This window comes from Coffea eugenioides, chromosome 2, assembly GCF_003713205.1.
Source record: "Coffea eugenioides isolate CCC68of chromosome 2, Ceug_1.0, whole genome shotgun sequence".
In the NCBI taxonomy this organism is placed as follows: Eukaryota; Viridiplantae; Streptophyta; class Magnoliopsida; order Gentianales; family Rubiaceae; genus Coffea; species Coffea eugenioides.
In genome coordinates, this window is record NC_040036.1 from 26836247 (window position 1) to 27084169 (window position 247923).

The window sequence follows — 247923 nt, forward strand, 5'->3', positions numbered from 1 at the left end:
GCGCGCTAAAAGGTGTTTCTTCTTTTCCTTTCCCTAAAGCAAAATAGAATAAAAGAGTCACATATATCCTTCCTTTTTTAGGCAAGTGACCTCTAATGGCAACCGTACTGAAGGCTCCTCATCAAAGGTAGTAGCAACCGCCTCCACAATAGTATATGACCCCCTGAAGAATATTTGATACTATAATCAAAGATAATTCAAGCCCATAATTATTAATAAAAGGGCTTAATTAGTTTCTCTAATTACTGTGCTTTATTTGTTGGTTAGTTTTGCACAGCAGCCATCGTTTTCGGAATCTACAAACTACACGCGTGAAGGTTCATGATCCCAGGAATTGAAGAGACAGTTAGATTAGGTGAATACTTAAGCAGAATAGTAGTGACCCAATGATCGATTGGCAGGAATCGTCTAATGAATTTATTCCTATTCTCGTCTCTTATATAAAGATTCCATTATAGAATATAAAGATTCCATTATATTCGTAATTTTAACTGTCTTAAACCCATTAATTAATCTGTCTTTTACACGTTTTAATACTGATGAAAACTTAATGATGAGAACTTGCACTTTTCTTTTACTTTAGAGTTTCACCCCCCCCCCCCCCCCTTTTTTTTTTCAATCTCGACAGTTGAAAATATAGATCTTGTTTGGGTCCATCCTCTTCAATTTCATGCCTAATGTTGAGCAATAGTCAATAGAAGTTGGTTTGATTACACTTTCTATGATCTTTTACCACGTCCATGCATGAATCTGTCCACTTACAATGAAAAACCCTCTTCCTTTTCATGGCTGATTTCTACGACTAAATACCATCTATCTGCTCACTGGAATCGGAATCGGGGTCCATCTCAAACAGATATGAATCGTCCTTTATAGATCGATGGATATCCGGTTCTTGCAATAGTCATTTTCATGTTTACATGCCTAGTTAGATGCACGACTTTTTCTTTGGATACTAATTTTATCAGACACAAGAAGTGCAATGAATACTTTTTTTCTAAAAACAAAAAATTGAAGGAACATGCAGTAATTTCAAAAGGACTGGCCAAGAAAATATTACATTTATTAGAGCTAAATCTTATCCTTTTTTTTTTTTTTAATCTTAGGGGGCAGCTGCCAACCTTATTCCCCCTCTAGAATCATGTCCATGTTATCTGGGGAAAATTCGTTAAAGCGGGTTGCTTTTGGGGTGAGACCAAATTGTGCAAAAATTCGTCATGACTCGACTGTAAATAGTGTAAATTAGAAATTGTGTATTCAGAACAAACGGATTTAGGCAAGACAATAAATGGGTTTCTCTATTCTTAGGGTGACAATAAATGATTTCAAAATCTGAAGTAAAAACCTAAGGCATGAGGCATCGAGAGCTGTTTAATTGCTAAGATGTTGATACAACTTGGAACATTTTAAATTAAAAAAAAATGATGTTCCCAAACTCTCGTTGATACCAGGGCCTGTTTGGCAAGTAAGTTTTTTGTCAAGTTTATCTACTACAAGTTTTTTAACAACTTTAGCTACAGTAATCTCGAAAAATTTCTCAAAATTTTTAAACTATGCACTTCAAAATATTCAAAAATTTACACACTTCAAAAATTTTTTCTACAACTTCTACAATAAGCTACAGTAAAATTTTAGACAAACACTTAAAAAACTCATTTGTCAAACGGGATCCATATTTCCTTCAAAAAATAAATGTCGAGGTGAATCATTTACACATCAAAATTATGCATCAAAGTATCCGTTTGAAAAGTATTGGAGTGTACGTTCTCAGGAAGATGATGAAAAACTTATTAAAAAAAAAAAAAGGGAAGAGAAAATCATGAGTATATTTGACTCTTGAGACATTTTGGTTTCAAGAGCTAAGCGAGTGCAAATGTTCACAACAAAGAAAAATATTGGGAGATGTCATACGTGTAAGTTGCTGGGGCACTTACTTTGATGGATCCTTCATTCATGAAAGCCGCCATTTTGTAAAGCCGAATCGTAGGAGACAGTGGAATGCATTGGACTTGTTAAACGTGGCTCATGTTTCTCTTCAACCTGTATATCAATTTTCCCTTATTCCCGACTATTACTACAAAATAAAATTATCAACAACTATTTAATTAAGTGTTGTTCAGCAACAATGCCGAATTGAAATCTTCTGTCAAGAGTAATATAGAAGCTGACAATATTCTTTCAATTCTGCATTTACCAATTAAACAGTTAGTCAGCAGATACAAGGAGGCCTAGGACGTTTATGTTTTAACAACATGTTCATGGTTTGAAAGACTGAATGGTTTTGCAACTTCCACGGCCGGACTGCTAATCAATTTTCTTGGATTTTAGATGTCTAATTTGGAAATGTTACCAGTGGTATATCTTTGTAACAGCTTGATTTTGAATTGCTATTGTAAATCATAGGAAATCAGACAAACTTGCAAAAATTAAAGAGGATAAAGACCAATTGAACCGAGAGAGGTAACATTCTTAAAGATTTTGTGACAGAAAACATTCTTTAAAGTCCCTTGTTGCTAATGGCGATGGTCTGTGACCGAAAAAAAAGAAGAAGATGGCGACGGTCTTGGACATAATGCGAGAGGGGGTCCTAGGAATATCCTTTCCATCTGCCTGTGATGGCATGCTAGCGGATTTGAGCAAGAAACTGAATGCAGATAAATATCTGAAAAAGGAATGTTTGCAAGAAGCCATTTTTGGGGCGTTATTTCTGGTGAATCTTGAAGCTCTTCTAGGCATGAACAGCATTATTTGATCAATCATTTGACCTGATTTATTGGATCTTTCTTCTTTATAGCAATTTTCGATTGCAGAAACATAGAAGATTATTGACGGTGTTCAACAATACCTATAGTGGTGACAATGATTGATTGGAGGACATCAAATTATCCCCTGCCAACTCTAGTCATTCATAACCCTATATAGTAATAGATTCTGAAAAAGCATGGCTTCACAAAAACTTTACCGACATTATTTGGTAAAGATTAAAGGTATAGAGCTAAAAAGGACAAAGCTATCATTAATTAATTTTGATACTATACTGGAGCACAGGGAACGACAGATATTTTCATGCCAATTAGGATATGCATTCGAATGTATTTGGACGGATACATGTTTGTGTACTCATTGTGGCAAATCAAGGAATATGATACATTTCTATTTGTGTGCTTCAAACTCAAAAATATCTTTGCACTAGTTAAAAAGAAAAAAAAGCACACAAACTAAAAGACTATACAAAATTCTCATTTCTCTATGTTGCAATTAAGAGAATACAAAACATATACACCTTCCTTATAGTGGATTCGATGATAACGGAATTCACACTCCAATAGGACTATTATCTCAGGTACCAGTTCACTCTAAGATCATTTCATCTTGCGCCAAGGACCTCAATGTATTAGTTACTATTGGGATAGCTCATATAAACTTTACGTTGTCCTGTTGTAAACCTAGCATAATGACACATGAAGATAATTAATTTGATAGCCAAACAACGTACGTAGAATACAATCCATAGATGTATTATATTGTCATGTGAAGTCCTATCGAAGTAAATCCAAGCAAAGAAGGATCTGTCTCTTGCCTTGAGGAGGAAATATTGCGTGAGAAAAGTGGATGCGACCAAAAAGTCTTCAATTGTTCGCTAAAAAAAATGAAGAAGTATTTAATTGTTCATTTAACTAATATAAACCCCGTTAAATCGTTTTGTTCAAATTCTAATGGCGAGCCCAGTTGCCGAAAAGCATGATTTAATCAAGTAAGGTCATACCAGCCAGGACAAAATTATACAGGTAACCATTGTGATTAATATAGGCTCAAGGTGATAGCGGGCGCCTGGCAGCTACAGCAGTGAGTTTGTCAATTCTTTCCTATTTCCTTTTCAGTGTTCATAGCATTAGAAAGTGGTACAGAACTGGACTTTTCAGACCCTAAAAGATATAAAGCCGCATGGGATCAGTTTTTTGGAAAAAAAAAACAAACAAATTCAGCAAGAAAGTTTGGTGAGATTCTGATGCATTATATGCACCATCAGTGAGACATTATACTATTAGTGAGATAGCTTTAATCCTTTCTCGTTTTCTTTCTTTGTCATTCTTGTGAGCACTTAATTGGTAGCTTGTGAATTCCGACTCATCTCAAAAGCCACAAAATTGTAGCATAAACTGCACCATTGCATGCCACCACGGCTCCCTTTGTTCGGTGATTCTGTTTCCTTTCTATAATTATTGACTGATTTTACATGATGCATAACCAAGTGTACATTTACTGCACTTGGTGCATAACCAAGCTTAGAAAGTTCCGAAAATACCAAATAGTTAACGAAGGTTATACACATGATGCATAACCAAGTATACATTTACTATTCGTGAAATTAAGGGGATAGTGCTTTCTAAGCTTTTTTGTTTTCTTTCAATCGTGTCATTGTTTGAGCAAGTCGCGAGTGATGGTGAAACTTTAAACTTTGTTCAATTCTCTATTTGAGATCATGCTTAGGGCAGTATCTTTTACGCACATTATAGATGGTGACGTGGAAAAATGTTGAGATTGTGCTTGAATTGAGGGATTTGACGAAAGATTTGAAATGCTTTTAAATCTCTCTAATTATTTAGATTATTTTAAAGGTATTTGAATTCGTAGATTACTAATTAATCTAGTGTTTAAAATATGTTTTGACAATTGATAAATTACAAATCTAATTACCTCTGCGAGTGAATTTCAAATCATTCATCAAATTCTATCAGTCCGAACAACGCAAATTTTGCTGGCTTCGTTCGTGAAGTTTATGTCAAGTACTTCTTCTAGGCCATGCACATGAGGTAAGGCGTCCCATCCCCTCCCTTGGAATAGTTTTGACTAAGGTAAATTAGATAAACACTAGGTCACAATCAAAATTTCATATCAAAACACTAACAAGAGTATTTGAGTTACACTTTGACTAACTCGGGATTATTAAGATTTATCAACAAGAAAAAAAGGAAAAAAAAATGTTGGTTCAAGAAGTTCCACTTCCACTAATTCAGTCAAAGTACGGAAGGCAGATTTGCTTACACTTTTCAGCTTCTTCGAGCAAGAAAGAAGGATATCCAAAAAATCATTAAATAATTATAATTCTGAACAAGTGGCTAATGCCATTTCTATTCTACTCTACTCTATAGTCTCTAGTCTGTACTAGTGTTCAGAACTTCAAATCTCCTCCGGACAATCCAGGACCTAGTAGACCCCATACAAAAGTGTACCTCGATTATAGGCCCATGTCTTGGCAGAACCAGTAGCCCAACACAGCCCATCGACAGCACGAAAATATTTGGGGAAGTTGTCTCCCGTTTTAAAAGCCCTTGACTGTACTATTTAGTAGTAACTAATATTTAAGTGAAGTCAAGTTTTTAGTAATTTATTAGAGTTTTCAAAGTCCTTGACATTTTAACACCTAAAGTATTTGTTGGCATATTAAATGAAGACTTGAAAAAAAATAAGAGTTTCTATATTACAAATTCAGTAATAATATTTTAGTCATGTCAAGTTTTTGGTAATTTATTGAGTTAAATTTTAGTAGTAGTTTTACTATTTATGATTGGATGTTTTATTAGGTAATTTATTATAGTTGTTAAGACTCATTTATCAAGTTATCTAACCTATAACTGGGGATTCTTATCATTATGTCTCTTGAAAAGTGTGAAAATTTGATAGTATTTTGCCAAATATAGTTATTATGTGTAATTAAGGTTATATTGTTAATTTATTCTTTTTCTCCCACACATATTTTTATATGTGTAAATTAGCATTCCTTATAAATTTATGTCTGAAATTAATTTTGTAATTCTTCTAATCCTGGGTTCTACAGTATTCAACAGCTAAATATTTTATTCCTAATCTTGCCAATCCACTGTGATATCAAATTAAAGGGCAACGAAGGATTCCAACCATTTTATTTGACCAGAAAATATGTTTGTGTGAAGAAAAAAACACACGCTCGCACAGACACACACATTTTCTCTAGGGATGGCTACCCGCCCCGCCGGGGGCTAATGGGGCGGGGCAAGGGGGAATTTTTTCTCCCGGCCGGCCACCCGCTAAAAAAAATAAATATACAAATAAATAAATAAATAAATATGTATATAATTATATATTTAATATTTAATTTAATTAGTTACAAACTTATGATAATGATATTATTAGTTATATGTATTATATAATGTGTATTAGTATATGTAATATAATTAATATTATCAATTATACTAATAATTATATAAATTATTAATTAGTTATACTAAATTTACTAATATAAATTCCTACTAAATTCCTAATTACATTTAATACAATAACACTTTTTTCTCAAAAAAAAAAGTACAAGCACAATAATGAATTAGTGATTATATTTGTGCCAAAAGTGAAAACTTGACTATTTTAACTGTATTAATTTCATCATGTTGGATTGTATTCGAATAACTTTTGTTTGATTATTTTTATGAGTTTCAATTATAAAATTACAATGAATAATAACTTGGTGATGTGTTGATATTTTAGTACTTGATTATTTGCTAAAATTTAACTATAATAAAATTATATAACAAATTTTTATTAGTCTCGCTGAAAAAGGGGGGCAGGGCGGGGGAAGAGAGGGGTGGGGAAGGGATCCCCGCCCCAACCCCGCCCCATTGCCATCCCTAATTTTCTTTGTGTGTGTGTGTTCATTTAGCATTTACTGGATTCAAGAATGCACATTAAGGCACACAATATGCCTATATTTTTAGGAGGGAATTTGTGTGCTTTCATTTGTTTTACTTTAATAATTAGCAAGCAATGTGCAGCCAATTTTTGCTCAGAAATGCAATTTGAGATAAAAAAAAAATTCGTTGTTTAGTTAATTCTTTAGGATCCAATATATATCATTTTAAACTATGAGAGGTTATAATAATGAACTCCATGATCTGAGGGTCAACATTTTCTCAGATAATTTCTAGAATCAATGTAGCATTTCTTGTTAATGATGGATATCAATCATAGATCCAATCTCTATTAATCTTAAAGATATTCTTTAGAACAGAAAAACTTTGATTTGATGATTTTATTTTCCTTTATTTGTGTCATAGAAGAGTGGAGAATGTGAAGTGAGTTGTCTCTCATCTTAAAGTAGCTGGTAGACAGGCGATGGTCCCGTTTGGCAAGTGAGCTTTTTGAATGTTTGTCTAAAATTTTATTGTAACTTACTGTAGAAGTTTTTTAAAAAAATTTTGAAGTGTGTGTTTTTTTGAATATTTTGAAGTGTATAGTTTAAAAACTTTAAAAAGTTTTTTGAAGTTACTGTAGCTAAAGTTTTTAAAAAACTTATAGCAGACAAACTTGGCAAAAAACTTGGCTGCCAAACAAAGCCATGACATTGATAGTTGAACCTAGACTCGTAGAAAACACATGTAAGTTGGCGAAGAGAGACAAACTTCCCAAAAGTTCAACAAAAAAAAAAAAAAATCAATTTCCTTCCAAATTTTTGATAAATTAGTCTTAAACCTTAAGACGATTATTACTATATGTTTAGTTGAAGGGTGGCAGTTTTGAAACCTAGAACTTAAAAATTTTGGATTCAAATTTCTCTTCTCTCTTTTTGCTTTTTAAATTTCATTCTTTATTAGAAAAAAAAGATTTATTAAAAAAAGTTCAAAAGTGGTGGTCAAGAGTCAATGCTAGATCTCATAATGGAGTGCGTTTGGAATTACTAGTAGAGCATCCACAATAGTTTATACTCTTTAGAATGTAATCCACATGCCACGTTAGCATTTCACTTTCTCATTTTTTATTACATTTCCAATTACAATAGATTACACTCCACAAGTTGTAATAACATGGATCCACAATTAAATCAAACATTTATTTTAATAATGCATAACTCATATCCCATAAATAAATAAAGTAATATTTAAAAATAATTTTGTTATTTTTAAAAAATAAAGTATTAACTTTCATTAAATTTTTTACCTTTTGAATTTTTTATTTTCTAAAAATAATATTACTAATTTCTAAGTTTGAACAATATATCTTTTTCTATCTCTCAAAAATAATATATTGTTATTTTTTGAAAAATAATTATGCAGAACATTAAACAAATATGTGATACCTCAAATGCAAACAAATTATTAAGCACTCAAATGCAAAATGGAAAATTAAAAAATTACATTTCTAACCATGAAATTAAAGCTAAACTAAGAAATATTATACTTGGCTTTTAGGATGGAACACATATGCTCATGAATTTTAAGCTGCTGCTCGGACATGCCTGTGGTATCCTTCAATAGGATTTCATAATCACTTCGGAAATTATAATTGTCTAACTTATTTGCTAAGTTTTCCATAGCTTGCAATTTTTCTTCTTTGTGCTCTTTCAACATGATCCGGATTTGACTCAGTTCTCCACCTACGTCTTGCTCATTCTTTTTTGATTTTCCCTTTCTCTTTCCCTTCTTTGCTGCTTTTTGACCAAGTGGACGAACTTCACGTACTTCACTGTCATCGATGTCGAAACTTGAATCCGCATTGGATGAAGAAGTGTATGCCCCGTTTTCATCAATCCTTACATTTTTTGAAGAACGTTGCATAGGAGTATTTGCTTTCCATTTCGGATCATTTTTCAACAACACCCATACATGTTCATGTAAAAAATGCTTATTCTTATTCTGGTGAAAAAGCTCTCGTGCATATTGTTTGATCTGATCATCATTCCATCCGCTATGATGTTCTCCAACCAATTTGTTGTAGTATTGGTTGAATTCATTGACCATTCGACTCAACCAATGCCAATGTGATTTCACAGCTTTATATTTTCTTGGCGGTCCAAATTGCCGATTCTCGTTAAAGCAGTCCGTGACTCGTTTCCAGAAACTCTCATTATTTTGAGAATTACCCACAATGCTACAATTAGAAATTGTGAGCCAAACACTTGCAAGCATCTTGTCATCATCCACACTCCATGGAACGCGTTTATAATCAGATTCTTCCATCGCCTCATTGGTGAGAGTAATGTTATCCACCCCACGTTGTGTTGAATATGGTGGAAATTGAGAGTCTGACATTGATTCCGTTGATGCAACATTTTCTTGTTGGCCGGCGAAGTCAAAATCCTTCCTTATCTCCGACGGAGTTTTTGAGCCTACACAACCCATACCAAAGTTATAATTACCCGATGTGTAGTGATTTTCCATATTTGAATTAAAATAAGTAGGTGGAGGATACATGGGAATTGGATATGAAAAATTTGGTAGATTTTGGAAATTTGATGGATGATTGGAAGTGGATAAATTTAGGGGATATGCATAATTTTGCACATTTGTAGGAATACCAGAAAATGGGTAATTTGGAAAATTTTGGGGATATTGATTTTGTGAGGATGATGAATTTTCTATATTTGGAGCATTTAACATATTTGTAAAACTACTAAAATTTTCATCCATAATCACAAAATATTGAAATTTTAAAAAATTGTGCACAGAGGTTGAGGAAAATGAGTGAGAGAGTAAAAGAAATAATAGAGTAGAATAATGGGATATGAAAAAAATGAGTGTGTTGTGCGTTTATATAGAGAATTAAAATATGACCGTTGGAAAAAAAATGAACGTTGCAAAAACATAACCGTTGCAAAAAATGAACGTTTAAACCTTCAAGATTTCTGGGCAAAATTTTGTCAGACTGCTAAATTTTGACCCTGACTAACCCACCCATTACATGCATTATCGGAATGATGCGTGTAATGGGCATTACACGGCCACAATGGGTGGCCATGTAATGGATCCATATTTTGTCAGGCGTTGCACTCCTTATTATACTTCATTGGAGATGCTCTTATAATATTCAGATTTGTTTTCAGTTTCATGTCAATCATTTTTTATAAGATCAAAACTAGATATTATAACTGATTAAACTAACCTCACGATTGGTGAGGAAAAATAATAATATGCGATTAGAATAAATAATAAGCCATTTTAAGCACATATAATCGTCAAAAATGTTCTTTATTTCCTTTTTGGTTTAAGCTTCAATTTGATTAACTCATTTATATTAATAAGTTCATTCCAATTCTTAAATAAAAAATGTAGCAATTTATTATGAATAATTTCATTTATGCATTGTCAATTTATATACCAGCAGGTTTAGAAACATGATATGTAATCTAATTTTAAAATTGAAATTCACTTTTTGCATAGGCGGTACACATCTATACTTGTTAGTATAAAAAATTCACTATACTAATAATGAATAAAAATTTAATCTACTCTACACTCCAAATACCTGCTAGGGTATATATTGATAATGTATAAAAAATTATTCTTTAGTATTCCCGCTCTCATTTTGACACTTCGAAATCCTGTGAGATGAGGGACGAGTTGGATGATTCAGAAAAAGGGACAAGTTGGACGAGTTGGAAAAGGTCAAGAGTGCAAATTCTGATTGGAGTATTTTCACTTAAAGAAAAAAAAAAATCTCCAAAGTCCTGACCAAGAGGCATCTCATCATGATTGCCAAACTTGCAAATTGGATATCTAGGTGAAAGGACTACTAGTGGTGCAGAATTCCTCTGGAAGTCTGATGGCAACGTCAGCTACCTAAGACTTTTAGCTGGCATTTGGCAACGTCGGGTAGTGTGTGAAGGATCTGTCGCCAGTGGTGACCTGGTGACGGCAGGGCATAAAATTATGTAGACATTCTAAAAATAATTAAAATAGTAGATGTAGCTAAAAATATAACAAAATTTATTTTATATTAAAATTATGTTAAAAAATTTATTGAATTTCATCATCTAGTTACATTAATGTCTGTATTTACTATGTAGTGTTCATATCTATCATAATATTGAGTGTTTGGATAGAGAATTATTTGAAATATTATTTAAAATAATTATTATAATATTTTTATGATGTGATGTACGTTAAATAAAAAGTTGATCAAAACTATTAAAAAAGGTGAAAAGGTGACCAATTGTTTGAATAGCTAAATTTTGTTAAATAATATTTAATTTGTATCATAAATATATTTTTAATGTATTAAATAAATAATATTTTATTTATAATAATAAAATAATATTAACGCGCAATCATCAAATAAAGACAAGAAACAAGACCAAGGACCACCTTTTGACGTCTCTAAATAGAAACCATTGCCACAATTATAGATAGGGTGATCATACCTCGTAGATAAAGGCCAACCACTTGCGATAGTTCTACGAGGAGAGGGAGCCCGTCAAGAAGATCTATCAAGAACGCAGAAGAAGAAAACCAAAAACGTTCAAAGCCTGGGTATGTATATTCTTTTCGCTCCATTCATTTCCCCTTTTTCTTCCTTATCTAAACTCTATTGGATTATTTCCTCGGTTTCCCTGCACTTGTTGCTGTCAAAAATCTAGCAAAAACTAAAACATGAGTTTAGCTGTTCCTCTAGATTGAATTTTTGATGAATGATATATGCATGGTGGCGGGGAGTTCTATTGGTCAGTGGGTGCCGTTTCATTGGGATCTGTTGGTTTTCCTTGGATATCACCAGTGTTTTTCCTGAAAAATTAACAGAATACATGATCAAGTAGCATGCACCCAGAACCATAAAATGAAAATTGGTAACATGCCCTGATTAAGGGAAAAGCAAGGGAAACTGAGGTCTACTTGTTGCCCGCAACATACAAGTTCAGTTACCAGTTCAAATAGCTGCTGCTGCATGCGAAAATTCTCATTGTTGTCTTTCTTGGCGAAGTGTATATCAGATGTTTGGCGGCCATAGCTCGTGCTTACCGCCCAGGGAGCGTGTTAGGGCAAGGCCACTTAGTCAGGAGTCAGGACTTGGGAGTTTGCAAAATGTACAGGTTAGTCATACATCTATGGCGGTTATCCCAGACACTAAGCAAACAACTATAAGCTGACAATCATGGAATAGCTGTTATTTGATAAGCTAGTTGTCCTTTGGTTCGACATTTGGATTAGATGTGATTGATTATCCCAAGAATTATGGAAAGGGTATTTATTTATTTACTTGTTTTGGTTAGAGGGAAACTTCAAATCTTAACGGAAGAGGAGAAAGAGGATGGAAAAGGAGAAGGTTAGAGAGATATGCTGACCACTGACCACTGAAGTTTCTTGAATTAGGTTTTGGAAATGTGGAAAGGATACTTCGTGGCTGAGCAAAATAGTTAGACGGGGGCTTAATTTTTTTTTGAATGAAAAAACAGTGGGTGAACTTGAATTATGAAGGTATCTAAAGCAAGAAGCAGCACACGTACATATATATTAAAGAATTAATCTTGACTATAGAGACCATTATATTTTATACACTAGTGATTTTGGGTGAATAACTCATCACTCACTTTGAATTTGACCTCTAAATTTTATACATGTGTAGCATGTATTCAGACCTGTTAGTGTCTGCTTGCCGAAAAAAAGTCAGTTCTACATGATTTGTTGGATCCATAGAAAGTCCACTATATTACACGAAGAACAAGTTTTCATTCAACTCCTATTAGAAAAAACTACACAAGTTTTTCTTTAAAACTCAATATCTTTTCATCGATGATTTCCAAGAAATGTACACAAGTTAAGAGCATTCCTCTTATGAAATACACCCAAAACGGAAACTAAGACTTGTAAATTCTATCAAGCAACGGTCAAAACTAGGTTTTAAATCTAAAAATAGGGAAAAAAATAATTTTCTCCAAGCTCTGTATGGATATTCATTCTTTTTTTTTTTTTCAAAAAATATTTTGGTAAAACGGTAACAACTCTAAAAACAATTCCTAAAATAATTCTAAAAATACCATTTCAAATACACTTTACAAAAACAAAAAATATTAAAAAAAATTCCCCCACCTTTTCTACTTCCACCTACCACCATCCCTCCTCTCCTCATTCCTCCATTGTCATTATTGGCCCTCTCCCATCCTTCACCGCCATCATTGTGCCTTCCTTTCCTTCTTCTTCCTTCTTCCTCTTCTTCTCTTCCTCTCTTTTCTCCTCCTCTCTCTCCCTCTCTCCTTTTCTCCCTAACCACTCCCCTCCCTCTGAGGATGCGACTTTCTTATCGCAGCCAGAAGCAACGACTCCCTTTCCTTTCACCTTCTTCTTCGTTCTCTCCTCTCCTTTATTCTCCTCTTCTCCCTTGCCACCCTCCTTTTCTCCCCTGCCACCATCCTTCCCTTTGATGCAATCTCTAGCTATGACTTTCTTATTGTAGCCAAAAGCTGTGATTAAGGACGAAGGGGTTGACGAAGTGTGGGAGGGGAGACGAGGAGGAAGTAGGGGAAGGAATGGTAGAGGAGGAAGAAGGAGGAGTGAGGGGGTTGAGGGTGGTATTAGTTCCAATTTTCAAAAGATATCCCAAAAAAAATTTAAATTCTAAAAAAACCCCAAAATACATTTTCAAAAACACCCCTAAAAAAACCTAATCCATATTCCATACTGAGCCAAAGTTATATCACTTTGTCATATTTGAACATTCAATTGCATCAATTTCAAAATTTTGGTACTTAAATTTCTTTAATCAAAATCAATTAGCAAATAAGTTTCAGTTCCTTTTTCATTTGTAATATGAACTACACATGCCAAGAGTGAAAAGACCAAAAATAACCATTTGTAACAGAGTTCTACCAACAGTTCTTCATTATGTGTCACGAAAAAAAAAAAAAAAGAAGTCTAATTAAGAGTTGTGTCCATAGAAATATGTTACCTTTAATGGTGATTTTGAAAACAAAATCAGGCTTCAAATATTTGGGGTTATTTAGGCTTTTTATCAATGGCATGTGCATTTCATGTTATGTTAGCAAACTCAAGAGAAGTTGAAACTTATATACTAATTATATTCAGTTGAAAAAATTATGTACTACAGATGTATGTGCCAAAAGGAGGAAATCTATTCTAGGGGTTACATTGATGTTTGAATATGTTTGGAGTTTTATGGTAAAATTTTTTATTAAATTTTCAAATTTGCAGTTTTTGTTGTTGTTCTTAGATTTGTTGTACCTATTTATGTCTAATGTAACTTCCACCATTAGTACAGATGTCATTAATGAAATTATGATGTATTTTGTCAAAAGGGTGATCTATCTAGATCAATTGAGATAACACAAAGGGGGGAGATCTATTCAATTGAACATCCAGCAGCAAATTACTTTGCAGCCATATTTTTAAGGTTTAACAAGATATTTAAGAATTAACCCGGTAAACAATTATAGCTAGTTTGGGAGTTTGGGACACAAAAGAAAAGAAGAGAAAGTTTAGGTTAGAAAAGAAAAGAAAAGAGAAGAAGAGATTGTGATATCTCTTCATGTTGCTTGGGAGTTTTTGGAGAGAAAGATAATGAAGCAATTTTCCTTTATTTGAAAATAAAGAGGAGTAAAAGAAAAGATTTTATTTTTCATAAGTACCCTTGAAACTTGAAATTCACATGACATAAGAAAACGTTATTTTATAATCTTTATAAGGGAAAAATTAATATATTAAAATATTTACTTAACTCACTTTCCTTTCTCGCATTTTCCGCCTAATTTTGGCTGACGGTTTTCTCGTAGCTTGAAAGGGGTGTGGAATCCCTTCTTCTCTTTCCATTTCTTTCCCATTAGAACTCCCAAATGCTCTTTCCAATTAAAACTCCCAAATGCGAGAAAGATTTCACTTTCTTTCTTAATATTTTCTTTTCTCCCAAACGGGTTATTAGTCTCATTCATTAAGAACGTTAAGGGGAATCCCAGTTCCACATACAGCAGCAGAGTTTCTTTTTCTCTACCAGTTCTCATCGGACCAGATACAATCCCTCTTAAATCTCTAAGGATCAGCCGATCAATCATCTCAGGAGAGTAGAGATTCTTGATAAGAATCTGCTTGCTCCTGGTGCACCACGAGTGGTGTACAGTTGCTGCATATGCATTTGTTCTCTCATGACTAATAAACGGTCCTGAGAACAATGCTTGATTGTCGACAGGGGCCTTATTTCCCAATCAATAGGCTTTCTATACACAGGGAATTTGCTCTGTACAGTTAAACTATTTATAATTCACTAAAATGGTAATCATGCTTACTAGCAACAGGACCATTATGTGCTAGATCCTAGCTAAGATATAAGGAAAATAGTGTTAGGATGTTATATGATTAACAGTTAATTTGTACCAGATGTTATGCTTTTGATATCTACAGGGTATAGTTCAATTGCCGATACGTGCGACTTGTTGCATCCTCTAGTCAAGTCAAAAGTACGCACAGTTATTTTGCTTTAAAAATCTTCGCTCAAGTCTGAACAAAGATTACCTGCAGCTGTTCAGCTCCTCTAGGACTGTTTTTGGCACTCCTCATTCTGAATAAATTTTCTGTAGCTAATTTAACCAAACTCCTGTTTTTAAATTAGTGTTTTGTGGTACCTTAAAAAAGGAATAAATATCAACTGTAACTGTATGCTGCTCAGCTCATCATCCTGCTAATCTAAGATCAGCCCTCTGTGAAGGAATGTGCTTCAAAAGCAAACAGAGATGCCCTACTTTAATTGCAGGAGGCGGAACTGAGAACGGTGAGTATTAGCCAGTCATCTTCTTATCTTTGGTGTTTGCAATCTGAGCGCTTCTCTTTTCTTCTTCTTTTTTTTTTTTTTTTTTTTTTTTTTTTTTTAAATCAGACTTGTCTAGTTGTAAGTAGGTTGCAGAAAACAATTTTAACCACAAAGTTATAAATTGAACCCTATCTTCAAGGAAGATGCTCTCTGCTTTCATTCGACATTCGTGTCGTAACTTGTAAGATCACTATGAATCATTGTTCTCAAAATTAGTTAAATGTTACTCGTAGTGGCTTAAAGTGCGAAATTATGGCAGGACTAATTAAATAAAGGTGGTAAATGTAATTGAAACTCAGAAAAAAAGTTTAGGTTGCAATTTTTCTAGCTGTTAATTTGAATACTAAACAATCAAATGTGGAAGTTTACTGTTTTAGAGGCTTAATGTGATATTCGTCCATGTTGTCATAGGCTTACCTGTTAATTGCCAGTTTACTGAATCGTTTATGTTTTTTTTTGTTTTTGCCCTTGTACATTGCCCTCTTTGAAACTGTTCTCGGGCTCTGGATCTTGTGATTTTCGGGTGACTGGCTGTTTAGAATCCTTTCTTGTTATTTTTGTTGACATTTCTACTTGAAATTGGAGCAGGTTTAGAACTTGTGATTTTTAAGATAAAAGGGTGATCCTGATCTGAATCCTAAGCAATAAATCTCTTGATTACACAATTTCGTGCAGCCAATTTAAGATCAATTGAAAAGCATTCTTGGAAATTGCTGCTACAAGACTACTTTCTTGTTCTTGTTGTTGTTGTTTAGACCAATGTAGCTAGTTCTGTACCTGGAAAATCAACTGACATATAGCTAAATTTCGACCATCTTATTGTTGGGATTTTGAAAGCAAGACTTACAGCTCCCAGTCAATATATTGTCCTTCGCCATTATATAGAAATTTCTTTGGCAAATGTCTCCCTACTGAGACCTGATTGAATGGGGAAACCTTATGGGTACTATGAGTGCTAAAAGGTTAACAACTGGTTCCTGGGATGCCAAGAAGCCACATTTTCTGCTAGTATATCATGAGGAAATGTGTCCTGAGTAATTGAGATAGTCATTTGTAGGGGTAATGCACCTTGGCAACCTAGAATAATTAGCTTGTCATCCAGAGTTGTCCCAGGGACTGGGCCGTCACATGCGAATAATTAGGAGAAGTCCCTTGACCCATTTGAGATTAGTTCAATTTTCTTGGATTGACCCCTTAAATGTCTAATTGTCATCAATAGAATAGACTGCAATGTTGTTAAACTCGGATTGAACAGCGACTCAACTAAACTACTCGGCCAAGGATCAACTGCTTGGATCGGTCAGACTGTTTTCAAAAACCCGCTAACGTTAGCATGATGTTATAATTTTTTTATATTTTTATAAGATTCAGAAATATTGAAATTAAGTTCTTGGTTATATTTGACCAATCATGAAAAATGTTCCAAATATATTAGAGTTGCAATCAAATATACACCTAATAATTATATACAAAAATGTAAATTCATGGTTAAAATATGTCTATTCTCCAAAACTAATTAAAAAACTAAATTAAAACAAACTAATGCAAATTGGAATCACTGATGCTAAATTAAGGAGATCATAAGGATGAAAACATCTTGATTTAGAGATCATTTAGGAAAGCAAATAATTTTGATATTTATACTAAATGGGTGACGTTTTCTTATTCCTATTAATAAATGAAAGTTTTACAATATAGGTAACTCAAATTATATTTGGAGAAAAGAAGAAAGTAAAGTTTGAGAATCGAGTCAACCAGTCGAATCATGTAACTAATTTATTTAGCTTTTGATGGTTTTAACTGGTTTTTAACCAAAACCGATTATACTACAAATCAGTTTGAAAAAAAAAGGCCGATTTACAATCGGATCGGTTGAAACCAGCCAATTCGATCTGGGTCTAACAACACTACAACAGAGAAGCCTTCACAACCACAAGTGGTTCCCAGGAAATTCGTCAGAATCTCCCCTGTGGTTTAATGTAACGCACCTTTGAACATGCATAAACTTTTGTCTGCTACAACTCTAACTGCAGGGGACAGGGCCTATCATGTGTTCATGGCTTGTCTCCTAAAGTGGGCCTTGCACTCTTACCAAGAAGTTATGAATTCCGAATAAAAATAATTATTTGTCTATTGTGAACTAGAAGTAGGATGTTAACCCATAAATGGTGACCCTTGGGACTATGAATGATCCGACTAACTATTCATATTTCTAGACTGGAACGCTTACTGAGACAGTTGATCATCCAGTTTCCACAGAGTTATTGAACCCCCACCCCACCACACCCCATCGTGCCATGTAGCTTATTAATTTAGATTTTGTACAGATCTGCATATACCTTTATGTTGGGATCTTTAGGAAGAAGGAATTGGCTACCAAGGAACAAATGAGGCAATTGAGGTAACATTATTGTTTCCAGTTTCCTGTTGCTTGATTTTCTTTCAATTTTCATGCAGCTACATAGATGTAAGAAGGAATGTTTATCACTGAAGTCGAGACTGCCCTGTCCTAAAATTGCAGTATAGGCGGTCTAGTAGTTGAGTGTGTCAATCTTGGTTTGGGTAATCTGGGTCCATGTAATATTTGAGGCAGATTCTGCAATTCCTATTTGTTATTACATCCTCAGGTTGACATTATTGTTGCATGATGAAACAAGTATTTCTAAAATTTCGATCGTAAAATTTCAATTATTATTCTAAACCTAGACTCGTACATATCATCATTGATACAAACAAAATAAGGGGATGTTTCCTTACTGGAACCATAAAGTTTTTCAAATTTTATAAAACTAAAATCGAAAAGTTTAGTGTGTTAATTAAAACAAAACAAAACAAAAAAATTGATTTCTTCCATGTCTAAAAGCGTTGACCATATTGTTTTTAATCTTATCTTTTCAGCTCCACTAGTGTTTGGTTTGCAGATCAGGTGATGGGGCTTTGAACATGTTATACAAGGCTTTGTGTCGAATTACACAGCGAATTGGCTGACCCTTTTCTTTTTGGTTTGGAAAGAAAGAAATAGAGTACCACCGGTGGTATTTAACTCTGCATAACGTAAATGTGTAGGTTGTGAAGAGGTGAGTAGTGATGGAGGTTTGTGATGGGACTAATTTTGGGATCTGCTTATAGGTCCTGTCATTTTTGCATGCGAAATGTTTGTGATATATCAACAAATACTGGTAACTGGACTTCATTTGAGTGAATTTTTAGACATCGCATTGGCCCCCTTTATCAAAATTAGCATATACTGCCACCTTCTTGAACAAGATTATCCTCCCAATTTCCCTAAGGTGTCCCCAAGTACATCAATTGAGAATATCAAGGAAGATTCTGTAATTACGAAAAACTTCAAATTCTAATGAAATGAGAATTTTTGGATCCTGTACCTGAAAGCAAACGTAGGGATTAAATCTACTTCTTAACTTGTAAATTTTGGTCGATTTTGAGTCTGCATTTATACCGTCTGATTATCCCTATTTTCTGTCACCAAATGCCCTTGTTGCTAATGCTCATGGAAATGAACAAGGTAACAAAATAAATAAATAAATATTAAAAGAAAAGGAAATGGTGAACACTTTTTGCCCTTTCCTTGCTGTGGATAGCATAGAAAAAAGGGAGGGAGGGCTTCTAGCTACCATGCCTTTTGGGAATAAACTCTTGTCATATCATTCAATAATTTAAATTTTAAAAATGGTCTAAGGGTTGATATCTCTTTTTATACACTGAACGATGAATTGATACGTAATGTTATGGTATCCAAAAGGTACTGCAGAACTTCCCAAAAAAAACTGTCTCAGGCCAAAGTAGAGATAACAATATAGAAAAATGTTGGCCCTTTTGGATACAATATCCATGATTCTAGTATGGTTATATTTTGCCATATCATTTAATGATTTAAACTTTTGAAATCATTTGAGGGTTGATAACTGTTATTTTACATTCAATGGTGAGTTTTATCTCATTAGTACAGTATCCAAAAGGGACCGTAAAACTCTCCCAACAATAGATGCATTTTCATCATGACCTTTAATGAGAGAGTTTGTTGATGGGTCAATGAATACGTAGGGATGGTCAATTGGGACGATTGATTAGTTATACTAATACATCTATAATAAATTACTAATTATATATTTATACCAAATTACTAATTACACTTTTTACTAATTATACACTACCGGCACCCGCAGGTAAAGTGAGGCCGGGTGGGTGGAATGTTTCCGCCCCATTGCCATTCCTATGAATATGGCTTCAAAGATCAGAAGGTGGTCTTTGAAGTGCTTGGAACTGCATCCAAAAATAGGAGATGAAAAAATAAAATAAAATTTTTAATGAGTGTTCAGGGAGGCATTCATTAGTGTACTCAGTATATACCTAATATACTATGTGAACGTACAGATTTGTTGCATCCCTTCATTTAGACATTTCCTCACTTTAGTTTCACATTTGCAAAATATGGCATATCTTAACCATTAGCCAAACCAAAGAAAAAAGAATAGAGAGAGAAAAAAAAGGCCATGGACTGGTGTAGATGGCAGTATTGTTGCGAGTCGTTTTCAACTTTCTTCGGCAATCTTTGTGATTCCAGCATTGATTGATCTCAAATTATCTGTACTACCAACTGTCAAGCATGCCTGTTTTACCGATTCAACTTATTCTTTTGGGGGCTTCCCTGTAGAATGTGCGGCTTGTTTTTTTAATTCCAAGCATGTCATTCTAGAATATTTGAAGGAGGTGCCACATTTGGTGGGGGAAACTTCCTAATTCTGACCTCCGATTGGGAGACGAGTGTTGTTGGAGAATAGGATACTAGAAGGCGGTCCGGAGATCAATTATTCTAGGGCACACCGACTTGTGCAACTAATAGAAACAAAAGATATTTATAAAAAATATATATAAACTTCAAGTATTACAAAGGCCAAAAAAGAAAAAGAAAAAAAAAAAGCTGTTTGGCTGGAGGAGATTTAAAAAATACAAAAAAAGATTAACCTTTTATACACTGACAGTGATTTAAATTCCAAATTTGAGTTTATTTTTATGTGTTATGATCTAAATCTATTTTTATACACTAACTATGTATAAAAAATATTACCAAAGAAAAGGTGTAAAACAGGAATTTTTAGGTCTTGCATGCCCTAAAAATTCGATTGTTCGAATTCTATTGCTAGTAGAGTCTATGGCATGGCATTTGAAAATAAATGCAATAAATAGTCAGAACATCTCTCCCTAGCAGATTACAACGACCAATTTTCTTTTAGATTAGCAAAAAGTACCACGAAAAAAAAAAGATGCAAATGACTTCTAACTAGGTTGAAGGCAAATTTTTCTGCCACTCCTAAGATTGGATTTCTTTTTTCTGCTTCAATGATTCATATCAATTTCAGCGTCCCATATAATTGGGATTTAGCAATTCATCTCAGATCTGTTTGCACAAACTTGCGCAGTTGCATGTCATCTTTAGCTATTCTCAGCGCAATAGGATTTTTCTGGTCTCCGTATCGCCCATTATTCTTGATATTTTCTTCGAAATGGAGGGGAAATTTATAAATAATAAAAAAAAAAAGACAAAGAAAAAGAAGTGAAGAAAGAAAGAGAAAACTTTTAACTAATATATCACAAAAACTTGTGAATTTTTTTCTGTAGAGTACAATAATATATTTAAGAGAGAGTATATATATATTCACTACCAAAAAGAGATGGAAAAAAATGAAAAAGAAATATATGTTGCTTATTTCCAACTTGCAAATCTTTTTGCTTTCCACCACGGGAGTAGAGGAAAGTTATCTCCGTTAACAAAATCAAACCTAACTCGAGGAAGAACGACGATACTAAGTAGCGCTGTCGGTAGCTAACTGTGCTGCAAACGAAATCACTGTTAATGAAATAAGACTACTGACTCATTGTCTCCATCATATGGTCCCTAAATTTCTCTTCCAGCACCACTACTTACCGGTAAAAAAGATTCTAGTTTTGACAAAAATGTTCAGCTTTCCAATCCCAGTCCCACATTTCTCTATTCTACCAACTGTTTAATCGTACAAGTCGCGTTGACGTGGAAACAAGTTTGGCTTAATTTTTCTATCTTTTGTCAAGAAGTTCATATCTGTATTTGGCACTGTCACGAAACCTCTTAAATTCGTGCTTCATCCGTCAATGGCAAAAGGAAAAAGGTAATATTGTACCGCCTAAACATCACTTTCATTATTATTATGATTTTTAACATCGCTCTCATTGATCTTTAGTCATTGAAGATTTCTAAAGAAGATCATGAAAGTGTAGTTTATGGTATAGTAAGTATCAAAGGTGGAAGGATAACTATTGCACGTTGCTTGAAAAAAATATGAAAATAGACTATCATGCGCACCATCAAATAGGTTCTTCTGATCAAAAGGAACAGTTTGGACGGTTACTGTGGAATATACACGCATGCAATTTTATATCATTAATCATTTTCATCCTTTTATAGAGTAAGATTTTGACGGTTCAAGTCTCAAATCCTTGGGGAAAATATGTCAACAAACAAGTTATTTGTATGCTTTGAATGGACCATTTGAATTTTGAACTTGAGGGTCCTCGAACTTCTATATTGGAGGCTATAGAGGCTAGCACGTTATAGCAATTTTTAGAAAAACTGTTCTTGATATTTTTGTTAAATGAATTTTTTTATACCTCACTTTTGAAATGATAATTTTACGTTCCTTACAAAATCAAGTAGGTAAAATTCAGTTCCAATCTAAACTTTTGACCACTTTTTATTCTGAATGAATTCATCATGTAATCCACACATGGTAATTTTTTAGGAGTAAAAAAGTTAGATCCCTTTTTTAGGGGCAAAAATGTTAGATCTCATTTGCAGTTAAACAAATGACTCGTTTTGCCTCTAAAAATAATAAGATTTGACTCCAATCATATTTATTTTTTCCTAAAAATGTGAGATCTGACTTTTTTGTACATTACAAATAACTGTAATTTGAATTTGTATGGGATAATGTAAAGTTAATTTTTTAAAAGTAAATGACAAAAAAATTCATTTGATAAAATATGCGGAACATTTTGAATGATTTTTCCTTAGTTTATCATACAAAAAAATTGTTTACATTAATAGGTGCAAATGTATAAAACATATCCTTTGTTTAAATTTTAAATTATATTTTTGAACATATGCATTGTATCTAACCTTACTCAGATAAAAAAGGAAAAATCTTGGTAATAGTGATGGTGTAAGAGAGAGTATTCCAAATTTCAATTTACCTTGTTGTCTATTACATTTACACTTATCATGATGCCTTAATTGTTCATATCTTCGTCGGACATATGATATTTCTACTAATCATCATTGTAAGCTTTACATCTCACCTCATATTTGCGTCAACTAAGACTGGTAATCTATGATCGGATATACAATCAAAAAACAAAACTGAAACAAAAAGAAAGAAAATGGTAGCAATTGACGACTATGAAAACTTCTAAAATCGAGATATAATTATTATGTAGTAAGCTAACCAAAAACCAAATTGCATGACTTGTGTATATCGTTTAACTTCAGATGTAGCTATCATGTAGGTTGTATAATAGTTTCTGAGAAGGGGATGATAGACCATGAAGGTTTAGCAAAAGGAAAATGAGAAAATTTCAGAGGCTATGATATTTTTGAAATTATCAAACTATCTTTAACGATTAATTTTCTCAAACCTGTCGCTATTTTTTCTTGTTATTCCTAAATTTTAGGTATCTCCACCTCTTCTTTTTCAGACACACATGCGATTTTTTTTTTTTTTTTTCCAAATCTCACGCAATGGAAAGTAACAATTGAGATAGTCCAAGAACGTCAATATCCCCAAAGATGCATGAACACTTTTGTAACCATTCATGGTCAAGTTGTTCTAGTTACTCTTTCCTTTTTGTTGGGATTCATGATATATCTGTTTGGGGCCGTTTTGTCCTCGGCACACACAATTGTTTAGCCCCAGAATCGAAAGTGACATGATTGTGACTATTGTACCTCAACGTAGATCGAGCCACAAAATGTAAAGTGATTCTGATTATGACTATTGTACCTCAACGTAGATTAATCCCCAACTGAAACTGAAAGCACATTATAAGAAGTCCCCACTCAATGATTTACAGCTTCATCCTTCAGTTGGAATATCGTCGGAGTTATAGATTGTGATGAAATTGTGCATAGACGGCCACCGTCCATGGATCAATTGAAATTTGGCCAGTTTTGTTCTGTTAATGGGAATCGCTATCGCCATACGCAAATTCTAATCCGGGGCAGTGTGAAAAGGCTTGTTGCGGCCGGGGCCGTACATGCAACAGTTCACGAGTACATGGCAATATGGCATTTGGACTGGGAGCCAACCATTTTGATCGTTTTGAGATTTGACATTCTGACCATCAACTTCACTTCCTTCTCCGGCATGAATGAATTTCAATCCCCAGTGATACGAGACTTAGCTGACCCGTGATTCATCTCCGTGGTTTTTGACCAATAGAATAAACTTCCAAGAAGAAATCTAAGAAGATTGAAGTTAGTAACCACGCTGGCGATAGCTCGACTGACTATGACTTATGTGATAGTTACGTCGATAACTTTAGCCCACAACTGTTAACTGGTTCAGTGACAAATTTATCCTCCATTGAAGCCCAATTAAGTTAATTTGACATTTGCTGCATAGGGTGACGAGTTTACTATTTATACATCAAATATCAAGTCCCTAAAATCCCCCTCAGCCAGTAGAATTATTAATTGGGATAATTTCAAAAACCTCCCCTGAAGTTTACAAATTTACATTAATCTCCCCTGATAGAATTGTGAACCCAATTGCTTATATCACATGGAGAGAAATTACTCATATACCTTAAGACATTATATGTCTTATTGGAAACTAATATTTGATGATTGAGTAATTAGGGCACCAATTAACGGAAATTTTTGTGATTGATAGAACTTTACAATTTGATATACCAAATGGTGCCAAGTTATGATAGTTGTAAAGTAGTTTTGTGGAAGTGAAAGAGAAAGGAGAGACACGAAAGGCAAAGTTCAAAATTTTTTTCTGTTCAAAATCACAAAAATCATAGCAAACCTCATGTAAGAAAGATGAGTGTGCCTATTTTGTTGAATATTGTGATCATTAGAGTAACTTTGTTACTTATTTGTATTGTCTAATGTATTAAATGTAAACTTTTTGAATAGTGAAATATGTGTTAAATATTTTCAAGTTTTAATTGTTTTCATTTGTTTTTTTACTAGTACAACTTATACATATGCATAAGAGGTATCTGTGGAATAAAAGTTTCATATTTCTCCTTAAAGCACTTTTTTAATGATACTTTTTCTGATTTGCACTAATTTTGTTGCCAAAACCTTAACCTCAGTGGATGTTAGAGTAATTTTACAAATCTCAAGGAAGGCTAGTGAAATTGTTAAGAACCTCAGGAGAGATTTCTGAAATTATCCCTTGTTAATTAGGTTACCGGAGTTTCTTGATACATCTCCCTGACCCACTATTTTCCTCATTTCCTCATGCAAGATTTAAATTCTCTAGTGAAAAAAAAAATTTTTTTTACCCAAGGTTAAATATTCACCATGTCAATGGGTGTTATCAAGGCTAGTTGTCCCTTTCTTTCTTTTTTTCTCCGAAAATGAGGATAATGGTTTTTCTTTTCTAATGTTCTAAAATTACAACCCGTACTAGTATGGGGTTCTTGGCTATGGGAATTTTGTAACTTGTTTTTTCCATTTCCACTAGTAAACCTTGAAAAGAATTGTACGTCAGCACGTTCTTAGGATCCAAATGATGAGTTTGTAGTCAGTTTCATGACCCTTCATCCTTTTTCAATGTTCTTTGCATGGTAGCGTCCCAGTGGGGTTGGCATCTTGACGTCTCAACTTTTCCACCTTAATACGACTCGGATTTATAGGACATTTAGATTGATCTTGTTGGGTTGAACGAAAAGAAAGATCATACTTAAGAAGAAATAGTGATCAATTTGGGTCGTGATTCTTGACAATAATGCAGTTCATGTTTTACGACTGTCCTTGACAAGTAACCGACCATGAATATCACGACCATGGATACGACCTATATATCAGCCAGATCTGCATGCTACAATGGAGCTTGTGGCTTCCGACCAATAGTACTATGAACACAGCACCGAGAAAGCAAAAGTATCGACCACTTAGTTATGAAGGGACTGATGGGCACTTCAAAGCTTATCCATATATGGCCCTAGTTTTGACAGGAAGTGCATTTTCTTTGTGCAAATCGTCCTATAATATCTGTAGAATTTGGACTTTGATGTAAGACACTTGGTTGATTTATTTATCTGTGTAGTTGGTTCTTATGTTATAAGACGCTTGGTTGATTTAACTTTGGAATATCAACTCTTCTCATAATTACTCTTGTTGGTAGTTATAGTGTTCCATTTGATATTTACATATCAGCACAATTGCTTGAGTGTGGTGCTTGTCTTCAAAAAACAAAAAAAAAAAGTACTTTTGGTGATGAAATTACTTTTGAGATATTTGTTAAACATCATCTCATTGGAAGTAGAATTTTTGGTGTTAGAAGCACCTCTAGCAAAAGTTTAGATTTGGTATTTTTAGAATAACTTTTATGTTTTAAAAAAATAAAAAATAAAATTTAATTATTTTATTCTATATTATGAACTTAATAAAGAGATAAACATATCTAAAATATTTAAAAATTACACATTATTCAATATTATAAACACTTAATTATTGAAAGAAGAAACATTGGTCTAGTGGTTAAATTAGAGATCCCAAGACTTAAAAAAGTTTTCGGGTTCAAATCCCCCTTCCTTCTCCTCCGTGCTTTTTAAATCTCACCCATCAACTCCAAACTGACACTTAAAATTATTGGTCAGACTTCAAAATTGGTGGCTCCCTTATTTGGATTGTGAGAAAAATTCTCTTCAAACATTTTTCAATTACCTTTTTATTTTACACATATCATATCCCTATCAAATATTTTTTCTACGAAAATTTCAAAAGCTTGCAACCCAAACAAAGTTCGTTGAACGTTTCGAAGCGGTGCCATGGCTAAATCTTTGTGTTGCTTGATTGGAAAGATAATTGATTTTAGCTTACGTTGGTTGGATCATACATGACGTTGGTCTGTGACCTCTGTTTTCTTTTTGTTTATCGGAGGTAGAAATGAATGATTTGGATGCTGTGAAAAGTCGAACATATCAAAAGAACAGATAATAAGTAGATAACCATGAAAGTGCAATCATGCGTGGGACTGTAACGAAAATGATATTGGCACATATCAATCAAACCACTGGAAGAAAATGATATTGGCTGGGTAGATCATTTACCTCAGGATGAAGCCAGGCATCCAGCAAGCTTTCAACCCAAATAAAGCTGCCAGGCCGTGAACTTCATGCTCTAGTCTTTGCAAGTAATGATATCAATCATTTCTGGGAATATTCATGGTATAAATGATTCATTGGTTCTCAATTTAATTTATGCATCCTATCAGCAGACGACAGATATGGATTCTCTATCCTGTTTCACATTCTAGTATGTCTTTATGTCTAAAGCAGAATACTATTTTTCCCCTCTCCCATGATGCGGAGGGGCTTCTGGCATCCACTGTTGCTTCCATGAACAAAAGTTTTTTACTCTCTTAATAGTAATTGGAACTTTCGAAAAAAAAAATTTTGAGTTAAAATGAGATTCTTTCGAAGGACACATGACAATATAATAGATGGTAAGACAGAAAGTGTGAGAAAATGCTGAAAACATAGATGGAAACTACAAAAAACACTTGCATGTGTCTAATTACTGAAAAAAAAATGGATACAACTACAACCACTTTCTTAGCATATGTATACATCATCCTCTAGATTGGTGCACTATAAAAATGTGTAAATCTTGCCTTCCATCAAGGATTGGCTACCACATTAATTGTGGGATGGGAGGTCAAGGGTTCAAATCTTGCCTTCCATCAAGGTGCCTCAATATGAGATTTGTTCTAAATCCATACGGGTATGTGGTGCACCCGTTTAATCTGATGGTGGTTTAGTCCCTTCAGATCCCCCGACTCAATTGGGTCACCCCATAGAATAGGTTCCCCATAAATTGTTGACCAATTTTTGCCCTATTTGAGGAGACCAAGTCACAATTCTCACCTAGAAGATCAATATTTAGGGGAAAATGGAAAGATCTCATAAATAATTTTTGGTGGGTGGTTGAATATGTGCCTTTTATCCAAGGCCTAGGATCAACTAAAAGACCATTCAGAAATTCGCACTCTTTACACTCTTTCTCCGGGCTTTGTAACTAAACCATGAAATTAAGCCACCTAACTTTCGGTGGTTTGTGAACTCGATCACAGTCACCAAAGTAGATGTTGTGTGGTTGTGCGGCCTCACCATTTTAAGTAGAAAGAAAGTAGGAATGCCAGTGAAGGACATCTTTGAATTGGCATTTGGATCCCCCCTCCAACATTAACTAGGCTGCATGATTGAATGTATTTCAAAGATTATCTTCTTTCCCATGTAAAACAAACTGGTGCATTTTAAGTCCGGCAACCAGATTTTTTTTAGGTTTCCCCTGCACTTCATTCTTGAACACAGAAAAATAAGGGAATTGGTTTGTGCAATTACACTGGTAAAACATCTTTGAATCCATTAAATCTAGCAAAACAACCTACAACTCCATGATCTAGTCAACAGAATTTGATTTACATATGAATGTAAATTTCTTTTTTTTTTCTTCCAAGAAGTACATTTATATATATATATGGTTGTAAATCCAAAACTTTGCAACTAGGTTTCAAGTCTCCACTCTTTCTCCGCTAAAGAAACTTAATTTTGCCACCCCACAAGTAGTAAATGAGACTTTGTCAGTCCTTCCATTAATCCAGAAAAAGTAGTACTTATGTTAAGTACCCAGAGACTTTTGGACCTTCCGTACAACTACCCCAAGGTCCCCAGCTCATGCATTTCCATGCTGAAAGAGATTTTCTTTAAATGTTATCTCCCTCAATGTCTGCTTTCTATCCTTTTAAAAAAAAAAAGGAATATTCCCATTGGTTTTAACAGATCATGGTACAAGAGATTTGTTGATCAATTTTCTGGCCGTGGCTCTTATTGGACAATTTGAGCTGACAAATCCATTAACCAAGTGTAGATATGTCTTGAGCTCGTGGCATGATGCAAAGTCGAAGCCATTCACATAAGGTGAATCACGGCTGCTTAGGCGGAGCTCGCATCCCACATCAGCATACACCCATTGGCTATCTTCCACAATTTTTTGGATCCAACTCAAGAGTTTTACCATCTGGCCCGCCGGTGCAGATTCATTATTATGTTTAGTCAAATTATCTTCATTATTATCGATCACAAAACCTGGCATCTTAGTTATTAGATCGTCTGAATTTACTATACGTAAGACTTTAGTGCCTTGTTCTTCAAGGTGACATCTGAAGCTTTGGTTCCCAACTCTTGGACCACCAAAGGAGATAACCGTCACAAGGGGTTCACATTTGAAGGTTTCTTTGATATCATAGGCCGCAAGGGTTGCAAGTGCTGCCCCTAAAGAATGGCCGGTGATGGTGAAACTTAAGGGTTCATCGCCATAAGTTTCAAGAATCCTGCCGCTTTCTTGCCTCACCAAATCTTGCAGGCTTGGGGATGTTCCCACTCTTGAAGTATATAGACTCAAGAAACCGCTTTCCACCATTGGGCAAGAGGAGTAATCATTTGCGCCGACTTCTGAGGCTGCATTATCATTGGAGAGAGGAGTTAGAGTTGCTCTTAGATTCTCAAGCCACTCGAGACACGTGACAGTCCCGCGAAGGGCTATCACCACGTCTCTCCGGCCAAGCTTGGAAATTACTCTCTTGTCCTGGCAAACCGCGACGTAGCCGATCCAACTAGACCGCATTGAAATCCAACTGGGCGCCTTCTCAATCCACCCCGGCAGCTGGATTCCTGATGTGGCATGTAGATTCTCAGTAATTCTGTAGCCAGTCTCAGAAAACCCGGATTGGACTAGTAACTTTCTCTTGGAGAATCGGCACTTGGAATAGGAAGGTGATGAGGGCTCAAACTCGCATGATCGATAGGCAGCTTCGACAAAATGGCCATATCGAATGATTTCACCTCGCAAATTATTGTCAAGAGGGTCTAACAAACCTTCCCAGTTCTTCATTCCTTGTATATCCATCCAACTTGCGCCGAGGCTGCCCGGTCTTGTGGGCAACGTCCAAGATGATGAAGACGATGCTGATGTTGAGGCTGAGCCACTGTCGAGTTCTATGTAGTTTGAAGCTTGGACGTTGTCCATGCTCAGGCTTTTGGTAATTGATCTAGAAGGTAGAGTGGCAAGGCTACTGTTGCATGGAAACGATAATTTTGGACTTGGTTTGGAAATGCATGGGGTTGTTACTGGCTTAAGTGGGGATGAGAGCCTCATTTTTCTTTTAATTTTTTGGTTGAATTGAAAAAAAGGACTTGGTACCATGTATAGTAAAGGAATTATGATAAGAAAATAAGCTGTGTGGGATTCATTGATTCTTTCCTAAGCTGTAGGAGGATTGCTAGAGGGTAGGGAGACTAAATGCTAAGGGTGGCAAAGTTCACTAGGTGATGTTGGTGCATTCTTTTCACTCTATTAAGGGGGCTTTTATAACTGGAAAAAGTATAGACATGGAGAAGGACATTGTCGTATGTATATGACATGGCATTTAATCTAGTTATGGTATTGGTGAATAGTATTCATTAATACAGTCAGATGAAAGGCCAGAGTATTTGTATCTAATTTTGTATGTTGTAGGATTATCAGGCAAAGGAACGGAAGGAATGGTAGGAATGGAGAGGAGGGAAGAAAAGATGTATAATGTACGGTTGATGGAGACAAAAGATTTTTGTGTCCATAAATGTTATGAATTTTATAACTCAACTAGAAAGATTGCATCAACACAGAGTTGTTTCAGTTGGTATGGACGGATCACTTTCTCACAAAAGATTATGTGTTTTCGAATCGATATGACGATTGTATTGGTAACTGATTTATAAAACTCATGTGCATAATCTATAATTTTGAAGATGTGTTTTGACTGATTCATGGTGGTGATTGAAGTCGAATTCATTCAATTTTTTTTTCAAAAAAAAAAGAAGAGAAAAACTGCATTATGGGTAGTGGGGATCCAAATCAGAGTTCATGTAGGGCTTAAAGTAAAATAGAATTAAACAACTTCAAATCAAAAAACGAATTGCCGTTGTGCAGCCTGAGTCACATCGGACGGTCTACATCGAATCCGCTATCTAGGCCGGAGAGCTTTGACTTTTGACTTAGCCGCAAAAATTTTGATGAGGCAAAATGTTTGATTGGTTAATTCATTGTAGTAACCAGCAGACCACAACCGACTGGGCCAAGCACCAGAGAGGAGTGACGCGTAATATTTCCAGCCGTTTTTCCAAGTCAGTGAAGTAGTTCAGATTCCGCAAAATATGGAACTAGGCTTCGTGTCTACCTAATTAACCACTCTCCATCTGAAATTATTTATCACATTTCAAGATTCCAATTTTTTAAAATAGTGACTTGATAGTAATGTTAATAGATTTATTTTCAAAGTTACCCTCAAAAATTCAAAATTCAAAATTCAAATGTGAATTTAATATGGAATATAGATAAAAATGTGGATAACATTGGAAAAAAATATCAAAAGTAACTTTGATTTTAAAAAGATGACAAACATTTTGAGATAATCCAAAATGAAAAGTATGTCACTTTGAATGGGATGCAGGGAGTATTATTAGTATATATATATATATATATATATATATTTTGTGTTTATTTATGTAGTGCATAGATTTTAATACACCAAACTACATTTTAAGACATAATTTTGGTTTGTCTCAAAAAAATAAATTAGAGAAAGATACAAGTTTGATTTTACGTGTGAATTTTTATTTGGAATAAAAGTTTATGTCTGAAATGATATTACTCAAGTTTCATGGAGAGAACATGCTTTTAAATATAAAAGGATTTCAAATTAATTTTCTATACATTGACAGTGTATACATTTTTACCGTTGGATGCATAACACACATGTACCTAACCGTTAAAGTGTATATACTGTAAGTATGTGCTATAAGATCAACTCAAGGGTTTTAGTTCAACTTTTGTGCACTTAGTCAATCGTGAAAGCTTAGATGACGACATCTTTGATTATTGTCAGCCTCTTCCCTCGTTTGTGCATATAATACTTTTAAGTTAAAGCTTCCCCAAGGTTCACGCTAGAAGCTCAATGTTCCATTTCCAAACAATGTTCATCATTTTATGAAAACAGTTCTCATTATACCACTTAGTATGTATAAATAGCATACAATAGAGTAGGAAAGGTATTTGGTAAAGTAAAACACACACACACACACATACATTCTAGGGTTCGAAAAAGCTCTTTTTTTATTGGAAAATTCAAACCATATGGCTTCGACTGGGTGATGGACGCAAAAGAATTATTTTTAATCAAACGGTATGTATAGAGTTTTGGCAAGACACGGCCTTAATTGGACATTTTTTTCAAGCAAAGGGCAATCGATACAAAGAAAGAAAAGTAAATTGGACACAAATGCCTCGTGCCAAATTGGCAATCGATGCACACATGTGGATTTGCATTTCCACACATGGCCACAAATTCAAACTATGGGTCGATCTTTGGGCACTAATATCATATGAAGGAAACGATGAAATTAATGCTGAGATGGGCACGAGACTGGTTGGGACGAACAAGGTTATGAAACATCCCTCTTTCTCATGGGGTTTAAAGTTATTTAACGTAATATATAATGCAAAGATAAACGAGGCTAAATGCCTCGTGCCAAATTGTGCATGTGCTTTTACTCCACGTTTTGTATTTTGAACTTCTGTTTTTGGGGCAAATGCCTTATCTCTTCCAAAAACACTATTCATATAGGAGGCCAGAGAAGGTAAAACAAGTTGTTAACAAGCAATGTGAGGCAAACAGTAGTTTTCTCTGCATTACAACAGGAAGAACATATGGTACTGAGTGCTAATTAATTGTCTTTTTGTGCTTCCTCATGCAATATAACTGGCACTTTTATATTGGGACCCCGGTGTCCTCCTCAAATATGTACCATGTAAGATGGCTAATTCGCAGGATTAATGCAATATACATTCTTAGAAGACATAGAATCCAATTTCCACAGGAAAAGCAAAAGATGATGAACTGATCCTGATTTTACACGCGAATTTCATGTCTCGAATGTGCATGTGCTAAAGTTGCGATTTCTACATTTAGGGTTTCTGGGAATGATGTCAATGGACTTATACAGCTGGTTTTTTCAAAACTGGATTTCTAATTCTGTCATGTTTTGATTGCATGAATGAGTAGTCATTTCTATGTTTCCGGTCGATCGTATGCTTGAGGATCAAACGCACAAACACGAAGATTTAAACCATGCATGGGCAATTGTCTGATGCATGCTTTAAATTTTTGTTTATTTATTATGAACAAGAGAATTCTACTTATTCAAGAAAGCTACACTAATGATAGTAAATACATGAAAAACATGCAACAGATAAAGGGATTTTCTTCAAATCTGAAAAACCAATAACAGATAACACTACTGTCACGTTTCAAAGTTTCATAAAATTACTCATGCATGTAGTTATGAAAATATTCATCGTTTAATTATTGTCTCATCCTCCTGAGCTGCTAATAAGTGCATGCCTTTTACTTTTGTTTGATAACAATAGTAATTAATCCTGTATCATTTTTATTTTGAAACTTGATGAAAATCTTCCAACACGAATGAATGAACAAAATGAGGGGCGGCTTTCTATTAAGGATTCCAAACTGGTGGTTGATTTTGCATAAACAGCTAAACAACGCACCATCTTATTGGCATTCCAACGTGCATGCGTTTTACTCAATGTTATGTAACCCACAGTGCATTATGGAATCGAAAGCACAATCTTATTAGTGTCCCATGAGATGATGTTATTTTAGACTAAATACAATAAAGCATCAGGAACGATTACTCCACCACATATTGTATTCTGTTGGTCTTTGTATTTTTGTTGGTCTTGGTCTTTTCTGCTACGTGCACAATTTGAGAGGTTTAAATGTAGTGCTTTTTATAGCAATCAATCCTAATCTTTCCTTCCTTGAAAGAACTTAAAATTACTTTATTTTCAAGCTAACTTGATCTATAACAAATTTTTTTAAAAAAAAAAAAGTTTTTGAGAAAGAGAGGTAGAAATTCACTACTATTTTAGCCTAATTCACTCTCTTCCAATACTTTTGTAATTTAAATAACTAAAAAGCCCTCATACTTTGAAAACAATTATAGAATTGAAAATCATGAAGAAAATGGTGGGAGCTTATTCGACATTACTAAATTAGATCAACAAGATGGAAGTAATTCAACGAGGCCAATATTGAAGTGAACATATCACATTTCATAATACACACACACACACACATATATATATATATATAACTTTTGTGAAATAGTTGATTTCGATTACTTTTGACTTTCACTAATGGACAAGATTTTATAGTGATCTTTGGATGATAACAACTTAAAACAAACTGATCAACATATTCTTTTTTGCGCTAAAGAGAGCCATAATTATTGGCCTTGATGCCAAATTAGATGGCAATAAAAAGGTAAAAATGGGCAAGCAATTAAAAATTCTTTAATGAGACTTTCATATGTCCAGTATTTTCAAATAGTTTAGTTTAAGATTTAATTGTGTTTTCCATTCATCTCCACTAATGACAACATAAAATAAAAGATACGATTCCCCTCCTCTTGTATTGAGTTCATCAATAGAAAAAACACAATCTTAGCTCCATGTATTAGATTTTTTTTGCACCTTAAATTTGTATCATTTTTTCACTTTACACTCTAAACTTCAACTTTTGACACTTTATACCTTAAACTTTCAATTTTAAATATTCTACACCCTAAACTTTTAAATTTATCGCATATAAGTCCAATCAATAAGAACATTAGCAAAATCAATTGCATAAAGGACTCTACAAATAAATGATAATTTACTGAAAATGGTCAAAAGAAACCAAGGTATCACAGCTATGACAAAGTGGTATATATATATTGTCATTAATTTACACCGTCTTTTATCTTGTTAATTTTGCTAATAATATTAGCAATTTGTGACTACATAAATCAATGACAAAATGTTAAAAGCAGCCAAAAGGAGTCAATGGACCATAGTTAGAACAAAATGATACATTTTTATTAATTTTCATAGTCCTTTGTCTTGTTAATTTTTGCAAATATTATCATTGTTGGGCATCAATGGGACAAACTTGAAAATTTAGGGTTTAAAGTGTTTAAAATTGAGCGTTTAGAATGTAAAGTATTTAAAATTAAAATTTAAGATGCAAAATAAGAAAGTGGTATAAATTCGGGTGTGCAAAATGGAATTAATCCTATTCTTTTCATCTTCTTTCGTTTATAAAAGCTCAGCCTTATTTGGTGATGCAGATAGCAAGATCGCATAGCTCCATGTTTGATGAATAATCCGATACACTGTCCTCAGATTCCCTGACGGCAAGGTGAGAGTCGATGGGCTAAAAAAGTTAAACGAATTAATCATCAAACCAATTTTGCAAAAGCTATTTTGTGAGGATTGTGTCTTCCGGTGAGGAACAGAGTGTGTTTCTTGAAAAGCCAACAATTGGCTTCCAATCGGGATAATGAATTGAGTCTGTGGACTATATATAGATTTCTTTGAAAGTTGGTTTCTAGTTTCTACCGATTGCATTGAGTAGATCCATCCATGCACATTCATGAAATGGTCGCACTACTGCAATGCTCAATGAAACTATACCACCAGCAACTCGCTACTTCTTCATTAACAACGTCTTTTTGGTAATCAAATATATTTATGTTCTATGCAGCAATAGGGAATATATAACAAAAAAGAGTCAACTTTTTTTTTTATTGAATCACATACGGATTTGTTGTTCTTGCAAGTTGGATAAGCCAGAAGCACCAATCATGTTGTTGCTACAAACTACGTGAGCTATACATATGAGTCAATGCTATACACTAGGCTATATGAAGATGGACTGGTCAAATTTCCATGCTATGCTCAGTTCCCAGTTTTCCTTCTTCTTCCGGACGCCATGTTTGCTATCCACTGCTGCACGAAACATGAGAGTTTTCAAACAGCAGAATGGGTCGCCAAAGAAAGGAACATAAAGAATGTCCCTTTGGCAACAGTAAAAGTCAAATTTAGTTATACCTTCTTTACAAAGTACAAATTCAAGGTCGAATAAATAACTGACTTATTAAGAGAAGAGAACGTCATTGAAAATGTTATTCACATTTTATTAAATCAAATGAATTTTTTTGTCATTCACTTTTAAAATAGTAACTTTACGTCCTAAGTTTTCAATTACTTTTTATCCTAAATCCATCACGTGACTCACACATGATCAATAATTTTTTAGGAGTAAAAAAGTTAGATCTCATTTATAGTTAAACAAATGATCCATTTTTATATTCATTTTTGTTCCAAAAAATAAGATCTGACCCAGATCATATTCATTTTTTCCTTAAGAAAATGAAATCTGATCCAATTTATATTCATTTTTACTACAAAAAAAATGAGATTTGACCTTTTTTTTGTACATAAAAAATAAGTGTATGTGGGTCACGTGGTGATTTCAAATTAAAAAGTAATCGAAAACTTAGGTTGGTTGTAAAGTTAATATTTAAAAAGTAAAGGATGAAAAAATTCACTTTGTAACATATAAAGGACATTTTTAACAATTTTTGCTCGAGAGAAATAATGTTCAAGCAAGGAAGGGCCACAAAAATGATAACTGCATCACTGATAATTGAGAATTAAGATCATGTAGATATCCGACATGGTATGGGTAGATGCAACTTGTTTTATCTGGGGGACATGCACACGAGGGCAGGAATTGATGGGCAAGTTAAATTTGGACAACTTGCAACCTTTTTTCCCTTTTTTTTTTTTTTTTTGTCAATTGACACCATTTGTTTTATCTAGGGGACATACCCAATGGGAATCAAACCGATGTATTACGCATCTATATGAATTTGGAAAAATATTATTGACCGATATATTATGCATCCGTATGAATTTGGAGAAATCATATTGTGATAAAATCAGGTAAGATTTAACTCTTAACTTTTTATACCACCAAGATTTTAAATCATTGGTGATTGCCAACAATCCAAACGATTGTTGAATAACAACTCGCAGGCTATGATATATATATATATATATATATATATATATATCTTTTGGATAAAAACAGCATCATTCATTAAATTTACATTAATAATAGAAATTACATCAATCATACATGGATACAAACACAGCTGTGAAGAACAGAACTAGATACTACAATCTAAAAGTCAAGAGAATATTACAGTATAAAACTCGAAGAATATTTAAAAGATAAAACGCTTATTGTCCCATGATCATGCGTGCATGCCTCCAACCGCATCGCTTACTAGAAATTTCTTTGTTTTATTCTTTTTTTCAAATTTCTCCTGTCATATGATGGAATTGCTGGGGGATATTTGCCAGCGCGAATTGGTCTTGTTTTCCTCAGAAAATCAATATCCATAGTCAACCTTCTGGGAAAATTGATTTTTTTTGGACTCTTCTCAAGTTCTCATGTAATTTGGCATCAAATGATACGTACTGTGAAAATTAAAATGCACCCGAATCTGCGTCAATTAATGTTATGCGTACATTTTGTCTCTAGATATTTCCCTAACATTGTCGTTTTCTTTTTTCAACGTTAATGATACGTACGTTTTCCCTCACATTATCACACGACCATATTAATAGCCATTAGAGTTCGTCTCCTTCGGTTCATGCCTTCCAAGAATTCCAGCTTATGGTGAGGGATGTAGTAACAAATTTTCTCTGGAATTCATAAGTGGCTTTAACGTATTAATCTAGTGGCCGTTGTAGAAGAAACTGTTTGGTTGCCTGAAAAATGCATCAATCATTGATGCAAATGAAAGAAAAGAAATCATTGATGCATATGCAAACGCAAGTGCTAATTTCAATTTCTGTACATCAGCAGAAAGAGAACGACAATAAAGAAAATAGCCAAATAGACCAATAAAGGTGGGTTGATAGGCGATATAAATGATCTCCCAGATATCAAACTTGGTTCATTGCGCTCCCCAAGTTAGGGCTTTTCTGGGAAATTGATTAAAGCATCATAGGATATATATTTATATATATATTAGCTGAAAAAGATATATTGGAGATCACAAGCTGGGTTGAGCTCTTATTGATGTTCTTTTTATGTTCGCTCCCTTTTTCGCATTAAACCAATGACTATCTCGATTTGGATCTATTGCACGGGCCATTTCCATCGATTTTTTGAAGAAAAATCAAATTATCTGCATAAAGCCTTTACATCATAAATATATTTTTCAACCTACCTTTTTATATTTCCAATCACCTTTTTATTTCACATACATCACGTCACAGAAAGTGATACAGTAATTATTTTAAATAGTATTTCAAATAATACTCTATCCAAACAAACCCGAAAATCTTCCTTCATTTACTTTCTACCAAAAAAATCTTCAATCATTAGTTCAGGTCAATCATTTATGTCAATTGTGTCCAATTCCACAAGATGTATATTCATTTCTTGAATGTGTAACTCATTTTGAACATAAAGTAAATAAGAACAAATTTTGACAGGTCCTATACATGACGTGACGTTTAAAATGATGTAAATTGGTTATGTATTGCTGCTATATGACTTAAATGTCGCCTTCATATTTCCTGATAATTGTTAATAACGTCTCATCAAAGGAAAAATAAATACATCTGAATGCATTGCCATCAACATTGTGTGATCTTTGACTTGCTTAAAATCCATTGCTTCACATGCCAATGCTGAGGGCCACCAAAGAGATATATTTCCAACCATATTGCCATCTCATATAATACATCATCACCACAAAAAATTCAAATAATCTAAGGAGTGTTTTTGGGAGAAGAAGTATCTCTGCATGTCAGTGCTAGTGTACCAAATTTTGGCAATGTTAGGAAACTTGTTTTGGTCAAGGATGAATTTTTTTTTTTTTCCTTTCTGTTGGAAAGAGATTTTTTTTTTTTGGGATGTTTGGTGAATTCATACGACTTCCCTTCTTGAACAATCAATACAAATCTAGCTTAAAAACTAAATCGCTCATAGACACTGCAAGGACCCTACTTGGAGATCTCAATTGTCAGGATGCAGCTTTAGATGTAGATACTTCAGCTAACGATTAGCCCCAATTATTTATGCCGCAGCAACAGATGGCGATCGAAAGATCGAGAGAAATTTGATTCGGCGATGAGCACTAAACAACTTTAGAAGATGTTAGAGTGATCTTGCCCAAATATGGACTATGTGTTGAAAATGGCCATATCCGAAGTTGAATGGCCTCAAGTGGCTAGGTTTTCACACTTCAAAAAATACTAGTCTTCCATCGGCTCTGATGCTTGCATGTCTGGTGGGGAAAACAGATCAGGGCTGCTGCGGCTTCTTGTGGCCCTGATTGCATCCAACAACAACCGTACACAGATTTTTTTTTTTTATTGTACATTTCAAGATTATGCAGGGGAAAAAATTTTGCTTAGATTTTACTCTATATTTCAAGATCCTCTTTGTACATGATAAAATCTGACCATCATAAAAATTTATGTCAACATACATAATTGAGCCACCTAATTAATTGTGGGAAATTCTGCTTTAAATACTTGCCATTAAGCAGATTTGGATGTAGTTGACAAGATTCAAGAACGGCCTGTTCCTTTTTATTAATTACAAAAACTGTTTTGAAGGCTATTTCCCTGTCCGAGAGATCAACACATATATCATTTGTCGATATGCAATGCTGATTTGTTGGGGGATACGACATGGAAGCAAGTTCCAGCAGCATTAAATGTCTACAGATGCTTTTCATCCAAAAAGTTGGTGGTCACTACTTTCTCTTGCATGATTAGCCTCTATATCTATCTATGCATTGGTTTCTCAGATTAGAACTTCATCTTCTGTGGAAATTCTGAAGCTTTCTGATGAAAGAAAACGTAGCAGTAAAAATTAATGCTAGAACTAATTAAAGTTTTAAAATAGGTTACTGAACAAGTCTTGAGTGGATTTAATACCATTAATTATTTTGTTCATTTGTCAGATCAGATCTGTAATTAGAACTGGGACAAAAAACTGTCAGATTTTCTTTTGGATGTGAATTACCTACACACACACACAAAACTTTTGCACACATTGTTAGATTGTTATTATATACTTTTTTTACGGCAACAATAATTTTTTTATAATTTAATCTATTCTAATGTACAGGAAAGGAGCTTAAAGAGGCTACTTTGGGTACTCTGACACTTCCTTTGAATTTTTTTCATTGCAAGTAAGATTTGAATTCCCGAATTTTTGGTGGCCACTGAGATTTTGGCTCTGCGGTTAGCTTGTTATTATATTCATTTCCCACTTTTTAGTGTTTTCAGTTATTAAAAAGCTGGAGGACTATGTTAAGAGTGCAAAAGTAAGTTAGTGCTTTCTAATTATATGGCAACAGCACGTATAGAAAAATAAAGGGAAAATGATCGGTTTCATCCTTCACATTTCACAAAAATATTCTTTTCGTCCGTCACTTTTGAAATGAAGCAATTTCATCCTTGACATTTAAAAACTGAAATTATTACATCCCTAAACCTAAATTTCAGTCTGAATCAAACCACCAATCAACCTGATTACAAATTTTGGGGGTGTAATTGGAAGATCACTTGGTTAACTCAACTTGATATTCATGTGAAATTTAATGAACTTAAAAAGAAAAAAGAAAAAATTATAACATAAAAAAGAAAGATTAATCTTTTCTACATTATCATTGTATACACTGACGGTTTTATGTACCGTCATATCATTTAAATTTAAATTTAAACACCAAATTTTATATTTATGATACACATTTAGATTCGCAAGGGGATATACTAATGGTGCATGAAAAGATTTATCAAAAAAAAAAAAATTCTACTATTCCAAGACAAAGAATGGCCTTTTATGTTATCATATTTATTTTTTTGCTTTAATAAATGTCATGTGAATATGATGAAGTTGACCGAATGATCTATCAATTCTATTTTCAAAATTTATTGCTGTGTTATTAGATGGTTTGATTGAAAATGAGGTTCAAGGATGTAATAGTTTTAATTTTTAAATGTCAAGGACGAATTTGCTTCATTTTAAAAGTGAGGGACGAAAAGAATATTTTTGCGAAATGTAAGGGATGAAATAGGTCATTTTCCCAAAAATAAAAGGGCAAACAAAAAAAAAAAAAATTGGGTGCTATTCAAAAAAAAAAAGAAAACTTTGCTGCACTATACTATAGTATACTAGTATACTATACAGTATTAGGTATGGGCCAATTTTAAATTGTTTGCAGTTGGGTCGTTATTATGGACTCTATGGGTTGCTATCAACGGACCAATTGGACAAAGGTCACCTTAAATGCAGCATATATAACTGACTTACACCTGGAATTTGTGCAGCTTAATAATTCATTCAGGTTGTCTCTGCTCCATGAAATGCTTCCTCGCCATTCTAGCCAGGGGTCGGTCTACCCCCTAGCCACTGGTCCACTACTAAGAGTTGTATGAGAGGTTGTCGGTGCAATTAACTCAAAATTTTAATGATTAACTTTGGTCTAAATTCCATAATTTACACAGTTCTTGAAAATTTGAAGTTTCTTGTGCTAATGGTAAAATCGCAGTTGAAACAAAGGAAGTAAAATCCTGCCCATAGAGTCTTTAGCTTCGACCCAATCAGAACATTATCTATTGAGTTGGGCCGGGATTAAATATTGAGTTGGTCGAAATGATAGAGTTAGTATCATGCCTTCTGCAATCCGAGTTTGATTCGCTCTTGGGACCTCCACGTGTCGTACAGGGATTGAGTTTACTCAATGCACACTCTCGAGTAACGAGTAAGCACACTCTCGGATAACAGTTGCGATTCCTTTATCAACAAAAAAAAAATTAAATATTAAAGAAACACAATCCCGTGAAAAATGACGAGATCAATCTCTCGCTCCACTGCACTTCGGGTTTAGGATCTTCCCACTCTCTTCCATATCTACTAGTCATTACATTACATGAATTGTTGCCGTTGGAAGTTTTCATTCCCTTGTTGCTAGAAAATGATGACACCAAAAGTAAAAGAAAGCCACATTATTAATGGAATGGCAAAAAGAAATCAACTTCCATGCTTACATTATTGATTTCCTTTCATCTTTTTGGCAAAGATGCTAGTAGTACTCTCTATATGGATGGACTTACTCTGCTGAAATCCAGAGCAAAATTTTGAACAAATGCAAATGCATGGATTTGAATATGATGCATCCTTCTCTATGGGACTTCTTTATTCTCTTTTCAAGAGCTATTGAGCTGCCATATTGATACACAAGGATCCCAAGCTCAATCCTTCTCTATGAAAAATTCACAAGTGGTTAAAAAAAAGGGATAATTTCAGAAACCTCCCCTGAGGTTTCTGACAGTCTCAAGGACCTCCCCTGAAGTTTCGAAAATCCCTTATACCTCCCCTGTCAGATTGTTGGGTCCCAAAATGACTTGAAAAACGTTGAATTGACACAAATATCCCTGCTGTTGAAGTAATATATTCTGATAATAACATGAATTAATTAGTGAAATGAGTAATAGAAAGGATTAAGTAACTTAACTGGAATTTGATAATAAAATGAATTGCTAATTTGGGCTAAGAGAAAAGGCGCCAAAAATTGCATCAAACTAGCAAGCTTTTTGGTTGGACTGTATCTTGCATCCGATAAATACGAATTCCTAGAAAATTGCCTAGAAAATTTTCTAGAAATTTATTTATCGGATAAAATAAATTTAAACCCATTGTTAAATAAAAGACCAGCTCTTTATGGCTTTCGTCCATTATACTTACAGAGTACCCATTTTCCTTCAATGCGAGATCATGTACCTTGCATTTAACAAATGCAAGGTCATGTACCTCAGTTTCCCATCATTGTTTCGTATGATGCTTCCATATTTTGGCATGATTTTTCCTTTTGCTTCAGCTGTAATGCCATGTACTCAATATAAATGATTTAACTGCAAATTATAAAATGATTTACAATTTGCAATGAAAGCGTCTACAAATTTTAGCAGTTAAGGCTCTAAATTCATTAGAACTGGAAAAAAAATTTATTTTAATTCAATAAATTTATTTTATTTTATTTTAATTTCGGCATTCAATGGGTTTAAATTTATTTATCCGATAAATAAATTTCTATTTAAGGCACCTTGGGTATTCTGTGAGTATAATGGACGAAAGGCATAAAGAGCTGGTCTTTTATTCAACAACGAATTTTGGCAGTGAAGAAACCTCAGTCACAACCCAACAACATTCACTGGTTTCTCTTGCAACTTCAGTAGGCAATTATATAGAGCTCCAAAGCAACACTACTGTTTCTTATTACCGTTACAAAGAACTACTTTGAGAGCCGTTGGCATGAACTAGAAGACAATTTCTTGCAAGTCAAAATTGTTTCAACCTGGATGTTTGCCTTTAGTGGCCATTGTGGTGCTCATAACATCATACATTCTGGCACCCATTTTTCTCCATATTCATGAAACCAGAAATTTATATTTTGTAAAACTCCATCACTCCCACATCACCGAAATATACACCACATTTAGAATCCATTGTGGTTCATCTTTTCAAAGAGACTTGTCCAGAATATAGTCCCTTGTGAGAATATAAATATCATGCTCATGATATTGAAATCGAGTTTCTTGGTTGCTATAAATCAGGTTTTCAATTCTTATATTTTTTAGAAAAAAAAAAAATTCTCTCCCATTTTTTCGTAAGCACTAAATAAGAGCCTAAGTTTCTCAGCGACATTAAGCATTCTATCATAATTGAAAGTTCAGACATGTATTGCCAGCCTTCATGCCAAGAACTCAGGATGGAGAGGCTCACTAAAATTTTCCTCTATGAATTTGAGTTTTTGGTAACAAAGCAGTCCAAATCATATTACAAAATTATTTTCATGTGTGGTCTTTTATTCAACAATGGGTTTAAATTTATTTTATCCGATAAATAAATTTCTAAACTGCCCGCTCCTGTTATAGGTGACACTTCTTGTTGTGATCAAAAAATAGATTTTGATTAGAATTTTGCTACTTGTATGAGCACTTTTGCAGAAACCTCAGTCACAACCCAACAACATTCACTGGTTTCTCTTGCAACTTCAGTAGGCAATTATATAGAGCTCCAAAGCAACACTACTGTTTCTTATTACCGTCACAAAGAACTACTTTGAGAGTGAACTAGAAGACAATTTCTTGCAATACAGCCTTACCTTTTTCCATCAGTTTCACATACACCCCCCGCAATTTCAAAGGAACTAGATTCCATTGAAATTTTCAACATAAACATCCTCACTAATGACAATCTTGAGGGCAGAGGTGGAATTTGATTATTTTCTCTCTCCTAAAACACATTTTATATTCATTGTCCACCTCAATTGGGTTGGACCTGAAACTATCTACTTAGTTTTAGGGGAGGTATAAGGGATTTTCGGAACTTCAGGGGAGGTCCTTGAGACTGTCAGAAACCTCAGGGGAGGTTTCTGAAATTATCCCTAAAAAAAACTCCCCAAATTAACAAAAACAAAAACAAAAAAGGAAAAGAAAATAAAGGTAAACCCCTTCAGTGTTCTCAATTCTACTCTACTGGAAGTCTCCCACCGACGAAAGAGAGTAAATAGGCCTCTAATTTTGTCAGCCAGATCTAAGAATCCGCGAGGAAATGGTGAGACAGCAGCCTAGGAAAATGATCTCGAGTCTCTCCTATACCGAAAGAGTTGCTATTCCTGCTCTTTCAACCACTAAAGACTAAAGGCCCATCGCCTTCCTTTTCAATCTGAAAGAGAATTTAGCCTTCACATTTTGTTCCCTCAACTAGCTACCTGGATCCATTGGTGCATGCGTTAGTGACTTTGACGTTGGACTGCATTTTTCTTTTGCCCCTTACTTTCCCTTCCCTTCCCTTCCCTTCCCCCCTCCTGCTATTGCTGCAAAAACACGAAGGATGCGACAAGCCAGGCTTGAGGGATCTGTACCTCCCGTACATGGACATCAGCGGATGCTCCTCAATGCTCATATACATAAAAGCATAGAACTAGTCTTCCATGGAAAGCTATATATGCATATATACTGCATTAGAACTTCTCTCTCGATGGTGTCAAACTGGCAATGTGCTCATCATCCCACAATTATTTGTTTGTTCTGTATGAAATCCTTCCAACGTTGACACCCATAAGCAGAAGAAGGGAGACAGCAGGACACTGCATAGCTAATCATGCAACTTGTTATGATAATTGTGCACAAAGGATGGCCATTTGATAGCCAAACCATCTTCTCTTTTAAATGGTTTTAGTTATAAAGTCAACAATGTAACGGTAGAACCATATTTGGAAATGCCCTGAACTGAAACTTATGGTTGCAGATAAGCTAAAGAATAATAATTAACATCAATGAAATCAATTCTCATCATCAGAAATCAGCAGCATTAACTTTCTAACAGTTGTATAATTCAATTACGGGATGATCAAGATTTCAAAAATGTCTGGTTGAATTAAACCTCAATTGATATACTATATCTTCAATACATGCATCTCTTCATGCTCAAAGAAGAGAACCTTGTATATCTCCAATTCCAACAGTACAGAAATTTACAATTGATACAAAGCGACCAATCTTTCTTTGACCTATCAAACTACAATTTTTTTCCGGATAAAAATAATATCTCAAAAGTTTTATGCAAACTATGCACCTAAGAATCTAAGGATTTCCTTTAGTAGTTATTCTTCTTTCTTTTTTAAGTAACACATGCATCAATTAGCAGCTCCATTCTCTTTCTGAATCCACCGCCTTGCATGTTTTCCAGAACTTCGTCCTCTGTGTGAATGCTTCCTGCCACTGAAGTTTCTATGCTTGCTGGTGCTAGGCCTATTTGATGGAACACTTGGTGTTGCTCCTGATCCCACAACTCCATCTTCACTTTGTTGCCCATCGGTTTCTTTCTCCAAGGAAATTGAAGATGGTGGAGCCGACCGAGGTAGAAACATACCAGGCAACAGTACTTCGTGCTTTTTGGGTTCAATTAAGCCATCATTCTCTTTCTGAAGTTTCAATATGGCCTCATATTTCTCCCTTCTACTTTTCTCTGGATAAGACTGAAGAAGATTGTCCTCGTCTAAGGATTCAGTTCCACTCGAACTCTATTTTTCATCAAGGAGGATTAATATCGTGAGAAAAGATTGACATAAGATGGAGTCAGGATAAGAAATTCCCCACGCCATATGTAAAAGCAATATAAATTGCCTAGGCAACCAGTTTAGAATATTCCTAACCTAATTCTATGTTAAAAGAGTATTCCAAACCTAATTTCAGGCATTACTAAAATCACTGCTGTTAGAAAGAAAAGAAATGGCACATCTGAGCATCCACTTAGATAAAGGAAAATCAGAGTCTACCATCCCCGCCTCTTCTTCTCCTGCCCTCTTTTATTTTTCTTCTCCTCATCCCCTCTCTTGTTGCTCTTCTTTCTTCGCTCTTCTTCTGGGCCTTTTTAATGATCGCACTTGGTTAGTCTTCTCTCTTAGCCATTTATAAAATTTTCCTATTTCATACTTATACTTGCTTTTCAATTGCTTTAGGCTCAGAACAGTGGGAGTTCATCCTTTTAACAGATTAAAATTTTTATGCTCTATGTTCCTTTCACTTTAAAATAGCCGGTTCTATCAGCTATATCTAAAGCAGGATCTTTAGGCTATGATGCGCTATGGATGACTAACAACTATGATTTTGAGCCAATGTCTTAAATGATACTCCCTCTGTCCCAATAAAAGGGATGCTTTCCAAAATTATAAATTTTCAAGAACAAATGAAGCAGATTTGAATTTGAGCTGTTTGTGCCATCTTTGCCCCCATTCATAAGTGCAAAAACTCATAGCGTCAGAATTGTTATGACAAAAGATGCCGTTGGTCCTACGGCATTTCAAATCCATTTTATAGACTGTAAGAACCACACACCAAAGTTGACCACATATATTTGTGGTGCCTCTCACACACCACTCCTTTCTTCCAAATGCATCCATTTGTGGGTCCCAATAACTCTTTTATCAATACCCTATTCGTAAGGGTAACAATGAAATGTTTGATAGAAGAATTGTAGAATGACTCAAATTTTGGGGTAGTGAAAACGGTGAAACATCACAATAACAATGGGATGGAGGGAGTATTACATTTGCAGAAATTTGGAAAAGGTTGACAACATTTATTGTTAGATAAATACTCTTTGAAATTGAAACTAACATTCCTCCTCAAAATTGTCAATTATTTCTACTTGTTACTAGCACATGTTTCGTTGCAGTGTAAACAAGCTGCCACTTGGTTTGAAACTCAATCAGCTAACCCCACTTAGTGACAACCTATATATAGACAAATTAGATTTTGGTCTTAAACAATACTTTTAAGTAAGTAAACCTGTTCCAAGCCTTTACAAAATGCTCCCTGAAACAGTTGTCTGACATTGTGAAGCTAATTTCATTAATTGTAAGTTGGAGGGGGAGTTCTAATATTTTTCATCCTTGAGAAGATCAGGCAATGATTGTGTCACCAAAACTTATAGACGGTATCTGTCGTAAGCCTTAATATGCCATGACTATTCATATGCAATATGCTTTTAAATTAGAGCTAGCCAATAAGTAGATAATTCAGTTTATTCAGCATGTAAACCACATGAAATCATAATGGTTTAGCAGGTTGAAGGAGTTTGTTGACATACCAAATGATAGTCAGTTCCGACCAAGTCAAGTACATGTTCAATATCCTTTGCAAGAAAAACTTTACGACAAACAGGACACTCTCCCATCCTTTCTTCAGTAATTTCGCACATACCTGCGCACAACAATAAGTCAGTAATAACCCAGGTTCAGCAGATATCACAAGCTAGAGAATAATGCTGAACTAGAGCATCCACTACTAAAACTACCAGCACTTGATGGTTTCTATATTTGCAAGTAATTTTTAAGCAGGTTCAACTGCTTGGTTCATAAATACATTTCCTACCCTCTTTTACACTATGAGATAGCTGGGCAATGAGCAATATTCTCCAGCGACTTTGAGTTTACAAGTCAAATACCATAACCTGAGTTAACTGTCTATACTAGATGGCGATAGTTTGAGGACTATTTTTATAAAACTATATCAATGTTTGTGGCAGTCAGGAACATTTTTTGGTTTGATATCACTTTTCCACTACTGTTATATATGCTATAATTGCGCTAGCTTTCATATGCTAACTTCTCCCAAAACAATGACAATAATCAGTTGGGTTTTCCCAAGTGGTTGAGAATAAGAGCTTCAAGAGTAAGTTAAATCAGTGAAAATGTAACCAAAAGAAAAAATGAATCACACGAGAATAGGTTATATAAACATATAAATTTGAGGAGCAAAAACCAGACAAAGAGAGGGTAGGAAACCCTCAACCTCAGTCCCACAGGTGCCTACACTGTGACCTGCAGCTAAATTGCTGCAGATAAGGCAGCATAAATTTGTCTTTTTGCTTTACTTCAAACAGAAGATTGTTATCTTGTTTTTTATTTACTATTCGTTTTTTGGTTGAATAGCTAGATAAATGTAATAAGAAGAGTATTGCAAATGGTTCCTATTATGAAGCACCTTCTTGGTCTTCCATGTCCTTGATAGATGTGACAGAACTAGAAGTATTTGCATGATCCAATTCTTTTTGAGCTTGAAGCCAGTTCCACCATCTGATGATGCATTCACTGCAATCATTATAAAGCACATCAGGAAATCCCAGTACAAAAGTTTAATGTTACCTGAAAAAGATAACAATTCCCATTACAACAAAATGCACGAGGCTATTTCACCGGGAACTCTACTTACCAGTGAAAGCAATGAAAACAGGACATCAACTTCATAAATGGCAATGAGTCATTGCCATCTTTCTCATCGAGTAATGGATTCAAGCATAATGGGCAATCGCCATCTGGATGATTCATACTAGAGAGCTTCTCCACTGCTTCCTAACAATACATCCAAGTTCATCAATAGCTTGAAAATGTGTTAATTATTAATTGCTATGAAAATTTCATATGCACCATCAATGTGCTATATAACTACTCTAAACCAACAAAAACACTATTTGACCGTTTGATCAGTGGCCCAAGAATAATAAGCATACATCCATCACTAAAATTTCTGTCTTTCAACGAAAACTTAATTAATTAAATGATAACTACAATTTGAGCAAAACAAGGCAATCTTTTACGAGCAGTAAAACAAAAGATTACCTCACATAGTGCAACAAGCATCAAACACGAGGAGAGTGCAATGGCCTTGTCCCTTATACTAGCTATTAATTGATTTTGCCTCACATCATCTAAACCCTTTGAATCAACAATGCTAATAATTGGCGGTTCATCCGGATACTGGCAACCACAAAAAATCAATAATTACTGATCCTCCAATACGCATAAAAGAAAATGATAACTAAGTGGGCAATCTAAATTTTTGTTTTTACTGATAAAGTACCTTAGACGTTGCTTGAATCCCAATAATTGCTTCCACAAACTGCAACATTTTTTCTTTGTCAAGATCAAAAATTGAACAGAAAATAGCATGGATTCCCCAAAAAGAAAAAGAAAAGGAATCAGACCGACAATCATTATCAGATAAAGATGGTAGCTTTGGCATGAAAAACAAAGAACCAGCTGAAAATCAATCAGAGAAATTCAAAATTTGGGCAATTATGTATTTGCAATCATTCCCAGTACCATACAAAGCACAACTAACATCTTAAAAGATGGGATTTTTTCCTTTATTTGTGGGACGGGATAGGTTGAAGGGATTGTATTACCTGTTGAGAAGAGACATCGGCAGTGCGGGGTTTAACCTGGATGTGGAGGTGGGGAGGGTAGTTTTGAAGAATATAGGAGTCTTGACTATAAACTGCTTCCACAGCTTCCAATTCTGCGGCCACTTCTTCTTCTGAAGCAGCCATTTATTTGTGTTTGCAGAAGGCAGGCAATCTCCGTTAGCTTTTCTTGGTTTGGAGAAAGAGGTTTGATTGAGGTTGGCCCGAAGCCAAGAATCTGTCAAGTGCCTGTAATTTCTTTATTCTTATTTTTTCTCCTTTGGTTATGGAAAAGCAAAAGATTCGTCTGAATTATAGAGAAGTTTTGATCCTCGTACTTTCACCGGACTGCAGAATAGTCTTCGTTCAATGCCACCGCCCAAACTACAGTGGACATTTTAGTATCCTAAATTAATAATGTGCGAAATTCATTTTATTTTTTCAGACATCTAAGTTGAATTAAATTATTTTAATTTCCAAACTTTTTTTAATCTAAGTTGAATTTATGTTTGATTTGCTTATATTTTCGAAATTTCATCCATTCATTGTCAAGCCATCTCACTAGGGTTCATCTATTTGACATGTTAAGAAAATTCACCATTTGAATGTCATCCCAAGTACACAAGTGAAAATCCTAATCAGATATCGATCAGCCAAAACAATGAGACTTTAAGAATTTAATCAAGCTTTTTCATTTGCATCTCTTTCTTCGAAAAGTGGGGTTAATTGGCAAACTGATTGCATCATAAATGACTAATTTTTTTTTTAATAAGTCAGAAGTGGCAAAATTGAGTCGACATAAAATTCGATCCCGTTTTTTTTTTTTTTTTTTGGGACTAGACTCATTTCATCTGAGACTGTTACATGAAAATTGCAAAAGCCAATTTGAGGTTTAGTTTTTTAAAATAGAATTCCTCCAATATTTAAAGTTGTGTACCTTTGGACCCAGCAAAAAATAATACACCTTGGATTGAGTATACGGAAACTTTTTAAATTTTTTTTTCAGGATAAATATACAATTTGCAAACCAAGAATTCCTCCAATATTTAAAGTTGTGTACCTTTGGACCCAGCAAAAAATAATACACCTTGGATTGAGTATACGGAAACTTTTTAAATTTTTTTTTCAGGATAAATATACAATTTGCAAACCAAGTATTCCCAACGACTTGCGTGGCCAAAAAACTCGAAGTTATTAAATTTGGCTTGGGGAGGAATCCGATGAAGGAGATTGATCAACGAGTTACTAGTTGAACTAGTAGATGAGTAGTTGAACCGATGAATTACTAAATATACTTAAATATTATGTCTCATAATTTTTGATATGGTTCAAACCATAATAAACTATGTCATAGTAAATGTTCAGTTAGTCTAATTCATTATAAAATCATTAATTCTTATAAAAATCAACAAAAACTAAATTTAATTAGTAATCCACCAAGTTTCAAGTATAAAATTTTATCTATATATAATGTCATTATCTAGTTTATTTACAAATTTTAAATGCAAAAGGTTAATAGGAATGATATCTACCTTTAAAATGAATTATGTAATATGTTTTTTTGAAATCTATTTCATTACTAATAGAGTTTGGGTAAAATTTTATTAGAAGATTCCAAATATTTTTTTAAGAAATAAAATAAGAATAAAAATCTAATATATATAATATGGGAAGGACTAACAACCAATAGATAAGCCATTGGTTCAGTAATGATTGCACTTTGCTTGCACACATGAGATCTTGTGTTGAATGCATCACTCCAACATCTTATCAAAATTTTTCCCATAAAAACATGCTAAACCTAGGTTCCTTACAACACTAGCTAGTTCACCTAGTTGATCGATTGAACTGTCGATTCGTTGACAAGTCAACGAATTTATTACTTAAACCATCCAATTAAAGACCCAACTCGGTTCAATTGTCGGTTCATTGGATTGACCAGTTGAACCGCACAGCCCGGCCCGTAACTGTGGTAAGAGAGTACCATTTTCCTCAAGTTAGCGCTAGTCAGGCAATTAAAAAAATGATTGACAATGTGAGGGAAAAAGAAACACACACACACACACACAATGATTTCAAGATCATGCGCTTGAACAAACCACAGTAGATGTTTACAGCAGTCTAGAAACAATGAAGACAGTTCATCCATCCTATCTTTTCAATTGGGATTCAGCTTGTATCAGTAAAATGGTATCAGGTGGGATATTTACAAAATGCGTACCAAATCACATATACTTTCTGTTTCCAATATCTCAATCTAACAATAACGCCTTCTGAGGGGAAAAAATTGTATTACTGCAGCATTTCTGTCCAATATTCTCATCATCTGCCTTTTGCCTCTTAAAAGTATGACTACGGTTCCTAATTTTGTATACATCAAAGCAAAACAAAGTCTCAAAATCCTGGCAAAACTGAGAGGTCAGCTATCCCTTTCGGAAGCTCAGCAATCTTTTGTAGTAGTGCAAGCCTGTTCTTTCTGATCTTCTCATCTTCCTGCAGCATAAATGGAGCGAACATGGTGTGCATAATTAAGAGAATAATGCTAAAGAAATGGATATATTACAGTTGTGAAATCCAATACCATAGCAACCAGTAGGCAGAAAAAAGGGCATGGTTGAAAAATGATAAAGATACTCGACATACTAAAATGTTATTTCTCTGATCTGCAGCAACGCACCATCGATTTTGTTTGGACAACTTGTATGAAGATGGAAGTAAAAAGTCCTCAAGTCATCTTTTTTAATTGTGAGTGCAAAGCATAGAACATTACTCCAAGCATCTCAAGTCACAAAGGCAACCTTTATGTGCGAAAGCAATTTGGTTCCAATAGTAAAATCCTGGTGGATGAGTTTGTCACTCACGGATATTGAACTTTTTAAACAAATTGATAGACCATTAGGTTTCACTATAGACAAGCACTCTTGCTCACTTTTTCATTCCTAGTAATTCGGTTGCAACAGTAAGCAGAGCAACTTGCAAAACAAGAATACAATGGAAAGATAGATGGATCCGAATTACTAGGAATGGTAGACACAGGGAAAGATAGATGACTGGAAAGAGCCAGATACATTAAAAAAATAAAATATAAATATAAATAAATAAATAATCAGTACATTTTCCAAGATAATAAGTGCAGACCCAAAAGGACAGATTTGTTAAGTTGAATTTTCTGACAAATGATGTTTTCTCAAAAGCAAGCAAAGTTGCAGATTCAAGGAAATGAAACAGGTCTTCCGCCATCCCTAAAGTATGCTAAGAAGATGGCAAGAATTGGCAAACCACTTCTTTGCTGGAAATGCACTGTTTCCAGTTCATAATTATGTTACCAAGGAAAATAAAGCAAGTGCCAGGGGAGCAAAAAGGCTACAGATTTTAGTAGCACTTCCACTAGAAAACAAGTCTCGTAAATAATAATAATAATAATGAAGAAGAAGTGTGATTTTCCAGTGCAAAAACCAACTCCTCAGCCCCGTTAAATAGATATCCATGTTTGAGTTTCTTGATTGAGCTTTCTTTCTTCCCTCAAATATTTTCTTCATGATTTTTAAAGCTATTGGTATAACTTTTCAACTTGTTCATCTACATTGCAGAATAGGAAACTTTCTAAAGTATATCTGCTGTGCCCAGACTTTGAATCTCTGAATCCTTAAGCCCGGTGCAATTAATCCAATGTAACCCAATCGGTGAACCAAATGTGACTGAACATATAGAGATACACATGTATTATAAGCCATCTACAAAATCATTAGACCAGCAAATAGAGTTATTAAAAAGGCCTTACCAGTCTTAAATTCTGAAATATCTATAGAGAGGTAGCCATGTTTATGAGATTCAAAGAACAAAATGGTGAAACTATCCATAACAAACTTGAAAGACACACTCAAGAACTTGAGTCAAAAGATGTTTTATCAAGGTGAAATTCCAATAAAGACATTCTAAGATAAAAATATAGCAACATATGTACTACTTTGCTCTCAAGTAACAGACTAAACAACAAAGGCAAGCAGGCTGTCAAATTCCAAGAGACCATCTTACAAAGTAATTCGTCATGCTGTAACCTCTAAATCAAGAACTACATCCACTCGAGCACAAGTAAGGTTCGGCCATGCATAAACATAAGCAATATCATGATGCTTAATAAGAAAAATTCAGCAATAGACATAGCAGATATGAATGTACTTCTATTAAGCAGTAAGGAAAACCAAATACAACGTACCACCATCACAAACACATTATTGAAGAAATCTTCCAGTGGCTGTAATAGTTTGTGAGATGTTTCAACAAAATCATCCACTTCCATACCTATACAATGGACAAAAACATGGATAGAATAGTTAGGTTGCAACTGTTGCCAAGAATAAGTCAGTACTAAACAAACAAAACTAAGGTGATTATTTACTCGAACCAATTTTCCTCAAAGTCAACGGAATAAGTTGCTTGAATAGATGAGATACAACTCGAAGCGGATCAGTTAGTGGAAATGAAAAGCATACCGGGATGGATGTTGTTTCTCAATGACAAGTAAGTGCTCCACAAAGCTCTTTCTTCATTTGTTTCAAATGCTGTTTCATCCACCTAGAAGGGGAAAAAGGTATGAGAATAGATGTAATAGCATTAAATGTGCACTGATAGATATCAACAGATTATATGCTGTTCGGTACAAGTTTAGCAAACAATCAAAGCAATTGATTAGTTAGATGCTTCCTCTGTCCCAATTTCACTATCGTGAATTCTGATTTGGGATGGATGAAAGAGAATCCTATGTCAGGATCACAAATATCAACTCTGAGATGAGCAGGTTAAATTTGCGTCCATGTTGTATCTAATATGGTACATCTTCTTATTTATTTTATTGCATCTGTCCATGACAGGTTAGGTTCACTTTATTTGGAGATGGGATTAAATGGGAAGGAATTATCCTAGTTTAAGCAATTATAAGTCAAGTTCTTCCAACAACTACAAAAATACCAACCGAAGATTCACAAAAGCCACAAGATCTAGTTACAGTAGTAAAATAGCTGACCTAATGATAACATGACGTAAAACAAATTAAAAACATCAATCTAACATATTGTCCTCACCACATTCAACATTCCAAAGTTTAGAGCCCTGCTCCATAAACAGACAAGATCCAATGATACAACAGCAAAAACTTAGTTCACCTTTTACAAAAACTCATGCTCCTCAAGTTGCTTATTGGCTATATTTCTTTGTAATCTAATGTTTGCTGATCAATTCAAGAACATCAACATATAGTGACATTCAAAGCATCAAATAGTTCAAAAGAAAATATGCCAAAAAGGAAAAAGAGGGCTTGACATAAACCTAGCACAGAGAATACTCTGAAGAAAGCAAATATAGAATAATTTACATAATAAGAATGAAAAGTACCTCCAGATAAGCATTTATATCCTTTCCACGAACAATTCTTGTTGGACGAGAATATGCCTCAACAACCTTCGACAGAGACTCACCCCTTGACAAGGTTTCCATCTAAAAGTAATAAATCAATGGTACCATATTGTTTGAAAGTGGGCAAAGGAAAAGGACAACCAGAGGAACCATTTGTGTTATCAAATGGCAAAAGGCACCCTCACTCTCCTCAAACTTCACCACGAGTAAAAAACCTTTGTTTGTTTTGTTTATTAGTTTTGTTTTATTAGTTTTGTTCTATGTGGCCGTGTTTTGTGTTTCTCTCTCTTGATACAAGCTTAATCAGTAATCAATCGCATTAGAAATGAAGAATTAGGACTAGCAACCCCATTGGCATTACTGTAGGAGTGGGACATGAGAAAGAGCAGAAAGTTCCCACAACAAAACACATAGCATGTAATTGTGATGTGAAGAGTAGAATATTTCAAGACTTGCATGATGATCGATTTTGGAGCAGAAAGAATTCAAGCTTTATTACAAGACAACCGTGGGTGGACAAAAACGAAAATAAGATCAGGAGGGAGTACACAGGATATACTGATATATATTGGACATAGTGACAAAAATGAAAAATCAGATCAGAAGGGAGTACATAGAATATTGGACATAGTGACAAATTAACAATCACCAAGCAGACAAAGCAGCTAAACATGCAACAACATGAGAATGAAAAGGCGATATAAGGACTTGATTAAAGTTTTAAGCAGTTTTTGATTACAAGACTTGATAAAGGACTTGATTAAAGTTTTAACAACATGAGAATGCAAGCATGACTCTTATCCGTTACCGGGATGAAACCAAGAAAGAAATGCAATTGAAGCATCTGTTTTTGATAAGGTAATTAATAAAGAAGAAGAAAGGCACAACCTAAAAGATAAAACATCTAATTAGCGCTGCTATTTGGTGATAGATGATTAGCAAGTTAATAATTTAATAGAATTATCTATTTCCACAAAACATATTCAGAGTCATTCATGTAGATGACCATCAAATACTTACTTTATGTGAAGACTTGGCAGCAAGGCAAGGCAAATTTCCCTGCTCTGCCAAAATTGACCGAACCACCTCTGGATTAACTCCCTGGTCCACCTGTTATAAGACCGCAATAATTATGGATCAAATCTCCAGCCAATATTTAATTTATGAAAAGCCTCAGACTGCAGAGCAAATTCAGAATACTAGCTCACAAATCACTGCGTTCACAGCAAGAAAGAGAAACAACCAGCTCGTAACCTGGACTGCTTGACAACTGAACTTTACAAGCAAGAACTTCAAGACAGTTGCAAAACTAAGAAAAGCCAAGCAATGACAAAAGAAAATGAGTAATTGAATTGTATTTTAGCATGTTACTTGATCATAATGCTGTTAGGTGGAAAGCATCAGCAGCAGATTTAAAAGCACGAGTGTTAAAGAAATGATTCATTGGTAACAGACTAAAAACTTTTCTCCTACATGTAACTAACTTCGTAGATTGCAATATTTAGACAAAAATTTGACTGAGCACATCCTGACTTAAATACATGATAACCTAGTAACCTGAGTGTTTGAAAAGGATTACACGACTATCGAAGAAGAGAGGCCTGAAACAAGCTTTTTTGCACTTTAAATTTGACATCAATTACTGCACAAGCAAGAAAACAGTAGAAAGAAAGGGCCTATCTAAGTTGGAAGACACAATTTGCAGAAAGTGAAGTGGATAGAATCGAGGAACTGCAAATGATACCTCCCTCGAAAGTCTTAATTTTATAGTTTGTGTTACAGATTATATGCAGGCTGATTTGTAGGGATTAGATAGCTGTTACAGATTATATGTAGGCTGATTTGTAGGGATTAGATAGCTGTCACAGATTGATATAGGCTGATTTGTAGGGATTAGATAGCTAACAAATGTAGGCTAGTTTGTAGCCTAAATTATAGGAATTAGAGGACTGATTTATTGTAATAGGATATCTTCCTATTATAGGATGTCTATACCTGTATATATACCCTTACGATTGATGAATAAAAATATGGGGAATTTATTCTCTTCCTCTGAAATTCACATGGTATCAGAGCAAGGTTTGTTCATAAATTTTTTTTTTCTGGGTTGTTGGGTGTGAGGGAAGCTGCTGCCATATTCAAGGTACAGGCTTTAGAGGTTCCTTTATAGACACCGCCAACTCAGGGAGGTACGTAGTACCGATTGGTCAGAACCCAGCACCTCTCCTCTGTCTCTCGACGCTATTTGCATACCTGTTTGTGGGTCAACATCGATCTAGGTGTGGGACTTGGCTACAACAGGTTTTTCTTGTGGGTAATCTGTTATCTTGTTGAATTTTCTTAGCAATTATGTCTGACAAAAAGCCTGGAGTTGTTTCTGATATAGTTCCGCTGGTTTCAAAAATCACGGAACATAAGTTAAATGGAATTAATTTTCTTGATTGGAACAATACTATTGAATTATATCTGCTCAGTATTTCTATGGATGGCCATCTGACTGATGATCCACCTACGGATGACTCTAAATTGTCTTGGATGAGAGAGGATGCTCGCTTGTATATACAGATCCGTAATTCTATTGATAGTGAGGTGGTTGGTCTGGTTACTCATTGTAAGACAGTAAAACAATTAATGAACTATTTACAGTTCTTATATTCTGGAAAAGGAAATTTCTCTCGTATCTATGATGTTTGCAAGGATTTTTACAGGGCAGATAAAGGAGACAAGTCTCTCACCAGTTATTTTATGGACTTCAAGAAAACATATGAAGAGCTCAATATGCTGCTTCCCTTCAGTTGTGATGTGGAGGAACAACGAAATCAGCGAGAGAAGATGGCGGTTATGAGTTTTCTAGCCGGTCTTCCGTCTGAATTTGAGACTGCTAAATCTCAAATTCTTTCCGGTTCAGAAATTTCCAGTCTAGAAGATGCTTTTCGAAGGGTTCTCCGTACAGAGAATACGTTACCTGTTCTATCTACTCAGCCTAACAGTGTTCTTCTTAGCCGAACTACCACAGCTGATTCAGGAAGACAACACTACAGGAGTAATGGCAACAGTACGAGCATGGGGTCGGGGCCCAACCACTCTGATAAGAATACTAGCAACCATGGACAGGAGCAAGGAGAGATTGTATGTCACTACTGTCATAAACCAGGTCATATCAAGCGAGACTGTCGGAAGCTGCAGTATAAGAAGGCTCACTCTGCCCATATTGCATCTAGTTGTGCGACCTCTGACAAGCATGTTACAATATCTGCGGATGAGTATGCTAGATTGACTCAGTTTCAAGAAACAGTGAAACAGCCATCCGGTCATGTTACTGCTCCTGTCGAGACAGGTAAACCCAATGCATGTCTTGTTTCCTCTTCTCCAAAATGGGTCATTGATTCTGGTGCTACTGATCACATGAATGTTTTTCAGATTCAGATTGGGCAGGGTGTAAGGAAGATAGGAGATCTACTTCAGGATATTGTGTTTTTGTTGGGGGAAATTTGGTCTCATGGAAGAGTAAGAAACAGAATGTCGTCTCACGATCCAGTGCGGAAGCTGAATATAGAGCTATGGCCAAGTCTGTGTGTGAAGTCATATGGGTATATCAGCTCCTTAGTGAAGTAGGAATTAAGGTCTCAGTACCTGCCAAGCTATGGTGTGATAATCAAGCTGCACTTCACATTGCTTCCAATCCAGTCTTTCATGAACGAACGAAACACATTGAGATTGATTGTCACTTCGTTCGTGAAAAGATCCAACAAGGTTTGATCACTACAGGTTATGTGAAGACTGGAGAACAATTAGGTGATATATTCACAAAAGCTCTTAACGGGGTCCGGATTGATTATCTATGTAACAAGCTGGGCATGATTAATATCTATGCTCCAGCTTGAGGGGGAGTGTTACAGATTATATGCAGGCTGATTTGTAGGGATTAGATAGCTGTTACAGATTATATGTAGGCTGATTTGTAGGGATTAGATAGCTGTCACAGATTGATATAGGCTGATTTGTAGGGATTAGATAGCTAACAAATGTAGGCTAGTTTGTAGCCTAAATTATAGGAATTAGAGGACTGATTTATTGTAATAGGATATCTTCCTATTATAGGATGTCTATACCTGTATATATACCCTTACGATTGATGAATAAAAATATGGGGAATTTATTCTCTTCCTCTGAAATTCACAGAAAGCAGGAAAATCTAGTGACTCCAGGAAAAGGATATTGATGTAGGTTGGGAAGCTGCTACCTCGACAGCTGCCTAATGTGTAGAAGGATAGAATAAAGACCATCCATCTTCTACTGAACCATTCTTCATCCAAGAGATCTTCAAACTAGGTATTCAAACTCTCAGGCGCCAAAACCAGCGAATCATTTCTCTTTAATCCCAAGATGCGTTTACAAAAACAACAAAGGAGAACTTGAATTTTGGACACATATAGCTAGTAAGATGGGAAAGAACTGTAGATGGGCTCTTGAAATGGCTATAGAAATCAATAGAAAAGCCCGAGTACGCCACTCAAGCTTCCTATTCACCAGCTCAAAGCTTGACATTCCTCTCTGCTTCATGAATCAGGGTAGATATCCTAACTTGCTTAAAATAAGTCCATTATGTATTTCTGATCTATAATTTGTTTTGAAGCGCTTTCATTTCCTTTTTACTTTGATTTTCAACTTATCTTAAGCTGAAAAGCTGTTTCAGAGAACCACCTTTGGAAATTTATCAACATATTTCTAAGACTAGTGAGACAGTCTCATGCTTTTCAAGAATCACTTTTTCTAGATACTTTCGTGGCCACAATGTCAAATCACATCGAAGACATAATTCAGTGACATATGAAGGTTGCAAACTTTTGCAGCATTATTAGCAGTCCTTATAGACTTCACATGACTTAAGAAAGCCTAAAAAACTTACAGGTGAAAAGCATGCAACGTTATTGGGTCAATTCAGTATGAGAAAAACAAGGAGATAAATAGAAAAATTTGCAAACACAACCATTGCTTACAAGTAATAAATTTACATACCAGGAATTGTTCCAGCCTTCGGTTTACAAAGTGATGCACCTAAAATTAAAAGAAAATGATTAACAGGAGGAACTTATGCTCCAAATCACAAATATAAGAATGACGGTATAGCTGGAGAAAACAATTCTAGTCAGCATAAAAGTAAAGATTTTTAAATGGCTCCTGCAACCTTGACAGAAGCCTCATTCAGTTGCTTTCATAAGTCCCAACTTTCATGATGAATATGATGACATTGACTTACCTCATCAATTGTGCTGCTAACTACTTTTATGGGTTGAACTGCAGCTGCAAATTCTAAAGAATGACTTAAATCCAGATTTTTGTTGTTTTCAACCAATAGTTGCACCTATACCAAACAAACATGACATAAGCTATATGCTACAGGAAAATCCAAAGTTCATTGAGATTCTTAGACATACAAGACCATAAGAGATTCTCCGCAAACCAAATGGATCATTACTGGAACTTGGCTGACAACCAGCAGCAAACAAGCCAACAAGGCTATCCAGCCTGCAGGATATGGCAAGATACAATGGAGCTTACGATTATAACAGAAAAAATATTTGCTTTTGGGTTTTTATATTCCTAAAGTTGAACATCCTGTTGTTTTAAAAGTGGCATATGTAAATAGCACATTAACCACAGAAGATAATATTGAAGTCTAAGCATGATTTCTCAAAAAAAAAAAAAATTACAATAGCTATAAATATCAAAGGAGCTACTTGTGGGTTAACCTGTCAGCAATAGCCAGTACAGTCCCAGCATCAGTTTTAGGCAGTTTATCTCCTGAAAATCGCGGTAGTGTAATCTCAAACACTGCCTCTGCTATCTGTTATAATACAAAGACGAAGACAATTCTCAATGCCACAAAGAGGAAAATACTACAGCAAACAAAAAGTGATTTAACCAAGAGTGACCATAATCAACAAGAGCCACAAGACATTAAAGTGAAAAAAAAAAAGAATCTTCTGAAATCCATTATGTCCTCTTGTTAAACCAAATTCATCCTATTTATGACTAATCAGCAAAATGAAAGTGCTAAAAGAGGCAGTAGCGTATCATGTTTGGAATAGTGAAACATGATCTCAGCATTATTTCATACCAGAAGTGCTTCCTAAGAGCCATCCTTCATTTGAGTGAATGATCACATCAAAAATTAAAAGAGAATGTAGATACAACTCTAGTGCTAAATGTAGTACACATTCAGGACAAATTAATTGTTGCTGCAGTGAGAAAGTCTCTTTGTGCAAGCTTTCAGAATATAAACAACTGCATTGAGTTGCAAAACGGATGGCTTGTCTAAGTCTTAATAAATCCATACATATAATGGCAAACAATTCATTAAAATTTATGTGTCTCAAAAGTAACTGAAGACTTGAAAAAAAATGATGCTACACCAAGCCACTATCAATAAGGAAAGAGTTTCAAAGAAGATTAACCACATTCACAAATTCCATCAACCGTGCATTTAAAAATGGAAGACAAAAGAATTAAAATAGATTAACTATCAGCAAAATTAAGACAAATGTCATTCTGTCCAAAGCTAAAATCGTTCAATTGGCAAGAAACACAAGCAAAAAGAAAACCATCTGAAACCAAATATAGATAATTTCACGAACCTCCTTTGAATAGCCATCTCTAAGAGCATAATGATGGCCATAGTGCCTGAAAGACCAGTAAACTCCATAACAACTGCTGTGGCAAGATCTGACATAGCCAATGATGCAGCCTCTTGAATAATTTGGAGCACTTCTTTACTTACTCCAAGAAACAAGCCTACTTCGGCAGCTGTACGTTGGATACGATTCACCTTGTCTAGCATTGTCCCCAGCTTTTCCTGATTATTTACATCAATAATAAGGAAAAAAGTGCACAGCTTAAAAAAGATTATACACGAAGCGATGATACTAAGCCCATCAGTCCTTTCTGTAAACCAAGTATCTTTGAGGATTAGCACCAAGAACTTGATTAATAGTGGCCATCACCATTTTGCACAACACAATACGCTAGGAAGATCACAATCAAGTTCATTCCTTCCGAAAACTATAAAAAAAAAATAACGATTCCATAAATTTTAGTTACTACATTCAGCTCTACATAGTGAAGATTTTGAACTAAAAGTTTGGCTACAATACTATTTGATGACAGAGTAGATAAGCACACTTTCATTGTACAACTAAGAAAGCAAATGACTACACCATTCTCCTCCATGGTAGTCTACCCCCCCCCCCCCCAAAAAAAATCAGAAAGAAATAAAATAAAAAGAACAAAAACAAGAACATCATAGGCACAGAGTGAAACTTACATGAAAAAGAATGCCTTTAAGTTGACTTCGGAATTCGGAAAATCTTTTACTTGTATCCATCTCATAGAAAAACTTTGCATCTTCGTAACGAGCTCTGCAAATTGCATACTTAACTTAGTTCAGTTTTGAAATATAAAAAGGAAAATAAAAACGTAAGATACACTATTATAGCCAAACAAATAGTCCATTTAGATTGTAATAACAAATGTCAACATGACAGCAGCAGAACTAAGGTGAATACCAACCTTAAAACAGCTTCATTTCCTTTCCTTACCACAACATCATCAATTGCTCCGTTAGCAACCTGCAATAGAATCCAGTAGCATATGATTAACTGAAAACTAAATCCTTTCAGTTTCGAGAATATTTAATACCTAAAAACCATAGCAGGTAGGAAGGTTTGAATATCTCACATTTATGAAGTATGGTAACATTTCCCCATTCTCATCAGTTATTGCAAAGTATTTTTGGTGCTTCTGCATGACCTGAATGATTTAAGAAAATCAGCCAGTGATAACAAAATACCCCTACCGCAAGGCCAAGAAAGAAACAACAGATGAATTGAACATCCCCCTGGTAAGAAGGTCATTACTTCTAGAACATTATACACTATAGACATATTTTTATACTTTTGTTTCTAAATACATTTGCTTTTCCTTTTTTTTTTTTGGTGTAGGGGCACCAGCATATAGGGGGAATAGCTTCTTCATGGAAATCAAAAACAACAAATTTTGTATCAGCCGCATAAGGAGCATCCCAAATTCATACAATTACAACAAATTTGTAAATTTACCATATTCTTTTGATTAACCAACAATCTTCATCCTGCAGCCAAGAGAAAGTTCCAACTCACATTGTTTTATTCTACTGTGTTGAGGAAGATGGGATCCAGGCAAAAGAAGGTGCAAGTTATACTCATCTAGATAGTTCTTAAAAAGGAACAGTGCAAAATCTTTAACAATTTCAAACCAAATTTTTTGAATCTAAGGAGTGGCAGTGGCTACTACTCCCTACCATCTGTCTATGCATGCACAAAATACTACATCTATTCCTTAGTCAATTAGAACAGTCAAAGTGAAAGTTGTTCTTGTGCAAAGAAATGCATACCATTATCAATAGTTCCTTCGGAAGCTTTAAAAAGCTATCTTTAAATTCCCCAAGTACTGGAACAGGTGCTTCAACAAGATTCACAACCTAATGACCGGGGATGGAAATACACCTAGATGTTACTCATGCTTACGAAAATGGATCAAGAAGTAAGACATCTCATCCTTTTTTACCTCATCTAGTAAATCATTCTGCATAACGACACAGCCATTGACACTTGCTGCCAGAGCATTAGACTTTTCTATAATAATCTTCTTCCTTTGCTGCCAAAAAAATGGAAAAAATAATAACTCAGTAATGTTCTTTTCCCTTGTCGTAGTTCGTAATTAATAGCACGCACTTAAACAGTGGAATATTCAGAGACAGAATCACCTCAATATCAACAGTAATTCCACTGTGCTGCATCAATTTAGCATAATTCTCTGCATTCTCTACCTAAATGCATACAAGGATATATACCATTTAGGCAACAAAAGAAACAACTCATCAGCTTTCCCTGTATTGAAAAAATGAATCTTCATTTTGGCAATTTGACAGGGAAAAAAGCATGATGCAAATACCTCTACGGTAGCTGATGCAGTGTTTCTAAGACCATGAGAAAAATTTCCACTATGAAAAAAGTAGATAAACAAGAGCGTTAGCATCAAATGGACTCAAATATAAGTCAAAAAAATAAGATTTTGAATCAAAGAAAAATACAAGATAAAAGGCATGTATACACTAAAAAAATAATACTAAAATAATGAAATAAAATAAATCAGATGCAGCAGAACTATCAAGAAGTATCTGCAGCATGCCTTCCTCCAAGGCCAACAGGGGCTAGTGGGTTTATGAACAAAACTATTTTCAAGTTCTCCTCCGTTTCATTGTTCATATCAGAAAGCAATTGCCCAGCTATGACTAACAGTTCATCCAAGGTCCAAAGTTATGAGGCTGACAATCATATCTAAAGGCCTTGGTAAAGGCATCACGATCTAAATTGAAACTTGTTTTCTGCGTACTATGCTCAAGATAAGCAATGACCTTCAAGGTTTATGCAGTGCCAGGCACTATGTTTCTAGCATAAACCACAGCACAGCAAGTCCACAACTGAAGTAAAAGGCAAAGCCAATGCAGACTTCTAATATTGTGTGATCAGTGACGGGTAGGTATTTATGGCCTCCCCTGACTAGGAGGAAGACACATTAAGCAATTTTAAACCCCTACCATCCCCATCCCGTGAGAACATCACTATTGCACCATGTTTTCGTAATCTCAACATTTACAACATCAGGAAATATATCATATACTCCATAAAACAAAAGTCAAGAAAACCCTCTGCGAAAATACACGAGGAAAGATATGAAACCTCACCTTAGAACACCAGCATAACTAAAAGGAATGATACTGTCTCCATGAAGAGCTAAAATCCAGCGGATAGGTCTGCTGAACATAATCTTTGCACAACAGAACAGCAAAAATTGTAATCAGATTTTGAGTACAAGGACAAGTAGACTGTAACAAAGTCAAACAGGTAAATCAAATCAGGTAGGACATGATTAACCCCTTTTCCCTAGAATGTGATTCTAAAATGTCAAAAGTTTTTTGAATCCAATCAGGTAAGACATGATCTAGCTTTCTTTCTTTACACAATTTGGCATATATTCCTAAAAGCACCCATCCCCCCAAAAAAATTAAAAGTAAAAATAAAAATGAATAAAAATCTGCTCACCAGACAAAACTACCTTTTAGGAGCAGAGATGCATGGACAAAGAACTGACTAATTAATTGAAAACAGCATAGGAAGCACCAAAATCAACACCAGGATTGCATAAAAGGAACTTGCTGAAAACCTATATGGACATGAGTTAATTAATCCTGAATAAACAAGTCCATAATCAACCACAATTATGTTACGCTGTTTACACCATAAACTTAAGATCCGCCCAATAAGGTTCTGAGGCATGAACATTTTTTTTTCTTAATTGAAGGACGAATTGTGAGCTTGACCCAGAGGAATAAGGAAATGAGATATTGATCTTAGGACATCTGAAAGCATGGATGACAAGTTGACTAGTATATCAAGCCTAACGGTCATAAAACCAATTTACTAGCTTCAGCTCATTTACTTTGAACCTGCATTGGTCATTTGCTCCAGTTTCATCTGTCTATGACCCAACACAAATACAGCTCCACAACAAATTCTATCGTAGTCACTGAACATAATTGAAACTCACTCAAGAATTTAATCCAAAGTTAAAAAGGCTTTTCAAAATGAAAAAGCCAAAAGAAGATTAATTAGGTATATGATATTAAAGAGATCTGGTAACACTAGCACACACCTCAGAGTTCCATCTCATTGACTTTGAAAATGATATTTTTGCAATCATCCCTGGTAACTCTTCTGATAGAACCTGTAAAGATAATCATCAACATAGGGCCTAGAAGATGAGCAATTGATGAAGTAGAAACTTCAAATGATGTAAAATCATAATTATCATTGAAGAACATACATGAATAACACCTGAAGAACAATATCCAGAAGCAACCAAGAGAAAAATAAAACAAACCCTGATCAGCCTGTGTTACTGAAGCATAAATAACAGTGCTACAGCAATAAGCATCAGAATATTGGCACATGCTATCAATTGGTAGACTGATACCAGACATGCAAAGACTTTATACTCTGTTTCGCATATTACCTTCTCTTCATAGGATAAAATGCTGGAGAATGATAAATATCATGAGCACAAAAATTACACGATAAGATGTAATGGGAAAAGTCATTTGCATTATGTTGGAAACTTAGGATAACTTGATGTTGGTTCTTGCCTTTTTTTTTTCCACATGATCCATGCCATTTTCTTTAAAAAGTAAAAAGCAATCAAATTAAGAATAGCACCTCAGTTGAGTCTCATGCTTGCAGAAAAAAATTAAAAAAAAAAAAAAAAAACTTTTCTACTTGAAATATAAATGTGCATTTCTCATGTCAAAATGGTAACACTAGAAATGAATGAGAAAGAAAAACAGCAAAAGTTTCTTTAATTATCTTTTTTATTTTTGGGTGAATAGACCCCACAGTGGTTAATGCTAGAATTTATGAAGCAGAAAAACTTAACAATGTACCTCCAAAGCACGTTTTGCAGTCTCAATTACACGAACAAAAACATATTCTGTTTTTCCTGCAGTGATAACCAGAAATAATGCATTAAGATCCTAAGCCTTTTTTCTTTAGGAAGAAATCATGCTCACAAAAGAGTCTATACAAGTTTGGATTTTATGCAGTAAATTTTGACACCAAATTCAAACATCTTAAGAATATGCCAAAACAGAAACAGCTGAACAAGGTCTTTTCATCTCTGCGTACAACAAAATTTCAACCTCCAATTTATAGTTACCTTGCTAAGCTAACATGAACACTGAAAACAGCAAAAAGCATCATCAAAACAAGCATCTGCACTAGCATACCTTCAACTCGTCTATACATACTATCCAAAGGTACAGAGTTTCGGCGACAAAATCCTTCGGCGGCCTGAAAAGGAAGAAGAGGTCAATAACCATTTTTTATCAAAGTAACAACTGATTAGAAGATACAGAATTCATCAAAAGGAATTTAACACCAAACTAGAGACTGGGAACATTTTTAAAAATTTACTCAATAAACATTACATCTATCTGTTGAAGATATGTGATCTGATATTATGGAAAGATTTGATAATATAAATATTAGGAAAGATTTGATTATAGTATCATATATTAATTAGGTATCATATGATTATAGTATCATATATTAATTAGGTAATAGTATGATTATAGTATCATATGATTATAGTATCCACTTGTGTATATATATATTTGTATATTGTGTAGTCCAAAGTGAAATAGAAGAAAAGTATTTTTTCTCTCCATTTTTCTTAGTTTACATGGTATCAGAGCCCGTCTAGGGTTCTGGGAAAAATACCACCTTTGCTTCTTGTCAATTCCAGCCTTAATTGCTGGTTCCTTTCTTATTCTCTCCAGCCTTCATTGCTGTTCCTGTTACTATACATTTTTTTTTCCCCCCTCCTATTCAATCATGGCGGATGCTACATCCTCAACGCGGCAATTGTCTTCAACTATGGAAGAAGAACAAAGTACACGGAACACAACAGAGCTTCAAAACATCCAGGCAGCATATAGACTAAATGGAAAAAATTATTTGAAGTGGTCTCAATTGGTTCGAACATTCCTGAAAGGAAAAGGAAAGTTGAGTCATCTATTGGAAATAGCACCGGATAGTGAAACGGCGGGGTTTGAAGCATGGGAACAAGAGGATTCAATGATCATGTCTTGGTTATGGAATTCCATGATTCCTGAAATCAGCGATACATGTATGTTTCTTCCTACAGCAAAGGCAATTTGGGATGCCCTTCATCAGACATATTCCAAGGTTAATGATGCAGCTCTTATCTATGACATCAAGACAAAGACAACTGGAGCAAAACAAGGGACAAAAACAGTGACGGAGTATGCCAATTTTCTGCAAAACCAGTGGCAGGAACTGGATTATTACAGGGCACTTGATTTGAACTGTAGCAAATGTGCAGTGTTTATCAAGAAGTTCATAGAAAGGGATCGAGTTTATGATTTTTTGGCTGGCCTAAACTCTGAATTCGATCTTGTACGAATTCAAATTCTGGGCAGGCCAGAGTTTCCTTCTTTAACAGAAGCAATATCCCAAGTACGTGGAGAAGAAAGTCGCAGGGGTATTATGTTAGAGCTACCTTCAATAGAAAATTCAGCCCTTTTAAGTTCCAAATCTCAGCGGTTGGTACTGAACAAGGTTGCTGCGGACAAGACCAATCAAACAAGTGGGCAAAAGAATCGCGAGGAGTTGTGGTGCACATACTGCAAGAAACCACGACACACCATAGATCAATGCTGGAAACTACATGGGAAACCACCCACTCGTGAATGGGGACAAAAAGGTGGCCAGCAAAGGCAGGCTCATATGTCGGTTCAAGATCCAACTCAAGTGATTGGAGGGTTTAGTATGGAGGAAATTGAGAAGCTTAAAAGTATGTTAGAGACAGTTGACAAACCAGCAACTAACAATTCTCAATCAAGGAATCCGGGTATGTGTTCATTGACACTTTCAGGTAAGGCTCTAGTCTCTTTTGCATTTAGTGTTTTAGGCAATGAGCTTAGGAATGTCTGGATTCTTGACTCTGGTGCTACGGACCATATGACTCATATTTCAAATAAATTCAAAACCTATAATCCCTGTCCTAGCAATAGAAAGATTGTTGTTGCAGATGGTACTACAACCACTGTGGCAGGTATCGGAGATGTCCAAGTTACTCCAAATTTGATTCTTAAAAATGTTCTTCATGTTCCTCGATTATCTACAAATTTGGTTTCTGTAAAAAAACTTGCCAAGGATCTAGCTGGCTCTGTTATATTTGATGAATCCTATTGTGACTTTCAGGACCGGGGCTCGGGGAAGAGGATTGGACTAGCTAAGGAGCATGATGGACTCTATTACTTGGATACATCAAGTCAACCAGAATTTAGTAAATCTGCCCTGTCCACATTGTCTTCACCCTCCAATAAAGATGTCATCTGGTTACATCATAGACGTCTAGGTCATGTGTCTTTTTCTGCATTAAAAATAATGTTTCCTTCCTTGTTCAAGGGATTTGATGTTCAGTCTTTTCATTGTGATATTTGCGAGTATGCTAAACACACTCGTGTCCCATTTCCTATCAGTAATAAACGATCGTCTTCTCCTTTCTTTTTAATCCATAGTGATATTTGGGGGCCATCAACTATTCCAAACATCTCAGGGTCTAAGTGGTTTGTCACATTTATCGATGACTGCACAAGAGTCTCTTGGATCTATTTACTCAAAAATAAGTCTGATTTGAGTTATATTTTCCCTGTTTTTCATGCAATGATTCAAAATCAATTTGGCACCAAGATAAAACACTTTCGTTCAGATAATGCTCGTGATTATTTCAATCAAACCTTGAGTCAGTTTTTCCAAAAAGAAGGAATCATACATGAATCATCCTGTATTGCCACTCCACAACAAAATGGAGTGGCAGAACGGAAAAACCGACATCTTCTTGAGTGCACTAGAGCCTTACTGTTTGAACAAAGTGTGCCAAAAGCATATTGGGGAGAAGCTGTACTCACATCAGCTTATGTCATAAATAGAATTCCTTCCAAGGTCTTGGGGTTTCAAAGTCCACTAGAGAACCTATCCAAATTTTACCCCGATATTCGATCTTCCTTTAATCTCACTCGAGTTTTTGGATGTACTTCCTTTGTTCATGTCCATAGTCATAACCGTGGGAAGTTAGATCCTCGTGCTCTTAAGTGTGTCTTCGTGGGGTACTCATCTACTCAAAAGGGTTACAAATGTTATCATCCACCTACTAGAAAACTCTATGTCTCGGCAGATGTTACATTTGTTGAAAATAAGCCCTATTTCATCACTCCTTATCTTCAGGGGGAGTTAGATACACTTGAAGATAAGGAGTTAAAATTTCCCTCCTTAGAGTTGACCACATCTGAGTCATCCAAATCTGAATTCCAAGAGTCAATTCTTCAATCTGATGTGGTAGAAGAAAAAAAGGAAGACCGTAAAATCTATGACTGGTTCCGGTTTGACCAAGTGTATACAAGGAAAGGAGATCCCATCGTGGTTACAAGGCAAGAACAATCCTCTAAACCAAGCTCCGGGAATGAGGTAACAATGAGTGAATCAAATCTGAATTCTACACCACCGACCGACCATTCTTCCAGCTCTAAATCACCTTGTCCTGAGCCTCTTAGCCCTGACCAGGACCTACATCTACCTATTGCTGTAAGGAAAAAACCCCGAGAATGCACCAAAAGACCCCTATATCCATTGTCTCACTTTGTGTCTTTTGAGAAGTTTTCCCCGAGCCATCAAAGCTTCCTTTCCACCTTAAATACAGTCTCTATTCCTAGCTCATTGTCTGAAGCATTATCAAAGAAAGAATGGAGACTTGCTATGGAAGTAGAAATGGATGCATTAGAGAAGAATGGGACCTGGGAATTAGTTGATTTACCAAAGAACAAGAAAGTAGTGGGCTGTAAATGGGTGTATGCAGTAAAGTTTAAAGCAGATGGGTCCCTAGAACGCTACAAGGCAAGGTTAGTCGCGAAAGGATACACACAGACATATGGAGTAGATTATCGGGAAACATTTGCTCCAGTAGCAAAGATGAATACAGTGAGAATTCTGCTATCCTTGGCTGTTAATTTTGATTGGGAATTACAGCAATACGATGTGAAGAATGCTTTTCTTCATGGAGAGTTGGAAGAGGAGATTTATATGAGCATTCCACCGGGATTCAGTGGGGTTGACAAGAACAAGGTTTGTCGGTTAAAAAAGGCATTATATGGGCTGAAACAATCCCCACGTGCTTGGTTTGGACGATTTGCCAAGGTAATGATAGCTAATGGTTACAAGCAAAGTCAAGGAGATCATACCCTGTTCATCAAGCATTCAGCCTTGGGGGGAGTTACTGTTTTGATTGTATACGTAGATGACATCATAGTGACAGGAAACGATGAAGTAGAGAAGAAAACTTTGAAGTGGTGCCTAGCCAAGGAATTTGAAATAAAGGATTTAGGAAAATTGAAGTATTTTCTGGGAATTGAAGTGGCTCGATCAAGGCAGGGAATTTTTATTTCTCAACAGAAGTATGTTATGGACCTGCTCAAGGAAACAGGCATGACAGCAAGCAAACCAGTTGGAACTCCCATTGAGCAGAATCACAAATTAAGTGAGGCTCATGGAGATACAGCTGTGGACAGAGAGATGTACCAAAGACTTGTTGGGAAACTCATTTATCTCGCACATACTAGGCCAGATATAGCTTACTCAGTCAGTGTTATTAGTCAGTTTATGCATGATCCTAGAGCAGTTCATCTACAAGCAGTTTATCGAGTGCTTCATTACTTAAAGGCACATCCAGGGAAGGGAATTTTATTCAAAAAGGGTCCTGAAATTGATCTGGCAGTTTACACAGATGCAGACTTTGCAGGGTCTCCAGTTGACAGGCGATCAACTTCAGGATATTGTACATTTCTTGGAGGAAACTTAATATCCTGGAGAAGCAAGAAACAAAGTGTGGTAGCAAGGTCAAGTGCTGAAGCAGAGTTCAGGGCTATGGCAGCAGGGGTATGTGAATTATTGTGGGTTAAAATTATCCTAGAAGACTTGAGGATTCAATGGAGCAAACCGATGAAGCTATATTGTGATAACAAATCTGCTATAAGTATAGCTCACAACCCAGTGCAACATGATCGGACGAAGCACATAGAGATAGACAGGCACTTTATTAAAGAGAAGCTAGAAAGTGGACTGATTTGTACTCCATATGTTCCGACAGGACTTCAACTTGCAGATGTGATGACAAAGGGACTGTGTAGCAACATGTTTCATGAAAGTGTTGCCAAGCTGGGAATGGAAGATCTATATTCACCAGCTTGAGGGGGAGTGTTGAAGATATGTGATCTGATATTATGGAAAGATTTGATAATATAAATATTAGGAAAGATTTGATTATAGTATCATATATTAATTAGGTATCATATGATTATAGTATCATATATTAATTAGGTAATAGTATGATTATAGTATCATATGATTATAGTATCCACTTGTGTATATATATATTTGTATATTGTGTAGTCCAAAGTGAAATAGAAGAAAAGTATTTTTTCTCTCCATTTTTCTTAGTTTACATCTATCCAATACAAAACTCCAATGAAGAAACCCCAAAAGAGAAGGATAAACAAAATCCCAGGCACCCTCATGCGGTCACGCCAACAATATGCTCAACCACATGGTCTACTTTATGCCAAAAGCTAATAAAATACATGATCAGAGACAGCAACAAGATTGGCATGGGCAAGATTCACTTCAGAAGCTATCAAGGGCATGAACCAACCTAATACTGCTCTTTAACTGAACCCAGTCGGTTTCAGATACTAGACAAATCATTATCTCAGATAGAAGCATTTAAAAGCTTTTACTGTCACCTTCTTCAGAAAGTTATTGATCTTCTAAGAAAGACAGTGTAAACCTAAAGGAGGTAAGACCTTTGTAGGATTTCCTTGCTGGTCAAATGCTTTGGAAACTGGAGGTCCTCGAACCTCCACCTCGTTCTCAACTTGCTTAGCCCATAGGTTCTCAACATGCACCTGCAAATTGCAATATCTATACAGCTCAAAGTTATGATAAGCAAATATACATTGTCAAGGAACAAATTAAACCAGAACGTGTAAGATGGATATATAAGAAACTATGTACGCAGGAAAGTAATCAGAAGTTTTAACTTTGAGTCAGCAAAGAATAGGCTAGAGAAGTTTAGAAGAGAGGGATACGAAAAAACACTCTCAAAATACAATAGTTGTTAGAAATAATATAAATCTTCATTTTCTGGTCATCAAAAGCATCCCTATCCTTGCTTGTCCTCATCTGAAACCAAGATTCAAATAGGAAAGAGGTACTTGGTGGCCAAAAAATCGGTACCACCAATTTATCTCTAAGACTGGAGAAAGCTCATCTAATGTGGGAAGCTTAGCACTGCAAAATGATTACAAGGAGTGCTACGGCATTAAAGATTCTTCTAACTGGCACATAGGACCTATTGGCTCAGAAATAAAACAGCTCTAGCACAAAGATAGTGTAGCACTTATTTTTCTTGCAACTATTATGTGATGATATACCACTAATCTCTTCCAAAACTGTGTTTCAGACCAGCCTAGTACAAGAAAAAGACAAAATACAGCCAACTTTGTTAGCAGCAGTGATCTCTGATCTGTTCTAAACAGTGCTTGATTGTATTATAGTAACATATCTAACACCACCACAATTATCTTTCATAACAACCCATTTGCTACAAAAAGTTAATAGAGTCATAAATAAAGGTGTTATACGTTTCATAACAAACTAACACATTGCTTTTCAACAAGTGAATCAACTCTAGTCAACATTAAGCTATGATGACCAAACATGAAGCAATATGAATCAACACTCACACATATTTAACCTTACTCATACCCTAAAAATAACAACTTCCTAAAGATTACACAAATTAAAAATCCTGGAAACGCTCAAACAAATTTATTAGCTTTATAGCTTATGAAAATGGTCATAGAACAATTTTCTACCATCATCAAGCAAAAGATTCTTAAGGCAAAGCCTACCAGCATCTACAGCCTTCCCAAATTGAAAGCATGGCACGTCATTTCAATACAACATGAACAATGCGAACACAAGAAGTATTGTCCCTTCTAAAAGATTCTCAGGCTTATTATTCATCAAGCGCATCTCATCCAGAAAAGACCAGTCAAAAAGATAAGAGTTTATGGAAAGCCAAAAAGAAAAAGACAAACACAAATGGTAAGGGAAAGCATGGGGAAACTTTCACGCAACTGAAAAGGTTAGAAATACATTTTTAACATAGTAACACAAAATCATGCAACGATTACAGCTCCACATAGATCTCTTAGGTTTCCATATTCACACCTATGAGCAGTTTCAGGAAATACTTTTCTCTCATGCCTTTCTTTGTTCAGCTTCCTGTAAGGAAACATTAATGAAAAGGCAACAGAAAAACTCACAAGTCTTGATCAACTCGATATGGATGCAAGCATTTTGGGAAAAATACAACATAAAGCGCAAATCATAAGAAAAAAATGGCAATAGCACTTGTTCAATCGGACATGAGAGAGACTTCATGCCTATTAAACTTCCAATTTATTACCCGAAACCGACTGATATCACATAAACCTAGCATACTTTTTTGACACGACACCTTAGCTGTCATTCCCAGCTGCTGCTTCTTATTTTTTGCCTTTTTGGAGTCACCTTTTGAACCTTTTCCCCTTTCCCCCTTTCTATTTCTCCCCCCCCCCAAGGGTTTGCAGAATTGGTAGAAGGGAGTAGTGGAACAAAACGAAGGACAATCTTAATCCAGCGTGGCATGACAACATCAAGACCTGAAAAGCTCCGAGTTAAATGGAAATCATAAATCATGTTGAGAACATACCACTAGTCGACGGGGTGTCCCATACATTTTCACTTCCCCATGTCTTAGCCTCTGTTTTTCCAGTAATTGCACTACGAGATCTTGGAGCTGCAATGAAAAGACTCCATAAACATAGCATTTGAAGAATTCACTAAGAAGACATTTGACATTCTCCGGGTGTAAATTTTTTTTCCCTTAGGCAAGTTAAACATGAACTTTTATATGGAAAAATGGAGGAAAAGAAAAAGAGGTCAACAGAAAGCCACTTCATTCAGAATAATCTTAAAACAAGATAAGACATTAGGGGAAAAAATGAGATGGTTAAAGACAGCAAACAACATTGCAACAGAAAGATATGTGCTAATCAGAAACTAAATCTCTAAATCTACTATAATAAAGCAAAGCATATTTACTTGCTTGCACACATCGACAACATCATGTGGTGGTAATTCTTCTGTTCCAATTTCAAGAACAAAAGTCCGTGGCTCTGCAGGAACCTGGCTGACACAAAAAACATAAGAGAAGCAACCAATGAGAGTGAACTGCATTAGATGCTAAACCATAAGTTCCCTGCAAAACTCAAAGAGTTTCAGCACCAATCATAAACTAAGATGTGAACATTAATCCACAGTTAAAATTACAGAAAAGAGTAACAGAAACAAGGACAAACACAGATCTGATGTAAAATGTGACAAAAAGAGCAGAAATTACATATAGCATCTGAAACACAAACCTTCGTGATTGCTTCCTCCATGACTTCCCTCGGAATGGTGGAATTACCAGATTGAGAAATGACACCCAAAGGGTGGCCAAGAGACTCCCTAGTTTTTAACCAGAGTTGTGCACATTGACGAGCTAAACTGGAAGACAAGCCAAGACAAACGTTGAGCACGAAATTCCCCAAATTAGCAGAGTCCAATTTAGAAGTAACATTTTCAGTCTAGTCAACAATAAAGAAAAATTATAACCAGCAGAAAGCAGAAACACCGATACAAAACGGATCTTTCAGAAGCGAGGGCAGGAGATTTACATGTCTAACACTTGCACTCAAAGATCAAGCATATAATTACAAGAGACAACATTTATTTGATGAATACCATACAACAAACTAGATAGTGCAATAGTCAGAGCTTGCACATGTCCTTTATCAGCAGAGCCCAAGAATTCAACTCTCACCTGCGCATCCGACCGAAATAACGAGCACGTTCTGTAACCCCTACAAAACCTCTAGAGTCCAAAATGTTAAAAGCGTGAGATGTCTTCAACAGCTGATCATACCTAGCATGTCATGAGCAGATGTTAATCACAGCGAGAATTCAATATAAATAACACATTTCCATTTACTTAAGAAAAGTAAATTGCAAAAAATGAAAACCTACGCAGGTATTGCAAGGCCCAAGTCAAGCAGAGAATGTGCTTCTGCTTCAAAAAAGTCAAAGTGCTTTTGAATATGATCAACACTGGCATGCTCTAAATAATAGGCGCTCATTTCCTTCCTAAAGCAGAATTCAGTGGTCGTCAGCTTTGTTATTTCTTATGAAAGTCAAGACTGAATAGGATGCAAATTAGGGTTAAGGAAGGTAATCTCCTCAACATAAAGAAAATAGACAATATATTCTGACACATAAAAGCACTAAATAGCACATACTTGGATCACAACCATAATGCGCAAAGGAAAAATTTTGGATACAAGTTTTTTAGAAATTTGGAGCTTCAAAAGGTTGTAATTCATGAAGCATAGTTAAGATACCTAAAGATAATACCAGTCAATTTCCTGATATATGGTCCAATGGATTAAAAGAACCAAAGCTAAACAAATTAAAGGTGATTACCATCTAACTTTTTATGGCTTCTACTCTCCTTTCTTTGTTAAATATTATACTTGGAAGAGAGCATAAATTAATTGCAAAGTTAGAAACTGCTAACAATTTCATGCAACCATTCAAAGAGCTTCCTTGACCAATACCATATAGAAACTTCACACGCAGCCAATAGTTTATTCTTTTTTAGATCTCACATCAATATTCTCTGCTTTGATCTTCCATATCCCTCTATATGGTACTCAAGGCTAATTTATACAGAAAGCAGTCAGCCCAATTATCCCAAAAACCAACAGAAACTCCCACCTACGAGCCTTGTGAAATTTCTGATCAAGTTAATATGTTTCTAGATGCTTCTTCGACCATAAATTCCATTATAAAGAAAAGTTAAACATTTTAAGCATACATATTACAGTCAATTGCTTCAAATGCCAGAAAATTCATGACAGCTAGAAGTAATAAACTATCAATTTGGTTCAAGAATTTTGGATCGAACTTGTTCCATGATGTACCAAGATCATTTTAAACCCTGTTGCTAAAGTTACATAAAGCAAAGCACTCTGCAATAATTTAACCAGCTGGCAGAACTAAAAGGCTTACTACCCAATTGAGGCCTAAAATGAATAGAATGCTAAGAGGTCCTAGAGGTTAAGTTGGTTTCCAGCATATTCTGTGTATGTCAAAATAGCACAGCTGAAGCTAATCAGTCGAAAGGAATAGCGAAGGACTAAAGCAGTCCGAAAGGCGTAACAGCATTTTGTGCCTTAAAAATAACACAACACTTCCAATTAATTAGGAACAAAATACTAGAATATAAAGCCATATACTCCACAGCCACAAAATACGATTAATATCATGATGACCAACATAGGCAAATTTGAGGGTTTAAATAAGCTCTAATAAAGAGCAAACCTACAGGATACTCCACTGTAGTATCCACAGAAGACTAATACACCCCAACTAAAAACTTCTAAAAGAATAACCCATACTTCCTTACAAAGTTAATAATCCTAACACAAAGTAATAGTGACCTTTTATGTTAGATATAATAATTTTCCAGCATTCCATCTATCCATTCTGCATTGAATACTTGCCACTATGGAAGTCACATAATATTTATCTCATCCCCAGCAAAAACCTTCTTCATTGCTTTATGCGCCAAACTAGTTAGACACTCTAGATACTGGATTTATATTGACATTGACATAAAGTAGCATGATGACAACAACACCCTGTTATTTTGTCATGATAACATGTACTTGCATTATCATGTACGAGCCCCATTCCAAGTTAACATCTTCTATATAAAAACAAGAGAAAGTGAGAATTCTAAAGTAAAGGCCCTAAAATGTAATTATATACCAAAATATTTATCATAAACATATCATCATACACTACACATTGAATTCAAGCTATGAGTCTAGAAAACAAAAGCCCAAGAGGTGAACATTCCAAAGTCCAAGAATCAATCCAAAATGATGTGAAAAATCTCAATAAAGAAAATGGATTAAGCATGTATTTGATAGCACATTCTATCACAGACATCACATAGATTTCTTTCTCCACTAAAAATTCAAAATGTTTCACAAGAATACTTGACCTTAATTAAAATCAAAGCTAACTTTTAACTTCTTTTCTTCCTACCTTCTACATCCTCTGCAGTTAGTGTGCCCTTTCAATTTAAAACTCAAAAAATACAAATTAAAGTTGGTATTACACAGATTTTCTAGCACTACTTGTTAGAAGACTTAATTATGTCAAGTAGCATTTACTCATTTTCTGAAAAAAGCTCTCCATATGTGATCCCATCTGCATACTGAATCTTCTTGAAATGATCAACTCCCTGCAAACAGATAGCAAACATACAATAAAATTTTGAAAGGGAATAATAAAACATAAGGTATGGCATAAGTGTGACCTGAAGTAACATAAGGATGCGTTCAAGACCATATGTTATCTCAACAGATGTGGGCATCAACTGAAGACTTCCAGCCTAGAAGCACAGCAAAAACAACAAAGGACAGAGTGGATTCTTATCAGTCAAGCCGAATATAAGACATGGAATAACTGTTTGAAGCTTATTAGTGATTAAGCATAGAAAATTGTTATCAAAATACCAACTGATTCTCTCTTGCCCGACATAAGTAAGAAAAAGAACCTGCTGGAAGTAAGTGAATTGTGTGATCTCCATCCCATCCATCCAAATTTCCCATCCCAATCCCCATGCGCCAAGCACCTAATTGTAGTGCAACATAAGGCAGATATGTTAGCTAAAGTCCATAGTTAAGGCAAAATCAAGTATGATGTTACATCCATCATGAGCCACTTCCGGTGAGGACCAACAAAATGCAGTCCCACCAAAGTCAGGGAATCCAAAACGAGATACAAAGTTTAAAAAATAAAAAAAATTCACTCAAACAGCAATAAGCACAACTGCACTTATATGAAGTTAATATACATGTGCATCAAATCACAGCCAATAAACTGGAAAGAATTAGACCTACCGGGCTCTCCCAGTTGTCCTCAACAAAACGAATATCATGTTGATTAACATCAATACCTGCCGAGTGTAAAATAGCAAAGCCGTAATCAAATTAGGGAATTTGAGGAAGCATCAAGAATGTATATGGTACATGAAAGTTCAAGGTATGATGCAGATTTATTGAATGCAGAGGAAAAGTAAAACATAACTTTTTCATTCTCCACTTTTCGATATTACCCACTAGGTATACAAGTGACATGCAGAATCCAATTTCATACAAGTATCTTACATGACCCAAACAAGGAATTAAGAATTTTGACTGCAAATGATAGGACATCTTCATGACAATTAATAAGTCAGCATAAGAAACAAAAGAGACCCAGAAATGTCCGGAATGGTAAGTACACAAAGAATCAGCATGAAATATGATGATGACTGCAACTAACATCACAACCTAAGGCAGACAAGCTCCGTATAAACAGGTCCTGTGAATTCCCAGGATCAGGCTTCAGTATAACCTGATATCAAGTAAAACCAAAAACTACAGAGTCAACCAAAAGAAATCCACAACATGCAATTTGTATAAGCAACCAACTCATATCCAATATTAATCTAGTAAGGTAAATGGCAACTAGCCTGAAATTGAGTATGGCGTTGAAGTCTATTTGGGTTTTCACCATAACGACTATCATCAGGCCGGATGCTAGGTTCCATATACCTTCCATCAGAAACTACAACATCAGTACTCAGAAGAACAAACTGAAAAGGAAGCAACAGATTTGTATCATAGACAACATTAAAGGCTTAAAGGTAGAAAAACATGCAAAGATTTCCAGACAATCCAATTTCAGGTTTAAGAGAGAAGTTAAAAACAAGTACATCCGAAGGAGCACAATCACACGAGCCAATCTGATTCAATTTAAATCAAGGTGGTAGCATATCTTTTGAGTCCAGGAGTGAACGTGTGTCAATCATGCAACGTTTTGTGGCTCGAAGTCTCTCTAGCCTGAATCTCAAAAACCCCAACTGCTTAGTCTTGAATTTTATATCAGATAAAGATAGTTCAAAGTCCTAGCTTTTGCCTTTCTTCTGATTAGATGAGTTTCTGGCACTTTGCCCAAGAAATTATCTCTAAATGCATAATATGCAAAAAATGACTTATAATCAGAGCCCAGAGCAAAGACTGGAAGAAGCATGCAATTCGCTTAACTTGATAAAAGAGCCTCTAAATGGCAAGGCAGAACATCTGCATCTTATGTGTTAGATTATACCTTTTATGGGTTAAAATTCCAGATTCATTAGCAATTGTGTAAGCAGGTCAATCACATTCCTCAGAAATAACCAACATTTGTACATAGAACATGATATCATGAACTCATGCTTCTCTTTTCACTTCTAAAATAGACAAGATCACTTACGCAACATTCCATGGTTCAGGACCCAAAACCCTTAGAAATGTCAGAGGATTCATAGTCCCAGCTCCAACCTGCTCAATACATCCAAAAATAAATAAGATAAGTGCCAATCAAGGAGCTATACAAAAACATCACTTGCCCCATTCCCCATTGCCACACCCCCCTTCTCAAGTGCCGAACCAAAAATTATATCCCCATTTTCAGAAATCTACAACAGAAGCAAAATGTATGTTTAACATATATAACATTCAAGAATGCACTTTTGCTGGCTGCTTACGGTAAAATGGTAGTCAGGAATGCCAAGAAGTATCAGCCAAAAGGGGGTATTGTGTCATTTAACAATAGTGGAGTTGAGGTGGATAAAAATACGGGCAACTATTGCGCTAATGTAATTCTAAATAATGTCCAACCCAACATTAACTGCCAGGTAACTCTGACTATCGCATTTGAAACCCATTAAAGTGACCCAAACAAAAGACAGATTTAACAACCACTCCAAAAAGAATCAAAAGATAGAAACTTTCACAGTTGAGAAAAGTTGAAGAAGCTAAATAACCCGGAAAATTTGAAATAGTCACCTCAGTGTTACTGCATTGCATTACAGCACATCCAACTGAAGCCCAGTATTCCTGCAAGAGTATACAGAAAAGAGGACCCAGAAAAATGAATGATCTAAAAAGAGGAGGAATCAAACAACTACATCACTGCAAATGCTAAACCAAAATCAGATATTCAATATTAAAAAAAAAAACTTTCACCTAGTAAACATAAACAGACACCAGATCCATTTTCAAGAATGATTATCGTTCTATTGATGGGTGTAATTACCAATTCCAATATATTTTTTGAAATCTAAACAGGTCCCTTATGTCCTCATCCCTTATATTAAACTCATAAATTAAAAAGGACTCTATTCCTATTTAAAGCATTAAGTGTGTCAACAACCAAAATTTATCTGTTTCCATTCATCAGAATCCCTACCAGAATCATCTACCTGTGATCTCCATTTCAGGCTTTATATTTAGAAAGCATAAGTGATAATCAATTACCATCTTAGGGAAACTGCCACTAATATCCATTTGATAGTTTAAGCTTGCAAGCTCACAATAAGCTGAATCTGGTAGGGGACAAAATTTGACTAGTCAGTCATATCAGCAGCTTATGTTGATCATCCTAATGTGTCTCTCATTGTTCTGATCTTTATGTCTACATTTAGCAACCATAGGAACTGACCATTAACATAACCAAATCAGATAACGCATAGCATTTTACACTCAAATATCAAGTGTGCATTCACATTCAACTCTTGTGGCTTATGTGTAAAGCTCATCAACTTGGAGCTTTAAGTAGAGAAACATAATAAAAAATAACAAAGCAACCACTTGAAACCCGCCAAGAAAGCATTTGCTACTCAATCCTGGGTCAGCAATATTAAAGTCTCTCTTCTAGCTGATCCATACTGCTCTTCATACAAAATCAGGAAAAAATAACCAAAAATAACCAAAAAAAATTAATTAACAGACTTCAGAATACCATAGACCCAAAGATAAACAATTATAAATCCATAATCAAAGATTTCTCAATGACTGAAAATTTTCCAGCTTTCTTCCTTGGAATCCCGTCAAAGAAAAGACAGATTTCAAAATAGTTAACGAGAGATTGCAATGAATATAATCCAATGCACTTTTTCTTCCATCAAATTCTCTGCCTTTTCTTAAAAGAATCAAAATAAGAAAAATTGAAACACTGAAAAATAAAAAACGAGCAAAAAAGATGACTTTATCCTTCGATCCTAGTTTCTTGAAAATTCTGAACTATTCTAGAGCTTTAAAAGAATGATACTAAAAAGAAGTAGCTAACGAACAGTACACAGGAGGAAGCTAAGGTAAGGTTGTGGGGTTTTAGAATGCCAGTTGTTCTTAGGAGAAGAAATGCGAAAGTACCACGATTTCTCCTCTTATCCCATTTTTCTTGAACCTCCACTACTACTGCAAAAATCAAGCAAGCATGAAACAGTAGAAATTTCCCCTCCTATCCCCTTTGTCCTGAAAATCCAAAACCCAATGCAGCAAAATGCCGGCAAATAAGAAGATCAAAGAAAGGAAAAAAGATTTAACTTTCTCCTCCTATCCCAGTTGCCTAAAATTCAAAAGAATGACAATAAAACTGCAATTAAGAAAATGCTGAATCATAATAGGCATTGTTAGTTAGAATAAGTAAAGCTGACCTGAAGGCGCTGAATGGCTTGTTGAAAAGTGGGAACAGATGATGATTTCTTGGGATGGTTTTGTGAATCGTTCGGAGGTTCTGTTGATGGGGAATCTTGAGACACGGAAGAATAATTGGTGCTGCTTAACGCCGCAGAAGAAGAAGCTATGGTTCTCTTGAAGAAAAGGAACTGCTGCTGCTGCCTGATGCTAGTGAAAAAACGACTTGGGCTTGCTCTGGTAAGAAGAAAAGAGAGGTGAGGTTTGCGATAGGCTTTGAGAATGCAGGTTACCAGGGGCAGTGCCAGAACAGCCATGCTTGCCTTTCTATGGGAAACTGTAACCGAACTTGAAAGGATGAGGTGGGAGAGGGCAGTGGGGGAGAAGAAGGGGTCTGGCAGCAGGGTCCGCAGGGTAAGGGGCTGGAAGCATTTTCGGGTTCATCTTAAGATATGTCGACAGAAGAGGGGCGTTGCAGTCAAAAGGAGCCTCTAGATGTTCTTTTCAATTTAACCCTTCGGATTGTGGTGAATATCTACTTTGGTCTAATTCATGCTCTTTTTTTAGTGGTAATTACATATATATATCATGTTAATTGAATTTAAAATTAAGAGCTGCATAAATACTTATATGGATCTAATTTTTTAAAAAAAAATTGAAAAGTCACTTTTATGTATGAAATTCCCCAAGGTTGCTTAGGTTTTTGAACATGTCTAGATGACTAGAGGTAAAAAGGTGAAAATAAATATTATAACAAAGGCTCTCACTCATATTATGTGTTGTTTACTTATTTGTATTTAGTTGTTAAGGCTCTCACTCACATTATGTGTTACAATTTTTTTTTACTATGCTGTGTCATATCATATTTTTTTTGTTTTTATCCAAATTTGATACGACATAACATTATTATAAGAAGTTTTTTTTTTATTTTGTAAACAAATTTCTTGACAGCTTGTTTGAGAAAACCATAGATTAACTACAAAGAGCATACATTAAAATATAGAGATAATTTCATAAATTTTCCCTGAGATTTCTGATTATTTCACTAGCTTCCCTCTAGATTTCAAAATTACACTAACCTCCATTGAAATTAATTATTTTGTAATATTTAGACTCGATCAATAATTAAATAGTGATATTAGAAGAGAAAAAATGATATAATTCCATCATTCACCTCATCTGCTACATTATTTAATTAATTTAATACTAACCCATACATTAAAGAAAAACACTAAAATTTGCTGTTTGCCATTAGAAATCAAATCACACATATCATCAAAAAATAGTATATTATTTTATATTTTTCACTTAGTATAAGATTCAAATTACTTTTTTCAGTTATATGCCCATTACCAAATACGATCAACAATAACTAATCAAAAAATTTGCAACCAAAATACAACAAAGAACAAATTTTAATATCGTAAATATTCTTATCAACGTATTAAGACTAGTTACTAAAATTTTTACAATATTAAAGCTCGCTTTTTATAATATTTTGGTTACATGTTGTATTGGTTGTTTGTTATTGTTCTTGTTTGACAAATCTACAATAGATTTTGTGACTGAAAAGCGCAATTTTGATCTTACATTAAGTGAAATATATAGAATGATATACTATTTTTTGATGCCACAAATGATTAAATCCCTGACGATAAACAACAAATTTTAGTATTTTTTTAAATGTATGGGTTTCTATTAAATTAATTAAATAATATAGTAGATCAAAGGTAATGATGGAATCATGTTATCTTTTCTCTCCTAATATCACTTTTTAATTATTGATTGGGTCTAAATATTACAAGATAATTAACCTCAATGGAGGTTAGTGTAATTTTTGAAACCTAGAGGGAGGCTAGTGAAATAGTCAGAAACCTCATGGGAGGTTTCTGAAATTATCCCTAAAATATAAAATTGGACTTACATCATGAATGTTTGGTTTCAATAAAAGTTGTATAAAACAAACTTTTTTTTTTCTCCAGACGGGTACGAATAGTCTGACTGAATAGCAAAACAGGTAGAGTCACTCTTTTCTTTTCGTGCATGGATGCCCATTCTATCGTCTATCAGAAAAATCGAAGCAGTAATGAAGGCTAGCCATTTTTCTGCAGTGTGGCTTAGGCTGCTCGAGGCTGACAACAGTTGAAGGTTTACGTGTCTATATTTTCTCCAATCCACCCTACATTTCCATTTTTAGTTCTCTGGATACTTTACTTGCAGATTTGGACTTGATCTTTTGGGTCATTTAAAGATCAAGAATATGCAATGCTCACAACATGAGAACAAAAATAGTGGATCTGCTTGTCTGTGTGCATTGTGATCCAATCCCGATGCTGTTACCACTAAAAGAGCATTATCTACCCATATGGTCCTTTCACTAAATTTGTCCTCCCGTGATTTGGTTTTGACTTTCACACATTTAAAGATACAGGTGTGAATTCCTAATCATTCAGTCTCCACAAGTTTGACTACTATTAATGCTGTGCCTTTTGAACAATTTGATTCTACAATGAAATGCTCCTACCTGTCTATGTCAAATAGAAGTTTCCTTCCTACCAGAAAGGAAGAAATCACCGAGGGTCACCCAAAAAAGATTAAATTCTTTTTTGGGTTATAAATTAGGAATTCGAACTCTATTGTAGTGAAAAAAAAATTAAAAGATGTGACAGAACATCCATTTGATTTAGTCGGATTCGTAGAACCGCTAGCTCCTTATACAGGCGTCGTTTGACAAGTGAGTTTTTTGGATGTTTGTCTAAAATTTTACTGTAGAAGTTATAGAAAACATATTTGAAAAGTGTAATTTTTTTGATATTTTGAAATGTACAGTTTAAAATTTTTGAGAAATTTTTTGAGATTATTGTAATTAAAGTTGTCAAAAACTTGTAGTAGGCAAACTTAGCCAAAAACTTGCTTGACAAATGAAGTCACAGTCTTTTTAAACTTTTCCTTCCCCTTCGTGTAAAACAAGAGATGTTAGATTGTATAAATATTATCGTTCATGCATATGAAAATGAAAAGCTTTGAAGTTGTAATAGCTGGTCGATCTTAAACTAATATGTCAATTTAAAAGCTTTTATATTCTTAAGAGCCCCAAAAAACTCGGTAATTATTGTTTTGAGACTTCTTGTGCTTGGAATCCTATACTCGTAGTATTACTACCAAAAAATGCAAAATAAGTTGAGCATAGAAAGGCATAGCAACAAACACTATACATCACTCGCTTCGGGACAACCCCAGTTGGGGCCTGGGTCGTGTGGTCGAATCTTGCTCACTACCGCTTCGAGGCTCTTGGGGGCGGGGTCTCGGGGTGCAGTGGGGATTAGTCGGGGTGAATCCCGGATACCCCACTGTATTGACAAAAAAAAAAAAAAAAACACTATACATCACTCGCGTAATCAAATGTCATATGTGTGAAGGTTCCTAGAGTTTTTTTTTTTTTTTTTTTGCTTTTACCTTTAACTCCCTTTCTACCCTTTTGCATGGCAAATTAAATACACTAAGAGCATTCTCTGATTACCGGATCGACCACAGTAATTACATAGCAAAATTTGAATCAATTTGTTCGAGTAAAAGCATTAGATAACAAATAAAAATATTCTTTATGGTTTCTTTTCTCTTTTTTTTTTTCCCTTATAAGCTTCTTTCTGTTTCTTAAACCCTGTTTGATAATTCAGTTCAGTATTTAAATTTAACAGATTTAGGTTCTGTTTGATAAAACTGAATTTGAATTCTGAAGTCTGAATTCTGAAATATGAATACTGAAACAATTAATTTGCTGAATTTTAAGTACTGAACAAAATATATGAATATCTGAATTTTAATGCTAAACCTATTTATACTGTTTGATAAATATTTATAGCTGAATGCTTAATAAGTTTAATTTGACAATTTTGTCCTTATTTCCTTTCAATCAAAAAAACAAATAGAATCTATGATTTAATTAGTTTAAAATTGTTAGGTATGAAAATGACAATATTTATTTTTAAATCAAATTAATATAAAAGATGAAATATATTATATGAGAAGTATGGAGAAGATGTAAAAGTCATTAAAAAGGGAGAAAAGAGAAACTAAAAATCATTAGATAGAAAATATTAGATTGTTTAATTAGATATGAATTTTGAACATAATTAACAAATAAGGGTAGATTTGGTAGATAAGACAAGGTAGTTGAAGTAATTCTATTGATTTTTATCAGAATTAAGCATTCAGTTAGGATTCTTGTGCTGAAAAAAATACACACAGGTTCAGCACTGCTTAACAAGTTCAGCAAATAGATTTTCATTTATCAAACACGCAAAACATCTGAATGTCTGAAAAAATTCAGATTCAACATTTTTTTATGTTATCAAACATACCCTTAGATATTAACATACTTAGGTTCCGTTTGATAAAACTGAATCTGAATTCTGAAATCTGAATTCTGAAATCTGAATATTGAAACAATTAATTTGCTGAATTTTAAGCACTGAAAAGAAATATATGAATGTCTGAATTTTAATACTAAATATATTTATACTGTTTAATAAATATTTATAATTGAATGCTTAATAAGTTAAATTTGACAATTTTGCCCTTATATCATTTCATCCAAAAAAGAAATAGAACCTATGATTTAATTAGCTAAAAATGTTAGGTATGAAAATGACAATATTTATTTTTAAATTAAATTAATATAAAAGATGAAATATATTATATGAGAAGTATGGAAAAGTTATGAAAGTCATTCAAAAGGGAAAAAAAGAAATAGAAAATCATTAGATAGAGAATATTAAATTGTTTAATTAGATAAAAATTTTGAACATAATTAACAAACAAGGGTAGATTTGGTAGATAAAATAAGGTAGTTGAAATAATTCTATTGATTCTTATCAGAATTAAGCATTCAGTTAGAATTATTGTGCTGAAAAAAATACATACAAGTTCAATACTACTTAACAAAATCAGCAAATGGATTTTCATTTATCAAACACTCAAAACATCTGAATGTCTGAAAAAGTTCAGATTCAACACTTTTTTATATTATCAAACAGACCTTTAGACCGTTTAATAACAAAAAATTAAATATATGAATTAATTAAGTGGTACTGAATTTTCTAGACAAAACTTGTTCCTAAAATTAAGTGATAAGCTATTCATTTATTACTAAATGTGATATGCACTCAAATATATTAAAATTAATAATTAACAATTCAATAATTTAATAAATTTAGATTTCACATTTCAAATTTTATACTTCAATTTTATCAAACGCATCATTAGTTATAATTAATCTTTCCACAATCTATTTCGTTTGTCTAAGAAAAATTATTCGACAAAGTGGGTAAAATATATCCTTGTACTCCGCCAATAATTACTTTGACAATCTGATTCAAGACAAAAAAAAAAAAAAAAGAGAGAGAGAGAGAGAGGGGCCAAGCTGCACAACAGACCGTTCTTTAGTGGATATCTCATAGAAGCACGCATGGTCCTGTAGATGCATCTAAGATAAGAAACTAGCCATGTACAATGAATCTGCAACACCTTAAAACATTTTTAAAAAAAAATTGCTAGTCTTATCTTTATGCCGAAAGATGAGGAAAATCACTAGAGTTTCCACCGGTAGCAATTTACACAACGCTCCTTATAGATTACTATAAAATTTAAGTTTAATGGTCATAAATAATTTACGTGATATTTGGATTACGAATTTTCAAGAGTTTTTGAAAAAAAATTATTATGACAATTGTTAAGGTGTGATGTATATTAGGTCAAAAAATAATTGAGAAATATGTAAAAAAAATTATGAAAAATGTAAAATTGTTTTTTTTCTAGAAAATTAAAATCCAAATAAGGCCATTATTTCACTGCAATAGTTTAAATTGAGACTATACATATATTTTGCTATCTAACGATTATATAAGATCTACGAGGTCGAGGTGATTTGCATGCTAATTTGTAGAGATATCAAATAAGATATATAAGTCCCGTTTGTGTTTGGATATAGATGATTTGAGAAAAAAATAATTTACTTGTGTCATAAATACAAAATTTGATACACTTTTTTTATTTTTTTAATTATTTTTTTTATTTCACGTACATCACATCATAAAAATATTATAGTAATTATTTCAAATAAATTCTCATCCAAACACATTATTGTGTCAAATTTAGAATTTAAATCCTGCGCTGACACAGTTGTGAATGAAAAGGATAAAGATGGAATGCATTAAAAAAAACAAAAAGAAAAGATTTACATGCATAATTAATCATATGATGGCCAGTTATCAATCGGAGTACAGTTTGACAGCAGACACTACGCAATTTTACTGTTTTTGTTACAGTGGAGCCCAATGTTACAGAAAGGACAGCGTCAATAATACTTAATACTTAATGGTAATAAAGGGGAAAAAGAAAAAAGTCAGGGGAGCAGGAGCACACGAGCTCCACTCCATATAACAGCAACAATAAATTCGGGACATTGGGATTAGGTTCGCTCCCCTTCTTCACTCTCTCTCTACAAACAGTCACTGTATTGCGGCTAGGGTTTCACCAAACCCTGCTCTCCCTCTGTTTCTCTGGTTTCTCTTCTTCGATAGTATAGATCGATAATATATTGATACACAATGGATATACTGTTCATTAATCTTTCTTGAAAAAGGTCCGGTTGAAAAGGAAGTCGAGGGATTTTTGTGGGTTGGTTTTGATAGTTGAAAATGGCGACTTTAAACCCATTTGATTTACTGGGAGATGATGACACTGAAGACCCATCACAGCTGATTGCTGCTCAGAAGGCTCCTGTGGCCGCAGCTAAGAAAACCCCGGCTCCTGCAGCTGCTCAGCAGCAGCAATCCAAGCCGGCGGCTAAGCCTCCTTCGAAGCCGCTCCCTCCAACTCAAGCTGGTTTGCTTTCCTTTTTCGTTTCTTCATCTTTTTTTTTTTTTAACTCTTTTGAGTATCTTATTTGTTTTGCGCACTATTGTATTGAAGCTTTAATGGGCTTAGGGGTTTTTGTACTTCAATGGTATTTAGTGAGAAAGCAACAAGGAAGAATGATAACAGTTCTCTTTAGAATTTGAAATGGAAGAGCTTTTTTTTTTCTTAGAAGATAATTGTTGGCCGTTGAGTTGATATGAAATGCAAAGGAACAGATAAAATTTTGAATTTTGCTCTAATTTGTACACGTTATTTTTGGCTACCGTTGATTTTTTTTCTCTTCTTTTTTATTTACTTTTTTCAAAATTGAGCATTTGTGCTCCAGGAGATGCCCGCTAGTATTTGTTTTAGCACAAGTTTTTGTCTTGTTTAACATCATTTCTAGTAGGAATGGGATACAATTTCTCTACACTTGAGTTAAGCTTAACTTTTCCTAGTTGGTTAGTTCCAACTGGTTCGTGCAAGTAAGCAATTTTTTTAGTTAGTGCTGTGTTAGAATTGTTGGCATTACAATAGATTAATCTTTGTGCCATTTGGATGGGAAATTTTCATTTTTTGTATAGAACCATACGCAATACTTCTCAAGAATAGGAAATAATGATGATTGCGCTGAACAGAAGAACATGCATGCTTTGTCGATAGTTTGACCTTAATTTTATTAATGTCTGATTTGCATATGGGAACTCATTAAAGCTTGTTGTTGCAAAAATCTTTTTTAGTTTAGGTGCACAAAAACATTATTTCTTAATGGGAAATAGTAGTTGGTATCTTGAGTTGGTATTTATTCATTGCATTCTTTTCTAGTGTTTGAAAATGTACTTAAAATATATCTGCCGGTATGCTTCTTTTTATAGTGAGAGAGGCAAAAGTAGAAGCTGCACGCGGAGGAGGCCGTGGTGGTGGACGCAGTTATGGGCGTGGTCGTGGGGGACGTGGATTTGACAGGGACTCAGCCAACAATGAGAATGTGTTTCGGAATAGGGAGCTTTCTGGTGGTCAAGGTGCACCTGAAGATGCAGATGCTGGAAAATTTACTGAAAGGCAAGGTGGCTATGGTGGACCTCGTGGTCCTTTCCGCGGTGGTCGCCGAGGTGGTTTTAGCAATGGAGAAGTGGGTGATGGAGAACGACCACGTCGGGTTTTTGAGCGTCGCAGTGGGACAGGGCGAGGGTAATCATTTTGTTTTATCTGTTGACGAGATGAGATACTATGTTATTTTCTGTATTTTCTTGTTACGATGCTTTGATGGATCCTTTTTGTATCTGAGCTGCAATTTATGTGCAGGAATGAGATCAAACGTGAAGGAGCTGGACAAGGGAACTGGGGAACTGAGACTGATGAAGTTGCTCAGTGAGTATTTCCCCATTACCTTTGGCCATGTGGCATTTTTTTTTAGGATAAAAGTGCTAATCTTATAGTCTGTTTGAAAATGTTACTTGTTTAATTTTGTAGTCTAAAATTTCAACCCTGTTGTTATCCTATCCAGGGCTGCTGAAGAAGTTAATGAAGGTGAGAAAAATCCAAATGCTGAGAAACAACCCCCAGGAGAGGAGGATACTGCAGATGGCAGTAAAGAAACTCCGGCTAATGAATCTGAAGAGAAAGAGCCGGAGAATAAGGTGTGTACCTTCAGTAGAATGTATGGCGCGTTTTACTTGGTTGGGTTTTTGATGATAATCTTTTTTTAATATTTTCTTTGCTGTTTCCAGTTGTATTCTTTATTGCTGGTGGAATCATGGCTTTTTGTTTTGATAAATCTGTTTAGTTGCCCTATGTAACTTGCCTTAGGGCAAGAGCTTTTCAATTCTTGATTGTTTAGAGTTTTTATTCATTGAGCTTTGCTTTGCCACAATAGGCTAGACTAAGAAAGATGCAGCTTGGTTTGTTTGGACACCTCCTTAAAAGATAAGCTGATGTGGTACTTTAATAAAATGACATGGAAAGCATTTTTTTATAAAGGAAAAGGAAAAAAATTATAACAATGTAGTCATGGGACGGAAAGAATGTGTGAGGATGAAGTATCAAAACAAGGATGGCAGGTTACTTTTAATGGAGGGCAGAATGGAGAACGTTCATGTAGCCTTCTAATTTTATAAGAGACACCTTTTGTTTATTTACTTGTGATTTTGAAGTCCTTGGTGCTTTCATCCATGAGATTTTCTCAGTGTTTGTTTCTTAAAGTGACTCTAAGAACTTGACCATTGTACATAATAATGTTCTTTGACTTTATAATGGTTTAGTACTCAGTATGGGTTTATCAAGTTTAAACATTCCTGTGTTGTAATAGTTTTGTCTAAGACATGCTTCAGGTCCCCCATTCTTACCACACCTTAATATCTGGAACTCTCAGATCACTATAGCTGAGGTGCGCCATGTGAAAAGAGTTTTATTATCACCCTTATCTCAAATCCATAATTTGTTTCTTTACTTTTATATTGCACATTTGTTGTAGCTTCTGCATTTGATCATTATCTTTCTACTAAAGCATGACTACAAATCTTGCCTCTGTAGTTAATCGGGATCTTATTAATTGTAAATTGCTGTTTGTTTGAAAGCTAAACATATATTCTATATTTTTTCGACATTTATCCAGTTTGCTTTTCCAAAAATTTCTGCCCGTATTGTTTATTAAATCTCATTTGAAAGTCAATGGCCAATAGAGTTGAAAACGCTTTACCCAAATAAAGGCAAACAAGTGCTCTGTATAAACAGTGAACAGTATGGAATTGTTTTTGGGATGGAGGAGGAGAGCATTTTGGTAACTAATAGGTATGGTACTGAGTCTTATTTCCAAACCCTTAAGCACAAGGATTAGGAAGTTGCATGCTGAATCTTCTTTTTGCTGGTGTTGATCATATTTATGAAAATTAGGAGATGACACTTGAAGAATATGAGAAGGTGCTGGAAGAAAAGAGAAAGGCCCTGCAGACTCTTAAAACTGAGGAGAGGAAGGTTGATGCTAAAGCATTTGCATCCATGCAACAGCTTGCAAACAAGAAAGCAAATGAAGATGTCTTCATCAAATTGGTGAGATGCCTATGGATTTGCTATGTAACTAGTTGCTCTTACTGTTGTAAATCTATTTGAGATATGCTAAAATGCGGTAGACTAACCATAGTTTTAAATTGGTGTCAACAGGGCTCCGATAAGGACAAAAAGAAAGAGGCTAACGAGAAAGAAGAGAAGGCCAAAAAGGTATTGCAACTTCTACCTGAAATATGTCAATTTGGGTGTGTGCACAAAATTGTTCATCTAGTCTCATGTTGAAATGTACCTGTATTAGTTGTTTGGCTGAGAATCTTGAGGAGCTTAACCGTCTTCTGTTGTTTTTACTATGAATCATGTGGTCTTTCTGGAGAACATTTAGTCTTGTTGACCTTAGTGACAAAAGGATAAGTTTCTTGATGTCATTTATGTATGGTATATGAAGTTGTTAAGAGCTCAGCAATCTGGAACGTGTGTAATAATATATGGAGCAAGAAACTGGGGGTCGCCTGTGCCAGTATAGCTTGTGTCTGCTAATATGTGAATATTACACTAAGTGCTAGGTTTTTGGACTAAATGTTTAACTATGTTGTTCTCTTTATTTTTGGTGGTTGTAGTCTCTCAGTATTAATGAATTCCTTAAGCCTGCGGAAGGCGAGAAGTTTTACAACCCTGGTGGACGTGGTCGGGGTCGTGGGCGTGGCTCTAGAGGATATGGTGGAGGCAACTCATATGGCAATGTGGAAACCCCATCCATTGAAGATCTAGTGCTATTCCCAAGCTTGGGCAGCAAGTGAGGCGCTGTCCTTCCTGCCATCAATCTCAGGGATTGCTTGTTAAAGTGATCTTCCTTTAATATGCAAGAGGCAGGAAGTTGACTAAATAAGATTTCTGTATCAAGAGTCTTTTTCTTGAATGTAAATTTCTTCCCTCACCCCTCTTCATCAGCCCCCCCCCCCCTTTCTCTCTCTTCCCCCGAAAAATAAATTTTTTTTTTAAAAACTGCCCCTTTACTTATTTTCCTGATTGTCTTCTGTTTGCTACTGTTGAATTCTTTTAACTTATGAAAACAGCTGATCTATGACCTGAATCATTCTCAGTTTTGCCTTGAAATTGATGGAATAGACGGGGGATATAATTCATCTTTTTCACACTTGAATGGGTAGATGAACAAGCTAGCTTATAATTGTCTATTGACGTGTTGTATTCCATTATTCACCTAGGACTCGAGAAGCAGACTTAGGATATAACTTTTGGAGTTGATCACACGCATTTCTAGAACAGTTTTAGTCGAGGTCAGTATTGCTGTGTCACTATATTGTGGAAAAAGGCCGCGCCTGTTTTTAATTGGGTTGGGCACAGATGCGTCAGCTTGTGATGAAAAATGAACCTTGCATTTTGCTTCTTGGAGATTGCATCTCTCTTTTCATAAGGTTGCAGCAGTTGACAATTGCTGGGAGGCTGCCTGGTTATAAAGGGAAATTGACAGGGATCGTCAGTATGGGTTCAGGGTTGTCTATTTGCCACGGAAACAACATACTTTGGATTCAAAATTTCAAATTTGATTCAAGCTTTCTAGAACTGGAGTATTTTAAAAATGTGACTAGAATGGAGGCCTGTGGACGGCAACCAATCTACGCCCCTATTGCTTTCTGGGTGAAAAACAGGCTATCACATAAGTATGCTGGGATTGTCTGGCTGCGTGGAACCTTGCTCCAACTAGCAGTAGCTTCACGTACTGAATTAGGCAGAGCAGCAACATTTCACGAAATATAGAGTAGAAACAGTTATCCTAATAAAAAGAGCCTGATTACGAGCCCTCCAGAGTAAAGACCAATAGCTCTAAGAGAGAGCAGATCTAGCTTCCAATGTCGACATAGCCAGCTATTTTTTTCAGCAATGGGTACTGTCCTCTGTACGTACGTACGACACAATCCCTGCATCTTTTGTAACACAGCTGTAGATATAACACAGGTGAACATTTTGTTCGAGGGATAAATTTAGAAACCTCCCTTGAGGTTTTCAGCAATTACAGAGAACTCCACTCAAGTTTTAAAAATTACACCTACCTTCCTTGCTTTTTCACAAATATCTTAAAGTATCCTTCTTTTAAAGAACAAGACAAAATAAAATAAGATTTTAATCTTTAACTTCTTGTATGCGGCATACTCACTAAAACAAAGAGTTCGGTGATTTCAACTCATCTCATAATTAATTACTTGCTAATTCTTACCTAATGTAACTCACTACCAATACTAAACCAAAAAATGTCCCTTTGTACCTAAGAATATAATTCATCATTACTCTAGCACTCTTAAAAATAGAGATAAAATTCTATTTTCATAAAAGAGAGAATCAATGAGTTTTTTAATTGCTAGACTTTTTTGCTTAACAAATATATTAGTCACTTCTTTATCTTCCAATTCTTAATTTCATTTTTTCCCTATATCACTGCCACTTTTTTCATTTTCCCTTAATTTGACTAAAATTTACAGTCTGCACCTTGTTAATTTGGTAACTTCAATTGGTTAACATTTGTAAAGAGTAAAACTATTGGAAAAAAAGAAAGAAAGAAAGGTCTAAAATTTTTAGAGTAAGAAAGAGATAGGAAGATAAAAAAAATACAGATAAATTTCAGAGATGGTAAAACTTGAAAGTGGTGTGGTTGGTAACAATGGAGTGTGTCATTTGGTGAGAGAGAGAAGTGGTTGCAGGAGAAAAAGAGAGAAGAGTATGAAAGAGGGATGGAGGGAGGGAGGAAGAGATGAAAATTAGAAAATTAATGGAAAGTGTTCTTTGAGATTAGGAAATTGCAAGTAGAATAATAAGAAATATTTTTCAAATTTAAATGTCCCTTTATGAATTAACTATTAAGTGGAGGACATTTTAGTCATTTGATTGGACCAAGGGAAGTCTGTGAAATTATTAAAACTTCGGGGGAGCCGAGTGAAATTGTCAGAAACCTCAAGGGAGGTTTCTGAAATTATCCCTTTGTTCAATATATTCAACAGCAAAATGTGTGTGACACAACATTCGATGATCAAATTCAACAGGAACCCCCCAATTCTTCAGCCAACCCTTAGTTGCTAACTTCCTTTTACATAACAACCAATGTGTGGTTGGATAATAGATTATTTGGAAAGTTATTTAAAATAATTACTGTAGTATTTTTTACGATATAATGTTGCGTGAGATTAAGAAAATTATTGAGAAGATAAAAAGATGTATTAAAAAATATATTTATAATACTAAATATTGTGATACTAAAAATATGATAAAAAGATTAATGTGTTTATGATACTAAATAAATAATTTTTTTGACAAATAATCCCTATCCAAAAACACTTGTACGAAAGCAAATCAGGGAATGTGACATTTACTCCCATAGCAGTTACCTCTGACTGGACAGTGAAAATGCCTCGAGTACTAGCAATTCAATATGCGTCATCAGGATGACTATTAAGAGTAACGAACATTTGTGGAGCTTCCTGCTGTAGTCTTTTGACTTCGGCAGTTACCTTCCTGCCTTGGGGCCACTTCCAACTGTTTATCTTCAATAAAAGAAGAAAAAGAAGTCTTGTGCTTGAATCCAAAACTATATTGAAGACTTTCATAAAATTTTGGCAGACAGCGCCAGGAGGCAAGAGGCTGCCACGTATCAAACAAGAAGCCATCACCAATCACAGATTTAAGATAAGGTAGCGCTAGCTCTCTCAACTTTACAGGCTGGGATCTGTACCCATTAATTAGAGTATTCGAGGAGCATTTCATTCAATTGATGTGAAGTAATAAGAATTTTCTTTTTTCGCTCCACTAAAGGCTTTTAACTGTGATTATACTTACCTGTAGTGTAATTGGTGACGTTTGAAGCAACCTGGCACACAATACATCTTAGCGACAAATGTATCTGCTGGTTTTTTCGCTACAATAAAGGCTTCTTCTTCTTCTTCTTTTTTAATTTTTGGCAACAACGGAACGAGCCAATGATGTTTTCTCAGGAGCAGAATATGTTATCTGTTCCTTTTACTCCAAATTCGGCTCCCCGTTTGCGGGCAAAACTCCTGAACCATAACACCTCTCGACAGTTAGAAGTCAACCCCTTCAACCAACAAACAAGTTATATGCATATCTATGGCTGGATCACTGTTAATATTTATTAGGACGTGTAACGTTTGTGCTTCTTGACAGTCTGCTGCAAGCAAATTAACATATATTTGGCTAGCATATGGGCTGGCAAGCATCTACAGGACAACAGCGAATACAACCAATTGTTCTATCATCCACTACAATAAATTTGTACAATCAGTACATGAAACAAACGTTCAGAAAAAGAATAAAGTCGGAAAAGATAATAAACTATCAAGTGTCTTTTGATTAAGTTGGTCTTCATAAAGGTGCTTTCACATGCAGCAGTAGAGTCAATGATCCAGAAGTTGTTTGTCCATTGTGTTCATGACGAGCAGCAGCCACTATTCTGTGCAACAGGCTGCCCACGCATATTAACTGTGGGAGGCTTAGCATTGTTCATGGCTGGTTGGCTTGCCATCCTACATTAACAATTATAACCAGTGAAGCTGTAGTAAAATATTACAAAATGCAGATACAGCAATAGGTGCTTGCACAGAATAGCAGAGACTAACTCTTCACAATCTACACCATTTTGCGTGGAAGAAAAAACAAAATTAATTTGAGAGGACCAGTTGGACAAGGCAAAATATGATAAAGCAGGTCCCGACTCCCGACCAATTCATTCTCCAAAATGACAATGATTGTTCGTACAAAAGTCATGAATTTGAACACAACAAAAACACAAAGCAGCAATTATGAACCCAATTCAATTTATATTGTGCTCAACTTGCAAGATTAATCTCAAGATGATTCATTTCCACATTTGCCAACAAATTCAGGAGGGCATCTAAAGCAACTACCATATGAATATGATATTTTGTCACCTTGAGGAGTCTAAGACCCTTACTTCTAGTTGTACTTAGTGAGCAAGTGAAGGTATATACCTATTCTTTATGGCAGCAGACATCGCCATGAAAGCTTGCTCCACATTAGTAGCATCTTTAGCACTAGTTTCCAAAAATGGAATACCAATTTCATCAGCAAATGCCTATGGATTGTTAAAACATGGAAAAGTGTCAATATCTGATCAATAAGATAATTTTGCAAAAATTACTTGGACAAACAAAACAATCTGTACAACTAGTTTCACCTTAGCCGTCTCATAGGAAACAACTTTCTTATCAGTGAGATCGGACTTATTTCCAACTAGAATTTTATTAACATTTTCACTTGCATAGCGATCAATTTCATTAAGCCACTGCTTAACATTGTTGAAACTTTCTTGATCTGTCACATCATAAACCACCTAAACCAAATTCCAAGCAAAAGAAAAACCAGAAGGGAGATGATTAGGGACTTGACAACTGAAAAGTCAAAAAGTAGAGATACATGAATGCATCACTCACAATGATACCATGTGCTCCACGATAGTAGCTGCTAGTGATGGTCCTAAAACGTTCTTGTCCAGCAGTGTCCCACTTGATATGCCAGAAAGAAAAATTAGTGATGACAGAAATACATTCACCACCAACCCCCAAAAAAAATGACAAAAGGCCCATAAAATCAAAACTTGAAACAATAAGCACCCAAAAGAACAGGATTTTGTTATTGATAACCCCCTGCAAAGTATCTGCAACAACATGACCTAGTTTCTTACAGTGACCAAATATCATCACTAACTTACAAATTTTAAACCTTTCAGGATTTTAGAACAATTATAGAACCCATATCAACAGAACATACAGTAATTGTATCCCCATAAATGAATAAAGAGGAAAGGGGAAACAGTTAAAGACGCGCAAGAGGAAGCAGGAGATCTAAGAAGATCATACAATTTGAAGTTTAATAGTCTTTCCATCTTGTTCCACAGTACGTATTTTCTGAAAAAGGAAAGGAAAAAGCACAGTGAATTTCTGATTTGAATTATTGATAACACAAAAAATTACTATATATGATAAATTATTAAGCAATTCACTCACAAAATCAACTCCAATGGTGCTTATATAACTTTCCGAATATGAATCATCCTGCATTTGGGAGGAGTAAGCTTTACAGATTCTATTTTAATCAAAGCAGTCTAAAGATCACTTTAATGTACTAAATGATATCATCGTTAAGACATAGAGATCAAAAGATGCATGCATATGCTCAAACACACGATACTGGAAGACCAACAAGTATCCTTGAATAGACAAAAGCCAAATATATCCTCTATAATCCGAATCATCAATACAATATTCTCAGATTCACTAAATAATATGCAGTAAAAAATTAAAACAATCTAAACACAAAATATTCTGTTAATGTACAAGAAGTATCATTCTAGAATGATTTAACAATGCATGGCAATATAACACACTATTTGAGGATACTTTAGTGCAGCGTGTTCCTCAAGATACACAAGGCACTGAAATGATTGAATATTTATGATTAGGAAAGAATGCATATTCATGATGAAAGAATCGGCGAAGCATAAAGTAGAAACATAACCTCACAAGCATAAGAACTATGATCATGACAAAAGCTCTTGGGAAAACTAATGTCTAAATATATGCACTCAGACCAAAGATGAATCCCAAAACCAAATAAGAATTAATACATACGCTATTTATAGCAGCTTCATATCCTCAGTGACTTAAAAGTTAAAAGATTGAATTAGACTATATTCCACTTATTTGCATATAGGGATAGTTAGTAGTGCTCTTTGGGAACGGTACGCAATCCCAGCAACAAAGCTTAACTGAGAAATCCCAATAAATTTTTTTCTCTTAATTTACCCCGTAAGTGCTAGTCATCAGGAAATAGTTGATACCAGAGCTGAAAAAGTGGTACTAGAATAAAATATAGGTTTCTCCATCAATAGACACTAGTGATAAATGCACACTCAATGTGTGTGCAATAAAGAAATGCATAATATATATAGTGAATGAATTTTACATACATATGTTTATTGTTAAAGAAGATACTAATCTTCCAAATTATTTTGAAAAAATGATTGCTATGTTAGTAGTTACTGCTTAGGGGTGGTGACACTGAAAAAAAGTATGTTTAAATAGTAAATTAAGAAATGCTTATGGTAGTTATCTTGACAACATGTGCTCGGGTAATTAAAGTAAAATTAGTGTTTACAAGGGCAAAAATGAAAGTACATAAAGTGACATAAAATGTTTACACCAAAACCCTCTCCTCTCCCTTTATATATGGTATAGATGTAGCTTAAAGTATTTAACTTTATACACCTAGTCTCTCCTGGACCCTTTAGTCATTAGAAAAGTTGCTCTGCTCTAGGGAGGGTACCTTAAATTATTTGCACAAGGTTTGCACCTCATGCATACTAAAAAGTAACATCTATTGAACTCAAACATCACGGAAACGACAGATATATATTCAAAAAAGTGTCAAACAGAAACAGAAGGTCTGCTGCAATTCCAAGACTAAATATCATTATATACTATCTACACTAATCTCACAAGATTCAACCATATTGCTTACAATAAATCAGCGATTCATGAAATGTAGCCAACTTTCCATACTCGTTAATGGATGTTGCTCTATCAAAAAAGGGGTAACAATCACTATCTCCTACATGATGAAACGAAGTAAGGGATACCAGTCAAACCCATAGATACATATTACCTTAAAAAAAATCACGTGTATAGATTGTAACTACAAAAGACAGAAAAGAGCTATTGAATGGAAAAAGCTCAGGAGATTAAAGGAATTGGCCGTCCGATCTGCCCCATACACTCACCCCTCATATTGGATGACAACCATTTAGCACAAAACATCTTAACATTAAGGTCATCTCCATTTCAACAATACCGGTTTACTGTGTTACACACGTTGAGACTTCCTAAATGAGACCCATCGATTAAGTAAAGATTGTTAACATTTTTCTGCAAATAAAACAAATGAGATGGAAGACCCAAAAAACCCCAAAAAAAAGGAACAGAAAAAAGAAAACTGCTCCACGTGATAAAGCATGCTCAAGTGTACACTAAGATTTTAACATTTCAACAAGCTTGAAAAAGGATAGGTAAAATGATAAAGTGCCCAAACAAGTATCAAAAAGGGAAAAGAAACCACTATTCATATCTTCAACAACACAACAACTTACCGCAAATCTCAGAAGAAGACATGATTTTCCAACACCAGAATCCCCAATAAGCAACAGTTTGAACAAATAATCGCTGAAAATAAGATTGACAAACACAATAACTTCTGCAGGCCATAGAAACCGCCAAACATAAAGCATATGTGTTAAGAAATCAAAAAGTAGTAGAGTAACCAGCTCAAGGCATTATACTTGACAATCAAATAAAATCACTGAGAAGCTAGATTCTATACAGTCAAAAACAATTTTTGAAGTGCGTTCCACATTTTAGTTCATGAAAGTCCAGAGAACAATCACAATCGATCACATTGAGGAAAACACACGAGCTACAAACCAAGCTCACTCAACCTACTCCCAACCATGAAATACGAAAAGGACATCATTGAATCTACAAACTACAGCCCTACAGAGTCTTAAGAACACCTTTGGCCCACCTCCCCCACCCCCAATCCCACCCGTTGTCCTCAACCGCCGATTCAAAGACAGGCTAAAACACAATTAGATTTGAAAGTAGTTAGTTCAGTATGAATTTTTTACGGGCTCTGTTGCTAAAAGTTCTACCTTGACAAGCGAAACCTGAATAACATCTGTATGCTTGAACGCAATCAACATTTTACAAGGCAAACAGCAAAAGATTGTTACCGACCTCAGTAGAAAAGACAAATTTGAACATATAAAGGGAAATTCGGTTAAGATTGGCCGATTAGGGTTTCTTCACGGATAAAATAAATAATCAGAACCTAAAATTGAAGCACAAATGAACGATAATTTAACCAAGTTATGGTTAAATAAGACCACATTCGAACTTTATCATCCAGATACTGAACTACAAAGTTATCGATCAGAATTCAACGAAGTAATTATACGAAACTACGAGAAAAACTATTGAAATCTGACAAGCATGACTTATCGAACGTACTATTCCGGATTCATTGAGGTTGACTAGGAGGGAAGATTGCCGGAATCTGATCGATTTCCCGGCTAGAAACGACCGGTATCTGACGACTATCTGTCGGCTAATTCGGATGTAAATTAAAGAAATGCAGAGAGAGAGAGAAGGGTGGTCGTTGAAGAGGAACTTTCAAAGTAAACGCAGATAACAAAAGAATCGTGTGATGAAATAAAAACGTTTATTAGGCAGGAAAGATTGAAAAACTAAAAACCAGGAAAAAAAATTAAAATTTTGAAAATGATTACCCGGGTTGACGAATTCTATTGAATTCGAGGCAGACAGGTTAAATTCGTACCCAAAAAAAAAAAAAAGAGTCAAATTAGTAGTAAATACAAAATTCTGCATAAATCATGCTAATTCTTTACTTTCTTTCTCCCAAAAGAAAAATTATAAATTCTGCATAGATGTTCTACTTAAGCTTGATTTGCTTTATTTTAACAAGGCTAACATTATTGTGTTTAAACTTGTCTACATTATTAAGTTTAAAGGATATCTTATTTAGCTGAACTTGAATAATTTGATTATTTGCATGTAATTTGAAGTTAATTTATTTATCTATCTATGTTGAACCTAAAATCTTAATAAATATTCATTAATTATGTCTCAATCTTTTTTAATTACTCATCGAATCCAACCTCGAATGAGCTTTCATTGACTTAAATGTCGTTTCAAGTATCAAGTCACTCAAATTATGTTCTAGTCATAGAAGTGGATGAAAAGGATCTCTTTGGCATCTAATTTCTTTCCGATGATTCAAGTTCCAATGTACCTTCCGATTCCCTTTTCCTTCAAGAATGAAAAAGATAAAAAGAAAATCCTTCCCATCTATCAGGAATAAGGAGTTCACAATTCCCACTTGTATATATTGGTGTATTCTTCAAAAGCCAGTGCCCAATACTGCGGATTGGGAGTTTGGGGTGAGGGGCGAGATGTGTAAATAAGTATATTAACACTTGTAACTTGATTGCATAAAAAAAAAAACACTTGTAACTTAATAAACTTCTACAAAACATTTGAGGGAACAAAAATCTTATCTTTTATTGCCATTATAAAGTATCTTTGACAATGATGATGTTTGATTACCCCATTAAATATTTAAAATTAGTGAATTAAGTACTTTTTTCTATTAAATTTGTCCGTACATCTGAAATTTTCAAGAGTGGCTTAATTTTTATTCTAAACTATAAGCGCTTATTGTTATTACTTGATTTGTTGAATGTTTAAACTAGTGTAATGATATTAAGGCCTATTTTATAAAATTGAAATCTAAAATTTAAAAATTAAGTGCATAAAGTATTATGTTAATTGTGGTTCAAATTCCTTTTCTCTCTCCCCCTTTCTTAAATCCCACCATCCACTATTTGGGGAAAAAGTATTAAGTTGTTAAATCGATAAAGTCATACCTGTTTGATAATTAATTAAATAGAGATTAATCTTTCCTATACTGAGTGAAAATAATAATAAGGATTAAATAATAATACTAAGTGAAAATGTCACACAAATATTATGTTTTTATCTTTAAAAATATCTGCCATTATTTGCGTTTGGAGAGAAAGAAAAGAGTGTGTGTGAGAGAGAAAGAGAGAGAGAGTAATAAAAACAATTTAGAGGCGGGGTTTATGTTAACTTTTTTTTTTTTGGTACACGTGAGAGGTTTTGAATCTAAACTCTGCTCCTCACAATCCCTTCCACTTTATCACCCCAACCAACCCTCCCTCCTTAGAAGTGGTGTTTAGGAGTATTAATTTATGTATGAGTGTGTGTATGTATAAAAAATATGAACAATTGCATTCTGTGGGAGACATATATGAAAGTATATTATGTATGTGAAAGGTATAGTATGTATGGTTAATTCATAGGGGATTGGAATGGGTTGGGTGGTATGGCGGGATGGAGTGCTTTCTCTTTTACACACACACATCTATACTTAGACCCATACACGTAGATGCACATACACGCGTCTTTTATATGTACAATACATTATCAAACATAATTTGTTTATTACAACATAAAGTCATACATCTTTCTTTAAAAAAAAAAATCACATTTTCACGCATAAAATCATACCCTCTCTCCTTCTCACTCTCACACACACACACACAAATTCACTTTTCCTATATATTAGTAATTAATTAATCAAATATTAAAAAGGTATTATTTAAAAAACTAATTTGACACAACGGTAAAACAAGATTTTGGTATTAAAATATATAATGGCTATCAAACATAATACGTCAATTAATGTTCAAAGTCAACGAATTATCCAATAGGTTTGACTTTATAAATTTGGAGATTCAGATTTTAATTATACACTTTAGATTTTAGACTTCATATTTCCAATTTTCCATAGTTATTACTCCTGATCGAACCTGGGTGTTCAATCAGTTAACCTAGTGAACCGACCATCTAGCTAATATGCATTGATAGTTAAATACCAACCTCGGAAACTTGGAATGATATCAAAATTATTCATCTCATCATGACCACGTACATACGTAGGAATACTAGAACGGGAGAGACAGACGCAGAGCCACGAGAAAGAAGATCTCTGTGTCTCGAAGTATGCTGCTAGCTAGCGGCATGACCGACGGATGACTCGCACGAATTTTAGAAATTATATTATTAAAAGCTGTAAACCGTATGCCACCCAGCAGCCAGCGGTTTTAGTCTTCTTGTTTTTTCTTTTGTTGTTGGTATTTGACCTTATGGTTGTAAACCGCCCTGCAAAGAGAGATGACATTACATGAATCTGTCTATCCCATGATGATCTATCAATGTACCTTAATTCAAGCATCCCAAACTTTCAGAGGTCCTGCAGAAGTCCTTTTTTTAAAATTTTTTTTTTTATAAAAACTATAAATGTTTAACAATTCTTCGTCGTTAAGTAGCATTTTTTAATATAATATATCAAGAGGGACCCTTTCGAGTTAGGACATTTATTAGATGGAAAAATAAAAAATATATATACCAAATATTAAGCTGGCCATGGACTGTCTCGGTGCATGAATCAAAATGGTCGATGTTGCCAACTATTTATAAGTAGAATCAGAGATTTCCGTTGGGGCTCATTTGCATGCACGGCTATGACAGAAAATGGGACAAAGGGAAAAATGTTACTACATTTTCTCAAGAATTTTCAACAATCCTTCGTAGAAGTACAATGTATAACGGTAATGTTACAGTAGCACATATATCGGTCGACCATTTCTAGACAATTTTTTTTCTCACGTTAATTAGTTCTTTCAGTTTTGTTGTCGATTAATATTTCTTTTTGGAATATCAGGGTTATAGTCAAACTAAGTTTGAGTCAGTTACCTTCTTGAGATGTTTTGGTACCCCAATTCATGATTTGATCGTTTTATTTGATTTCTTGCTTCCATGTTCAGGTAAGTTTCTTTTGTGTTTTTTGGGGTATGGTTTTTATGTTGTTCAGATGCTATAGATTTCTTCTATGCAGATTAATTGAGTAGGCATTAATGACTGTGAGAACTTTCCATGTGACGGATGATTTATTGAACTTTATTGTTTCCAAGAGTTGGACAAAAACGTAAATGTGAAAGATAGTTTTTTTTTTTTTTGTTGGTTAACAAAAGACATGTGAAAAGTTTTTGTAATATGATATATGCGGGGTAAAGATATTTAAAATGTAAAAAGCTAATTAAACAACATAGTTAGAATTTTATATTTATAGTTTTTTTTTTCAAATAATGTGATTAATTTCCAAAAAGAATCGTCTTGTTCAATTTATTGCCGGCAAAGGATTGTTCCCTTAGTGTTGAAGTGGAGTTTTTGTCCTACAATTGTCTTCGGTTTACATGAAAGCAGGGGTGGGCAAAAAATCCGATTCGATCGGAAACCCGACTAACCCGATCCGTTCTGATCCGAAAAATAGGATATCAGATCCGATTTTTCTTAGCGGGACAGATGCAGGTTGGGTACCCGCAAAAACGAATATGGATACGGATACGGATCAGCAAAATAAAACCTGCTGGTACCCGACCTGCAAGGTATATTATATAAATATTAAAAAAATAAGGGTTCATTATATAATTTTATAATTTTTAATCCTAAGTGTAAGTAAAGTGGTTTACAACCTCATATTTTAATCTCATATGATCCACCTCTCCTTATCTTGTCTAAAAAAAGTGAATATTCTTGGTGAAACTTGAACCAAATGAATAAAACAAAGAAAAATTTGTGAAACTCTATCACAAAAATTGTTTATCCCTTTCATCCTTTTTCATTTTTATTCTACTTCCATCGATCTTTCCTGCAAATTTTTCACCAATTCAATCAAAAATTTGTGTTTGGAGTTCCAATTTCTGTTAGCTAGATAATTAAAACATTTGTGTCTTTCATTTATTTATTTATTTTATTGCAATTGTGTCGCTTAAATTTGTCTCCTTTATTTTAGTGCAAGAAATTTATTTTTCTTTTTCATCACCTTTAATGCAACAAGGTCTATTCCAAAGATGTAAGAAAGTTGGGAAAAATTTTTCAAGATTATTTTGGTTATACTTTTTTCAAAAATTATTAGTTCTGTTCAATTCTTTTCCAGCCTTGATTCCACAATCGACTAATTTTGGATGCAACTTGTACCATAATATCCTTAAGGAAGTTGGAAAAGTTGTCATATACTTATTATCCTTGTGTTTGTTATGTTGTAAAAGGATGAAATGCGTGAGAATGGTGATGTACTCAAAATTATCATAAAATTTCGTTTTATCCTTGTGTTTGTTATACTTGGAAAAGTTGGAAAAGTTGCCATATACTTATTATCCTTGTGTTTGTTATGTTGTAGAAGGATGAAATGCGTGAGAATGGTGATGTACTCAAAATTTTCATAAAATTTAGTTTTATCTATTAGATATTATAATTCTAATATGTACTAAATTTATGAAATAGGTTTGATTATTGGATGAAATGTGTGAGAATGGTGATGTATGGATTTTGATTATAATATCTCTACCAATGTTAATTGAAAAGCATACTTTTTTTTATTGGAAAATATGTTGATATTAAGTGAAAAATATTTTTTTATTGGAAAATAGTTTTTTTTAGGGGCGTGTATCCTATGACCCGCCCCTTTTTTTTTCGGGTACTCGAATAGCGGGTACCCGAAAACATTAAGAGCAGGTTAGGATCGCAAAATGGCTGATCCGATATTTTAGAGTCGGGTCAGCCAAATCTTGTTAGGGGCGGGTACCCGACTCGTGCCCACCCCTAAATGAAAGTTGAGAATCTTGCAAAAATTGTAGGATTTTGCAGATAATTCTTATGTGCTCACATGGATTTTGAAGCTAACTTCAAATAACCATAACATCTTATTTTTAGTCAAAAGGGTTTTGCAGAGTCATTAGCAGGAAAAATGATTTTTATTTTTCTTCACTTTCTTGTACATTGGTTTCCCGTCCAAATTAACTTTCTTGTTTTGTAACTTCTTGTTAATTTTTGCCCCAGTTAGAGCAAAAGCAAGAATGAATGTTATTTTTTTCCTTAGAAATTAAGCAGCTGAATGACATGTGCAGAGGTCGAATGATGTCAAACGCAAATTTTTATCTAAACAAGGTAATGTGAGGTTAATTATTTGGCGAATATGGTAATTTTTCTTGTTTGTTTCTTGTGTGCCATTTGTCCTAAATATCAATTAAAGCTTCAAAACATTTTTTTTTTCTTTTCTTTTAGAGTAAATCTTATATACACAGACAGTGCATACATTATTATTGTTAAATTCATGATGCATGTGTAAAAATTGAATTTCAAATTCAAATTTTGCATAGTTATCATTCATTTAAAACTGACAGTAAATATACTGTCGGGATATTAATCCTTTCTTTTATGGGTTGAGAATCCTGTGATCCTTCAATGTCTTCGTCAGCTAACCAACTTTACTAACGTGACTCTTAGTGCATCAAAGCCATTAAGATTCAGATTGGCTCCTTTTTCTTCATGTTTGGGTTTGATAATCAATGAATAGCTGTGTAATAGCAACTCATGCAGAGTACGGACAGCACATACGAATTTATACATTATGTTATTTTTCTCTCGCATGAGATTTGACATAGACGTCAGTTGTTTATACAATACTTCAACTACAAAAAATGACCGAAAAAGCACAAGAATACAGATGCAATAAGCAACACAAACCTAAGAATGACTAATGTTTAAATTTTCGACATAACACACAGAGTAATGTTATTTAAAAGATTGAAAAAGTAGATTAATGAGTTAAATAGTGCATGTAAGTTGAAGATCTAATTTTGCAACTTTATTATTATTTTCACGAATTGATAGATGCTTTACCTTGCTTCATTAGAACATGACACAGGGATATTGTAACTGATGTCTGGCATTGTTGCTCATATTCTTGAAAAGGAACTTGCACAAGAGTAGAAGATCAACTGCTTTCGTCTTACTTTTGTTCATTAAACACCTTATTTATGTACACTACTTTTTAAACACCTTACTTTTGTTTTTTTAGTTTAAACTTTTGTTTTTTGGCCTGGAATGTTTTATTAAAACCTACTACTGTAATGTATGTATGTATGTATCCATTTGTTGCAGCAAGAAGATCAGTGGAAAGGTGGTCAAAAACAAAGAAAAAAGAGATCATATGGGAAGCTATGGGGCAATTTGATGTGATCAGTTTCTTTCTCCAATATTGAGTTTTTTTTTTACCTTAATACAGGATCTGATTTATCTTTGTACAAGAATAGTACTCCATACATTATGTTTTCGGAGTGAAAGAAATTAATAAAATAGAAAAAGACAGACAAAAAAATAAAATAAAAGAAGAAGAAGAAGAAAAGGCCTAAAAATCCTAGTGTGCTGCTAGCTTCCAGCTTTATGCAAACAAAAACTGCTAACGCAAGCATATCTGTAGCCCCACTCGAAGTCGTATTTATCACACTTATGTTATAAGGGTTATTTAATACGAGCGGCAGAGATGAGATATCTTTTGGGGTTGATGGTTTCACCGCCATTGGATTGGGAAGGCCCTCCAACATTTGCAATAGACACCTCATTTATTTTTGTGGTTGAGATGAAATATTTCATGAGCTGATCATTGAGCACCATTGGATTACAATAGCCCCCCACAGTTTTTGCCATATTTTCTCCAAAGCCCTCTTCTGGGGGTTTCTGATCAAATCTTCACGAGCTACTTTAATGGAGGATTTGGGATTAAACTTTACAGAGAAGGCAACAAACGGAAAGAGCACCTTTTCAGCCAAAAGCTTGAGGGATAGAGGAGTAAGAGGAGAGGGCTAGTTTTTGATTAGGATAAACATTCTCTAATGTAAGTCACTTTCCTCACAATTATTTTCTATTCATTTTTTTTTAAATTATTGTATTTTAGTTCTTTTTTTATTTTTTTTGTCATGTAAATTTGTACTCCTTGATCCACTGTTGTTACTAATCTATCATCAATGATGAGAGTTGAAGAATTTCCCTTTATCTTTCCTTTTTTGTATTCCAAGTTAATTATTTGTTAATATGTTGTGAGTAAGATATTGAGCATCAACAAACAGCTATATGGCAACTCTTTTAATGATTTGGAAGTGAATTGCCGAATCTGATTGGAAGAAATAATTAAAAAAAAAACGTAGGATAGTCTTGAATCTAGTTGCTATAATTGTGAACAAATGATCAACGGATTAAGGTAAAAAAAAATTTTTTTTTTGAAAAGAAAAAGTTAAGGTAAATCAAGAAACATCCAGTCACAGAAGCCCATGATCAGGCACTTGATCTGGAACCTATATATACTTCCGCTTAGAAAGTGAAAGCCCATTCCCCTTTATCCATCAAAAGTTTCATTTCACCAAATATTACATGCCACAGGACTTTTTAGTCAAGAAATCTCTATATACCAAAATGTTCCTTTTCAAATTGGTTGAAGAAGGAAAAAAAACATTGCATGTAGTTTCCAAAAGGCAATGTAGAGTAAGTCCAAGAAGTACTTGTTACTATTGTAAGCATAATATTTGCTTCAAACCAACTCAAAATACATATGGAGATAACCAATGCAATATGGTGTCACTAGCGGAAGAACAATAATCAGTAAACAGCTGATTTCTCATGTGTTTATTTATTTGCATGGAAATCTTACTGTTATGGTTTAAAATATCTTCAAAATCAAGTGGAAAAATGACTAAAAGGGATTTTTCCATCTATGATCAATATCCTTTTTTGTTTCAAATGATCCCTTAGATCCTTGATTTTGTCACAGCTAATGTTGCATTCATTTTAATTTGTGGTACCAGGACTAAATTCAGTGAAACAGACAGATTCTGGAGTCATAAAAAGGAAAATCATTCAAAAATTTTGTGATTTTCTTTGTGTTTTGAAAAGGAGAAGTAATTGGCAATTTGGCATATATCCCTGAGGTAGGAGAAGTGACAAATTCTATAAATGGGCCAGTTTTAGAAAGTCCCTTAAAAATTTGGGGTTTGGCCCTGTCCCTAGACTGGTAAAGGATTGTTTTTCCGGGATTGGGGATTGACATACATTTTATCATTTCTCCTCTTATTATGGTCAAAGTATTTCTTTAATTGATATCTCTTTTTTTTTCTTGACTCACGCATATCTTTCTACTGTGTCATTTCTACCTAATTTGGACTGATTGAGCATAAAGAAGCTAAAATGAGATGATTTTCCTCTTTTTTGGCTGCTCAAAGAAACTCAAGTGATGGCCAGGGATAAACAAAAAGAAAAAAAAAACCCCAACTATGGTTTTTTTTTAAAATTTTTTTTTATCATTATTAAAAGGGCAACCTCAGCTGTGACAGTTGTATATTTGGAGCTGATTCAGGTTTGTTCTTGTACCACCTTAATTTGTTTTAATGCTTATTTTCCCCTTTGAGGCGTTTACTTGTACTTCAACTCTTCGTGTACATGTATGCACACATGCATGCAACAAAGACATGACTATGGAAAGAACTAAGGGGGCTGGAATAAAATCGATAGCTCATTCTCAATTCTTAATACTATAGTAAATTACGAGTGAAATCAATATTATATGGCTCACATCCTGCAAAAAAGAATAATGTCGATACTGTATTACTGGTAATTCAAGAAAACACCTAGTTCTAGCTAGTTGGAAGTTGGCATGGTGCATGCAGAATTAGTCTTCATGGATTCTTCTTCAGAGCGTCTATATACCTCACTTCCATGATGTCATTATTTGAAATGAAGTCAAGAAAACCACTGAAGCTCCCTTCTGCGTAGGACAAAGGATGTTGATCATCCACAAGCAGCGGGGCAGGTCCTACCTTCCTCTCTAAGGCTAAACTATGAAGGCTCGCAATGGAAATACGATCAGTGTCCGAGTTAACCGTAGCGCGGTGGACAAGGCTCTTACATAGACCATTGCTGATTATTTCCATTTGATCTCCTATCTGAATCACCAGGGCTCCTTTCCTGACTGGAACTTGATACCATTTCTTGTCATGGCTCATGATTTCTAGTCCCTGATGATTTTGAAGTATTATAGTCATGTAACCGTAGTCCGAGTGTGGTGGCATGCCTAGTACGAGATCTGGTTCAGGACATGTAGGATAGCAGTTCACAGCCATGACTTGGGATCCTTCATCAATGCCCTCATGTAAGTACTTAGGGCTTAGCCCTAAGTTCTCAAATACAACTCCCATCAACTTTCTATGCAATGCATGCACAGCTTGCGTATAGTTTCCCATTTTTTCCCTACAAAATGGCAAAACATGATGTTATGTTATAGGTTAAAGAATTAGGTATTTAATTAGCTTTATTGATGCTTTGCAAAGCTTCTTTCAAGTGGCCCTAAATCTACTTACTTGTAGGTTTTTGGATTTGATGGCCATTGGTCGATCCAAGTTGAAATCGGATGAGAGTAATGTTTGATGAAGTCTCTCCAAAAGAGAACCCTATCCTCAACATGATTCAGACTGGTTCCATATCTAACAGGTTCGCGGATATTGGCTGATGCAAGTGACATCTTCTCTTCGTGTGGCAACTCAAAGAAGTCAGTTGCAGCGTCTAGGGCATTATTCATGACTGAAAGAGGTATCCCATGATTAATGACCTGCAAAACATACGAGTCATTAATTGTTGCATTACCGTGGCATATGCATGCATGCCAATCCTATGCCAATGGAAATTGCTATTCTGCCTAGCTTCTTTTTGTTGCTCAACAGCTTCGAGCTTTTTGCTCCAGGTTTTTGCATTATTGCAAAAACCAGGTAAATATTTCGATGAAACACAGAAATCATGCGGGATCTTAGTTAATGGCAGTGAATGGTGCTACTCATGCATGTCACAAGGAACATGAATTCCTGCATGTTCGTTGCATGACCACTCCAATACGTTATACCATTGAGGTTGGTAAATCATTAGCAAAATCAACAAAAATCTGAAAATATGAAATATATGTCCGTACATGCATGGTGTTCTCAGAAACTTCTTGTCTTTCTCTTCAGGAAAAATCATGCGATTCTTGTGCATGCAAGAGACAGGATTAACGGCCTATAATGTATACCTGGAAAAATCCTGAGTCCTTGCATGCTAGGCGTACTTCCTCCTTGATTCGAAGCCCATGAATTGGATGGTGTAACGAGGACAGGTCTATAATGGGCGAGACGATGGCAAGATTTGGACAAAGGCCAAGATTAGGACGCTGCGATGGAGGAAGAACATAGCGTTTGGGAACAGAAGCAGCAGCCCCCATTTGGGAGAGTTTCAAGACGCTAGTGAATGAAGTGGGAGCAGCAGAACTCTCTCGTTTGTCTTCCATGACACTGTCCCTTTCCTATTTTTGTGAATGGCCTCAACTAGGCGGCCTACTTGCTATTTATACAGCTAAAAGTACATCCAGAAATTAACTTTATATTTCCTTGACAATTTGCACAGCCCCTGTACAGTTTCAATGAATTTTGATATAAAAATGATTTGTGCTGACGCCTACATAAAACAACACGAATGGTCTCCACTTTGGAGTCAGCCATCAGTCCACTAATGGCAGATGATATTTGTTTCTCTATGTCATGGTACGCTAGTTAAAGATGCACCTTTTTGGTAGGACATTAATTACAAATACTATACTTTTTGAGTTGCAGAATGCCGTTTACCTAGTCTTGGTTTGAAGAGGATTGTTATTCCAATCCTGGTAAATCCACCTTGTTATGGTTCAAGAGGGATGCTATTTTTCTTTAAATATAAAAAAAAGAAGAAAAATAAATAGTGATTTCCTACTTATTCTCTGATAATTCGAACTCGTTATCTCTCAATTATAAATAGAGTAGTAGATCCATAATCTCTTAGTTATAGGTGAGGTATCTTATTAACGAAACCATATTTCCCTCTTGTCCGAGAGGGACGCACTTACTAGCTAGAGAGAGGGTGCAAGTTGATTAAACCAATTCACGTACGTCACAGAAGTGGGAATAAGTTATTCTATTGTGGTTTTTTAATTTGGACCATAAATACATAAGAAAAGCATTTCTCAAATGAAAAACTTAACCAATGGCAATATTGTGAACTTGGTCTATCATTAATTGGGACAGCTCTAGCGTCTGCTCATGCCGAATTGTTGTAGAGAATGGAGCCCGTTACTACATTCACGGCAGCTTTGACGTTGTTAGGGGCAAATCTGTGCATGTCTCCCCTGAATTTCATACTGCCAAATAACGTTGTTAGGTTTTTACCATTCATATACGGTTGGTTACTTGAAGCCAAGTTCTTTCATTTTCAAATCTAGACGATCGATTCTAAGCAACAATTAAACAAGTGATTCCATTTCAAAGTGTTCTCACAGCCTCAAAGGGAAAAAGAGATCTTCAAACTTGAGAGTGTATCTAGCCTAATTAAGAGGGTTGGTTGGTTGCCGTTGGAAAAATACTTCAAAAGAGGACACGCATGTAATATACGTTAGACTTGGGAGCTTATACAATAATAATATTTTGAACGAAAGACTGGCTCTGTGTTTCTTTGGCAGATACTAAATTCAACACGTATGGATAAATTGCATTGAATCTCCTTATCTTTATAGGAATTACTTAGATCTCCCTTCAACTTCTTTGAATTTGCAAAAATTATACGTGTCCATGCAGAATGGCCCTAATTCTCACCTATAAAGTGAGTGTTTGTTTTTGTTTTTTGGACTTCATTATAACATAGAATTAAATTGACTAATTTACCCTTATTTACTATGTATAAAGCTATCAACAAAATTAACAAAGATATTTATGTCTTCCACACATACTTTTCTTCTTTAATACATATCGAGATATGTTTTATGTTTGATGGTTTGCTTAGCTTTTTGACGTGTTTTCATTAATTAATAAAAAAAACTTTCGTGTCATCCTTAGGGATATTGCAATCTCCTTTTCATCAGTCTAATATACCATAAAATTCCAAGAGAAACAAAAAAAAAAACATGTAATCCAAGAATAATCGGCGCACGCAATCTTTTTCACGACTATGTGCAGACACGCGAAAGGATGCGAATAAAAACAAATTTCTATTTTAAAGCCGCAAAAATAATCATAAATATATATTTATTGAAACCTAAAAGTAATTGTATGTCTTGTACAACAAGTTTCTTCAACAAAAGCTTATGTGATTCGACTACTGCCAAATTCAAATTTGAGTCAAGCTCGAGAAGGAAAAATGACTCGATTTGACTCTATTTTAAGCACTATATTTTCTCATTTAGACCATACAAGTAGGGTTCCAAATATAAAGCTAAAATTAATTATATTTATATTGAACTTGGCTTTCTACCCTAACCGTACCAACCCTTGGGGTTCGTTTGGGAGTGGAGGATTTGGATAGAAAAGAAAGGGAAAGAAGAGAAAGTTTACTTTTGCTTCATTTGTTAGTTTTAAGTAGGAAAGAAAAGAAAGGAAATGGAAGGATGAATAGTTATCAAAATGCTTCCTCCCAAATCAAAAGGAAATGGGAAGAAAGTTTGGAGAAAGCTTGATAATTTTTTTTAAAATGCCTATGTTGTCCTTAAAAAGGTTTTGAACAAATATTTAATGACTTCTATGTCCAAAATCATTCCACTAATTCTCAAAACTCCCAAACAATATAACAATCGCTTCTCTTCTCTTCTCTCATAACTTAAGCTTTCCCTTCTTTTCTTTTCTATCCTAAACTCCCAAACTAAGCCTTGGTTTTTGTGGGCAAGCGATTCATATCTTCTTATTTCAAAATTAATTGAATGACATTTGAACAAAACCACGTCGTTTAAGAGAATACTCTTCTGCTATTATGGATCCTGTCCGTATTATATTGGGCTACTAGCCCAATGGACCAATGGTTGGACGGGTAACGTATTAATAAGCAGTTCGATTTTGACAACCTCACTTTCCAGACATAGCAAAAGCTATGCAAGAGGACACGTGTAAACGTACTTGCAAGGAAGACCAATTAATTAAAGGTAATACTATCAACCTCTAACCTGATTAATTATTTGCTTCCCGCAATGATTGGTTAAATTCCGAATCATTTGTTTCGTTGGAATCGTTCTGCTTTGGCAAAACACTCATTTAAGTATGAGTATTATAAGATCTGCTTACCTAATGATCATCATTTAAGTTCTTTCGGTCTTATCATGAAACGTTAGATAATGACGAATACAAGATTGACTTTTCTGCTTCACTATTTCGGTCACAAACAAAACAGACAAAGTCATAGTAAATGAAAATGCCACAGCTCTTTTTTTTATTTCTACAGCAACTTCACATTGAAATGACAAAACTATTCCTTCTAAGTCCAAATCGTATTCGGACTTGAGAAGGTTAATTTTAGCGTTTTATGCAAAAATGGCTATGAAACTAAAAAATGAAAGGCTAAATAAATATACTTCTGTTTTTAATCATAATTATCTTCATTTCTGTTAAGTTAGAGTTATCTATTTTTGGGTTATAAAACTAATAACATTATATATATACACACACAAAGATATTGGGTATTGAATTTTTAGGTTTCTTTTATCAAATCCTATCGAGTTACGCGTCGGTAACTTCTAATGATTACCATACCTTAATGAATAAACCCATCGATCATATAATCGAATTAACTATCGGATCAAACAGCCAGCCGTAGGTACTGCTTTTATCGTACTCATTGCCATCCCTTCTCTAGTCTGCCCCTCGGACCAAATACATATTCTCCTCAAATGACAAAGTATACCTTTCCCCAAGGCCAGCTAACATGCAATTAATGGATAAATTTAGGCATTCAATTCTTGCTATATACATACACGAATATGATGGATAGTGGCTGAATTCACGACCTGTCATTTTGTAACTATGCCTAACAGAAACAAGATGCAAAAAAAAAAAAAAAAAATACAAAAATGAAAATGGTCACATCCTGAATTAAGCAATGAGATATTATGTTTCTCTTATGTAAGCCTGCCCATTGAGCCGTATACATCTATAGACACTCGAAAGTGATTGTCAATCGCCTCTCTTAGCATCATGTTTGTATTCAGAGATACTAATATCTTATTGATTCCCATGTTGCATGCATTGATATTAATTACAATTTTTCTTAAATTGTTAGACACCATTATATATACTTGTCTTTTCTATGTATTAAAGTTTATTTCGACCCATCATGTATGATGTAAGCCAAGGATATATAGTTTAAGTAGTAGTTGATATGAGAGGGGGCAGTTTGTGACGAGTACAGGACCAGGTCCTAGCTTCTGTATTTCACCAGCAAATGCAAATATTGACAAGTTGTACTACGAAACAAGACCTAAATTTGCTAGTGGAACTTAAAAAGTTATTACAAGTCTTCTCATTTTAATTTATATTTGCTAAGCAAGGTGTTGTTTTTGTCACCGACTTATCTTGGCTTGTTGGGAGAGCCAATAAATGCAAGTTGATGCATTCTTTTTTTTTTTTTTTTTGTAAAATCCACGCCAAAATGACACATAAATTTTTTTTTTTTCACATAAAAAAGGCAATTAAAAGATTATAATTCGTTTTTTCTTGTTTGGTTTACAAGCAACAACGCATATATTATATTATATAAGGGATAAGAGGGAAAATAACCATTTATATTAGAGGAGTGCGTTTAAAACACCCTATGAATTTTTTTAACGGTGAGTAGCAGGGAAATAAATTTTTATATCTTAGAAATAAATATTAATTCTCTCCAAGTAGCCAATTTACTTTTAACAAAAAGATGTTAATTTCCCCTATGCTTCTTTAGCCTGCTAATCAGACCAAGTACATCCATAGAGGAAAAAAATTGTACTACTTATCTCTTCAATCATAACTTTCTTGGTTAATTTTCATGTAGAATTGAACTCACTTGATCCACTATTTGTACTTTTCAGGAATATAGCAAAGCACAAATCTCATCATCCTCTGGAAACAAATTTTCTGCAAAGTAGTTATTGGCTTTCATCTGATGACGCAAGGTATTTTGACCATGTATTTCTTTATCGGGACTGGCATTTGGAGATATATGCGATCAGAAATAGAATTTGATGGATGCATCTATGCATTTGATGGTTGTACTCATCTGGCTTTGATAACGAGCTCTAAGAGCTTGAGCTGTTAGACACTTAATTACACTCAGAAGCAGAAATTAAAATTAGAATATTTATTAATTAGGATCAAGGTATTTATTCTTATGCCTGAATAAACACCATTTCCTAGTTTTAAATCTTTGTTTCCAAAAATATTATTGTCTTAATTACGAAAAGACAGATAAAACTGTGTTTTTGCAGATGGAAATTATATGGACGAAGGTCTTATTCGATTAATTAGCTATTTCATGCATTTTGGTTGTTGGGACTTGAGATCTTACAACTAAAGTTATCCCTAATCAGGTGACCTTAGGCAATCAAGAACTAAACTTTCAGTCCTCGTAGTAGTTCACCAAAAATTCAATTGGGGTTTATGCCAATTTGGCCCACAAAAGGAGGTCAAAATCTCAATTAGACCCTCCAAACTGAAAAAAGGTTCTATTTGTTCCCTCAAACTTAAAAAGTGTTCCATACAAATTCTAACGTGTAACTACTCAATAAGGGACCTAATTGAATATTAAAAGATGTAAATTCGTACGTTACAATTTTACTTCTGCAAACTCTTCAATTTCTTTTTTCATTGTTTCCCTATAAAGAAAAAGAACAAGAGAAAAAAAAAGAACAAGAACAACAATTACGGGTATGGAAGTTGGCAATATGACATGGTCACTGCCAATTTAAGTGATTATTATTTTTTTAGCAAAATGCATGCTGTAGATTAAATTTTCTAGGTACAACATGATTTTAGCAACGATCAAGGTGACATTTTTGGTGACATATTGTGCAAATCAAATGGTAGTTACACAAAACTGAAAAAGAAAAAAATGGTTCCTATTGTTATTACTCTAGTGTTAGAAAGAGATGAAAAATAAAGCAATTTAAATGTTTGAGAAAACAAAATTAGAAAAGTACACATTTGTATCTTTTGGTACGGAATTAAACCCCTCATGATTAACCAAATGTTAAAATTTGGATTGAGTTGGATGTTTTTTGAAGGGCCATGCTCAAACTTTTTCAATTTAAAGTGCCAAAGGACATTTCTGCATACTTTGAAGGGCTAAATTGATATTAACCCTTAATGATTTGGAGAGGAAGTGGACTGTAGTTCACCAGTTCAAGGGGAATATACACCTCTTGTTGGATTCGGTTTGCAATAATCAGAAATTTAACCACAGGCTATGCAAGTTACAAGCCCAATCCGCGTTCTCCGAGTACAAATGGGCCATTGCATCATATAGACACTTGCCATGGAGCGGCTTGCTATAGAGCCTAGCGGGCTTACCGGCTAACTAGTCCAGCTGAAGAACTTCCTCTGCTGGTTCTTTTTTTTGCTTTTTATTTTTTCCCCACTTCTTGCTTTCTATTTTTTGGAATAGCCCCCCTCTTTGCGAGCATCATTCACTCTCACAGGTCTCACAAGTTTCATTTTAAACCGATTTGAGGGTAGGATAGCTATTAGTAATTGTTTTACACTATAATCCCAATCGTTTATACTCTACTTAAACTTATTTACAACTCGGGGACAAATTGGTTTGAAATGAAATTTATGAAGCTTATGATCTGAATAGAGTCTAAATTGAGGCCATTAGATTCTCAAAATTTGAGGTAAAACGAGTTAGAATAATGCTAAAAATTCACTCAATGGAAAAGCGTGAAAGACAATTTGCTTGATGTTATTCAATATACCTGACCAAGATAAGCTTCAAGTATTTGACCCTTATGAGTAGGGTTGTTAATTGACTTTGATATGATGTTCAAGCATTAAAATTCAACACAAAAGTAGTTGAAAGATGCATTTCTTCTGGAGTTGTCCATGATCAAATACAGGTACGTGCTGATCTTCAACTAGTTCGAATCCCTCAAGTCTAATCTAAAATCAAAGATTAGTTGTATGAATGATTAAAAAAAAAAATTAATTTTCTGGTAAGGTTTGTTACAAAACCTTGACTATAACAACGCAGAAACCAATCAAGGAACATTTCCTTTTCCTAAATTTTTAACAAGAAATCCAAACTGTTCCTTGACTAAAATGGCCTAAAATTGCCTCGTGCCATTTTAGTTGGAGATCAAGTTACGCACGACACAACAACTTAACCAAACACGTCCATTTTTAAAACTCTGAAAGTCCATACATGACACTCAATTTCTCAGAGAGTTCGAATACAATGATTGATAATAGTGACAATAATAATAACCACGGAAAAAAATATACTATTGTGCTTACCAACTAACGCTTCTCTCTGTCTCTGCATCATTGCATGTAGATGCATGCTCCGAATCCCAGTGTTAGGTGGCAAGAAACTGAGATTAGAATATTTGTAGAATATGAAAGATTCGTTGAAATGAACATCTCGATTGCTATACCTATACTTGCATGTTCAAACATATTCTCTCTAGCCTTGCTGGCTTGGCATGCTTCCTATCGGTTGGCAATACAACCGTCAATTTTTTCAGGAAGGTATGTTTCTGAAAATATACACCATGCAAAAGAGAATATGATTGATTAATAGACTAAAAACTCTTTGTACTTTCAATCTTTGATTACTGCAATTGAATCCAGGTAATTATCAGCCCTGTTTCAAATATGGTCCTACACTTCTACATGCCAGCAGTGTAGATTAATTTCAAAGAGTCCACCTATAAAGAGCGACTATAAAATACAACATTTCTAAACGATAGGCACAAATACGAAATACGTGTCATCATTCTTTAGTTTGTTTCTGTCATTTCGATCGTATGTCATCTCGTATAGAATTTTTAAATTCGAAGTTATGAACATGTTTAGCAACATTCAAGAAAGTTAAGCATGCAAAATAATAGTAATTTAACTGTACCAAGGGGGTGAAGATTCAAAGTAGTAGTAGTTGAGAATTAAGACAGGGAGGAGGGTAAATTCCAAAACTTTAAGCATAAGTCAGCGGAGAGGGACGTTGGGTGGCAATGTCCTTAAGAAATAGGTTAGGTAGGAGTTGTAGAGACGCACGGAAAAACAAGAGACTAAATTAGTTACTACCGAATAATTTGATTTTCCCTTCCTTGAATTATGCCATATTCCTCCATTTTCACAACCATGAGCCGGCTATATATATATACATGTAGATAATTGGTTTTCCCTCATCAATCCCTGCATTTGTGCTTCTTCTAATCCTTGTCCAAATTCCAAGCACACAGCAATCATCAAACCTAAGAAATGGCCTTAAGGGTTGCAGCCCTTTTCCTCCTGCTTTCAACCCCCGCAGTTTATGCTGTCCAACATGTTGTGGGAGGCCCCGGCGGGAGCTGGAGTACTGCCGGAGGTTACAGCACTTGGGCTGCTGGAGAAACCTTTAATGTTGGTGATACACTCCGTAAGTTACCTACGCGGCTTTCCAGTCTGAATAGGTTGCCAGCTATGCATGAATTTTACACTAATTAGTACCACAAATTAAAATTTTTTGCATGTAGTTGTTGTTTGATCTGTCTCAGGGTTAGAATCTTCACTTTTGTAGTTTATTGTTGTTTTTGTCATTAACGTTATTAATGTACACATCCATAAACTCATGTTGAAAGGTTCTTTAGAGGGACAGGAATTAGATGACTTGTTCTTATGGAGAACTGTCTTGTAAAATTCAGTTTTTGAGCCCATAACACAAGGGACCAGTTATAAGGCATTTCAACTAATCTGACATTTTACTTCAATTATCAGTTTTCAACTATGATACCTCTCATGGCGTTATCGAAGTAAGCAAGGATGATTATGACAACTGCAATACTGGAAATGCCCTTCAATCTTATACTGGAGGCAAAAGCAGCGTTACTTTATCCAAACCTGGTTCAATGTACTTTATTTGTCCAACACTGGGGCACTGCGGACAGGGTATGCAATTGGCTGTCAATGTCCAGGGTAGCAGCAGTCCTCCTTCTAGCTCCACCCCCACCACCCCCTCAACTCCTTCTGGTTCAACTGCACCAAGTACTTCACCAACAACATCTTCACCAAGTGCTAAAAGCTCACCATCTGGGTCCAATGGAGCTGTCAGTGGTCTTGACAGCTTAAATCATTTGATGCTCGGACTTTCGCTTGTCTTGGGAGCCCTGTTTGTTCGCGTTTAAGGGCTAGGCAAGAGGCAGTGCTTTTATCTCTGTTAATTTATTGTGAAATTATCTCTGTTGATTTTGTAATTGTAATGATTTAGGCAATAAATGACAGAGTCAAGATTGCTTTTCATGTTCTTTAATCTTCATGGTAGTGCGCCATGTATGGACCACATGAGATTGTTGTAGATTCTATTGTTGATCAGTTCCATGTCAATGTCTACATTTCCTGCCCTTAGAGCATATTTTGAATTTTGACCAAAACGCAGAAACTATAGAGTCTACAAATTGTAAAAAGTAAATTACTGCCATGATCATCTGACATTAACACCTCAATTTATTCATCATAAAACGAGGATCGAATTATCGTGGATTCAAATATATACAAGTATTGCCACCCCCACCAAACTGAAATTAGATAGAATTAATTACATGGGGGGTGGATTAGACCACCGTCTCTTCATTTCAGATTTCCACCTGACCTCCTTGAGTTTCCCATCTGTTCCGTAATCCCTTTCCATCACAAGATTTATCCCCTCGTCAGAATACCACCCAACTCCAACACAAAGGATGCCATCCTTATTCACATCAACATAGCCTGTGACGCCTCCTGGCAGCCAGAGGATGGTAACATCCTGCATGTCTAGCATCTCTTCCTCCCCAAAGTAAACTGAATGTTCAGGCAGGCTTCTCTTCTTTAGGGTTTCTGTGCAGAGGTACACGTAAGGTGCACCATGGCTTTCCTCTAACATGATGTCTTCACCATAGATAGGTGTGGCGCTCACCTCAAACACTTTCCATGAGCCAATTAATTCTGATGGTTGAACTCTTTCCCTCTGAGAAAATGGCTGCAAGTCTACCTCCAGCTCACTGCCAATCAGAACTCAAAAATTACAAGGCATAAAAAGCACTATTTCTTATTCATAATATGGACTCCTTTTGGAAAAATGTATAAAGATCATAGAAGTGGAAATGGGCGTCAAAGGGCTTATGCTATGATTACAAAAGATTCTTTAGTTTGGGAAAAAAAAAGACAAACGGTAATTATAGGAACAGAACAACCCAAAAACAAGAAAGCACTTAAAAGAAGTACAAAGAAGTGCAACTAAGAATTCAATACAACTGGAAAGAAGTGGAATATAAGCTACCTTTCATCAGGGATACTAGCAGGACTATCCCACTGTTCTTCATAAACAGCAACCCTCATTATTTGGATGTCTGAACCGCCATTACCAAATTCTATTGTATGAACAATCCGCAATCTTTTATGGCAACCTTTAACCAAACACTACAAGAAAGCAGGGAAAGAGAAAATACATCAACATACTTCTTAGTGGCAGAGTAATCTAAAAAGAGAAGTTGTGTATGGAATTGACTGCTGAAAGTTCCCCAGAAGACAGGAGATATAATGCTATACTGCAAAATGAGTTTCATAATCCGTTCTCAAAATAACTAAAATGAACACCATTCCTTTTTTTTTTTTTCAAGGGCACTAAGGCAGAAAGTACATAATTCAAACAAGATGCACACAAAATTTAGGCAAAATGATGAAGCATAAATATACCATTCTCTACAAGATCAATTATATGACCTGCACCGTGAGGCAGCTGTTATTATCCCATCATATACTGAAAACCAACAATCTCACCACCAGCTAAGAGCCTATCTGACATTGAATTACCTACCAATTTAAGCCACGTAGATACTAGAATCCACTTTAACCTTGCAGGGGCATTAGCCTATTCTTCAGAGAGAACATCAAGCATTTCTAATGTAGATATACAACTGGTGACAACATGCACAGAATCGTCACTTCGTGCAAATATTACGGAGTTTAGGAGAAGTCTTTCTGGCTGCAAGCCTACACAATAAACCTATTTCTTCTTGAAGTCCATTAACATCCAATGCAACATTTTCATCCTTGACGAACAAAACTCAGGCACTCACATAAAGCACAGGTAAAAATCATCTTTTGTGCACCGGATTTTCAATGAAATCTAAGAAGCTCATTTACAATTCCCTGATTGGAATTTATAAAAATCATTCTTAGGTAAAAAGAAAGGACCTGTGCTGACCTTCTTTAGCTTTTCTTCGACTAACCAGAGTTATAACAGAACTTAAAGTAATCTCTGATAGATCTAAACCAACAAAGCAACTGGAAGTCTTCTGCAGGAAAGCTAATCCCAAACTAGTTAGGAGAATTATTTTATTTCTATAAAACCAGGAAGCATTGCACAATATTTGCTTCATAAACCAGGAAACATGCCTCCTCCATGTGTTATGGGCCTTGTGGTTCATTCTATGAGTTCAGTCATTTATTTCTGTTGCCACCCAACCATTTCAACACTATCAATGAGTACCAAATTTCAGATTTAACTTATTCTCTGTTATGACAAAGGAACCACACTGACATCTCTTAATCCTCTGGCATCAAAATTGTGGACATCAAAGGACTTTACTAGTTTTACTGAAGCATGGAGCTTGGATAGACTATTATTTGAGTAACAGTGATGAAGCTCATTATAGGTAATAATTTAACAGAAGTTTGAGCAAGCAAGACATCCAAAAAGAATGTTAGACAGCCTTACTTGTTCAAATTTGTAAGTTGGAGAAAGGAAATATTTGGACTCATCAAATTCGCTAACCCGGATGTCAACCGGGCCTCTTGAATATGATCCATCCTGCCAATGTACCATCATAGAATTCGCAGAAATATTAGTAAATCACAGAGTTGTACAGCGAGAACTTAAATATTCAACTACAGTTTGATACACTATTAGGAAAAGAAAATGAAGTTTTTGTTTATTCTCATGTTATTAGAGGACTTCATAATTCTTTTGCTCTTACAGGGGAAGGAAATGGAGTGCAGAAAACCAAGGTATTTGCACCTCAAAGATAACAAGACCAGGTTCTATTCCCATGACATCTTCTTCCATAATGTCACTCCTTCCAAAATTGAAAGCCTCAAATTTTGGCAAATTGTGAGTTGAAAATCTATTGGATGTCTCTTTCCTGGACAAAGAAGCCTGCCCATTGTCAGACCTCGCATGACGCATATATTCACCTTCATTTAACTGTGGAATTTCACCATAAGGATTCAGTGTGACCCAATTTATTCGCCTTTTGATTTGAGTAGTCTGTTCCCCAGAAGCAGATGGGACTGCTTCCACACGAGACAAAGTATAACAGTCAAATAGGTTCTCATTCTTGTTCCCAATGTCAATTGGCTCCATCTCTGCAGTGAAGGGAGAAAAAACAGCTCCCACTCCCTTCCATATCCCACTGAGACTACTTGCAAATGTATGCCATGCTGGGCGACTCACAGGTTCCTGAAAAAAGAACACCAATCAAGATGCATATTGCACTACATTCTAACAAAATTTCAGTAGTTAGGTCCTTCAGCTACACGTTTTGTCACATGACTTCAGAACTCCAATTTCATAAATTCCATTAGGTGATTTTCTTATAGTACATCTTGAACATCACCTGAATTCCCATTTGTTATGGTGTCATACTAAATATCGCTTCGAACTTGGATTGTAATTAGAGAAACAGAGACAACCAATACTTCCACCTCGTTGTCACAGCCTGAAATCCATTCATTTGAAAGTTTGGTTCTAGTTTTGTCTCTACAACTCCAACAGCAAAATGGACTTTGCCAATCAATGTAAAATTAACAATGTACTTGGATTACTCCATAAATGATTATAGACAATTGGTAAAAATGGTGAGGAGATAAAAATTTAGAATCTTTCTTTAGGTCCCACCATTAGCAATCTACATGCACTACAATACCATATGAAAACACGCTCCACTATAAATTTAAAGGACCTAGGATATATGACCTTTAAAATTACCAAATTATCATACACATTCGTTCACCATCACAAAGCTCAGATAACCCCTTTAAACCCTTCATAAACACAATGTACATCAACCCATTGTTCATTTCAAACCATTCAGCAAACATTCAGAAATGTGGAGAAAAAGGAAACCAGGGTCATTCAAATCTAAATGACCTATTCTACACCATCAATAGAAACCTAGGGAACCCCACTTCACATATATATCATATAGTACTTATGAAGACACCCTCACAAGCCACATTCTTGCATACATATCGATCAAAACATATGAATATTCCAATTGTTGTATCATCGAGAAATCTATTGGTGCACTGCAGGTAATTCACAGTAATTGAGATATAATAAAATACTGCTAGTTTTGTAGAATATACCTGAGTTTGTAAAACAGTTTCAACCTCCACTAACATAGCACCAGAAACCATAAACCTACTATTTCTGTTCCCCACATTTCTTTTCCTACCATTAGCAACCCCTCCTCTTTTCTTCTTCCTGCGCTTCATTTTTCCCTTTTCTTTCTCTGCTTCTGCCATTTCGTTATCCACACTCCATACATTCTCCTTCCCCCCCGCCGCCGCCTGCTTCACTAATATCAATCTTCCCCTATCATTCAATTTCCGATCATTGCCATCAAAATTGCACGAAATTGAGGGGTAAGAATTGAATTTACGAGCTGATGAAAATGATGTTGAAGAAGGAGAGGAAGAAGGGTAGAAAGCGTGGTGTTGATGTGTGAAGCCAGTGATGGTTTTGCAGGCATTTATACAAGGAGATTGCATTTCTCAAGGAATTTAATCGGATTGATTGAATTGGTTTCTAGGGTTTTAGGATTTTGGGAAAGTTGAATTCAATTTGTTGTGGCGAGACTTCTCTCGAACTGTCATTGAAGGGAAAAATTGACAAAAAAAAAAAAAAACAAAAAAAAAAAAAAAACAAAAAAAAAGGAAAAATGAGTTTTTTTCTGCAGTCTTCGCTGGTGCAGGTGTGTGATGGGGACCACAGGTTTATCTGGATTCACAAGTAATACTGGCGTAATTTGAAATTTATTTATGATCCAAAAGAGAAAAAAAAAAAAAAGAATAAGAGCCTATTATTGTCAAACAAAATTTTCAATTTTAATCTCTTTAGTTAAATCCAGTTTCTTCCTTTTTTTTTTGAGGAATAAATCCAGTTTCTTTACAATTCAAGTGACAATAATAATATCTCTTATGTTTTATACTTTTCTACATGAATTAAAATACACAATGATCACATATTTCTCATTATCCTACAATTACATTATGGAGTAACCCAAATGATCTGCGGGCTGGTTTATATATATGTTTCTCAACTCCATTTTAAAATATAATATACCCAAAAAAAACATTCTCAACTCCATTCTTTTTTTGGGATAACATGAGAATAACCAAATAGCTACTTATCTTTTATTTTTATTCTACATATATTGCACAAGAACAGATTTTTGTTTTGTTCAGATCAGGGAAAAGTGTAGGTAATAATTATTTGTAACACTTTTACCTATCAGACTCGGGATTCAAATCCTGAACCTTCAACCTAGAAGTAGAAAGATAGATATGTCTTTAACTACGAAAACAGAAACTCGAGAAAATGTTGCAAAAACCATGAAAAATTGCACCAATCATGCCATTGCCATCATGCGAACTTGCATTTGCATTATGCAATAGCCAATAAATGGTCCATCGCAAGTCAAGTTTCAATTGAAAATCGTAAAAGTACAAGCCATGAAAATTGTACTCTCCATGCCATTGCCATCACAAGGTGTTAAGAATGCCAACACCATCTTGATACATCTCAAAATCGACAATCTACTTCATCAACCAAAAACATTTCACGTAGACTTGATAAAATTATTTTACTTTCTTAATAGAACGTTCCTGAATACATTGCTGCCTATCTATATCTAGATATAAATTAACCAGGTTACAGCCACTGTCTCTAGCCCAGAAAGGATGATTGCAAGTTAAAACCGCTAATGCTATTAGGAGGAGGCATGAGAAAGGTAAAAGAGAATGGCGGCCATCAACACCGGGAAGACGAGAAAGACAATGGACGGAGGCGGTTGTGGCGGACCGGGAGCCATCATCAACGGCACAAACATCAGGCACATCACCACCAGCAGCATAATCACGCCGGAGCCCATCCCCCAACCATGCCGCTGCTCCACTGCTCTCCCCATATTGGTTGCCGACTAGCTGCTGCTAATTAATCAGATGGATGTTAATGTATGAAATGGTTGATTGGTACCCTGTGATTATTTATGTAGTTGGTGCCTCTTCCTGGAGAGGACACAACGGTTGGTTTCAGTATTGGCCACTTTCGGCGGGCTAGGGGTGCAAGAATTTGCAGGCAGTTGATGCTAATTACTGCTTAAAATTACAAGGTTTCAGTTAATATAATCAGACGCATCCCTAATCTCAAACTTTTCCCTCCTTACTATTTAATTATGTCTTCTAAGAAAATGTTAATGTTGTAAATTAGCGAAACGACCACAATGTGCCTATGTACGTGTCTGCATTAATCATGAGAAGAATATATATATATATCACCAAAAAAGATTTTCAGATTTTTTTTCTTTTTTAAAATATTTTATAATCCCATTAGATAATCATTTTCAGAATTTATATCCAGTAGCTGGTTGAAATGTATTCAATAATGATAATGGCCTATAAGTTAAATGATTGAAGTTGTTACAAATGTAAGGTTTAAAAACATTTTATTTCGCTATGAAAATCAAATGATATAAATTTTAACTTGAGTATATGATATTCAAAAGGAACTAGGCTGCTAAATACAAATGGGTATGGTGAGTCGAGCAACGCTCTCATGAACAATCTGAATGGATGAAGTTGAACAAGAAAACCTAAAGAAACGACATGGCCCGATCCTAGAAACAGTCAGGCATTCGGGCATAACATATACACCCTCTGTTCTATTTTGATAGTTCTCGTTTTTTTTCACACAGTTTAAGAAAAAGTAATTAATTTTGTAGGAAAAACAAATTTAGATTGCTATTTTTCTAAAATACTCTTACATTAAATAAAGTTGGCTTTTCATATATCAATATGTTTTGAAAAATCTAAATGCATTAAATGGGGTAGGTTATATTCAATATTAACAATCTATATTAAATAAGGTAGTTTATAGTAATAACAACTTACATTGAATAAGGGTATTTTAGAGAAATTAAAAGACACCTACATTCTTCAATTGGAAGGTGGATTACAATTTGGGACAGACGAAAAGAAAAACAGGACTATTAAAATGGAATGGAGGGAGTATGAGAAATACACAAAAAGCACTACAAATTTGTTTACCGTATCCAAAGGTGCATCAACAGTTCAAAGAAAGGACAATTTGTTTGCAAACTTATCAGCAATTTTACCATGCTTGTGATTCGTGTTTACAGCTTCTTCGAGTGGTGCTAAACAATTCTTGGAAAAATTGATTCAAATGGTAAAAACTGGTGCTATCTGAGCTCTCCAAAACCACACTATAGAGCCATGGCAGTAGAACAAAAGTCAAGGTACACCGTGATGCACCCCTTCACCCACATTATATGGCTGATAACCTCGTCACGTGCAACAGGTAGTACCTAGATTAATTATACAGCTAGTTTTAGATTTGGTTGACCGAATAGAAGTAAAAAAAAAAAAAAAAAAAAAAGAAGACATGCTCACCAGCAGCAAGACAACAGGTAAATAATGGAAAGAAAATCGGTGTAAAAGCTGAAAGGATGTGGTGAATGGTTGCCATCCTTACAGTTACGGACAACCATGTCCTGGCTATATGCCGCTACGTACAAAGTCAGCCCGCAGAATGCAGATACCAAGACTGAAACAGATTTAGGAGCTCATATATACTTCACTATATTGTTTCATGTTAAGTGGAAAATTTTATATTGGTTCGGAGTAGTTGCTCTAAAACCAATGCAAGAGTTCTACGTGAATATGTAAGGGTTCCACATAGTTCCATTTAACGTATCAAATAGATTCCACTTAGCATATGAACTTGCAAGTGAGATATTTATACACATATCATGTGGAACTTTCTCATTGATTCTGAACCAACTACCATGCATATGCATGTGTCAAGTAATTGCTACGGATCGACATAAAAAATCTCTCCGAATTAAGTATTGAGATTTTCTAAGTAGTGATTAATGCATGACATCATGTCATATCTACTGGTAATTAGAACTTTAAAATGTCTTGCACTAAAAAAAATTTCTAAGACAATATGTTGCTTTTCCAAATTTTTCATTGTTTGGATATGTCACAAGGAAAACAAAAATTTCCACTCTTTGGATATCTCACAAGGAAAACGACTCAGACCTTTCCGTCAATCATAGTATATGTCTGTCTTGCTGCAATTGATTCTAGTAATGGTCAATCATAGTAAACACTATGTCATTCTTAGCAGACCTATTGTAGGAATGTAGGGGCATCTGCAGCATATTGATGTCGTATGCAGTAGCATTCTGCCAAGAATAATTGGACGGCTCACAGTCATCCAGTTATAATTAATTTTCCTCGACTTTTTCTGCTGCTCTTTGTCATTCGGTTCTCATCTTGGTGAGCATTTGTAGTTTTTCAGTAACTTCACTCATTAACGGAAATAGCAAACGTCTTGTGGCGTTATATGTTGCAGCTGAGGAGCTTATTCCATTGTAGGCCTGTCAATCGGCCTAATGAGTCGGGTTTTGATGAGTTCAAACTCAACTCATTTAATTTGATACATTGTCGGGTTTCGGGCTATGAGTTTCGGGTTCATAAATGTGAAACTCATACTCAACTCACATAATATTCGGGTTGTGAGTCTTAATCGGGCTTAGCCCAAGCTCACTTATTACTCCTTAATTTTCTTAATATAATTACTATAACTATTAAGTTGTAAAACTAATTTAACATTTACAAGACTATAATATTAAAACTAAACATGAACAAATAATAGTTCTTAACAAGTATATAAACCAAAATTTTTTTCAACAATATTTATATTTAATTCGTTCAAAATGCATGAAAAATAGTAATAAAACATGTGATCATAAGCCAATATATCTTTAAAAGTTGAAACTTTTTTTATAATCTTGTGATTTAAATCCAAATATGCTTGATGATTTTTGTGTTTGTAGACCAAAAAGAAATCAACCAATATTATGCTAATATAAAAATTTACTCAACCAATAAGAAAAGTTAGAGATTTAGTTATGCATTACTAATATTGGCTCTCAAGAAAGCTCATGAAAGAGTCTTTAGATGTATTTTTGTGTTTTATAATTTATATATATATTTTTAGTATTTAGTAATAATATATTTGGATATATAATTATACATAATATCAAAATATAAATATTATATATATATATATAGGTAATTAAAGGGTCGGGCCTATATCGGGTTTGAGGCTAATAAGGCCCAAGCTCGACTCATATTTAATTCGGGCCTACTTTTTAGGCTCAAGTTCAGACCAGCTCACTAAATGATCGGGCCTATCGGAATTTCTGTCGGGCCGAATGAGCCGAGCTCGGGCTGGCCCAGCCCCATTGACAGTCCTATTCCATTGTGGTGACAGGATGCGCCTCCTCTCATAGAAGAAATTTGAAGTCTTTCATAAAAATAGCCTTGAGGAACTCGACAAGTTGAAGCCATTGATTCTTCATGAAACAATTCTGTCCACATTCATTCTTGAAGCGCTTATAACTGTCGATATCACTTGACATGCTTCATGCAAATGCTAATAGCTTGCATGCAACACTGTTAACATATTTGTTGTTAGGCGTGTAAACAAGGTTAATCAAATGGAACACGCAAGTGTTCAAATTTGTTTAATTATTTTAACGAGTTCGAAATTTTGTTCAAATTTAATTTGTTTATTTTTCGAATTGAGATTATACGAGATTTCTATCGAATTTGAATATTATTGAACATCAAAACGCTGTTCAAATTTAACTTAAATAATTAGCAAGTAGTTTGGTTCGTTCGTTCTTATTTGTCGTGAAACGTGGATTCTTTTCCTGTTCACTAGTTTTTTGGTGCAGAAAAGAATTGCCGCTTTTATTTTCTTCTCCTGTAGCTCCTATAGACTTTATTCAAGCTCGGCCCAAATTATTGACTGCATGATTGATATTTCAATCCAAGCCCAAAATGGGAAGGTGGAGAGCTCCCTCGAAAGCCCAGCCAGTAGAATTGATGGGGTACTTTTTCATTTGAGCAAAAAGGGGCAAAAAAAAAAAAAACTAACAATTCTATAAATTCAATCACTTGTAGCATAAACGATCTTTGTATCAATTTTATGGATTTTCCTAACAAGGTATACAACACAAGTATACAATCATCCTAATAAGAGCATGTTGCGTAGATGACAATATGTAAGTGGTTCATTAACATGTTAGCTTCGCTCCAAGCGCATAGAGGTACGGTCAGTAGCTTCGCGCAAGCACGTAGATTGATATGTTGCATGCATTTTTTCTTTTAAAACGTCTTTCACACGTTGAAAATTTAGATTGAAATTAAATTTTAAAAACTTGATTTTATAAAAAACGTAAAGTTAATATTTTAAGCGCTTGATTTTGCGAGGACACTGATTCCAGGCAGTGGAAAGAAAAGGAAATGAGGAAAAGAGGTGAAGTTGATTGGTCCAGAAACCTATCTTGGAATTTCTGATAAGCTAAACTTCCAAAAGGTGTTTGGCATAGATTCCCATGCCAAACCTTTTTTGTAATCTAGAAAAGTGAGACACCTTTTCTTTGATCCACGGTAGAAGAATCCCCTTTAAGGCTCAAGTCTCCGTTAAAGTTGCATAAGAATCGAAAGAGTCCACGACATCCATTAATGCCCAAAATCCTCAGAAGTAGGGCCTTATAGGTCGCTCGGTCGTCGTCTTCTGCCTTGTCAGCTTGAGTGTTGATACCCGGATTATAGGCGACATCTGTTAACAGGAATTGACATGAATTTCACTCATTTCTCTCCACCCGGCAACAATTTCTTTATTTTTAATGATCGGGGCCCATATTTCTTTTTAGGCTTCAAAAGTTGCCTAAACTAATGGTTGGTTTGGGACAGAGGCGGAGCTAGAAAAAAATCTAAGTGGGGGTAAAATAATACTAAATTTTTTTTTGTATTTTTTTTTCTAGTTTTTTAAGCAAAAAAAAAAATAAATTCATCAACAAGTACAAATGATATGTATATTTCATGAAAAACATAAAAAGACAAACTCAAAATTATTAATGTAATAATAATTTTATTTCAAAAACAAACTAAACTATTTACAATTGCTCACGACGAGTTTTCGTATTTTGATAATGGTTTATAACTTTCTCATTTTAAACTTCACGAAGTATATTTTTCTCAATATAAGTAACTAAACTAAATTTTGTGACACATTCTTTCACATCTTTTCTAGAAAAACTCTAGGGGCACACTTAAAATTATGTCAAAATTGTACAAGTATCATAGAAATTTAAGGGCAGTGGGGGCTTGTGCCCCCACCTTAAATCCGCCCCTGGTTTGGGAGTTTAGGAAAGAAAAAAAGAAGAAAAGAATAGAAACCTTAAGTTAGAAAAGAAAAGAGTAGAATAGAAAGGATTTTAATATCTTTCTGTGTTATTTGAGAGTTTTGGAGGAAAAAGAGAATGAAGTAATTTTCCTTTGTCTGGAAGTGGACAAGAGTGAAAAGAAAATATTGTGTTATACATAAAGGAAGGGAAATTAGATTCGATTGCAACGAGTTTTGAATCAAATGGCGATTGTTTAACAAGTGCCAAGTTGTAACCAAAATACACATGTATTACTCTTAGTCTTTTCTTACACAGATTTACGGGGTTACAATGATTCATCTAAATGGAAGATATGTTGGAACGCGTCTTTATTTGTAATTGATTTTTCAGATCTTTATTTGGATTTCTGCCATTGGTACAGATTTATTGAATGAAATGATTTCTTCTATTAAAAAAAAAATCTTTTCTTACACTGTCAATATAACATTTTTTTATAAATATATAAGTAATATTGGGTGCATGGTATATATATAAAAATAAATTTTGAAAATTAAATGAATTTTATTTATCCTACATCTGCCCCTATTAATATAAAAACTTTTGCATAGATGGTATAGGAAGGGATAATCCAATTTGTTATAGTTCCTTTACGAATTTTTCTAGCTAAGGTTTTGATTTCGTGCAAAGGGAAAGAGAGAATTTTGTTATGAAGTGGTTTGGAGACTAGTAGCTAGCATGAATGATAATTTTGAAGTTTTAAAAAAAAAAAAAGGGATCGTTGTAGCTAGTTTTCTTTTTAAACGAATTTACAAAAGATTATGGAGTTTAGAGGATTTGAGATTGGATAGCTAATTCCTATACTAGATCAATGGAACCTTAATTTAGCTAATTCTAGTTCATAGAAGACTGTGAATCCGGTTCATTTTCTCCGCTGTTCTTGTACGTGGTCAAATAGTTTGACAGATATGTGGTGGACTTGGACATCTAAACTAGGTCATTGGTATTAAAACTCATCTCTTCTTACAAAATTCTAGTGCTTTGTGTTGGATATTCTTCCTCTGACTCAAAACTAACTACTAGAAAAGAAAACTGAGAATTTTTTAAGGAATGAATTGATGATCTCCACTTCACCACGTTAAATGTTGGCCACCAGGTGCATTTCTCACTGTCCAAAGCAACAGAATATATATAGAATGGAAAATCCCAAGACCTCAATTGTTGGCAGTAGGTGCAAGCAAACATGAGGGGCACATCTAATTAATCTCATCAGTTTGACTGAATCTAAATACCTAATCCAGATTCAAAAGCTTATATATGTTTTCTTAAACTGTGTCGTATTTTGCCAGTTAGATATAAATGGTTGTACTTGTACCCAAAAACTAGCCTACTTTCCCCCAAAAGCCTGGATACTCTTGGATGCTCATAAGCTGCTGTATAACCAAATATCATGTTTGATTTTGTACCAAACTAGCGAAAAAGTTTTTTTTTTTTTTTTTTAAATTTGGGTTTGAAATATCACGTCCTTTAATTCAGCTATGTCGATCTTTTTAAAAAAAAAATTATTCATGAGATATTTCAAATGGAAAGAAAAAAGGGGGGGGGGGAAAGAAAAGGTTTCAGAGTTAACTAAAAACTTATCATTAATATGATCTTGTAAGCTAAATTAGGGGGTTTTGGAATTGTAACCCGATTCATAAATTTGCGGATGTATTTGAAGAATTCTTAATACTTTGAGGTGTCACTATTTGATGTGACTCTCCCATGAGACGTTTTATCTTTAAGAGTGTCGGCACTCGATTGATTAGCTAATGTGCATGAATAGAGAGAATGTGAAGAAATGTTTACTAAGAGCGTTCAATTCAAGTACTTAGGCCAGAAATTAAAAGTTTTGAGTTTTAATTCTCCTACCTTTTTCCAAAATTTTAAATCTCACTCTTAGCTTGCTAGGGATCATACTAGGATCCAGAATCCACGAAGTGCTTTGTTTAATTCATCAGACTCGATTAGTACCACAAGATCTGTAGCCAATTAATTATTATGTAATCCCCCTAATTTTGGTTTATACCACCCTATAGGAAGAATATATTTCTGGTGAGATCTCATGATATATATATATGGGGATTAGATGTACCCAATTGTTTGGTCTCTTCAAGGAAAAGTAGTGATGTGATGCCTATTGTTAAATCTTTTTGGAAAGTTGATGCAAACTGTTGATCCAAAAGAAGTACTAGAAAAATAGGCTGCTTTAAAGTTAGTTTGGTAAAACTAAAAGTGGATATAACGGTCATGCTGGATTTTTTACGATTGAAACTACACAATACATTATCGCTGTCTATTACATAGTCTTTTTTGTCGGACTAAGTATTAATAGATCAAAAAAAAGATTTAGAATCATAATGGTTTAGGGAAAAAAGTAACATTGTGCGGGGTTAACACTTAACACCTATTTTCTTATACGCTAAAAATCTTAATATTTGTCTAAGATAAATCTTAGGCCCCGTTCGGAGTGTCGGCCAGCGGTGGATTGAGGTGGGGGAGGAAGAAAAGAAGAAAAAGAAAGAAAAAAATTGTGTGTATTTTTAAAATTTGGAGTGTGTATATTAAAAATTTTGGAGTGTTTTTAGAAGGTTATTGTAAACACAATTATATTTAAGAAAAACTTACCTATCAAAAACATGGCAAAAAACTTGGGCGCCAAACAAGACCTTGTACTTAAAGAAAAGTAAGATTTAGACCTTGTTTGATAATCCAATTTAATATTTAAACTTAATTGATTCATATCTTAACTGTTTAAACGTTTGATAACCAAAAATTGAATATCTGAATTCATAAATGACACTAAATTTTCTCTAAATAAGCGATAAGTTATTTATTTATCATTTAATGTGATATACACTCAAATATATTAGATTTAATACTTAATAATTCAATAATTTAATAGAATCAGATTTTAGATTTTAAATTTCAATTTCAATTTATCAAACGTACCCTTAAAGTTTAAATGGCACAAGTTGTTCGCCTCTTGTACTTGAAACTCTTAAGGAATATTTTTACCACATTAGTACAATCTCTCAGGAACAACTCCAAGACATATTACATGCATGGGCAATTTTTTTTTCACCTGTGATTTATACCGTGTAACAGTCTACAAAAGCCTACATGAAAATACAATAATGCTTTTCTGACCCTTTGTGGTTGTGGATTCAAAGCATTCGATGTGTTTTCACAAGGACTTTCCTGTTAATTATTTCAGTCTATATGCAAAATGCCTTACCAAGCGGCCCTGCCATTGCAAGGTGCTCTGCACTTGTTTTCTAAGTGAAATCTTATTTTGGATATGAGATAACAATTATATTTCTCAAAAATAATTATTAATTCTATCGTACAGTTGTCATGTACTAATATTAAAAGTAAGACCAAATAAATAGGATCAAACTGTTTTGCCCCTGAAAAAAAAAAGATCATTTGTTGGTCAAGTGATGAATTCAAGATAAAAAAAAATGGTCAAAAATTTAGGTTGAAATCAAATTTTATTAACTTGATTTTGTAAGCGACGTACAATTATTATACATATATGATGTTGATTTGGTTCTCGAATTATTTTGAAACTTTGTCCCTTTTCAATTGTAAACGTTTCTATATAGGTAAATATACACAATAAAAGATGTTTGCCTATTTTGATAAACAAAATCATGAACAAAAAATTTCAAAGGCTGGAGGACCTATCGATCAATACCCGACAATACTATACCAAAATTGAAGATAGTATATGGGAACAGTAAATAGGAGGAGAAGAAAAGGGGATTTTGGTTTTTCCATTTTCTTCCCCTTTTTATTAAATGTGGTATACTGGTGGGGGCCAAAGTGTTAGTCAGCTGCAGAGGCCCTTGATTTCAACGCAATGATATTGACACTTTTAAGAGCCTCCAAGAACCTTGTAGCTTTCGCCACAGATACTGCCGTCTTCCTTCACAGTTGCCAATGTGCCACGAGTGCCGGACTCCCAATTCGCTATACAAATTATAATTTTTAAAATAAAAAGTTAGTATTTCAATACTTTGAGATAGGGAAAAGAAATAAAAATGGCCAAATTAATGAATTATGGCTCTTCATTTGAAGAACCTTTAGGCTTAGTTTGGGAGTTTAGGATAGAAAAGAAAAGAAGGGAAAGCTTAAGTTATGAAAGAAGAGAAGAGAAGGGAAGAGATTATTATGTTGTTTGGGAATTTTGAGAATTAGTGGAATGATTTTGGACATAGAAGTCATTAAATATTTGTTCAAAACCTTTTTAAGGACAAAATAGGCATTTTATAAAAAATATCAAGCTTTCTCCAAACTTTCTTCCCATTTCTTTCCGATTTGGGAGGAAGCATTTTCATAACTATTCATCCTTCCATTTCTTTTCTTTTCTTTCTTATTTAAAACTAACAAATGAAGCAAAAGTAAACTTTCTCTTCTTTCCCTTTCTTTTCTATCCAAATCTTCCACTCCCAAACGAACCCTTAGACTAGATAGCGCCTATCATAGAAGTTGATCGTTTATAACGTGGCGTGCTACTTAACAATGCATTAGATGCTCTAGAAAGCACAAGTTGACGTTTTGAAACCCCCCTATTCCCTGGGGGGAAAATAAATTAAGGATCTGGAATGCTGGTATTAATCTTCTTTCTCTTTTTTGATGGGAAAATGTGTTTGGATAGGAGATTATTTGAAATATTATTTGGAATAATTACTGTAACACTTTTTGTGATGTGTGTATGTGAGATAAAAAAGTAATTAGAAAGATAAAAAGATGTGTTGGAAATTGTATTTGTGATGTAAGCAAATAAATTTTGATCATTATTTGGCTATCCAAACACACTCACTGCACTATCTTACTTAATAATGGCACTTTTTTTTACCACATAAATGAGATAAAAGAAAACTATTCGCCTGAACTTTAAACTATTTCCTTAGCACTCTTTTGATCTCTCAATAATGTATTATTGCAAATAAGCCATGAACAAAAAAGTATTACATTTAAGGATTTTGATCAAATCGCCGGAAGGGTTGAAAGTATACAAATTCAATGGTTCGGCATCTATTCTGAGCTTTAATTTAAATTAGTGGTCAAAACTTGATAATAAAAATAGTTTAAAGAAAACCTATATACTTTACTATTAAGAAATTATTGTATTTGATCAATTTTACATCTCGTTCTGTTAGCACTAACGGCTAAATTTGATGAAAATATTTAAACGTGACTTTTTTTTGGTTGAGGGGTTTGCTTGGAACAATATATTATTGAGGGACCAAAAGAGAGCAATGGAAATAGTTTTAGGGCCGGACGGATAGTTTCCTCATAAGATAAAGGTACTATTGTTATCTTCCATAGAATTTACAATTATAATTTTTTATTATAAACTTGTAATTAAAATAAATAATAGGGACATGTTCGTCCTTTTATACGAGTTAAAAAAAAAGTGAAAAATAAAACCATTAATAACTAAGGAAGTACGATTAACATTTCACTTCCTGACGAGCACTAAATGAGTAATCCTCAAATTTGATTTGACTAGCAGCATATTACTCCATGGTTGCATATGGTCGTCGTCTAGCTAGCTGCATTACGTTACAGTATACCCCATATTGGACAACAAAATGCTATGCACACGAAAGTCGTAAAACACACAGAATTTCATTGTTCTGGATGCTTTATTATAGAGTGTATATTTGGGGAAAGGGATGTATCGGACCTTCTTTCATGCTATTAACTTCTCTCTTTCTCCATAAAGAAAGCCCCTTTAAAAGGCATGCAGGAATACTTCATATTCATGCAGATGCATGTTGCAGTGGGAAGAGTTTCCTCGTAAGCAAAGCAAACCCCAGCCCTGTTATGATCATGAACCATTAATAGGAGTAGAATTTAGTGAGTTTGGAGAGCGAGCCATGCGCGTAGGCCATGACAATTATGAGTATAAAGGTGTGTTCCTCAATGCTCATCATTCATGTAACCACAAGCAAAGTACAAAATCGATGTTTGTTGAATGGGGTCAGGACTTAAATGAACTCTTACCATCATGCCATGGTCCACGTTTGCCAACATCCCATGTGACCCATTTTTTGCCTATCTTTTCCAAGAGGGGTTTGATGTCCTAGCGATTGACTAATGCCTGCTTATTTATGCTTTCTGATTTCTCATCAGAAAAGCTTTGGCAGTTCATCTTGAGAGAGCAATGCATTATTTAGGTTTCAGTCGCTTTTTTCACTCGATCTGACGGCAAAGCTAGGACGTTCTAATGTTGAAATGCAGGCTTGATACAAGTCATTTCATTTCATGGTTGTAACCGGTTCACTTTCCCCCTATTATTGCCTTTAGTCTTTAACCAAGCTTCTTGATCTCTTGTAATACTAAAGTAATAGCAATATGTTTTGGAGAATGGTGATCAGTGGCTAATGATTCAGCGCATAGTCCTCCATTTGAGGATTATGACCCAAAAGAAAGGGGGAAAAAAAAGAGGAGTACCTGAGAGGATAATCTATTTTTTTGGCTTGGACCTTGGTGTCATGCACCTAGATTTTTTCGTTTTGTTTTTTTTTTCATGCTTTCATGCACCTAGATTTGGTTTCCGAGAACATCTAGATTCAAAACATAGACCAATAATGCAACCTATATGTTGGTGACCTTCGCGATCACATTGCTTTCGCTCGCTACTTGTAGTCTTACTATTGGGGATTGTCTTTATATTACAAGAAAACTCCTTCCGTTTTATTTATATTACAAGAAAACTCCTTCCATTTTATTGAAAGTATAATACTTTTCATTTTGGTATGTCTTAAAATGTTGTCGTCCTATCAAAGTCAATGTTATTTGATCTTTTTTTTTAATATTATCTCTACCTTTATCTATATTTTATAATAAATTCAAATTTTTGAAGGTAATTTTGAAAATTACTAATATTACCATCAAATCACTATTTTTAAAAAGTTAGAATCCCGAAATGCAACAAAGAATTTAGAATGGAGGGAGTGTTATTTACTAACATCACGTAGATTTTCTATCATAATACAAGATATGATAAAAACAGGGCTTGTGCTTAATACGAATTGACACAAGCCACACTATACCCTTAATATTGTGATAATCCAAGCACAAAACTAAGGATGTGTTTGATAAAATTGAAATCTGAAATCTGAATATATTAAATTATTGAACTGTTAAGTACTAAATTTGACACATTTGATTATATATCGCATTAAGTGATAAGTAAACAGCTTATCACTTATTTTTTTTAGAGCAAATTTTGTCTAGAAAATTCAGTACCATTTAATTAATGCAAATGTTCAATTTCAGTTATTAAACGCATCGGAGCATATTAAAATTTGAATTCATTAAGTTTAAGTGCTAAGTGAGATTATCAAACAAGCCTTAGCTAGTAAATTGAAAGATGGATTCCTAGGGCTTGCGCTAGCAGATAGGATTGAAATGTGGTTCAAATTTTGATTCCTTTTTTTTTTCCTTTAAACTGAGCAATGTCCGATTCTTGTTGATTATAAATCTTATACTTTTGTAATATTGGTTATTGTCTACCTGTGCATTTGCCTAAGTTAAGAGTCGACTAATTCACCCCAAGCTTGGTTAATATAATTTGAGGAATCTCGAATTTGACAAAGGAAGGAGGGTATAATAGGCTTGCCTTCCCACATTATCGATGATGAAAGAAATTTGAAACAAGAACTAGAATTAACCAATTCAAGATTATTTATTTTTTGAACTTTTCCTTAATGATGTCTAATAAAACAGATAAATGATATAAAAACTATTTTTTGGCCCAGTAAAATGGGAAATGGGCAATTAGTGCAGCTCTTGCTAAAATTCCTGCTGAAGTGTACTTGAACTACAGTCCTCGTTACTATACCATTGCTTTGTGCGTGCTATTTCGGGCACAAGGAGAAAACTTCATTGGACGAGTCTTTGTCAACTAAATTACCATCTTAGTAACACTATCATACGTGTCCATTGTATACCTGCATAGAGGAAAAGTACAACTCGCACATTTTGTGGACTATAAATTTCATGGTACGCGCACTCAAATTCTTACAAATTCGATTTTATTACTATGTCTATTTGTTTCAAGATCACTCTTTCATGACTATATAGAAAACGAGCTAAAGTAAGGCTCTGTTTGGATTTTTTATTTTTTGAAAAATAAGTTTTTCATATATAATATCACAGTAATATACAAACAAAAATAATTCAAAAATACCACATCCATACAATATATCAATAATAACTCCAAATATATAAACAAAAAAAATTAAAAAATGAAATCTACATCATCTTCTTCTTTTACCCACCACTGCCACCCTTATCCACCGCCACCATCCCATCCTTACTCTCCTCCTCCCTTCGCCTTCCCCTTTCCCTTTCGCGCCACACCCCACCTCTTCCCTTCCTCCCCAATTGGTCTCGACCAGATTGGAGAGGGGAGGGGGCGGGGTGTGGCTAGAAAGGGGAGGAGAGAAGAAATTGAGGAGAAGGAAAAGGGAGGGAGGAGGAAAGAAAGAGAGGATGGTGATGGTGGTGGGTAGTAGCAGTGGGTGGTAGTGTTAATTTTTAAAAAATACAAATTTTTAAAAGTTTAAAAATACCTTAAAATATATCCTAATAACATCAACATTAAAAGTTTTTCACATATATTATTATAATAAAATATTTCAAAAATACTTCCAAAAATAGCTAATTCAAATAGAGCCATATGAAAAAAAATTATACAATTAGAGGTTTTGACGTATTTTAGTAAAGTTTATGGGACGTAACTAGAATATACTCAAAGATATGAGATAAAAGGATTAGAGGAAGGAGCATGTGAGAAGCCACACAAAGAAAGCTACTTTTTTAAGTTCCTCCCGCTTTTGAGCTCTTTTTCCTTTTGGTAGTTTGGCTTTGGCACACGCTTTATACTTTTCGGGCCAACGGATCAGATCCACTCACTAGCTACTCGTCCTAGAGTCTTAGCAAATTAACAACTAGTTAACTACTAATTACTAGTATATTATTAATATTGCTAAAAGGTGCTGAATATTAATATATATAAGTCGCATTTTGTTTGATAAACCAATTTGAACTAACAGTTCTTCCCCTTCAAATAAAGTTTTCCTTAAATATTGCATTTCAAGAAATCAAATTATTAGATGTGCATTTTATCAGCAAAGCAGTTTTAAACTTAATTGAAAAGTTTTTTAAATACTACATATTGAGATGTTCTGAGGGACATGTTCTTTTTTCTTTTCATATGAATATATTTTTCTGTAATTTTAAACCTTGTAACCATGATTCTAATAGTTCTTAAGTATGAACACGTCCTTAACCACACAAACACTAACAAGTGATAAAAATTCGAACATATTTTTCATACATTAAGTAATAACATATAAGGTTCCTTCTAAATTTGATTTCAAACCTTAAGTAGGAGATAAGAGATGGGCCACTATTTAGTTGTTTCTAAAATTTTGAATTTTCTTTGCTAAAATTAATGGAGCTAGAAAACAATGCTAGATTTTTATACTATACTCGCCCTTCTAAATTGGACCAAAAAAAAAAAAACAAGAACCCTTCTATTTTGTGTGCTCAAAGGGTACATGGTACAAGAAAAACATAACTCAAACGTAAATATACACAAATAATAGTTAAAACAAACAAATCTCGACCTTTTTCTTTTTCAAAATATCATTCGATAATTGTTTATGATTTGATCTGTCACAAAAAGTTAAAGGATCTGTCAAACGGGTACCCATTAAGATATGTCTCAGGTATCATATTTTTTTTTGAAACATAATATTAACGATTTGTCTAACAGGTGCCCAATTAAAATATATTTCAGAGTTATATTTTTAGAAATATAAGATTAATTAAGATAAATAAATAAATACAAGGGAGAAGAGGTAAGATTAAATAGGATAAATATATAAATGCAAGAAAGGATAATAATTATTAGTATGTATATGTGTGTGGTAAGTTAGGTAAATACTAAGTATATTAACGAGTACTCTGAGGGTACCAGTTAAAAAAACTCAATATATAAATACAAAAAAGGTAATAATTATTAATATTTGTACATAAATGATATATTAGGCGAACATTAGATTTTTTTAATGCTTTGGGCACACATTAAAAAGAATCCAAAGTTAAAAACTACTAAATAGTTGTTTATTCTATTATTCACAAAAGCAGTTTATTGTATTAAAAAGTGGATTAGACTTGAAATCACATTGATTGATTAATTAATTAATTAAAATCCATTTGATTGACCCTAAAAATAACGGTCCCATGATCATCTCCCAAAATTCCCAATATTTAGCTCGCATAAAATAGTAAACTACACCTCTCCCTGCCCCATGCCCTGGGCCCCCCCACCCCTCACTCTCCCTTTCTTAACCAACAGTTACACACTAACGCCATTCCCTCTCTCACACACTCACGCACCAAAACTACTACCCACTCACCACGCAGAGAAACTATAGTTAACATCAACCTTCCTCAACGCACGCAGCTATACTCCCACACCAATCTGTGTGTGTATGTATATATACATATATATATGTACTCGCCAGCCTATGCATACAAGTAATTTTTCTATAAATATAGACATCACTGTTACGAACAAGCACACACCTGCGCGCACAAAGAAACAGATAGAAAGAGATAGATAAGAGAGAGAGAGGAGAGTGGAGGAAATTCTGCGCATTTGCTTTAATGGAGTTGAAGTAAGCGTAAATAAAGAGGCGGTGACGGTGGCGTTGGCGGATCTTAAACCCTAGCGGAAACGAAATTGCTCGCCATTTTCGGCTGTTGAAACGGTTTTTTTACAGCACCGAATTCTCTAGATCTTTGGATTTTGGTGAAATTGTTGACGGCGTTGAAGTTAGTTATAGTTTCTGTCGCCGGCGGAATTCGATAGAGCTGAGCATTTGTTAAAAGAGGCACAGATTTGCGGTGACGATGAGTTTTTTTGTGGTGAATTTTTTTCTTTGAGGAGAAATGGTGATGGATGATAGAGGAGGAGGATCGTTTGTAGCTGTGAGGAGGATTTCTCAAGGCCTTGAGCGAGGCAGCAACAACACTTGCCATTCTGGTATATTTCCTTTTCTTTTCGTTTTTCTTTTTTGAAATTTATGTCGTATACCGGTATACGTATAAAAATACGTATACATGTCGTGCTTATATACGTACAGCTGTGGTAATTAATTAAGTACCTTTTGTTGTTCACCTAACTTTTTCCTATATTACCATATGGTCGTTATTTTTGCTATCTTCTGATTATGTATGTGCATGTATGAGTTGCTTCGATTGATGTTAGGAGTAGGAGTAAAATCTAGAAGTTTGGATCTGTCAAATTGAAATTTAGATTTGTTGATGCCTACTTGCATTGACACTTGTGGTGAGTTTCTGCAGCTACTTGCAGTTTATGTACTATTTGTTTAATCCGATTACCGTTATTTTTTAGTTCTTTACATTTTGAAGGAGTTTACTGACATTTGGACTCTTTTAGTACTCCCAGTTGATAGTCAAGTTCCAACCAGAAAAAATAATTTGACTGCCAAGTTCAATAGTAAATAGCACAACTAAATGTACTGTATGGTGATACATTATTAGTACATTGTTGTGCAGAAATTATGTTAATGTGGGAAGGCATTTAGCTGATTCACAGTTATGTCTCAGTAGCTTGATGTGTAGGTGGATTCACATTGTTCCTGATTAACAATTTCAAGTTTGTGTTGTGGCATTCACAAAATGAGTCGGATTGCAATCTTGATGTATTATCTGGAAAATGATCAACCGCTTAATGTATGTCTTGAGGAATATGGTTCTTAGATGATTGCTTGTTGGCTTTTTTCATGCTCATATTGTATGACATAGGTTTGAATTGGGATCTTATCTGAGGTGCATGCAGATCTTCTGTGGGATTTCAGTCCCAATTGTGGTACCATTAACAGGAAAATTTTCTTATTTTTCTGGGAAAATAGGGTCAAGGAAATAGTTTTCTCTAAAGATTTTCTTACTGCAAAGGTGGTTGGCATACCAAATATTTTTCTTGCCACTGTAATGCAGTAAAATTTGTTGGGGCTTTCCTGGCTTCATTGCTGTCTCTGTGTGTGTGTGTGTGTCTCTCTCTCTCTCCCTCTGGGTTGGTTGTCTTGCATTTTGTAGAACATGTCAAAGAATTTTAAAGGGTATAGTGCAACTTGAATATGTTTTATTGCAGATGGTCAATCAGACTTCTGCCCCTGAACACTGTATTCAACTTGCTGTCTGCATTTATCTGTCTTTATGCTAAGCTCATGAATAATCCTTAGTTCTTCCAATGAAAGTGTTTCAGATTGCATTAACTTTTAGGCAATTTAAGTACGTTGCATGTCAGTTTGTCTAATTACTATTGCAACATTTATTCCTTGGTCAATTACATAGCACTGTCAGCTGTCCCCACTGCTTGTAGGGACAATCATTCTCAAGATATGACCATGAAGAAACTGATTTTGAAATATAGTGGCATCGTGTCTTTCTTTGGATTGAGTTATCTTTTAGTTAAACTTCGCTTTGTTTTTTACATGCAAATTGTTCTTGGTAGTTGCTGTTCTGTGAAATTCTAGAAAGTGTGAAGCATTCAAATCTGGATTTGTTTGTCCAACCGTTTTGTTTTGTCGCAGCGGAGGTTGTCGCAGGATCTGCAGCATGGCTTGGAAGAGGTCTTTCTTGTGTTTGTGCTCAGAGAAGAGAAAGTGATGCTCGCCCATCATTTGATCTGACACCTGCTCAGGTAATAACATCGTGGATTAAATAGTCTGACGTTCAGGCATTACTTTTTTGGTCTCCGAAGGACAAAGAAATTGCAACGTTGCACGCATTGTTTGTTCTTATGTTTAACTAGACGGTGAATAACTAAACCATCTTCTCATCTCGTTATCATGTTTGTTGGACCTTTTGCTCCTCACATGCTGTTATAGGTTGTCTCTTAATGTGCGTCAGCCAGCTGTCCATTTGTTGCTCCTTTTTTGGGTGGCAGGAGGGAGGGGGATTCTTCCAAAGTTGCAGATTTATATGGTGGAACTGTATGTAGGGGTGTTTTTTCTTGGCTGCATAACTTGATTAAGTGACATCTGTGTCTTTATCTACTTGATGCTTTATGTATCTGTGTGTGCCCAAAAATATGAAAGTCTACATAAGAGCTAAAAATGTGATTCCTTGATTATCTAATATTTGCTTGTGAAAGTATGTCAGCAATGTTTTAGCATCATTTTTAATATCTCAATGTTTTGTGCACTGTTGGTTTGATAGGAGGAATGCTTGCAAAGGCTGCAGAACCGTATAGATGTTCCATATGACAGCTCAAATGTTGAGCATCAGGTGCACTTTATGGTTTAGGAGATTCAATACTTCAGGCCTGTTTCACTATTTTGTATACGAATTGTATGTTCCTGATAGTTCTTGTATCGTTTCATTATCTCAAACAACATTGATTTCTTGTCACAGGAAGCTTTACGTGCTTTGTGGTATGCTGCCTTTCCAGGGGAACAACTGCATGGTTTAATATCTGAACAGTGGAAGGAAATGGGTTGGCAAGGAAAAGATCCATCCACAGACTTTAGGTAATTCTCCTACATTTTTAGGATTGATGTTTTAAGCTAGTGCCCATAATTCTATCATTTTTCTTTTCTACCTCATTCTTTTCTATATTATCCTTACATTTAATCTTTGACTTTCTTTGTCAGAGGTGGTGGATTCATATCCCTAGAGAACTTGTTGTACTTCGCCAGGAACTTCCCTGTATGCTCGCTCTCTCTCCTTGACTATTACTATCCTGATGAATCATTTGGTTTAAACCTTCTTAAGCCATTGCCGTAAAATTTTAAAAATTGATTTAATGAATATTTCTAGTTATATGAGAAGAATTAGCAAAACCATTTGCAGCCATACTGCTTGGTCCTCATTCAGAAGCATAAAAAGCAATATCAGTCCATGCTGGCAAATATCTACAACATGAGAATGTGTTATTTCATCCTTGATTAATCTAAAAATTTTGATGGATAGGATTATATAGGGTCTTTAAGGTGTCATTTCCTTGGAAACAGATACTGAATAGCAAATGTTATCCCTCCTGCTATTGTGTTGAATAATTTGGTATTCTTAAACACATGGATGTTCTTTGACACCACTCTACTTGGATCAGCTTCTGTTTACTGGTAAAAACAATTAGTTCTTGTTTCTTCCTGTAGTCAATGATGGGCTCAAGTGCCTTCTTTCTGTGGTTTTCTTTATTGTTTGTGGTTTCCTTTTTTGAATGTGCAAATAAGTTCACTTAGTATGTTTAACTTTTGCCTGTTTCAAGTGGGAATATGTACTTGGTGATGTGACCATGACATTTCATGGGACTTTGCTTTTCACTGGTTGATGTGCAATACTTGGTGGGGGTGTCATGTTCTTGATACCCATACTAAAGTGATTACATCTCTTTACCGACTTAGCTTGGCTGTAAAATAGATGTTTACTTCAGATATCTAGTGGTATCTCAGACTACTTAAAGAGTGATGGGGGCTGTTTTTGGAGAGAGTGACAGTTTCTCTTTAAGATTCTGTACAGGTATCTAGCTGGATTTGAGCCGCTTCCCTTATATACTTAGATGTGCTTGGAGAAGTCTCAATCTGGTTTTTGATTGGTTACTCATAATACTGAATGCCTGGCTTTCTGCAGAAATCCTTCCAGGATCTTCTTTGCAAGCAAGAAGGTGACCGGGCTATGTGGGAGTACCCGTTTGCTGTTGCTGGAGTGAACATCACATTCATGCTGATTCAGATGTTGGATCTTGAAGCAGGTTTGCAAATTGTTGTCATTGCCTGATTTTTGACATGTGGTGTTGCTCAGAGTGAAACCACTAGTGGGCTAATATTTTTGGTGTGCATGTGCATGGAACGATTGTCCTGAAGCTCTTTGGTTGAAACATTTCCACAATTAATGGCTTCGTTTCTTGTCCTGCATTTCGTGTGTGGTAGATGTTAATGTTTCCTATGGCATGATGATTTTATAAAGCTGAGACTAGCTTGCAAAGTTGCATGTTATGATTTTTCTTTTCCATGGTATTTCAAATTAAGCTTCCATGGCTGTGCAGTTGGGGTTCCCTCTCCCCACCCCACCCTCCCGGGTAGCCCATTTCTTTTTGTATTGTAGTAGTACAGATAAATATCATGAGGCATGCAGGGTATAATCTTTTTTAGTCACAAAGTTTCAAGCACCCATTCCTGAAATGTATTCTGAGTTGGAATAACTTCTGCATCAAGGCACACTTTCTGATTTTGATTTCTTAGCAGGCCTTCCTGTTTGTTAATTAAGTTTTTCGTGTTAATTCATAGTGAAACCACGAAATTTTGTAGGAGCAACCTTCTTGAAGTTTCTTGCAGGTAAGGCTACCATGCTCTGCTGATCAGTCAACCAATTCTTTTCCTTGCTATGTTTCTTTGCTAATGCTCTTCTAATTGATTGAAATTGTGGTTCCTACTAGAGGTTGGATCTCACCAATGTATACACTTTTTGTCTTTTGCATAGCAGAGAATGAATCAGCATTTGACCTCCTATATTGCATCACATTCAAGCTGATGGACAATCAATGGCTTGCCATGCATGCATCTTACATGGACTTCAATGTATGTATCTGCAAACATGAATAGTTTTGGTAATAGTGAACGTGTCTTATTAAAGTTATACTTCTCAGGAGTTGGTTTTAGCTTCATTGCTTGCTAGCTGAAAACTATCATGTGTAATATGTTTATGCTGTTTATCAATGGTGGTGGAGCTCTTAGTGTTTCTGGTTCCATGTTTATTCAGGAAAATTGTGGACTCATAGTCCATACACTCACCAGTCATATTTACTAAGATCAGAACCTCCAGTCTACCTCCTTGCCCACCACCTCCACCTCTTATAGTTGGTAAAATGAAAGCAGGCAAATGGATTTTAATAAAATGGAATACCTGAGGCAGTAATTTTGTAAATTTATTGCACTTATTATTATAGTAAGATTTTATCTGTAAGGTGTTTTTCTAGGAAATATTGCTAGTTTTAAGTATGTTTGGGTCGGCAAGTTTTGGATTACTTGTTCTGTAGTTCAGAATGCTTATTTCTCTTTCCATGTCTGATGCAGACTGTGATGAAAGCCACTCGTCGCCAGCTTGAAAATGAGCTTTTGCAGGAAGACATAACTCGTCTTGAAGACTTACCCTCGTACAGACTTCTTAATCGTTAGTGGTAGTATCTGTAACTTTCTGGGAAGAAATGGTTATAAAAATGGCTACCGTGCAAAAATGTTCGCAATCCATTGGTTATGGTTGCAGCATTCACAGGTTCTCCATTTTTTAGTTTGTGGCTTAGATTGTCTCTGTCCGTGATACATTTTTCTCCAGGATTACAGCATTCTTGGAGTTGCATAGTTGCTAATACGGTTTTATTTTGGGGGAAAGTACAAAAGAGATCGGGATTCAGATCCATGCTTCAGGTGTGGATTGAGTAACTAGAGCAACCATGTTGAAGTTTCAGACGCACAAGTATTGCATACTCTCAGATGTCTTTTCCAGCTTTCCCTATTGTCTGCAAGTACATAAGAGCTGTATTTGTTTTCTCGATTCTGTAAACATGCCTCTGTATTAACAATGTAGTGGTAGCCAGCGTGAAAAACCTGCAACTCCTGTTTTCGCTTAGTCCTCGTTCTCTTGGAGATCAATGAAATTTGGAGCATATTCATGTTATTCCGTTTGACTGGCATTTAATTTGACCCCGAATATCTTCTCCTACCATGCATGCAGGTGCCTGCGTGCAATTAACGCAATAAGATCCTGAGGTTATTGCGGGAGCCTTTTTGTCTTTATAGTAACATCTCATTTGTGAGTTGTGATATTCGTGTGAATTATATTGGCGTCCAACACACAGGAAGAGGTTTGAAAAGTTGTGTTTGTGTCCGCCGCAAGCATGTAATGGGGTAAATCCATCTTTGACCGTGGTGGAAATGGCACTACGGACTAAGCAGTAAGCTCCGACGAATCATTCTTCAAAGACACGGGCATCCCTCACCACCGTAGATTCTGCAACCCATCTCTGATAACAACCCCCTCACTGACTAAAAACGAGTCCCTGATCGTTGTAAAAACACTCCTGGGTACAGAGATTTAAACCCAGAACGGCGTCTGCGGCGCTGCTTTTCTCGCACCCAACGCCCACCTCGACCGCGATTTCCAAGCTTAAAAACCTGAATTACTTAGATGGCATTCGGGATTTTGTTGAAAAGTGCCAAGACCTGGCAGGACAAGAAATCAGAGCGGTGCATTTCGCATGTCCTCACCCTCTATGGGAAGGCTGGATGCTAAATGATGCAAGGAAATGCACGAAATGGGCCTCGAGAGAACTGTGAAAACACTCAACAGTTTGCTATGTGGCTTCTCTTCAGGCAAGGAGTTTAAGGAAATGAAGCAGATTTCTGTGTCATTCCGAGGTTTATGGAGTTTTTCCAGATTTGGATACGTATAATTGGATATTTGGATGTTCAAAGCGTGTTTAGAGTCCGGGGAGACAAGTTTTACTTATAAAATATTGGATGAGATTGATAGGGTAGGGTTAAGCCGGATGGGAGGACATTTTGCCGAATGCTTACTGGGTTTTTGAAGGTTAATGAGGCAAGGCAGATTATTGCAGAGCAGAAGTTCTCGAGGAATTCTCCAAGTAGATTGAAGGGAGATTGACTGAGTGGAGAAGTCGAACATGGTGTGCTTTTGAATTGTAGTATGTTATGTTAGCATAGTTATGATCATAAATCTGTAAGCAGGCTATCCTTGTAGAGAACTTCACTTTCTGGGGAAGAAAATTATGATTTACGTGTTGAATTTTGTAGACTGCGAGATGATTATCTTAAGCTTGGTGGAGGTTGATAAATCTTTTAACCGCTATGGCTTCTAAAATTCCTGTTTGAGTTTAAGACAATGACAATCTGTCATTTTAAGTAAACTACGTCATTTTAAGACAATGACGCGAGCTCTCTTGCTTGTTTCTAAGCTTTTTTTCTCGTCTTTCTGCAAGCAGTTACTATCGCTTTCATATTCTTCCTTGCCTGCCTCGTACTAACTGTAATTAGATACGTTCAAATTCCATTACCTAGGAGTTCCTGGCATCTGCAATCACTTCCTAAATGCATCCAATTACCAGTATTCCTGATGCGAAATCATTTTTGGTCGAGTACAATGGAACAGATCTAATTGAACTAGGCCATCTGTATCGACCCTTTTAACTACCTCGACCATAAGCAACCTGGATACTCGGGACCTTTTATGTCCCCATTCCACTGGAAAAAATGGGTTAGGAACGAAGGTTTACCACTCTTATTTGACAATCCGATCTGAACCCCTTGGGAATTCTCAGAAGACTGCTCTAGGTTTGCCATACAATAACAGGAGCTTAATTAAACTAGCTTCCCAGTGAAACATTTCACTGCATTGGTTTATCGGCCTTGTACGCGCAGGGCGCAATCATGAGATAGCCAAGAGCACACGCTGTAAAATGTTCTTCGTGCGCGCCAGAAAGTTTTTAAGTATGAAAGAAGAGATAGGAAACCACAATCAACATAGCAAGGACCACAAGCCTATCTAAAAACCAGAACTCAATAGGAAAAGTAGCAAATGTCATGATAAATATCAAGATAATTCCACATAACCATAGCTAAAATCTGATCTCAGAGGCGTAACATCAAGCCTCCAAACTCAACTGAAGTCAAAACTTATAAATACCCTAATGCAAGGGATCATCACATATACGTTAAGCAAATAGGTTGAGAACCTCAGCATCAGATGACTCTTCACTCATAGATCCAAGGATGAAGGCTGCTCTGCCATTCTGCAATTCCTTCCGGAAACCACAGAGCAATTTCTTTCCTTGCACTCTCAACTCCATCACTTCCGTGAATAACATTCCTGAAACGACCAAGTTTATGCAGCACGCATCAATACAAGGATTTGCCACTATTATCTAAATTCTCGAGCAATTGATTGGTGAGAAAGGATAGGACCAAGTATCACTTAGAATACATAGCCAACAGATAGGACACTGTCAACCTCACGAGTGACACACTGTGATTCAACAATATGTGAAACTCTATCCAAAATTTAGTGTGGGACACATGCCAATAAAAAACAAATTACTTTCTTCTCAAGCTGCTAGCAGCCAAGAAGAAACAGTAATGTTGCCAGAGCAGCCAGAGGAACTTTCTCCAAAGCAGGGAAACCTCAGTCAGATGAGACATGACCCCCAAAACACCAAGAAAGACACATAGCAACGAGGCATTGTCTCTCATTCTTGCAGATAAACGCCATTCAAGTTTCTAGTCATCCTTGAACTAAAAAGGCAACACACTCAGAACAGATGCAGGAGGTCTTGACAGTTAAAACAAATCTGACAATTAGCACTGGACATCCAGAAAACTAACACAATTAATAATACAGAGCTTCAATAAAGAATCTCTTTAACATGCTAAAGATGAAAAAGTATGCTCTAGGAAGAGTACAATCTAACAACATAAGAGCTACATAAAACCAGAACTAGATAAGAAGCAATCATACCTGCCAATATCAATAGCGAAGTCGCCACGGATTGTTCCAGGAGCAGACTCTGCAGGGTTTGTTGCTCCAATGATCTTCCTGCCAGTTGTCACAACATTCTTACCCTCCCAAACCATAGCGACCACAGGGCCAGAAATGATGTACTCCACCAATCCATTAAAGAATGGCTTGGCAGACAAGTCAGCATAGTGCTTCTCAGCAAAGGGACGGTCCACAGTGATGAGCTTCAAGCCTTCATCATAATCCATAACAAAGCAAAGCAGATACATCAATCTAGGCCGTCAAGATGTAGAAACATAATTTGCAAAACTCCCAACAATCATCACCATCAGCAAATATATCAGGTAATATAATATACCATAATATCAACATATAAGCTGGAAAATTGCTTCATGCATAGGTGCCAGAATTTCCAAGAACACCATTTCAACAACAGAGACGGGTGCTTTTAAACCAAAAATAGATAAACAACACAAAAAGCTGCACTACTTACCTTTCAAGGTGAACCCTTTCTTCTCAAATCTGCCAATAATCTCGCCAACCTGAAACAGAGGATAAGGTAAAATGAACTCAGTAAACACCAGCAGTACACAAATTCCATATTCTGAGCATTTTCTGCATAAAAACCTAGATCAGCAGTATCTCTCAACAACTGTCATAAACCCAGCAAATTTTCAAGCCCAGTTTCACTTTCCCAGCTGCAACAAACTAACTTCAGAGCCCCCACCCCCCCCCCCCCAACCCCGAAAATCCCATATGCTAAACAAAACCCACATAGGATTCACATGCAACAGATATTGAAAATCTTATCAAATTCTTGAGATTTTACAGCTTCCCAATATGGTTAAACAAACATAGGTTGGAAAGCAAGTTGAGCAACAAAAGATTAGCGGAGCAAAAATAACAGAAAAAAATGAAAATAAAAAGACGAAGCTAACCAGGCCTCTTTGAACGCCATCAGGCTTGATCATGATGAATGTCTGCTCCATTTTTGTTTTTGACTTTTTGTTTTCTTTGGGACTTTAGTGAGCAACAAAAAAATATGAGGACTGTGAACTAGGAAGCCACGAAGGTAAAGCAGGAGGAGTATTTATTTATACCCGACAGACCAAACCCTAAAATCAATCGAATATTCCGTCTTGACACTCCCCATTTCCTTCACCTTGTGTGTGTGGAATTTAACAAGATCGTTTTATTATTTGATTAATTCCAATAAAATCCCGAGATTTATTGCTTGCACCTTCCCATGCGTTCTATATTGACAGCCAACCATCATAAATTGTACACTTTCGTGGGCAATCAGCAAATTAATTTTGTACCTCAAAATGAATAAAAATAACTGGACCTTTAAAATTAATATTAATGTTTCATGGATTAGTGTACTTCAAAATCATTATAAAACTCGGTCCGAAGAGAAATTCGGTAAAAGAGGTGGGTCAACAGATTATTGATTCAATTAGTGAGTGAGTTAACTAGTCGAATCACCATTGTAACATCTTCTAAAAAAATTTGACGCAACAACCGGGTTCCTTACAAAATCATTCAGTTCTATCGAATTGACCAGTTGAACCATTAGTTGACAAGTCAACGGGTTTAGTGTTCAAACGATCAAATTAGTAACCCAACTCGATTTTATGGCCGATTTTCCGATTGATCGATTGAACTGTCGTGTCGGGTCGAATTTAATAACAATGTTTAAAACTAAAACATTTTAATTTGATACTTCAAAATAATTGTCTTGCTTGAACCATCAATCTTAACTTTTCCAATGGACCATTTAGATATACATCTTTTCCTGAAAAGCATTTATTCTGAGAAGTAGACATTCAAGAAAAGGGATAATTTCACAAACCTCCCCTGAGATTTATGACAATTTCACTTGGCTCCCCTTAGATTTTATAAATTACATTGACTTCCCTTGTCTTAATAAAATGACTATAATAACCTTCACTTAATAAATAATTCATAGTATAATGAAATGAGATTAAAAAAAAAGAAAAAAAAACTGACTTGTTCGACTATCCTGTTTACAAGTTACAACCAACGACGATTCTTTTTCACTTACTGTTACTCTGTTTTCATCAATTAATCCCTTTCTCCCATAACTCGCTTTCAAATTACCACCAATCATTGTCTATAACTACAGCCAATCACACTACAAATGATTCCTCGAACTCTATTGTATATTCTTATTCCTTCTTTTTTTCTCTTTGAAATTGCCAATGACAAGTTTAATTGAGGGATTAGATTTGATAATTTCTATCAAATTCGATTTCATGATCAAACTAAAAGAAGATGAAGAGACACACAATAATATTGGAACAAATAATGCAATCATTGCCCAAAAGAAGAAGAGGGATTGACATTGGGAAATTTGTTAATTTGTCTATTATCCATCCAAAAAACTTTTTAAGATATTAATAAGTACATTTATATTTCTTTTTATACTTGACAATTGTTGATTGTGGTTTCGCTATGAAAATAGAGTTTCTTCTTTGTATTTAAGATGTTAACATGTTTGGACATTTATTGGTAGGTTAGATTATTTTGTTTTGAGAATGTGTGAGCATTGGGTTTGAAGTTTAAGATATAATTAGTTGTAAATAGAATTTTGGTTTTTGGCAAAATTCATTTCTTAAAGATCTCTATAGTTATAATGATGTCTTCCTTCTTTTAAACTTGATTAATCTTATCTATGCCTAAATATCCCCTAAGGATTTTCTTCAAGGCCATAATGTGGCTCGTATAGTAGGAGTTGAGTCACTTATATGGAACAAATCATGGCATCCTATATTGAAAATTATGCAAACACAAGAGTAGTTGATTGTGACTTTGACCATTTCATAGAACCATATGGTGAGAATATATTTAAAGAATGGAACGATTTTCAAAATTGAATGCATGCTTTGGGAGAATCAATTTTGTGACTATGATGATGGAATTGTTTGGGTTTAGAATTAAACTATTTGTTAGGCTAGTTTGTTAGTATAGTGGGTTTGGTTGAAATATGGAAGAAAACAATTGGCAAAATAATTTATATTAGATTAGCTTTTTGGGTTTATATTGTTATATAAATAGTAAAAATAAGGGAGGTAGGTATAATTTAATAAACTTAAGGAGAACTCTCTACAATTGTCAGAAACCCTAGGGAAGGTTTCTGAAATTATCCTTGAGGAGAACAAAAAGGAAAGACAAATGGAATAGTAGTGAATCCAGCTGGAAGAATAGGTTCCTAAGCCGAATCCGTGAAATATGCGAAGAATTCAATGTGCGTCATTAAGATGTAAAGTGCCGCAATTATTATGTCCTCCAAATTATGGTACAACTTTTCCGTGTGGGTACGATAATTTCCGTCACTTTTTAAATTTTTCTTTTTTTTAATATCTTTTAAGTAGCTCCTCATCGTTTACTCAGTCCATCTCAACTGCTCATCACACGTTCAGCGAAATAGATCCACTAATGTCAATACTAATGTCACATAATTACTAAACTACAACTTACAATCCCACAAAAGAAAATTTCCACTAAATTATGAATTACAACCACATTAAAAACTTAGGTCAATTTGTTCAGCTAGAGAAAAGGCCTGATAAACCTAAATGCTGAATTTTTCTTTGAGTTGGATTGAGTTTAGATCTAAATATTAGGTTTGAATTAAATGTAAGTCGAGTTCGAGCCTTATTAGATTTAAATTTGATGTAGACTTGGCTCTTTAATCTATACCTATATATATACATAGATATATAACTATATATTTAAATATATAATACTAAACTTTACATTTATGAGTTTAGTGTCAAAATATGTTGATATATATAAGAAATATTAAATATAAAGATTTTGAAGATTTTGAAGGACAAATCATAGTATGAAATATAGAATTTAAAGTTTTAAATATGAATCAATTAAGTTACTAAATTATAAATACTGAAATGTTAACATTTGAATGCATAAATACATTAAGTGATGAGTGAATAGTTTATCGCATATTCTTTGGAGTAAGTTTGGCCTATGCAATTTGGGCCCACTTAATTAATTAAAATATTCTATTTTTAGTTATCAAACACGCTTGAATATGTTAAAATTTGAATCCACTAAATTTGTTTTAAGCATTGAATTAGATTATCAAATAGAACCTATCTTAGTGTGGCACTTTTTACAATGTGATGCATACTAAGGTGATTAAAAGACTTGTTGAAGAATGGTTCCCAAATTCCCATCCCCCCACTTCCCAACCCCTGCCCCCACAAATAATACCTCCAACAATGGATATCCAAACAAATTGGTGCATATGGTTTAGATGGCTTCTGGGCTCTCCTATGCCATTTTTTCTGTCCTGGGCTTAATCTTTGAAAGTCAAAGTAGCCTAATTTGAAAACATCTGACATTAACTGTCTACATTTACCGTCTCTAAGCCCAGTATTTTTAATACAACAAGCCCATCTGACCAACAGCTAAGCCAGAAAACTTGAAGAATCCGAATGAAGTTGGACTGATGATATATACGAAAAAGGCTTGGGCTGGAACCTTTATACAATAACTTCAGGTGTTGTCAACACATTTTCCAGTAATTTTTTTGTAATATCAAATTTACTCTCACGATCAAATTCAGGTGTCTAGGTAGGCCCCCACTTGACACTCAAATTCAGGTGTTTGAAAAGTAATAATTTTTTTAAATATTATTTTGTTTGCATCACAATTACAATTTTTGATTAATTTTTTTTTATATTTTCAACAATCTTTTATCTTAATAACGTCACATCATAAAAAATTTTAAAATAATTATTTCAAATAATCTCATATCCAAATATGTCCAGCACCCGCATTCTTCTTTATCAATCCCACTCGACTAAGAACATATTACCAACATAACTAGATGTAAGTATAACTATAAAAATAACTATTAATTTAATTAAAAAATCATATAAAATTAATTTACATAAAACTTTATTTATTTCTAAATTAGCACTAGCAGAATATAATTGTCTATATCACTATATGCTATAAAATTGAAGTGTTTAGTCTCAAAGTGCTAGAGATTAGTCGAACTCGTGAAGTTGTTTCTTATAATTCTCTCCTGATTTTATTAATGAAAAAATAGAGCTTTTGCGAACATTACTCCAATATTAAACCTAGGTTTATATGTTTTATTACAAAAGGCTGCCGTGAAACCAATTTAAGCTTCATTTCATGTCAATAAACGATTGAAAAAAAAAAACATGCAGGTTGAAATTGAAGTAAAAATAGGTTAGTGGAAAAAAATGGAAAAAAAAACCGAATTGTTTCTCATATATTTTATTTATTAGGGTGGTTAAATGGTGTCTCAAGACAAGATTGGCCAGAGTATGATTGAACTAATAATCAATCACTGAACTTATTCTAACTTGATCTCTGGGCTTATAATCAACCGTTGATGAAGAGTTGTTGAAGGAATGCCAAGTTTCACCTGTAGAACATTCCCTACATAAGTTCAAAGTTGCAACAAGTACTCCAACACTCTTCTTCTGAAGCAAAATCCCACTAAAAAAAATGGACACAAGGGGACAAGAGGAAGTGAGACAGAGTGAGACCTACCAAATATCCGATGCAACACTCTATCATCATGAAATTTGGAAGACTTTTGACGCTGATTGGGATTGCCATTATTGTTGCATGGAATTCAGCAAAATTTGCACATATACATGCTTGCCTTTACCTCTCATTGCTTCAAGTTGTACTAATCTCTTGAGAAAGTTATCCATTGCCATTTTGAATGTTAAACGCGAAATCATTAGCTTGTCGGGTCTGTAGGTAAATTTCCTTTTCATATAGCACAAAGGTTTTCTTGCTATTTGATGGTTTCATCTGTTGCCACTGTTTTTCTTTTTTCACTTGTTCTTTCTATTTCGATTTCAATTTCTTCCCGGCCCCGGTTTTTTAAGGGTATTTTGCCCTTTTATTTTGGATTGATTATATTTACATTTCCTGAAATTTGTCCGTATTACGAACCACAGCTTGTAGTTTGAGCGCATTATGATTATCCCCTTAATCACCAATAGTTGCTTAACTCTTTGTCGATGACTATGGTGCAATGACAAAAATATCTTAATTTAAAACGTTTCGCAGATAAAATTGAAAAAACATGCCTTTCCAAAATACACGTTGAAAACTCAACTAAAGAGCAGACTTTGGGAAAAGGAAAAAAAAATCAAATGAACCAACTACTATCTAGAAAAAAATTTATGTGAAGGAAAATGATAAAATATAAAAACGAATAGAAGAGGAACATAGAGAAAGAAATCAAGTTTGAAACTTCAATAATTAATCAACCAAGATTACATCTCCTTCTTCACCACCATTACCACCACCAACTCCTGCCAAACTGCTCTTCTTCATCGCCACTAATTCCTCCTAATTGACGTGCAAGATTAATACCACACTCTTTCTTAGGTGGTGAATTCTTGATTTTCGCCACTAATGTATTGGAAACTCAAGGTCCCGCATATGAGCTAGATGTCCAATACAATTACTATTTTAAAATGTAAAAATGTCATTTCTAGCTTCCCTTTTCAATGAAAAGCCAGTCTCTAATAACTCAATCCACGTGCCCTTGTACGAAGAAAACACCATGACAGGTATGATTAATGTTTGGCACAATTATATGTGTGATTGCTGTATTTTTTTTTTTTTATAATATCTTATACACTTACGTATATCTTATGATATTTGGTGTACCTAAATAAAACTCAGACTTTTGACAAATAAAATGAGTAGAAACTTTTGGGTACAGTAAGAGATTGATGCGAGTGTAAAATAAAACATGTGACAGATACAAAAAATCGTACGCAAACTAATCCGTTAGGGTTCCGTAGAAAACATAACTATGACTTCATAATTCTTTCTTATTTTTCACAAGGATTAATCTATTGCTTTGCCAAATTGTCCAATAGCTACACTTTCTGTCGGATTCAGCAACTTAATGATTTTTATGCATGCTTAGGACCAAAAGAAGGATCGTCATCACATCCCCTTGCAGGCAAACTTCACAGAAATCTCTAGGGTGGTGCAAGTACTAGGCTACTAGCAGGTTCCAAGGCTGTACTTTGACCACCAAAAGAATTGGAGTACCTGAGACTGAGAGGGGATGTTTAGTATTTACTACTAATAAATAGTATAATAATAAAGTATGAGAAGCTCTTGATATGATATGAATACCGTCCTTCTTGCTTTTCAATTTTTAAACATACATGTGATTTTGACCCTTTGATACGAGGGCAAAGAACTTGACCCTTTTCAATATCAAGATGAGGGTTTTTTTTTTTGAAAAAAAAAATAAAAATCTTGATATCGAATATCAAACTTAATACTATAACTTTACCATTTAGTAAGTGTTTCACATTGAGACATAAACTGGTCAAATTGACAAATCAAGTATCTGTGCCAATTTTTTTTTCTGACATTTTCTTACAGAAATAAGAATTTAAACAAATAAACCTAATCCCTACAGTAACTCCAAAAGCCGGCAACTTTTGGAGTCCTGTGAGGGACTTATCTACCCAAACCCCAACCCCCCCAATTGAAGATCAAGATTATGTTTGTGCGTGCACAGAGATGGCCGTGCACCTGTGATAACAAAGTAAAATTAACAATGAGTGATGCTAGTTTCTTGTCACACGTACTGTATTGTATTACGTTGCGCATGTGGTACAAATAAAACTTGCTCATGTAACAAATTCTTTAACCTAGCTATATGATGATGATGATGATGATGACTACTTTTTTTTTTTTAATTATTATTATTTATGATGATGAATACTTGTATCAAAGGGAATGTATACGAAAATTAACAACATTTGCCGTAGGTTGATCACAAGAAATATTATTGTCAATTGATACTCAGCTAGATGTATCGATGCAGCATCAGTGGTCTGCTACTGGTCTTTTATATTTCACATCTGCTGTTCAGCGCAAGGAAACGAAGTTGTAACAAGACCAACTGATGGCTGGGAAGCCTATTATATATACCTATGCTTACTTAATTTGATGTTTCTTTTATCAATCAAGCACATAATTTGTGCATCAATTCTTTCAAAAGTTTAGGCAATAGTTGTATCGTATCACGTAAAACCTTCTAAATTCAAGGAGAACTATTATTATTAGCCAGAATAACTCAGAGAAATTTTTTTTTTTTTAAAAAGTTAGAAACAACGACCACCCACTGATTCACAAAGAAGTACCCCAATCTCATTCATGCTACATATATACAGTGTGAAAATCAATATCAAATCTCAAACATTACAGCGTAAAAGAAGGCTAACTTTGTACTTTTATTGGGGCTTTTACCTTTTTTTCTTTTGTCATTTTCATGATACAGTAATAGCTTTTACTTTAGGGTTTGGCTAATTAGAAGTACGCATACGGCACTTGGTAAGTGAGGCAATTTCTTGAAAAAGTGGGTATCTCTTTTTTTTTTTTCAAATAATATTTCGCTTGCATCATAAACGTATTTTTCAACTCACTTTTTTATACTTTCAACCACATTTTTATCTCACATACATCACATTACATCACAAAAAACACTACATTAATTATTTCAAATAATACTCTATCCAAACAAACTAATTTAGTACTATATGTTATATGATTTTCTATGCTAAATCAAGAAAGCATATGCTATGTGATTGTTTGTGGAGGAAGCATGCGGTATATGTTAACTTTTGCAGTATTAATTGTGAAAAAATGTGTGTAAAACTGCTTAGAAGAATTCTTAGACAGATTTCATGTCAGAGTCTAACTGGTATGGACTTTGGAAATGAAGACTTGGATGTGCATTAACAATGTCCATCTCCAAATTTCAATAAGCTATAATTCTCAATTTCTGTTTTTACCTTCATAAGTTATTATAAAGTTCAACACATTAATTTAGCGTGTACTACGATCGACCTTGTGGAAGATAAAGATAAAAGAACTTATCGATTGTGCAGTTGTAAGTAGAAGAGGAACCAAAATGAAGGACAATGCAAAAAAGAAGGGATGGATGGATGGATGGCAAAGCTTCCATGCAGATGCAGGCTATATTGCCCTTCAGATGTTACTCCTGCCAAAAGGGTTTTGCTTAGGTGTTTCGATCTGTACAATGGGCTTTCCTTCATCTCAATAGAATAGAAGGCAGCAATTCATAATAATTAGTTCTTTCAGTCATTCTTTGCTTTTTCCTTTTGTGATTATTCAGCTTCTTGTTCTGTTGAATTTCTCTGAAGGGCAGCTTGACAATTTTTATTGGAGATATTGGGACATTAATTAGTTCTTTCATTCCAAGAGAAAAAGGGCTATCGATACTTCAAGACCTTGCTACAAGAACCAGTTGCTTGTAGGCATATTCAATCTCGACCCCATAGGAAATTACAAGTACAGAAGCTTTTATTTATCCATAATATGCAGCTTTCTGTTAAACCAAGATCAAGAATACACAGACTCACCATGAATGGCACTTAGGAGGGGAAGGGAAGGATGAGTAGAAAATGAAAAGTTCATAGGTTTTTCCAAGAATATTTTGATAGGAACAGGAGTGAGTGAGTCAGGCAAATGAGAAAAGCCGTACTTGATTGCATGCTGTCAGATATATTCCGATATGGACACTTAGACTCCAGACTAGTATCCCAACTTTCTGCGCAACTTTTTTATGCTGCTAGCCCACATACACATATGCCTTTCACTTATTTGTAGCAAATCTTTTAAAAACCTAAAGGCAGATTTCTTTGACAGTTGGAGTATTTTTCTACGGCTTTGGCTCAATTTTACACGTCAAGAAATGGAAAAGAAATTGAAGATAGAACCACGTAATCTGGAGGCTGCCACATTACATCTCAAGTTTCAAGTATGAGATGTGGAATATTATTATTATTATTATTATTTGGCTAAAGTTGCTGTTTCAAAGTTAAGAGATTTTAGATTCTAAATGCGTGATTTTTGAAATTCACCACTTTTTCATTAACAAGAAGAAAAATAATTTGGCTATCTTGGAGGAAGAAAGTCAGCAGCTTGTGTTTGATTGGCTATAACTGTATTTAAAAATGTCGACTAGTAAACTTCATAGGATTTTGGGAGAACATAACATTCAATTTGGGATGCATGTAAAAATTGTGGGATGCATTAATTCGTTTGAAGATGTGCTTAAAGTTCTAAGTATTAAACAACAAAATCGATTTTGAAACATGGATTCACTTTCTTGAACTTATAGTTGAAAAATTATTTATTTTAGGAAATGTATTCAATACATTAACCTCTTCAATTGGCCTAAGATGTCCGTCCTACCTACATAATAAAGGAATCAGTACGAATGATGGGAGTGTATGGACGTACATCTTAAAGACTACAAGTGATGGATGGATTCTTAGGGAAGAATATACGGTCCTTGCCCCAAGGGAAAGAAGGGGTCTTGAATATTTTTCTTTCTTTCTTTCTTTTTCGAAAAAAAAAAAATTTCAGCTAAATAGTTATGAAGTTGTTTGCCTAATACTACTAGACTAGATGTTGTTGGTATTGTGGGAGGGTCTTTTCAAGGAGACTGGGAAAGTAGACAACTGTGGATGAAATAACTGATGATAGAGATGAGATGAGATATGTTGAGTGGAAGGCCCAGAAAGATGGCATATGAATTGTGGGAGCCATGATAGTTTTCTCATCTTTTTGCAGGGGAGGGTGGTCTGAGTAGACAATTGTATCTATTGGAGTTGGATTTGGCAGGATTTTAGACGCTTATGATTTTAGCCCTCTTCCAATTTGCATAGACATTTTGACATGGATGGAAATTTTGATGGACCCCAGTACTCATTGTTTCCAAGATTTTTTAGATTGTATGTTCTCTTCCTTTTTTTTTTTTTTTAAGTTTTAACACACAGCCAACCCTTGCTACGTTTTACAATAGAGTTGCTGTATACTTGTAACTGTTTTTTCCATTTTTCTTTAGGATGATGATATTAGCCCTTCTTAAAAAATTTTAGACGCTTTTCAAATTTCATCTAATGCCAAAAAAAAAGGGAAGGCGTGCCTACAATTTTTTAAGAAGTGCTGATATTGGTCCGCTTAGACGATTATTTTTAAGAGTTTTTATAAAAAATATATTGTATTAATTTGATATATACATATACATAAGATAAAAATATAATTGAGAAATGTATTCACGAAAAAAGTAAAAATTACAATCCAATCATTTCCCTTTCTTTAGGTCTATGAAACATGAGATTGTATTTAGAATTAGATATCGCATGAGTCCGAGGCTTGAATAAATTATCAAGCATATACTCTTGGATTGCATAGAAAAATGTATTTGCCTCCGTCATTTTCGGCACATGTTCTTTGTCTGTTGAACATGATGGAAACTGCGATGCAAATGTCACTAGCGGTCCATGGTAGTGGGCTATACTTTGCTATACTTCCTTTCCATTGGTACTGCTTGCTACTCGTTAATATTTCAAGTTACTATATATATATATATGTATGTATGTATATGAAGCATGTTGAATTTATAGATTGCTTACCAACGAGAGACCACTGACATTGTACTTTAAATCAAAATATTCATAGGCAAAATGTGTATATATATATATAATTAATTTTTTTTACACTGACAGTATATACATCCTGACAGTGCATACATTGTTAGCGTTAGATGAATGATAACTATGCAAAATTTCAATTTAAAACTCAAGTTTTGCACACATGTCATGAATCTAACGATGATAGTATATACACTGTCGATGTATATAAGATATATATATATATATGTGTATGAAGCATGCTGAACTTATAGATTGCTTACCAACGAGAGACATTATTGTAATTTAAACCAAAATATTCATTAGACAAAATGACAAATCTTAGGAGTTGAACCAAGCCTCACTTGCATTCAATGCATGGGCGCTATTTCAGTTAATAAAGTCATATTGGACCTAGTACTGACTTTAAAGGTATGGAAATTGGAAAGTAGTTCGTGAGACACGAGCACAATAACGGAGATAAATCAAACAGCCGTGCAATGTTAGTCAATGTTATGAATTTGCTGTAATGGGGATGCACAATAATGGAGCAAAATCAAACACCCGTGCAATCTTAGTCAATGTTAAAGTTTTGCTGTAATTGGACGTCAATCTTCATAGCCGGTAAGAGATTGGAGTAAGTTGTAGCATTTTAGGCCAATGGTCGAATCAAATTACAGAAATTTAAACAGGCATTGAAAGAGGATCAAAGCAACTGGGGATAAGATTAGGGAAGAAAATTAAGCAACTAATACTAAGGATAGCAATAGGGTGGGTGGGTTTGGGCCGGCGAGAACCCTTCCTCCGTCCTCCATCTCATGTTCTAAAATTTTTTCCCCGTCCTCGCTCTGTCTCCTGCTTCCCTCGCCCCCGCTTTTCGCTCCTTTCGATCCCGCCCCATGCCCCCACCGGTGCTCCTGCGGTTGGCTAATTATAATTATAATTTTTTATTTTGACATTATTTGTTTACATATGATGACAACTTTTTGTATATATATATATAATGTTCTTTTAGATTTTTAGCTAAATATTCAATGTAAAATCAAGCTTAAAAATCATTTTCATATTTTTTGTTAAATAGCTTAAAATATGTAAAAAGATTCAAATAAACTAAAAATAACCAAATTATCATTTTATCAGACAAATTATGATATTATATAATATATATATGCATCTATTATTGATGTGTAATTATAATATGTGTACGTGTGCATATGTGTATATAATTATATATAAATATTTAATTTTTTTTAAAAAACTTTGTGTTAGTGGTACTGGAAGAGCCATGAGTGTGTCTGGAAAGCTATTATTTGCACAAAAATTATTTGCTTGCATCACAAACATATTTTCTAATACACTTTTTTATTTTTCTAACAATCTTTTTATCTCATATACATTACCTTCCAAAAAGTGCTACAATAATTATTTCAAATTTTCTCCCATCCAATCCCTGTCGCTCACCCCATTTAAGGTGAACACTAATGTAAAAGAAGAGAGGAATTGAGAAATGAAAAGATAAAGCTCTACATTCTTTCTCCGGAGCCGTTCTTTCATGATAATCACATGTTTTATTGTTCTCAAAATCACTTTGGATTCATTAACCTAAATGTACTAGAATATCGAAAATGCCAAAATTGACAATTATCATAGTTGAATTTAAGCGCTTTGTAACAGATCGTTGAATAGGTGAGTTGCACACCAAATTCTTGTGTGTTTAACCAAAGTTCTGATTTTTCTAATGCAGGGCTTAAACGTTCTGTAGTAACCTCTCTATAAATTTTATCAAACAGATGCAAACTCCACTCAAAAGGTAGAGACTACGTACTGTCGTTTTGTTGTATTGGATTATATCCTCATATACAAACTACAAAGAGAGAGACGAGAGTGGATCCTGAAACACACAAAACCCACACTTGTCATATTTCATCTCCAAACCAAAATGGACATCAATAAGAGGAAAGACGAAAAAGTTTTCAAACCTAACAATCCTACGAGTGTCATTTACTGTTGTGGCACTTCAGCCGTTTAAGTTGTTCAAAACACCTTAAAATGTGCACAATGAACTACCTTTTTGGTCCCACGGTCATGGGCTTAACCATCCACTCTAAGGCTCAACATAAAATCAACGAAAAAGTGGGATAACTGCCCTAACAACCATTAAAGCGAACATAAGAGCATTACCAACATTGCAAACTGCAAACACACGATAGTATCATTCTGTACATAGAAAGTCTTTTCCCAAGGCTCACAATATTTTGGGTTTGTTTGGATATGATTTTATTTGTAAAATATTATTTGATTGAATCATAAACACGTTATCAACTATTTTTTTATCTTCTTTACTATCTGTTTATCTCACATACATTATATCATAAAAGGTGTTACAGTATTTTTCTAAAACATTATTCTAAATAATATCCTATCTGAACAAGTAGGAAAATCTTATAAAGTTTCTTGGTAGAGTTAGAATTTTTTTTTTTTGTTAATTTTTCTTAGAATATAAAAGTTTAACTTTGCTCTCCTTATGTGTATATCAACATGTGTGCACTAGCTCATATTGACATTTGTAAAGAATCTTCTATCTCACTTCGTGCTCCACCTCTTATCATACCTTTTATATATTGCCATCTTTACAAGATCCTTTTTCAATTCATTTTTAATTCCCTTAAGTTTCAAAAACTAATAATTGGAAAACATAACACATTAAAACAACACTTTATAATGCAAAAGCACAACAAAAAATTCATAAAAGTTCCATGTTTCTATGATGTTTTTTATTTTTTTAGTCACTTATTTTTTTTCTCTGTACTCTGTTATTAATTATTGGAAATTAAGGAAAGGATGTTTGTGAAGAAAAGTGACAATACAATAAAAAGTGAGACAGGGTATAGGATAAGAAGTATGATATAAAATCTTCTGGATTCTGTATTTGCTTAATTATTAAAATCAAGTAGTGACATAACGCTAGTTGCTAAAAATAACTTCTATAAATAATTTCTGAATTCACCTAAAAACCATTGAATTCCAATTTAAAAACTTATTACATGCCTAGAACTTTTGAAAGTGAAACCGGACAAATAACTTTCTAGACACTCTATACCAATCATATAAAAGTAGCCTCCAAAACTTTTACAAGTCAAGGAAGGTATATGATGATTTGGTTGAAAATTTTTCTTTTCTTTTTTTCCTGCTCTACGGGTTTGGCTAAGCATAATCAGAAATTTCATTTTCTTTTCTATTTGGAATTCTGCACACAATCACATAAATTGTACTTTACTTCGTCGCAGTATGTTATAATTAAACATGCATGTATGCATACGAAGTTGCCTACACTAATTTTATGTGTATCTAAACTGATCTAATGACAGGTGTTTGGTCAATAACTTACCATACATTGATCCAAATTTGTTCCCTAGAGTTCACCTCTTCCCTGCGTCACAAAAGGCCTGCCTCAGCAGTATTAACGTCAAAAAAGCTATAGAAATGAGAAAGGTGATACCATAGCATATGCATATGACAATGGTGAGAGGGAAGAGAGCAGAAAAAGGGTTTCCAATCTCCAGCGTTTTTTACACACTTTATACTGTAGTACATGTTATCCTCGTTATTCTCACGACAGCCTTAAGATGTTGAGAAGAAATAATTCCTACTACAGCTCCTACAACATCCCTTCCTTCCAGCCTTTACTAGTTGACCAAATACCCCATCCAACAAGAAGCACAATTGCGCAAGAGTTTAATATACCTTGAACAAACGCCACCATTCCCCAGTCCCACACGTTGTACGACACCCATGCAACAGCCAAACACCCACTATCATAGCAGAAGAAGAAGAATCTAAACGAATTTCTTAGCTCTTAATCAACACCAGCTTTGAAAATATCACGACTTGGCTTTAATGGAAGGAGAAAGATCAGCATCAGGGTTGCACTTGAATCCCAATTATGAGCTACCACCCTCATTCTCTGCTCCTCATCCCATTCCTGAGATGGGTTTTGTACAGTTTGAAGATCATCACCAGGTTTTGAGCTTCTTGGCCCCTTCATCACAATCTTCTCATATATCCTCGCAGACTCTCCATGGTGGTGGTGAAAATAATCACACTAATAGTAGCACCACCAGCAATCATAACGGTTCTTTTGGGTTCAGACATAATGAACTTGTGGCTACCAGTACTAGACCTTCATGGAATAACGACCAGGTAGGTATTGAAACTACTAATTTAGGTAGTAGTAGGGTTTAATGTATCTGATCACAGAAATATCTGTGTTACAATTTCTGAAATGTTTCTTGTTAGTAGTTTTTAAATCATTAATTGTTGAATTTCTGGTAGTATTTTTTGTGGCCTGAGTCTTGATCCCTGCTTTCTTTATGCATCATGGCGAAAACTATAGGTGGGCTCGCTGAATCCCAAGGCTGTTGGTGACCAAAATTGCGGTACTAATAATGCCAACGAGGGTACCAATTCCTGGTATCATATCCCTCTATTAGTCCCTTACCTTCAGATCTATTTCTTTTTCTCTCTCTTTTTCGTGCACTCTCCTTACCCTAAAAGGATACATGGACAGATGGATAGCTTTCTTATGGCTTAGTTCTTACATATATATTTGGGAAAACCCTGGTTTTTTATTGATTCGAAGGGATGTAATCCAAAGGGCTGAAGGGGGGTTCTTTAGCAATGATTTCCATTCCCAAAGAGTTGTAAAAGCAGGCTTCTGTGCCCTCCATAAAGCCGTCTTTCTAGTTTCTCTCTTTTTTGCTTCTAATTATCTTACCCTAGAGAAGCTTCTTTACTAGTATTATGCTTTTCATCAGAATCTAGGAAGATCTTACCATATACAGTAGAGATTCACGAGGTTCCATTGCAAGTTCCAACTTCCAATATGATTGCGCACTGCACAGTTACCATTTTCCAATGCCATTTCTTCTCTCTCCCTCTCTTTTTCTCCCCAAAATCCAAAAATAGTTCAAAACGCATGTGGTGTTCTGTGGTGTTTATTCCCAAAGGACCAGTACTGGATCCGCCACATTCTGATAACAACATATGATAACACTCTCCCTCTTGTCAGCAATGATGATTTCAGTTTTGGCCTCTTGCTGTTTGTTTGATGCAAGCCTATCTATTTGTAGCAACAAAAGAATAATCCCCCTAGCCAACTAGCTGCAGCCAGCCAGGACCTAGTTAGAAATAAACGTTTGAAAAATCTGATGAATTTGCCAGGTGGAGGAGCTCGGCCTCAGAAAAAGGTAAGGTGAAGGTAAGGAGAAAGTTAAGAGAGCCAAGATTCTGTTTCCAGACAAGGAGTGATGTAGATGTCCTTGATGATGGTTACAAATGGAGGAAATATGGCCAAAAAGTTGTCAAGAACAGCCTTCACCCGAGGTACTTCAATCCATTCTTTCACACGTACACACATAAATATAAGATGTCTAGAAACTTTTAATTGCTGGAATGTTCATAGTCCATTGAATTCTTTGGTTGTGGGAATGAGAGGGGTAAGTGGAGATCTCCATTATCACTTTGTTCAGAAGAAATTTGGTAACAAAGTACGTTGAGCATATGATTCACAATAATTGCTTCTGAAGTGGTAAAAGAAGTGGGGGAGAATGTTGATCGGACACTGTTCTATCCATATCGTTGCCCTCTAAGTCACAGACAGTTCTGTTTCTTCATAGTTATTAATTTTTTTTGTATCGTTCTCATAGTTCAGTCATTGAACAATCGTGGTAACAGGAAAAAAAAAAATTTCTAAGCAAATCATGGTATAAGATTGATTACTTTATTGGAAAACTTAATCTTATTACCCATATTGTACTGAAATGTTCGCTTTAACATATTACGGAAATGATCAACATTCTTCAAGCTGCATTCATTTCCCTGTTCATGATATTTTTCACTTAAATCATTTTCCTTTTTTTTTTTTCTTGGTGCAAATCTTTTTGAGTGTTATTTGTAGCCTTCTTGGTCTCACCTCGTCATTATTCTTGCTTGGTATTGAAATCAAAGCTTGATTTATTTCCAATTCACTATACAATATGCCAAAAAGATAAGTAGTAGTAGTAGTACGTATTATGTAGTTCTTCTTGATTTATCTGGCCCAAAGAGAGGTTTTGTTTTCTCTTTTCGTGGGGATGGGGGTTGGGCGGAAGAGAAATTGGAGTACCAGAATGGGGTTCAATAATGTAGGTGGAATGTTTCAATGCTTGTGTGATTGAAGTCCTGAAAAGCATTAGTTTTCCCGACACATTCTTGCATATTGTTCAAAAGTCATCAGTGATTCCCGACTCATTCTGAAAATTCTTTGGAGCATGGTAGGTAGGTACATATTTTGGAAGGTTTCAAACAAAATTATTTGTGCTTTGTCGTATGAGTTTATGACAACAGTGAATGGAATACGAGAATGATAATTTAATTTGATGTGCTTTAGAATAAGGATCCATTGTTTAATCTCAGGCCCTTCTTCCTCTCTCTTTTGTTAGGTTCAGATTCTGCCTAAAAAAAAACTGTATGATTAATTAAGAGAAGTTTCATAAGTAAAACTTCGACTATCCTATTCACTTTAATGTACCTCATATATAGATGAGCATCTAACAAGAATTCTACAGCCTCATGATATGATTGTCTTATTCACCTTCATGCTTTTCAAAGCCTAATGTCCTGTTAAAAGAATAACTGCTGTATTATTGTGCTAGTGACCCCTTGATTTTAGATTTCAGTTCATGAGAATTTTGCTAAAAAGTTGTAAAAGCATTCAAGATAGCATTCGACTAGTGTAAATGTGAATGAAAACCTATAGTATATGATCATATGGTTAGGGAAGTATCAACCTCTTTCTAGGGAAGTATTAACCACACAACAATAAGCTCGGAGATTTTAACTTGAGTGTTGGAAGTGCAATATTTTTACAAGGTTCCTAAAAAATTTAGTAAAGAAAAATGTACATACTTGTAAAGTATATTACTACAAGTACTGTTGAAGTATGCTTTTAACTCGTTCCAAAAGTAATTTAGTTACGGTATAGTCAAATAGATTTGCTTTTTGCAGTACCTACTTATAAAGTGGAAGTCTTCTATAACAATATGCTCTTGAATGGTGTCACAAGTTCAAACACTACTTGTATTGAGGTCTATACCAAGTTCTCTCAGCACTACTTGGTGGATAGGGGAAAATTTTAGTGAGGGACCAATTGTTGCTACAGAATAATTTTGACCGAATATATCCACCCACAAATATGCAACTATAATGTGACAATGGTTGGAGAAAAATAAAAGAAAAGAAAAACTCACGAACATAATTTCTTTAAGGTAAAACAAGCCCTCTTGTAAAATATTTAGATTTCTAGGGAACAACTCGTGCGTTTTAGTGTACCACTTATACTTAACTTCCTTGTGTGGTCATCCAAAGTATCATTTATACTGCAAAACTTTAATCATACAATGATAGAAAAGATGTTAGGTGATCTTTTTTATGCACCTACAAATCTAAAGTTGGTTCATAGTAAAGGATATAGAGCTTGTTTACCAATGGCATTTGGAAGATTAACCCTCACCCCGGTAATGTACTTAGACACGTTTGTGCTTGGGTAGGTAGGTTGGATCTTAAGGAATCCAAAATTATTGAATCTAAGTTTCTGTGGACATAATACTATTTCGGTGCAATCAACTAAGGTTCAAGTCCAGCTATAATTTAATAATAATGTGTACTATATCTGATAAGTCGATCATACATTGCATCAATATTCAATCTTTCAGTTCATAATTTAGTTCTTCTGGATTCGGATTCAAAATTGATAATACATATTATTTTGATCTAATCCACATGAAGATTTTGAGTCTAATATTTGATGTCTTCAAATCTTCATCTGCACCTAAGTAATTTATTGTGTGCTCGTTAAGAGCACTCTCGGCAGTGTTGTTTCACATAGTATATATGTTCATATTTGAACTGAAAACCTTTTTGTTGAAATCCTAAGAATTAAATAAAATAATTTGAACTTGGTTTTAGACCATTCAAAACAGACAACAGCAAGTATAACAAAAGTGCAACATGCTAGGGAAATAAAAATTGGACTATACAGATCAACTTATTCTAATTATCTCCCTTCCTGAAGTAATATTTGTTTCCACTGGCCAACAAATTTTTCCATCATTGCTAGGATTTCCATCTTTTGCATTATTTTGAGCTCTAATATGACATTGTCAATTACATAAAACCACTCCTGTCGATTATGAGCTCAAAACGTGGTGATATTTCAGTCTAATGATCAATTGCTACGTTAATTGAGTAGGTAATTATTTTTCTTCATATTAGGTGGAAATTATGGTCAAATTAGTCTCGAGTTGGAATGCTAAAACTCATAATACTTCCTGTTGCAGTTCGAATTATTTGTTGAACCCTAGCTAATGATGAGCTATTAACTAATTGTGGGCAAGTGATACAAACACGCAGAAGTAATAGCTGCGTGTAAGGTGTAGCCTTATGGGGCACCATGTTGCTTTAACTAGCATCCTTAAAAGATGCATCCATGAAAGAAAATGTTTGCTGTTCATTCTTGGTGTTTCAGATACTAAGGAAATGTGAGGATTCTAGGTCTTCATTTGCTGTAATTTATCTATTGTAAAATGAACCAGCAATGATTTTACTAGGGATCATTGCATGAACCGAGCTAACTTTGGCGATCCCCATGATAGTCTAGTTACACAAGAGAAAGCAATGCGACTTCCCGTTGGGTGTGTGTAAGACTGATATGCATGGCATGACTACGAAAATTTTGTTGTTAAATCATGACTACGGCATTATTTGTTGATTGGATGACGATTTTTCAGTATACAATTGAAGGATGTCTCTGGTTGGTTTTGCAGAAGTTACTACAGATGTACGCATAATAACTGTAGGGTGAAGAAGAGAGTTGAAAGACTATCAGAGGACTGTCGAATGGTGATAACTACGTATGAAGGTAGACACAATCACTCCCCTTGTGACGACTCAAACTCGTCTGAACATGAATGTTTTACTTCATTCTAGCAGCTTGATTTGTATAACTAGTAAATTATATATTGTACACAGGCTAGTCGTTTGCATCAATCTTCTTTTTATGGTGTGATTAATGTTCCATCGAATAGCGTTAGCTTCAGCTCATCATGAGATTTAATTTATGTGTATAAAACTTCAACCTCTATATTCTAGTAGTTATATATGTTAGCTATTCCTCAAGCATATATCGTTTTACTGTCCGTGCTTCTATTGCTTTTTGACCATATATTGTTACCGTGCTGGCTAGCTAGAAAGGGGACTTGCCTTGCATTCACTTTCAATTGATCATTCATGACTGATCATTATGCGCTTGACAATAGAAACTTTGCATGTGGGACAAAGAAACAAGAGCTGGTAACTTGTCCAATTCCTACAAAATAATTCAGCAATCGATTGAAGTTGTACTATATAACTTAATTAACCTTGTTTGGATTGAAGTTTTCCAAAGAAAAATCTTTATATCTTTTTATTTCAAATACATCAAATCGTTACACTACGTGTTTTGGGTTGCCTATATTAAAATATTGGTGAAATATATTTTTATATATAAGAACGAAAGATTCACAACTCAAACATCAAATGCTTCAATTCACTCTTAACTGCATGCTTTATTGCCGTAATATAATCAGCTCTCCAAATCTCCTGCCGGTGGGCTGGTACCCTTGCTTGTTATCTTTCCCATAATTGTGATTTTGAAATTTATGCACTGTGTGGAGGTTGAAATCATGATGCCATCTTGACTATGGGATTCCGCCATTCCTTTCAATTTGGGAGCAGTCCCCTAAATTTTCTTTAGCTTTTTTGGGCCATGGTTGGAAGAAGGGCGATTTGGTTGCTTTTCTATGAGCACACGTGAGATACCTTTGAAACCTGGAAAAGGTATAAAATCTTGAAAGCCAAATTAGTCATTATGATAATTTATTTGTCATTAGTGGTTAGTACATGGGATTATTGATTGGAACAGCAGTGTGGTTTTGAAGCAATGCAATCATTGAAGGTGGCACTGGACGAGTGATGCTTCCCTTGACCATTATTGAGTGCCTCTTAAAATACGTCGGCAAGAAAAATTAAATAAAGCTAAATGATACTTCACTACTTCTTGGTGGTTTAGTACTTTTTCGTATAACTTTTATGTGGTTTTAAAAGTTATATATAATTCCCTCATGATTTGAACTAAAGCATCAAAGTGATGGAATTTACATTCTATAACAGAGTCAACTAAAATATCAAAAGTATCCATATATAAAGTTGAAAATTATTTATTGACTATAGGGAAGCTATGTATATATTTTGAAAATAATAAAGGGGTTGTGTGGTAAAATACTAAATCATAAGAGGATTATGTGGTAAAACACAAAATCATCAGGAGTTAAAGTGCAATACATATTATGTTTATATATTTTGGTCATTTCAGCCATTTTAGTTTTTAAATAAGGGTTATCTCAACATTTTTTGCAGGTTCCGTTATACAGAATTATTTCCGTCACTTTGACACTTTAATCCAAATTATGAGAGGATTATGTATAGTTTTTAAAATCATAAGGGGATTATGTAAAAAACTAGTAAACCACATGGGGTAAAGTGTATTTTATCCTTAAATAAATTAATTTTGTGACTTCTTTCTTGTGTTGAACATTTCAATTTCATCACCAAACATGGGCCTATAGTCGTTTCGACCCATAATTTATGAGGTTGCTCCTATCTAATTTCCTTGTATTTCATTTCGGAACAGAAAGGATAGGAAATACTCAATCTTTTTTTTTCTTTTTCTGAAACGATAGGAAGGAAATACTCAATCATATTTACTTATTTGTTCAGAAGCTTTTCATCATTTCTTGCGTTTTAATCTTGGAACCAAATTGGAGACTACAATTGGGTTTAGTTTTGGACACTATTTTAAATTCAGACGGGAGAGTAAACTGAAAAACCTTTCAATTTGTGGTTCGGCCGATTAATTGGTTCAACCTCAGTTCAAAAAGGTTTAACAAATTTTTATTTATTTTAGAAAATAAAAATTTAATAAAATTTTGTTGAAATTCTTGATTTTTATCGATTCAACCACCTTTTGATCGAGTTTGACGTATTTAATTGATTCTTTTGGGTTATTTGTTGAATCGGATTGGACGCATGACTGGTTCGCAGTTCGATTGGTCGAACCCACTGATTAGGTCTGATTTTCAAAACACTGGTTTAGGAGGAGAAGAAGCAGAAGTTTCATTAATGCAAAATATGAGAGATGGAAAAGAAAGAAAACGAACAAGAACCAATCTTGATGCTTGCCATTGAAGTTAACATACACCAACTATCATGGGTGTTGATAATACTTGTTTGTGTTCTAAACCAATTTCTTGAAGATTTTAACCAAAACTTAATCCATTACACTCTGCACGATTTCAATAGCACTATTGTTTCCTAACCAGGAACCAAAAACCTGTTGATTTTGAGCCATAAAGCAGCGCAAATCACCATCTTAACTTTAACTCATGGTCCTAGTCCCGACACGCGGGTTAATTCCTTCACCCAGTATCAATTATGTCATGGGGATTATGGAAGGGCTTCCAATTTTCTGCGTACAATCTTGTAAATCCACCTCAACTTCTTGCTTATATCATTGATTTTTGATCACTTCATGCCCGTTTAAGTGATAATATGAAGAACTTCCTAGCTTATTTTAGCCCCCCTCAACAATCGCAAATAACACACACCCAACCCATAAGCGAAACCACGGCCCAACCCAAAAGGCATGCTGACCCTAGCTTATTTTAGCCATTTAGCATTTTTTATGCCATAATGACATGATGAGGTATTAAATTGTCACTTGTAAAACTACCCATTTTTTTAAAGATCATGCAAGATACTAAACTTGTAAGTTTGTATTAAACGTAAATGTTGCAACTATATTATATTCACTTCAATTCAATCCATAAGCTTATGCCAAATCATGTGAGATAAAAATAAAAATAATAATAAAATAATCATGTGAGATACACATAATACTAATTTCCATGTTAAAAATTAAAATAAAATTATACTTGTTATCTTAAATTGGAAGCATTTTTTTTCTTTTTTGCAGGGCTAAATTGAAATATTTTAACTTCAAAGGAGGCTAAATAAAAAGTTTTTGTTATTTGGGTGGGCCAAATTGAAATAACCCAAACAGGGACGGCACATTTTCGCAAACTGCGTCTAGGCGACGCCGCATTGGCAGTTTGGCACGTTCAGGCGGAAGCGAACACTCTACTAAAAAAATAAGGACAGTCCACTTCCCTCTTGCACAGCACAACAATGGCTCCCAATTTGTCAAGATTCATGCAGCTTTACGGTAATTTTTGTCCTTCACTTACTACGTCTTTTTTCTTGTTCCTAATTAGTTATTTTCCTGAGTTCTAGGAGTATAATTTAAAATTGTAGCATGATTCGGAAAAATGTTGTTTGGATTTAGGGTATGATTTGCTGCTAGGTTCGATTGCGGTGTTTTATGTAGCCATGGCACCCTATACAAAAGTTGAAGAAAGCTTCAACGTTCAGGTACATTTGTTGATTCTTCTAAAATTAATTTCTTGCAAGGTTTTTGGTTTCCGAGCTGAGTCCTATGCATTTGTTAATTTAGCTCTTTTTTTGTTATGGAAAAGTATGGAAAATTTTGGTCGTAGTGAATTTCTGTTGAGAATGGTTTAGATGTTATTTCATCGATTTTTTTTTTTTGTTTCTCTCAGGCAATGCATGATATTTTATATCGCAGGCATCACATAGAAAAGGTATACTTTTTTATACTTGACTTTGCATTTAGTTGTTAATTTGTGAATTTCGGCATTGATGATTTGTGTTTTGTTTTGCGATAACAGTATGATCATTTGGAATTCCCCGGAGTAGTTCCGCGAACTTTTATTGGTGAGTCTTAGTTTCATTCTCGACTTGGATGCTCAATTTAGTTTTTACTACAACGCGATAAATAATCTAGTTGAATGGAATTGATCATTTTTTATTTGAATTCAGAAACACTGAATTGTTGTCATTCTTGTGTCTTGACTCTTGCTTTGTGAAACATTTCACCTGTAAAACAGACATTTATACTCGTTGCTCAGGCCTTTCTTTTGTGACTTTATGTAGTAAATTTTTTTCAGCCTACAACACATTGAATGACTTAAGTGCCTACAACACATTTATACTCGTTGCTCAGGCATTTTTTTTCTGTCTACGGGAAAAGCAGGCTGGGAAGTTTAAGTGCCATGGGTGGCGCAGGAATTTAATGATCGGAGTGCAGTATTCTAATTGGATATTGGAGTTTAAACTACTAGCTCAATTTTAATTGGCTTATAATGAATTCTCCAAGTTCATTTCTGATCTAAAACTCTCAAGATACTTGATGTTGCAGATAAAAGGAGGCATCATAAACTTTTTTACTATAAACGTTGCTGTTTCTCTTAGGTGCAGTTAGGCAATGTAGGAATCCACTGATGTAAAAGCTACTAACACTATCTAATGCATTATTTATCTTTCCCGTTGAATATCATGATCGCATGTTGAGATCCTTGTTTCTGTGTGACTGTGAAGTTGGCTCACTAAGTCATGATAAAAATATTGCCATGACTTCATGTACAATAGAGTTCTTGTTCTTGATGAATTCAGCTATGTGCCTAAACCTTTGAGCGAAGCCTTTTATTTTTAAACCGTAGATAAAATTGATATAATATTTGGGTATTTCTTAAGTAGATGTTATGTTAATGTACAGTAGATGTTCTTTAGCAGTAACTGAGTTTTCATGGAGAAAATTTACTGATGATTATGACAATCCAACTTGCGCTTATTTTTTTTTTGGTAGGTGCTTTCCTTGTATCAGTTTTGGCCTCTCCGGTTGTCCTAGCAATGAATTTGATGCACTTGCCTAAAGTTTATAGTCTTTATGCAGGTGAGATCATACTTCTACATGATTTTATGGTGTTGCATAGTGCTGGGGTTTTCCCTCTTTTGATAAGGAGGAAAAATTTAAATGTCAACTTGCAACTGAAATTCTGGTTGCTTATCTTGTTTTTATTGTCTATAATTACATAAATGTTCCTCTTGGTGTACTTGAACAAGTTATGTGGAGATTCTTTGGCTAATTCCTGTTCCATATATGTGAATTTTGCATTTGTTTTCATCGTTGACTGGTAGTTATATGTTGTTACATGTGCTTAAAAGTGAAAACTCTGGTTTACCCATGTAATCTAGGTTCCTATTACGATTAGGTTAAATAGTTGGCCTAACCCCTACTTGGACGAGATTTAATTTAGTTTAGAGGTTGGGTCACTGAAAAAGTTTTTAGTTTCTGGTTGTTGATTGAGGTGCTAAGTTGGTGACTTGGGACTGTTCGATACAAATTTTGGGAAAAGGAGTAGTACTAGTTGATAGAAACACTTGATGTACAACTCTTTAAGTATGTTGCATTGGTTTCTGAAGTATTCAGCTAAATGTTTGAACATATTTTCATGAGCATGAAACTTATAGAGCCTATTAATGCTTGCAAAAGCTGAATTCATTTACCTGGCAATCTGGCATGGTTTTTGGTGAATAATTTCTGTCCAATACATAACTGATTTGTAATCATGATGTATTCATTCTACTTGAAAGGATAAAATGTAATATAACAAAACCATTAGAAGAGATTCTGAGTTACATCTGGTGCAAAATTTGGGCGATCTTGTACATTTAACTCTATTTCCAATTATATATCTGTATGGTTCCTATATCTTTTTCTTCATATCGTTTACAATTTTGTTTCTTAAGCATTGTATCTTTCTAATTCCTTTTTTTGGGTTTCTTCTCTAGTTCGTCTAGTGTTGAGTTTCCTCATGCTGTGCACGCTTCGATTTTTTCGCATTCAGGTATGTGTTTTATTCTATCTTTCTATTTTCTAGTTTTTAGGATTAGGTCCTATCCTTCACATTGTTACTTTAAAGTTGGAAGACATGGTAAAGGATATATCAATTGACTTACTTTATCCTGATTCGAGGAGCACAGATAACTTAAAAATAAAGTTTTTAATGACAATCAATCCCTTGCTCACAACATGGTGCAAATATCAAATTGTTAAAACAGCAGACTTGTCTAAGGATCCCTGGTTCCTTCTTGTTCTTCTACAGTATCTTTTAGTTCTTTGATAGCCAACTCTTTATGGACAATGCTTCAGCCTTCCTTTCATGAAAAGATAGATGATTATGTGGATCCTGGTCTGTTTAGCTAATGCACATCACTTTAAGTGCATCAACATGGTTCAACTTGGCTTGGAATTGGGGTGATAATGTCTGCTGAAAACTTCTGACCCAAACTGCATCCTGCACTCTGGGTAGGTTGGTGTTGACTTGATGACCAATAGTGTGCTGTAATGAGTTAAAGTCATCTAGGATCTGCTTACATGGTAAGAATTGGTAAGGAAAGAAAAGATTTGGAAATAGACATGTCACATCCTTTACACAAGTAATTAATGAACAAGTAGAAGAGAGGATCAAACTTGTTTTTCAGAAAGCCTAAATGTGGTGATAAAAGGTGAAAGCAAAGTGCAACACTCAATGAAACCTCATAGAAGTTTGATAATTTCAGTCTTATTTTTTCCCCTACCTTTTCATACTAAAGGATAAGTTCCTTCCTCTCTCATGTGTTGACATACAATAGAGAAGACAAAATTGTGCTCTCTCTCTCTCTCATCATATTTTTTTCCTTTCTCTTCTGCTCCCTTAAAGTTCCTAACATAGTGTTAGGGCTGGAGAGGAGAAGACTATAACTGAAACTAGGACTGAGTTGTTTGTGGAAGATGAAGTATGAACTAATAGTGGGAGAAGAGTTAGTGAATCAGTCACTTTAATATGCCGAGTTTGTTTGGAAGGTTTCGATTTGTTCATTGTTTATTAACAAAATTTGAATTTCATTGCAACCATAATCTGAAAGTTTTTGTCTTTAATCTCAAAAGACTTGATTGTTATGTGTTGTACCTGGTGCTATGTTTGGTTCTTTTTGTCCTATCTTGTCGGTCGTGGAGATATCTGATGCTTGCAGGCAAAGTAACTTAATGTCATCCTACCAGCATCCTGTCTGCTTAGATAATGTTATTCCATGATGTTATCTTTTGTTGGTGATATTTGGTTATTAATACTGTATAATCTCTATTGAACAGATCAGAAAGAAGTTTGGGTATCAGGTTGAAGCCTTCTTTTCGATATTGACTGCTGTCCAGTTCCACATGTTGTTTTACTGCTCACGTCCTCTTCCTAATATACTGGCATTTGGTTTGGGTAATTACGTCATGCAGACCCACCCCTGGCTTGTTTTTCATAATGAGAGAGTTTGGGAATGCCACCTGGACTTAACCGGTTACATTGTTTTAATACTTTTTCAAATGCTTTGTATTTGAAGGATCCTCAGGAGGGCTATTTAAATCATTTTTAGCCTTATTCTGAAATATTTGACTGCAAACAAGACATTTATGTGGCTGATCTTCCCTTTGTCTATTTCCTCAGCTAATTTGGCATATGGTTTCTGGGTGAAAGGGAGTTTTTATGCAGCATTAAGATGCCTGGTATGTGTTTCTTCACAATAGAAGTTCTGTTGCATGCTGCTGGTCTTCTGCTGTTTAATCTGATTAATTAAGCTTGTGGATTTTTCTGGAGATATTCCTAAATAGTTTTTTCCAATATGTGCTTCATATGATGTGTGTATCTGAAATATATCATTTCTTTTTTCAAAGTCAATGGCTTTCAGCTCACTTAATGAGCGCATGTGGACATGCCATGAAAATCTTGTGAGATTTATTCTCTGGATGTCCAGGTTATTATACTTTGTTTTCTTGGCACATTTTGAGTTCATTAATGCTTGTTCAACACTAAGACTTCTCAGTATTTGTCATTTACTTTTTCTAGTGTTACCCAATTCACTTTAGATGAATGAGACATATTCGTCTACTGTGGTTCATCTTAATGTCGAGAATAGGCTAATTGAGTGGAAGAAATGTAGCTTGTGAAAGTACTGCCGAGGTTAACAACTATCATGCTTAGGCACATGATATGGACTCATAGGAAGCACAGTCGTTTACTGTTTAAGTACTACTTTAACTTGACCTTCATCATAGACCAGGGTGTTCCCTTGTCTTGATTTGACCTTCTTCATATATCAATGTGTTCCCTTGTCTCTGTTACATTTTGTAGTATATTTTGACTGTTAGATCATGCAAATGGCAATTTTTGAATAGATGTTTGAGATATATGAGGAGGCAAACAGTGTTAAGCAAGATGCTACCTGGCATATGTAAAGTTCCTTTTCTGGAGAAGAGTTATTTGATATTTTTGTCTGCCAGCTAGGTGTGCTGTTGGCATTTTCATATTATTTGAAGCTTACATGAAAAGTTGGGCGTTTAGCATTTTACTTTTTCTTTTATGTGTTTTTTTTTCCTTTTTTTTTTGTGTCTCTGTGTTTGTTTTGGGTTGGGGGGGGGGGGGGGGGGGCGCTGCGTAGGTTCAAATAGTGTTCTTTAGCAACATACCAAGTAGTTTAGTTCTGTATAAGACATTAGATGCTGTATAACTGGCATCTTGCCTTAGCTATTTGAAGCCAATTGTTGTGGACTTAAGGTTTTGCTGTGTCAATGCACAGCCACTGGAGTTACAGTTATTTTATAATAGCCAGTGTTCAAATGAATTGCTGTGCTGGATTAAGTCCTACATGGGGCTTTGAGAAGCTACCTCTAGTGACTTTAAGAACCATTTCTTAAAAGTTCATCTTCTGTGGTCCTGGCCTTCATACTTAATGGGTTGAGCTCCTATTGAGGATGTTTTGACTTTAGTGGAGGTGACTGTAATGCAAAGTATTCTGGTTTTCCATATTGGATTCTCTGGAAATATTTGATAGGTTTGTAAATCTCTAAGTAAAGTACTAATAACTTCACTGAAACATCTTGGCAAGTGGCTTGGGCTCCAAAAGAAGGTGGGTCACATTTATGCTTGCTGTGGTATATTTTCATAGATGCCAGTGAAGGGTTTGCAGTAAGGATGAAAAGGCAATGTTTGTATACCTTAAGTTGAATTTCCTTGGGATTCGTCATTTTCTATATTGGCACTTCCCAATTCACTAATAGGACTACCATTTTTGTCATACTTCTTAAAATTGCTCTTCTTTCATTGTTTTCCTTTCTACTGCTTTTTTCTTTATTTATTCTTCCATTTCATGTCTAATCACAAGGCAAACCTGACAACTTTTTTGTTGCTAGCTTGCACCAATTAATATCTATAGCTTTTATACTAATGAGAAACCATAAACAAATATGGCCAACTCTCTCTCTCTCTCTTAAATTTTTTTCCATTTCATTTCTTGTGGAGTTATTATGTGTTTGTAGGTTATAGAATTCTATTTTCTGATGTCAGATATTTGCTACAATCATCTTCAGATGTGATATGCTCTTACTCATTTCTCCACTTGGCCTGGAGCTACTGCTGGTAAGCATTGTGCCTTTGCATACATTTGGTGTTGTCTTTTTAGACCTTTTTTTTTCATATATACATTTTCCTGCATGGTTTTTGCCTTTTTAGATCTATTTATTTCTATATTTTGCTTTCCTGTGAGGTTGATTGTTCACCATTGAAGGATATGCACAGGAAACCCATAACTGCATGTTCCAAATCATCTTTTTGCATGGATTATGAACTATTACTTTATAATGGGCGATTTTTGGAACATAAAAGTGTCAAAATATCCAATAACGCAAAAAGATTATTGTGTATTGATTTGCTATAGTGATCAAGTTTAACTACTTCATTGCTGATCCTCAATGGAATGAGAATTTGGAAAAATGAAAAATCCAGTTGTTCCAAGTACTATTTATGTTTGATTTATTCATTTTGCTCTTATCCTCTGAATAGGCCCCAAAATGACCTGCAGAAGCACCTTGGACAAACTCCACTGAGCTCATGTTAAGCTTCACTTAACAACATCTAATGGAAACTACATATCTTAATTCGCAAAACCTTGAAGAAGATACCTCTGCTGACCACTTTTGACCTGCCATTCTTGTTATCACTATTCAGTATTTTAGTTCTTGTCTGTAATTAGTGAATTCTGAAGTTGTGTTGAGCTATGACTCTAGAATTTTGTGGTATCTATGCTTTATCACTGCTGCAACTCGGTATCAACATATTCTGTGGACATGCTTTGTGTTATCTATTGCTAAATATGCATATAATTGACAATATAAGGTGTTTTTAGGATAATGATGTTTTTAAATGCATTTAGTGCTTTGCACTTATAATTGTAAGTAGTCCAATGGCCTAAAACATCTATTGAGTTGAGATATGTTATTTAAATGAAAATCGATTTTTTTTTTATTAATTGCGTAACTGTACTTCACATAATTGACGCTAGGTGTTGTAAAAGGTAAGGAGAACAAGTTTGTACTTCACACAATTGAGTTGAGACATGTTATTCGATGATTTGTTTGCTTCCTAATGCGTTTGAGAGCAGTGTCTTTACTGTGCTTTTGTTGTCTCAATAATATATCATTCTTTTGTTTGGCTATATCAAATGCAGTCAAAATCAATTTCTTTGTGGAAGGCAATAAGGACCTGCATTGCAACTACTTTGTTCTGCATAGGTAGTGTTGTACTTTTAATCAATTTTTTTTTTTAATGTAACAAAATTCAGAAATCTTTCTGTTGTTTATACTGGTTATGATTGCCATGTAGTCATTCTATTAGTATATTGACTGGAATACATGACATGCTGTCTGCATTACAGGTCTTACAGTATTGGTTGATTCAGTCATGTGGAGGAGGTGGTTGTGGCCTGAGCTAGAAGTTTTCTGGTTCAACTCCGTCTTAAATCGGAGTTCTGAATGGGGTGTATCCTTCATTACAATATTTCCAAAAATTATGGTTAATCTTATGCAATGCATTGTTCAACTAAATCATTAAAGTGAATAGATCCTTGTTCTTTCATCTCATACAAAGTTCTATATTGCATTTGTTTTATTTATGTATCTATAAAGGTCCCAATAATTTGTCTGTCATATGACAAAAACATTCATCTTGTCTTATAAGTATGCACATATGCCTTGGTATCTTGTATCTTAAATCCTACTGTTCCATAACAATGGAGATTACCAAACAGCATCAAGTTACATTTTGAAACGTGGAGCATATAAATGGTAAATCGTCCTTAATACTTCTTTTCTCCAGATACATCCTATTCACTGGTACTTTACTTCAGCCCTTCCGCGTTCCTTGCTTGTTGCATATCCACTCTTTCTGGTTAGTGGAAGCTTATATTAGGTCAAACTCCCCATGCCTTGCTTGTTGCATATTACTTTTTCTGGTAGATGTTAAAGCTTTTGTGAAGTTAATCTCACTAAAAATTGAGAGGTCAAATTATTATTTAATTTTCTTTTGGGTGGACCCTGGCCGACTAGACTGGGAATGCAACAACAATGATGGAGATATTGGAGGATGGATTGGGTCAATGACCTACATATTCATTGATTGCTTTGTTGCATGGACTCCTTGTCCAAGTCAACTGTGTTAACATGATATGTTATCATTGCTGGTAGAGCATGTGTTAAATCTGGTCAAACAGAGGTTTTTGACTTTTGGTTCATTAAATAATCAGTTTTACAATACCTAGTACGATATTGAATTGCAGACATATAAAGGTTTGTCCTGTGAGTTTAACAATTTTTTTTTCCTTTTAATTTTTCTACCATTCTTTGACTCAAGGGAAAGCGGAAAGTACTGAAAAAGAAAGGGATAATAACTAGTCTCTTTGGTTCACGGCTAAAGTTTTAAAAGAAATTAGTTAGTTTTTTATAGTTCTTAGCATTCTAGGTTCAATAAAATCTTTTTCCTGCAAAATTTTGTAAATTTTGTAGGATACAGAATGCAGGAATCTGAACTTCCCTGCAAAACAAATATACTCAAAAGATTAAATAGCTTCAATGCCTGAAGACCACCTAAATAAGTTACATTACTCTTGATGAGCATGCTTTCAGCGTGAGAGCATACTGACAGATGAAAAATCTGAGAAAAAAGAAGGAAGATCTGTTTTAGGTATTTGGTCGGAAGTAGGAGAAAGAAAACCACAAACACTGGCTACAAAATGGGGAGGATTCTAGGATGTTTAGGAGAGTGCTGTCCACCTGGTGGAATTGTGTTGAGTGGTGCCTAACTTGGTTAAGAATCTGCTTACTCTATTTGGCAAATTGAAAGTTGTGGAATGTGGAGAGAAACTGCAGAGCTTTTGATGTTCTGGAATGATTGCATCAGTGTAATGCCAATCATTCAAATTCCGCTTATGTGGAGGATTATCCTAATGGTCAACTCTGGTGAAGTTCTTGGAGCATGTTTATTACTTTGAAAGGCATAAAAACCTCTACCACATTATTTTACTTGTTAAAAAAAAATTGCTACCTTAATTTTGAGGTTTTGATAAGTGGGGTGAGGCATTGATGCTTATGTGTTCTGATGCATTAGTTCTTGTGTTTACCCAGAAAACTAGAAGAAAAAATCCTTGTATAGTTGTCTTATGATGTTCATCTCAAAAGTTCTATGCTCGTTGGTTAGACTTCTTTTTTCTCGTATTTCCTTTTCTGGGTCTGGGTTTAGGTTTTGGGTCTGGAATGCATTTGGCCCATCCTGGGGACTTCAAAGGCAGGAGCTCATGTACTAGGTCTGTCTTTTGGTGATCAGGTGGGGTATCTTGAGTTGGTCGTTAGCAAAATAATGTGGTGAACATTGCCACAATGAGCCAATGCTTTAGGATATCAGAGTCTTAAAATTGTTGAACACATAAATTCCTGCATTTTACTTGGCATTCCGTCTTGCAGCTTGGAGCTTTTCTTGATAGAAGGGTTCTCTTCTATGTTCTTCCTGTTCTCTCATTTGTTATACTCTATTCAAAGCTTCCACACAAGGTATCACCTATTGACTTTGTTATCAGGTGTTTACTTGATCAACACTTTTGGTACCTACTAACATGAATGATCTCATTGTGGCAGGAACTGCGGTTCATTATTAGTTCCCTTCCTATCTTTAATATGGCAGCAGCAGTTGCAGCTAGCAGAATGTACATAGCTTTTCTTTGTTCTTATCATTTTCTCTGGAAACATGCTTCTGCAAAATCTATATGTTGTAAGATTTTCAAAAATCCAATGAAACTTGTACTGTGAAGTTCCTGAGGATTGGGGTTTCCACTATTGAGCTTGGACTCTGGACTGTGTATGCAAATTTTGAGTTGTGGATATGGATGTGGATATTCTGGGCAGTTATTGGATTTTTATTGGTACTAAATGTGAAAATCTTTCAAGGACATGGTATACACACTCTTTTTTTTTGTTTATGTTTTTGGATTCTCTCAGAGTGATGGCTTTTCTTCTCACGTGTTGGTCTTTAGTTTGTAATTCAAGATGGAATTTGCTTGCTAATTCTAAGGACTTGAATTTTAGTCATTTTGTGGGTAGTTATCACATTTTTTCCCCATCCTGTCATGTGCTACTGAGTGGCTCGTTGGGTCAATGGAATCTAGGTGATGCTTAGAATTCATTAGTGGCACAAATGACATTAGTGTTCATAGCTTTCCTTTTCTGGAGTGAATATGTTGCGCCCCCAGAACTTATGAGATCACATCTTCACAGGAGAGCCTTTCTGCCCAATTTCCTGTTTGAGGAGTACGTATCACACATGGAAGGTCTGTAGAAAGCTGTAATATGTTCCCCCTTTGTGTCTATGGTCTCACAACTAGTATTTAGATGCAAAAACCCTTCAATGATGGTTTATTCAGGTGATTGTCAAACTATTAGTATTGAGGAGTCATCTGAAAGGTATTTACCAATACTTTTTAAGTTCCTGTTTGAGATCAGTTACAATGCATAAGATGCCTGTAGCTTCTTACTCGGAAATTTTCTGCCCCCATAATTAACCAACTTTGGAAGTTGGAGTTGACTTTACGGTTACACTTGCTTATTCTTTTGCACATTTTAAAAATATATGGTGTCTTTTTCATTTTTCAATGATTCTGTAGTATATTTTTGTTCCTTGCCTTAAAGTTGTTGATACTTTTCTGTAGATACAACAATAGAAAGAAGGGCTTGTGGAGATATCTTAATATTGCTATGCTGGGATCAATTTTGATTAGGTATTACCTTGACTAACCTTGTTTAAATGGTATACAATGAATTATTTGCCTTAGTCATGCTCATCATTGTTTTGTAGTCTAGGGTGCACGACCATGATTTTTATGGCGTCCTACGATAACTATCCCAGTGGCTATGCTCTAAAAGTTTTGCACAGAACTGGTTAGCTCTCTCTCTCTCTCTCTCAACATTAAGATAAAAGCTTACTGAGAGCTTTCCATTTCTTTCTTTGAGTTAATCTTCTGTGTGCTGACTGCTTGATTTTATGACTGCTTTTGGAGATTCCTCATTGCTTTTACCAACTTATTGGGATTGCATCTCAGTTTTTATGGTTTGAAAACCACGAAGAAATAAGGACTTTAGTCTAAGGTATAAACTAAAAAATTTACTCCACTTTTTGGCCTTGCAGTTTCTATTCAATCATGGCTTTGGTACTCCTCACCTTTATGCAGTTTCATGTATTCCAGCTCTCTAATCAAGATTCCTGCTCTTTGCCTCCCTCCCACTCTCTCGCCTTGCCCGCATCTAGAAATCCTTTTTCATTTTTATCAATTGGCTATTCGTTTTCAGGTGATGTCTCACCAGATCCTTGTTATTGCTGTTTCTAAGTGTACCTCTTTAAGATGCCTTGATGGAAGGCACTATGCACGATTGCTTGTGAGCTCTAGTAGGGACCTTAGGTTATTTGTATGAACTGTTAAAACTTGTCAGGAGATATTTGGTGTTAGATTATTATTCAGTATAGAGAAGTAGAGTTTTGTCTAAGCTGCTTGAGTGCTTAGCAGATAACTAAGACTTTGACGTCTCCTCTCAAAGATGTGATAAAGTGAGAAACTTTTCAACGCTTTTCTCATTATATTGGTAGGAAAAATTGAGCAATTCCTGCTATAACTGTCCCAGAACGTCTCAACATTTCAATCCTATGCAGGGCTTCTATGTGTGGACTACCTTAAAAGGCAGAGCATTGCATAGTGCTTTAAAATTTATGCTGAAAATACCATATCTTTGAGCTTCTAAGTTCTATATTTGGACTGTCCAATATAGACTATTATCACCTGCATGAGTATGGGATTAAGGGACTTTTACAGATCTGATTGCGATGCCTGCTTGGAGTCATTTAAACAGTCCTGTTAATGAGGAATTAATTTTTGAATTCTGAGTTAAGTTATTGCCTCCCATTTAGAAACTTCATTGTATGAGTGGATGCAAATATATTGATGAGTTGAAGATATGTGACGTTCAAACTTTGCAATAAGGTAGAATCTTTGGTGGTGTCTCAGGTTCTTTTGTTATTCAAGTAGTTGGAAAAAGTCAAGTACATTTTCCTAGTAAAACAACTTGAACATTAGTTTTATTATTATTTTTTTAATAATGAAGCAGGAAACAGAATACAGTTTGTAGAGAACCAAAATATACACATTAGGGTGGATATTCTGTTCAGTCTATGAGGACTTCGAGTTCTAGATGGAAGTATCACATCTGTTGTCAAGTAGAAAGGTCCTGGAGCTGAAGTAGTGATTTTTTGCTTTTCCTTGTCCCTTCTTCAAAATTTGATCTAAGGATTTTTACTTCTGTGATTGCCATGGACATTACTTTAGTTAATAGTCTTCGTGAAGTTATCTTGGTTATATGGCATTATATAGTCTATGCAGAATTAAAGCAATTTTAAAATAAAACAAGGAACGACTACCATTTACATTTTTCCAATTTATTTGGGAGAGTTTGCTAGTCTATTTATATGTCCAACTCACAAAATGGAATAAGTAGTTACTTTTTAGTGAGGCATGTGTGTATATGTCTTCTCTGCTGCTTCTTTTCTTGTACAAGTGTAGCATTTGAGCTTCCAGTTATTGAATTGCATATTCTTAATGGAAACTTGACATGCTTTTACAGGTCAGCTGACAAACAATTCAACTGAAGTGTGGGTTCATATTGACACCTTATCTGCAATGAATGGAATTTCACGATTTTGTGAAAATGACTATCCTTGGAGGTATGCTAACAATTTTTCTTTGATAAATGTTACAGTCATGATCTTGTTTAATTTGGAAGTCATGATCTTGTTTAATTCGGACATAGTAGGATGTCTACAAGAAATTATGGGAAGACAAGCATATTATGTATTGGAAAAGGTAATAATGAAAGACTAGCATATTAGGTAGTCCACAGTGTATTGGGTCTTTGCTTGCAATTTATGTTAAATAAGTTTTCCAGTTGGCTGTGTCATTTTGTTTGTGTGATGTCCTGTCATTTTGTGTCTGGTGTATGGTATTAGAAAAGATTTTTTCCAGGAACTCTTTTAAGGATTTTGAAGTGTTTATTTTTCCATTGTTGATGGATTACTTGGAAAAGTGAAGTGCAATTGCAGTTGACCCATAACTCTGTCAAGTAATGGCTCTACCAAAGGGATTCAATAGCATCTCAGTCAAGAAGGTCCACTGTTGTACCTCCTTGGTTTCCCTTCCCTTCCCTTCCCTTCAGATTTGGTAATTTTAGATGATAGTCAAAAAAGTTTATTACGGGTGATCTGGGGGTTTGGTGTAAGATTGTTTCTGAGGAAAAGGATACAAAGTGGCCCGCAAGAAAGATTTTTAGGTGAACAAGGGGTCAAGGAACATGGAGGAATGGGAGGTCTTCTGAAAATAATTGAGGTTTTTGCATCATGTTTTTAGACTATTATAGTGCCCATCTTTAGTGCATTGTCTTTTTCAGTAGTCTTTATTTGAATTTGTACTTGAAGGAAGTTGTCACTGGATTTTCAGTCATTCCCTTCTACATTTCTTACCTTAGTCTTTTGTATCCTTCTGGCGTGAGGCAGGGAATGTGGGTTTGGGAGTTGGAGCTTATTTTTATGTTAATGTGTCTTGTCATTTAGTCACCTATCTCAGATTTCCTGTTCTTTGTTTGCCAATCCTAAAGAAGAGATGCATCATCTTAGTTGCTTTAAATTACAGGTGAAGAATGTGTTAAATAGTTGTTTTTTCCCCCTTGTTTGTGAAAAGATATTAATTTGCAATTTTGAGTTGCACTACTTTCACCGCCAGGTTTTGCGAATCAGAAAGCCTTGATATTGGATGAGCCTGAGTATATTCAATAAAATCCTAGAATCTTTTGCATTATAAAAACTTTGATTAGTATTATCCCATGTGACTTGAGAATTTTCTGTTCTCTTGCGTACCTGACTTAGATATGCTACCATTATGTGATTTAGGTACTCAAAAGAAGAAGGGATTCTTCTGGATCAATTGCAGAAAAGAAATTTTACATATCTTGTGAAGTAAGCTTGTATTTTGTTTTTGTTTTATGTTTTTTTTTTTAACACTTTAGGGTTCCTTTTGGCAAGACTGTGCATTTCTCTTTTTAACTTAATAATGTCAATTGGATTGTTTCACAAACTGAACAAAGGGATTAACATTCGAAATTTCTGATAGGGGTGTGTGTAAACTGTACTACAAATCGATGATAAGTTGTTATAAATGTTTATGTAGGACAGCCCATGTGATTTTGGCCTTTTAGAGTTGTTAACTTGTGAGAAAGCTTCAGTATGTGCTGGGATCATTTCTTGCTCATTTATTATAGGATCACATTTCTCTTATTGTATTCGTTACCCAATGAGGTTTTAATCATCAAGTTGAGCGCAAATGGAAGAATAGAGTTTGGGTTGTTGTGGTGCCTACTTGTATTGAATATGAATCCAGATCATTTTGTGTTCGCTAGCCAGATAATGTTGTTGATTTTGGAGGAATATTTGCTGGAGAATACATAATGGTTTTGTATAGAGGCCAATACAGAACGACCAATCACTTTCGATAAATCCAATCAACTATTGATGCCATTTATGTACTCCGAATCTGTATTTTACAGTGAGCATTCCAACATTACTGGTTTCCGGTGTCTTTCTTCCACTCATGGATTCTCTACTGCAAAGCTTCGTATTGGCTTTCCTCCAATATTACTGGTAAGCTGCTGATGACTCAAATCCCGTTCTCCTTTCCTTCCTTCAAAATTCTGTCTCATTAATAACCTTTTTTTCCCCTAACACTTGCAGGCCAAGGAACCCAAGGTATATATTCACGGAAATGTTGAAAACAGCGAAATATTGCCAAGACAATGGCCAGGATGCTAAGGGGTTGTTGTCAGTGCTTAATCAAATTCTTCAGTGGCTTCATTTAGTTTAGCTCTTTCTATGGGTGGATGTGATCTGCTAAAAAAATCTTACTATTAAGCTATACAAGATGGTATAATATATTTTTAGAGAATTTCAGTTACTGTGGGCTTGAGGGACTTGTGGTGTAAAACTTGATTGCAATTCATGTCTAGGCAGAGGATAAAGAGAGATTAGAAGTTACTCATTCACAAAGTTTTGAATATTTCTTCATCATTTACCCCCTCTTAAAAAACAAAAAAAAATCGTTAAATTGAAGCTTCAAGATTTTCAACTACTTTGCATGCATAGATTCCCAGATTCAATGGCTATAATTTCGAATTTATGTTTTAAAATTCAAATACAACAAACTAATGTAATATTTCCCCGACCTCGAGGGACCAAAACTGTAATGTTTTTCCTAAAGTTGCATTGCATACTTCGCTCTTTTTCCAGTGGCCGGGTCTCGGCCGCAGGGGTCCATTTCAACCTGTCTAATTCTCTTCCTTTCATACTTTGCTTTCATCGTTTGACGTGACAGCACCCAAAAAAAAAAAAAAAAAGGGCCAAGATTTTAAGTTTAGTGACAAAAAGAGTTACTCGTGATTTAAGAGATGACCGAGTCCAGCAGAAGACCAAAAACTCCTCACTATTAATTCCCCTCTGTAATAGTACCGGTGACTTGACTTAGTCCGTAGTACCGTTGACTTGACGAGTATATGCCGAACAAGTACATTGCATATAACTATAAGATAAGAGGGTGATCCTAATCGCACAATGACGGACAACTTGGAAAAATCATCAGAATTCCAGTCCTCTTTCGCCGGCTCTTCCCATCCCATGGCAAGTCCTGGTCCCATACAAAGACCATCCGTCGCTGCTCAGGCATCTGCCTCCATGCCTCAGAAAGATTCATCCATGGCTCCTCGAAAAGATCATGGATACAGCTTCAACCTCACCTGTCCTCTCAGCATCCCTCCTAATTCAGAAGCAGCAGCCATCAGAGTAATCAAAAACTTGGCCTTTTTCGGTTTATACTACATGCTGTTTGTGTATATCGTTCTCTTCATTGCTCTCATCCCAGAGCGCAAAGTCTCTCTTGTTTACTTGGTGGCTACCAAAGAAATAGCATTTCTTTACCTGCTTTTACTGCGGGCGCTGCCTAACTCCTTTGTCCTGCACAAGATGATCGACAAACGCTTCGGCTTGTTCCTGTTCTGCATCATCGCTGGGGTTTTGATGATCGTAACAAAAGCTGGCGTGCATCTCTTGATCACTTTAGTCTCCACAATTCCGGCCGTTTTGGTTCATGCAGCTTTATGTAAGGAGGACTTTCATTTATTAATCGGTGAAGAGAACAGCCCTGATGCTGAGGAGGACTTGGTTCCGCTTGTGCAAAACAAAAGTGCCGGCGATGCAGCTGATGAGTCTCCGAGCTTAGTATGAGTTTGTATTATTTTGTATTTTGGAAAGAAATCTTTTAAGGAATTTTGATGTTTGATGTCATGATTGATTTGGAGGGTTTTGGTTTGTGGACGTGTGGTAGGTGGGAATTGAGAGCCAGCAATTTTCCCCTGTCAAACCCGAATAAATTATAATTGAATAAATATAGAAGACGATATGAGGATTCTACCACATTTGAATTTCAAATACAAATTTGTGAGATTCAGCGCAGCTCCAATACTTGATTTAATTTCCCTTCCTCTAAAATTATAGGACTACAATACATTATGCTTCATACGAATCATACCAAAGGGGTGGGTCGTTTGAACTTTGAAGAAGAAAGCCAGAAAATGGAGGAGGGCTGCAAAATCGCTGTTTTGAATTAAATCACTTGTTGTGCAATCCAAATCGATATATTAAAATTGGAAATGAATTCGCATGGCTTGATGCTCACATTTAATCGCACAGATTGGCGTGCTAGTTAACTATGTGAACCATTACTTGAACCCAACTACACTAAAACCTTCTATTGTACAATATTCAATTCTAGATTAACCAGTATATATCTTATTGAATGCATAACGTCAAAATTTACGATAAGCTGCCTATTTTATTCCCAAGATTCTGTTAAAAAAAATATTTATTTTTGGTCATCAGACGGCAACAACAGTATTAACCTACTTCTACACTATAAAAAAAGGGAAAAAAAAAACCCTAAAGAATTAGAAGGAAAGAACCTGCCGCTACCACTAGAGCAAACTGATGTAATAATAATACTCCATTAAAAAAAAAAAAGGATCTTAATAGAAATTTGAATTCTTGTATATACACTTAAAGAAGACCTTATGCTCTCCTCAAATGGAGTACTCAACTCTTCAAAAAAGATTTTTTTTTTTTTATCTTTGGAATTAAATCTCCTTTTATTTGATTACGTACAATTAATTAACCTGAAGTTAATATTGAACTGAGAAAATTTCGAACTAGGATCAACATATGGTTTGCTCTTGGAAGGCAAAACACTGAGAAAAGTTTTGTGGTCTCTTTTGGAAACTACAGGAGTTAAGCGGGGTGCGACCAAAATCTTGCTCCTTATCCGCTCCTATGTTTCCTCCGTCAGCCAAAACCCAGAAGGGCTCTCAAATTTGCCCCAAAGCCGCCTCCCCTTCTTTCCCCAGAAGTGAGCTTCACTCCCAATTTCGCAACTCATCCATCATAAAACCATGCTACTCCAACCCACTACAGCAAAACCGTCTTTCAATCTCCAGAATCATGGACACCAGAACATGTGTTTATCATCTAATTTCTCTTACTCGAAGTCATTCCCATCTGGGTTTTGCTATTCATCCATGATTAAGCCCATAACAACTCGGAAAAATCTGGTCTTGACATGTTCTATCTCACAGGTGCATAGCTACGGGACGGTGGATTATGAGAAAAGGCCAACTGTGAAATGGAATGCTGTATACAAGAGGATTATTTTGATGGATGACCCCAAAAAGGGCTCTGCCAGTGTGTTGAATCAGTGGGAAAATCAGGGGAAAAAGCTCACCAAATGGGAGCTTTCTAGAGTTATTAAGGAGCTTAGGAAATTCAAGCGTTTTAACCTTGCTCTTGAGGTAAGAAATATAATCTTGTGTTTCTGCCTTTTGCTTGATATTGATGTCTTCTTCGTACATATTGATTTATAAGTGGTTGTCGGTTCTGTGGATGACTTTGATTATGGTTTAGTTTGATGCATGTTTTGATGGAGATCCGAAAATCAAAATGTGTAGTTATCTTTGGTTAACTGTGGTAAATGTAGGACGTTTTGTCGCTGTATTGTTATTATCACTGAGGTGAAACATGAATGTACTTCCATGTATGGTGATTATAACCAGTGCTCGGCTATTTAGAATTGCTGATTATGGAAAGAAGAAGCTTTATATTGTGTATATTTGCTCCTTTAAAATACATATTCTGTTGGACTACCAAATTTCTGAATTTAGTACATTTTCTCCTTTGAAAATATATGCTATTTGAGTGTGCATCTTTTTGTGTGATAAAATTGTGCGAACGATGTCCAAATAGGATAAAGGAGTCTCTTTTAGCAAGCTGTTGTTGGTTTTTCTACTCTTTATTTCTTTTCAGGGCAGCATGTGAATCTAGCTGGTTTGTGATCTATAGGTGTACGAGTGGATGAATAACAGGGAAGAGAGGTTTAGAATAACCACTAGTGACACTGCTATCCAATTGGATCTGATTTCCAAAGTGCACGGAATTTCAAGTGCTGAAGATTACTTTCTCAAGGTGCCAGATCCCCTCAAGGATAAACGTATATATGGTGCACTTTTAAATGCTTATGCGCGTGCTAGAAAGAAGGAAGAAGCTGAATCTTTGATGGACAAAATGAGAGATAGAGGTTATGCTTGTCATGCACTTCCATTTAATGTCATAATGACACTCTATATGAACCTTCAAAAATATGACAAGGTTCAGTCTGTGATTTCAGAAATGTTGGAGAAAAATATTAATTTAGACATATATTCCTACAATATCTGGTTGTCATCATGTGGTGCCCAAGGATCTGTTGGGGATATGGAGGAAGTACTGGAAAGAATGAAGCTGGACACAACCATCAATCCAAATTGGACAACTTACAGCACGATGGCGACATTGTACATTAAGTTAGGGGAGATGGAAAAAGCTGAAGACTGTCTAAAGAAGATTGAGAGCAGAATCACTGGCCGTGATCGCATTCCTTATCACTATCTGATTAGCCTCTATGGTACTGTTGGAAAGAAAGAGGAGGTATTTCGTGTGTGGGACCTCTACAAATCAATATTCTCCATTATACCAAATTTAGGTTATCATGCTGTAATATCATCTCTCATTAGGGTGGGTGATATTGAAGGTGCAGAAAAGATTTATAATGAATGGCTTTCAGTTAAGTCAATGTATGACCCTAGAGTAGGGAATCTTCTATTAGCTTGCTATGTTAGGAATGGGTTTTCTGATAAGGCTGAAGCATTTTTTGACGAAATGATTGAAGTTGGAGGAAGGGCAAATTCGGTGACATGGGAGATTCTGGCAGAAGGTCATATCAGGGACAGGAAAATTTCGGAAGCTTTGTCTTGCTTAAAGAATGCTGTTTCAGCTGAGGGATCACAGAGCTGGAGGCCAAAACCTGTAAATGTTTCTTCTGTTCTTAAGCTTTGTGAGCAAGAAGGTGACATATCAAGTAAGGAGGCTTTGATGGGGGTGTTGAGGCAAGCCGGTTGTCTTGATGATGAAACTTATATGTCATTTATTCCCATATCCACTGGATCTTTTACTGGAGTTGAACAAGCAATAGATAGGGATAGAACTCACGATGATGATGCTGGATCTGAAATAGTTTTCAGCCAGCTGCAGGAAAGCTTGTGATATCTTTTACACTCTTAATTATACCAAATGCAGTCTGAAATGCAGGGCAAGTGGAATGCATAACTACCTCCTCTTCAGGATAATTTGTGAGTCCTCAAGATACTGCAAAGTAAAACAGCCAAGGGTGTGTCTATTATTTTGAACAATGCTCAGAAGTTTCACTTGCCTTTTAGTTGTTTAGAGATCTAAGAAGCAGTAGTTTTTGCCCATGTGGATGGATGAGTATCTTCTGTCTCCTTTTCACACATTACATCATCTAGTACTCCATCTCTGTGCTTTACTTTATTTAACAACTGTTGGAGTTGTTTTATTCAATGAATACTGGGTAATTTTTAGTGAAATCAGATGTGGTGTTCAGTTTTATGCGTAGTGAATATAAATCCTTCTGAACTAACGTGTACCCAAGATTTAATCATATTTTGCTCCTTCTCTCTTTCCTTCTTTTTTTGGTGGTAATTTGAACTCTCTTAGAATTGCTTTTAATGTGAATTTCATATGCATTTATCAATTTTTCTTTCTTTAGTTGAATCAGACACGTTCTTTGTATTGTTCTTGTACATCCAGAGATCTCTTTGAGATTTAGACCCTGTTCTTCATGATGTTTTATAGTCTAAGGGTGTTACCAACAAGCAGTGCTTGGAAGAGATTGATGACTGGTATAGCTTCCTGCATTATTATCCGCTATTTTCTTTGTACCTGAAAATTTTATTCTTTCTTTGCCTTCTTCCTGGTTCTCTTGCTGTTCTTTGAAATGGTAAATACGAAATTTAGATGGTTGCCTGGTACTTGTTTATAATGTTTATCTTCTTTGTTGTTCCCATGTGCAGATGGCAGTTTAAATGTGTCTTTGATTTTTCGGTTTGATAACCATTTCTTAAGTTTAGATGGTTAATTCTTTGTACAAATTTCTAGGGCACATCTATTTTTTTTAAAGCTATTTTGACATGCTATTGGTTGGCTGTATAGATCCTATGTTCCAAGCATCTAATGCTTTTCAGAATGTTCACCAAATTATATCGAGTTTCTCTTCATGCCTTCCTTGTGACATAGTGGTTAGGTGTACATCAGATGAAATTCATACACGTAAGAGCTAGTAGACTCTACTAATATTTCAGTAGTGCAACAAGCTGCAAGTTCTTCCTTATTACTCGAAAGAGATTGACCTTTCTGCTCCTGTTTAAAATGACATGAAACATCCACTTGTTTGTGTAGGCAACCTTGTTTGATTGCTGCTTTGACTAAGTAAAAGAAATTAAGTAATCTAGAACACATAATTGGGAAACTTGTGCAGATATCTCAATTAGTGTATGCCTGGTAAAATTTTCACAAATTCATAAAATATCAGTTGTTCACACAAGAATTTGGGCATGAATCTATATGGTACTTTTGTTACTTGTTTTTATGGTTGAGTTCAGCTCTGCTATGAGTCATGTTTAACTTGCTTGCTACTTCAAATGCCAAAATTGATGCAATGCTAAATTTCCAGTTAGTGGTGGCTTCTTGCGGTGACTATTGTTCTCTCTCTCCCCCCGGAAGGTTCAAATCCATATTACTTTTCAAGTCACAAGGGTGTGTTAATTGCTCATTTTGCAAGTGCTGCTCTTTGGAAAAAGGCAAATGGGTTATATGACTTCTGAAATTATTCCACGCATGGTTTTTCCATGAATTTTTTGATCCTTGGCTGCAAAAAGGAATTTTCACCAGTTGAAGCTTTGGTTTTGAGATGAAGTGGATGGACATGCTGGATAATTATTCTTCTTTCATTTGTTATTTTAACATCGTTAATTCTAGCTTCTCTTTAAACTGCTATCTGCTATTCATCTTGCTGTTTCATTTTTTCTATAGCACCCGTTCTGACAAAACCAACCATGGTGCAGTTCTTGATTCACTCTTTTGACTACTCGTATGGAACCTCCAGCTTCTGAGCTTTGCTATCACAAATGGAGTTGGCACTTAGAAACTGAATGTTGATCTTTTATGCCTACCTTAAGGAATCCAAAACTACTTGCAACCTTCCAAAAGCATATTGATTTTGCTGTGCCATTCTAACATTTTTTGACATGATTTACACATGCATGAGTGTGGACCATTTACTGCTGCCGTATCCCTTGCCCTTTGAGTGCTCTCTTGATCAAATGCTGAGAGAATAGAAATATTTGTGCAATACCACCTGATGCAAAATGGTTGATAGTTCTTCAGAAGTGAAATGAAGGCGGTAGGACAGGGTACGGATAGCTTATTAATAACAACGTTAATTGGAAAAGTAGCATTTCTGTTTCCTGTTTCAGAAAATGAACGTATTATCTATTGCCTTGTCTATTGGTTGGGATAAGAGAGTAGCATACTGTGTTCTCTGGCGTCCTTTGCCATGGTTTGGATATATCAATTATTACCCCAGCATCGCATGGCTTGATGGGCTATTTGATCCTAATATTTAGTCATCAAATTTCTTTCATATTTTGCAATGACTAGGCCATTCAGCAGAATCAAATGCCCGTGCTGGCTGTAGCCATCAAATTTAGGAGTTTTCTTTCCAGTCTTTTCCACAAAAACAGATGCTGTATCAATGAAACGGCAGTTATGCATTAACATTTGGACTGGATTTAATTCCAGTTAGGAAAATTCTGAGTATCATTAAACCATGCAGCGGACTTTTTTACCCCTCTAGGCGTCTACAATACATGCCTCCAATGTACAACAAGTTTCTTTTTTCTTTTTTTTTTTTAATACAAAGGAGAGGCAAACTGCCTTTTAACATTGTACTAAGCGTGAGGTTGCAACCCCTACCTATTATATCAGCTCCTAACATTTCCCTTAGTCCTGTCGGTGGTTCTTCCATTAGTCCTCCTGGTAGCTGTAGCTGTATTGCTTCCTTTGCCAGCCAGTCTGCGCATCTATTTCCTTCCCTCCAATACACCACGAGTTTCTTTTTATTTGTTATGATGTGCAAACAGATGTTTGAATATAAGGTTGTATGTCTCTTTCGTTTTGGTATAAATAAAAGAACTAAAGATGCCGAAATGTCATGTCCTCCTGTCCTTTCGTGAAGGACTTTTCACTCTCGACCTCTGTGTGTTTGTGTATTTAAATATTTATATTTAAACTCTCTTAGACTTAGCATACATTTGATAAATCTGAAATTTGAATTTGTTAAATTACTGAATTATTAAGTTTTGAAATCCTAATATTTGAGTGTATTTTGCATTAAATAACAAGTGAACAGTTTTTCACTTTTTTTTTAAATAAGTTTTGCCTAAACAATTTAGAACTATTTAATAAAGGGATAATATCAGAAACCTCCCTTGAGGTTAAGCCTACTCTCACCTAGCACTCTTGTGGTTTCAAAATTAGCACTTAGCTCCCTTGTCAAATCGAGGGGACAAAATGTCTCCACCGAGTTAAATGACGAAATTACGCTGCAAATTATCATGATAAAATGAATTGGAATAATGGAAAAAAAAAATTAGGCCTATTATCTATTCTTTGTGTTTTCTACTACTATTTACCCTCCATCAATAGCGGCTCATACTTTGTGTTTTCTATTAATTGTGGTAATTTTTTTCATATAAGGGACATCATAAGGGTACATATGGAAGTAAATTCTTCTCTCTCATGTAAACCGAATTATTTATTGATAAATTATACCTCAAGGGCTGACAAATTTACACAAAATGTGAATCAAAGGGAGCTAAGTGCTAATTTTGAAACCACTGGGGTGCTAGGTGAGATTAGGCCTAACCTCAGGAGAGGTTTCTGAAATTATCCCTTTAATTAATTTACTTTGTTCTATTTTTTGTGGTCAAACATGTCTAAACACATTAAAATGATCTGAATGCATTAATTTTAAATGTTGAATTGGATTATCAAATAAGATTTTAGTTTTATTCGCATTATATATATATGTATGTATGTATATATGTATGTATGTATGTATTACTAGTTAATATCTTTAACTAGATGGCAAAATGTACTTTCAGGAAAATGTGTTGCAGCATTTGCAAATCCTCTGTACTTGAGGAACAAGATCTTTGAATCTTACACAATGAGGTTATTTGTCTTGGCCTAAGATTGGAACGTGTACTATAATAATAAAAAAGAAAAGAAGTGGCTGACTATTGTTTGGAAGATGAGAAGGGACAATTGATCCGTCGGTGATACACTGATACTGATAGCTCATCACCTCCAAGCCTCCAACCAATTATTGCACAGATTGAATTCTGCAATTTAATGCCATGAGGCCCATGACCAACCAACGGACTTGGTGCAAGAGGAAGGGGCTTGCATTCCTTAACCATGAGGTTTCAGGTTTAAAACTCATGGAAATGAAAAAGACAATGTTAGGAGAGTTTTTCCCTGCAAGAAATCCAAATTGACTTGAACAGAATTAGTCGCTAACCGTAAAACGGACGAGAATACCTGTGAATTATGGCAAAAAAAAATTTTTTTTAATGCCATGACCAATAGAAGTATAGAACATGCGCTGCAATGCAACCGGGAATTACACAACATGCGGGTTAGATTGTCCAATTTCGCATGGCCCTTGTGATAACGTGGCATGAATTCGTTGGTTCATACTTGAAAGTTTTGATTCACTTATTATTTCTTGCTGCCAAGGACCTACACAGTACCTCAGTTTGGTATTTTTTTTTTTTTTTGTCGATACAGGGATGTCCGGGTCAATCTTTACGGGGCCCGACTAATCCCCTGCGACCCGGGCTCGGCGTCCCAACCCGACCCGAACACGATAAGTGCGCGGAGGAATCCAACAGAACGGAGACTCGAACTTGGGATCTCAAGGGTCACCGGTGAGAGGCGCTACCGCTGGACCATTCACGCGGAGACCTCAATTTGGTACTTCAAAGGTCATATTGTAATGACTGTCACGGTGGACCCCATTATATATACATTTATTTAATTATCCCGGCACTTGACGGTGAAAAGTGTGTGGGAAAGGTGAGAAGGGTAAAAAAAAAAAAACAGGGGAGGCTATATATTATTAATTTACATGCATTAACATTTTTCCTTCATTTTTCTTATTAAAACTCCCTGAGATTTAGTGTAAAGCTACGATCGTAATTTTTTTTTTTAAGCAGGGGGGCCCCCCCCCCCCCCCCCCCTTCCCAAAAAAAAAAAACAATGGGAGGGGAAAGAAAAGGCAAAAAGAGAGAAAAAAAATAGAATAGTGAGAAACTAATAAAAATTGAGCTCCCATTACAAAACTGCAGAAAAAGACCATGCATTGCATTAAGTTACATTTTGTTCTCAACCATATACAATATAGGCGCATAAATAGTGGATTGATAGCAAAGTATGCAGGTGATAAGATGCTAAGACGTATGAACCTCAGAAGAGGCTCAGAGCCTCTCACATGGCCAACTCATGGTTGATGGATACCTTGGAAGTATGCATAAAAATTTGCACGACATATGAATTCAAATCTATTTAATTTTTTTTTCACATAATTGTCTTGTACACTCACAAATAGATGCTTGCTGATATTGTGCTTAGTATATATGTATATAAAAATGCCTTAATACAGCTAGATAAGAAGCTGGTTAGGGTTCTCCAAGGTGACATGCTTTGCTCTTGTTTCACACCAAAGAAATATCATGATTCCTTTTCTACGTTTGTGTTTCAAACCCTTTTGAGAAAGTAATATGGTTTGATATTAGTTTAAAAATAATAATAATGATTTAAAGAACTTTACATACAAACACATTTATCTCTTAATCACACTTTTTGGGCCTAGCCTACTTCATTAAGGGTTAATCTTTCCTACACTGACAGTGTATACATTATCAGCGTTGGATGAATGACAACTATATAAAATTTGAATTTAGAATTCAACTTTTGTGCACATATCATGAATCAAGCGGTGATAGTGTATACACTGTCAGTGTATATAAGATTTACTCCTTAATTAATCCTGAAAGGTTTTCTTTCCTTACCTCCTCTATCTAAAAAAAAGACGGTAAATATAGTTACTTCTGTTGAATCATTGCTCTATGCCGATTTTGTATGCTTTTGGTTCTTTCATAAGACCATCCAAATGTAATAACAACTAATGTGCATCTAAGGTACAGCCTAGTCCTAACCAAAATGTGCATACTCTATGCTTGTGAACATAGTAGTGTGATTCAGTACGAGCTCGTTCCAACTTAATTCACTTAATAAACTCATTAAGCTTGAATACGAGATTTCGTGTTCATTATATATATATTTTGAAGTTTGATCGATGAATTTGACTTCTTCAAGAGTTTATAAGTTAGTGCCAGTAAATCAAACATCTCGTGTTACATTTATATTTGGCTCTCTTTAAAAGCTTTTTTCAATTCGGCCAAAATGATAACCAAGCCAAACTCGAATTCAAGTGTAAATTTGTGCATAGAATCAACCCAAACTTGAATACTGCATTCTATTGTGGAGTTCGGTTCAATTAAATGCGGGCTTTGATGAGAGTGAGAAGAAAACTAATCCAACAAAAGCTCTGCAATTAATAATGATGGAAAGAAAGGGAATTACTACTTTTAATACGGAATCATTTGCGGTGTAATGCTTGGAGGAGTAGTAGTGTAGACGTGGCGGCAGAAGACAAAATGGAGGGGGAGTAGAATACGTCGGCAGCATGTTTAGAATCGCCTAAAAACAGATTATTGAGATCTTGCTGTAAAGTCACTCGCGCACGTCTAGGGTGTGTTTCATTTGTCCTTTATGCCCTCCGGCTAAATTTTGATAGATGTGTCCTGCACATTGTACAAATAGAAACTTCAATTCAATTCATCTTTCTCTTGGGTTCTAGCTACTTTAGAACGGCGGCCTTGAATGGGCAAATGAATAGCAGATGCATTGTATGATTTTTCTGACACTTTTTTTTTTAATTCATTTAATTATGAAAATTTTTACTATCCTTTTTGGACATCATATCCGTGGATATAATCCAATAAACTCTTGTTACATTATTTAATAATTTAAATTTTTAAAACCATAAAGGGTTGATATTTCTTTTTATACATTCAACAACGACGGTGAATTGATACATTATAATGATACGGTACCCAAAGGGTCCCTCGAGTGTGTACCCTTTTGCCTGGTTGCGAACAGATAATGACATTTGATTAATGACTTCGCTATTGATGGCAACAAGATGTCAACACCTAAAATAATATCTTCTAAGGGCATGTTCTCATTCTCTTGAGATTTGCTTATTGTAGTTTTTGTGTGGTGGCATGCTCATTCTAACTCTGTCAACATGAAAATGCTATAATATATTTTGGAGTGTTCTCATTGGATTTTTTTTCTGGACTGCGTACACTTATCAGATACTCATCCAGACCAACTGGGGTTGGGCCAAGTGGTAAGCAGCTTGGTTCCGCTTAAGCAGGTCTCGGGTTCGAAACCTGGCGTATGCAGCTATCCTTGTTGGGAGACTCACCCACCACAGCCAGGTGTGCGACCCGGGTCGACCAACGGATTAGTCAGGGCAAAACCCTGGATACCGTGACAGGCAACCAAAAAAAAAAAGATACTCATCCATTGATGTTGCTCAAATAAAAAAAAAAAAGAAGAAAGAAAATTACCTCTTCACTTTCCCAAGAATTTCTTTTCTAAGTAGCTATAGACTAATGAAAGCAAAAACAAAAAGGAAGTGACCTGGAGCCTCTCTGGCAAGGCTTCAACAAAGAACATCTTTAGTTAAGTGGTTGATGTCCAAACAAAAGAATTTCTTTGATACATACAAATCAAATCACATAATGTTCTAACTTCTCCGAATTGTAGCTTGTAGGTGCTTTCAGAAACTGAAGATAGTCTCTGATTCTTTTGAGATGTAATGGGGGCGAAAAAGGTCCATATATACCACCTATCAAATTTCTTGCCCAGAACGAATTTTTTATTTGCCTGTTTTTGGTAGCTGAACTAATTGTTTGAGTGATCCAAGGTATCTCTGCAGCAAAAAAAAGGTCTAACCATACAAAGCTTTATCAGGGATAAACTAGTAGTACTGTATTTATTTGCAATTCCTTCCAAATCTTCCTTCCTAAACGTTGGATGATGGGAGGAATAGATAGAAACAGCAGATTATGTCCACCTAATTGTACACATATAGAATCATAACACATGCACTAGCACTAAAGTGGGACAGATAAGAACTCACACTCCCTCTTAAAAACACACACATGTAATCACATGATCATTATATGGCATGCCATCCCTACTGTCCATAATCTTGTAGTATATATCACTCTATGATCAAAAATACAAAAAAAAAAAAAAAAATTTGAAACAAAAAGTGCCATGCACCCATTAACTACACCGTTCCATTTTCCTCTTTTACATGCTTATGTTTAAATTAAAGAATCATCATCCACCTCAAAATTACAACTTTTCAAACCAAAAGCACCCACCCAAAAAGAAAGAAAAAAAAAACACCACCTTCATGATGGGACACCACAGCCAAAATTCAAATTCCCAAGGGCGTTCTTGTCATCTCACATTACCTACCAATAATATAACGATCACCTTACAGGTTGTTACTTACGCCAAGTTAAAAAATTAAAAAAAAAAAAAAAGAAAACCTTTAAGTCTTGATATTATTAATATTCCAGCACCACAACGTATTCCCCATACGCATCAGCTAGCAACAACAATGGCAGAGCTGGAGAGCCCAAAGGTGATGTCCAAACTCATCAGCTTCCTCTCCTCTCTGCTCCAAAGGGTGGCCGAGTCGAACGATCTCAACCGTCGATTGCAGCCCCAGAAAATCTCAGTCTTTCATGGCCTCACTAGGCCAACCATCTCAATTGAGAGCTATCTTGATAGAATTCTCAAGTATGCAAATTGCAGCCCATCTTGCTTTATAGTGTCTTACATTTATCTTGATCGGTTCACTCAGCGCCAGCCGGCTTTGCCCATCAATTCCTTCAATGTTCATCGGCTGCTGATCACCAGTGTCATGGTTGCTGCAAAATTCATGGATGACATGTAAGTCAGTCAATTCTTCAGCTTTGCTATGATTTAGAGTTTCCGAAAGTCCTCTAGCTAGCTACGCATGTTTCTTTTGATAATTCAGTGTCGTACATCTTCACAACAGAAATGAGGTTCTCAGTTCTCACGACCCCCACCCCCACCACCAACTGGGACTGGGGGGATTGCAGGACTCCTCTTAGTTACCAAACAAATTGTCAAATTGAGTTATTGAATTTTTGTTTTTCTCGAGTTTTCTTTTCCTTTCTGCTCCTGAAGTAGGTCAATTGGGCTATGGTTTTATGCAAAACTAAGGCATCAGTGCGTCTACGGCTTCCATTTCTGATCAGGATTCAGCCTTGTCGGGCGTTTAGCCTTGAGTTCTTGGCGTATATATAAAATACTAAACTACGGATGAAAAATATATGGTAGTAGTAGGAGGCTTGATAAAACTTCGGGTATCTGGTATTAGTAAAAACCAGCGTTGTAATAATATGTTTTATTATTTCGATAGCGAAAGACAGCCATCCTAAAAAGTGTGGTTAGATGAATAATTAGTTCGGGGAGATTATTATTGATTCTGAAATCTGAATAATGTTTTTATTTTTGCACGGCCAAGGTAATATTACAATTATTGTTGAAAGCTACCTACCGTCCAACTTTACAGACCTCATCATCACCATACAGAATGCTAGTGTCCAAGAAAACTCATATTCAAAAGGACCCATCATTTAGAATTTACAGCTAAGATAGATCCATCAATTGACTTAGAATTTACAGGTAGATGGATCCATCAATTGACTTGTGCGTACGCATCTGTTGCAAGCAACCTAACAAGCTTTAGCTATTTTTCCACGTTTAAATTTAGTAATCCTATTCAATATCAGTCCACGTTGATTATGGAACTATAATGAGGCCAAACTTTTAGGTATTACAACAATGCTTACTACGCAAAGGTGGGAGGAATCAGCACAACAGAGATGAATTTTCTTGAAGTGGATTTCTTGTTCGGATTAGGCTTCCATCTAAACGTGACTCCCACAACTTTTCATACCTACTGTTCCTATCTCCAGAGGGAGATGTTGATGCAGCCCCCGACAATCAACTCAGCAGAGTCCTCCTTGTGCATGGGAAAATCATCAAAGCTCCACTTATGCTTCAATGATGATGAATCATCCCATCAACAACAGCAGCAACAGCAACTAGCTGTTTGATTCTAATTTTTCTCTCAATGCAGTTACTAGTTAGTTTAGATTAGTAATTTCTTCTCTCTCAGTGCTAGCTAGGTTGGCAAATCAACTCATTTGTGCTAAGCTCTTCACATTGGTTGTGCATTTTTTTTCCCCTTTTGTGAACAATTTTGTGAACTGGATCAATAGGCATGTACAGTCGGGTGCTTGAACATTACAATTGGCCACGAATTTCCCATTTTGTTTTTTATCTTAATTATCAAGGAAATTAGCTCTGTTTAGTGTGTCTTTTGTTTTTTTCCCCCTCCTTTGTGGGACATGATGGTAACAATACCTGGGCGGATGGGTCACTTGTTTTCTGTTTATGAGCAAGAACTTGGGAGGGCCCTGCCCTAATAGAGTTAACAATACACCCTTTTATGTCTAAGCGCCATGCCACTTGTGGGTGGGCTTCATGATTTTACTTCTACTTTTCATGTTACCATTGCTGGCTGCAGTTTCCACCGGATACTAATTCGTATCCAAATCAAGCAGGATTCTGCTTCTGCTTCTGCGTCTGCCAATCCGGAGAGTCACTAAATTTCACAGGTTAGCATATGTTCATGTGCGGACCCAATCTGGAAAGGGACGCGAATGGCGAGAGAGCTAGTAATGTTGGCGAGACTAAAGGGGCGGTGTACAAAAAACAGTGTAAATGAAGGTGTACAGTTGGTGTGGTTAATTTTGGCAGTGAAGACAAGACAAGATGTGCCACTTGACAGTTGTAATTGGTTTTGGGAGTGGGAACAGGTAACATGTGCAATCACGAACTAGTAGAGCATGTGCCGACTTGACATTGTGAGAAGGACAGTACAAGAGTCTCTTTTGTTGATCTGGACTTGTATAACTTCATTATCGTTGCAGAGAATAAGGGGGGATTGTATTGACAGCAAATGATTTGCAGACTATTCTTCCAATTAGGTTAAGCTGTCTATGTGATTTTATGCCGATCCAACAAAAGGTCAATTGTCGAAATTGCAAAAAGAAAAGCATAGAGTTATAGATAAAAACTAGAGGTACTTTAGCTGTGCTTTGGCCCCTAGAAATTAGTCGAACGCATAACATCAAATTATTTTGGCATATGATGAATGAATAGAAATATAGGAGAAAAACACAGGTAGAAAAATGTTTAGCTAGATTTATCTTGATGGAAGCATCACATGATATATCTTTTCTCCTAAAAGAAATACACAAAATTGTAGATAACTACAAAATGTAACCAAAAAACAAAGAAAAGGAAAAAAATGTGAAGTAAGAAATCAAATCGTGGGAGGAGAAAAGAAAAGAATGAATTATTGTTTTATTCTTCATAGAAGATGATCACTTATAAAATGAATTGTAAGATCTTTTTACATATTTTAATATTTCACCTTTTATCCATGAAGAAATACCAAATAATAATGTCATCCTATAAATTTAACAAACAAATGCCAGTTGACTATAACATTATGATCAAAGAATAGAGCAAACATGAGATATTAGAGGTCAAGGAAAAAAAGGAAGGAAAAAAAGTAAAATGGGATAAAAAAAAATAATGACTTCTCTTTACTAACTAGCTAATCATTTCGATGAAAAAAAAAAAGAAGAAGGACATGGCACCAATCTTAGTTAGATTAATTTTAAAAAATAAAAAAAATAAAAAAGGTGAGGGATGACACCAGTTGCCATAAAAAAAAAAAAAGAAGAAATGGATTTGATTTTCTATAAAAGAAAAAATATTTTAATCATTTTAGCCCAATTAAATCAAAAAGAGAAGGAAAAATTTAGCTAAAATGACCAAGATTCCACTTGTAAAATATATATGCAATACATGTGCAAAAAAGATGGGCTGTTACAGTAATTTGGGTTTCTTTTTATATACAAGGTAGAGATATAACAAAGATGCATGCTGCACAAATTTATGCTCTGTAAATATATGTTCTAAAAGCTAATTTTATTTTGATGTAGAAAGGAACGATCAAATCCCATAATTATAATAGGGTTTGTTGTGTATCCAATCCAAATTCAGATTTTGGAATACGAACTAAACACCTGATTAATTAATTTGAGCTGGGATTGGATAATTCTTGAAGCAAGAGTATAATTCTTGGGCGCATGTACCGGCAAGATTTAGGTTGAGTTTGAATGATAGTGTTAATTAAGTCGTTTCTAATAAAATATCTTGTGTGCATAATCCATAACATCTAATTCATCTAAAATAAAAAAGATGGAAAAGTCCCATCTTCATGAAGATCAGCCAATATTATAAACGTATGAATTAGACTGACCCTACGAGCTTTTAGACTTATCTTGCTCGTGCAGTTCAACCAAAACTAATATCGTATTCATATATATTTGTATGGGAATTTCTCCAGCTTCAGCAAGTTCATTCATACGAAAACAGGCCGATTCTCATAGTAAGTAAATGACGCGAACTCCCTTCTCCTTAGTCTTACATATGATATGTTACTAGTGAGGATTCTTCTGAAATCAAGACTTGGTAATTTTGGAAGCTATAGACACGTAAAAACACAGAGTGCTAATACTCTCTAAGCTAAAAGTTTTTTTATCTAGTCATCTCGGAGTTATTTTTTTGGATTTTGATCTCATCTTGGGGTAGAATACAGATATGTTGTATTGTAGAGGCAACGTATTGAGACTGATGCACCAGCTAATTTCGTCTATTGATGCAAATCGTTTTAAAAATAGTGACCTAATTCATTTCAACCATATATTTGAATGAGATAAGTGTTTGCATTATTTATGTGATATTGAGATGAGATCAATCAGATTTATTACTGAATGAATTTAACTTGGAAAGTCGACTTACTTTATTATTTTTTTATTTAGAACCAACAAATTGTTGTAATATCTTATTATAGTGTCATTATTTGGATATTGGATATTTATTGTTTTGATGAAGTGATATGCTCTTTACTCTATGATCTATAAGGATGTTCCTATTACTTGTCCTTCAAGTCAAAACAACATTAACCCTAGGGCTGTCAACGGGTCGGGTCCGGGCCGAAATTCATTATTCCGGACCCGGACCCGAATTACGATGCCGGATCCGGATCCGACCCGTTTACCCGACGGGTCTTTTATTCTATGTTCCGGATCCGGATCCGGCGGGTCCCGGATCCGGATCCGGGTCTACCCGAACAAATTTACCAAAATTTATAATTTCTAATAAAAATGAGAAAAAAATATATTTGTAAACTAATTTCTAACTAATGCAAAGAAAAAACCAAATAAGAAAAGAAATCAAATTAACTTTATTAAAATACATCACCCTAATTAAATTATATTGATAAATATATATTTTTTAAATTATTAATTCATTTATATCCGGATCCGGGTCTAATACGGGTCGGAATACTATATTCCGTATCCGACCCGTTTTTTTTGTTTGACAAAACGGATCCGGATCCGGATCCGGGAAACGGAATTAAATCCCTACCCATACCCGCAATAATTTCACGGATCCGGTCCGGATCCGGGTCTAGACCCGACCCGTTGACAGGCCTAATTAACCCTTTTACCCACAAAAAATACTCTCATCAAAGTGGTTAAACTAACCAGGAGTCTTGGATATGGGCCGCAAATTGACATGGCTAATAAATGAAAATTCACGAAAATTGCTAGAATGTGACACTTATCATTTGATGGATGATCAATCTCAAAATTTATAGTGACTAGAATAAGACTTTTGTTAATTTGTAGCTCCACAAACAACTCTTTGAAATGTCCTTTAGAATAACTTTTTGTAATTTTACAAGATAAAAGTGTCTAGAATAAAACTTAGGATTCGAGGTCATAATTATAAAAATTTTAAAGTTGCAAATGAAATGAGTATAAATAAACATTTGATGTTGAGGAAACTGAGGAAAAGGAATGAGTTGAGTGATTCAAGAAAGGGAGCGTAAGTGAGAGATTCGAACTCGAGTCCTCCCATTTAAATGTACTATTATCTAATATGCCGACCATAGCCATTGTTCGGGATAGATTCAATTTCCAGGCCCAAGTTTGGTCCGTAGTTGTCGCCCTCTCTTTGTTTTGGCGTAGATTCTATGCTTTTGGGTTATTTCTTATATTCTATAAATTGGCCAGTTGTGGCAAAAACTCCCAAGTCCAAGTGGGCTTACCGCCTAAAGCAGGGTGGGAACGGGTATGAAAAATGTGGGATTGGATCTAAAGAGTATCGATATAGTTGGGATTTACTTGAAAATCCAATGGGTCTATCAAGAAAATGATAATTCTCATTCAATTCTTTTCAACATTTTTAGTGACATTCTTCCTCCTGAAATCTTTCACCCATTGCTCTGCTTCTCAAGCCTCAACACTCAGTCTCCTCTCATTTACCACTTGTTAAAAGGCAGCGCCAAATAGGAGTATATCAAACCAAGGACAGCAACAAGATGATTTATAGTGAAGACTTTTACCTAGTGCTGTAAATGAGTCAAATTAAATCGAATATCTCATATTTGAACTTTGTTCGTTGTGCTACTCGAACAAGACTCGTGTTCGTTTGATCTCCAAATTTGTGTTTGTGTTTAACTCATCAAGCAAAATCCTAATTCAAATTCGACTCGTTTAATACAAACGAACCGTTCGCGAATAATTGGACCCATGTTCACAAACAATTAAGCATGGAATTAGGTATTAGAAATACAATATTAACCAGAAATGATAATTAGGCCCACGTTCCCGAACGATTGTTTAAATTTGCGAACGAACTCATGTTCTTTTGATTAATTGTTAAGCCAAAATATTTGTTCGAATTCGATTCGTATAAAATTTTGAACAAGCCATTACCGAATACAAGCGAGCTTAAATGGGTTGAGTTAACGAACAGTCCGGTTCGTTTAACAACTCTCCTTTTACCGGCAACTTGTATTCGTAACATGAGGTTAACAATTGATCTTAGAGCCTTTTGCACCTGCATATACAGCTATATTTGTAGCGTTTGAGCCTTGCTCCAATTAGGCATGGTGTCAGGCTGCTGAGTATAAGGACTGCAGCATAATAAAGGCTCAATTTGAGCATTAGTCTGTTAATTCAATAGGATTGTACAAACGATGCTGTTTTGGTCTTGCTTAAGTACTAGTAAACGATGTCGTTTCATGTAATGAGCCATTAGTTAGGTAATTCAGTTGTAATCGTCTGACACAAGCTGTTAGAATTGGTTATATTTAGGCGGGGCCCACATGAATGAGGATAACAGATTAGATGAGGTCATTTCTTCCACTTCCTCTCTTCTGAATCTTCTTCTCTCTCTCTCTCTCTCGACCTTCAATTCCTTGCTCCTTCTCCAATTTCTCCAATTTCTACCAAATTCATCCTAGATCAATCACACAATTCCAGAAACAACCTTGAGTTCGTGACAAAGTGGCATCAGAGCAGTAGATCCTTGGAATTTGCAACACAATCATGGCAGAGAGCACAAGATTTCGCACCATCGAAGAGCAAGTCAGGAAACAAGAAATCAAGCTGCAGGAAGTGATTGAATCCCTACACACTTCCAAATCTGAACACCAGCAAATCAGGAAAGACTTGAAGGTGGAGCTTGAAGAGAACAACAGGCGGATGGAAGGCCTGTTATCAGGATTGGAGCAGAACTTCACTCAGATGTTTGAGCAGAAATTCAATGATCTGCTACTGAAGCTGAACTCTGGCAGGGAACAAGCAAACGAGGGGAGTAGCAGAATGATCGACCAGCTGCCACTCCTACCAACTCCACCAGCTCATCAGAGATTAACCACAGACGGCGAGGCTCAGAGATCCTTCAGGAAGGATGGGAGTAAGTTTTACATTCCAAATCCTCCTAAGATTGATTTACAAATGTTTGCTGGAGACAATCCTAGAGAATGGTTGCGTAAATGCAACAAATATTTTTTGAACTATCAAGTTCCAGAAGAACATAAAGTAGATGTTATTGAAATGTATTTGGAAGGCAGGACTGATAAATGGTTCCAGGGAGTAAAAATTGCGAAACCTAAGATGAGTTGGGAAGAATTTGCGAATCTGCTATGCTGCAGGTTTAATGATAGGACCTGTCTAGATATAGTGGAAGAATTTAATAAACTACAGCAGATAGGCAATGTTGAAGAATATCAGGAGAAATTTGAGGAATTAAAGGCCTTGATGATGATAAGAAATCGAAGTCTGGATGAGACTTATTTCATTTCTAGTTTCATAAGTGGACTAAAGGAAGAGATCAAACTATGATCAAGATGTTGAAACCTGCTACTCTAGCTGAAGCATTTGAACTGTCTCAGTGGCAAGAGTATGCAGTAAAACTGCAGAATAAGAGTTCTAAGGAGAATGTCAAACCACTAGGAGAAAACAGGCTTGGATTGTCAAGAAACACCAGTACAGCATTTGGGATTAACTCGTATAGGATTCCAAACCACAGCAGCCCCAATCATCCTAAATTAGCCAATCGGCAAGAAGGCACTAAGGATCCTAGGAGACTCTCTGCACAGGAAATGCAGTATAGGAGGAACAATGGACTGTGTTTCAAATGTGGAGAGAAGTATGGAGTTGGCCATCAGTGCAGGGTTGGCCATACACACTGTATGGTGTTAGAAGAAGAAGAGGAAACTGCATTTGAGGATGCCTTGGGAGAGCAGGATGAACATACTGGGAATCCTGGTCAATCCATGGAAATGTCTTTGCATGCATTATCTGAAGCCTTAAAGAGGAAGACAATCACACTCACAGGAATCTTAGATGGAGAAGAGGTGCTCATCTTAGTAGATACTGGAAGCTCTGACAGCTATATCAGCAGTGAACTGGTTATTGGAATGGATGTCAAGTACAAGTGGGTGGATCAGCCTTTCTCAGTTATCATGGGAAATGGAACTACTGTCACCAGCAATGCTATTTGTCCTGGGGTACAGTGGAGCATTAACCAGCACAAATTCAAATTCGACCTCAAGGCAATGGAACTAGGAGGGTGGGATATAATACTAGGCGTGGACTGGATGACACACTTCAGTCCCATCACCTTTGATTTCCAGCAGCTCAGGATATCACTGCATCATGCAGGAGGGGAGATTCACCTACATGGGCAAGCAGACAATTGTGACATGGACCTGATCAGGGGCAAAGATTTGAGGACATTCATTGAATACAAAAAGCAGATGTGCATGGCCATGTCTTCCCAACAGCAGGAGGGAAGCAGACTGGAGTCCACCCCACAGAAAGTACAGGAACTACTGCAGGAGTATGAAGACATATTCCAGACCCCCAGTTCATTACCCCCTAGCAGAAGTGTGGACCATGAGATACCCCTTAAACCAGACGCTCAACCATTCAAACTCAAACCTTACAGATATCCTCACTACCACAAGGAGGAAATAGAGAGGCAGGTGACTGAAATGCTGCAGACAGGTATTGTAAAACACAGTAACAGTCCTTTTGCCTCCCCTGTGTTACTGGTCAAAAAGAAAGAAGGAACTTGGAGGTTCTGTGTGGACTATAGGAAGCTGAATGACCTCACTATCAAAGACAGATTTCCAATACCCAATGTGGATGAATTACTGGACGAACTGGCAGGAGCTGTGTTCAAAACTAAGCTGGATTTGACTGCAGGTTATCATCAGATCAAAGTCAAAGCTCAAGACACCTACAAGACAGCTTTCCAGACGCATTGTGGACATTTTGAGTTCTTGGTTATGCCATTTGGCCTCACAAATGCCCCTGCAACATTCCAAGCATTGATGAACCAGGTATTCCAGCCTTATCTGAGAAAGTTTGTCCTAGTTTTTTTTGATGACATACTGATATATAGCCCCACACTAGAGGATCACCTCCATCACCTGAGAATTGTTCTAGATCTATTGAAAAATAACCAACTGTATGTGAAGAAATCTAAATGTGAATTTGCTCAGAAAAGAATAGATATCTAGGACACACCATCACTGATAAAGGAGTCCAGATGGATGACTCCAAAGTCAGTAGTATATTACAATGGCCTGTACCCCAAACTGTCAAGGAGTTGAGGGGGTTCCTGGGCCTAACTGGCTACTACAGAAGATTTATCCAACATTATGGATTGGTGTGCAAGCCCTTGACTGAATTACTCAGGAAGGACAGCTTCAAATGGTGTCCACAGGCGCAGACAGCATTTGAACACTTGAAAAGGTTGATGTGTTCAGCTCCAGTCCTTAGTTTACCAGATTTTAAAAAGGCATTTGTGTTAGAAACAGATGCCAGTGGGGGTGGTATTGGGGCAGTCTTGATGCAGGAAGGGTACCCCATTGCTTTTTTGAGCAGAGCACTGTCAACCAAGAACCTGGGGTTATCAGTCTATGAAAAGGAACTTCTTGCACTAGTAATGGCAGTAACGAAATGGAGACATTATTTGGTTGGGAGTCACTTCATTATCAGGACAGATCACCAATCCTTGAAATATTTACTGGATCAAAAACTGAATACTGCTCTCCAGTATAAGTGGATGACAAAATTAATGGGCCTGGACTATGAGATACAATACAAAAGAGGGACTGAAAATCTGGTTGCAGATGCCCTATCTAGGAGGCAGGAAGCTGTTGCGGACTCTCCCTTACACTCATGCTTGGCTATTACTGCAGTAAGACCTGTCTGGATAGAAGAATTGCAGAAAAGCTATGAAGGGGATGATCACTGCCAGAACATTATGGCTCAGCTAATACTGGATCCTAATGCTCACACAGATTATACTATGGTGGATGGAATGCTAAGGTATCAAGGGAAACTGTATGTGGGGAGTGCCAATAACATCAGAAACCAGATCATCCAAGTACTTCATGCTTCAGCAATAGGGGGACATTCTGGACAGAACAGCTGCTGGCAGAAAGTTAGATCATTGTTCCACTGGCCAGGGATGAAGCAGGAGGTAGTAACTTTCATACGAAACTGTGATACATGCCAAAGAAACAAATCTGAGAATGTGCTTTACCCTGGTCTGTTGCAACCAATTCCAGTTCCTACACAGGCATGGACCCATATTGCCATGGATTTTATTGAGAAACTACCCAAGTCACAAGGTTATGATACCATAGTAGTAGTGATCGATAGATTTACTAAGTTTGGCCACTTTATCAGGCTCTCTCATCCCTTCACTGCCAAGGAGGTTGCAATAGTCTTCCTGGACAACATATATCGAATGCATGGATTACCTGAATCCATCATCACTGACAGAGACAAGGTCTTCACTAGTGGATTCTGGAAGGAACTATTCAAGGTAATGGGGACAGATCTACACTATACATCCTCTTACCACCCCCAGTCTGATGGCCAGAGTGAAAGGCTCAACCAGTGCGTGGAGAACTATCTGAGATGCATGACAGGAGAAATGCCATCCCAGTGGAGCAAATGGCTATCTATGGCAGAATGGTGGTACAATTCTACCTACCACTCCAGTCTCCAAATGACACCATTTGAAGCATTGTTTGGATATAAGCCTGTGCCTCTACCATTAGGACCTTACCTGGACTCTGTCATCCCTGCAGCCTCCAACTTACTACAGGAAAGAAACAGGATATCCAACTGCATCAGAGACAACCTGGCCAAGGCTCAGCAAAGGATGAAATATTTTGCTGATCAACACAGGAGTGAGAGGGAGTTTTCAGTAGGGGATTGGGTTTTTCTGAAACTTCAACCATATAGGCAACAAACAGTGGCAGTAAGGAAGTGCCTCAAACTGTCTGCCAAATATTATGGACCCTTCCAGATAGAGGAGAAAGTCGGTTCAGTGGCTTATAAACTGAAGTTGCCAGCAGACACTAGAATACATCCTGTGTTCCATGTTTCACTACTTAAGAAGAAACTGGGACTGGTGCAAGGTAGTTCTACTAAGCTACCAGAATTTGACGCCCAGGACCAATGTCCATTGCAACCAGAGTCAGTCATGCGCAGAAGAGTCATCTTGAGAAATGGACAACCTGTTATTCAGTTCCTGATTAAGTGGAATCAACTAGAGCCTGAGGAAGCTTCTTGGGAGGACAAGTCTTTCATTGAACGACAATTTCCTACATTTCAGACTTGAGGACAAGTCTTTTGTTAAGGGGAAGGGATTGTCAGGCTGCTGAGTATAAGGACTGCAGCATAATAAAGGCTCAATTTGAGCATTAGTCTGTTAATTCAATAGGATTGTACAAATGATGCTGTTTTGGTCTTGCTTAAGTACTAGTAAACGATGTCGTTTCATGTAATGAGCCATTAGTTAGGTAATTCAGTTGTAATCGTCTGACACAAGCTGTTAGAATTGGTTATATTAGGCGGGGCCCACATGAATGAGGATAACAGATTAGATGTGGTCATTTCTTCCACTTCCTCTCTTCTGAATCTTCTCTCTCTCTCTCTCTCTCTCGACCTTCAATTCCTTGCTCCTTCTCCAATTTCTCCAATTTCTACCAAATTCATCCTAGATCAATCACACAATTCCAGAAACAACCTTGAGTTCGTGACATATTTGTAGCGTTTGAGCCTTGCTCCAATTAGGCATGGTGTGTGGATCCTCAACAAACATTTTAAGGCTTCGGCACCAGCCGCACCACTTGGTTCATAATGCAATTCTGCAAATACCATCATTCATGATGATTCGGTAGTCCATCGGTTCGTATTTACTCTAAAGGGCCTACCCAGTCCAGTCATCGATATCGACCGTCAGAACACAACTATCTATCATGGCCCAAACCATGTCCTTATTGTGCCTTACGGCCCCATTTTTTTTTTTTTTTTTTCCTTTGGAAATTTGGAACTTGCAGATTTCAATTGACCTTTTTCTAATTCGTTAACTAATGAGAATGCAGTAAATTTTTTTTTTTTTCCGTTTTGATAAAGAGACCTATAAATTTATTAAATCAATTCAACTGATATGTGCACATAAACATTTTTAATGAGGTGATTGCAAAGCATCAGTAAAATGACAAGGAGTTGAAAATCCCAACAGATTGCATTGCAAGTTTACATTTCTTTTAAACAATGAATCAAAGCAACATTTGCAAAGTTAACATGACATCTAACCTCTTTAAGGTATAAAAGGTTCCAAATAATCAGCAATTCTCAACAAACAATCCCAAAAGGACTGGAAAAGATTTCATGCTCCCACAGACGCACACAAATGTTTCATGTAATGTGTTCCCAGGTCTTAGTTTGATGACAAATAACGCTTATAAAGCTTCTTCAGCACTTGAATCCCGAAAGGCACAGCCGCAGCAGATAACACATAACGAAACCTGACAGATTCATCGGGAGCAATTGCAAAAATTGCCGAGGCATAAGTAGCAAACATTGACAGAGTGGCAAACCATAGCTCAAGATGGAAAGGGAATTGCTGTGGAAAGTGCAAAGGTATTTGCTATCAAGAAAACGTAAAATGCTTGTTTCTGATCTGCATATATAGCCCTCCCTGCCCTATGCCCACCTGCATCATCTTGCCAAACGCCTCCTGGTGGATTCACCCCAGCTTGAAAGGTCACAGCTGCTATTAATGCTGCTACAATGAGCAGCACATTTCTTGTGTCAGTCGGAGTTTCTTGATTTTCGTCATATATACCGGAATCTGAACCAGCCACCTTTAGAAGAACCACCATGTTTGGGCGCGGGCGTGGGCTCTCCATTTCCATCTAGGAAGCAAGCGTATAGTTTTGGGATGAAATTGCTAAGCTCGACCTTTTTGAGACTTGGCAGCAGAGCTCAGACTCGGAAAAAAACGACTTTTGCCTTGGCTTCGGGCAAGTTTCCATAATTATTTGTTGGACTTGGTATTACCATTTCTTTGCTCCCAGTTGCAGTAAAATAATAGCGTCAACTAGTTACCTGTAGTTTTTTGCTCCATCTTTTTTCCAGCCACAGCCAATAATGTAAAAGCTCACAAACATATTTCCAGTTGGATCATTATCCCTCGGGAACAGGTCTGTTGACAAACTACGCCTGTTATCTGATACATATGATTTGAATAGTGTTTCAAGTGGACGAGTTAACCTTATAATTTTATTCCTCTTTCTTTATTTCCAGCCACAGCCAATGATATGAAGCTCACAACCACATGTCAAGTTTGATGATTATCCATCGGGGCAAGTCCATTTAACCAACCACATTATTTGATTCATATTATTTGATTCAATCGTTGTAAAACAATCCATTTCGAAGCTGTTAGTTATTTATTACGTGTAAGACTCACAAAATTTTGTTTTATAATTTCTCTCCGTTAAAGTGAACTACATCTTATGAAATTAGACAAAAATCGACACAAACGATCGATTGACCTAACGGTTTGCGCCCAAATCCGAAATATGCACTCTTTTCCAGCTTCATCTAAAGGAAACAGATAATGTAACCTGAAATTCACAGTTGTTTTTAAAAATTAAGTTGACTGATTGAGAGCTGATATAAGACAAATGGTGTAGCATTGAAGAAACAGCAGATGTAAATAAAATCTTCTGCTCTTCAACGGAATCTCCATAATATACATATTTCTATTTCCCCTTTTTCCCTTATTTTTCCCCCTTTTTATAGCAACAGTAATTCAGGTAGTTGAGCGATCAGTTTTAATTATTTGCTAAGAAAGCTAAAAAATTTGATTTAAAGATGGGCTCAAAGAGTTACAGAGTCATCAACAAAGAGCTCAACAGAGTCGACCTTTATAGCTAACGTTACAGAAATAGCGCATTGGCATCCCCCAATCAACAGAGAGCTAACAGAGTCGCTCCTTGCAGGACCTGAGCTTTCACCATTCCGGGTTTTAATACTTACAAGAAGCCTAATAATCTAAATTGAATAAGGATAAAAAGACCCTGAGGGACTTCTGACGACATTCAACATTGCTACCATCAGTTCCGCTGCTATCTCGGACATCATGCATCCTCCCTAAATAACTTCGTCCCTACAAAAAAAAAAGTTCAGTACATTCGCAACTTTTTCGCAACAATGCTGCATTGCCAAAACATTTTCAAGACAAGAAGGCAGTGGATGAACTCAAGAACAACATTGCGGTATCCAACTAGTTAAACATAAAGCACCAAAAGTAGGAAATCAATCTATTCTGGCTTCATGTCGGCATCAGTTACTGAATAAATCTTTTTATCTTCAAGCCACATAACAATAGGACTGACCAAGGGAAGTCCCAAAAATACAAAAAGATAATTTAAAAATAAAAGAGGGCTGGTGTTCAGGAAAAAACATACTATCTCATATAGAACATCCTAATCATGTTAAACATGTACTTTTATCCTTGATCAAAGCATTAACCAAGATGCTTAAACCACAGTAGATTTTAATTGCAGAAAATTGGGTTCAAAATCATTCCAGTATGCTTAAGCTAAAGGGTACTGATGCTACTATGACTTGATGCTGGCTCAACATCAACGATAAGGATGAAACAAACCAATTTGGGCACTTCAAAGTAATAAAGAAACCACGTATTCAAGAAACGTCTATGTTGAGTTGGGACATCTAACTCAATTTTATTTCGACAGGAATAAGGTAACAGTAACAGCTTGCACAGTAGGGAGTTTGAAAATCACTAGTTCACAATGCTTTCATCCTTAGAACTGTTACATACCATACCATAAACAGGAAATCCAAAGGCAAAAATATTTTTGGATAGTCCAAATCAGTAGGAGTACAAATATGCATCAGGATTTTCTCCATGCCCTAAGGGTCATATATCAGCCTAAACATATTAAGAATGTCAAAATCAGAGAGAGAGCGAGAGAGAGAGAGAGAGAGTCTCAAAACGTATTGATTCTTCTATGCAATCGAAAATGTTGAAAACATTAGAAACCCCAAGACACTGACTTTGAAGCCTGTCTCATGGACAAGAGGTGCAAAAAAGCAGAAGCAACTTAGATTCGAACTTTGAATAACATACTAAACATACCCATCTAGATGGATGAATGCGGCCAGAGAACCACAAACTGCTCCGGAAAATGCCGATAAGCCTAACTTATAGGGAAGCTCTAAAATGGCAGCAAATAAAAGTCAAATTGCTATTAGCAATAGGAAACCATCTGGCACAAGAACTATATTAGTGATCACAACAAAAATTTACCCATGAAATCAACTAGAGCTCGAACACGCCCTTTCTTTGAATTTGTAGCCGCTCTGCACCAAACACAAATCCAGGTCATGCCCCAGCTAATAGGTAACATGCTTGAAATCAGAGGCCAAAGCCCAAGCAGCAGACTGTCGGGAAAAAGAGAAACCAACATACAGAAAAAAAAAAAAAAAAGAGAGGAGAAACTGCGAGGGTTGAAAAACAAAAAAAAAAGGAAAAGCAGACATCTTCTTCGCAATGTTAGACCCTTTTCGCTAAGTAATTTACAAGTATAAAATAATGCATGCCTGCTCTTGCTCTTTCTCCAAACACTCATGAGGATGAGAAACAAGCCACAATTAGAATCAAGAAAGCAAGAAAATGGGAAAGACACCTATTATCCATAGGAACTTAATCTGTTACCAGAATGACTCATAAAACTTAGAAGGAGGGGACATTAAAGGAACAGGTTGCCACTAATCAGCAAAGGTTTACAGTTATATTTGCTACAATATCAGGTGGAGGTGGCCCAAGATTTTAATCCTCCAGTAATAGTAGTCTGATCCAGAAAAAATACAAATTATTTTCTCAGAATCATAAAACACATAAATTAACGGAAACCGGGCTAATTAAATGCATGGACACAGAAAATTGGCAAAAGAAATTAGTATGGTATAGCATGGGTTTTAGCAGAAAGATACTCGGAGGAAAAAAAGCGGTGGGCGGGCGGTGGAGCCATGGCCGTTCCTCCCATTGCAGAGAAATGCTTAGCGGTCAGACATTTACTAAAATTGCGCCTGAGGGCAAAAAACAAAAATAAAAAGTGAGTGGATTGTGAATCAGAGGAGAAAAGATACGAAAGAGAGAGCATACCCGAGCTGCGTTGCCATGGCTTTGAATTTCTCTCCGCGAAAAGAAACCCCAAAAACAAGAGAGCAATAAGTTGGTGTATCAAATTAATTAACAATAAAAATTAGGGGCTAAATAGGCACTTGTAAAAAAGTTTAAAAATAAAATTGGCTGTTTTAGTACAAATCACAGGTGAATTACCTTTGCCTTCGAGTAATGGGTTATTTTAACAACTTTAGTCGAATCTAATTCGTTCCACGTTTTAAACAAGCTAAAGTCGTATTGAAACATGGAACTTAGATTGATTCAACGTTGAGTTGATCCCAAATCAAGGAGAAATGAGAATGGAGAAAGAAGGTGATAAAAGTTGCGGGATGGGCTGGGAAATGCGAGATAGTGGGAGAAGACGCTTCAAATCTTCTGTTTCAAATTAGTCTCTAGTCCCTTTGTTCCTATTTTGCACAGGTGTCACGGTGTCTCTAACTTTTTGATAATCTAAATTCAAACAAATCGATAATAATCGGTTAAACAAACTAATTTGAGGAAAGAAATCGAGAACTTTTCTAGAATGAGAGCTGTTGCATCAAGCATTTTAGTAACGGTATGGGGAGGGGAGGAAATGGTATGGGGAGGGGTAAGAGGCATTTTAAAAAAAGTTATCAAATACTAACAAAATTCTTTTCTTTTAATCGTTTGTGATGAAAATAAAAATATTTCCTCACAATTTAATAAAATATAAGGCAATAAAGAGAAATAATTTGAGATTTTGATATATGTTGTAACTTTTTGCAATTGCAACTTCTCCGAAACTACCAGAATTCATTTCTTTCCTAAATTGTTTTTGATAAAATAAAGTTTTATACCTATTAGTGTCATTGGCACTAATTAATATATCTAAATTATACTTAAATTATTATATCTAAATTAATATATACATTAATAATTATTACTTTCAATTATATTTCTATACTTTTCCTAATTAATTTTATGCTGGGCTTGATAAACCTTCAAAATAAGGATTAAATTTACAAAAAAAAAACCCCAATAAACTATATGCCTAGTTGTAGATTACCCTAAAAGTATTTTTATAGGAACTTTTCTCCTTTCACGATATAGTTGGATAAATCTACCCTTTCTATATTAAACATTGTTGTTTTTCCTTTTCCCCTATTATTTTCTTTTTAGTTTCTTCCTTTTATTTTTTATCTCCCATGCTTTTATTGTTTATATACCTAGAATATAATTTTCAATATTGTTTAAATCAGTATACTGGATTGTTCAAAATTTGTTTATTTCTTAATTTTGTGTGTCAATATTTTATAAAAGAATTCTATAGTATAGAAGATTTTTTTTTTTACCAAATTGTGAAGTCAATGCCATTTAAGAAATTGAACTATTCAAATATATATGAATAAAATAGAGATATTGATTAATCAATTATTAATAGTATCAATAACAAATTGCATAACTTTGCTTTCTGATGTGATATATAATATGTTATTTTTGCTACAAATTGTTGTGTAATTGTGAACTGTAATTGGTTTGTAGGTACTTAAATTGCTAAATTACTAGATTAATACACTTTACGATACAAGCTACACATATTTTGTAATAACAAAGAGTTTATAATGAATTATTAAGAATGAATTTAATAATTAAACCAACTAAAAAATTAAGTTAAAAAATATTAAAAATATTTAGACAAGTATTTTAGCATCAGAGGAAAACAATTGGCCAGTGATATGAGAGAAGGGGGGTAAAATAAGAAAATAAAAATAACCTCCTTTTTTAAAAAAAAAAAAAAACCTCAAAATAATTGCTAGCAGGTTTTTAGTCCTTCAACTCGTCAGTCTATTTTCTGTCCCATTTTATTGAGTGAATACACCTGGACGCATCAACTGATTTGTGCAATCTCCCGGTCCTCCCTGAACCAACTTCTACCACCAGTATGCTATGCTTATCTATGAAAGAACTCGTTTCTATTTTCTCTTGTTTGCCTCACCCTAATCGCTCTTTGTTTCATGAAAATTTTCAGGCACATATAGGAAGCCTTGGGTTTTTAGACCTGGTAAGGAAATTAGGGTTCAATGGCAAAGCTGCAGCTGCTGGGGTAGGCTATTTACCGTTTCTTTGTTCTGAAAGTGTATTTAAACTCTAGTTCGCCCTCGGTTTGTTCTTTTTGATTCGTTTTCTATAGGCAATCATGAAAGCTTTGTACTAGTACGCAGTAGTATGTGTCTGCTGTTTCTTTTTTTTTTTTTTTCCTGATTATTTTCTTTTTTAATTTTGCAGGCGTAATATTGGCAGACTCTTTACTTTCGGGCATCTGTCTTCTGATTTGGGAGTTTCGTCTGTGAGAGGAAGAACAGCACTGGCTCCGGCCACAGCCCGCAATTTTTGCACCCAGTACAATTCTGCCAAGCCCCTTCGTTTAGTTTGTTGAATTATTGTTATTTCTTTTCGTTTTTTCTACTGAAGAGTGGGATGATCAACTATTGCATCTGCTATTTTGACTTGTCACCCAACCCTTGGAACATACTACAGCCCCAGGCGGCCATTTTGTTGGCCTTGTGTATGTGTGTAGTGGTAACCCGCTTTCATGCCTTTTTTTCTGTAGGCTGCCTCCTCCTCCACCACCTCGGGAAAAATGGCGTATTCGCAGTCTGGTGAAGTCCATTGGTAAAATTCCTTACAGCTGAAGTGGTAATATGTTTTAAGTTTCTTTCATTGCCTGTTTTTACAGTGACTAACTAGTAGTACTTCACTTCTTTTCTTGCCTTGTATGCTAGATGAGACAAGACTGAGTTGCATAATTGCCTTTTTTGGATCAGCGTTCCTCTTCTACATCTTTATGGAGGATGAGTATGTGTCTTTCATCTTTAAAATTCATTTGATCTCTTTATTTTTCCGTCAGCATCTTTGAATATCTGTTATTTGCTTTGTGCTGATTTGTATTTCCTCTTCAACTTGCATATAACTCCTAAGATGAACAAGTGTAATTTTCCATTTTCAAGCTGCATAAACATTTTCTAGTCCTCTTTGAATCGAAGAATCATATCCTTGGGAATCTATATATGCATATAGTTGGAACTTCAAATTACTGTTTCCAATTGTACTCTTATTTTGTCTATGACGTAGAGCATGTTTGCTATCTTGCCATGCATTTTTTGCTTAAGCAATCGAGATGTTGATTTCTTTTGATTTATCATTGTGGTAGTTCTGGAATGTAGATACGCAATTTAGAATCATGGACGTAACTCTTCCCCACTTGTCCAAAGGGACAACTTATTTGGAGCATATTAAATTGGAGGTCAACTTATTCCTGGTATATTCCAACTTTGCATATGTGTTTTGGTTGTGCCATCTTGAGATCTTTTTTCAGTTATCCTTTCCAAAGGATAGACTCTGTCAGTCCCTCTCTTCCCTTTTCCCTATAACAACTGCCCTTCAATATTGGTAACAGCAGATTAGTGGATGTCTAGCTGAAATCCTGGGGTTGCCACCATAAATATGCACATGCATGTAAAAGGCACCTTAGCCAGAACGGATACAAGGTCAACGCAGATAGGATATTGATGAATGAATGGGAGCCTTAGTTTAAGCTTTGATATGGAAACTAGAAATTCACTTGCAACTTTTTTCTCTTGGCAAATTGTTTGAATACTTGTTCTTTAGACAGGATATTTTTCTTTATTAGGCATGAATTATTAGGTTGCATTTGGGTTTCAATGATCAGATTTACTGTAATACCTTGCTATGCTTCTCATTCTATTGCTTGTATGAGGTGTCATTACATTGTTTATGTTCTATCTTGAGTTCATGGACTATCTTCTTTTTCTTGAGGAACTTTTGCTATAGGGAAGAGGTCCTTGTGAAAAATTTACGAGCAAGGTTCATTTTTTGATCGGAATAGAGTCCTGTAAGATGTTTATTTAGCAAGGCAAACCTATTTATGGAAGTTCAATACTGCAATGAGGTGTAAGGAACCTGTTTTTGGTTATGTACATATCTCCCTGTGGCTCGTTGTTTGCGAAATGTTCAAACTTTATCTATCAAGTAATGGAATAACGGTATATTTGTTTTTTCAGGATCATGGATAGGCGCCAGATCAAAGAGGGAGTCTGCCAGAAGGATGGCACTTGACCTCCTGATATCACTTCTATACCAATAGGACTTCGAATCATGGCTTATATATTGTAAGGATTATTTTTTTTAATCACCAAAATTATGCAGGTTTAACATGACTTGAAGGGGTAACTTTTGGTTTAACTTCATGGTGCTTTACAGTCGAGAACCTTTCTTATACGTTTGTACATAAAAACAAGGATAATGCTTCCTTGAAAATGATGCACTTGTAGCTGCCCCACTCCACACACACACATATACAGAAACATAAACACACAAACGCAGACACACAATTGATACGGCTTATTGGAAGCTTGTCCTTGCATATGATCCAAGATTGAAGCACAGTTCATGTTGAAGCCGAATTATGCAATACTTTTGGCACTTGACCCCCTTGGTAGTACGTAGCATCTAATTTTGCTAGTTTCTAGGCCAGTTAAATCTGCAGCAAGTGGCTAAAGGGCCCCTGTATAAGCTTTGCACATCATCATATTGGTTCTCAGCCCTTAGGATGCTTAGTGAGTTAGTGATGGTGGATGAAACAGTAATTATCAGCATTACAATACTTTATGGTGTGGTGTGAAAGAAAGAGCAGGAGAAAAGAGTGCTTAATTCTAACCGAAAAAAAGAGCAGAGAAAAGGGCATTCTGCCCTTATTGTCGAGACTTTAGATGGCCAAAGTGCAGCGTTATCTTTTCTTGGTTCTTGTCTTTGGATTTATCAGCACTTCAGACAGCCAACGCTGGTGAGCTATGGGGCCTCTGCGGTTCCTAGAAACCATTTGAGAAAACGTACAGCGTCAAGTAGCTTGTGCAGATGCCCACACTAGAATTATTCGAGTAAATTAACATGTAAAAATAACCTACTTTGGCTTTTGTTTTTTGATGCAACATTGTTACAATTGATTTTATGCTGGGGAAAGAGAGAGTGATGGATTTATCTAATCTACCGAGAGGTTTGATTATATTTCCTCCTTCTCACTTTGATGGTCTTGATTTTTTTTTTCTCGCACAATTTTAGAAAAGTAAAAAAAAATAGTTAACTTTGTTAGACAAGTAAATTTAGCCTATTAATATTAGAAGGATCACTAATCACTATACTTATACGTTAATTAAGCAGTAATAATAATGGTATATTGTGTCATTCAAGACATATACCAAAATAATTATTGGTGAAAAAGTTGATTATATTAGATAAGGTAGGCAATATTTACTGACAACGGAGTATATTAAATAGGAGTGTTTTAGAAAAATTAAAAATTAGGTTTATTTTTCAATTGAAAGATAGACTATAATTTGAAACATATAAAAAAAGAAAAATAGGATGATGAAAGCGGTGTAGAGGAGCAACATTTTGAGTGGAAAATTGCTCAATGTGCACTTTATGCTGCCAATGTCCAACTCTAGTAAAAGGACTCGCAGGCGGGAGAGGCAGATACTTCCAAAAACCATATAATTTGAGCCAAAACTACAATTACTCCAAAACCGACAGGGTGCATTTATTGTTATACTCCTCTAATACGACGCAACGTGGATGCCAAAATCAAAGCAAACAATCTCCAGTTATACTCTTCTTCCGTAGAACATCTCCTCACCTTTTTTTACTTTCAGCATCTGTGAAATTTTAGGAAGCATTTGAATAATCGTTGTAATATTTCGTCACTCTCCACACATCACCGACCCCGGCTCTAAAGCCGCCGCCCGCCACCACTCTCCCCATCACTTTCGCCATCACCTCTTCCCCCCGGCCACCCCCTTCTCCTCCATTCCCCCTCCCCTCCTACCTCTCCCTCTTTTTTTTTCTTTTTTTTTTTTTGTTTGTTGTTTCTAAAGCTTTGATTTTTCTGTTGTTTTACATTTGATTCTTGAAACTCAAATGAGCTTTGGGGACTCAAAAGTGGTCCTATGGCTTTTTAACTTTTTACTGCTTTACTGGTTTACCCCATAGCGTGTGGATGGATTGAAATTTGATTGTTCGTGCAATTTGAAGTTTCTTGGACAGAGGCGTTGAATGATGGTATTCACTGAGGAACCACTCGTTTGGCCTGTAACTGATTGACTTGCTCAGTAGTTCTCGAGATGCCGTTCACGCATAAAAAAAGTATTGAATTAGGTTCATTAAAGAAATGAGGGGAAAAAGAGGTGGCGCGGGAAGGGAGGAGGAGGTGGCAGGGAAAGAAGGGGAGGGAGGAGAGGACGAATGGAGGAGAAGGGGATGGAAGAGGAAAGGGGAGGTGGTGGTAGCCCAGCAGGCAGCAGTAACAGCAGTGGGGGAGACGGCAATGGCGGAGGAGGTGATATGCTAAGGAAAGGACACAAGGCATGTGCTTTCGGTATTTTGGGGTAGTAAAATTTTTAGGGTGTTTGAATAAGTTTCTTTAACTAAAGTTTTATCTATATTAAAGACATGAAAAAAAGATGTAATACCTAACATGGCCTTAATTATTTAAAGGATGATGGTAATTTCAAATGTTGTTTTCGACAATGGGAAAGCAATACGTGTGATTACTACCCACACAAAAAACAAATCGAAGATTAAAATTCTAAGTTCTAACTATAATCCGCAAAATAGTTCAATTGTACCCGTTCAAATAACATCTAGTATTTCAGATGAAAAAGATCACATTTAATACCAAAATCTAGTTGTTATTTTTATTATTGAAATCACCGATTGATTTATAACATGTGTGCAAAAATTGAATTTTAAATTCAAATTTTGCATAGTTGTCATTTGTCCAATGTTAACAGTATATGTGAGAAAGATTAATCCTTTGTTTATAGAGAAAATCTTATGTACATTAACAGTGTATACACTATTACCGTTAACATATGTGCAAAAATTGAATTTCGAATTCAAATTTTATATAGTTATCATTCATCCAACGTAACATAATCTACCAACTGCCCAAGGGATGCATACCCGTACATTATATATATTTTATATACCAAACAATAAGGTAATTAGTCTCAAACTCCACAGGTATTTTAGCACTAAATTTAAGAACAGACATCGTCACATCATCCTGCATCACTAACATCCCACAGAAGGTAGACATTTTGTCCCCAAAAAGGAAAAAAAAAAAAAACAGATTATGTTAATGAGTTCAAACACCATCATCCCTGCTACTGCCTCCATCAGTGCCACCGCCATCCCTGAGGTAGGAAAAAACAGATTTGATTTCAACAACATATGTGCTTAGCAAGCATCTAGGTATTAAACTACAACAGCAGACTGCAGAAGCACAAGTATGGAAGAAGATGATCATTTTACCACCCAAATACAGCAAACTAAACTTAGATTTCACAGGCAGTGCAGATGTAACTTGGAACAGAAAAAGAGTTAAATAGTCTTGGATCTAAGTAGCACTATTACCAGTCAAATGCCGTCAGACCAATTTACCTCGCACAAACTATAAGAAGCTTCAATATGTAACCAGACAAATGAACAGAACAAACCTCTTGCTGCTGAACTTCAAGTTTGCAATGCCAGTCCTGTCAAGTCAAGAAAAGCACACGAAAATTGAATGAATGTTGAGCAGTTTTTCAAGTTATAGATCCTAGCAAGAGTTGAAGATACTTTTAATAAAACAATTAACGAGTTAACTAACTTAAATAGGAGCAATAAGAAAATTCCAAAATCTAAGTGAAAAGTTTGGCACAAGACGACAAGAGCTTCCTTTTCTTAGTAACCGAGCTATAACAAAGAATGAAGACATGAAGAAGACAATTGTTCTGAATATGTTTGAATTCAACTCAATCCAAACCCATTCGATATGATTTGACATCCGCACAGAAAAGGTGCAACATAAGATTGGGAAACTGTATCAGCAATTTTTCACCACTTTATCGAATTAATTTAGTTAGATTCCTTTGCCAGAAACAATACACCACTCATGGAGGGATTTTTCCTCAAATTCTTCTCTGTTCCAATCACTTCTCATTCTTGGGGTTGGGGAGGGCGGGGGGGGGGGGGTGGTGGGGGTGTTGACTAACCAGAAAGTCAACATTTCAGTATCAGGACTCCAAGGCTTCTCCCAGTAGAAAAAGTAGACAACTAAGAATTCGACAGCTAAGAGCTTATAACATCAGATCCACCAGATTATATTACTCCGTGCCAAAACATGGAACAAAGAAAACAAAAAAAAAATTAATACTAACCTAACTCAAAAGGAAATTGCTTCAACATGTAAGTGAATTAAGTGTGATTAAATGACAAAATCACACTTAATAGGGTGAAGGCCCACGAGTGAAATATCTTCTCGATAACAAAGGCATGTTCAATATGAATATGGAGACACTCAAGAAATTTTCCAATTAATATTATACTCAAACAAAGCAGGAGAAAGAGAGAACCTCGACCAAACTGACTTCGTAAACTGTTTGATTTCACACCAAGTACTGCAATTAGGAAAGAAAGTTAAACAAAATAATGAAATCAGGATTCAATAAAATGATCAACAATGTATAGACGAGATGAGCTCTTGATTGCACCTTTGAACCACACAAGCAAGAACATATGTCCCAATAGTCAGCTGTAAACAGTCATCTGGCAGGACAAAAAATTGGAATTTTTTGAATAAACAAAACAAAATCACATTTGAAAGTCCAAATTTTTTTTTTTTTCCTTTTTCACCCAAAAAATTCACATTTGGAAAAAAGAGAATTTGACAAAAAGAGCTTACTGAATGATAATTCCTTGAATTCAGCCATAAGCTCGTGAAATTCTCTTTTAAGATGTGTAGCAGACCTGCATAAGAACATAAATCCTCAGGAATTAGTAGAAGAAATTGCGGGAAATCCTGTATTTCAATTCTCTTGTTCTCAAATCAGTTCTCACATTTTAACAATCTGTTCAACTAAACTAAGAGGTTTCACTTTAGAAAAGTAAGCTTTGCCCTTGAATGCCCAACAAACGCTTTGCGGACCAAGCTACTACTGTATGGCCTGATACTAGAACGAAAAGCCAATTGCAGGATGAAACGCACTACTGGATTTAGTCATCTTTTAACAGTTGATAGAAGAGAATAGAGATTCAATCTATCTTAGAACAGACACTTGTTCAGCAATCCAAGCTCTCAAAACACTAGCTATGTGTTGATACTTATGAACTCTGTCAAAAGGAAATTACCGGCCATAGAAGTATATACGTACGGGGAGCCACCATATTCGATGATCACATAACTCTTTCAAATGACTAATAAATTTTCCAAATTGAGGAGAAGAAGACAAAGGATCTCATATTCCAGAAAAGTTCGATTTGCTCAAAAGATACAAAATACCAATAAAGCAGATAGTTAGCTCTAACACAACCATTATCTGCTAAACTTACAAAAGTGAACATAACATGCATTAAGGAAAGAGAAAAAAAAGTCATGATATCTGAATCAATTTGTAAAAGAACTACCAGGATGAGAACTGGCGGCCGGCAGGCAGTAAAGCCATTGCTCTTGCACTTGCACCGCTCCTCGCGGTTGAAGACCCCCCAAAACCCGCTGAGAAAGGGCCAACGGTGGTAAAATATTTGCCTAAATTCCGCCTGAAACGAATACATAAGAAGAAAAAATTTAGGCTATAAGATATGTATACATATGTGTTTGTTGCATTAGAAATAAATTAAATTATAAACGAAATCGAAAGAGAATCGAACAAAATGCCATTCGATCTAACCGAAGATGCATCGCCATCGCTCTTATTGAGTCACTGCAAAGTCCAGAAAATCTACAAAGGAAACAAAAAAAAAGAAGATCAAATTAAGAGCGGACATGTAAATAACCAAGCATCAATTTTTCTGTTGTTTTACATTTGATTCTTGAAACTCAATGAGCCTTGGGGACTTAGAGTGGTCCTACGGCTTGTTAACCTTTTACTGCTTTGCTGGTTTATTCCATAGCGTGTGGATTGATTGATGATAGTATTCACTAAGGAACCAGTTGAAGGGCATAAAAATATTTAATTAGATTCATTACAAAACTTCAGGGAAAAGGTGGAGGCAGGGGAAGGGGAGGAGGTGGCAGGGAAAGACGGGGATGGAGGGGGAAAGAGGGAGGTGGTGGTAGCCGGCAGTAGTGACAGCAAAAGGGAGAGACGGAAGAGGTGATATATGGTGAGGGAATGTGGTGATAGAAAAGGGCACAAGGGGTGTTTTTGGTATTTTGGGGCATATATATATATATATATATATATATTTTTTTTACAGAAAATTTGGTGTGTTTTCAATATGTTGCTGTCCTTGGTTTGATGTAGTCCTGTTTTTCAGGTGGTGAAGGGGAGAAGCCGCGGAGCAACGAGTGAAAGATTTCAGGGTGTTATTAAAATGCTGAAAATAATTGAATGACAATTATCATTTTATTATTCATAGATCCATTGGATTCTAAAGTAAATCCCAACTATATCGATATTTTGTCAGGTATAATACCCTTTTGATCCAATCCCAAATTTTTGAGACCCGAGATTAGCTTTGTGCATGGTAACTAGAGGTTTTGCTACCACTAGCCAATTTATCCAATAAAAAAAAACAAATAAGGAAAAGGCATAGAACAGCGGACCAAACTTGGGCCTGAAAATTGAATCTTTCACAAGCACGGGCTACTAGTACTGCAAAATTCATTTATGTACAAAAGTATTATCTTTGATTTAGGAATAGACGCACTGTTAATTTTAACCAGTACATTGCTCGAAATCTGATGTCAAATTGTAATTTGAAGTCCTTGACCATTAATTTCTGGCCTGTCGTTTATGCTTTGCTATTTCCCACTTGGTGGGGAGAAACATGAATGCTATTTGGAATCTTGATACATACATGGGATACTTGTTCAACAGTTAAACTTTGAGGGTTCATTCTGATTTCTTGTTTTATGCACGTGACGTGCGTACAGGTCTCCTTGGACCCCAAGGAAAGAAACAATACTGCTTACAAGCTGGAGACATTAATTTTCTGCAGTTTACAGAAAGCTTTCGGGCAAAGATGTCGACAGAGGCTTAAATGTAGTGGCAGATGATTTGCTGTGGGACTTTGTGATGCATCATAAGTCCCATTACGTTTTGATCAATCATTGCAAATCTTCACTCTCATTTTTATGGTTAAATAAGCAGTGAAATTTATTATGTTTGCTATATATCAAGATTTTCTTTTTGGCTATTCAGCTTCTATTGTGAGAATTCTAAATCCTTAATGAAGCTTGCAAAGGATTTCATTTCACCTGCAGGCTTCCATGCTTTGCTGAACACAGTATATGATGAAATTATGTGGCAAGTGTTCCTTGGTAATTAAAGCCTGTGAGTCTGCATGGTGAAGCTGAAACGTCCCAGCATTAATTGGCTTCGAATAGAGAAACGAAAAGTCCACCTTGCATGAGAATGTTTTTAGCACAAAACCGAGTCTGTGGCAAGTAGTAGTATGTGCCTGGAGATTATAAGAAAACAGAAAAACCTTTTCTTAATTTGGAAAAATATTAGAGGATTGGCTCCTTACATTCGAAAGTTTAGCAGCCTCTGGAGATGCGCTTTCTTTTTTTGGGAATTTAAATGTGCATTTTTTTTATTTGACGGTAGAATATACTTGGATGTTTCGAAGAACATACGCATGAACTATGATTTGCGAAGAACATACGCAAGAGGTAGCATTGAAGGTGGCCGGGAACTTCGAGCACTGTGCTTGTGTTCAACTGAAAGTTATATGCCATTCTATTATTCCCTTCTTTCAACCCGGATGAACAGCCTGCAGCTTGAAGAAAGAAATGAATGACTCACCGCCTGATCCACCGCCCTCCCCACCCAACCCACCGCCTCATCCACCTACACCTCACCTCCTACCCTCCACTCAATGTAGTCATCTCCATCCTTCCACAATCGACCAGAACTGTCATCACAACCCATCAAGCCAATTCCATTACTCCAGCTTCCTTCAAAGATATACTTGCACACTCCACTCCATTGAAGACCAAAATGCGGTCATCCAAGAAACCTTCTTTAACAACTTGGCTGATGAATGCTCCGATTCAGAGGATGAATCCCCAGATGAATTGGCCTTTATGATTCATACAAGGGATAAACTCAGGATGAGGAAATCCTGGAGCACCTCCTTAGTGGTAAAGGTCCGTAGACGGAACCTAGAGTTCATGTATTTTGATCAGAAGGTAAGGGAAACATGGAAGCCACAAGGTAAACTTTCCGTTGTGGATGCAGGCAGAGATTACTACATCGGAATGGAGCCGAGGATAGTAAGAAGATTAAACGCACGCCGTGCTCTTACCTCTATTTTTTTTTTTTTTTTCATTTTGTATTTACTAACATATGTTGTACGGACGATGGAGCCGATACGAGAAAGTTATAAAATAAGAAACATCTTCTGTATACGTATTAAAGTGAAGCGGGGTACAAGTACTTAGGATTAAAAGGATTTTTGTTTTTGAGGTTCCAGGAAAGTCATGAAGGGATTGATTTAGCTATATGATAACCAGTCAGACATATTTCTTTAAAAAAACAAAAGTGTAAATCTGTGTTGTTTTGAGTGTTAAGGGGAAATAGAATAAAATAAACAAAGTCAAAGACTGATCATGGAAGGATATATTCAGGCCAAAAGCAAAATTTTACAAATAGTAGAAAATGAGGACATGAATTGCAATGTACAAAAAATGGTTTCTATATAGTTATATTAAATGTACAAAGAAAAATCATTTGCCACAAAATCATAAGTTGCTGAGAGCATGTTCTGTCATAAAAATGGAGGTCTAAAAATATACCTTACTAGGCAGCATATTGGTATATATATAAAGAGTAATTCTATCCGAAAACATGAATAAGGATCATGTGAGCATCAATTAATGTGTTAAAAAGGATAAAACCAAGAACAATAAGCTTTTTTGTTTTGTTTTTGAAGAGCTAAAAATTACAAAGTATTAAGTCTTTGAAATGATTGATGCTTTTAGAGAGCCCTGATGGAATACAAATACAAGTATATGATCATAGAAAAGAGAGCAAAGAGGTTAGGCTGTATGCAATGTTAGATGTAGGAAGTAGGAATAAGAACACATGAATCAAGGACAGGAATCTGTTATCACGAAGGCACACTTCTTATGTGTCCCTCTGTTAGCTTGAGTAGGCATAACTGAACAGCAAAGAAAGAAAAGGTAGTATTAGTTATACCTTGTATAGATTGAGACGGCAGAGACACGAGCATTACAGAAGATGAGCCCTGACTCTGACAGCGCATGATTTCTAGGACATGCTACAAATGTTCTAGCTGAACTCTGGGGAATAAGGGATGGCTTATCCCTAGCTCCATCTCTTAATTTGCAATATGTTGAACTTGAAGCTGATGCTATTACTCCATGACAACTAATACAATCTGCTGATATCTCCTCTCATGAGTGTGCTTCCATTATTTTTGACTGCAGGTTCCTGATCTCTGCACTATCGAAAGTCACTCTTAAACACGTTTACAAAGAAACAAACCATCGCGCAGATCAACTGGCAAAGCTGGGTGTTCAGCAATGTAGGACTTCTATTTACCATGAAAATGTTCCTTGTCAGATTAGTAGACCAGTACTAGAAGACACTAGGGGAACTTGCTTCCCCCTTCTGTACCTATAACTTAGTTTAATTTAATATACGCTCTTTCTTAACCCCCAAAAAAACAAAAAACAAAAAAGAAACACGATCAATCTATTTCTCTGTACATTAAGTTGGAACAAAAAGGTAACAAACACTTAAAAGTGCATTAAAGAGGACCTTCAATAGTAAAATTCCTGAGTAATGATATTGTACCATAGAATGCATGCATGAATAGACTATGAAGCAAGACCGGTAGCATGAGATCATAAACGACAGATTAAATAGTTGTTAATCATCCAGAAAGGTTATATACACAGTAAATGGACAAAAGTATTCCACTTTATGAAGGAAAAATCTGTCAAGCACAAATTAGACTATAATCTGAAATGCTTTTTCGTAGTCTGAACCGAAGACATGAATTATTTATTTATAGCTGGTAATTTATTTAATGACAAAGGAGAAAATATCTATCCAGGCTTTTAACTATTACAAAAGCAATGAAGAATTTGGTTAATAAGAAGAATATTAAATATAGAATCACCAAAGGGGGTAACAAATTATGTATTTGTATCCGGTAATTTGATATCAACAGCAAAAAAATATGTATACAGCCTAATAGGGTACGCATAATAAGTGGGAGGGGCTAAATCCACATCCCTGCATACTAAATTCACACCCTATACACTTATTAGACAATTAGGTCCTTAACTTTTATACACTAAATCATCACTCTGTAGTATTTAATTATCTTTTTACATGATGATGAGTATTTAATTATCTTTTTACATGATGATGAGAGGGAATAGTAACATCTTTTCTATAGGAAAAAATTTCACACACGAATCTTTATTTAAGTCTTACCTAGAAATTTCTTTTCTCGTTTCTCTCATTCCAAAATTTATGTTTTTCTTAAGTTGTTTTAATTTTTTTTCTCTTCCCTCTTCTGACCTACTTTTTTTTTTTTTTTTGGTAAAACTTTCTTTAAAACTTACATGTAACCAAATGATAAATATTGGTATGAAGTCAATATGATTGCATATTTCACCTTAGAACTTGCTTGATTTTGATCTTATGGAATTGAAATATGTGAACATTTCTATTTACATGCTTATTAGTAATTACAAATTTTGGATTGCCAAATTAAATTTTAAATTAATAAATATTCTTCAGCTCTTATAAAATATCTGAAAATATTTTTTTTATAATGTACCATTTATTTTTTCTCTTTTTTATCGTATAAATATATGCTTCTTAAAACTGCAAGAAGCATCAAATAAACTTAAAAACTAAGGATATAAATGTTTAATAAGTGTATAAGATGTGGATTTAATATGGAGGGGTGTGAATTTAATCCCTCCCTAAATAAAGTTCTAATCACGGGACTAATAGATTATGATAGTAAGTTGGAATTCTAATCATGGATTTAACCCCTCATATATAATGACTTAAGGCAAAAATATAGACAAAAGTCTTTTTAATAATGACTCAAGACAATAAAGCCAAGAGCCAAAAGTCTTTTTTTGCACTAGCAATTTACAGTTTTGACAAAAAAAAAAAAAATTACAGATAAGACAAAATGCTATTCCTTGACGGGACATTCCACAAAGCTCACATGCACTATGACCCTAAGGCTCTATTCCTCGATTACAAGAGGAAAAATATAATAAAAAAATATTTGTGGGGGAAGAAATTGGACACTCACATCCTGCTCATCATCATGGGCAATATATAAATATAGTAGGGTTGCAAACGAACCGAGCCACTCGAGTTAAACTCGACTGCAGTTGAAATTGAGCTCAAAATATTAAACTCGTTAGCTCGCGAGATCGAGTATATATATATATATATATATATATATTTTATTTTAAGTATATATATATTTTATTTTTTTATTTTAAGTATATATATTTTATATTTTTAAAATTTTAATAGTAAAATTACATATATATCCTTAATATTTTATTATTTATTAAGAAAAAAATATTATTTTATTTATTTTTTAAAAAATAATATAATATTTTTTTATTTTTTTCGAGCTCGAGCTTGAAATTGTTAGCTCGTCGAGATCGAGTTCGAGTTCAATGAAATTATGTCGAGACTCGGCTCGATTAGGCCAAAACTTGACTCGACTCAACTCGTTTACAGCCCTAAGATATAGCCAACCAAAAACACGTGACAAGTACGTGGAAATTCTCTTTGTTTATTAGTTAGAATAGAAGAATAATTTACATTAGGTAGTAATTTAAAAATTTTCATAACAAGTCCATCTTCTCTATTCTCTATTAGGGTGTTAATAATTCAAGTCGAGCTTAAGTAGTACTATGTTCGAATTCAAATTCAATACTACACAACTTTATCACGGTTGAGCTCGACTCAAGCAAGCAGAAAATTATATAACTTGATTCGACTCAACAATATGCATTTCCAAACTCGAACTTGACTCATTATGGCTTAAGACTAGTTTTGAGTCTTAGTAAGTTCTGGGGTTCAAAATAAAACTTGAAAAAGGTCTCGAAAATTTATGGTAAATTATTTAAAATTCTCATTTCTTTTTTAGTTTTTACAATATTACATTTTTGTTATTTATGAATTTTATTGAGTAGACAACACTTATGGTAAATTACCTAAAATATGAACCCGTGTTAGTCATTTCATAAAAAAATAAAAATATAATATAAATAATATGCATATAATCAAGCTACTCGACAAGCACTCGAATAGCACAAATAGAGATTCATACTCGATTTGATATATTTATAGACCTACTCGAACTCGATCAAATCGAACTTGAGCCGAGCATTTAATCGAGCCGTTTGAGAGCGACTCGCCAACAGCCTTATCTAAGCCTAGAGGTAAAAATTGAAAGCCCTAATATTTTTTTTTTTCCTTTGGTTTCCCTGGGTTTTGTAGGCATATATGCAATAACTAAACAGCTCTTACTTTTTCTTGACAAGGACGAAATCTTGGATTTTTGGAGACGCTGTTAGGAAATCAGAGCCATGGCGATGCAGCAGTTGGGGTATTACTTTCCTTCTTCTTGTCCTCCCCCCCCCCCCCCCACCCCCTCTCTCTCCCGGCGGTATCTAGAGAGAAAATGAGTTTTGAGAATTTCTTCCTGTAATCGAGCAGTTCGGGTTTGTCTTTTCTTTTGGCAGCCGCAATGCGGGTGCATGCTTTGCCTCGAGGGCGGTGTCAGCTGGTTTGGGGGCTTCATCCGTTAAGAGAGGAATAACAATAACTCTGCCACCTGCTCGCAGTTTCTGTTCTGAGTATTCTCTACTACACTGGATGCCCTTTCCTTGTTTTATTTCCTGTTATATTGATTTTGCTAAGAACATGTTGGTACTCTATTATATAAAGAATGCAAGATATTCGTTTTCCCTTTTTTTTTTTATTGTACTGATTTAGTGTTATTCTTTGCGCTCGGAAGTTTAAAGGATTGTATATATCGGTCTTGGATGAACATGAAGGTAATAAAATTAACCTTCATAGATGTTAAAAGAAAAAAACACCTTCATAAATGTTAAAGGTGGGCGTCAATATTTGGTAATGATAATTAGTAACAGATAGAATTTGTTAGTATAGATCAGCGCATGTAGAAAGCTGAGAAAAAACTACTTAATTTATTTGTACTAGATTCATTCATAGTATGCGCTTGGTGCACACCTGTTGACCCAGTCGGCGTAAATTTGTTTTCATACTTGGCATTTCTACTCTAAATTTGTTTTCATACTTGACATTTCTACGGATCGAGTTATCTGTGCCAAGTCTGGGTCAACTAAGTTGGCTTATTGCTTCTTCTATCATTGCATCATCCTGGAAATCAATTGCTTTAGCTTACAATTTTTTTTTTTTTTTGATGAATTCCTTCAGAAGTTGATTTTCTCGAGCGAATTGTTAATGCCGTGTGAAGTAGGCATTGTGGAAATCAAGGAAGATTGCTTAATGATCCAATCAACCTTTAGGGCTTTCAGATATTGTGTCACCACGACATAACTAGTATTTTGGTGTTATTGTCATCACTAGGTCAGCATGGGCTTTGCATATTCTTGTTGTCTACCTGCACATTATGAATATGAAAAATACATAACCAGATTATAACATTGAACAAGGTGGCACTGACAAAACTTGTGATGCAGACTTGCATAAAATCATCACCAGCTTTTAAATTTTCCCAAAGAAACGTGCAGATCCTTGCTCTTGCTTTCGTCTACTGTTTTTTGGCTTGCCATTTTGCCATTGATGTTGACTTGGATTAGGACTCCAGTTGTTCCACGGCAATCTATGTGTCATGATTTGTGACTGGTCTGCTCCTCTTAGAATTTTAAGCAACAGTTTTGTCTCTTGAAATAGTGATCCACCCCGCAAACTTTGTGGCGTTTCTGCAAAGCAATAATAGCCAGACCTTTTCAAACACCCAACCCTGGACCCTGTTACAGGGGCAAAACAAGTACCCCGGTGCTTAGGACTCATAATGCACGAATCCAACTCTACCAGCCCAAGCAATGTCAAATCCAGTCAATCACAAAAGCTGAATGAATGAAGGCTCATCAGCCTTTGTGTTGCATATATATAAACCTATTTATGTCTCAGTGTGTAGGTAAACTTATGTATCCCAAAGAATACACGATGTATGTAATCAGTAAATTCTGGCTTAATTGCATTTTCGAACATCTCAATATTCCTCTATTTGTAAGTTGTAACCCTCTCTCTCTCTACGATTTGCTAAGTGGCTCTATAACCTTTGATATTTGTGGCTTTCTCTTCTCTTTTCTCCTGTCGGTACAAAAGTGTTAAAAAGAGAGGACAAGATACCAGATTAGATATGTTAATAATGGAAGGTCATAAAAGAATGAAAGAATTTTTAGGAGAGGGGGGGGGGGGGGGGAGAGGCAGGGGTTTGTTGTGGGACTGAGGGGGCTCCTCACGAAGAGCTCCTCATTGAGATTTGAGTTCTTCACCTTTTACCTAGCCAGAGCATTATTTGACTTGTCCTGTTGTGCAGTGCTACTCCACGTTTGAAGGAAAAGCTTCATGATCGTGTGCTTAAATTTTTGGGTAAGAGTTACAGCAGGATTGTTAGTTTGTTTATTTTCATCAAGTGCTTTTCTTTTCTGATTGTATTTTATTTTTTGTCCCCATATACTGTCAGACTACATCGCTCCGTTGCCTCTACTGCTGTTTGGTGGATGTATTAATGCCTATTATGAATATAAGGAGGAGAGGTACTTGATTCAATTGTTTTTTTTGATTTTCTCTTATCTACTTCAGGACATTTTTTGGCATTTGAAATGATTTTCTTTCAACGTTGTTTAATTTCAATTTTTCAGCCGCATTGTTGATAGACGAGTTACTTAGTTTATTGCTGCAAATCTTACTCTTCTTTAACCTCAAAATGACACATAGGACTTACCAAGCATATTTTTGTGCACCATTTTTCTTTATATCCTTTGGTTGAAGACATCTGGGACACGGTACAGCTCTATAAAGGCTGTTTCTTGCACTTTTTGATTACGAAGTCAAAATTAAAATAAGCTGTTCAATGGGAAGAGATTTTCTTTGCCTCTGCATTTGTATTTCAAGTTCAAAATTTTAACCACTGCTAATTATATTTCTTATTTCACCCTACTGTAAAGGCAAATAGTTTGTTATGTCTTTGCATTTCATGCTTGTCATACATATTGACTTCAGTAGTTGCATGCAGTCAGGTTATTAGACTTTATGGCAATAGGCAAACAGAACAAGATGCTGGTTATACAACTGTTTTCTTTATCTTCTGTCAAGTTTCTGAATATCTATTGGGAATATTTTCCTTTATGTCTTTGAAATTCACACACAGCACACGCTTGCCCAAGCTTTTGACTTATAAGCACCGAAAAGTTTGGAGTTTGTTTGTTTTTTTTTTTTTGCCAGCAACGATAATAGTTTGTATAACCTATTCTAACCTAATCTAAGGAGAGGGAAAGGGAAAGCCACAGATAGTGGCTAGTGGGAGGCAAGGATCAAATCCTTGACCTTTCACCTCTACCAAGACTTAAAGACGCCTTGGTAACCAACAGCCCAAGAGGCTGTTGGCATGGAGTTCATTTGTTGTGTTGCTGAAATGCTTTGCTGCAATTTGATTGATGGCTCTGTTCCTGAAAATTGGCTTGCCAGGAGATTATAAAAGAACTAAAAGCATCTACTTGCCTAATCTGAAAGAATCTTGCTAGAGTTGCTGAGTTTGCATTTTAGAAAAGATGATTGCATTGCAAAATGAATGGAGATTGGTAAAGGAAGGCGGTGAGATCGTGGTTGTATTTTTAGGTAACTTGGATTTTGTGCGTGCAAACTGGACAAAATGCTGAGAGATACGATCATGAATTTGTTCTATATTTGTCCTGTGGTCATGCCTTTGAATGTAGTGTACCTTTAAGTTTTAATCTTTATCTCTGCTCCTACGGGTGTTAATAGTCAGATGCGTTGATATGATACTTTTCTTGCAGTTGGTTCTTTGTCCACCTTGTCTCAGTATTTTGTGCGTAGTTGCTGGTTACTTAGCCATATGTTTGCTGACTAAGTTAACCTTGCTAAATGAGTGAACTTAGCTACTTAGCAGAGGTGATTTTCAGGCATTTAGGTGCAGTTCATCAATGGGTTAGTCTTATAGCTTGTAGTAGTGGTTTTGTATTTGTATATGGTTACTCCACATATCTACTTCCACGATTAAGGGGATAATGGTACTGAACCTAGGGCCTTGCTGAGGGCACCTCACTTTGTTGGTTGTGGGACAGTTAGACAGGAAAATTATGTAATACCCTCTTTAAATACCTTGCATTGAGCACATCAAGTTTCATATTTAGATATGTTTATATCATGTTGTTGGCACAAATTTGTAGATGTTTATAAGCTAGCTGTATTTGTCTACAATATGAAATAGCACTCCTTTATATATATGGACTTTCCACTGTGTTTTCATGTATGAATTTTTCAAATTGATTAGAGGAATGTCCTTGATGTCATGAACTATTACCTCCTTTTCTGGAGTAACATTTGAATTGTAAATTCTCATGGTAACTGGTAAAGATTAAATAAGGGGGCTAGACGATAGTTGGACAAGATTTGGGAGGTCAAAGATGATTGTTGTTCTTTTGCTTCATTTGTAGTTACTTGAAAAAATGTGTACAACTGAATTAGTGGCATGCACAACAACATGAAATTCATTTTCTGAACCTCAGGGATCGTGGTGGCTTCAGCGACGTTAACGGCGGTGGCAGCGTCAGGGAGGGTTGAAGGTAGTAGCAAGGATGCTGATTGAACCAAGCTAAGACAATTAATTTGATACCATCTTGTGTGGTACGTTGTAGTAAATGGAAGAATGATGGCACATCTTGAAACCTGCTAGTATTACATTCTTAATCCTCCTGTGTACTCTTTTTATTGCATGGATTCTCTTTTTAATAATATATATGTAATGTATTTTCAGAACTAAAGAAGATTGATGCATAACTTTCCTCAGAACTATTGTACTCGTATCCCAAAAAAAAAAAAGTATTATTACATGAATTTAAGTTAAGGGAACATCCGAAATCAGAATATGAAGCATTCTTGATAGGAAAAACGAGAATATGAGAAACATTATTGGAAGGTCTCTATCATTTGCATCTCTACTGCCCATGGAACCAAAATTGTGCACACTTAATAAATAGAAGAAATTAAAATTATCTAAAACAGCCAAAAATCGTTTGCTCGATGGTTTTGGCTTCGTTTGAAGTTAGATATCATCATAGCTCTTTTCGTGCGCATACAAATTCATTGAGGGAAAATCGTTCGAAAAGTTTCACATTTTGTCAAATGATTTTTTTTTTTTTTTTGCTCTTCACTTTTAAAATGTTAATTTTACGGCCCTTAAAAAATTAAATTAGCAAAACTTAAGTTTGGTCCGAACTTAAGTTTTCGACTACTTTTTAATCTGAAATCATCATGTAATCCGCATGTAGTCATTTTTTTTGTACAAAAAGATCATATCTCACTTTTTTAGTTGTAAAAATGATTATAAATTAAGTCAAATCTCACTTCTTTAAGAAAAAAAAAAATTTATGGTTCGGTCAAATCCTTTTTTTAAAGGGCAAAAAAGAATATGGAAGTAGCTATATATATATATGAAAGTAGCTATTTTAATTAGAGTGTTTCTCACTCCTATGTGGCATGCTTAATTGAAGAGAATTAATGGATTATAGGTCATTTGGGTTTAACCAATATTAAATATTATATTTTACATTTAAAAATTATTCCTAATTTTAAAATCAATTTAAAAAATAATTAATCTTATCTTAATAATATCTAAAATGACTTTTAAAAAATAACTAATCTTATCTTAATGATATCTGCTTTCTATCAAATTATTACATAGAACTATAGTAAAGCCTTTCTCAAATTACAATTATTAAAATCTTACATATTCCATAAATTACGTCCTTTCATCACTATATCAATAATTAGTATTCAAATTGCTCATCATCTCTTCCCTTAATTTTGAATTAACTTAGTGTAAAAAAGAGAATTAATTATTACACCGACAGAATTATCAATATTGTTGAAAACTAAATATTTACTGATGAAAAAAATGGATTGCTGGATCTTTTCTATTTAATTAAATGTGAATATATAGCTCTAGGCTTATGGTCATTATAAAAATTTAAATTATCTAAAAAAATATTTATATAAAAAAAATATTTACCAAGTTTTTGATATGGGATATATTATTTGATATATACTATCATATTATAGTGAAAGTATGCAAACAAATTTTGAAAAATTAGTAAATAATTGAATATTTAGAATAAATTAAATTTTAAAGTTAATATGAATGGACATGTAGGATTGTTGTTAATTTTCATATTTAAATTATTTATATTTGTATAAATTCATAATAAATAAAAAAAGACCGTGCTAAGGCACAAGTAAAATTCTAATCTCTTACTTAAACTCCCAAACAATATTAAAGTCTCTTTTGTTATTTTTTGTTCTTTTCGTTACTTTAATAACTTAAAGTTTCCCATCCCTTCTTTTATTTTCTAAACTCCCAAGCTAGCCACGGTTCGTTTGCGAGTTTTTAGTGAGGTAAAAGAAAGGAAAGGAAAATTGAGCAACAATTAAAAAAAGATTTCTGCTCAGATCCGGACAGAAATGGAGAGGAACTTGCGAGAAACCTATCAAAATTTTTCGAATACCCATCTTGTCCTTATAAAATTGTTGAACAAATTTTTATGACCTTTTTGTATGTCTAAAATCATTTCACGTCTTTCCATAATACCTACCTAAACAGTATTACAATCTCTTCTTTTCTCTCATAATTTAAGTTTTCTCTTGTTTTCTTTTCCGTCTTCCGTCCTAAACTCCAAAGTCTTAAATGAATATCACTTTTGGCTCACCCAGAAAGTTGACTAACAAAACAAGAGGAAGAAAAAAAACAATTGAAAGGATTCTAGCAGTATATACACCCAAACTAGTTGTTTGGATTAAAATTTGCAAATATCGGATGTCCCTTCCGAATGTGTTTGTTTTTCAGAACACCTTTTATACTGCAATATATACTTTATATACGACAGAACGTACTTAAGAAAGATTCTGAATTTTTTCTCCCCTCCAATTTATGAGTATCCAAACTGATTCATTCAGTACCCTGCATTACTACAGATAAAAAAAAAAAAAAAAAAAATTAACAAAGATGAAAGAGGCCTTCTGTTATAAATATTTTACATAGTTGTTTCTTGGGGTGGTTACTGCTTTCCACAGAAATACGCACAACTTAAAAAGGTATGACAAAATTGCTCACCTTGAAAGAGATTCTGTGAGAAATGATTTGCCCGGAAGGCTGGCAACGCTCCCTGTAAAGACTGGCATATTCACCCACCGAAAGCTGCAGCCAATATTGCTCTCATCTCGCAGAAGGTTCTTTTGCCCCGTTTCATCTTTTGTCCCAGATAGAATATGAACCCTACCCAGCATTGAACGGAACAACCAAATAAATAGTGTGTAATAATTCAAAGAAGCAAGCAGCTAGTTTGGATCGGTGAATCATCAGTAATGCTAATGCAAAGCACTACTGTAAGTGATGGGTGTATCTCGACTTTATGTGCCCACTTGCAACTGCATGACATTTTATGCGCCCACTTGAACGCTCATCATTCATTTCTGGAGGTCCTCAGGCGCCCATTCCCTTTCAATGAGCAACAAGCTACACTTTATGCCTAACAAACGCGCACTCCCGTGTTCAAAAGCTGTAAACGGGGTTAGATTCGTACTCCTCCATGCGAAATATATATTTTGATACATTAATAAGGAAAATTCGTTTAAGATGTCTCTAATATTTTGTCTATTAAAAATTTTTATGTTTATTTTCAAAATGATAATTTTACGTCCCATATAAAATCAAATTGATAAAATTTGATCCAAACTTAAATTTTCAATCACTTTGTACCATGAATCCATTATGTAACCTTTACATAATTTATTCTTTTGTAGTTAACAAAGTGACTCAATTTATATACATTTTGCCACTAAAAATGCAGGATATAACCCCTATCATGTTATCTTTTCTTTAAAAAGTTGTGATCTGATCTAATTTATATTTATTTTTGCCATTAAATGAGTAAAATTTGTACATAAAAAATAATTGCATGTGGGTCGCACGGTAATTTCAAGCTATAAAGTCGTCGGTAACTTAAGTTAGAATCAAATTTTACTAATTTAAATTTATGAGGGACGTAAAATTAACATTTTAAAAATAAAAAATGAAAAAAAAATTAATTGACAAGATATGAGAAATGTTTTAAACGGTTTTCCCAATTAATAACTTATGCCATTGACATTTGTACAAGATGTCGATTGTTAGAGGTGTTGAATCTTTTGGGTGCACAAATTTAATCTTCTGAAAACCAACCTACGTTGGTTAACATGTATAGTTCACTTGTATGAAGCATTGGTGCCTTTTTAGCCTTGTCAATTAATGACACCATTTTTGGTTCTTCTATTTCTTGAAAGAGGTTTCTTGATCCTAACTCTCTCCACTTTTTCCAATTCTAGCATCTGCAGGCTTGATGATGCGTCTTCTGTGTTTGAGTTTGATTGTCGTGACATAAGCAATCAGAAATCCTAGCTACTCAAGTCGGGAGCTGAGTAACAATACCTTAATTTTGTTGAAAAAAAGAAATAAAAGTTTCCAAAAAACAAAAGAAAAAAAAAAGAGTCAAACTTTAACATCTACCCTGAATCGTTAATGTTTCTGTAATAAGGTTCGTTCCATAAATAATTCTTCATTCAATTAAAACAGTTCAAATAGAAGAAAGGGACTTCAGTTTATGAGGAAAGCCAATAGAACTTAAGTTCTTTGCATAGATTGCTTACAAATGAGTAAGCCATTATTATTATTGAGCCAGCAGTAAAAGAGAAAGGTTTTTTTTTTTTTTTTTTTAAAAAGCCAAAAAACAAAGTGTTGGTACGAAGAAATAACAGAGCCATTATTGGCATACACAGTAAAGGCAATATTCGGTGAAAATCTTTTGGTGCTTGGGAAAAGAATTTAATCGACTGTATAGGAGAACGCTCAAAACCGATGAAAAGTATTTGAGTGTTTTTTCAACCAGGTCACAGTTGTCCGCTGGAGTTGAAACTGGAACCACAAATCTGGGCTTAAATTCAAATATAGATACGGTTTTATCTGGCCTTTTTTTAGTTTAATTTTTTGTTTTGTTAAGGAGCAATACGTTTTGTTTTGTTATCTGCAGGAGTCATGCTGCCGGAAATTAAGGTCGGGATAAGATATTGTTGGGCAATTTTTTAGGACTTCGGTTGGTTTACAAATTTATGCTGATTAACGGAAAGAGGCTATCTGTTTGAAGTTTTGAGTTTTGGGGGATCTTTCCGTAATTTAGCCAAAAATTATAGTCACAGCCGCCTGTCTCTCTCTGCAACTTTCGTATCTGGTCTTCGATTTTTTTTTTTTTGCGGATTTTTCTGGACTTTGCAGCGACTGAATAAGAGCGATGGCGATGAATCTTGGGTTAGATCGAATGTCATTTTGTTCGTTTATATTCCGATTTTGTTTATAATTTAATTTATTTCTAATGCAACAATCACATATGTATATATATATATATATCTTTTAGCCTAAAATTTTTTTGTTTCAGGCGGAATTTAGGTAAATATTTTACCAACGTTGGCCCTTTCTCAGCGGGTTTTGGGGGGTCTTCAACCGCGAGGAGCGGTGGAAGTGCAGGAGCTATGGCTTTACTGCCTGCCCGCCGCCAGTTCTCATCCTGGTATTTCTTTTCCAAATTGATTCAGATACCATAACTTTATTTCTTCCTCTCCGTACTGCATGTTATATTTACTTTTGGAAGTTTTGGCAAATAATGGTTGTGTTAGAGGCCCTCTTATACCCAAAGAAAAAAGGAATTTAGGGTTAACTATCCGCTTTATTGGTGTTTGGAATCTCTTACTGAGCAAAAACACGTATAGAACTTTTCTGGAACATGAGATCCTTTGTCTTCTTCTCCTTAATTTGGAAAATTTTTATTGGTCATTTGAAAGAGTTATGTGATCATCAAATACGGTGGCTCCATGTATATACTTCTATGGCCGGTAATTTACTTTTGACAGAGTTCATAAGTATCAACACATAGCTAGTGTTTGGAGAGCTTGGATTGCTGAACAAGTGTCTGTTTTAAGATAGATTGAATCTCTATTCTCTTCTATCAACTGTTAAAAGATGACTAAATCCAGTAGTGCGTTTCATCCTGCAATTGGCTTTTCGTTCTAGTATCAGGCCATACAGTAGTAGCTTGGTCCGCAAAGAGTTTGTTTGGGCATTCAAGGGCAAAGCTTACTTTTCCAAAGTGAAACCTTTTAGTTTAGTTGAACGGATTGTAAAAGTTTGAGAACTGATTTGAGACCAAGAGAACCGAAATACATGATTTCTCGCGATTTCTTCTACTAATTCCTGAGGATTTATGTTCTTATGCAGGTCTACTAGAAATCTTAAAAGAGAACTTCGCGAGCTTATGGCTGAATTCAAGGAATTATCATTCAGTAAGCTCTTTTTGTCAAATTCTCTTCTTTTTTTTCAAATGTGAATTTTTTCTGCAAAAACGATTTTTTTTTGGGTTTTCAAATGTGATTTTGTTTTGTCTTTTAAAAAAATTCCATTTTCTTTTTTCCTGCCAGGCGAGTGTTTACATCTGACTATAGCGTCAAGTGTTACTGCTTATCTGCTTCAGCGGTGCAATCAAGAGCTCATCTCGTCCATACATTGTTGGTCATTTTATTGAATCCTGATTTCATTATTCTTGTTTAACTTTCTTTCCTAATTGCAGTACTGTGCGTGATATCGCGAAGCTTACGAAATCAGTTTGGTCGAGGTTCTCTCTTTCTCCTTCTTTGTTTGAGAATAATAATGTTATTTGGAAAATTTCTTCCTAGTCTCCGTATTCACATTGAACATGCCTTTGGATGGAGAAGATATATCACATATGG

General features: G+C 35.2%; 20 protein-coding genes across 23 annotated transcripts; 11 read left to right on the plus strand and 9 right to left on the minus strand.

Moving 5' to 3' along the window:
- Positions 1-8192: 8192 nt before the first annotated feature.
- On the minus strand, positions 8193-9188 carry LOC113759354 (glutathione S-transferase T3-like). The gene has a single exon (XM_027301919.1). The coding sequence runs from the start codon at positions 9186-9188 to the stop codon at positions 8193-8195; it is 996 nt and encodes a 331-aa protein (XP_027157720.1).
- A 19442-nt stretch (positions 9189-28630) lies between these two features.
- On the minus strand, positions 28631-29764 carry LOC113759355 (phospholipase A(1) DAD1, chloroplastic). Its single transcript, XM_027301921.1, has one exon. It carries the CDS (start codon positions 29753-29755, stop codon positions 28631-28633), a length of 1125 nt encoding a protein of 374 aa, XP_027157722.1. The 5' UTR covers positions 29756-29764.
- Positions 29765-45254: 15490 nt separating this feature from the next.
- LOC113762241 (E3 ubiquitin-protein ligase RNF25) lies at positions 45255-49903 on the minus strand. Its single transcript, XM_027305606.1, has 7 exons — positions 49578-49903; positions 49253-49291; positions 49012-49149; positions 48605-48744; positions 48377-48483; positions 47481-47593; positions 45255-45912 (listed from the first exon to the last, which is right to left on the minus strand). Exons 1-7 carry the CDS (start codon positions 49719-49721, stop codon positions 45526-45528), a joined length of 1068 nt encoding a protein of 355 aa, XP_027161407.1. The 5' UTR covers positions 49722-49903; the 3' UTR covers positions 45255-45525.
- Positions 49904-51696: 1793 nt separating this feature from the next.
- Positions 51697-82795, minus strand: LOC113760958 (glycine--tRNA ligase, chloroplastic/mitochondrial 2). The gene is given in 37 exon segments (XM_027303725.1): positions 51697-52067; positions 53791-53876; positions 54068-54149; positions 54966-55067; positions 56007-56096; positions 60006-60044; positions 60247-60351; positions 60425-60515; positions 60740-60834; positions 61625-61659; positions 61662-61842; positions 62311-62404; positions 62556-62614; positions 62724-62795; positions 63418-63504; positions 63591-63680; positions 63790-63852; positions 63978-64026; positions 64771-64853; positions 65739-65810; positions 66523-66578; positions 66865-66928; positions 72517-72618; positions 74472-74558; positions 74864-74947; positions 75184-75310; positions 75627-75728; positions 75830-75946; positions 78043-78113; positions 78189-78263; positions 78429-78506; positions 78775-78830; positions 79207-79270; positions 79389-79470; positions 80171-80238; positions 80746-80796; positions 82395-82795. Coding segments are annotated over 37 exon segments (3255 nt in total). The 5' UTR covers positions 82692-82795; the 3' UTR covers positions 51697-51968.
- LOC113760959 lies at positions 67279-68944 on the plus strand. Of its 2 annotated transcripts, none has more exons than XM_027303727.1 (2): positions 67279-68510; positions 68864-68944. In XM_027303727.1, exons 1-2 carry the CDS (start codon positions 67472-67474, stop codon positions 68896-68898), a joined length of 1074 nt encoding a protein of 357 aa, XP_027159528.1. In that variant the 5' UTR covers positions 67279-67471; the 3' UTR covers positions 68899-68944. The 2 variants fall into 2 exon arrangements, with proteins under 2 accessions (XP_027159528.1, XP_027159527.1); XM_027303726.1 differs by having other exon boundaries at positions 67279-68534; positions 68864-68939.
- A 6024-nt stretch (positions 82796-88819) lies between the features above and the next one.
- LOC113761537 (RGG repeats nuclear RNA binding protein A-like) lies at positions 88820-93430 on the plus strand. The gene is made up of 7 exons (XM_027304566.1): positions 88820-89259; positions 90147-90462; positions 90577-90642; positions 90779-90911; positions 92164-92319; positions 92431-92487; positions 92895-93430. The coding sequence occupies exons 1-7, from the start codon at positions 89073-89075 to the stop codon at positions 93072-93074; spliced, it is 1095 nt and encodes a 364-aa protein (XP_027160367.1). The 5' UTR covers positions 88820-89072; the 3' UTR covers positions 93075-93430.
- A 2977-nt stretch (positions 93431-96407) lies between these two features.
- On the minus strand, positions 96408-101546 carry LOC113761538 (ras-related protein RABD2a). The gene is made up of 8 exons (XM_027304567.1): positions 101379-101546; positions 100463-100535; positions 98325-98372; positions 98178-98225; positions 97752-97823; positions 97496-97651; positions 97290-97393; positions 96408-96824 (listed from the first exon to the last, which is right to left on the minus strand). Exons 1-8 carry the CDS (start codon positions 101390-101392, stop codon positions 96728-96730), a joined length of 612 nt encoding a protein of 203 aa, XP_027160368.1. The 5' UTR covers positions 101393-101546; the 3' UTR covers positions 96408-96727.
- An 8908-nt stretch (positions 101547-110454) lies between these two features.
- Positions 110455-112176, minus strand: LOC113763974 (flavanone 3-dioxygenase 3). Its single transcript, XM_027307980.1, has 3 exons — positions 111922-112176; positions 111221-111468; positions 110455-111110 (listed from the first exon to the last, which is right to left on the minus strand). The coding sequence occupies exons 1-3, from the start codon at positions 112174-112176 to the stop codon at positions 110540-110542; spliced, it is 1074 nt and encodes a 357-aa protein (XP_027163781.1). The 3' UTR covers positions 110455-110539.
- Positions 112177-120016: 7840 nt separating this feature from the next.
- On the plus strand, positions 120017-121251 carry LOC113762252 (mavicyanin-like). The gene is made up of 2 exons (XM_027305622.1): positions 120017-120281; positions 120620-121251. Exons 1-2 carry the CDS (start codon positions 120125-120127, stop codon positions 121024-121026), a joined length of 564 nt encoding a protein of 187 aa, XP_027161423.1. The 5' UTR covers positions 120017-120124; the 3' UTR covers positions 121027-121251.
- A 34-nt stretch (positions 121252-121285) lies between these two features.
- Positions 121286-125772, minus strand: LOC113762251. Its single transcript, XM_027305621.1, has 5 exons — positions 125246-125772; positions 123897-124337; positions 123597-123689; positions 122157-122296; positions 121286-121878 (listed from the first exon to the last, which is right to left on the minus strand). Exons 1-5 carry the CDS (start codon positions 125648-125650, stop codon positions 121437-121439), a joined length of 1521 nt encoding a protein of 506 aa, XP_027161422.1. The 5' UTR covers positions 125651-125772; the 3' UTR covers positions 121286-121436.
- Positions 125773-142880: 17108 nt separating this feature from the next.
- LOC113761571 (ELMO domain-containing protein A) lies at positions 142881-149157 on the plus strand. 2 transcript variants are annotated; one of them, XM_027304630.1, is made up of 9 exons: positions 142881-143500; positions 145074-145183; positions 145702-145770; positions 145897-146012; positions 146136-146190; positions 147115-147235; positions 147792-147818; positions 147967-148061; positions 148557-149157. In XM_027304630.1, the coding sequence occupies exons 1-9, from the start codon at positions 143407-143409 to the stop codon at positions 148656-148658; spliced, it is 789 nt and encodes a 262-aa protein (XP_027160431.1). In that variant the 5' UTR covers positions 142881-143406; the 3' UTR covers positions 148659-149157. The 2 variants fall into 2 exon arrangements, with proteins under 2 accessions (XP_027160431.1, XP_027160430.1); XM_027304629.1 differs by having other exon boundaries at positions 142885-143500; positions 147771-147818.
- Positions 149158-151038: 1881 nt separating this feature from the next.
- LOC113761684 (nucleoside diphosphate kinase B) lies at positions 151039-153091 on the minus strand. The gene is made up of 4 exons (XM_027304773.1): positions 152949-153091; positions 152504-152552; positions 152011-152242; positions 151039-151365 (listed from the first exon to the last, which is right to left on the minus strand). The coding sequence occupies exons 1-4, from the start codon at positions 152997-152999 to the stop codon at positions 151251-151253; spliced, it is 447 nt and encodes a 148-aa protein (XP_027160574.1). The 5' UTR covers positions 153000-153091; the 3' UTR covers positions 151039-151250.
- A 14314-nt stretch (positions 153092-167405) lies between these two features.
- LOC113763949 (probable WRKY transcription factor 12) lies at positions 167406-172655 on the plus strand. The gene is made up of 4 exons (XM_027307950.1): positions 167406-167726; positions 167920-167996; positions 168747-168908; positions 172388-172655. The coding sequence occupies exons 1-4, from the start codon at positions 167424-167426 to the stop codon at positions 172548-172550; spliced, it is 705 nt and encodes a 234-aa protein (XP_027163751.1). The 5' UTR covers positions 167406-167423; the 3' UTR covers positions 172551-172655.
- Positions 172656-175794: 3139 nt separating this feature from the next.
- On the plus strand, positions 175795-190967 carry LOC113753690 (dol-P-Man:Man(7)GlcNAc(2)-PP-Dol alpha-1,6-mannosyltransferase). 2 transcript variants are annotated; one of them, XM_027297915.1, is made up of 20 exons: positions 175795-175881; positions 176002-176087; positions 176276-176317; positions 176405-176450; positions 177382-177468; positions 178368-178423; positions 179710-179827; positions 180053-180111; positions 181949-182020; positions 183108-183171; positions 183315-183418; positions 183755-183826; positions 185395-185481; positions 185566-185633; positions 186633-186701; positions 186779-186861; positions 188593-188692; positions 189911-189976; positions 190564-190657; positions 190748-190967. In XM_027297915.1, the coding sequence occupies exons 1-20, from the start codon at positions 175845-175847 to the stop codon at positions 190823-190825; spliced, it is 1488 nt and encodes a 495-aa protein (XP_027153716.1). In that variant the 5' UTR covers positions 175795-175844; the 3' UTR covers positions 190826-190967. The 2 variants fall into 2 exon arrangements, 1 of the variants encoding a protein (XP_027153716.1); XR_003465064.1 differs by lacking the exons at positions 189911-189976; positions 190564-190657; positions 190748-190967 and adding exons at positions 186981-187068; positions 187152-187269 and having other exon boundaries at positions 188593-188656.
- Positions 190968-193395: 2428 nt separating this feature from the next.
- LOC113760369 (pentatricopeptide repeat-containing protein At1g02150) lies at positions 193396-196103 on the plus strand. Its single transcript, XM_027302918.1, has 2 exons — positions 193396-193902; positions 194450-196103. The coding sequence occupies exons 1-2, from the start codon at positions 193507-193509 to the stop codon at positions 195686-195688; spliced, it is 1635 nt and encodes a 544-aa protein (XP_027158719.1). The 5' UTR covers positions 193396-193506; the 3' UTR covers positions 195689-196103.
- Positions 196104-204301: 8198 nt separating this feature from the next.
- Positions 204302-206127, plus strand: LOC113761755 (cyclin-U4-1). The gene is made up of 2 exons (XM_027304874.1): positions 204302-204667; positions 205578-206127. Exons 1-2 carry the CDS (start codon positions 204333-204335, stop codon positions 205861-205863), a joined length of 621 nt encoding a protein of 206 aa, XP_027160675.1. The 5' UTR covers positions 204302-204332; the 3' UTR covers positions 205864-206127.
- Positions 206128-212081: 5954 nt separating this feature from the next.
- LOC113759356 lies at positions 212082-213770 on the plus strand. Its single transcript, XM_027301922.1, has one exon. The coding sequence runs from the start codon at positions 212082-212084 to the stop codon at positions 213768-213770; it is 1689 nt and encodes a 562-aa protein (XP_027157723.1).
- An 8818-nt stretch (positions 213771-222588) lies between these two features.
- Positions 222589-225001, plus strand: LOC113762774. The gene is made up of 6 exons (XM_027306367.1): positions 222589-222678; positions 222768-222842; positions 223025-223138; positions 223350-223411; positions 223522-223594; positions 224821-225001. Exons 2-6 carry the CDS (start codon positions 222820-222822, stop codon positions 224873-224875), a joined length of 327 nt encoding a protein of 108 aa, XP_027162168.1. The 5' UTR covers positions 222589-222678; positions 222768-222819; the 3' UTR covers positions 224876-225001.
- A 2959-nt stretch (positions 225002-227960) lies between these two features.
- On the minus strand, positions 227961-230895 carry LOC113759357. The gene is made up of 8 exons (XM_027301923.1): positions 230657-230895; positions 230524-230574; positions 230261-230392; positions 229539-229603; positions 229348-229402; positions 229210-229254; positions 228313-228348; positions 227961-228009 (listed from the first exon to the last, which is right to left on the minus strand). The coding sequence occupies exons 2-8, from the start codon at positions 230538-230540 to the stop codon at positions 227961-227963; spliced, it is 399 nt and encodes a 132-aa protein (XP_027157724.1). The 5' UTR covers positions 230541-230574; positions 230657-230895.
- Positions 230896-237201: 6306 nt separating this feature from the next.
- LOC113760269 lies at positions 237202-241828 on the plus strand. Its single transcript, XM_027302825.1, has 6 exons — positions 237202-237260; positions 237363-237427; positions 237564-237677; positions 239414-239466; positions 239561-239633; positions 241626-241828. The coding sequence occupies exons 2-6, from the start codon at positions 237408-237410 to the stop codon at positions 241678-241680; spliced, it is 315 nt and encodes a 104-aa protein (XP_027158626.1). The 5' UTR covers positions 237202-237260; positions 237363-237407; the 3' UTR covers positions 241681-241828.
- The last annotated feature ends 6095 nt before the right edge of the window (positions 241829-247923 follow it).

Coding starts and splice junctions, on each gene's coding strand:
- LOC113759357 (XM_027301923.1), bottom strand. Junction 229,403..229,538: donor ATTCAAGGAATTATCATTCA/GTAAGCTCTTTT, acceptor TTGTCCTGCCAG/ATGACTGTTTACAGCTGACT. Junction 228,010..228,312: donor TTGAAGTTCAGCAGCAAGAG/GTTTGTTCTGTT, acceptor TTCCTACCTCAG/GGATGGCGGTGGCACTGATG.
- LOC113762774 (XM_027306367.1), top strand. CDS start 222,820: ATGGCAAAGCTGCAGCTGCTGGG. Junction 223,139..223,349: donor GCCCGCAATTTTTGCACCCA/GTACAATTCTGC, acceptor TTTTTTCTGTAG/GCTGCCTCCTCCTCCACCAC. Junction 223,595..224,820: donor TACATCTTTATGGAGGATGA/GTATGTGTCTTT, acceptor TTGTTTTTTCAG/GATCATGGATAGGCGCCAGA.
- LOC113759356 (XM_027301922.1), top strand. CDS start 212,082: ATGATCAAGATGTTGAAACCTGCTACTCTAGCTGAAGCATTTGAACTG.
- LOC113761538 (XM_027304567.1), bottom strand. Junction 98,226..98,324: donor GCACCATTGGAGTTGATTTT/GTGAGTGAATTG, acceptor TTCCTTTTTCAG/AAAATACGTACTGTGGAACA. Junction 97,652..97,751: donor GTGGAGCACATGGTATCATT/GTGAGTGATGCA, acceptor AATTTGGTTTAG/GTGGTTTATGATGTGACAGA.
- LOC113762251 (XM_027305621.1), bottom strand. CDS start 125,650: ATGCAATCTCCTTGTATAAATGCCTGCAAAACCATCACTGGCTTCACA. Junction 122,297..123,596: donor CAACTTACAAATTTGAACAA/GTAAGGCTGTCT, acceptor GCTTTCTTGTAG/TGTTTGGTTAAAGGTTGCCA. Junction 121,879..122,156: donor GCTAGTATCCCTGATGAAAG/GTAGCTTATATT, acceptor TCTGATTGGCAG/TGAGCTGGAGGTAGACTTGC.
- LOC113761755 (XM_027304874.1), top strand. CDS start 204,333: ATGGCAGAGCTGGAGAGCCCAAAGGTGATGTCCAAACTCATCAGCTTC. Junction 204,668..205,577: donor GCAAAATTCATGGATGACAT/GTAAGTCAGTCA, acceptor CCAAACTTTTAG/GTATTACAACAATGCTTACT.
- LOC113763974 (XM_027307980.1), bottom strand. CDS start 112,176: ATGGAAGACAAACGAGAGAGTTCTGCTGCTCCCACTTCATTCACTAGC. Junction 111,469..111,921: donor AGGACTCAGGATTTTTCCAG/GTATACATTATA, acceptor TATGTTTTGCAG/GTCATTAATCATGGGATACC. Junction 111,111..111,220: donor TCAAATCCAAAAACCTACAA/GTAAGTAGATTT, acceptor GCCATTTTGTAG/GGAAAAAATGGGAAACTATA.
- LOC113762241 (XM_027305606.1), bottom strand. CDS start 49,721: ATGGCTGCTTCAGAAGAAGAAGTGGCCGCAGAATTGGAAGCTGTGGAA. Junction 48,484..48,604: donor TGTTTTCATTGCTTTCACTG/GTAAGTAGAGTT, acceptor TAATGATTGCAG/TGAATGCATCATCAGATGGT. Junction 47,594..48,376: donor GGACATGGAAGACCAAGAAG/GTGCTTCATAAT, acceptor TGTTGTGCGCAG/GTATGTGCGAAATTACTGAA.
- LOC113762252 (XM_027305622.1), top strand. CDS start 120,125: ATGGCCTTAAGGGTTGCAGCCCTTTTCCTCCTGCTTTCAACCCCCGCA. Junction 120,282..120,619: donor TAATGTTGGTGATACACTCC/GTAAGTTACCTA, acceptor TTCAATTATCAG/TTTTCAACTATGATACCTCT.
- LOC113760269 (XM_027302825.1), top strand. CDS start 237,408: ATGGCGATGCAGCAGTTGGG. Junction 237,428..237,563: donor ATGGCGATGCAGCAGTTGGG/GTATTACTTTCC, acceptor TTCTTTTGGCAG/CCGCAATGCGGGTGCATGCT. Junction 237,678..239,413: donor GCTCGCAGTTTCTGTTCTGA/GTATTCTCTACT, acceptor CCTGTTGTGCAG/TGCTACTCCACGTTTGAAGG.
- LOC113761537 (XM_027304566.1), top strand. CDS start 89,073: ATGGCGACTTTAAACCCATTTGATTTACTGGGAGATGATGACACTGAA. Junction 89,260..90,146: donor GCTCCCTCCAACTCAAGCTG/GTTTGCTTTCCT, acceptor TTCTTTTTATAG/TGAGAGAGGCAAAAGTAGAA. Junction 92,488..92,894: donor AAGAAGAGAAGGCCAAAAAG/GTATTGCAACTT, acceptor TGGTGGTTGTAG/TCTCTCAGTATTAATGAATT.
- LOC113759355 (XM_027301921.1), bottom strand. CDS start 29,755: ATGGATATACAAGGAATGAAGAACTGGGAAGGTTTGTTAGACCCTCTT.
- LOC113760369 (XM_027302918.1), top strand. CDS start 193,507: ATGCTACTCCAACCCACTACAGCAAAACCGTCTTTCAATCTCCAGAAT. Junction 193,903..194,449: donor GTTTTAACCTTGCTCTTGAG/GTAAGAAATATA, acceptor TGTGATCTATAG/GTGTACGAGTGGATGAATAA.
- LOC113763949 (XM_027307950.1), top strand. CDS start 167,424: ATGGAAGGAGAAAGATCAGCATCAGGGTTGCACTTGAATCCCAATTAT. Junction 167,727..167,919: donor CTTCATGGAATAACGACCAG/GTAGGTATTGAA, acceptor CGAAAACTATAG/GTGGGCTCGCTGAATCCCAA. Junction 168,909..172,387: donor AAGAACAGCCTTCACCCGAG/GTACTTCAATCC, acceptor TTGGTTTTGCAG/AAGTTACTACAGATGTACGC.
- LOC113753690 (XM_027297915.1), top strand. CDS start 175,845: ATGGCTCCCAATTTGTCAAGATTCATGCAGCTTTACG. Junction 179,828..180,052: donor TATACTGGCATTTGGTTTGG/GTAATTACGTCA, acceptor CTATTTCCTCAG/CTAATTTGGCATATGGTTTC. Junction 188,693..189,910: donor GAAAATGACTATCCTTGGAG/GTATGCTAACAA, acceptor TATGTGATTTAG/GTACTCAAAAGAAGAAGGGA.
- LOC113759354 (XM_027301919.1), bottom strand. CDS start 9,188: ATGGAAAATCACTACACATCGGGTAATTATAACTTTGGTATGGGTTGT.
- LOC113761684 (XM_027304773.1), bottom strand. CDS start 152,999: ATGGAGCAGACATTCATCATGATCAAGCCTGATGGCGTTCAAAGAGGC. Junction 152,553..152,948: donor ATGGCGTTCAAAGAGGCCTG/GTTAGCTTCGTC, acceptor CCTCTGTTTCAG/GTTGGCGAGATTATTGGCAG. Junction 152,243..152,503: donor GAAAGGGTTCACCTTGAAAG/GTAAGTAGTGCA, acceptor ATTATGATGAAG/GCTTGAAGCTCATCACTGTG.
- LOC113760959 (XM_027303726.1), top strand. CDS start 67,472: ATGGCGGATGCTACATCCTCAACGCGGCAATTGTCTTCAACTATGGAA. Junction 68,535..68,863: donor GTGTTCATTGACACTTTCAG/GTAAGGCTCTAG, acceptor TGTGACTTTCAG/GACCGGGGCTCGGGGAAGAG.
- LOC113761571 (XM_027304629.1), top strand. CDS start 143,407: ATGGTGATGGATGATAGAGGAGGAGGATCGTTTGTAGCTGTGAGGAGG. Junction 145,184..145,701: donor TTGATCTGACACCTGCTCAG/GTAATAACATCG, acceptor TTGGTTTGATAG/GAGGAATGCTTGCAAAGGCT. Junction 148,062..148,556: donor CATCTTACATGGACTTCAAT/GTATGTATCTGC, acceptor TGTCTGATGCAG/ACTGTGATGAAAGCCACTCG.